At 46.1% G+C, this 257,489-nt stretch overlaps 1 protein-coding gene and 1 long non-coding RNA gene across 3 annotated transcripts; both read left to right on the top strand.

Annotated features, from left to right (window-relative positions):
• The first annotated feature begins 49,616 nt into the window (after positions 1–49,616).
• Positions 49,617–172,035, top strand: LOC115946438 (uncharacterized). 2 transcript variants are annotated; one of them, XR_004550001.1, is made up of 5 exons: positions 49,617–49,721; positions 50,845–50,973; positions 169,393–169,518; positions 169,857–170,016; positions 171,900–172,035. It is a non-coding gene; the product is annotated as an uncharacterized lncRNA (long non-coding RNA). The 2 variants fall into 2 exon arrangements; XR_004550002.1 differs by lacking the exons at positions 49,617–49,721; positions 50,845–50,973 and adding an exon at positions 152,067–152,103.
• A 5,407-nt stretch (positions 172,036–177,442) lies between these two features.
• Positions 177,443–217,255, top strand: SMAD6 (SMAD family member 6). Its single transcript, XM_034066083.1, has 4 exons — positions 177,443–178,844; positions 180,949–181,005; positions 182,737–182,814; positions 216,005–217,255. The coding sequence occupies exons 1-4, from the start codon at positions 178,055–178,057 to the stop codon at positions 216,544–216,546; spliced, it is 1,467 nt and encodes a 488-aa protein (XP_033921974.1). The 5' UTR covers positions 177,443–178,054; the 3' UTR covers positions 216,547–217,255.
• Positions 217,256–257,489: the final 40,234 nt, after the last annotated feature.

The raw sequence follows: 257,489 nt of genomic DNA, 5'->3' as shown, positions 1-257,489 counted from the left end.
ACTAACAGTTGTAGGTGTTGCAGTTTTAATAATTGCAGCTTTTGTCTTGATCATGTTCCTTTTATGCAGCTCCAGCATCAAGTTACAATTTTAACTGGGTGGATGACCAATTCTATCCATTTTAAATGAAGTTGCAGAAGGGCTTTGTAGGACAGTATCACTTTCCCCAGGTTTATACAGTTCCTGAAAGATGTGTTTAACTTTCCTGAGCCTCTGCTGATGGATGTGAAGATGGGGTTAGAAAGTGAGGAAAAGTAGAAAAAATATTAAGAATAATCATATTTTGTATTGCAGTGTTGTATAAAAACTAAATACATCTGGAGCTTTGGAAAGCAAGCTGGGATTACAGGATTGGATGTGTACACTGAGACAAGCAGTGAACAGCTTTGGGCATCCCAAGAGCAGGTAAGAGGTCTGAAATACCACATCCTATAATTCTGATAGAAGTAATTTCAGTACTTTAACAATTGCCAAGCACAAGAGACACATTTTTAAACAAACATGATTTTACAACACTCTGTATCGAAGTAAATCATTTTATGCACAGTTCATTGTTGAATATTCTATTAATCTTTTCAAATAAATACTTGCTTTTTGGAACTCTTCATTGCTTTGGTTTTCTGCAAATACAAATAGAGTAGAAGCAGCAGCTACCTGAGTAGTGCAGAAAGATTCATTAATATTGCAAAGGTTCAAATACTGCAAACGTTTAAGCTTAAGGCTGGTGTTGTAAAACATCCTTTTGCCTCTTGCTTTATAGTAACCGCATTACCTCCTTCCTAGATTATAGATTGAGTTATTTGAATTTCCCCCCCACTTCTGGCTTACCTGGTGTTCTTCCCAATAGATGTGTCCCAGCCAGGAGATTCCTCTGAACTGCCAGAAATTTACCAGGGAATTCAGAATAAATTTACTTTCACAGGATAATTGTATGGAATTAATCCATCTGTCACAAAAACTCGGGAGAAACATCTAGTTGAAAACAGCATTTTGTTCACTTACAGCTAAAACAAAAAAGAACAATCCTTTTGTATTCATGGTGAACGCTGTATGAAAAGGTTTAGCTTAAACATACGAACCTTTAGCAGTGATTTTCCTTTGTAAGCAAAATTAGCTTTGCAAGTGATCTATACATTCATACATAATTGCACTTGCTCTTGAATGAGGTGTCTGTAGACATTTTTCTCTTGTCTGATGTCTGATTCCTAGATGGGATTTGGCAGAGATGTCACTGGGAGATTTTGTGAGGTTAAAGGTTTTGTGTTTACATGGCATAATATGGAATCAGATATTCAGAATCCAGGCTTGAAAATTAATATGCTTTTTATTTTCTCTTGTTTCTAGAGGATGTCCTTATGGTGATATCTTTGTGGAAAAAGCAGCACTTCATGTCTTAGAGGTCAGCTGTTCAGCTTGAGCTATGGCTGCTCTAGTTCTGTGAGTTATCTTTCAGTCTTTCCATATAGGTACTATTCATTGAAAGGACTATGAAACAAGAAAACCCATTGCTAGGGCTTGCTGGGCTGAAAACTTGTGGGTTTGGACATTGCTCACCTGGCTTCTAGGAATGAAAAACCTTTCTCTGCTGAGAGAGAAGAAACTGAGCCTCCCAAGATATAAGTACTGCTTAGGTGCAGGAGGGCTGAGGTAGGACAGAGATGCTGCAGAGGGAGGCTCTGGACAACACTCATGCAAAAAGATGTGTGAACCTGTCACCAACCCACCCTAAGCAAAAGGATTTGTAAGCAAAGGGAGGCTTGCAGGGGAAGCAGGAAAAGCACCAGTTCTGTTGGCTTTAAGGAGCTGGGAATTCTCTTTCTCCCTGCTGCAGTGCACCCGTGTAGCTGCCTGACACTTGGACTTTGTGGGTGGGTGGGTGACACCTGATAGTGGAACCTGCTATCTTAGGCCTTTGTTTGCTGTACAGTTTGTAGACAAATTCCCATTCACTTATTCAGCTACTCAGGTTTGTCTTTTTTTTTAGAGCAGTACTGGTGCCCTCTCGTGGTCAATGTCATGAAAGAGCATTAACATTAAAAGTGTTCCTTGGTAGGGATAAGATAGGTAATGGCACTGCAGTTCATACACTGCCTCTGACCTCAGAAGTGAAAAAGCGCATTGAAACTCTGAGGGAATATCCTCAGGAACTCCTTGCTCATCCATGCAGGTCTCTTGGTGCTCGTGCTTGACTTTCTGCTCGTTAGGATGGACCTTTTTCAAGCCTGGAGGAGGTGATCCTTGAAAATCAAGCAGTTCATGTACTTTGTGATTTGTGATGCACATAAAGGCCAGTATTTATACACAGGTAAGCCTACTGCAGGTGAATCTGGTGCTTAAAGCACATTTTAAAGTACTGCTGTACATTTGGCATGCTTCATCTCCCACAGAACTGGGTAGGGCAGGGTGCAGGAGTCACAGCAGTGCTGTATGATGCTAGAGTTGTTGGGATGATTAAGGGTGTGTATTAGTCATTCAGTGTTAAATCACAACTGCATCTTAAAAACAAAGGCTTTGGTGTGTAGGAGAGAGACTGACTATTTAGAGAACTGACAGTAGAAGCAGACACAGATCACCCCTCTTTATGGATGAGGAGCACAGGGAGTTTGTGTCAAGCCAGGATCTGCACTCAGATCTCTTGGCTCTCTGCCCCATGCCATAGCTACAAGACAATCTGATGCTTTAGGGACTAGGTTATGCATCACTGAAGTCCTTTGATGAATTGTCACTGACTTCAATGATCAGCATGAGCAAGCCCTTGGTGTGCATGAAAACAGGATTCTTTCAAACTCCATTTAACAGGGACTGCTAGAAACATGATACTGTTCCATTCTAAGCTGTACTTACATGGGTTTTCTTCTCTTAACACAATCTTGTTCTGTGATGCTGGTTCCCAGTTTCCTGCAGAAAAGCCCAACTTTACAAAGAAAAAAAAATGTAATGAGATATTTACATTGCTATAATTTGGTCATTTTTTCCTCTCGTTTCATCTTGGAAAAGCTTTATTAGCAGCAGCTTTTAAAACATGCCAGAAACACATCAAGGCTATAAAATCTCTTACTTTGTTTTATTGGTAAAAAGAATGTTAAAAAATGTACTCAGTGGAGTCCATCCAGAATTGCCAAATGACTGCAGTAAAGTAACCTGGAAAGCAGGTTGTACAACTGGCTTCCTACAGCGAGTTGTGAAGTCAGGGCAAAGTCATGACTGACTCGGGTCACAGTTTATCTGCTGTTCACTTGTCTGCAGCCTGGGGTGGATCTTCATCCATAAACAGTGTGGATATTTCTGTATTGTCTTGCTGTGGGATACTGTGTGATCATATCACAAAGACTTTTGCACAAACCCACTACATTAAAGGAACTGATACTTCTCCCACTTTATATTCTCTCTGTCCTACACTTCATGTTGCGAAACCTCTTATCTGCAGATAGACAACCAGAGATGGAGTTACCCCAGTAGCAGATACCATGAAACTGGTATTGATTTGAGTTTTGCTTTTAGCCTTTATGTTTTGCCTAGGCTGATGAAAAAGTAGAAGCTGTCCTTCCTAATTCCCTGGCAGCAGTTCAGACAACTAGACCTAATTATCCTCATACAATTATGACCTATCTCCCCAGCTTCCTGATTCCAGCACTCCCTTTCCAACCTTGAATAGGCCTTTCTGTCTCAGAGAGAAAAATCCTTTCTTATTATACAGTGACCAGAAAACCACGTAATTTTCCAGTGTGTGGTCTACTGCAGCTACCCTGAGATATTGGAGATTTTTCAAAATCAAAACAAAACCCACTTACAATTGTTCTTGGAACAAGAACACTTGTGTAACTGTACTTGTATTTTTCTGTGTTACAAAATGACTTTCGTGGCATTATGTTAGCTGTTTTTGGAAACTTTTTGTCTAATGTTCAACTGTACTAATGGCCTGGCCTTGCTTTTCAGAGAAAAATAACAAATTGGAAGTAATTGAAATAAGGAGGCCTTGCTTTACAGTCAGTCATGTTGCTTTGACTTGAAGCAGTTAGGGGAATATGGTTCTTAATAGAGATGTTCAGAACTGTTTCTTCTGACCCAGTGAATTTGAAAGGCCAAAGGGAGTGTTGGAAATGTGGGAGATACATTTCATTGCCTTTCAAAAGAGATCAAGGACACTGACGACTCATTCTGCTCTAAAAAGCCTGGGTTTGAACTTGCATAGATACACCAGGGTTACCCAGTCAATTTAGAATAAAACTTGGCAACATCTCCATGCTTAAAGCCATTTTATTTCTCACATCAGTGCTGTTCTCCAGACTGTGTAGTCATGTGTGCATAGCTCTGCCCTGCACCAAATAAACTCTGGGGGACCTGACCTTGTAATATACCTTTTCCCCAGCTTTTTATGCCATGGACTGACCTGGCCTGCTGACAAGACAAGCCTGCTTTCCTCTGGGTTACCAAGAGGCTCAAACCCCTTCCAGGATGCAATGCACCAAAACACTGGCTGACACCATCAGCAGGATGTTACCATGCAACTGTTTGGTGCCCAGTCTGACAGAGGTACCTCTGCTGGCCTCCCACTGACAGGGATACTTGTAGCCTGGGAAATCTGTGTGCAGCTTCTGAAGACAGTCTCCATCTTAAGAACCACCCAGAAGTTTGGAAGATCTTATGTTTGAACTGTGATCCCTGAGATGAGATCAAGGTAGGTAGCTCTGAAACTTACACCATATTTACTTAGCAGCTCCTACACTGTTATGAAAGCTAGTGCTATCATAGGTTATGCCCACTGAGAGCACTGAGTAGCTGTTACCACTAACAACTGGGTTTAGTGGTAATTTTTGGAAAAGCTAAGCTATTTGAGAATCTGCCATCTCTCCTTTGCGAAGAAGGATTGTAAAGATTGGCAAAGATGGGGTAAACCTGTACAAACTATTCTACTTGTACTAAAAGCTCAAGCTTAAAGTTGTCATTTTCAAATAAGTTCCTAAGTTGTATATTAATACTGTTTCATGGTGCAGACAAGTGTAAAACTGTTCTCCCAAATGGCCCAAACTAGTGAGACTGCACTCAAAGGTTCATACTGGATTTCAAATGCCCAAACTGAGTGGATGGTTGAAAATCCCAACCCGTAATATCTCATAAGTGACAGATGCTACACATACTCCTGGGTGCAATGAAGGTCACAGAAGTTTGCTTCTAAAAATCACTTTTAATTTATCTTTTCCTGCTGACAGCTTCATGCTAAGAGTTGGCCTCCATTTGATGTGAACACTGAGAAGCTGCTGCAGGCTACCACTGATTGGAATTTACTTGTATTAGTCTAATTGTGTGCTCTGCCATCATCTGTTTGCAATCACAAAGAGGAAGCTTCTGAAGCTTGGGAATGAGGGAAAATGAAGTGTCTTGACAACTACAAAACATTGAGAATGCTTTTGGAGGCTTTCCCATCAGTTTGAGTATGAACAAAAAGGCAGAGTTTTATTTTTATTGCATGTTCATCTTTACACTGCAGCATAACAGAAACACATATAACAACTAGGAATAGTTGTAATTAATAAAGGTCCCCAAGCACTTTAATTGGTCATAGTAAGAGTTCACAAATTGATTTGGAATGGGTTGAATTAGTTTATCATTTAATTAATTGAATTAGCTCATTACTAAAGTCACACAATTGCTCTTTCTATGGATCTTTAGCCTACCTTATTAAACATTCAACCTCAGTGCTTCTGGCTGCCCAGTTTAACTGCCAGTTTTAAAACCTACCCCTTGGGCATTTTATCTTTAAAGCTACCCTAAAAGGTATGACCTTAGACCTTTCTCATGCAGCAGGAGACAGAAGCTGTGAGGAAGTGGGCAGATGAAGCACCTTAATAACTCAAGATTAGTTTTGCTTCTGTCAGGCCTAGAGTTTTAGGCTGGGGAGGAAAGCTGAGAGCTACTTTGCAGAGCATTTAACCAAGCTCCACCAAGAGGCAGCATTGCACAGCGCTGGAGGAGCTGGGGCCAGCCAGGGGAGTGCCGGGCTGACCTTGTGATTGCTTCCTCAGTACCTTCACCTGTGAGGTGTTTGCGATGCTGATCACCCCCCCACCCTGCAGATCAGTTTTAAAAGTCCGGTGAAAAGTGCTGCTCAAGGTGCCAGTATGGGGATCTCTTTCTTTCCATCTGGTCAGTATGTGGAGAAGCAAAGGAATACGAAAGTACTCTGCAGCCTAAGGATTGATGGGACTGGACTGTCAGGTCTGCAAGGGAAAGGAAGTGCTTACTCACATGAGCACAACCTGAGAGAGCTGCTTTCTAAACTGCCAGGTCCTCATTTCTTAGGAAAACCTTTATACTTTATGGTGAAAGTATGAGGATGAACCAGGATAATCTCAATTCTTGTACAGCTGGGGTGAGTTCTTACAGTGACTGCTGTTTGGTGGCAGGGCCTGGGTCTTCTTGTAGCTTGTTTATTAAAACAAATCAGCAAGAAAAATAGCAATGGCTTTTACTTCTAACTTGTCAGGGATAAATTTCAGAGATGAGGCTTTACCAGGACCCTTAATCAATCTTCAGCAGAGTTTTGTTGTATTACTCAAGTTAAATGCCTCCTTCAGTGCTTTACTGTAGCACAACCCCCTTGTTTTGGGGACTGCCTAAGCAGTAGAAAGTCTGGTTAATTACCACTTGGCTTAGATGGGGTTCGAAGAGTCTTTGTCACTTTGTGATGTGAAGGGTTCAAATTTCGAGAGCCTTTTTTTCAATCTGAGGCAGTAAAGAAGTGAATAATGAAAATAATTCATTGAAACATTGCAATGAATCAGAGAATGCATTTATTAAAGTTAAAAAAACCCTGAGCTGAGATTGAATCCAAGCTCAGAAAAGCACGAGGAGATACAAGTAGAAGCTTTATAAGATTCTCATCTTAAACTTGACCAGATGTTGGCAATAAGATGATTATAATTTGTACCTTGTATAGGATCTGTGGCAACTGTTACCTCACCATAGCTTCCTCAGGCAAGTGGGTGAAGCAACATTGCTTGTGTTTCCCAGTGGATTAGTGAGCTTGTGTGCATTCTTTTGACAGGCATTTTTGCACTGAGAGCAGTTCAGTCAGGTCACTTGAGAGCATCAGGTGGCTAGTGTCAATCAGGCTGAGGAGGTGGGTGCTTCTAAACCAGCTTAAATACCAATATCAGGTCTGTGAGTTCAATGGATTCTGAGCTTTAGTGCCAGTTTCTGCAGAAATGAACCAGTCCAGCACTCTGAGTGTGTCCCCTTTCAGAGAGAAAGCACAGCTCATTGTGTCTTGCTACTGAACTTAATCCTCCTTAGGTTCCTCATGTGTAAAAGAGGTCTGAAATACAGCCCTCCTTCCAGGGAGATTGAACTGCAAAGTGCTGTGTGATCCTCCTGCTAGAACAGAATAATTGCATCAGTGTCTTTGAGGAAGAGACCGTTTCTTTTCCCTGCTGTGTTTATATAGCTCTTAGTTAATTAAGTGAAGTCCATGTCTGCAGTGGAAGATCCCTGGTGCTGTTACAACTGATTTGTATTGAGCTGTAGTGCTAATACTACTAAAGAATAATGGTGTTTTGGAGGATGGACTTAAAATCTAGACAGCAGCATCAACTTCTGTCTGCATAAATTAAAAGTCTTGCCTTAAACTATGAGGTCTAACTTACAGTGTGAATGAAGTGTGTCTTTGTAAATCCAGAGCAGAAGATAGGCCAGCAGTGGTAGTTCCAGTTAGGCATGACTGGTTTGGTTTTCTTACAGTTTTTACGCTTTAAAATAGCTTTGCATTAAAGAAACAAAACTATCTAACAAACAAAACTGTCTTGATCCAGTGAGGTTGTAGCAGCACCAGTGTTACAGGCAGCTGCAGCCTAGGTAGTAATGGTGCTAAATAATACTTGGGATCGTGTTTGTTAACTTTCTTTCTGCTACCCCAAATCACATAAGAATGTTAGTTACAGTCATTGCTGGAGTACTTGAATTTGAAATAATCCCAGCTAGCACATTTTTAAAAAGAAGAGCTGCATTCTTTACAGTTATGCCAAAAATACAAATTCCAAAATATATTTGTAATAATAATAATGCCAAAGCCTGCAGACATGCCAAATTCCCAGTGTTGTGGGTAGGAACTGTAGCATTGTGCATTTTTCTTTCAGCCATCAGATCCTCTGCTCTGAAGAGAATATCATTGAGGAGCAGTCTGAGATAAGCACAGGGACCAGAAGAGTATAAAGAGCTCCTGACAGCTGTCAGAACAGTAAGTAATTGCTATGTTTTCATGTTTCCAACATAGGCATTTTTCTTGCAGGCTGCAATGTAAAACAAGCAGCATGACACAAGGAATCATGAGTTGATTTCTTAGAGAACTTGTGCAAATAAAACTGAAAATTGTATTTCTCAGATGGGTTTCATAGTGGTGGAGGAACTCGAGGTAAGTTTTTTTTCCCCCAGAGATGATGTCTTAAAAGAAGAGTTACTTGATTTGTGGCTTAGATCCAACTCAAAAGCAGGGATGTCAGTTGCCTTGTTGCAGAATGATTGTGTAGTACCTGAATTCAAGTTGATGTAAAACATCACCTGTGGTTCATAACTGCTCAAAAAGGACATTGACACTGTTGTGTTCCAACCAAAATCCTACAGACATACAGATGTCTTAGGTTTTTTGCAGTCAGATATGACTGCTTTTTTGGGTTTAGGTGTATATACATAAGTGCATGTGCACTTCTAAATAAGGGCAAACAGAGGCAGGGAGTAATTTTTGTTCTTTTTTCTTTTAAATTGCAAATTTCAGTGGGAATCTTCCCAAATCAAGTGAACTGGGAATAACTGCATCCTAGCCTTACTCTGCTCCATTGCTTAGCTCCAGATGAGCCCTTGCTTTTCATTTGCCCAGTGGTCATAGAAGGAGGTGCTTTAAACCACAGAAACCAAGGTTTGCAAATACTGTGGATGATCCTGAAAGGAAACAGTTGGCTCCTTAAATACAGATCTCATGACAGTGGAAGTTTTGGAGCTCTCTCTCGTAGAAATGGGGTTTTCTTACCATTGCTTTGCTAAAGACAAGAATATATTATAAACTGTATTACATTCAGATGATCTCATACTAATCAAAACAATCTTGTGGGACCTCTGATTCTGATTAAGCGTTTGGGCTGAAGGGACCATGCTACCATCCTACCTCACTGGCAGGGGTTTTGTCAGGAGACATTTGTTATGTTTTTGAAGCAAATATTTCTGTGATAAGTGTTATATTGTAACCCACAAGGATATGAATAATCCTGTTTTCAGTGAAGAGTTTAAACTGCATGCTATAAATAAAACCAAGGCCACACATTGACTCAAAAAGAAATACTGAATAGCTCTGTTCATCCTGCCCACTAACTGGGGTGAGGCCATGGGGAAAAATAGCTTTTAATTGTATCTCACAGGAGAAGTGAATTAGGACTACACAAAGCAACCTTGATTCTGGTGTTGCCAGCTCTGAATACTTGACTTTTCCACCTTAACGTAGTGGGTGGAGAGGTTGTCATTATTGTTTTGTTTGTCATTGTGCAGCTATATTCCACTTGAAAGTACTTTGTGTTTTAAAATCTCTTCTGCTGGTACATTCCATTTCCTTACTCTCAACTGCTGGTTTTTAAACTGAGCTAGGAATGATGAATTCTCCTTTAAAAGGATGATTTTACTCCTTGTGAAGTGAAGCTCTTAGCTGCCATCTTCGTTTCTTTCTGGTCATAAAACTCCAGCCACCAGGCAAAGATCAGCATGTCTCTGAAAATGAATAGGCACCCCAAGGACAACTGAGTAACCTCCACAGCAATTGTGTCGAGGTGACATCAGCACTCAGATATTTTCATCTTGGCTCTTCCAGCAATATCCAGTCAATAATGGGCAGTAGAGCCAACACACACTGACTGGCTTTATTGCTCACCCACTGGGAACGTGTCTCTTTGTAAGAGACCAGCAGAAAGTGGTAGGTCCAAAAGCTAAACAACTGTGTTCCATTTCGAAGGACTTGCCTTTGAAGTCCATTCAGTGCACTGATGTCCTTCAGCAGATCTTGCTTAGTGAGTGGTACCAGGCTGGAAGTCAGCCTTGTGATCCTACAAGTTCTCTCAGCACTAAGTTCTCTGACTCCTGGGAGTCAGCATGGACATCAGTCTTCATGAATCTCAGGTAGGCTTTAAGTGTTGTAAGGCCCACTACCACCTCAAAATCACTCCTAACATTGCTACTGATCCGTTCTGAGAAGCCAAAGTTTAATTATATCTGTTGTATTCATTGTCCCAGTGTGGGATATCATGGTGACAATGCCAATCTCCACTTCAAAGCGCTGTATTTTAACTCCTAAGTTTTACTGATAATTCTGTAAGACCACTCATTCCTTTAACACCATCTGAAGGAATTCTAGCACTATAATCCCTACTTTACAAATGGGAAGGGGATGTACTGGGCAGGATAAAAACTTGTTTTGTGCTTTCTTAGTGTAGCAGAGCTGGGACAGGAACAGAGGAATACATTGATGTTCTTGACCTGGGATGTTGTAGCTCTCCTCTCCTGGATTGTACCTTTTTGGGGGAAGGTATTTTTCCCCAGCCTCCCCCCTCATCTCCTTACTAATGTCTTTCCATGTAGAAATAATATTTGGAATCTGGGATTGTGCCTTCTGAAGTGGTTTCTATCTTGCTGTCCTCCTAAGAGAACTTTAACCTTTTTTGAATGATCATGTTCAGCTACATATAATTTCAATTCCATAAAAACCCAAGTCCCAGTGTATTTATATACACTGCAGCAAAATGTACCTTTAAGGAGAAAACATTGCTTCACTGTGACTATCTGAATTTATTGGCTATTAGAAGCCTTATAGTGTGTGGCTCACATTTTAGAACTCTGATTTCAAGCTTAATGTGGTCAGGAAATATAAAAATACATTTATTTATGTCATCTACTAAAAATCTCAACCTATGTTGCTGCTAGTCTACCCAGATCTGTGTTTATGTTGGAGATGAATGATGGGTTTGTAGCTGCCTGTGTTTCTAGCCAGGCTGAATGGAATGATTCTGCAGCAGAGCTGAGTGTGTATTTCTTGTTTTTAACTTCTTTTTATTTACTGCATGTGGCAGCTATTTCCTTCCTCCCAGAAGCCACTGCCCAGCTCTCAAGGGCAGCGCAGCGCTCTGACTCCTATCAAGCTGTGTACGTGGAGTGATGTGATTTATTGAGTTGCTCAAGGTCATCAAAATTCAGGCAAATAGTTCGTTCCTACCTGTGCACTGGTGCAAGCTTGGGCTGGATTTGCTTTGCCAAGTCTTTGGAGACTGCAGATCAGTAGCTACTTTGGCTGATACTGGCACAAGCTTTCTTTGGTATTAATCATTAGGAAAAGATCTTTGAGTATCATTTCTCCTCAGACAATCTCCAGAGGTCCCTTCTAAACATTACTACTTCCTAAGCTCCCAGTTTTATAGATCATGCTCAACAGATTTACATGCAAGGATAAGAAGGTGCTGTTCATCATCGCAGATCCATTCAAAGAAAGAAAGGGCTGGAAAGAGATGAGATTTGCACTTTCAGGTTCTGCTCTAAATTGCAAGATGAAGGGAAAAATGATTCAGTGAATATAAATGAAGCAGTAAAAAGCAGGACAGGACTCAGAGGAGTTCTGGAAGCCTCTTGGAAAGAAAATTAAGGGTTTGAATCTTTTATCACTAGAGCTAATATCTAATATCAAAAAAGTCATTTTGTATACAAGTGACTTGTGATCTTTTTTAGAACTGCAGGTGCCTAAAACTCTTCCAGTGGAGAGGGCTGCATCTCTGTAGCAAACTGCAGCCTTCTGACAAGAGGCTTTTCTGTCTCAGCCTTGTTTCACAGTCTTCAGAAGTAGCCCCTGCCTCCAGCTGCCTGTGAACCACAAGCTGGGGAGAACTGTTCTGCATGGGGAAGACCACGTATGCTTTTTTAGCAACAGGCACAAAGAACTCTTGTATCATTTTTCCAGTCAAGGGTCCCTTGATAAACACTTTGCAGGAGGACATTTCTCTGTTGATCTAAAGTGACATATGGAAGTAAACCACGTCAGATGGGCTGCAGCAGCTTCGCTTCTGTTACCTTCTTTCACTTAAGCTTTTATTTTTGTTTTCGGTACACTTGGCCTGTTCCTGGGATGAAATAATGCACACAGTGATCACAGCTGACCTTTTATGTACCGTTAGCAACAGGTCTGACTCCCTTGAGCCATGAATGCAGAGGGTTTGGGATGTAATTTCCTGGAACAGGTACAACTGAGATGCTTTCATTGCTGAGATCCGCTCTGCAATGGGCAAGCCCTCTTGGCATCAGCACACTTAACCTTTTTGTTCAACACATTTCCCATCCTGTGTAGGTGGACAATGAATACTAATACGATGCAAATGATTTCCTTTTTAAATGTGAAGGCTCCCTGATTAAAAGCACACTGTCCAGGAACTCTGGGTCTGTCCTATTCCCATTGAACAGAACTGCCCTTGTTGCCTTTGACTTTAGTGATTGCGGGATCAAACCCTTAGTTTCAAATAGATTGTGAGTGAGTGTTTTTCTCCTCAAGCTGAGGGTGAGTTACCAGCTCAGTACAGAAGACATAAAGAATACAGAGGAAAAGCCAGGAGGATCTGGGGAAAAAAATCAGAGAAGGAAATAAAAGTGTTTAAAGTCTTGCTTCAGAGTCCAGAAGCTCGTCAGAAAATCAGGAGCTGAGGTTGGTGGAAGGTGTCGTGGGATTGCTTTTGGTGTAAGCAGGAGGAGAGGTGATGAAAGCTAAATTACTGTGCTTGGGAGAGTGCTGGAACTTCCATGATGTCTTGGGTTTGATATACTCTGAAATGTGGTGTGGATCATGCAGCTAGCTTCCTGGCTACTGGGAAGGTTTTACCTTGGGCTTATTCACCCAGTAAGGAAATCATGTTTGAAGTCTTGTGTATTCTCAGCTCCTTGTGCCAGCCCCTAAATGCGTCTAGTGGAGAATAAAACCAAAATCAGTTTGGATAGGCCTTATTTATGGGTGTGCTCGAAAGAAAACCAGCCAGCAGTAATGCCCACCAAGCAGTCCCATGTAGGAAAACATGACAGGGCTTTAACACCAACAGAAATGGAGAGTCTGTTGTTCTGAATGGGCTGTCTCTGGAGTATTCACTTTATGTAAGTTCTTTGACTTCTATGAAGATTTCTATAGAGGTTAGTTATAAAGTAGCCCAGGTCTCCTGGGTTCCTTTGCCTTGTCCTGCCACGGAGATCTCGTCTAACAGCACTGGTTTGGGAAAGGAGCCATAAAGGGAAAAAAGAACAGGCTCCTTTTGTAGCTAATAACTTCCTTTAATTGGTAATGAAGCTGCTGCTACTTAGAAATGTCAATAAAGGTCAAAATATTTAGAAGCAGAATCATTTTAGTGGCTTCCCATTTCTCATTGCATGAGCTGCCTGCTCAGACCACACACATGCACATTTGAAGATGGTTAAGAATTCAGACCTACTTTTCCCACCAAATTCTTATATAAAGCAGCCCAGAAGGGGCCAGAGCAGCTTTAGTCAATAGGAGGGAGGATGTGAACCGAGTCTACTGGGTGAGCATTCCTCACATTTTGGAATACCACCGCAGGCGCTGGGGCTGAATCAGACAAGGGGCTGGCCAGATGGTGCACTCATTTACTCTTAAATTCAGGGGAAGAGGGTTGCATCTGATCCCTGTGCAAAATGACTCAAGAAAAAGCTGCCTGGTAACAGATTAAATACCAATTGCAGTTTGAAAATGAGAATCAGTATAAATCCTGTTGCTCCTATTGAGCAGAGAAAAACACAGAGGGTTCTCTTGCAGTCCCTGAGTTAATATATACAAGTACTTGCTTTCACTGCATGAATCTGCTGATTTTGTGAGCAGATTGTTCCCACTGAAATTAATCAGTTTACAAGGGGGCAAGTGAGGGGACATTTGGCTTTGAAGAGTGCAGAGAATGTATTCCCAGAGGGATCTTTGATCTTTTTATGGTGTTTTGTTTTTCAAAGTGTGTGTGTGTGTCTTTGCAGGGGCTTGGCAGTTTGGACATCAGAGCAATAGAGACTAGGCTTTGACATTACACTCTTAGAATATAGCCTCCTTTTAATGCTTTCCCAAAACATCTTCGGGAAACTCCGAGTCTAACTTGCCATTCCATGAGCTTGCCACATAGGGTGGGTGGTTTTGTGTCTGCAAGTATGAATACATGTATGTGTGAAACAAACCTTATATTGCTGTGAGGCACATCTAATTCTTGGCTCTCTCTATGATGCATTTAGGAGCATAGATAAGTGCCTCCCCTTCTCCATGATCTTGAGTTCCAGTTGCCAAGAGACCTGTGTTCAGACAACCCCTATCAGGAAACACATTCCTGAGCAGTTGTAAATTTAGTTGTCCCTTTCATGACCAATGTCCCAGTCTGGTCCTTTGCTCTCTCCTGTGATTCTGTGTGCCAAATGTGTTGCACGTGGCATGATCATCACCAGAGGGGAAGTGGCACTATGAGGGGCTTGGTGAAAGAGTTGTCACAGCCCCTACAAAGATGTCAGCTGATTACAGGTCTTTCAGAAGTAAGCAAGAGATTTGAATTTCTCTGCCATATTTCATAGACTCCCAGACTGGTTTGGGTTAGAAAGGACCTTAAAGCTCATCCAGTTCCAATCCCCTGCCATGGGCAGGGTCACCTTCCACTAGAGCAGCTGCTCCAAACCCTGTACAACTTGGCCTGTTCTATTTCAGTCCTTAGTGACCAAGGACTCCATAAGGATTACCCTTTTGACTTCCTCTGGCTAGCAAGAAGACAGTGCAGTGGTGCTTTGTTGAATCTGGAGGTGGAGATGAGGTGACCACATCATTTGTCAGGTAGAGGTGGGAATAGGAAACCAATGATCCTGTGGTCTTTTCGCCAGACTGAATTGGGGATATTGGTGAGGGTGCAGCATGCACCCATCTCAAGTTTACTCATGAAGCAGTCATGCTGGACATGATCCTTGCTTCCTTGTCTGCTCTGTGTCAGGTGCAGATGTTGTCTGCAAAGATTTTAAGGAAATGGCTGTGAAGAGCAGTATCACATCTCTAAGTGCTGGCTTTTGAAAGTCTAAAAGCTCTCTGAAGTCATGAGATTGTCTTAAAAGACCATAAGCTTGAAGCTTCAAAACTTGTTGTTTTTCTTGTTGGTTTGAGCCATTAGAACAGTTTTAACCTGTTCCAAACTTTTCTTTGGTAATTGGGATGGTGAGAAGCTTCTTATTAAAATATCCTGAGAATGGAGTACTCTCAAAATCAATTTCCTGACTCCAGAAGCTGTTCATCTGCTAATAATAACATATAATTATCCCAGAAGATCAATATAACTAACCATCATACCAGAAAAATAATATATATTTAGATATTAAAATCACAAACATGAACTAAATAGTATTTTGAGACCTTTATTTGACTGATGCTTCATGTGTCATGTCTATAGCTGTTCTGTATCAGGTCTACATCCCAGGATCTCAGGATGCAGCATAGAGAGTCCTCCAAATACATTTTTTTTCTTGAACAGCCTTCCACCCTTTTCCAGAGGTCTGGTCCCACAGACTGTTGTGTCAGCACAGATAAAGGGTGGTGAGCTTCAGCACTGGAGTTAACTTTGCTTCCATTACCCCCCAAAATGCCTTCTGTAACTGCTGCCAGGACTCAGAGGTCTCAACTGGCTGTTCTTCAGTTTCAGCTCATATTGCTTCATCTACCATGGTTTAGTGTATGCATCCATGTCATTAACAGCCAAATAGATACAAATGAAGATAAACACCCAAGTAATTTAAACTTTGATTTTCATCTTGCAATTTCTGTAACGCAATTAGAGTTTGTACTGAGCCTTCTGATGAACCTCTCCCACAGTGACAGCACCGGCAGCCGGGCAGTGCCGAGCTGCCAGACGCTGCCCGGCAGCATTTCTGTCTGCGCCTCTCTGTCTGCCCCCATCCATCCCAGTGTCCCATGTCGTTTCAGCTAATAGGATTTGCAGATTATTGGAGGAGGAATAGAGGAATGGGAAGGGTGACTTATTTCTTACATCATGGTTCTGTGTATCTTCAGTGGGACTGAAGGAAAAAGGCAAAAAGAAGGAAAGAAAAGGAAGGCAGGCAAGATTAAAAAACAGAATAGAGGACATGTGAGGACTGCTGCCTGGTGAAATGCAGAGATCACAGTGGCTGTTGTAGTGCTCACAACTGTGCCTTCAAAGTGACTCTTTTTTTCCACTCAGTGCATCTACTCAATGTGCATCTTCTACCTAGAACAGGAGAGTGGAGGACAACAGAAAGGAAGTTAGAAGAGGTGGAGGTGGGAATTTCCTTCAGATCTCATTGGTGCCACTTAGCATCATACTTGTTGTGTGTCTTTATTATATGGTTTAGATGGGCACTCCCAAAAGAGCAGGGCTCCCCCAGGCTCCCCCCCTGGGAACCTCAGTCCTGGTAGCCTGAGTTATCCTCTCCTTTTTCCTGAGCCCATCTCCCAGTCTTGCTCCAAGTTTTGTCCTTCCTAGGCTGTGGCAGGCAGTGTGGAAACACTTGCGATCACTCATTAGGAATTCTTTCCACAGTTCCTTTCTCTTCTAATTCACATGAATAGTAAATCACTGCTGTCAATTGTGTAACCCTGCACATCAGCAGTGCAGCTCAGCCCTCTCCTAACACTGAGCAGTGACAGCTACAGTCAACCAACAAATGGTGCCGCACATTTTCCTATATGGTTTCCCAGCACTGAGTGTATGATTTAGATTCCTCAGCCTCTAAAGTACTCCACTGGGTGTCCTTTAATATTGCATTATATTACTCATGATGCATAGTCGATTCCATTGCTTCCATTTACTTTAGCAATGATAAATGTCAGAAACTGTATGAGAAGTTTATGAATTGTAAGTGCTTTGCAGGCAACTGTTACCCAGTGAAATTTTCAAACTGTTTGTTGCTGGTGGAGTGTAAGGGTCATGGAAAAATTGCTTCCAGAAGCTTGGATAATGAGTTTCAAAATAGGTTAAGATGCATGAATTCTTTATGACTAAGAAGTATATTAGTGTCAGGGTTTTCTCTTCTATGGCAATAATCAATTCTGCACAGTTAATATTTAAAAAGGGTTATAAGAACTTCACAAAAAAACCCCGAACCCAAGAAGCTTACAACTGAGCTTTTCTCTCTGTAATGTTCTTATGATGAAGTGTAAAGTGCCTGAAAGCTTTGGTCAGGCTGGTGTTAATACAAGCCTGCCTCATCCCTGTTACTTGTATTCACAGCATCACAGCATGGAGCAAGTTGGAGGCTACACGTTGTGGTCTGGCAGCACCTTCTTCACCGGCAATGATCTGGCCAGCCTGTAGATTACTGGTCCCTCTGGCTATGTGTTGGCCATGGATTAGCCACACTGCAGGATGTAAATAGGTCTCCTGGCCTGCTGACTCTGCTGCTGAAAGTGGTAAACAACAGCTAGTGAAGCAGGAGGACAAAGAAAACTGGGAAGTTGCTAAGGAAGCTTTACAGGATACTGTTCTCTCCTTTTCCCACAAAGAGTGAGGTAAAGCATTCAGTGAGAGGAATATGAGATGTTGGCTTTACTACACAGAAGTGCTAAACCTTTGGGGATGGAATATACTCTGCCCAGAGATGTTCATTCTTTTTTAATCATCACATGTCCTGCCTGCCTCAGAAAGCTTGCAGTCTCTGCAGTTAGTTCTGAGGAAGCAGGGTTTGCCCAAAGCCATGCGGTGCTTGTTGGAGGGCTTCAGCATCTACATTTTGGCATGAAATTTGGGCAGTTGTGTACATCTTTCACAGTGGGTTTTTTGCCTTTGAACTGAACTACTAGTGTGGGGTTAATTAATTTATCAGTTGCTCTGAAGTGCCTGAAACAATTCCAGCTTTTCTGGAATCTGTGGAGAGCTTCTGCATATTGCTTTTGGAAGTTCGGATCACTCCATCTTCTTTTCAGAGGTAATTTAGGCTAGGTAGCCTGGCTTGAAGCTGCAGCAGCACAGGCTGAGTGAAGTGATTGAGGAGCTTTGTAAGCCAGCTCTCCTGACCCTTCCTGTTCCTATGAACCAGCCACTTTAAGGTACCAGAGCCCCTGTAAATGACCCCAGAGGTGCAGAAACAGGCAGCATGAATTACAACCCAGTTACTGCTGGAGTGATGATGATTTCTGTGAGGTCTAAAAGTTGATCTCCAGAAACACCAACACATAAATGGATCATGAGCAGCTCAGAGGAGCAAGGCAGGCAGCGGGGTCTCTCTGACCTTCCTCTGGAGAAAAGACATTTCCTTAGCTGAGGGCTGGCACATGCCATTGCCTGTGGTCACTGTGTGGCTGGGATCTGCTGCCCAGCTTCCTGGGAAGGGCCCCAGCACTGCTGGATGCTCTTGGTACAAGGAGCCTCCCTGGGCTGCTGGGGAAGGGGTGGCAGCCACAGCAGAACACAGAACACCACTCTCTGAGATAATCTTTAGCCTTGTGTTCCTCTGCTGCAGGCAGTCACTGCAATGGGTCAGGGTTATGTTAAATTAGACTTGGACATTTTACTTTCCTGTGTTTTGTGGTTTCTTGTTTCCCTTCCCTTATAGCCTCTGTGGGGGTGGTGGAAGAGGTGGAAGCCCAACCGGTAAAATACAACCTAACAAGAAAATAACAGCTGGCAGAGACTCATTTACTGCAAGACCCCATTTACTGCAGTGCAAGACCCCTCGTTTACTGCAATGTCCCATCCCTGGCAGTGTTGAGGGCCATGTTGGACAGGGCCTGGAGCAACCAGCTCTAGTGGAAGGTGTCCCTGCCTGTGGCAGGGGGTTGGAACTGAATGAACTTTAAAGGGACCTTAAGGTCCCTTTCAACCCAAACCAGTCTGGGATTCTAAGATAAATTCAGACCAATTGCAGGCTGGTAAGAATCCATGCAGAGACTCAAAAGCAAATATGCAATGAGATGAAGGGCTGCGTTTCTCCCACTGCCAAATCTGTGTCAATGAAGCGTGTGAATGATAGGCAGCAGGAAAGATCTTTGAAAGTCCAGAACAAAAATAATGTGTAACTGCTAATATCAAATCCCTATGGCATCTGGTATAGCTGCACAAAAATATTCATCTATTAGTTCAATTCTATTCCTTGCAAACTGTGCTAAGATTACATATATTGTCCCTATTGTCCATTGTAGGGGATGGCCTCTTTCGTATGCCAGCATCTTATGGCTTTCATTTGTTCCCAGACCTCCCACTACGTGTGTGCTGATTGAAAACCTTTTTACTTTCCTGCCAGGTTTTGCAGAAAGGGCTTGGTGTGCTTAGTGCCTTTGATCTATCTAGGATGAACATTTTCATTGAAAGAGGTGGATGAGTCATTCTCTATTTGACATGGAGCTATCCTGGAATACCTCTGGCTTTGCCTTTTCAAGCTCTTTTATATTTTTTTGCATGTGGCTATAAATGTTTTGCTCAGCGAGAAGCATGAACCTCTTTTTTGGAAATGAAAGAGCCCTATTCCAAATAGGAAAAACACACTTAGCTAAGGTTTGTGCAGTGCATATTTAGTGGTAGAAGGTGCTGTGTTGGCCCTGCCTTGCTTTTCAATACAATATCCTGCAGTGTGAAATGAATGGCTGTATTTAGAGGTATCTGGAAGTGATGACTGATGTTTGGAGAAGTTACAAGGCTTTTCCTTTTCCACATGAACTCTCCAACCTGGCATTTCCACAGCACTGAAATACTTCTGGGGCTGAGATCATCTGATTATTATTTCCTGTGTCATGTGCTGAATTTATTATTTTGTTGAATATTACAAATATATTCTTCAGTTTGCCTGAGTTTTGGATTCTTCGGCAAAGTTCACTGCCATAATGAGGATCTTGGACTTGCAAAAATAACTTCTACTCCTTGGGGATTATTTAGTTGAGATTAGTGAATGAAAGTCCCAAATGAAGGGGAAGAAAAAAGGGAGGAGGGGGAAATCCAGTTAAAAACACTATTCCAGTGCTCTGCCAGCATATTATAGAGTTAGTTCCGGAAAAGCTGAACTTTGTATTTTTGTACACAAGATGTTAAAAGGCAGGAATGTGGACATTTGATTTGCTTCAGTGTCCAGCTATTTTTCTCTTCTGCTCTTTGGAAAAAGTGAACACGTTTCTGCTAATCTGGGATTCTTTCTGGTCACAGCAGATCACGGTGTTGTTCCTGGGAATTGCACTGGCCAATAATGGCTTCGTTGCCTGAGAAATGTTTTCATGGAGACTTTTTTATACCTCTAAAAACCAAAATAGAACAGAGCCTAAAACCCAGTCAGAGCTTTTCATCTAAGCATCTTTGTCCTTGCAAGAGCAGTAAGGATGAAATAAGGATATCAGAAATAGTGGGAGTCCTTCCATCTCTAAATGACATTGTTTAAAACTGGGTTGAACACTACAAAAGTGACTCGGATTCCTTGTAGGGGACCCACCTTGTAGGTCCCTTGAACTCTTGAGCTGTTCTGTATGCTGCTCAGAGCAAGGTCTGCTCAGGGCTCTTCTTTAGCTTACAAATGAGGGGTGGGAGAAGAATGTTTTAAAACAATCAAGTCTTGGCACCTGGATTCTTATGCTTTGTCTGTTTGTAATGTTGACCATATTTCTTCCTCACTTACTTTGGAATATTGCATGGAATGCAGGTCTGCATTAAGGGATATTTTGTCCTTTGGCTTTTCCTACACATGATTACACAGTAGCCATCCGTTCCCAACATCTGTGTTTATTAAAACCCTTCCAATAAATGTGTGCAGGGAGCAACTGTGCACGTTTCCTCCGAGTTCTGCAGAAGACACTGTTTTTCTTTGTGGTGAATTGCTTAATGATTATCCAGCTGAGATGTTTGGGTTGTAGCTACATCTTCAACACTGCTACTCACTGCCCCAGAAGGTCACTAAAAATGGTGACTGGGTGGACAGGCAGTGCCTGTCTAGGGCAGTGACTGCACCCTTCTGACTGAAACCCCATTAACCAGGGAAGAGCTGTACTCAACCCTTATGCTGAGAGTGGTTTTAAGCACAGTTTCACCAGTAGGCAATCAAATCCTCATGGGTGATACTGATCTGGGCAGGATTGTATTCTATGCATACATCCAAGTATACAGGTACAACCTGAACATGTTAAAAGAGCTGATGAGCTTTTTTATCAGGGGGTTTCTGTAGGGCAGATGTATCTTGGAAGCCCTTATGTGGATGACTTGAATTTTGGGTAGCTCACCCTATTCTGGATACTTGTGAAGTTCAGCTATTATAAAGAAAACCTGAGTAAGTACATGGATTTTGGAACACTTCAGAAGATCAGCTTTTGATCAGTAAGATAACACCATCTCTAACTCTTATAGTGCTTCTGCAATACAGTCTGTGGCACATTTGTTATGGACTTCTCAACCTGATAGGTCACACCTGTCTTCAAAACCAGATGTCTTCTAAGAAAGATTTGCAGCAACAGAGGCTGGTGCCCTCCAGGCTTCCAGATTTGAGACTTATATACTGTTTTATTCTGAATAGCTTCTGGTGACTCTGGCAACAGGGCCATCATTCATTTGTGTTGGAATGGGCAGTCCTGAATAGGTATTAAGACATGAGATTGCTAAGGTGGCTTTTCTTTTGCTTCCCTTGTCTGTGCTGTGTCTGCCAGATACAAGAATGCGACTCTCAGTACCAAGAAACTGGACTGGTTTGGGAAATGATAGTTACTTAACCTGGAAAGTTACCCAAAGACTTGTGAATCAGGAACTGGTCACCATGCAATTAAGCTTAGTCAGATGGTGTTAGATTATAAGCCGTGATTCTTTAGGGCTGAAAGCTCTGCACCTCCAGTTTTTCCAGCTCACGCTCACCAAGGAAAGATAGAGACAAAATCAAAACTGCAGCCCTAAACATGTTCATATGTATTGCCCATAAATCTATTGCGTGGTATCATGACCCCAACAGGTCTGCCCATGCATAGCCTTAAAAGGTAGCCTCATTTGTATGCAGAAAGATAGCAGTGGCCACTGAAAAATGGCAATTGACTGCCAGGCAGGGCAGCCAATGCTATTATTTGTGAGGGCAGCAGGCTGCACTGGTCAAGCACTACAACAGCAGTTGTATTTGTAGCTTCTTATCATTCAAGCAGTATGGCAAAGACTCCAGTAAAACTTCAGTTCAGATGTTCAAAGGGCAAAAGGGCTGAGAGGCTTTTTAGTGGAGTCAGTAGAGAGTGGACTTTGATACATGACTGTGAGTGAAAGAACAGTCTTGGGGTTAAGGCGCTGACCTATACCTTGAGAGATCAAGATTCACTTTCTGGTTCTTGGGCAAAGGATTTATTCTCTCTGACAGTCACTTCCTCATCAATAAAACTGTCATGTTTTGTTTCTAATACCAGGGAGAGGCAGTTTTCATGAAAATAAGGAAATGTCTTGCTCTTCTCAGTGATGTGAAAGTCAGACTATTGAGGGCAGTAGATATAATCTTCAAGTTCCTAAAGATCCCATTTCCCTAAAATAATTAGTATTGAATTGAACATTTCCTGGGTATTGACAAGCAAGTGTTTTGTTCAGTTTCCCTTCCAAAGTCTAAGGAAGTTAGTGAAAAAAGGCTCAGGCCTGTTTTGAGGGGGCAGGCTAGAGATGTTATCTTTCATCTCTCTTTAAGCTCCATTGCTGGGGTTTTATGACATTGTTTTTCCTTTCTTCTCGTTTGTGTTTTACATACAAGTCCTGGTATTTTGGTTTAGCCCACAAACAACATGAAGCTCCTTTGAATGCCTTAATTTTTCCTGCCTACTGCAAACCAGACTCTTCCCCAGCATCAATTATGCTGCAGGGAACTGCGTATGCAAAACCACACCAAAAACTTGGAAGCCCATATAAATGTATTTTCATTTCTTATGAAGGCCTGTGTTCTTCTCTGTGTGTTGTCTGTGGGTCACCTTGTTTTTCATCATTGCTGATGACTACACTGGGGCAGAGGTACCATCCATTATACCATAGTCTTCCTCTGGCAAACAGTAGGAAGTGAGTGGTGGCCACTGAGAAGAGGTGTCTAGGGTTTGTGTAGAACTTCTTATTTCTGATCGTGCATGGAAACCCAATCTAGAACTGAGGTTATGACAAACTCCTTGCCTGCAGCCCTCTCTTCCAGTGACCATTGCACCAATGCTGGGTTTCTAGGGATAACATTTTTCCAAGAACAGGCTTGGTTTAGAATGGTCAGTGTATTTGAAGTGTGTTTGTCTGATGTGCCTGAGTGAATTTAGCAGGGATGGCTGATGGGGACGCTACCCGTTGTGCCAACAGCTGGGACACCTGGGGAAGGCCTCACTTCCCAGCCTGATGTTTGAACCTGAACTGTTGCTGATTTCGTGTTATTACACAAGGTTGTAAAATGGAATGGGTACAACCCATCAGCTCTCTGCCAGCGTGTGGCACCTCAGGTGATGATATCTGTAGTGATGAGTTAGTGCTTTACAGGACAAAGTTTCCCTGCTTTGCCAAAGCTCCCTCTGAAAGAAGCAGCCACAACAGTATGGCACCACCAGCGTTAGGGACCAAGACATTACATTAGATGTCTCTGTTGTGCCATAATACCAGTTTTTATTTCTTATTCTTTGTTTCTTATTAAGCTACTGGCTGCAGGAGGCAGGGTTAGTCAGGAAGAAGTTCAGTCAACACATGCTCTGATGTTTGCATTTTCTCCCCCAAAAGCATTTGCTACTGGGAGTCACTGGAGACAGGATGCTGTTCTATATGGACTTCTGAGCTGATGCAGGTTGACTGTTTTCCTGGTTTTAAATACCATAGTGCTGGAATTTGGCCAGATCTCCTAGGGCCTATATGAAGATAACAAATCAAAATGTCTTCCCCAAAGAGCAAACAATTTAAGACAAGAAAGACATGGGAACAGAGACAGTCTGGGGAGTATTAAGAACAAGTTTAAGATTTCCAGCTATTAATGAGAAAAGGTCTTTCATTTTTCATGCAGCTCTGGGGAGGACATCTGAAGAGTTTGGATTTCAGTTTCCCGGGCTGGGAAGCCATGCTGGCAGGGTTGTTGTTTATCTCTCCTGAGAAACAGCATGTTTCAAGTTGAGTCTCTATCAAATAAAGGTTTTAAGAAAACATTTAGTTTGCTGCTTTCTCAGCTGTGCACAGCATTTGTCTGCATCCTTTCTGCTAGAATATTATAATAGTTTCTTGTAAGTACCGAGCCTTTACTGCTGACAGCTGCTGAGAAATGATGTTGTCATGAATCATGCTTGCAAACACAGTCCTGTGATGTGACCAGTTCTCAGCCCCCATAATTAACAGCCAATTACTTCCTCTCAGTGAAGCCAAAACTCAAGCAGATGAAAGAAATAGTGTTGTGGAAGCAGTGGGAGCAGATGTGTTGTATCAGTTCCTGTGTTCTTTACAAACATACACAACACTGCAGACCAAACTCAGCATCCGTTTACATCCATACACAGCTTGGAAAAGTGGAAGTTCCTAATACCCAGCCTGGGTTTGGCCATCTGTGCTCAAAGTGCATGAGGGAAGTGGACGGGAGAAAGGGTTCATGACAACTTCAAGCTGATACGGTTGCAATAACAGTAGGTCACCACTTTAGAGCTTTTTGGCTATTCCCTCAAGGTAACAGTCTGTCTTTATTAATGGGTGTGTGAGCACATGCATAAGCACATGTAGGAGAGAGCTGTATACTACAGATGCCAAAAACCCAAAGCAGGATATTTACAGTCCCGTGGCTGCAGCCCTGCCTGCTCTTTTGTTTAACCAGGAGACCCAAAGCTGAGCCTTTTCCATCTGGAGTTTGTGTGGCAGAAACCAATGTGGTTTGGGAGACAGAACTGGCTAATGGGAGCCAGGAACTCCTGACCAGAGCCTGCAGCTAGTAATTTACTGAGATTTTCTCTTCTTCATGGATTGTTTTTTAATAGAATTTCATTTTTGTTGGTTCACTCATATATATTATGCAGGAATAATTTCCTGGGAACAGATTACAGCCCATAAGATGTTCTTAAACTTTTTGCTTCCTATTTCTTTCATCATTTGGTATGTGCAGTATTCGACTGGGCAACTAAACTGCACAATGGTGATCCTGTTTCCTGAATGGCTGACTGGGAATTTTAAAGTAGGAAGAGTTAAATCAGGGTTTCAAAAGGACTCTTCGGTTTGGATGTTTCATTTTCAATCCTACATAGTCCCTGGGTTTGTGAACATAACATTCATTGTCAAAATTCATTAATATCAAAAGATGTCAGTTAAAATCATAGAATCCCAGACTGGTTTGGATTGAAAGGGACCTTAAAGCTCATCCAGCTCCAACCCCTGCCACAGGCAGGGACCCCTTCCACTGGAGCAGCTGCTCCAAGCCCCTGTGTCCAACCTGGCCTTGAGCACTGCCAGGGATGGGGCAGCCACAGCTTCTCTGGGCACCCTGTGCCAGCGCCTCAGCACCCTCACAGGGAAGAGCTTCTGCCAAAGAGCTCAGCTCAGTCTCCCCTCTGGCAGGTTAAAGCCATTCCTGTCCTGCCCCTACAGGCCCTTGTCCCAAGCCCCTCTCCAGGTTTCCTGCAGCCCCTTTAGGCACTGGAGCTGCTCTCAGGTCTCCCCTTCAGGAGCCTTCTCTTGTCCAGGCTGCCCCAGCCCAGGTCTCTCAGCCTGGCTCCAGAGCAGAGCTGCTCCAGCCCTCGCAGCATCTCCATGGCTGTGTCCCTCTTTGTCTTGGGTGCCCCAGAAATAATGACTCTAAAAAAACTAAAGGTTTGTCTTCTATTTGCTTTATCATCACTGGTGTAAAGGTGGTGGTTGTGGCACTGATGTCTTTTCCACAAATATGTGATAAATTTTGACTAAAACCCCATAATAATTCCCAAAACATATGAATAGAAGTGGAGGTTTGATTCCACAAGCTGAGGTTTTAAAAGGATGTGTAAGAACATGTGAGTGTTTGAGACTTCTGCTTCTTTCTGTTGAACAAAATAATGTCTGGACTGGCAACCTGCTCATCCAAGTTTCATCCAAGTTAAAGAGCACAGTGAATGCTGTGCAAGTAAAGCTGAATGTGCTATGAAATGAGCATTCTTCATCTTCTGCAATATTCTTTAACTCTGGATCTCTTCAAACCTGCTACTGACTGTCTGGCTTTGGAACAAGCTACTTTGCTGCCTCTGCTGCTTCTATAAAATGTGTTGAGAATGCATACAGGGAGGCTGCAGGAATTAGTATTTCTATAATTCTCTAAACGTTTGAAAATGTAAAATATTTGCAGATGTAAGGCCATATGGAACTCCAGAGCACATTTTTATCCCTCATATACTGCATTTCTGACCAGTAAGAGTCACTTGGCTGGCTGCTTCTCAGCTGGGAGCCTTTTGGAGATCTCTTTTTGGAGAATGAGTCACCCAGACTGTGCTCCCCAGCCACAGCACTTCCCCCCTCCCACCCTGTTGTGTTGTTGCTTTCAGATCAATAGCGGTGCAAAGTGAGAGTCTGCTCCTGTCTACATGAGCAAGCATCCTGTGTTCAGCTGGTCCTGGGATTCATGCTCTGGGATCAACAGCAGTTCAAATCAGACCAAGGAACAAGGCTCTCAACCTTTTGTAATGTTTTGCCAATGCTTTCCTCTGCAGTTGCACAATATCCGTGTGTATCTGAAAGGCATGTGAAAGCATTGCCCACCTGCTAACCCTGCCAGCCCGACCAGAACTGAGTTTCATAATGTGTCAATTGTATTATTTTCCTCAATACTTTCCTAAGGCTGCTCCCTTCCCTCCTTCTCTCCCCACCACTCCTCCTCCACAGGACTCTAAAAGTTTATGGAGTTTAACGTGGCCTCTCACCCTTTGTAGTTGCATAATGCTAATGAAATAACTAACAGATCATCAAAATTATCAGCGTGGATTTATGGAGCATATGGCATTCAACTTCAGTCTTTCTGGTCAGCAGAAATCCCCCATGTCTAATGAAAAGCCAGACTGTTTTTCAAAGAGAGAATGTGAGAGCTGGAGAAAACCCGAACATTCACTTCTGTTAATGTGCCTGTAAGGAGCAGAATTGCCTTCCCATCCCTGTGGGGCTCTAGAGAAACACACCATCAGGCATGTGCTCTGGGACACTTCCAAGTGCCATCCCAAACCACTTCCTTTCTCTTTAATATTTTACTAGTGCACTGACTTCCTATTTATCTTCATCCTCTGCCACTGGCAGCCCAGAAGAGAAAACAGTTTATCCTGCTCAGTGACTGGGATGTGACATTGGGTGGCAGGGCTGTGTCTCTGATCTGCTGCAGGGAGGATGTGATCAAGACTGATCATTTCTCACCATCACCAGCATGCCTCTTCCAGGGGAAGAGTTTATCAGCCCTTGATGTTCCTGTCCATCTCCCACCCTTGAAGTCTGCCTCAGTATCTCCCCATCTCTCAGGACCAACCTTGAAGTGCATTTCTGATCTTGGAGATGGCTTTGGTGTTGTGTTTCTATTGATTCTTTGTGTAACACCAACAGCTTTGTCAAGTCTTCAGTGAAAACTGGCTCTTTAAAGCCGATTTCTGAGACTCTTGTACCTGCCAAAGTGCCAGTGATTGCCCTGGGGCTTCACTCACAGCACTGCTGGCGAAAGGGGCTCATAAAGCAGAATTGCTGCTTTAAACTCTTCTACAGCCTTGGCCTTTTGAAAATGATTGCAACGAGTCTGTTTTAGGACAAACTGTCCAATGACATCCTGGTCATTTAAAAAAATCCACAGGAAATTCTGCATGTGACTCATGCCTTTGTCTTGGTGTTTTCCAAGGATTTTTGGGATTGATTAAAAAAAGAAAAGGCAGTGATCCATGATGTTGACAGAAACAACCACAGAAAGTCCATGTATTGAAAAGTCACTCAACGAAGAAAGAGCCTCTCTAAGCTCCAAATATTTACTTGATATTAAGTCTTTCTAATTACCAACTCCCCCAAACCCAAGGCTGGGAGTGACCTTGTGCTCTGCTATTTTCTCCTACCTGAGCGAGCTGAGTTTTACTGCTTGGTGGTACAAAAGGTCTGCACTGTGGGATACCGCAAAGATCCCAGATGTTCCAGAGTATCAGATGCTTTAGGAACCACATAGAGGGATTAATCCCGTGCTCCCATCTGGAGTTTACAGATTCCTGATGAATGCATTAACGGGAGCTGCCAGCTCGCTGCGTTCCAAGCGCAGGAGTAAACTGCTGTAGAGCTGTATAGAAAACAGAAGCACTTCAAGAGGAACTGGGACTCTGGAGAGCCTTCAAGCAAAATCTCTGTTATGTCAGTTCACAGTGTTTTCACCTTTAAACTGAACACTGTCTTTATTACAGATATGTGAAACCTATATTGGAACTTGTGATCACAGGTCTTTTATCTTCATGACTTAACACAGGGAATCGTTCTGAATCGCACAAGAAATGCCCATGGTCCTTAACAGAAAACCACTTGTATCAAAGAGTATTTAAAATTTGTTGTAGTAAACCTTATCATTTTCCTTGTCCTCTCATGCCCTTCATCAGCAAGCAACAGCAATTAGACACTAGGATGAAGATGAAATCTTACAACCTATAAGCAGTTTGTCCTGAAAGACTCGAAGTCATTTCCCAGGACTTCTGGGGACAGTCCTTGTTCTCATGAGGGGCACTGTCTGTTTTCTGTGTGAGACTGGACTGCAAAATGTTCATCCTTAAGTTATGGCCTTTTAAATAACAATGAAGCTGGATTCAGACTGGTGTTGAATGATGCAGAAGCACTGTTAGCAGCAGCCCTCAAAAACTAAGTCAGACCCTGACATTGCAATACTGATTTACAAATGATATAGACAAAGGCAGAAATAACCCTGGTTTTGTCAGTTTGATTTCTGCATCCTGGTCAGACTTGTACAATTTTCTTTCTGACTTTGGGAACTAAGTTTTTTTCTCATCTCCTCTCTTCTGTTCTCATGAGCTCTTAGGCAGAAGCTGTTCCCTGTGAGGGTGCTGAGGCGCTGGCACAGGGTGCCCAGAGAAGCTGTGGCTGCCCCATCCCTGGCAGTGCTCAAGGCCAGGTTGGACACAGGGGCTTGGAGCAGCTGCTCCAGTGGAAGGGGTCCCTGCCGGTGGCAGGGGCTGGAGCTGGATGAGCTTTAAGGTCCCTTCAACCCAAACCATTCTAGGATTCTATGATTTCATGACTGCAGCTCAGGGCTGTCCAAAGAGCAGTAGAACACAGGGAGTGGGGGGGACTGGGCAAGTCACAAAAACACACCTCTAATCTGAATGACCTGAATTAAAATGCTGTTACAGATACACTTAGTTACTTTATTATGGATGCTACCTCTAAGGAAAAGATCTGGCTGCCTCAGTTTGCTGTTCTCGTTCATTAAATGCTACCTGATTGCTGTTAAGAGATATTGCTTATCAGCTACTAGTTCAGCAGTTCTTGGATAGAAGGCAGCCCTTGTCCTCTGACAGAGGAGCCCTGAAGCACAGGTGAAGGTGGCTGCGCTTGTGTCAGTGGACAAGGTACCAGCAGATGGTGCTCAAGAACATGGAATGTTCTCCCAAGGTTTTGAGGGCTGTTGAGTTTCTGAGGTTTTGCACTCCAAATGGCTGCTGTCACTCATCAGTTTTGTCGTCCTCCCTCCGCAGGCGTGCAGATGCAGGCTTGGCTATTCGGGAAGCATTCTGTGTTATTTTGCATAAGGAAAAATCCCCATGTGGCTTGGGCAAAGGTCCAAGTCAGAGTGCTGAGACGGGACAGCAGCCCGCAGCCAGTGCTTGCATGGAATATGAGAAACTGGCTGTTCAGGGATCACTTTCCTGGTTGCCACCATAAGTGTCTGTAGACATGCAGAGCAGTGGGGAATGCAGCAGAGCTTTTGTACTGTGCTACTGGCACATTGCTTCCATAACTCATGTATTACATTCACTTTTGCATCATTCCTGCCACTTCATTTACAGTACAAATCACTCTGATGCAGAGTGAGGGACTCTGTTCAATGTAATGGTGGGGAAATAAGTTTGATCAGGTCTTGCTGCAGAGGCTTTACAAATGGGTGTGTTTTTTCTTTAAGCCCTACTGCGTACGTGAAAAAGGAATCCTATGCCCCAAGTCAAGTGAATTAATGTTTTGTAAAAGGAGGGTGTAATCATTTGTTAGCATTGTGCTGGACAAAGTTCTTTGTCTTTGGAGACTTGGCCCAGGGCCCAGATTCAGGCAGCCTCTGACTTTTGCTTTAGTCTCCGAGATAAACTCTCAATGAAACAACGCTGGAGTTGCACCAACTGACACGGATCCAGGGAGCAAACCTTGTCAGGAGGAACAGACTGGAGCAATGCCAAGCCCAGGAGAAGTGGCAGAATGTTTGGGGTGTTTGTGGGATGAGGGGAAGAAGGGATCCGGGTGCAAGGCATGTCCAGGTTCAGGTTTTACTTAACCAAAGCTGGTTTGCTCATCCCTATGTCTAGATCTTATTAGAAGGGCCAGTGTCACTCTTTTCTTTTTCCTATGGACTATTGAATTTACTAAATATCAGAACATTCCTGGCTTGTTCTCAGCTTTTGCTTGTGTGTTCAGTTTCCTGTGGACACACACTTCAGGGCTGAGTTGGGCTTTGTTTGAAAAACACCTCCAACTTCAAGGGTAAACCCTTTCCAGTAGAAATGCACTTAATACACGATGAATGTCACTTGGAGCGTTTTCCCAACGTAATCTCTTTAAAGGTTAATCATAAAGTGAAAGAATGTGCTCTGGATTCTGACACAATGCCTGACAAATATTTTCAGCAGGCCACCACTAAAGAAACACAGGTGTGGTCTCACTCTTAATGTCTCTGCACTGCTGGTGTATCTTTGGAGAAACAAAGATAAATTGAGAGCTTAACCCATTGGCTTCTTGGCATTTAAAGGGGGGGAAAAAATGAAACTTCCACTTGTTCTGGTTTTGCTCATCCATAATTCCCAGGGGGAGATCGTGTTTCAGAGGGATGAAGTCCTCTTGATGTCTTTATGAAAAATGCAAACAATGTGTTATTTTTAATGATGCCTCTTGAATTCAGCAGGATGCTCGGCAGCCCCAGAATTTACAGAGTGAGCTTTAGACTGTTTTGGACTTGAATACAAACAGTTTAAAACAGATTCACTGATCTTATTGAGATATAGTAATAATTTCTGGGATTAATCCTGATTGTTTTATTCAAACAAATCTATCATGAACTGTTCTTGTGTAAGCTGAAGAAAAAGGAGTAGTTCTAGGCCTGTTTCAGTTTTGCTTCAGCGCCAAAGGGAACACATGTATCTGTTCCTAGTAACTGGGGACATCTTGGCTTTTTGTCTTGTAAAGTGCCACCCTTTTTCCTAATATAACTTGTCATTTCCTTCTTTAGTCTTAGACCCTTGAATTAATAGAATATGTTTTGTTTTGCTTTGTTTGTTTCCTGAGATAGGATTGTATAGAGGGAAATGGGATGTTTGATGGAAACGGAGGAAATCTTTCCAGCTCTTGTCCTGGTCATGAACACAGTTTCTACTAAACTATGTGATGTTACTGTCTATGTTAGTGGTTTCTCTTGCATTCTGTGAGTAACTGCATTTCAGGAGTTGGTGTTCTAATGTGGCAGAGGTGCCAGGGAAGGAAGTTTGCCTGGCTCTGCTAATGCTTCTTGCATTATCATTAGAGAGATAAAGCTTGATGCAAGGTGTAAATAGGTCTCTCATACAGCAGCTGCTTTACTTGTGCCCATTTTGGTTTCTCCTTTTAATATCACTTCAGGATGTTCTCAACCCAGGCATGTTCCCACCCTTCCCCTGAATCCTCCAGTGGGGAGAGGGAAGGAGGAGCAGAAGGCACCAGAGTCCACTCCCTCTGACAGCCAAATGCATTTCTGAAAGTGAGTGTGTCAGACAGCACTGCCTACATGAGGGTAGGGACATCTAACCCTTTGGTCAAACCCTCTTCTATTACAGGCCTCATTTTTCTAAGCTCCTCAGTTTTTATCCTTCCCTGAGGATCCTGTTACTCCCATTTACCAGGTATGACAGAAAGCCACAAAAAGATGGAGACTTGCCCTGTATCTTCCTGAAAGTTTGTGGCAGGGCAAGAAATGCAGTTCATGTTGCTCACATCCTAGGTTACAGCACTGAACTCTAGCTCTCCTTCCCCTAATTGCATGGGGAGGTCTGTGGCTCATGGAACCTGCACACAAACCCCGCATGGGAATGCAGGTTTAATGCCATCCGTTAGTCCATTGACTTTCACCAAGGAATTCCTTCACTGAGGCACGCAGTCCAGGCTTGACATGAAGAACTGATTAAAGTGTTTGAAAAAACAGAGCAGTACTTTCCAGTTCCCTCACATATCATTTCCATTTTCCAATGTTTGAAATCTGGTCGAATTAAAATTTAGCCTTTTGGAAGTCTGAGGGGGGAAAAAAAGCCTCCTACTAATAGGTATTCATTCAAGTCGTGCTGTAAACTGACCATTATGATATTTCATTTGTCAGCATGTGCTACAATCACTTGTTCTGCATCCCTTGGGCAGACTGCCTTTCAAATCAATATTAATTATGTACCACTAGACAGTAGCTAATCTGAAAGAAAGAACAGGTTTCATTTAACAGATGACTGATGCTTCCCCAGGAGCGTTTTGGGTTTGTTTTTTCCCTTTTGAGAGATCTCACTACTTGCTCTATACTATAATCACATGTCATGGAGCACTGATTGTGTTTTGCTTTGTCTAATAAAACAACAAGAAATACATCACCTTGTTTTCCATAAACCTAACATGGAATTCCCAATTACTGGCATCTCATAGCTGCGATCCTGTAAGCTCCATCAGCGCCGAAGTTCAGCTCCAGCACCTAATGCCTTCAGAGAGCTCACCCCTGGGTAACGTTTTTATTTTTCCTGGCAACTCTCCAGTGCACAACAGAGGAACCTGAGGAAAGTGGCTTTGAAATGTGTGTTTATTGCATTGTCATCATGCCAGGACTAGCCGCTCGTCTGGAATCTGTAAAACCTGCTCCTCATGAGGCTCTGAGTTTCTGGAGAGTGATCTGTAATAACCATGAGCTCAGTGCTCTGCTGGGATGGCTGAGCCTGACAGGTAATTTCTGGTGGAGTTAGATGTGTGTCCGCTTTCTTTCTTCGCTGGGAGTGTAAACTGAAAGATGTCTGTGTTATAGATGATATAGAATCTTGTATAGCAAGAGGGTTAGTACTTATTGATGTTGGACATATATATGTTATTGTAAAATTAGGTAGATAGGAGCAAGAATCAAATTAATATAGCTGTTAATTTGAAGGTGCTCATTGAACTGGGAAAGAGGGATGGGAAGTTTCTCAGAAGATCTGAACTGACAGTGGGGACATTAAGATTGGATAGAAGGAAGAGATTCTTCCCTGTGAGGGTGCTGAGGTGCTGGCACAGGGTGCCCAGAGAAGCTGTGGCTGCCCCATCGCTGGCAGTGTTCAAGGCCAGGTTGGACACAGGGGCTTGGAGCAACACGGTCTAGTGGAAAGTGTCCCTACCCGTGGCAGTGGTTTGGAACTGGATGAGCTTTAAGGTCCCTTCCAACCTAAACCATTCCATGATTCTATACTTTATTGCTCCTTTCTTTTGTCTTGACCCCATTTGCAGATGCTTCCCAGTTTTTTGGTTCTACTGCTTCTGATGGGTACCTCAAATCTATCACATGCCCTGCAGTGATGCAGTGTCCTCACAATCTGATCTCCATGTAGCTGGAGGTGCTGGTGTTTAGCATTTTTCTAACATGAGTTGTTCATGGATTTGCAAAGAACAAAGCGTGACTTGAGCTGGGCAGAGTGTCACTGATACCTCACATTGCTGCATCTCTGATTGCTGCTTCAGCCCTGCCTTCTTGCTGTTCCCACTGGCTGGAATGGATGTGAATCAGGGCCTCCTTTTTGTAGGTTACAATATCTATTAATCAACATTCTTGGGTCTTCCTTCATCGCCGTAACTCACTTGAGCCCCGTAGCTAGAAGAAAACTCTGTCAACTCTCCATGTAAACTGAGACATCACTGCTGTGAATAGTGCTGGAATTTTATTTATTAAGTAAAGACTCTTGGATTTCTAGCTCTTGCTTTGGAATGGCAGCCGCGAAACACTACCCTCCCCTGCCTGTCCCTAGAGAAAGGAAGCCTGTAGTAGAGCAGGCAGTGCAGGGTCAGGGGTCAATCTCATGATATAGGTGGCCCAACCACAGCTGCATCTCGAAGGCATGCTTTGAAAAGGAAGGAGTATCTTCATGGGGCTTAGCACAAAGTCCTCCATGCCAGGGCAGAAACATCTGCTGAAGGAATCATTAGGGAGAGACAATCCCTGCTGTGCTCCTCCTGTCATCACTGTCCGATGTACCTTTATTCCATAGCTGTGGATTTGCATCTGTTACCTCTGAATCCTAAAAAAACCCTTTAAACAATAATTTCAGTATTAGCTGAAGGCATGGTAGAAATCCCCTTTAATTTTGGGGGTCTTTTTAAGTAGCAAATACTTTGGAAATCGTAGTTTTAGGACTGCAATGTGAACAACGTGTAAGAGCGCTGTGGTTGGGGTTTTTTGCCTCTCTTGTTTTGCCATCTCTGCCGATGGGAACAAGTGTTCTCACTGAGAAAGTGGCCTTTTCATTATCTTCTATATTTCTTTGAAAACTGGGGGAAAACCAAAACAATGCAGCCAACAGTGTGAACACCATCAGGGAGCTCTTATCTTTTCATTCTCAGTGCATTAGGAAATATCCTTGGGGAAGCTGTGGGAGGGGGACTTGAAAGTCTCCAGACATTTAGATTAGGGAATGTAAGAATTTAGGGAAGTCTGAAATGAAAAATAAAGAAATTGGAATGGGCATCATGTGCTGCTTGTAAGAGGTGTATCTTAACAGAGGTGCAGGTTACTTGTTGTATATACTCAGACTAAATACCCCTTTAAAATTAACCATTTTTATCACTTTGTGGTCCACTTTCTCATGTCTTTAATTGAAAGCCACACAATTTAGGAGCATGAGAGACTTCCTCTTTTGAAAGGGCTGTTGTACAAATACAGTTATGTGCTTCCACTTGTACCAGCACAGAAGTAAGTACAATTGAAACATAAAAGCAACACAAAACCATTCTCAGTTTGGGCTTCTCCTGTTTGTTGTTGTTGTTAAAAAGAGTTTAAAACAAACGAGGCAACACTCCAGGAAATGGTTCTTAATGTTTTAAACATATTGTTTTAAATTTAGGTGATCCTTCACTTTATTAAGCGGGTGGGGGGAATAAGGAACATTGTTGTGGGTTCCCTGTTTACAAACTCTGCCTGCTGTTATTCCAGAAATAACCAAAGAGCACAATTCACATCAGCACTATCAGAAAGCAGATTGTCTGAATCAAAGCTTCAAGCTGAAATTCATGTTTACCAGTTTAACTTAACCTCATTTACTGGATTTCTGTTTGGGTAAAGATGTAAATAAGATACAAAAATGAAATTGTTAGGGGCCGGATGTGAACCAAGATGCACAGAGGCTTTCCAATACAATCCCTTGTGTCCTGGCTTTGACCTTTGTTAGTGCAAATGACTGCCTGGCTTTGCAGGCCCAGTCACCTAGAACTCCCTTGATGTGCTGGGTACCATTTAGACTTTGCTCTTACCAGTGGTCGAATCTCTTTGCATGCAGTGTCTGAAGATGAGCCACCTACATGATGGAGGGTCACTATATGGTAACCCTAGAACTGATGGTTTGAGGTGCCTGGCTCAGCCTCCTGCTGAACTGTGGATTTGGTTGGCTTGGGTTAATGAAGTTGGGTTGCCAATATTTCCTGTCCTCCTGAGCTGTGTTCTCCCACCTGTTTATATCCATCTCTTTTCCTGTTCCAAATGCAGGCTTAGTAGCCAGAACTGTCATTTTGTAAAGCACATTTTCAATGCCTGGTTTATGACCAGAGAATAGTAAGAGTGAGTCCCAGGCCTCACAGATTTGAATGTGTCTGAGGATCTGAGTCTGTGAGAACCCAAACTGTGAGACATTTTATTCATTGAGGGTGTCAGTTAGTAACATACAAGAAAAATGGTTCCTACACAGCCTTCTGCACACCCATTTGATTTGGCCACTTACTCATAGCCATGTATCTGCAGACTTTGCAGGTTATGTGCATTTGTTACATGTTAAAACTCTGGCTTTTCCCTGGAATTCTTCCATTAGAAAAGCACTTTACATTCCTCCAATGTCTGCAGCCTAATATATATAAATCTGTATTTATTGGAAATGTCTTTCCTTACTTTTCAACTTCTCTCAGAACATTTATTGGAGAAGATACATTTGGCGCTATAGGCTGCGATGCAGCAGGACTGTGTTTCACCTTGCACTGACATTTCTCTAGGAAAGCACAATTCTCTCCAGCTAAGATTTAATCTGCTTGGTAGAACTCAATAGAAGCCTGCAAACACATTGGGATGGAGGCACTGGGAGTCCATAACACACAAAGCCACAGTTTTCTTCCTCTCTGGGAGAGTTTTTAATCCAAGTCAGCACTTCATTGTGAGGTTTGGCTCAGCAGTGGAAGTAGAGCTGCTCTTTAATTTCTCAGTGTTAGATGGTGACCCAGTTATTGGGTGCTTACTGTGTGGATATGTTGCTTTAGTTTAATAGCAGGATGGCAGGAGAAACAAGCAGTGAGAGAGCAGTGTCTCAGGGTGAACCACCCAAATGCATGGTGCTCATATGGGACAATGGCAGGACCAGTGGCTTGGAGGAGTCTGGCTCAACCTCACATTACGTTTATAGAGCTGGTCTGGGTGAGCAGGAATTCCAAGAACAAAGGCAGGCTGGGTAGATTATAAGGGACTCCCATTCTCCAGGAACTGGGAACTCCTTGAGAGAGCTACAGGTGTCAATTTGAATGTTCTGAAGAAGCAAATACTGCTGAGTCTATGGTAAAGCTGTGGTAGGACACACAAGTAAACTGCTGTTTAATTTGTTTGGAGTTCTTTGCTCTTTAAAGTAAACCTTTGTCATCACCTTGTTATATGTGATTGAAATCCAAAGGCTATGTCTTAGAATGCAGGATTGTTCTTGTCACCCTGGGAAAATGTAGATGTCCCTTTGGGGGAAATCAGGTTTACACGGAGAGTCCAGGACCTCAGAATACGATGTGATGCTAGGAAAAATCACATAACTTCCAAAGAAAAGATTCCAGGAAAACTTCTGAGAGGGAATATGAATGGAATAATTATGCAGCCAGTACAAAAGTGAACTGAAATCGATCAAAGCGTAACTGAGGCCTGGTAGAAAGAGGAATGATTTTTTCTGAAGCTCACACTTCACTCTGTTACAAGCAACTTCCTGACTCTCCCAGTACTGACTCTGTAATTTGGAGCTACTTTTAAACACTTTGGGAGTCCCACTGACTTCAATGGAATTTCTTCAGGTGTTTCTTAAGCATATACTTACATTTGCAGTTGTGGCCCATGGTGCTCAGCTTCTGACTGTTCACCAGGTTATCTTACAAGCTCTGAAAGAATTTTGTTTGAGCTGTGTCAAGGCTTTGTTGTAGCAAAGGGTTTTAACAGAATGAGACAAATTGAGAGCTATGTATAAAGTCTCTCCAGACAGGCTCATGCTTCATCCTACAGCTTTACCACCCTGTTGTGGCATGATATGTTGCTGTGTGACAGATCTTAATTGTAAGGAGGTTGTGTAAAGAGTTGGTTGTACAAACCAGCATCTTACCAATAGATCTTGTGTACCAGTTTCCTAAACTCTTAATTTAACACAGCAAAGAGCCTAAGCTCTGGGAGAAGCATGAAGGTGCTTCTACTATCTAATGAGATCTTAGTCAAGAAGCTCTTTCCAGACATTATTAGCTGCTTTTTTCGTCACCATGTGCTTCTGGAACCCTTTAACTTGTTCCAGAGAATGCGAATTAAATTCAGTTCCTTATAGGCCACTGAATGCTGCTGGGGTTTTCTGTTTTACAAATAAATTCCTAACAGTTCCAAACTGCCTCCTCATACTGAGCCTGCAGCACTGAGATAGTTGATGTAACCTCATGTGAGAGAGGAAACATCTTGTTCATGTCCATCCCACCTCCAGGTATCTTTTTCCTTCATGGGTCACCACCATCTAAACGTGTAAGTTCAAAGAGCTGCTGCAGAGCCAAGGAAGCCTTCTGCTATGAGTATATGGTATCTGAGTGACATAGGAGCCTGAAAGGCATTGATGTATGGTTTTCTTAAAGCTGCCCAACAGAGCTGAAAAGGTTGGTACAATGCCCTTTGGCAGCTCTTTAGGTGGGAGCATGATTTACCCTCTTGCAGTGATACTCAAACTGTAACCTATATCTACAAACCCTTTGGCAACTGTTTAGGTGGGAGCGTGATTTACCCCCTTGCAGTGATACTCAAACTGTAACCTATATCTACAAATTAAAGTCAGGGATTTATGAACCTTGGAATATTTTACCCATGCCTCTGAACTGCCAAGTGTAACTATTCTGGGCTGGAACCCAAAACATAGTTTACTGAAATTCCATTGCTTTAATGATGACTTTTTTTTCCCCCTATAGAAAACAATATGAAACATTCTGCCATCCAAACATAATTACATTCTGCATCTGGAATTTGTTGATGTTTCCTTTTGCTGCTCAGATACATTCAATTCAATGAAATGGTTACTGAATGCCATCGTATCCTAGATCTTGGTTCCTGTCAGTTGTTCTATCTCTTCCATGACAAAAGGGAGCTGTTGGATGGTGAATTCTGGCAGTCACTGTCCTGCCCTTTCTATCAAGAAGATTTAAAGAAGTAGGTCACTCAGGCTGAATATATCTTGGGAATGAAGATTAAACCATTTGGGTGTACATTGCTCAAGATAGTCTATGTCTTCTGTGCAGAGGCAGTGAGCTTCCTGTGGCTCTCAGTCAACAGGGATGCTGGAATTAGAATGGAAAAGTCACCTGGAGCTGCACTTGACAGAGGGAGGAGTGTGAATCTCTTATGAGATGTTTGGTGGTGCTGTGGGTACTGAAAGAGCAGGATGATGATACAGACCCCTGCTTGCCAGTGCCTTAAGGAGAAGCCCAGGCCTTCCCTGCTCCCTCTTCTGCCCACTATGAAAATGAGCTTTGACCCAGGCCTAGGAAAAGAGCTTGTTCTGCATGAGGATTAGTATCCAGTCATCAGAGGTGAGCTGCTGCTTGTTCTTTGTTTAGTGATTTAAGCATAGAATATGAGTTACTTCATCCCAGGATGATCTGTGTCAACTGGGAAGGATTAAAAGCAGCCATTGCTGTCAGGGACAGAGGCACCAAAGGCTTCAACACGTCAGGAGCGGTGTTGTGACAAGCTCTCAGGAGGCAATGGCAGGCTTTCAGGTAACCACAGAACGAGCTCTGAAGCCAGCCTTTGGAGGAGGGCAGAGGTAATCCACAAGCATGGCCCTGGCAGGACACAGACAGTCTGATTTTCTCTGGTTCCTGCTCTGGTGGGCAGAGCAAGTGGATGTTTTCCAGATGTTTGGAGAGATGTATTTCTGAAATCGTTTTGTAGGAAAACAAACTACCACATGAAAGGATGCCACTGCCAGGAAAGTGAAGGAGAATGGCGTGCATTAACAGGGTTTAATCCATGTTCTGTTCTTGTATTCTGGGAAGTGAAAGCTTGAGCTGATCAAGAAAACTCCTCTTTACCAAACCTTTACATGTCATCTTCCAGATGGAATATGGACTTAAGTAGGTTGCGCACAAGCAGTTCTAATACAGCCCTTAAGCATCTCCAGTGTTAAGGATGCCACAGAAATAGCTGGATGGGGAATATATATGTGTTCTATTTCTTTTTTTGTTAGCCTCATCCTCAGAGCATCTCCAGCAAAAGTGTCCCATGATGAGGATGTCTGAAGGAGTGCAGGAAATGGAAGTTCATTAGGCAGAGTTACATCAACTTTGATGACTGAATCCTTGAGCAGCAGTTGTGTTTAGACAGGAGAAGAAAATAGAGAGCAAAAGTGGTTTGATGCCATTCCATGGAAAGAGACATTTTCACTGCTTGTATAAATTTCAGCAGACCTGAGCTTCCTTCAGCTCTAAAGGACTCTGCAACCCATTCAGCCACAGTGGAAATGAGGCTGGCCTTTAGGTAGGATTGTGTGTGGATCCTGTGTGAAGGGCATTTGCTCTGGAACACATTAAACTGATGTGGTCTTCAGCTGAAAATGAGCAGTTCTGTGAGAGTCAGGCTGTTTCCTGCCTCTTGCCTGCACCATTACATGGTTTCAGGGGTTTCTGTGTGTGTCTTTCAGCATTTTACAATGAAGATCCCTTTCAGTCAGGGCTTTTCTGAAAGTAATTTGGCAAAGTTTAGCTATGTGCTTCTGGCCTGAGAGCTCAGGTTCTGAGCACGCGTGCTTAGCCCTGTCTGTCATCAGCACCCACTTTAACCTGAGGTGAAGATACAGGCTCTGAAATCCCCCCAGGCTACATTTGTTAAAGCAAGATGGTGAAAGGTGAGGGAGGCAGATTACAATGCGTGGAATGAAACCCAAAGGAATAAATGCATCTTCAGCTTCTACTGTGCTTTTATGAAACCTGGAGAGTTGACTTCATGATTACCTGCTCAGCAATACATGCTGATGTGCTGGCCTTTACTTCAGTCACTGGAAGGTTAACCAGAACTACCTGGCCAGGAGCAATCTCTTTAAGGGAGCACAGCAGGACTCAGAGAAGCAACCCTGGGAGTTGGACTAGACAATCTTTAGAGGTCCCTTCCAACCCAAACCATTCTGTGAACTCCCTATGCAATCATATCTTGCTCTCTGAGAATAGTCCTACATCATCTCTTTGGTGATACCCTTGTAGTTCATGAGCGTTAACCATGCTAGAACACTGTGCTGGCTGCAAAGGAAGGGTTTGGGGGACCATGGAGCACAAGCCTGGGGTAAGAGCTGAGCTAGTCCAGTCCCTGCAGTCATAGGTCACTGTGTCCTCTCATCTTCTCTGTGATTCATAAACAACCGCTTTAAAGCACAGTAACATTGTTGTGTGGTTTCTGCTTCTCCCATCCTGTTGGAAGGTTGTGCCAGAATCTTTCTGCACCTTTTTCTTATTTCTAGCAGAAGTTCATTAATGGCTGGCTTATATCCACTGCTTGTTGTGCAAATGTTTTCCTTCGGATTATATGGCTCTCCTTCCTGCTGTTTGCCCTTGGGATTTATCTACAGAGAGCTTTGTGTACCCCCTCTCAACCTCACTTCTGTTGCATCTTCACTGTGCCCGAGGGAGCAGTGCAGGGACTTCCAAGCTACTGATTCCCGGGGATATACAATGGACTTTGTGTGGGCTTTGAAGCCAGGTCCAAAAGGGTGTTCGTGTAATAGTGCTTCATAGCCTGGGTTTGCATCCAAATGGACTACAAGTGTGTCCTCATCCACTTCAGACACAGCCAGCTTTAGTGAATGGAAGGTCATAGAATCATAGAATCCTAGACTGGTTTGGGTTGAAGTGACCTTAAAGCTCCTCCAGCTCCAACCCCTTACTATGGGCAGGGACACCTTCCACTGGAGCAGCTGCTCCAAGCCCCTGTGTCCAACCTGGCCTTGAGCACTGCCAGGGATGGGGCAGCCACAGCTTCTCTGGGCACCCTGTGCCAGCGCCTCAGCACCCTCCCAGGGAAGAGCTTCTGCCTAAGAACTCAGCTCAATCTCCCCTCTGGCAGGTTCAAGCCATTCCTCTCATCCTGTCCCTACAGGCCCTTGTCCAAAGCCCCTCTCCATGTTTCTTCTCAGCCCCCTTAGGAGCTGGAAGCTGCTCTAAAGTCTTCCTGGATCCTTCTCCAGGCTGAACCAGTCCAGCTCTCTCAGCCTGCCAGTGTTGAAGATGATCTGTTGAAGTATCCTAAACCTCCTCCTGCCATATTACCTGTTTGATTTGGCCAGGGTATCTCAAAGCTTTGAAGCAAACAATTCCCGACCCCCTGCTGCCTTTCTGAGACTTGTAGGCTGTTCAGTGACTTGAAGCAGTCATATAAGATCATATTGAAATTGCTCATTCAGCTCTTAGACTGCAGCAAAACTAGCAACTACTTGGTGTGATGTAAAACATGGAAGTTATTAAAGTGAAATAACCGATCTTTGCCTTCTGAAATTTACTAACCATATGGGAAGTTTCCAGGAATAACTCCTACATATCAATTTAGGGCTTGCCAGGAAGACTGTGTCAGAAATGTATAGGACAGTGCAGCCGTTACCCTGTCCTGTTTCACATGGAAAGATTTTCCTTGTGTCCTTTACCCTTTACAAGTACTTGACACTGAGAACAATGCGCTCACAGCAACAATTACATGTTAATGCAGGTTAATAGCAGTTCATGTGTCTGAGTCTTGAAATGCTTAGCTCTCCTTTTCTGGGTTGCTTGACAGCTTTATTACTCCAAATACTGGGAGAAGCCAGTTCAATATGCTGAGCACTATCAAAAGATTTCTCTTTATGGTCTTAAGAGGGCTTATCTGTAATTCCTGGCTGCACAATCTTTGAAAACTATAATGTTACAGACAGGGATTTTTTTTTTCTTTCTTATTTTCTTAACACATGGTTTACTTTTAAGTAAAGGCATTCTGAGACAGAGCAGGGGTACTGTTAACTCTTTTCCCCCCCCTTTAGCTCTCTTAGGAAAGCTGCAGATTTGACACAGTTGCTTTGTTTTGTCAGTCTATGGCAATTCAGTTGAATTATTCAATTTGAAAAGGATCTACATCAGTTATCAGCTAAGGAAGAACTAAAGGCATCACTGAGACTTCAGTGCTCCCTTTGGAGGGCTAAGGGAGAACTCGGGAAGTTCCACTGTCAGTCTCTCTGCCAAGCTGCTTGGAGTAACCTGCTCTAGTGGAAGGCGTCCCTGCCCACGGCAGGGGGTTGGAACTGGATGAGGTTTAAGGTCCCTTCCAGTGTGACCACACACCTCAGTGCTCCATGGGAATGCACATTTGAATTGCCATTTCGAGAGCAAACTGTCTGCGGCCTTGCTGACAATCAAAGGGATGCCTGATGCAGCATCAAGCTGTAAATGATGAGTCAGGCTGCATCTGTGAGCAATAAAGCACCCTTCCCTGGTCCACATGAGTTGTCAAGAATTCCCAGTAGCAAAGAGGAGGAAAGTCTGGGATGCCATGCCTGGCTTTGATCTGGCCAGAGCTATAGGAAGGACTGGACATGGGTGTTATTTGTCTAATACTCTTGCCTTCATCTGCAAAGCTTGAAACCTGAGTTTGAAAATGATGCTGTCACTACAAACAGTGTTCACATGTTGCAAAGGGGATTTTTGATCTCTGATTTTTTTTGTAACTTCCCCCTTATTGTTTTTCCTTTGAGAAGTTATAGTTCTCTGCTTTTCACTTGAATCTCTCTTTTTTTCCCATCCCTCTTTTTGTCCTCTCCAGTTTTACCTCTCCATCTCCAGCACGCATGAGTAGTGCACAGTGCAGCCCTGTGCCATGTGTCCCCCACCGCAGGGTCCTGCCACTGCTTCTCAGCAGGTCCTGGTGGGGATCATTGAATGAGTCACATCAACAGGTCATGCTGAGACATTTCTCCATCCTGGCAGTGTTTTCACTCACAAGACAACTCACAGCTGGTAGGGTTCAATCCATGTTAGATGTAACAACTCACTGTACGCACACAGGCTTTTCAAAATGTATGTTTTATATTTGCCCTTGCTGCAATATTAGGACTACTCATCCCTAGTCTATGGTCACAGCTATATCCCTATCAAAGCATAGATATTTTCTATATGTTATCAATTACCTGCTGCACTGTTCTGCTCTTGAGCTGTACCATGAATCTGGGCATTGGTGTTTTATGCTTTTACAGCTCTGCTCAAATTTCAACCCTGGAAGAAGAACAAAGAGTGTGTATTATGTGTAACTGCAAAAATATCTAAGTAGAACAGGAAAACCATTTAATTGAATACTGATACAACTGGGATGTATAAAGAGGCTATAGCTGTAAATGTATTTATAGGTAACCAAGTGTCTGTTAACAGGCACTGGAAATGTTTGGACATTGCTGTGGGCAACTTGGTTCGGGGCTGTGTGGAAAAAGGTGACTTCAAAGTTCTGAAAACCTTCATATTCTTCAAGCTGAGCTCCTGGTAGCTGAAACATCTGAAACCAGGCAGGGTCTGTAAAAATACATTTGGGATTGGGTTTGCAAAATGGCTGTGCTGAGCTCAGAGGGGCTGCTCCAAAGCACAGGATAACAGGAGAAATGAAAGGTTGCAAAACGGACTGTACATTTTTACACTTAATCTAGTTTCAGGGAGTATTTTAGGGTTTCGTAGTGTCAGTGGGGAAAACCACATTTCTGCTTTACACAAAGTACAGATGGAGCCCAGCTCATAGAGAGAAAGAGGAACTGCTCGAGCCAGGAATTATATAGAAACTTGTAGTGGATTTCTGTTCACACACAGTTAAACCCCTCTGAAAGGCAGTGAGTGGCTCCCAGTGGGAGCTTCTCGCTGTGGAGAGGGGGCAGTGGGAGGAAGGTGGTGGGGAGAACATAATGTTCTACTATTGCTTTGTTTCTGTAGACCAAAAAAGTGCAACATGACCTTAAGTATAGGAGCTGGGCAGTTTCTACTTCTTTTGCAAATTACAGAACTGAAAGTATCAAACCCTTTGTGTATTCATCTCATTTTAGATTTGTGAGCTGAAGAGCTCTTTACAGAGAGGTGCTGATTGCGTTGCCTCCCTCCAAACCCAGGGTCTGTGTGGGTCTCAGCTGTATTCCAAGTCCATTACAGCCTTAGAATACATGTAAATCTTTTAAAAGGAACTCTCTGAAATTCTTGTTTTCTTCCTCTTCCAAAAGCACAGGCATTAGTACTGAGATCAGGGTTGTAGCCAAATAAATCGGGTCTTTCTATACCATGAGCAAGCCATGCTTTTGAGATATGAAGTTCCCAGAAATGGTAGCAGACGTCAAAATTTGAAACCTCTGGTCATTTTCATCTTATTTATGCTCTTCTGTTAACAAATGCCTTGTTTGATTACTTTTATATGTTGTGTTTCTGGAACAAAAATAGAATACTGGCTTTTAACTCTGGCTTTTAATTCTCTCTGCCTTATTATTTCAGCTTATGAGAAGGCTGAGAGAGGGTTTTTTGTACAAAGGCTGGATTGTTTTAAGATCATTGTAAAGCCAAATGTTTAAATACTGACCTTTTTAACTTACTTCCAGTGCTCTGCAGTAATTGGAAGAAAGCTTGAATCTTTTTCTAGGACTTCTTAAAAAGCCCTTAGTTGGTGGAAAAGTTTTATGTCAAAATCTTGGCTAACTATTAGAACAGTCTACAAGACCCTGGTGGGAACCTCTTGTGTTCTGGGGTTTCTCTGACTTGTGATATTGCTTTTTAGCTAGACTGACTTTTCTGATAATGAAATGAAAAAGAGAGCTGTAGACATTGTACCTGCCATGAAGCCATGCCGAAGAGAGCTCAGGATTGGGATGGATTTTGGTTAACAGCTGTTTTACACAGCTAATGCAAAGGATATGAGGAAGGGGAATAGGTGCTGAGCATTTGTATAGAATAGTCTGAAAAGTGCCTCAGAACTGAACATTTATCTGAATTTGGGGAAAATATAAATCTCCACCTGAAGTTCATGGCTGCATTTTCTTTAAACACAGCAGGTTCTGTCCGTGCTTTGCAGCTGAGCAATTGTAATGATGTTGCTTAACCAGAACCCCTTAATCTGCCACCAGACTTCTCTCTGGACCATCAAGGAATGAATTAGAAGTAACACCAGATGGGATAAGACTGGTCATCTTTTTGTGTGCTGAAAGCAGTATCCAAAGCTTTTAATTGGTATTAAAAATGTTTATCACTAATTCATTGATCATTGGTGTCTCAATCTGTCAGCTCACAGGGCAGAGCTGCAGCTTCTTAGATCAGAAATAGGTTCTGTTTTCTCTCCAGCTGGTTTCCTGTAAAGCACTGGATTATTCTAGCTTTTATGGGTCATTGTTAAAAATGGCAGGAAGGGTCATTGTTAAAAATGTTTTCAGAACTTTGATAACCTGTTTATCAACTGATTCACATGTTTAATCAGTTAATAGGTTTTCCTTTTCAGTGCATGGGAATTTCTTTGTTTATCTTAACGGAGTAACTGTTTCTACAGTAGAAAGCACTGTAGTTGACTGATAATCTTTTCAAATATGTGGAGTTTGCTCTTGTGAGGCAAGTTCTATGGCCCAATCCTGCACTTTTACTTTGAGTAAGTCTGTATTCATAGAGAATTGTCCACTGGGATAAAGTGCAAGGGTTTGCATGTGAATGAAACCCCCAAATGATTCTATATTCTGGGGTACAGAGAATGGAGCTGCAGATATTAGGCAGTTTATGATAAGACTTCTGAAGGCATTTGGGTATCTAAAGAAGAAGGACCAGGTCCTTTTATGAGTTTTACTGGGTAGTTGAGTGCCAAACATCAGTGGTTCCTCCAATACCTGATCAAGAATTTCTTAACAGGATACTTTGTCACTGAAAATGCAAATGTCAAAAGGTGCATGTTTAGCATGAAACCCCTTGAAGAACTGAGATCCTCTGCCTCTCTGGTGACCTGTTCTAGGGCTGCACCTCCTTTCTTCTGAAAATGTTCTTCCTAATCTCCAACCTGAACTTGCCAAGACATCATTTTTGATACTGCCCCGGTTCTGTCATCTGTGTCAAGTGGGAAGTTTGGCTCTGTTGCCATTATAATTTCATTTCAAGTAAGGGGATTCAGTGTAGGCCACTTCCTTGCAGGCTGCTATTAGTAAATCACCATCTCTTCATCAGACCAATGAGGCCAGGGCCATGCTTCAGATAAAGCCCACTTTGCCTTACTTGCTGAAAGCTCACTGTTGGCTCATATTTAGCTTGAAAATAGGGTTTTTTTCTGCCATTCCCATTGTAATAAGGCCGATCTGCTCCTGTGTTTATAAACAAGCCTTAGGCCAAGCGGAACTGTAAACTTGTGTTTTGCTTTTTTGGGAACAAACTCCATGGTGTTTGCTTTCTATGCAAGGAGCTGCTTGGCATGAAAGATACACAATGATAAAGCTGCAAAATTTGAGTTTACATAACATTTATCTGCCTTGAAATTGCAGTTGCTTACAGAGCCCTGCCACACTCAGCTGGGTTTGTAAGAGAACCATATCCAGACAATCACAGCAGCTTCTGGGGCCTGGCACTGTATGTGCACATGTGAGAAGGAATTAGCAGCTTGGTTTATGTGGTCTGGTTTCTTTCTGGATTTGTTCATTCCAGTTGCTGCATGAAGGAAATGTGTTTAGATGAACACAAATCATAAGGAAAAACGCAGGTTATGCTGGAAACATGGACATGGGAGATTTATTGGTATCCTTGGACTGAGGAAGGCACGGACAGTGGGTTAAGCCACCTCCAAAACTTGTGTTGAGTCAGCCACTGTTTCATATGGAGCATGAATTCAGTGTTTTATTTGGTAAATCAAAACCTCATAGGCTTGAGCAGGTTCTAGACTTGGAGAAGCATCGCTCCGTATCCACTATGGGGTATTTAACTGTTGATGCTGGTCTTGGCATCTTGGCATCTAACAGTGCCAGTCTTGCTTATGATGTTTGAATACTTACCTCTTTTAAAACATCTTTTATCAAAAAATAAGCTTATTTTAAAAATGCTGCTGTGAAATACGGTGGAAATGAATGGAGTGTGGTGGTTGGAAGCTGGGGGGGGGTTGTCAGTTTTCTGTTCTGTTGAAAACCTGCTCTTTGTTGGAAAGTCAGAAGCAAATAAGATCTTCCAATTTGTTGAAGCTTTCTGAAACTTAAACCCGATTCATTAGGTACAACACAAGTGCAGAGTGTAGGCAGTTATTAGGATTTCAACAGCAAATACTGCAGCCCATGAAACATCAGACTTATTTCCTTCTCGTTTCAAACCTCGCAGTGCGCTTTGTCCCAGTTAAATGTGCTCTTGAGCTTTTATGTCAAAGTGAATCATGATCTAATGCTCACCAGATTAAATCTAAACATTGCAGTATTTCCTTTCTAATTTTGGCTCTTCCCACTATGATAATATTATTTGTCTAGTCAGTTATGTGCAAGTGTGAATGAGAAGATGTAATTTTTATGGGGATGCAAACACCCATGGAATTATCGCCCAAGGAAACCACGCTCCGCTTGCCTTCGCTTGATAATTAGGTAAAACGCATAATAAGATCCATGTCTCTGAGGCCAGCGTGGCCCAAAAGACTTCCATTTGTGTGAATTTCTGGTACAAATGTTAAAGATCCCGGCTACTTAATCGGTTGCTAAGCGACACGCCGAGAGCATTGGGGTTAATGGCCACTGGGCCTAGGGCATCCTGCTCAGCCGAGCGGGTGCTGAGGGGAAGGGACAGGCAGGGCTGACACCGGCGGCCACCTGCACTGTGGGTTATTAGAACATTGCATGTCAAAGCGGGGGTGGTGGGGGAGCAAACAGGCCCAATTACCAGGGCTGAAAGCCCCTCTCCAGCCGGCCGTCACTAACACGCCAGATAAAACTTGACATCTCCCCCCTTCCCCCTGCTCCAAACCCCAATTAATTTAACTGGGTTTACTGAGGGACCGCGGCACTGCTGAAAAGGCAGAGGACTTTGCTTGGGTAATCAGCTTAAATACCGTTTCCTGCCCTCGCTGCTCCAAACTTCCCATTTGGGAGACATAAATACTGGTTGTATTTGAAAATCTTTTTTAGCTCCAATTTCCTCCAGTTTTTTTCTGATGTGCCTTCTCCAAGGCGCCATTTCAAAGGGGCAGGATGCTAAAGCCTGTAAACTGGATGCAGATTGGAACTTCTAAGTTCAATGTTGATTGCCTTTATTGGAAGGAAGGGGTAATGAGGGGTTTCACATGGAAAAGGCACATCTTCTCTGGCAGTCAGAAACTGGTGATAATTGGGAAGAAATTCACAGCTTCTTTTATTTTATACTTCTTAAGCATTCTTGCCTAAGTCAGTGTTTTGCATCTCCTGCTGCAGCAGCAGATCAATGATTTTTTGAAGTTAAAATAAGGTAACAGTTCCATGCGCGCATTTACAAATACATTTATATAGGATTTTATAATTTATAGTATAGAAGACATGCCAATATCTGTGTCAATTGTATAATAAGCTTTGAAACGTCAGTGCTACAAGACCATGTATAGATAGAATTTGTTTCAGAAGCATCTTCTAATTCAGTATGAATACATAGTTCGGCTTCTGCCACGACTTAATTCTTCTCTGCCGTTACTCAAGGGAATTGCCATCAAGTGGAAGAGCGCTTTGTGGGCTCAGGGTCTTTACTCAGGTGAAAGACTTGAGTGGGTTTAATTTTAGGAGGGTGAGTAATCTGTGGAAACATTCCTGTGCTTCAAATTAGCCGTGCACGGAATTTTGTTCCTGTATTCACCAAGAACTTTTTGTCCATCACACCCCCCTTCTTAAACTGATGGGGGAATTGTGTCTTGCCGCAGGAGAGCTTGGGGTCAAAGTAATATCCCACTCTTGACAGTGTTTGTTTCTTTTAAATGACAGTATTTCTCTAACTTCACATTCTCTCCTTTTCTTTAGAAGCGATAGCACTTGGTCTAGAAGACAAGCTGCCTTCCAGCCACAATCCCTCACCATGGCTGATGCAGTGGTAACCTCCATAGATGGCAGCCAGCAGCAGAACCACAGTGGGACCTGCAGTGATACGGTCAGTCCATCTTCCTTTTCCTACCTGTCATGACATTCTCAGAAATTCCCACCCAATTCACTTTAGGGATCTATCTGAAACTGTTGCATGTTTTTAGGCTAGAGGCTGTAAGGGACACTACACAGGTTTCTGGAGGCAGGTACGTGTTACACACTAGGAGAGGTTCATCCACTCCTTAAAGCCCAAGTTAGGAACTGCATGGCCGTTCTAGGCTTTCAATGCTTACATGAGGTGTCTGTGTCCACCTGCACGCAGTGTGTGTTTGACAGTCTGTGGTCAGAATCTAACTGAAATCTCCTAAGAAATGTTCAGAAGCTACTCTGATGTTAAGGAAAATTGGTCTGCAGGAAAATCCAGGTTTTTATCCCACCTTTGTAATGGATCAATCTTGGTTTCACAAGGAAGGGGCTGGGTGGTGGTGCTGTTAATCATGTTAGTTGATTGGAAATGGCATTGGGTTCCACATCCAGAGTTTTCCCTGGTGCATTGTAATCAAGCAGCTGGACTCAGCTCAGCTCCTGCAGGGGCACTAAAATAAATTGACAGACATTTGCAAATCTGTTGCAAACATCCCTTCCAAAGCTAAGCTTAGGTAGCTAAATGCAGTCAAGCCTTCTTAATCATTAACAACCTAAAAGTCATGCTTAAAGTGGGATTTTCTCCGGGGAGAAAGATACAACATTCTTCATGTCAGAAACACAAGTATTCACTTCCATCCATCCCAACCAGAAATGGATAATACCTTTTCCTGGCTGGATTTAATGGGAAAGACAGGATCTGTTCTCAGGTGTTTGATAATAGAACAATTGCTTGTTTTTAATGTTTTATTGATGTCAGTTTATGCATTTGCTAACATTTCTTGTTTTAAATGTCATCCTCCATGCTGCTATTTCTCCAGCGCTGTTTTTCTAGCGTTGTTTAATGATGAATCATGAACATTATATATGTGTAATGCTTTATATATGCACACATATATATTTATATAAAAATCTGGGTGGTGGCAGGGAGAGACTTACTCTGTCTGCTCCATCTTTTGTTTTGATCTAGTTGCTATAGAAATACTAAGATCAATTTTGACAGAATAAAACACTACAAATTACATTGTCGGATGACCTCATTACAGAGGGCTGGCACTTTGGATTGCAACATGACTGAAAGGAAAAGCGTGAAGGCTACAGGAATTTCTGCTCTATGGAAAAATGTTATTTTTGGAGTCTTCGGGAAGGCGTGCATATAAACCCCCGGTTCCCTGGTGAGTGACTGGTCCCTGAGACCAGCAGAACTTTCATCTTCATTTTTGGTTGTGGTAGGTGACATCATATTTGGCCATCCATTTACTTTAAGCTGCAACTGGCATCTCCCTGACAAAAGTCTCCGTGTTTTTCCTGTCAAACACTTAGGTAACTGAGTTCTTACAGCAAGACTGATGGAATGAGTCATTTTCATTTCCTTTTTTGGTGTCACCTAATACCTGTGTGCCTTTGTATTGATAGTACTGACATTGGGTTTGTGATATTTTCCCTCCCTGTTTGAATAGAAAGTACCACACTGTGCCTTATGGTCTCAAAACTGGCTAACAGAAACAACTGCCTTTTAGTTCCTTAGCAGTGAAGGGTATGCTTTTAAAACAAGGAACTTTGAAGTGTAGTCTGACTTGCACTAGGTCTCTGTGCTCTGTGGAGACAGCCCTGAAATCTCAAGTTGCTGTAGGTTTCTTTTTCATGCTGGTGTTACTTAGACATGTCTACATGCAGATATGGGCCTTGCTTGGAAAAGGTTTGCGGTTTGAGTCAGGAAAGTGTCTTGCTCCGACTACTTTAGTAGAACTTTATTGCTGTGTTTGTAAAAGACATGTTTAGTACCAGGTTTTATTTAAGAAACCATTTATACATTGTCATTATTTGTATACAGGGACACAATCTGTGTGATTTGGCAAACGATTGAGTCACTCTGTTTTTCTTCTAGTCAAGAATATTACTCTTGCTATATCTAATCTCGAGTTGTAAATTGCAGCAGAGGTACAAATCCAAAACAAACATTTTGAAGAATTTGAATGGAGTAGAGCCCCAATTTCCATTTCAGTACTCTCTCTGTTGTCCAATTTGTTAAACTCAAGTGGTCCCATGTGTGAGTAGCATGACTGCCAGAAGTGCTCTCCAGCCATCTGCTTTTTTGGTAAGTCTTTGATTATTGCTTTGTCCATTTCTCTATCCAAAATTAGAACTGGCAACTCAATTGGTTGATTAATATTGTATTTTTAATAATTTAACATTTCCAGCTTATGGCTAGGGAATGGCAGCAAGGTAATAAAAAGCACAAGAAATAAACTTTCCTACTGGCGTTCAACTGCACTATGGCGGAGCTTTTCTACCCCCTTGTTTCAGCCTTTGAAGAGTAGCAAGAGGATTGAATAGGAGTTTTACTGTTTGTGGATAATGTCAAACTGGAAGGAAGAGCCATAGCAGCCTGCATTAACTTGATGAGCTGTCTTGGAAATGTGAAGAACTGCCAGGCACTGATAGAGGCATTCGCAGTAGAGCTGAACTTAGAAGCTAGCACAGCACTTGAATCTGAACCAAACTGTACAGTAGAGGAACAAAAGTTAATGAACCTGAAAGCTGGTTCAGAAACCTGTGGGAGAGACTGTGATCTGTGCCCTGCAACTGGATGGGGCATGTGATCTGATTGTCTCACTGAAACTTAACCAGAGGTTCTGGGATTCTGCACTGGGAAGGGCATCCAGAGGCACAAGAGGGAGTCAGGGTGGGAGCGGATGCCGTGAGCTGTGATGGTACACTGAAGGGCACCAGCCTCTGGCTGGCTGTTCCTCCTGCTTCAGGTTATCAGAAGGAGCTACTAGATATTTCAGGGACTGTGGTTCATTTGGGCTGACTTACAGAGCTTAATACATTGGTGATGAAGGGAAAGTTGGTTTCAAAGGAGGCAGCCTAGAGGACTCCTGAATTTCAGCCGATCCCCTCACACAACCTTTCAATCCATACGTTCATTCTCATAATTTCACTTACTGTGTTGACAGAGGGAAAACATTTCCTTCAGATCTTAAAGGGCTCTGGAAACTCAGCTCCCTTTGCATATCAAGAATTACCCTGATTGTGTAGGAGACCTTGGTTTTCATCAGAAAGAAAATCAGAAGCTCACAGAACTGGTGGTTTCAGGGGTTGCTCTCAAGGGTGGGCTGCTCTGGCCTGGTGTACCTGGCTGGTCTGCATCTCTTGACTTGCAGGCTGCTAATGGCCAGTAGTGCTCAGAGCTGTCAGGATGGAGAAAAGGCAGGCACTGATTCCAAATACACAAATGCTCAATACATTAAAAATATTTTTGTTTTAAATTATAATGAAGGAGGGAAGAGGAAAAGGGAGTAATTTAGCAAGTGGGGACATGGTGGGAGCCAGCCAGGCTGGGGCTTGCTAATATCTGCACTAGGCTGTTGAAAAATGTTCTAAATCCATCAGAAGGTCTTGAGAGCTCAGCTCTGCCCAGTCTGAGTTAGTGGTGAGAGGATTGGGCCCTCTATTACTTTTTATGTGCTGTTATAAATTACTTTCCCATATTTCCAAAGCCATTAATGAATCTTTTCAAAGCACATTGTCAAATCATTGTACGTGTTGCTTCAACTACTTATCCATATGTACAATAGGTGAATATGATACATGGGCTTTTTCCTTTTGTTTTGCTTTTGCAAAAACAAAGGGCAAACTACAAATCTTTCCTTCTTTCCCCACTTTGATTTTTCCCAGGTAAAATGATGGCAGATGTACTCAGCTCAGTTCCATAGGACACATTGCTTACTGGAAGGATGAATTTAGCTCTCTGCCCTTTTACTGTAAACTTGGTTTTGTTTTTTGGATGTATTTCTAATTTCCTTTAAACCATTTATGAACAGGTTAGAAACACTCTTTCATGCTGTCTGACTCTATTTATAATCAGAGCTCTTGATACAGGCTCTTTAGGAATCTGTCAAGTAGGAACAAGCATCTCCAAACTCTTCCTGCTGCAGAAATATGCATTGTTTTGTTATTCCTTAGAGCATTCTGCTTTTACCTAGCGTTACAGTCAGGGATTTCACTGGTAATTGTTGTTTCCAGGAAGAATGTTTGATTTTAATCCTCTAGGGTACAAAAAGAAGTCATTTTTGCAACAACATTCCCTGCCCATGGCAGGGGGTTGGAATTAGATGATCTTAAGGTCCTTTCCAACCCTAATTATTCTATGATTCTATGAACATTCATGTTCTATTAAAAATATCATAGGAAAATTGTGGGAGCTGGGGTTTTGGTGACAGAGCCAGAAGGCTGCTGGCTGTTTTGCCTGGTCACTTCAATGGCATTGCAGAACCAAGACAGTAGTTCACTGTCACTGGTCATGATGGCCTCCAAAGGTCCCTTTACACCTAAATTACTTTATGATCCCATGAAAAGGGAAGGTTTTCTGTGCTTTCCAATGGACTCTGCCACTGAAGTGATCCACTCTGACTCTGCATTTGCTGGTGATGATAATGCTTCTTTCTGTAGCTGTAAGGATACAAGAGAGGATTTTTCTAAACCATTACCAATGGGCTTGACCATCCACCAGCGGCTAAAAATGAAAAATGACCCAGAGCATTGAGAAGATGACAACTTAATCAATACTGAAAGCAGCCCCATGATGTCCTGTCTTTCCAGAGGTGGAGTGGCTCTTATAATGTAAGGTATAATAACCCTGAGAGGTTTTTGCTGCATGGCTGGTAAGAAAGGGCAGGTAGAGAAATAATGAAAACCAAGACTTTTCAGTGTAGAGGAGCAGACCCTGGGAGGATTTGTCTGTGCAGGCCACACACCTTAGGTCAGGTTGTGAATTCCTTTTCATTTTGGTGAGCAGTTGCTCACATGCGCACTCAATTCCAGTGGGATCTGTCATGAGCCACTTAGCAGTAAAACTTCATTGCTCACTGTGTAGAGTGAATGTTTTCTGCTTTGGTTCTGAGTATGGCAACTTGCAAAGTAGACTTCCCCTGTAAGGGAGGAGTAGAGCTTCCTTTCACAAATGTTCTACAGAAATTCTGGTTTCTAATACTTTCTGCATGTATGTAACAATTCTGAAACTAAATGTGAATCAGGAGGCCTCTAACATCTTTTCTGATGTCTATTTGCTGGATTCTAGATTAATCTATTGAGAGGAAAGGTGGGTTTTGGGTATGCATTTGTCTGTCCCCTTTGCATTCTGATGCTAGATCTCCACCTCAGGAAAGCTACAGTTATCACTTGTATGTCAGTTGGTAGAAAACAGTTTGGGCTTCAGGAGGATGAGAGCTGTAGAAAGCAAGAAGCAAGACATCATTGATAAACTTATTTCTGACAAACTTTGTCATTCGCTTTGCAAGAGAAATACATCGGGTTAAAGGTTTCAAATGTGCAGTTAAAAGCTGACTGAGAGCAAGGGATGGTGATGGTGTTTAAGACCTTTATGTTTTTATTATCTCTGTTTGCTTGGGGCCCATAAGCAACAGATATCCTTAAAAAATGATTAAAAAAGAACTAGTATCTTCATTTATACATTAGTTCCTTAGACAGAAAGATGGGAAGTTCCTGAATCCTGTTGTAACATAACCTTGTGACAATGCTGCAGTGTAGGCTGGTGTTGCCAAAGGAATGGTCTCAATGAAAGAACAGCAGTGGGCATGTTCTTAGTGCTTTCTGCCTTCTGAATGTAAAATTCAGGCACCCACTTTTTTACTGTTATGTTGGTGATATCCTTTTCATGAACTGTCCTGGCTCTTCTGCTTCCACCCATTAACTAAATGGCATTTATTAAAAAACCTCAGTAACAAGAACACCAAACCCATATTGTTGTAGGGCTTAAGTCCCCTCCTTCAACCGCATGAGCCCGTCAGTGAATTTCTGACACCAAGTTATGTTATTTAATGAGTGCTATTAGGTAGTTCTGTCACTTAATAGGATTGAGGGTTGGAAATGCCATGTAATATCACTTCACTGGGGAAAAAATCAACAAACAGGGCTCACTGAAAGCCTCACATCCCCTTTGATGTCAGTAAGACCTGCTGTCACTTCAGAGGGGAACCCGCCGCGGCTGTTTCCACAGGGCTGCAGCTGCCATTTCAAGACAGGCAACAGTTATTCTTGGCAATTCTACATCTTGGGCACCCCAAGAACAAATATTCTCCCACCATCTGATTGAGAGGAAAGAAATATGGAAGAGTCATGGCAAAGGCCCTTTGTAGGCTTTTGTCTGTTAAGTTCAAGGGAACAGGGATATAGATCTGTGCATTGGAAAAATGCTGATGGTCGTTATTGTCATGTGCTGTTTTTCATAGTCGGGTTTTCAAGGCCAGGCTGGATGTGATTCTGAGCAACCTGATCTAGAAGATGTCCCTGCTGTTTGCAGGGCGGTTGGACCAGGTGATCTTTGAAGGTCCCTTCCAATGCAAACTGTTCTGTGGTTGCCTAAATCCCTGGGCAAGTTCAGGGCTATGTTATGTGCCATACAATTAGTGAGAGCCAGGTTATGTCCTGAAGAATTGTTGATGCTGACAGAGACCTAGGGAGAAGTTAAATCCTCTACGTAACTTCATTAAATAATACCAATGACAATGCTTAAAAGGTGGATTAGGCTGTAATATCCTTATTTCTCCCCTTATGACAACTATTTCCCAAAGCCTATGGTAGATTCTGGCAATGGAATGGGACCAGAGTATGGCTGGTCTTCATGCTGGGGATCAGCAGACAGCCAGCACATGTTGCACAATGGGGGACACTCTCTGCTCAGTAGATGCATTCAAAAGCCATTTTAAAGCTGTATGGGAGATATTTCTTAGGTACAATGAAACTAGAAATCCAATGAAACAGTCAATGGAATAGGTGCAGTTTGTGGTGGTGTGTCCAGAAGGTGTTCACAAAGCAAGTGAGGAAGCTGCCATAAGGTCACTTCATCCTGAAATCAGTGTCTGCAGTCAGCAAAGGGATATCCTATCCCACTCTCTTCTAGCCCCAGATGTTTGTTCTGCTGCCTCTCTCACTCCAGCATTAGCCTTCAGGACAATGACCTGGATCAGAAATGTGATCCAGCTCGAAATGAGCTGGATTATTAAAAAAGGAAGAGAGGGAGGAAGGAAGGAAGGAAGAGAGGAAGGAAGGAGGGAAGAGAAGAAGGAAGGAGGGAAGAGAGGAAGGAAGGCAGGAAGGAAGGAAGAGAGGAAGGAAGGAAGAGAAGAAGAGAGGAAGGACGAGAGGGAGGAAGAGAGGAAGAGAGGAAAGAAGGGAGGAAGAGAGGAAGGAAGAAAGTGAGGAAGGAAGAGAGGAAGGAAGGAAAGGAAGGAATGGAATGGAATGGAATGGAATGGAATCACCACCTCGGGCTGTGGCCAGGATGAAGTGCTTCTGCAGCTTGTAGGAGTAACAGGCAGGATCAAACTGTTCAAATCTGCCCAGCAAGGTCTGTGAGGGAGCCATGCTAAGAAATGAATCACAGGAAGTTCAAAAGCCGCCTTCTTCCCTACAAGAATCTGCTCCCTGCACTGGTAACTCTGCCAGGAGGCACGTCTGAGCCCTGCATGTGCTGCCATCACTGGTGCAGTTCCTTCCCTGTGAGCTCCCTGCTTCAGTGCATTAGCATTTCTTTCCACAGACTAGGGAGACAGGTTTCTTCACATTCTGTATCTGCATGAGAACAGCCTTCAGGAAGAACGCCGAGACACCACAGCCTTCATATGTAACAGCTTCGGTGTGGGAACTGTGATCAAGTGCTCTCTAAGGTTCTGGCTGACTTCCCGGTTTTCTGATGTTTGCAGTTCTTGGGATGTCCTTGCACAGAAGTGGAGGTGATTTATAGCGGGTGTGTTGGGAAACAGCATTTGTGTAAGTGGGGTTTCCTAGATAACTGGGGAATTTGGAGTCCTCTGGGTCTTTTCGGTGGAAAGAGTTAAGATAAGTGATTTTTCATCCTTTTGAAGCAACAAGGCAATGCTCCCACCACTTGTATCCTAAGTAGGAAGCACTTATATTTTGGAAGACTTTTATGTCATATATTCTGTATGAAAGAAACAAAGAAATTAATCTGACCCTCCATCTCCTCCCAGACACCCCTGACCAAGTGTATTAACAGACTGCTTTTGGTTGTAAAAGATACAGAACTGATCTCTTTTAGTTTTGCTCTAAAAGTGAGGTTCAGGATGCTAGAACTACAGTGCTGCTTCCAGGTGCCGATGTGGGGTATTGATGGTAGTGAGAGGCCTTGAGTGGAGAACTTTTCCTAAGTCCAGAGCTGCTAGTGTGAGACTCCTGGCTCCATTCCAGTCAGCCTGCGTGATATTTCCTCTGGAGTTTCAATCGGATTAGATATTCATCTTCTCTTCCTGTTCCAAACCGTTGTTTAGTGTTGATGTGTCCTCTTAAACCGTTGCCAAGTTCCAGCACAGTGGTGGTGAAGCCAGTTCTACGTTTACGTGGGGATTTTTAAGCTATTGGAGAAGTTTAACCCTTTGTCTCCATTGAAATCAGTGGCATGTATGCACCTAAATCTCTGCTTTCCAAGATGCACTGCACCCTTCACCTTTCTCCATCATTGGCTGACCTTCACACTGAAATAGCTGCTCCAGGTCTTCTTTTGAAAGGAGCATAACCTGAGCATGATGACTGGCACACTGGTGAATGAGTGCAGTGCTGTGGAGAAACAGTATCTGAAGTGAGCAAAAGAAAGTGTCTGTCCTGGGTTGGACCAGAGGTCTGTCTGGTCCAGTAGTTTGTGTCCGGAAGGAGCTGAAGACAGGCACAGTCTGACTTTCTGCTTCTGCAATGTACATAAATTCTCTGTTCTCAGACACAATCTATGTCAAACATTCTGAATATTTAGCAAATTCTGGATATCATTCAGATGTTCTTGAGAAGGTCAATTCTACCTGCTAGGCTGGGGCTCTGCAAGCCAAAGAGCCTTTATGCTGATACAGCCAGGGAGAGGTCAGGCATGTGATACAGCCAGCCAAAGGCTTTCCTTGCAGGCAGTCTTTGTGACTGCCACGAGGTATTTCACTGAGACTTTGTGAACTGAGACCCATCTGAACAGGTTAGGGAGAAATATAGGAAATGCTGAGAGAGGCAGAAACCTAAATCCTGATTAACAAAACTTAATAATGAATGGTATAATACTATAATATATAATATGTATTTAGCATATACACTTTCAATAGGTCACCATATGCATGATTGGATATATAATAACTCATTAAAAACCTGGAGCATTTGGGCAGGGGTTAATCTTTCTCTGGGAAAGTCAGTAGCAAAAAAACGTTTTATAAATGGCTATTGTTTTCTAAAGGACCAGATTTCTGGTGCTGTTTCATTGTTTTTCTTTTGAAATCCTTGGAGATACAATATATACATACACCACACTTGCTTATCCACATAGATTTCATTTATTTGTGTTTGCCTGCTTAGTGCAAATTCATTACTTGGCACTAAAGTCCTCTGTTGACACAGAAGGACACTGGGGAAATATAAGGTTTTTTACAATAAAGTCTTGTATTCATATAAAATGTTTCTCATTGGTAAAGCTAAATAAAGAACAAAGAAACATGAGCATGCAGAAGTTCACAGCTTCTTCTCTGGTACATGTGCCATAGCACAGGGGACCATGTAGCCATATAATGAGGAAATTAATACATTTTAAACACCCAGTGACAGGACCAATGGCTCAATGGCTTTGAAGAACTTCTAAAACTCATTGTCTGAGAGTGTGAGGATGACGCTCTCTAATAGGCTGTGAAATGAATTAACCTTTAGGACAATATGGTTTGTTCCTTTTGGTTCAAGCCTTTGATTTGTTGAAAGGGCTCTGCTGGTTTAAGGCAGGGATTTAAGAGTCAAAATGGAATTCAAACTTTAAACTTGGCAAAGGACCTGTATCTACAAAAGCATTTTCCAATTAAACCCCCCTGAAAACGCAAACAAATATGCAAACCCTTCCCCCAGATCCTCAGCCCTTTGCATGGATGATATGGCAGCTTTTGCTGTAGTTGTTACCATGACATTTGAATTCCAAATAGGACTGCAGCTTTCTGTTACTGCTGTTGGGAAGCACCAATGTGGATGTATTCTGTAGGGAAAGAGAAAGAAATCTGTGCTAACGGACCTCTGGTGTCAGTGTGTAAAATGCTGGTCAAGGATAAAGCTGCTTTACTGCCTTTATTCCCGGCCTCAGAAGGACTCTTCCGTATTTCTAGGCAGGATTTCCTGTGTTGATCTGTTGCCTCCTGTCCTTTCACTGAGCACCTCTGAGAACCATCTGGTTCTCAACCTTCTCAACCTCTCAGGCAGGCAGAGTGCAGTGTGGTGTCACCTCATCCTTCTCCTCCTCCAGATGAACAAGAACTCAGGCTGAGAAGGAACTTCTCCTTCTCAGCCCCAGTCATCTTAGTGTCTCTCTCTAGACTCTTTCCAGTTTGTTGATGTGCAAATATATCCATATCGTATGTTGGAGGGCCCAAATCTGATCACAGTGTTGGAGTTTCAGCCTCATGAATGCTGAGCATGGGGAATAATAGCAATTCCTTCTGCATGTTATCACCCTCTCAGTGTCTATGTGCTTTTGAGCTGCAGATTGAATTGCTCCTTTAATGTCACATGCATGGGGTAAGTCAGGGGACTTCTGTGTACACAGAGAGCTCAGGTCATGATGGCTTGTGGAGAGTCCCTTAACCTTGGTGGGGGTTAAGTAACCACACCAGGGTGCGAGCAGCCCTGTTGCAGACAGAGCTGGGCTGCTTTGAGTGTTCACACTTGCAGGCTGTGAATGAGACCTAAATATAAGGCCATTCCCAAGGAAGTCCTGTCTCAGAGGTTTTGTCTAGCTGTTGGACTATTGTCACTTGTACATGAGCTGTTATTAGCCTCAAGATACAGCATTAATTCAGCTGCTGCTGCTCAAAAGCTTTGAATCACCTAAGAGAATTAAAAACTAGAAAAGATGGGCCTTTTCCTCCCTCTTCTTCACCCTCGAGCCTGTGGCTGATAGTTTAAATGATTCTTCTTATCCTTGAAGATCCTTTTCCAACTCTCCTCAAATCCAGGATAAACGCTGAACTTTCACCATCATTTGGGAAATGTCCCATTAAGACAGAATTCAGATTCTGGCAGCAAACAAGCATTCAGTTTAAATCCCTATCTTGAATGTGACTCGGGTATTCCAATGGAAGTACTGGTGGGCTGAGAGGTATATGGTGACCCATGTCCAGGTTCATAACCACTTCGCCCTGACTAAGGCAGTGAGCTGGGTTGGGAAGATCTGCATGTAATATAGTGCACACACTGTTCTGGAGCTGAGCATGCCACTCAATGCTGAATTTACAGAGAAGAAAGGCTCTGCATGCCAAACTTACATAAATTCCACTGGTTTCCTATAGACTAAACCTCATATTCACTAGGTGTGATTACCTCATGCTCACCTCTGCACCTGGGGAGTATGTAAGGCCAACAAACAGAGAGGCCAAGCCAGATGAAAGCTTCCTGGTTCCTGAAATCACTTTGCTTGTTCAGTGAAGCAGTGTGTGAGTGGTGCACAAGTTCAGCGTGGGGGCACAGTGGGGATCTGGACGTCTGTAGTTACTGTGCCTGTCAGCCTCTCTAGCACTGAGCAAGGTGAGGGCTGCCTGCTGAAATGGACCAAGCTGTTCTGCACCTTCCGAGTGAAGGGGCGAGAGCTGGTGCGTGTGTCCCAGCTCCTCTGGGACAAACACATGGAGCAGACACCCCCTGTTTTGCTAACATGACCCATTATACACTGCTGAGGTGGTGCACAAGCTCCATTTCCTGCTCACATCTCCATCTGCACATGGCAAGTCCCATTAACAGGGGGAGACCAGGCATGAGGGTTTTATCCTCCACTGTCCTGAGTGCTTAAAATCAAACACATGGCTAGTCTTCATACGGATCAGACAGATGATCTGTAATAAGGACTGCTATGTTTTCAGTTAGTTTCTACTCCATTTTTCAAGGTGTTTTGAGCTGATGAATGCTGGAGACAGGAGGAAGTCAGGTCAGGCTACAGAGCTTGCAGTCTTCAGAGGAAGTGCTGTAGGGCTGTCTCTGGAAGCATCAAAATACCCTCCCTGTGAAGTGGATCCATAGGGCCCTAAATCTGGGTGGCATGTGTCCCCAGAGCCTTGCAGCTTGCCCAGCCATTCTCTTCTGGTAGCTGGAGAATGTGTGGTCTGTTCACACTCATGACACCCATTCTCTAACTCTCTGCATGTTTGCACATTGGTTTCCCAAGGAAAAGTTATTTTTCATGGTCTTATTTGTTTGTGTATGGATCTGCCTCCCTCCCTTTTAAATGCTGAAGCTGAGAATTTCACTCTCTCCCAGTTCTGTGATACAAAGAAGCTGCACCAATGTGGGAGATGCCATAAGTGTTTTGGCTATGATGCGGTCTCACACCTTGCTAGGCACCCGAGAATCCACGTGTGTGTGAGCCATTGTAATGTCTTGACCACAGGCTATGTCATAGAGCAAAATCCATCCAAGTTTCCTTAATTCCAGTGTTCAGGAACTCCTGTGTTCACTTTCACCCGTCTGCCTTCCCAGTTATTGCTCCTAAACGCTCCTGCCCCACCCTCTTCTCTGCCTTTTCAATCCTTCCTGGAAATGTATCTAAGTCATTAATTAAATCACTTAATGGGAGCATCAAGATAGTTACAGGATATAAGGAGTGATCCTATTCCTGTGACCGTTGTCCTGCCTTCCCCGGTCCCCACCCACCTCTTTCATTTTTGCTCCTCTGGCCTGTTGTATCATGTCTCAATGGAACATTACCATTTCAAGGCAAAGACTGTGCCATTGTTTTCAGAGAACCACCCAGGATAGCTAGGGGAGCTCAAGTAATAATAACTATTATTAACAGTGTGGTAGAGGGTGGAATTTGGCTGCTGGATCCTTTCTGTGCGGAGGGCCTTTATGCTGAGATACGTTGCTATGCTTCAGCATGTATTTGCCCTTGGAAAACACAGAGCACATGGACTTATCCTCAGTTTGTAATGCTCCTGATCCTGAAGATATTTTTGACTCAATAGAGCTTGAAAATCTCATTTGAAATGAACTCCTTGTATCTCTGTGGCAGGACCTGCATTAGGATATGTACTCAAGCCATGGTCTGGATGAGTCCTGACCCAAGAACTGCAAAGTGATGATCATTCAGAACAAGTGTGTTTTCTTGCTCATAAACTGCTTGAGGATTGAGAGTGAGAGAGACAGGGGTTGACACAGAGGTGTGTGTGTGGATGTACTGCCACAGTGCTTCTCAATCACTGCCTACCCTGGCCAGCCAGAATCTTTTTTACATAACTGACTGAATTAGCCCTGTTGAGCTGTTGATTGAACAATGAACTCAATATCCAGGCTTTCTTCTAGCAGAATAGAGCTGTTTACTTGAACCTGGTTAATAGCTTGTCTTTAGTCACCTGCCAAACACTTGACTTGCTTTGTGACTTGATAAAGAGATGACATCATTAATGCAATAGCAACAAATCATTCCTATGTAAATCAGTGGACCTTCTACCTGGATCATTTTAATGATCACTCTGGCTCACTCTGTCTTTCAAACAGCATCTTCATATCCAATAATAACCATTCATTCATTTATTTCTGATTGTTTTGGACTTGATGAAGGAAACAAAAAGGGCAGAACCCTTCAGAGGCTTCAGAATCCAAACCAGTTATTGTGTTGCCTTTCAACAGGTTCTTGCAGTCTCCTTTCATGCTTATAATTTGAATGTGGTTTGGGTTTTTTCCCTGAGTTTTTCAGGTTTGGATACAAAATATTGTTTTATCATTGTTACCATTTCATAATGCCCCCAATATTTTATGCTTTCTATAGAAAAGCAGCAACTCTCACAGCTCAGTTCATCTCTTCATTAAAACAGAGGTTTGCAGTAGCACCTGAAGCCAGATGAAATCTGACTTGAGCTATGACTTGTATTGTAGAGAGTTTTGTGTCAGCAGGGACTGGAACTGAGTCTTTCAGCCTCTTTTCCTGACTATGTCTTTAAGTCACTGTCTGGTTCTTGTAATTTAATTAACTTTTTAGCACTTGCCTGCAAAACAGGGATGATTATTTCATCCTCACAAAGGAGTGTTAAGGAGCGTAATTAAACTGTGCCTTTAAAGTACTTTCCTTAATGCACTACAAAAGATTAGTGTTAATGTATATCACATGCATTACATGCAAGTAGCTTTACACTAAGAACATGAAGTGAATATGGACTTTGGAAAAAGCCTTTGTGTGCATCTCCACTCATGGCAGTATTTTATGTCAGCTCACTCCTTTGAGTCAGAAACTTAAATGTAGTCATTAATATCATGTGCCTGAAAGCCAAAGCTCCGCAAGTAACAGCAATGTGCAGGTGCTAATGAGGTGCGTTGTACATCCTGTGTCTAGCAGCTGATACTATGGATACTCTGAGCTGATATTTTAGGGAAGGGCAGTGATTGTTTAAAAAAGAAAGGTGATGTAGTCATGCAGGAATGCAGTCATCTCAAAAGTACCTATGATAGATGGGGAAAAAATGCTTCATTCTTCCATAACTGGGTCTCTCTGATGGTTCCCTATGATCAACATAACACATGTCAAAAACTGAGTTTACGTGGACCAGGACTTGGCAAGTTTCGCTGCCAAAGCATCAGCCACCTAGTGATGTGAAGAGCTGGCAAGGTGCTCAGGCGAGCAAGGCAGCCCACACTTAGGTGATAATTTATGGCTACCTGTAATCTCCTCTAAATAGAAACCATTCATATTCTCACTAGGGAAGCTAGAAATGACCAGACAACGTGAGTTCAGCCAAACCGAGGCTTCATATAACTTCACAGAAGACAAACGCTCTCTGGTACTGACATTAACATTGGTATGGGCTCTTAGAAAGGGTTCACTCTTAGGCTTTATTTATTTTAGCATTGTTCACTTGTGTAATTTCAGAAACTGGCAGTTTATAAGAGCTGAAATCGAGTTTTAAGTCCTGGACTTTGATTCTGTTTATTTAAAGCATAAAAAAAGACTGAGGAGCAGCCCAAGTCAGCGCAATGCCATGCGGTGTTGTTTGTGCACTCCCAACCAGTGACTTCCTGATCATTCCAAATGTGTGTGATACTGAAGTTCTTAGTCATTGATGCTATCTATGGTGGTGCTGCAGAATTCCTGCAGACACTCTCCCTGCCCCACCCTGTGGTTTGGCATCACTCTGCCCTTCCCTGCTATGCCTCTTCCTCCGCTCTGGGAGGTAAAGTGGGTGTTGGCAGGGGAGACATAGGCCACATCAACTGCACTGGGGATGCTTTTCCCTCTCCTCAGCACAGCTGATTAGAGCTGGCGTGTGCAGGAGGCAGGGAATCTTGGGAAGATCTTGTGCTTTGGGAAAATAAATGGTAATCTTAAGCAAGAGCAGGGGTTGATCCATGTCCTTCTGATACTGGGACTGTGCCACCTTCCACGTAGGACGTCTTCCAGGAACAGGTCTGAGGCCTTCTGTGTGATAACATCGCTGGGAACAGCCTGTTAGAGAGGAATAGCAGAGTTCTCCATTCAAAGGTCCTCAGTCTCCTTCAAAGATTTAGTATTCCCAGAGCTGGTGGTGTAAAGAGTTCAAATGGTATTGCCTGCCTGCAGTCGTACACTGAATTAAGAGATCCAGGTTGAGAATCTCAAGTTAGATTCACCTTTGCCTCAAATCTTACTTATTCCTGTACTGAGAGCAAGGATTCCACATGAAAGTCTCCTAATCCTGTGAGTGCTGATGTCTCATTTTGGGCTGAGCCCCTCTCTGCTCTGCCTGTAGGTCTGTATGTGCTGTTTAGCTGTGCACATATGCATAGTCGTACATTATTACTTATGAATGCCCTTCATTACCCTCCTGAAGAGAGGGCAATACTGCAAGGGGACAGGGACTTTTTGTTCTATATATACAGTAATACAGTACAGCCTTCAGGTATCTCTGAAGCTTAGATCATTAATTTGATTGAGTTTAACTGTGCTTGTTGGAGAATTCTTCCTGTTTTATTAACTTCTCTTCTGTGGACCAGCAGGTTCAAGTCTTCTCTTTTCCTTTTTAAGCTTTCTTTTTTTGTAACTGCTAAGCAATTCCACCTGGAGATGTGAAAACTTCACAGGCTGTAAAGCTTACATCCTGCAAATCTCCCTATCCAATATTAAAAACATCTAAAGGAGGGGAGGCACCGCTGAAATATATTATGAGTTATGTTTAGGAATGAACACAGGGATTGGATTCGTTCAACAAAATAGTCTTTGTGGTTTTAGGAATGAACCTCGCTGCAGTGGAAGTATGGAAAATACCTTTTAGTAGATAGTGGGATGAAAAAGCTTCTTTAAAACTCTCAGTAGAGTTAAAACCACGTGAAAAAGGTCTTAAAAGCAGAAGGGACCATGGCAGCTGCCCCTGCCTTTTGTTAGTTGTGGAAGTCCTTCTCGCTCACTGATGACCTTTGAAAAGATGCTTTTCCTTGCAAAGGGGAAACATCTGTTTCTCATGTAAGTTAATACTTAACCTAAGATACACAGTAGAAATACCTTATCAAAAATAGGATAGAGGCAAAGACTGGAAAGATTGGTTTATGCACCCATTGTGGAAGCAAGGTGATCTTTCAAATCAAGTTGAATATTGATCTCAGGTTGAAAAATATAATAAGCATGGGATCATTTGTGTGTGTTCATATATACACCTATATATCTGATTAGTAACTTTCTAAGAGGTTATGGGTTTGGAAACCCTACCATCTGTATTATTCTTGTCATCTTCATATTTATTCAAGATGCTTGAGAGTGTAGCCACATTAGACTGAATTTAGTGCTTGCTTCTTGTTAACTTGTGGAAAAATGTTCTAGTTACATCTCCAAACTGTTTCCTACTGCATCTGCCATCATCCCACCCAGACAATGTGGGGCCTCTGAGGTTCTTGTTTAAGATAGAGATGGAATGCTGGAGCATATAACTGTCTGAAGCAAAGCTACAGAATATCCTGTCCCTATAGCAGACATATATCTGCTTGATGAGCAATGAAAACTGAAGTGTGTTACATGAGCATTGTCAGAGGAGTGAAAAAGAGCATGTAGGCGCACTGATATATTATTGAAATGTCACCATATTTTTGCTTAAATGTAGGCAGCAGCATGTGAAGTGTTGTGGTTCTTTATGCCTTAAAGGGAAACCTTATAACTTGTTTTCCTTCATGTTGCCATAACACTTTGTATCTTGGCAATAAATATTGGATAAATTTAGTGTTATCACAAGAAATTTGTGCTCCAGAGATTTACTGTTCCATTCCCCCAGTACCTTTAAACCCCACATCAGTAGTAGGACAGAGATTCCTGGCCCATGTTAGGACCAATTTACCTCATTTCCTCTGCTTGCAAAGTGAGATTGAAGAGGTTAGAAAAATAACAAACATAAAAACAGGAGGAAAGGCATTGCCAGCCTCTGTGTGTAATATTCCCCCAGTCACCCTGCAGAACAAGCCCAGAGGGTTCTACCCTGGGAAGTCCTTCTCCTTCAGTAGTGCTAAGCAGGCCCCTGTGTAAATCTGTTCCTGTCACTGTTGTCGCGTCTCATCTGGGTGTCTTTAACATGAAATAAGATACTGCTGTGTTAAGGACCCCCAAAAAAGCAGAAAATGCACTCATCTGTGTCCTTCCGTTGTGCCAAAGAGTTTTTCATTCCCACCTCAGCTCTAATTTGCAATGTGTTAAATAAAAATCTCCAGGAGAGTATCCAGAATAGATAGGCATGTTTAGGTCAGCAAACTACTTGGCATCGTCATGGACCTCATCTCTAATTACTAAAGAAATAGTGAGTTAGGGAGTTAAAATACACAGCGACTGTGACCTAAATCATTTCCATTCTGGATACTGGCCTGAAATAAAGAGGGCTTTTCATTAGCATGGCACAGATTTAATGTCGTGGGACATGGAGTTTGTGCTTCGGAGGAAGTGCGGTCAATGGGCCATTAAGTTTTGAAACAGGAGGCAGTCATCTTCTAATCTCAGTGCTGTTGACAATAAATATTGGGGAATAGCTTAATATAGATTCATGATAGCCATGCCAAAATCATTCGAGTAAACTCAGATTTGTAATCCTATGAATGTGCGTGCGTTGCATTCACATAATGGAGGGATCGTTTGCAGGCCCCAAAGGAAGTCTTTCCTTTCAGCCCTGGAAGATGAGAAACCGACAGGGAAATCTAACCCAGTGTATACATTGAATGGCAATTACTTGTATTGTAGGCATTTGCTTTTCCCCTGTTGGAAATAAAATGTTAAAATTAGAAAACACTTCCTGAATTTTGGCAGTTTCCCATTTAAGAAACAAGTAAATAAACAAACCTCCAAACTGAGATTTACACCTTCTGAAACCCCTCAGGGTATGCATGGATGGGGAAGCCTCAGTAGCTGGGGGAAAGCAGCAAGCCCAGGTGATATCAGTGGAAGCAGGGCTGCATCCTATCAGGAAGGGATAGGATGGGAGATGGCGCAGTTTAATGTGGTATGTGTCCAGGTGTGCCCACCCAGTGTGTGCCTGCCAGTTCTTCAGCTGCCACATCCCTGAAGCCTGCAAGGCTGGCAGAGGTATCATCCTGCTGGTTTGTGCTGCATGAACAACCACAGCAGTGCAAGGTACAGACACTCCCTACAGCAACACTGCACTGTTACTGGTACTACTAGTTACTCCTTAGCAGCTATTCAGTGTGTTGTTTCTTCTTCTTTATTCTCCATATGGCCATACTTGCAGCAAGCTGTGCAAACTCTAACTGGAGAGGGAATGATTAATTTTCCAAGAGTTTTGTGATTTTCATCAGTTTTTTACCTGAATGCTTCACTAAGATGTCTTTTTCCCCCAATATCTCCAATCAAGAGGGATGATTTTTTACTGTCATTTAAAGGCACAAGTTGGTAGCTTGGGATATTGTGTAGAAGAAATATATCAAAAAAAGGTAATAAATGAATACAGGTTCTTACTGCTTTTGTTCACTGTGCATTTTACCACTTCTTCAACAAAAAACCTTCTGTGGACAAGTTTGCTTCACTGAGCTCCTGGAGCCAGACCATCCTATGGAAAGATAGCATGTTATCTTGTAATTAGACTGTGTCGTAATGTACACACTCAGAGAGGTCAAACAGAGGTTTTGCAGGCAAAGGCAGCCTTATTTCAGTCATTTCCTTGGGTTTGACTTTGCAGCCTTCATAAATACTCTTTCCTCAGTTTCTATGTGCAGCTGCAGCAGACAGATTCCTCCTTTCCCGTGCTCTGGTCTTAGTGAGGACAGTAGTCACCTGCACAGATGCTGCAGTCCAGGCTGGCTGCTAATTCCTGTCTGTGGTCCCCAGATTTGGACTGGAAGGACCATACACATGAGCTTTAGATGCATACATATGTACATAGACATATTCACACACAGAGGTATATGTGGATATATAAGGGCATCAAAAAGAAGAAAGAAATCTACAGCTTGATCAATTTATGATTATTTCTACAGGTTATTTAACTCTCAAAGAATGCAAACCTGCTACTCTGTTAAATTACATCCAAGTCTGGTTTTCCTCAGGCCTGGTTTTGCCTGGCAGCCATCCCTCTTGCAGGTAGGCCCCATGGGAGGAATGTGCTCACTACATGTACATCTGGGAGAAGCAGCCAGCCACGCTGCCCCAGTGTGGAGTCTTTGGGTTTCATTTTAAACCCTCTGAAGTGGATGACATTTTCTGGCAAACTTAGCCAAATGAGAAGGGAGAGTAGTGTCTACAGACTGAGCTGATCTGTGATCCAGTGGGCTTGCAGATACTCTGTGTGTACAGCTTGGACTGTGCATCCCTCCAGCTGCTCTTCATTCGGGAGCCTGGATGCTGCTAGTTCATCCAGCAGTTCAAGAAGCTCCTAACTTACTATGAGTAGTAGCAAATGAAGGCAGTAAATACCTGTTATCTGGACCTGATTCACACAGCATGCTCAGAAATGCAATGGCTTAGGGGAGGTTGGCACATCTGATTTGAGGTATTTACTGCTTTAATCCACACCTCGTGCATGTGTGGCTGCTCTAGGTCTGGCATGGTGGAGTCACTCTCTGCTTCCAGCACAGGGGTTCAAGGCCAATGTTTACCAGATGCTGGGTGAACAGAAGTTACAGTAAAAATAAGTTCTACAGCATTGGAGGAATTACTTTATGGGGCTGGAGCAATACCGTGGCTGCCTCATCATCCTACTAGCAGGAGCTTTTATTTCTAGCGAGTAAGTAAACCTTAAGACAGAGAGCCAGCATTGCTCTCCATTTCTGGGATGAGTTTACTGAGAGGAATTAGGAGACTACAACAACCCATCTGCCTCCAAACTGCCAAAGCATGTGCTCAGATAAAGTGACTGATGAGCAGGTAAGGGAATGTTCCACCTCTTTGGTGCCCATCCTTGCTGTCACAGTTACAACCAACCTGGCCTCTGCAGCAGTGATAGTTTCTAGTACCTTTGCTATACACTGTAGCTCCTTTCTTCATGCTGCAAAGTGTCTCGAGGTTAGTTTTTATATATGTGAGCTTCTCAGATTGTACCACACCATTGAAATATGTTTGAAAATGGAGCTGCAAGGCATTGGCTGTGCAGCTGTTCTAACAAAGTCTCCTGGACTTTGCCCATGTCAAGACATTTTTACTCAGGAAAACACTTGATGCTAATGGGAATTAAAAAGCTGAAGTCAGGAGAGTTTGTCTAAGTCAGCGCTGAGTTACAGGGAAGAGCCAAAATCTGAAGCAAAAATTTTGCTTGGCTACAGCAGCATGTAATGGCATCATGTGGGATGTGGCACCTGGATTCCTCTCCTAAGAGAAAAATACATAACATTGACTCTCCCAGCCAGGCCTGCAGAAGTACTTTGATAGTGGAAGGCACCACACAGCACATGGAGCATGGGAGAGCTGCTGCTCAGCTCCAGCTTTGAGTTTTGGAAGTGCATTCACCTTAAGAATGTTTCCACGCTCAGGCGCCGATCACAGGGTTTTGGTTTGGTACCAGCTGAAAGATGAGGTAAATGTTTTTGAGGCAGCTCTGGAACTAGGAAACGAGACAAGGACTAAACTTGCACTTCAGAAGTGAAGGTTGATGGCTGTTTAAAGCTGAAATGAACTCACTTCCAGTCCTGTGACTGTGAGCAAAGACTGTTGGTGCTGAAGGCTGTGTCTAGGGCAGGGTGAGAGCTCCTCTGGCTCTGTGTGCTGCATGAAATCACTTGGAGGGATTTTGCAGATGAGGCTTTGCACAAGCAGCTTTGATGGGACAGCTGTAAATCTTCACCCTTCTCACATGCTGGCAGGCAAACTGATGCTGCCCTTTGTAGGACGCTCCAGGTTGGGTGATGCAGATCTGTTACCTGCATGGTCCATGGGCTGCAGGTGGTCAAGGAGAGACATCCACTCCATTGTGGGCAGGCAGCTGTAGTCTCTTTGCCCTTTCAGAAACTCATAGGCCACTTGCATCTGCCTGACCAGAGGCTGAGCCCTATCTGGTGCCCTTGTCCAAAACCTGAAGACAAGAGTGATGTGAGTGCCATGATGAGGAGCCTGGGGAAAGGCTGGAGCCACTTCTCCACCTCCTCCCTTCCAGGGTATCCATGCCTGGCACATCACCCAGGAAAAGATAAACTTGGGGAACATCCTTGAAGTCAGCTTCAAGGGCCTGGCTGAGAGCTGCCTGGGGACTGCCTGCTGATCCCTCAGCTTTTGGAACAACAAACTCACCTTCAAGCTTTGAACACTGAGAGTGTGTTTCAACCCAGGCTGCTGTAGTGCTTCTACGGAAAATGTTATACTTACAGTATTGATATGTTTGGAGCCCTGTGCAAAGAGTTAAGTTATTGTATATTTTCATTTTTTAATTGAGTCCATATCTGCTGGCAGCAGAAGAGACATCGATCTGGTTTTTTCCTTTGCTTTATTTAGGAAAATACAGCACATAGTGTTTACTCTGCCTCCATACAGCATTACTTTGTAGGGTGAAAGTGAGGGCGAGACCACAGTGAAGAATTCCCTCATTGTCAATTTTAAAGGCTTCATAATAAATGGTAGGCTTTTTTGGATGGGAATCAGAAATGTTTTCATGACAGTGTTTTGCTTAACTTTTTGTATTCAGATGGGATTTTATAAACTCTTCTATATTTGCTGGTTTAATCATTTAAGCATCTCCTTGTGGGCACCAACTACTTGATGAAATTATTGGAGTAAGACATCGAGTAAGAAGGGGTTTGAAAGATCACATTGGTGAGTCTAAACTGAGATTTTCAGTGGCAATAGGCATCATTCCCCCCAGCAACAGCATCCAACTGCCTTTCAGTGGGAGAGGATGGGGAGCTGGACCTGTAATTCTCCACAGTGAGAGGCACAACTGCCTCTACGCTGGAGTTCTGACTGAGCAAGAACTACACAAGGAAATTAAAAGGAATGGATGCCCAGAATGGATGTATCCCATATATATCAGCTAGACTGTCTCCTGAAGCTGATTTGCATTGGGCACATTCATAAATGGCATTTAGCTCCTTGTGACATTCCCTTTTGAATTCCATTTCTGTCATTGTGAAGCTCCAGGATCCTTAGCAAGAGCTGGGTGGGTTCTGCAGAGCAGCAGAGTTTTGTGTTGCCGATGGCCTGATGGCACATCACTATTACACTGATTAATTTTCTCCCACATTCACTTAGGCTTGGGCCAGTATCAATCAGTTTACTGGTCAATCCACAGCTACAGCTTCACCAGCAGCTATGCAGTCCTTGCAAGGGTTACTCTTGCTTTCCTCTGAAAACCATCCAGGCCCTTTGTTTGTTTTTCCTCTGGCTTTTTTTCTGCTCGTGCTTTGTTCTTGGAGGTCTCCATGCCTGTTGCAGCTTCGCTGTGCACACTGCATTCAAACAACTTGCTCATAAACTGGCCTTGGCGCAGGTCTGCCTCGCTCCACACGAAGCCACTGCTCAGTACTTGCCCGCTGAAGAATGTCCTGAGGAGTGAAAAGCTTTGAGTAGAGGAACCACTTTGGAAGGGGTTTGTGTTTTCCTCCACTGTAACAGCACAAAGCGGGAGCGTGTGATCCCTGTGATTGATGAACCGCTGAGGTATTGATGCCTTTTTCCATAGACTGGAGTTCGTGCGTCTCCTGGAATGGCCACTTGTTATAATGCATTATTTCTTTTACTTCTTTCTAAATGGCAAAACTTCCTTTGAAAAAGAAACCTTGTTACCCTTAATGCTGTGCAAACCACCCACAGAGCCTCTTGGTGCTATCAGAGGGTTGCTGGGGTCCACTTGTTTATTTTCACCAGGATCACTACACAGTCACAGTACTATTTGGCTTGCACTGCTGAAAGATGTCCTGGAGATCTGTTATATCATCTTAGCACCATAAACTGCTTTCATTCTTTCAGTCTTCTTGCAGAGTATCAGATGAGTGGCAGGATGTGTCCTGAATAGGGGAATTTTTATTAGGCAGATCTTTACTCGGGATGTTTAATGTACTCCCAGTGTTAACTGATTGAGTAACACTGTTGTGCTCCCAGGTCTGTGGTGGACTGAGCTTATCACCCATTTATTGCATTTAATCATTAGCTTGGATTATATGTTTGTAAAGGCCATTTTTGCTATTTCTCTATGTGCTGATGGTTTGGAAGTTCTTCAGTGTTGTGTTTTCCTTTTGAACTGTGTGGACTGGTGCAGGTTAATCTCAGTTGTCATAAAGCTCATTAGGTCCACCTCAGGGCCCTTCCCTGATCACAGTGTGTTTGTGTCAGCCTACTCATCATCATCTCTAAATTCCTATGATTTTGTGGCAGAAGAATCCCATGGGATTATCCAGCTACTTCAGAACCTGAAGTATAGGTTTAATAATGCAAATACTTAAGGCTCTTTCAAATCTCTTCCCCTTCCTCATGTCTGTGAGTTTGGGGCTTCCTTTTCTTCTTAAGGAGCTGTGGGGAAGAGGGTGGTCAGTAGTAATGCAGGTCACTAAAGTTTGTATTATTTACACTTCCTTTGCTATTAGACAGGATTCTTTGCTTTGTGTCTTTTCCTTACCCCAGGAGATACATTTTTCTCTTCTCAGTGAATGTGTTTTCCCTTCCCTGGCATAGAAATAACATACTCAAACATGCGTCAGGACAGGAAATCCTATATCCAGCATGGGGAGGAAAGGCCTTAATCAGTAAAAATTCCATTGTGTTTATATCAAGCCTGACCCTGGGTGTTGTTTGGACAAAGCTCTTTTGCGTGGGCCCCAGGCACTGGTTGGTGCTGCTGGCTCCCAGCTCTGTCACTGCACGTCCACAAGGCCCTTCTATGCCAGATTTGTGCTCTGGAAGTTATTCTGTATGGAGATTGCCTGGCCTTTCCATGGGAGGGACTGAGATAAGGGGCAAGGACGCAGAAAACTCCTCTTAATTGCAAGCTTTTCACTTCTTTGGAGAATAGGTTAATCCCCCAGCATTTCCTGAGTAGGAAATCTTTCATAAGAGAACAGAGGATGATTTAGGAGAGCGTGCTATCTATTTCACAATCCCTGTCCCTGTTTTCTAGCCCATTCTACAAGCTGACTGCATCATGATCTGACAGTGACAGTCTGGTGTAGAGGGAAAGAGCCTGATGAGATCCTGGTCCCCTCCAAGGTCTCCAAAGGGTGACAAGTTTCTGCTGCAAGCCAAGAGCAAAGGTCTGTGGGGTGGCCCAGAGTGTTTAATTCAGAAGGAAAACATCCAACCTGCCTGGCCCATTAGTGAAAGCTTTAAATAGAGGATTAACTCTCCATAGAAAGAGCCCTGCACAAATAAACATTGCAGCAGCACCCTTCCTTCAGCTTTCAATGTGTTTTATATCAGGCTTTCAATTAAACCACTGTCCAATTATTTGAAGGCATGATTTTCAGGAGTCATCCAAAATATAATTAATGGCAACTCAACACATTCTCTGGAGTAAAAGGAGAGAGTTTTGCTGCTCTGTTTTAAAGAGGCAGCTCTGTGTGGCTTGCTTGTGGATGTCTAAGCAGCACAAGCAGCTGAGTGGAGCATCCTGGCTGGGCAGGGGCCTGGGTCCCATGTTTGGGACCCGTGGCTCTCTGTAGGATGGGAAAGGTGATTGGACACATGGCTGTACACTGCCTCCTAGCCTGATGCTGGGACTGGGGTTAGAGCAAATCCTTGTGGTGTCTGTGGGCAGTGAGCAGAGGCCTCTGCCTTATTTCCCCCTCCTGTCTCCCTCCAGCACTCTGTCTTCAGAGCAGCAGCTCCCCAGAGCTCCCCTCTGGCTGCTGGGAAAGCCAGCTCAGCCCAGCCCAGCACTGCTCTTCCTTCTGTTCCCTCTACCCTCACCCTGCCATGGCTCTGGCTGAAATGGTTTCTGCAAGCTCCTTATAGTGCTGCTTTTCACTAGAGAGAAACCTGGGGTGGTCTCGTTGGGATTGTCCCATCACTCACCCCAGGATCTGCTGGTAGCTTTTATTTGGGAGGCAGCTGCGTCCCTTTCCTGTGCTTTCGAGGCATTCCCACACATGGCATCTGAGGACACTCTTTCTTTGTTGAACATTTTCGTTCTGTAGGTAACAAATGAAAATAACTCATCTCCCCAGCACTTCCCTGACTGTTTAATTAAAGCTCTGCATTTATAACAGGAAATAAGAGCCAAAATTTGACCTCTGAAATGTTTATACAAGTGATATATTGCTTTTTCTTACCTCATCTCATGTTTGTGTGTAAGATACTGTCACTACGTTCCCAACACGATGCAATGCTTGGTTATACAATAGCCATTTAAAATAACAAACTACTTTTTAATAGTCAAGGGTATCTGCTGTAATTCTTGGACTGGGAAACGGGCTGGCCAGGATCTTTTAGATGCAGATGGCAATAGTTCAGGTACTAGTATTATTGTTATTTTTTGCCAAATAACCAAATTAACATTGAGCAGTTTGGCCTGATGCTGAAATATTCACTTTTGGAAGTGAATTAGTGGGGATTTTTTTTCCCCTTCCAAGTCTTGGCACTAGTTGCAAGGGCCTCAACATTGGAAGAAATAGATTTGGATGCTCTTCAAAGAACACTGCTGTGGTTCTGCTGTTTTTAACTTTTTACCTTGCTGTTCTTTCTCCCCACCTCTTCCCTGGGGAACTGAAGGTAAATGATTGATACTCAGTCTCTCCTGCTCATTTTCTTTCTTTGCAATCTCTTTTGGCCAGATTTCTCCCATGCAGAAATATTTACCAAAAGGAAAATCGCAAGGGAGAGGGAATGGGGAGAAAAAGGGGAATTGAGAAATAAAATATAAACATGGAGCAGTGCAGGATGGTGACTCTGGTGGGGAAAGAGGCCGAATTGTTTGTAGAACCTAATGAGATTTAGGATTAGATTTCCTGTATCAGTGGGCAGCCGCTGGGGAAAAGTAAATTCACTGCACTTAATACACTTTGCAAGAGAGGCATTTATCTTGCGTTGTTTGCACATGGCTCTACCTAAGGGGTCCCAGCCTTGGTAGGTGCCTGCCCCCAAAGAAATTCCAGTCTAAAACAGACAAAAAATAGACTAGTAAAGGGAAATAGGAGCATGGAGAAAGATGGACACTTGCCCAGACCTGCTCGTGGGATAGTGGGAACCAGGGGTGGGATGGCCATTCCCAAAGTGTGGGGAGCCAAGCACTTGTCACGCTGCTTCTGCAAGGAAATGATGACCAGGCCATTGAAATGATGTAGCTATGCAAAGGCACTTATAGATGGGGTGACATCTCTCTCTGTTTTGCACTGATATTTCCATCAGCCTAAAAGCCAAGTATTTAGTCTGGTTTACACTGTATGGGTCTGAATGTAATGGGGATATTTCAGTGCCTTGAAGGTGACTTTGCAGGTACACAATTAGAGTGTGCATTTTTCTGGGGTACTTGACAAGGTGTCTATTTTAAAGCTCAGATAAATTATCCAGGTTTAGAGCTCTTCTCCTAGAGCTTTCTTCAAGGACCAAAGCGTTTGGCTTCAGGAACTTAGAGGGCATCTCGCTGAATACAATTTTCCCATGGAATTGTCTTGTACCACATCCTAACTCTGGGCAGATTCAGTTCCCCACAAAGAAGTAATGTGACCTCTCCCCCTCTGAAATCCAGCCAAGACACCTCTGCATGATGCTGCTGCAAGGGTCCTGCCTTAACGGAGCTCTCCCACTATGTGTGGGGCTGTTTCCACTTCCACATCAGGCCAAGCTGAGCTTCTCGGGAGCTCTCCTGGAGGGCTGAGCAAGGACAATATTCTATAGGATGTAGGTTTTAATTCTCAAAACTAGGCTGCTTTTTTCTTCCCATCCAGGCTTTGGAGGCTCACTTGAAGCAGCCTGACCCTGTAGGCTGAGCACTGCTGTGGAAACCAGGTAGCTGTGAATTCTGATTCCCTGACTGGCTTCTTGAAAGATTGCAGACAAATCACGACTTGGGTTTTATAGTGCTACCAATATACGTATTTTTCCCTTTTCTCCCTCTAAGCCACATATCACACTCTTTGAGTCTTGGCATCAGCGAAGGGTCTGTTTTTCACATCAGCCTATGAAGGAAATCTTGCCAGATCAAGTCTGGCAGCTGTCAGCAGCCTAAGGTGCAGGAAATTCTTCCTTTCAGGAGCCCTGGCTCAATGAAATATCATCTCTGACGTTAAGGTAGATACGCAGAAGATCCAGTAAAAGGGGGGCAGAACCTGTAAGGCTTGTGCTTACTCCTCCTTGCCAGCTGAAGGTGCAACCTCTTGTTAAGTGCTTAATTCAAGTGTTTAGACCTCTAGGGAAGGAGGATGGGAGTGTGAGTGATGTTTGATTCCTGGGGTGAAAGTTCCTTCCTCTCTGCCTGGGTCTTTGTCCAGCTTCTATCAGAAGCTTCCATCCTTTCCTTTGGAAGAGTAAGTGGATCTGTGCCTGTTCTTTCCTTTTGCAACAACTTGAGTCAGCTGGTTTGGAAATGGATGTACCTTGCATTAGCCAATGGGCTAAGGAGACACATATTCATCCTCCATCCCTGAGGTAAAAGGAGCTTTGAGAGCAGGGTTGCATCTAAGGCGCAGCTTCATCGGGGCTAAAGAGAAGACACATAAGAGAACATGCACATATTTTAACACCCAGCAAAGTTGTACCAGGCAGCTGTAACTACATTGTACTCCAATGCCCTCAATGTCTTGTTTGCCTTATTTCCCTCTGTGATCCACATCCCTTTCCAAACATTACCCCCCCAATAAAATTCTTCCTGAGACTTAATAACATTTTTTAATATAGACACAGAAACCAAATTTCCTTCCCCAACCATTCGTGTGGGTTTTCAAATCATTAAGGGAGTTTCCTCATTCTGTGATGTCAAGAGTCACCCAGATCAAAGCCTTCACTGATATTACAATTAAACGCTCTGCACCATTAAATTCACTTTCCACACTGTAATTTTTATAATAGGTCGGGAAGGAGCTTCATGGTTTGATTTCGTTCCAGCCATGGCGCCAGATCCTGATTTCTCATTAGCTCTTACACCAGGGTTTGTGAAACACTGAAGTTAACAGGAGACTGAATTAATACTGGGCTGGCACCTGTCCAGCTGAATTGTGTTCAGTGGGCTGGCCTGGTGACAGGGAAATGATACGTTATGGGCAGGAGAAAGGAAGAACTTCAAGATAAGAACGAGGTAGTCCCTTGTCCCCAGATACATTCCTGGATAAACCAAGTTTGTTCATAGCAGTTGATTCAGTTCTTTATCTTTACACTGAAAGTATAACATAAAGAAACTCAACCTGAGGGAAGAGAAAGGCCAGACTGAAAATGGATCTTGCAGCAGAAGCAGGGAGGAAAAGGAAAGATAGACATCTTTCTTCAGTGAGTGGTAATGGGATAGTTTTCCACTGCTTCCTTGTAGGTGTCTGGAGGGGGTGCTAAGAGCTCTCAGAATGGAAGGGTTACCTTAGATAAAATAGGAACTGTAGGTGTTTTCTTTCTATGTGGGGAGGAATGAAAAGGAAAAGCACACAGTGTACACACATGTATGTGCTCACCACTCCCGTGGCCGTTAATGGGAATTGCATGAGTGCAGGCATCTGGATTCTGCGTTCATTGATGCTGTTGTGAACCTGCAAGGACCAGGAGTTTTGCTGACAGTTGATACCAGCCTCACTGTGAAGCTGTGTCCAGCCCTCCAAGAGGACAACACGTTGCTGGAGAGTTCGTCATCTGGAATGTCAGCCTGCATGACTTTCTCTGCATAGCACAATAACACTGGGTGGGTGTTTCTTGACAACTGTTCAAGCAAATGTCAGAAAAACGGATCCAAAGAGAGCGTTTTCAGGCAAATATTTGGAGATACATAAGCTACACTTCTGCCTCGAGCCATAGCGACGGCGCGCTGCAACCCTGCCAGCTCTGAGGCTCTGGGGTGGGATCATGCTGTGTAATTTGGAACAGATGACGTTTATTACCTGAGGTTTGTGGAGACGCAGATTTGGAGGAAAGAGGGGAAATATCTGACCAAGTTGGGAGCCAGTGATAAATTTACACAAACTCATCCTAAACCTCCAGCACATGCCACCACCTCATCGAATACATCCTGCTGAGCCAGGACAAGGACTTGGTTCTGCACCAACAAGATTTACTGTCTGAGCATTTTGGGTTATAGCTGCAAACTCCGAGCTATGAATCCTACAAAGATTTAAGAAGAAAAAAAAGTGTTGTCTAATGTGTTTTTCCTGGAAGATCCCTCCAGGAGCATCCCCATTCCAGATGCATTTGCAACCACAGCCAGACAGCTTTAAGGTCGGCTACTGAGCTGGGGTCGTGACAGATGACGGCTGTGACAGAGCATCGCTCCAGTACGTGTGATGTCTTTCCCCATTCCGGTTCTGACAGACCTGTCTCTGAGCACAGGGGATAAAAGTGCTCTGCTGGGATGCAGAGGACCGGAATTCTTCATACCAGGAGCCTCCTAATGGACAATGGGGACAGAAGAGTCAGCTTTGCAGATCTTTTAGACAAGGATGCGGGTTCAAGAACCTTCACAATGAAAACACAGTGACATGATACCACCCAAAGACTCAGACTTTGCGGAATCATCTATCTCCCTCCTGGGCTAGGTCTGTTCTCTGCACATCTGGTCCGTGAGATAAGGCTCAGAGCTGAGATCCGTTTCCATGGTGGGCAGACGCAGGCCCCAGATCTGTCCACATCTACTTTGGCACTGGAAATCTGGTCCCTGCTTTGAAGGAGTTTGAAGCCACCTCTGCTGCCAGGAGGTCCGGGGACTCCATGATGCTGCAAAGAAAATGAGCTTTCTTTCTACACATCTTGAGTTCAGAAACCAAAAAAGGAAATGGAACCATACCTTAGATGAGTTACCTTTGGCAGACATAACATGGATAATAGTCTTAATTCAGTTTTGGTGATACTCTTGAAAACTTAATAATCCAAGCCTAATTTAGTGTGAGCAGCTCCTGAGCACAAGACACAGCTTGTCGGTGGATCCAAGTCATGCTGACTGGCTGCATAGGGCGCGGAGGATCCGGGTGTGAGTAACAACTACTGCTCTGCCCTGGGAGAACTCAACCTCCAGGTGCTGCAGTGGGGCAATGTGAGGCAGGGGGCAAGAGAACGTGTCTCCTGCAGGACACACAGGCCTGTACATGTGGCCACAGTTACTGCTTTCCTTTACAGCCCTCTCTGCAGGTAAACCTCATTGCAGAGGACAAACTGTTGAGCATCTTTATGGAGTTGTGAACTCCCCAGTAAACCCTCTGAAACACTTCACTTTGTGCAGCACTTTCTTAGGGGTTGCTCAGAAAGGGCTTCCTGCCTCTCCCCTCATTTACCTTGTCCCTAAAGTGTGGGATTCCTCCAAGGACATGCTGGGGCTCTCCCCTGTTTCTGAGCAAGGAGCAAGTCTTCAAAGCAATGTATTTCCCTTCTAGTATCCAAATGTCTGTTTGGTCAAAGCCCAGATGCCAAGGTGGGCATTGTTAGTTTTGCTCTTCAGCAGCAGCAATTTGTTATCAAATGCTAGTGATAAAGCTCAGCAGGTTCATTCTGAGATAATAATGTTCCTGGGGCAGCGAGCAGGAGTGGTGCTTCCTTGAGAAGTAAAAATGTTTCTGCTGGAATGCTGGTGCTACTCTTTGCTTTTCCTTGGGGCTCCCCCCATGCTCAGTCCTTGCTGTGCTTTGACATGGAAGTGATGTTGAAGGGAACATGTCCCTGTTTCTCCTGCTGTGTTTCGGGTTAAAGTCCAAGAGTTCTGTAGTGTGGTGCTGGGTCCCAGGGATGAGCTTCAGAAGATGAAGCAAGGGCAGTTCAGGCTGTTATATTCGTGTTATACTTGTGTATACTATACATACAGTTCCTAGGAGGAAGTGTAATACATAGCAGGCTTGATAGCAACACACTAGCACTTTGAAACAAAAAAGCCTTTTTTCCCTATCCCCTGGAAGCTGCAGAGCTGTCTTCTATCTTTTTTCTCTCTCCCTCACCCCCCTCCTTGCACATTCCTGCAAAAAGTAGGATGAAACTCCCTCTGTTTTAGGCAAAATATTTTGCAATTTTCCAATGACCTTGCCAATAAGAAAACGATTCCCCATATATCATGGGAAATGCCTCCTTTCTCACAGGGCTGTAATGTTAAACTATCACCAGTAAAAGACTCTGCTGGCTGCAAGTTTGGCAGGAACACGAAGATCCTCTGGTATGGTAACATTACATGAACTAGCGACTTGAGAATGCCAAAAACTTCACCCCATTTTAAATGAGCTCCATTTTTTAAAATAAATCAGCATATGAATCAAATGTGTTTATTCCAGAAAATAGGAGGCTCAGCCTCTGCACCGAGTTTACATCATTGCCCTTTTTACAAGAGGAATCCAGCTTGAGTTAACGGTTGAGTCGCTTCATCATCTCATCAGTTCTGCTGGATCCTGCACTCCAAGGGATGGTCCAGTGACCGTTTTGCAATGAAGTGTTAATATTGTCTTGACTAGAAGTGTCCCTTCCCCTGGCCAGTTAATGGTATGTGCGTGCCAGGAGCTAGTCATTATGGATGAAGAATGGCTTTGTGGTTGAAGTACTGGACTGTGTTGTGGGAGATCTGAGTTCAATCCCAGATTCTTCTTCATTTTCCCTGTGTGACTATGAGCAAGACATTTAATCTTTCAGTGCTTCAATTCTCTTTTGGTAAAGTGGGAATAATCCTATTTCCTTTCTTCCACCCTTTGCTTTCACAGTATTTGTTTTTGCTGTTGCCTCTTCATCACATCTGTAGGACACAGAAAACAGGCCAGTAAGAGGAGTGTTAGAACAGTATAAAACCAGGAATAATAAATAACTTAATGTTTCACTTGATTTTTCATATCCCTATTTTCAATTGAGGAAGATAACGAAGGCTTCGTGGCAGTGCTCTCTGTTTATGTGCAATGACCTACTTGTCCCAGAAAGCAGCATGGCCAAGAAATTGAAACAAGATCTTGTGAAGTGCCATTGCAAATAAATCTGCTCAACTTCCCTTCTGTCAAAGCATCTCACGCTAGGGAAGGCCACTGGGAGTCATTAATTGTATAATGGATATACTTGATTCTTTAAAAGGGCTGTTTTCCCAAAGATTAAAGCAATTACAAGCAAAGTGGGTTGAAAAAGGGAAAAAAACCCACACCCTAAACCAAACACTGGGAATGATAATTGGGAATGGTTTAAGAAAACTGCAGCAGATGCTGTAAAAGTCACAGATCTGCAACTGTGGGACTTTGTCAGTGTGAACAAACCCCCTCTCTCCTGCTCCAAGCCAGTGTAAAAGGGAAATGAGAGCTGCCGTACCAATATACACAGGAAAACGTGCCCTTGCATGCATATGAATGAAAATAAAAGGAAAATAAGGGACTGAAAATAAGGCTAGAAATTATTGGTATTTATGAAATAAAGATTCCTAGTGAAAGAATATAAGGAAAGTCATTAGATGGGGGCAGTAGAACTGGCCACAGCAGCACAGAAAAGACAGGAGAATTCCCTAAATAACTGTTTCTATATTAAAAGAACCCCAAACATGATATTTTTAGAAGCTACAGGGCTATTGGAGTGGTTTATATTCATACACCCAAGATGCTGAACAGCAAGTGCTACAGCTCCAGTGCCTATGTCAGGAAGCAGGAGGTAACACAAATGTTGGGTCAGCATTTACAAAGGGTGAGATCAGCAGCAGCACCCTGTCTACATGGATATGAATTCAATATAAAATCACTTCATAGGATCATAGAATGGTTTGGGTTGAAAGAGATCTTCAAAGCTCAGTTAGCCCAAGCCCCATGCAATGAGCAGGGGCATCTTGAGCTAGATCTTATAAGTGATGTGTTCAGTGAATGTTGCAGGACAGGAGCAGAATTAATGTTGATCGACAGGACTCTTAAGAGAGTAGTATGTCAAAGAAACCTGATACTGGTGTTCGATAGTTCATGGGAAGTGAATTTCCCTAAATGTGAATTCTGCATGGTCTAAGATTTCCTATGTTTTGTTTATGAACTCTAATTTATATGAAATCAAGGTAATTCTTACTGAATATGATAACATCTGGTTAACTGATATTTCTTAAACAAACCCTTGAATATGGAGAAACATTATCCAGTGCTAAGGGTTTCTGGGAAAATGTCTCAAAAAGCAGAGCTTTTACTGCTGCTGTTCCCTACCTGCTCCTATTCAGTATCTTGATTTTGTCATATAGTAAAATACTGATAGCATCTGGAAGTGTTAACTGCAGGAGGCAGCGGTTTATAGAGCTATAGGGAACAGTCCCCCAGGATGGTAAATTTTAATGTCAGATGAGTAGGTCACATGGAGTGGGCCTTTATTTAGGTAAACAGATCCAAATGATAAACCAACCTTGTCAGTAATTACATTCTGCACAGTTATTTTGGGGAGTTAATACAATTCTTGTGTATAACCAGTGGCTGCATGGAAATGAGGTTTTTACCATCAATGTCATACAGCCCACGATGAAATATTGATTTCATTTTGAGCAGTGATTCACAAACTGAAGTGAGTTCAGGAATGAGGTATCAGGTGAGTTTTTGGTCTGGAAAACTTATCTCGGAATGAGGAATCAAGAACGTTGAGGCTATTTAGTTTCTCAGATTGTGTGAGAGGGACCCAAATGTGTGGATGTTGGCACATGGTTTACTAGGAAGAGGAGAAAACAAACTGGAGACTAGAAACTGGATCTGTTCAGTCTAGCAGTGTGGTGCTTTTGATTTTATTGTGTATTTCCTAATCCCTGAAAACAGACAACCATTGAGATGTCTTACACAGATAGGTGGTTTGTTCTCTGCTGTTCAAATGTGCTGCTCAAGGTTCAAAGTTGGACAGAAATTCCTGTGCAGTTACAGAGCTGCAGGTTGTGGTCTGAATTTACCAATTGCTTGAGGAAACACTGATTTTGGTGCACGTGGGAGGTCACAGGAGATTATCCCAGTTATTCCTTTGAATGTAAAATCTATCAGTGTGGCTGCCTGTGTGCTGTGTCATGAGACCTTGTATTTGTAGCCACCAAATTCTGTGTAAGTACAACGTGAACTTCCTCTGTGAACACTGTTCCACACCAACCTCTATAGACTTGACCCATGGAGTTAACTCAGCAGGAGTCTGCCCTTCCCCAAGTACAAACTTCCTCCTGCAGCTCAGGTTGGGTGTCGCAGTCAAAACATGAAGATGCATCTTTGATTTCACCTAGAAACTTCGGAGGTGACAGCACTGACACTGAGCTGGTTACATTACACAGTATAGCATATTTCCCTGCCCAGCATGGTTAGGAAGGTTAAACCACAGTATTGTCTCTGCCATGGGTTCTGTGCTGGGAGTGCTTCTTCCTTCCATGCCCAGTGCCTGGATTTATAACTTAGATAGAGTCTAAATAAGCAAGACTATTAATCTCTATGTCATCACAGAAGAAGTTACATTTGGGCTGTAGTGATGGACTGTGGAGTGCAAACAAGGCTTCCTCCTCAGGCCTGGAGTCCTTTAGGTGTCAGCCCTGCATCACCCACATGTCACCCTTCCCATCCCTCTGGGACTGAAGTAGCGGTTGGGCTCAGTATGTTATTTCTTACTTTCTCCCTTTTCCTCTCCACATCTGAAAGCTGATGGAGGTTGTGGGGATTATACCCTCAGGTAAGGGGTGCAGTGACTGCTCAAACACCCTCTGCATGGTGAGTCCCTTCAGGCATCCAACAGCATTGATCTTCCCAGGGCTGAGTGGCCGAGGCTGTCCTTCACTCATCACCTAAGCAGCTGATTCTCTTCTACTCAGGTGGCTCAATGCTGGCTGCTATTTAGAAGCTTGTAAGTAGAAGGATTACTTTGCAACAGCTCTTCCAAGTGAAGAGTGATACAGACAAGCAATTTTCAAGCAGTCTTCAAGCAAGGAGCTTGACTTTTCACAACCAGCTCTTTGCCCCCATCTTCAGAAATATCAGCAAATGAGGGAATTGGAACTTGTGAGCTTGTGTGGGCTCCTTCCAAGTGTAATTGGCATTTTTATGAAGGTACTGACACTTGAAAGATGCTGTTAACCACTCTAAAGTTGTAACTTGACAGCACAGATTCACAAGAAGTACCAGGTAAATGTCAATATTAAAGAAGATGTACTTCTTGTCTGGAAAATGAATTAAAATCAAAATAGCATCATTATATCTCAGTTCAAGGAAGAACTTTAGCTTGGAAGCACAGCAGCTGACAGTGCTTATGGTCACCTGGACATCAGTTCCATTTGATAGATCGGCTTGCATAAATGATTTCTTAATGTTCATTCATCTTCATTTCTTTTACTGAAGGATGTGGCTTCAGAATCCCATATTTGTGAATGGCAGAGCCTTAAACTCCTGCCATAAACACATGGATCCTCCCTTTAGAAGTACATGAGCATGAAATGCGTTTCCTTGAGAGGAAGATCCAGTCCCCTGATAGTATGGGGATATAAAACCACTCTTAACCTGAAGAACCTGTGCCTCTGCACGTGATCTTGTTGGCTGTTTTCTGTGAGACAGCACACAAGTTATAATTAGCAAATGTTTTGCACAAGCAAAGTCATCCCTTCTGAAAGCCTTTACAGGCACGGCAGCAAAATGAAGGGGCTCATGATGGACCTGCAAAGCAAATTGGGGTGTACATTTATTAAAGAAACCATTACAGCAGCTTGGAGTGATTTAACTACTCTGAAATTGTATTTATATGGTTATTTCAATCTGGCCTATGGCTGCTGCGTTGCTGGAAAGGGTGGTTCCATCCTCAGAACCGCTGCTGCTATTGCTGTTCATCCCTGTTCTCTCTCTCGTGCTGACATTACCATTTTATCGGTTCAGTTAGTTTTCAGCTGGATCAGTTCCCTGATCTGGATCACAGCTCAGCCACAGAACGTACTGCTGGCACGGGGCAGGCAGCAAGAGCAAGCAGTCATGGAGCAGGACACAGTGCCAGCAGTGACTTAATGACCCTCTAATTGCATCATGGTGTTTTCTACAGCTCTTCTCCACCCCTTTGGAAAAGTTGAAAATAGGATGGAAGACAGAAGTTAGAGAGCAAAAAGGTTGTCTACAGAATGTAGTCTGGGTCCTAGATTTAAAGACCTAGTGGTAAATATGTGGTGCACAGAGATATGGACAGGATGCTCTGTCCAGGTGAGGGCTGGGCACTCGAATCATGCTCATCATTGCTTTCTTTTGTTCCTGTCTGTTGAATTCAAAAAAGCAATAATTGACTTATTGTATCAGAAGGTCTTTTCACACCCCTCCAAACACTGCTCTCACAAACCTCTACACTCAAGCTGCAGCCAGCCTTCCAGAGGTGGTGAACTACCTGTCTCACCAGGGCTGCTGTGGCCGTCCTGTGGCAGCATCAGTCCCTAGTTACCCTCTGCCATTCAAGGAGTCCCAGAACAGAAGGCAGTCACCTTCAAAAGCCATCAAAAATGAAAACAGTTTAAGGTTTAAATTGCACAGCGACTGATAACTCATCAGCCTCAGCTGGCTGCTTCTTTCTGTACTGCTTCCCTATAGAAGAGCATCCACATCTCAAATAAGTTCTGGGCTTCTGTGTATGAAAGTTGTATTTGGTGTTTTGGTGGGTTCCATTTATTGTATCACTTACAGCTGGGTGTGAGTGTGTGCAAATGAATGCCCAGCACCAGGCACAGGCTTGGGTTTTGTTACATACCTACAGGAGCTGCCTTAAAAGCAGGGGGTTACTCTTCTGCAAAGTCAAGTGCTTGGATGGTCAGAAATGTCACCGTTAACCTACAGCTGACCCCTTGGCACATGTATTGTGTCATCTGTCTCCAGTGACAGGCTGCTGGGGGGAGAGGGGGGCATTTATAGCTTTGTTTTAATCCTTTTCCTCTGAAGTTGCTGAACCATTTGGTTAGGAAAAAACCGATCAGTGCATAGCATGGAAAGCTTCATCTGAAATGGCTGAGTTTGGCAGCGTTACAGGCAATAGTAGAAAGGGTTTCTTTTTGGCAAACCTGGACAATCTTGATAAAAAGAAGGGTTGCAACCTGTGTGTGAGCTAATAGCTCCTACCCGATTGTTCATACCAGAGCAAAAGCAAGGTTGAGCCCATTATTTATTCAATAAACAGGATACATTTGATTAACCAGAGAAACAATTTGGCAGGACCGTGATTTATGTAAAACGTTATTGAAAGTACAACTAGATTTAAATTAAAAAGAACACATCATCACCACGCTTAATATTTTTTCTGTAGCCTAGTTTTGAAAACCATTAGTAGTAATAAACTTTCCTCCCATAAAAGTTCTGCCATTTTAATTTCCAATTAGAACTTGCAAAAGATATATACGTGGCAGTAAAAGTAAAGAAATTAAGTCTCCAACCATGCTGCAGCCTGACACAATGATGCCCCAATGCTCATAAATCAGTTTCTGTTTGTTGTGAGCCTCTTAAATCCACACTGGTAAGAGGTGTAGAGGTATTTGTCTCCCATGAAAACATTCTCCCACACCCTTTGTAATTAAAAGTAATCTTAAATTTCATCTAGTTCCATGAGAAAGAGCTTTCATACAGTAATTTGAGTTGGACTCCAGAACGATGGAATGCGAGTTGAAAGCTTAATGAATTTACTCTATAAATCTTTTTCTCTGTTTTTCTTGTCAGTTGTATCAGGGCATTACACACATTTTTCCTTGCATTGCTAGCTGGGGAATGTTTTAAAGAGAACCTCAGTGCATGTTTTTTCTGTGGAGCTGCCTCTGCTGAAGTTCATTTTATGAATCCTGTAGCATGATTGCTGCTTTTTGGGATCAGAGCTGAATGCCATTCTTCTAATGAAACACGACTGGGAAAGCTCCTCTTGGTTAAGTGATTTCAGGAGTGTTGTTTTAGTTTATTGGCTCTGTAGCATGATAGCACAGCAGAGCTTTGGTTCTGCTTTCAGCAGTGTTATTTATGCTGTGGGATTTACTGAACGCAGGCTTTGAGCTGCTCTTCCAGCTTCTAGAGAATGCTGAAGAATGGAAACCTGCTAAAAGGAGTTGCTGGATAGTCTTATTTTCTATAGGAGTGTTTTGCTCCTGGAAGTCACGGTCTGAACTCTATTGTGCTAATAGGTGAGAAAAGGTCTTCTGTTCAGGACAAAATGCTCACCAAGCTCCAATCAGTGCTCCTTTAGTGCTCATCTTGCCATGTGCTTTTCTTTAAGGTCTTCAGTATTGCTATTTCACATTGCCATCACGTGTGTTTCCTTCCAGCTGCACTGGAATTAGTATGAAAATGAATAAAGGAACAAGGGGAATGATGACAGAACAGAGTGGGGAAGGGGAGAAGAGGGGTGAGGACAAGGAGAAGGTGGGAAGGATTGCCAAAGGAGTTTGGCAAAGAGGGCTTTGGAGTGACCTCACCGTTCTCCCACGCAGAGCAATCTTCTGAAACTAGACAGATTTATAAGGATTATGGGAAAGTTTATTTTGTGCTACCTACTGCATTTTATGTGCATAGATCTAAACAGAGCGGAGATTTCCTTACACAGGTCTACAAAACACAATTCAGCAGTGGCCAAATAGGTTAAAAAAGAAAAGATCAGGAGGAATTTGTATAAATAAAAGAAAATGTTGAAAGGAAGGGGGGGGTTATAAGAGGGAGAGCTGAAGTTTACTGGTTTGGAGGGGGAAGGAGGGAGCACACTTCCCTGCTACCCAGCAGTGTTCCAGGGAATACATTTAAGTTCAGGGAGACCAGGAAAGTGAATGAAGGACAGATTGGAGATTTCCTGTTACCAAAGCCTTGCTCTTCTCTGGTAGTGTCTGCAAGTGTGTAAGGTGAGAGTAAAAATCCATCACTCTGATCTGGCAGCAGCAGGAACCATTTTTACCACTGCAGGTATTTACTAGTGAGTTAAAGACTGATGCTGAGGTTGAGCTTCCATAACCTCAGATGCTCCCACCTATAGTTCTGCTTTTGACTCTGGGGCCCACAACATAAGAGGGATGTGGAGCTGTTGGAGCAAGTCCAGAGGAGGTCATTGGGATGCTGTGAGGGCTGGAGCAGCTCTGCTCTGGAGCCAGGCTGAGAGAGCTGGGCTGGGGCAGCCTGGACAAGAGAAGGCTCCTGAAGGGGAGACCTGAGAGCAGCTCCAGTGCCTAAAGGGGCTGCAGGAAACCTGGAGAGGGGCCTGGGACAAGGGCCTGTAGGGCCAGGACACGGGGAATGACTTGAACCTGCCAGAACAGGGAAGACTGAGCTGAGCTCTTAGGCAGAAGCTGTTCCCTGTGAGGGTGCTGAGGCGCTGGCACAGGGTTCCCAGAGAAGCTGTGGCTGCCCCATCCCTGGCAGTGCTCAAGGCCAGGTTGGACACAGGGCTTGGAGCAGCTGCTCCAGTGGAAGGTGTCCCTGCCTGTGGCAGGGGTTGGAGCTGGAGGAGCTTTAAGGTCCCTTCCAACACAAACTATTCTTTGATTCTTGGGGTGTTTAGGATTAAAATATGAAGCACTAATAATACATTACATTCCTATGTGCTGCTGGCTAAAGCAAATAGAAATGCTTCTTTTATGTTGACAGCTTATGGGACTAATGCTGAGCTTTGCATTTTTAATAACACAAAATGATCATTAATGTTCAAAAAGAAACGTCAAACCCCACAATCATAAAGGGTAATTGTGTGTTTAAACAGAGAGAGCCCCTGTTTTGTGTTGGCCTTTTGTGCCAATGCTCCTGCTCCTTCAGCTCCATTGCTCTGAAGGAGATGCAGCATGGATTGCCATCATTATTTCCTTCGTTCATCTTTCAGTGTGGAAGATGTGGTCTGTCACCTGTCAACGCTGGCTTTATTATTTTGGAGAAGCCCAGGGGAAAAAGAAGTGCCTTGGGGTTGTTTTCATATCAGTGGATGCTGCAGTAAGGTCTCTGTAGCCAAAACACTGTAGAAATAGCACAGGTTTTTCTTACAGCCAGTTCCATATTTCATCCACAGCAACCTGCCTTTCATATGGTGAGCAGCAAGACAGAGATTTACTTTCTTATCAGACACTGGCCAGGATGAGCTCTCTGTGTTGCACATCCCGCCTGTGCCTCTGCCTGGGTCCACATGCTCAGCCTAGGACTTGTGACAGGACGATTGCATTGGTGATGGCTTTTCTTCAGGGTTAGACTTCTCCTGAGTTGCCCCACACAAATACAAAGGTAGAAACCCAACACCTTTGCTGGCAAGTAGTGGGAAGTGGGCACTTGGGTGCTTTGGCACAAAGTTCTTGCCATATCTAGTCTACCAGTGTTAGCTGCATGTGATTAAGTGGTGGCCAGATTGCTATCACTGGGAAAACTGAGATGTACTTTTGGTTTGTAGACAGGAACTTTATCAAGTGAAGGGTTCTTTAAAACCATAAGACTCCCCCCCAGTCCCAAATATATAAGGATGGAATTAAGACAAAACAAAGATACTGGGACCAGCAGCCTGGGAGAGCTGCTTCTCCATGCTGAGGTGGCTGTAACAAATACTCCATTGCTTTTCCCAGGTGTTTTGCCCTGTCAAGCTAAATTCTCTTCCATTTTAATTCAAAAAAGGCTGGCCAACCACATTAAGGTGCTGGTCGGACTGACCAATCCATTTCACAGTAAAGGCCACTCAGATGACCAGCAGTTCAGGGCACCCATAAATAACTTCAACATTGCTCAGTCCAAACCCCACATTTAGGTTTCTTTGTGGAAAATAAAGCAAGGCGAATTGTGATGATGAATGTAGACATCACATGGAAAGCAATGGGTATAAAGGCCTCTTCATTTTTGACAGGTGCATTGTGCATTCTGGGCTCTCAGCCAAGGCACATTGTCATCAAATGTTAATAAAATCTGCAAATAATATACAAAGTATTAAATTGTGCTTATTCTTAGAGTAATTTGAGATGTAAATTTCTCAAACCCTTCTATATGTTAAGGGTCCTTAAAATGAGGAAAATCAGAGCTATGAAGCAGATAAAGAGGCTGTGACAATAAAGGCATTCAGTGAGGCATCTCCCTGCTTTAGGAGAGTTAAGCATTTAGAATGTCGTAGTAGTTTTGTTCATAAGTTGTCCTAATGTAAATAGTTAAATCCCCAAGTAAAGGGAAGCAGGCTGGGATGAGAGCATGAGGAATTTCCCTCCAGCTGCACCCATAAAAGCTACTGCATCTTTTGACTTTTGGTACACTCAGTAACAGGAGACTCTGCTTTAGTAAGTATTCAGAATTAAATAGAGTGGGAAAACAAAACACAGAGCGTTGAAGGCGCTGCGGAAGTGCCCTTCCTACCTTTATACCTGATTCTCATTAATGGTTACTGTGCTAGGAAACCAGTTTGAATCCTGAATAGCAACGTCAGAATAAAGAGAGCACCTCCGAGCTGCTCAGGGTCCTGTTCAGCCTAACACTAGGGCTTTCCTTCCCATCCTGCTTTATGTAGTCCAAGAGAGGTGGCTGGTCTCTATTGTGGATGGAGCTAATTTAGAGCTGTTGCCAGCACAGGACCCGTCTTACATCTTCGTCTAGTGCAGGATATCTTTGCTGAGAGGATGCATTCACAGAATGCAAAGAGCTATCATATTCAGATGAGGCAGCTCTGGGTTATCCATGTTAGCACAGGGAAGGTGATGGTGCATTACACCCATCCTGGGATATTGATATGCCCCAATACCCTGGCTAACAGATTCATAGATCTACCAACATCAGTGGCAGGGAAATGAAGAGGGGCTGGCAATGACCTGAGCCTGGATCCTTCCTCTGCTGGGCTGCAGCCACTGTCCCCTCTCCTGCTGTCCCTGCTCTGCTGGCATCTGCTGCCCCTTTAAACACAGGGCTCCCTCCCTTGCCTCTGCTCCTTAAGAATGTAATTGCTTTACTCTATCCTCTTAGCAAAGCAGAAATATAGCAACTCTTCCTCCTCAAGAATGTGCCTTGCCAATGGCCTTTGTCAGGGCCAGGTTGTTATCAGTATAATGCCTGATGTTTACTTTTCAGTGCCAGTAAATAAATCTCTGTCCTGTTTGACCCTTCGCTCTCCAGCCTCCCCCAAGCTGAAAACAAGAATGCTGTTCTGGATACAATCAACCCGTTTGGTTCAAGTCCTGCTTTTCAGGATCCAAGTCTGAAACTGGTGGTCTCTGAGTCTCTTAATGCCATTAAAGCTCAGATTTCAAAGATGTGTGCCTTGGAGCTTTTGGGTTTGATTTAAAGATAAGCCACTCAGGCTATGTTGATCAAGGGAGTGTCTTTATGTGAATTTTCCTTTTCAAATAAATCCAGGCCAAGATTTATCGGATCCTTCTAAAGGCATGTGTTACTGGGAGACATTCCTGCCTGCTTCCAGCTCTTCCTTTTGAATTCCTTTAAGGAAGGATCCTGAACTGGCCCTTTCCTTTCTCACAATGTCAGGAGCTCTCACTGGATTGCAGGCAGTTCATAAAATGATGACATGCCCTCGTATGCTGGGGGCTTTGTGTGATTTGTGAAGCCTCCGTGACCATTCCTCACTTTCCTACTTCTTTTTTTCCTTCCTTAATATTTATGGGAGTCTTTCTACATCCAGCAGATCAGGGAAAACAGCCAGGGAAGTGGGAAGTAGTGATGATGAAGGGCTCTTCACCTACCAGCATAATGGAATCCATGGAGGTGCCTCACCAAAATGCTCCTCCTCCACCTGCAGATGTAAAGGTGTCACCTCTGAGCACCTGCAAACCACTTCTGAACTGGTTTCAGCAGCACCAGGATTGGGAGATTTTGTGTTAAACGTTTCAGACATTTATTTACAGGGGTTTTATGCCATGCACTGTTCACAGTTACCGGTTATTGGGACTCTTCCTCATAAATCTGCACAAAATCAAAGTCAGGCCTTTCAGAACAGCAGCAAATTCTGGTATTTTGGTAGAAATGGGCCTTAAATGTTCTGGAGATTGTCTGTGTGTTTGGTTGTAAAAGGAATTCCAGGTGCAGGTGGTAACAAGGGGCAGTGGAAGGAGCTCTGGGTAACTTGGATCTCAAGGCAAAGATGTTGTTCATGGGCTGTTGTCGCATGGATAGGCCTGAATTCATTTTCTTTTCTCCTTATTCACCCTAGGCTTCTTTTTTCTACTCCCTTCTTTTTGCACTCAGTTGGGTTTATGCTGCTGGTTTGCATTCTTTCATATTTAAAACACTTCATAAATCCACATAAGGGCCATTTCCTTTGCAAAGAGTTCTGAGTGTTTTATGTATTTTGTATGCATTTAATAGTTACAAAGTGGAAAAACAAAACACAACCTTATGCTTTTTTCCTCTCACTTTGCATATTGGCTGAAAGCACTGGTCCAAACCCCAGGCACAGGCAGTTTGGGATGAATTGTGGGGATTTGTGAGGGGGCAGCTGGTGCCCACACTGATGTACCACAGCTCCTCTGCAGGGAGGGACTTCTGGAAGGGGTATAACAGTGAGGTCCAGGTCTTCCCAAGTGGAATCACCAGCTCTCCATTACCCCTTTCCCAGCTGCATTCAATCACAGCATCCTTATCCTGACAGTTGTCCAGACATCCTTGATGTTCCATCTTCTGAAGCTCCATCCCTGCTTGAGCAGAGCACTTCTCTCCTAGGCATCTTGTACTGGCAACTGCTAACTGGTTACCAAGCAGTGCTTCTGGACCCTGAGAGCAGGAGGGTACAGGTCTGACAATGTTCCTCTTGTAGTCCCTGATGCTTCCAGTTCCACTGGGAATAGCTGAAGACAGACAATACCTGCAAACACAGAGCAGGTGCATTGACAGGACAGCTAAAGAGAGACACAAAAGGATTTCTGTCCTTGGGATCTACAGAGATTACAACCAGGCAACACAGGACACTCAGGTTAGATGTTCCTGGAAGGAATCCCCTCCCTGAGCTTCCCATCAGAGGAAATGCTGCTTTCCACCTCTTGTTTTAACATCCCTTGCTGAAGCTGCTGGAGCATGGGATGAGGTTGCAGAGCACTGAGAGCAACGTGGGCAGTCACCTTCTCCTTGGGGCCAGGGAAGGACAACGATACACATGGTGATAGAGACTTTCCCATCCCTAAACCCCAGATAAACATCCAGCTTGATCTCATCCCCTTTCCCTTCTGTCTGCTTCCAGCCCCTAGACCTTCACCCAGACCCAAATTAGATACTGTTTTCTAGAACGATATCTGATTTCAGGATAACATTTCTGAGCAATACTGAGGTTACCTTTCATGAGAAACTCTTCCAGTATGTCATTACCCTCACAGCTACAAGATTACATCTTCATTTAAGGTCGAATACGTCTAGTTGCAAGTTCCAGTCATTAGATCTCATTAAGCAAGGTTGAAAAGTCCCCCACTATCAGATCCCTTTTTGAAGTTCCTCTGTGGAGTAATAAAATCGTCTCTTCATTCTTAGGAGCCAGTCTTTGGAGAGAGGCCTAAACATAGCACTGAGCAGAATAAAGACAAGTTTAAATTGGCAGGGAAACCAAGCAAAAAAAAAGAAGCCCAGCCCCAAAGCCCATCCCTTCCCTTCCCTCCAAGAACTTTAAGGAACTGAATTAAAATGAAAGCTGGGAAATTTCAGGTTTGTGGTTGCATCCACCCACCTCACTGTCTGGCTGCAGCTGTAGGAGATACCGAGAGGTCGCCCAAGCGGTGGGGTTTGCATCTCCCACCTAAAACCTGCAGCATTCTTATCTCACGTGTGATGTGCACTGACTTTTGGTGGGGACAGCAGCTCAGGAGCGTTTCCTTGGGTTTGTGGGTTGAAGCTGGATCACTGATGTTAATTTAAAGTAGATCTTTGTGGTTTAATAGGTCTCCATTTGCGGTGTGCTTATCTGAGGAACACAATTCTGTCTCTTCAGGAAGACAGAGAATGGGAAAACAAAGCCTTTTCTGAAAGAGCTCTGAGCCAGCACACCAGCTCCAGACCCCTCTGCCATGGGTTAACCTGTGATCCTTCACAGCCAGAGCAGTGGTTCTTCACTCCAGTCCCTTGGTTGGGTTCCAGCTTGGATAATTACCCTCTGCCCACTTAAGTTTCTTCCTGCAGTTTCAACTGAATGTTATTTTTTGCTTCCTCCTTTGAAAAGCAACCCATAGTTAGCATAATTGGCACAGGGGTGGCAGCAGTGGTGGAGAAAGAGATCTGTGTATCTACTAGAAGGTATTATTTAATATAATTAACTGGAGCGTGGATCTGCTGCCTCCCTCTATGGATTCAGCTCCCAGCTCAGACCCAGGCTCTCTGCTCCTCATTTTAAAGCTGGTTCTTCAGGCATTGTAGCAGTTTTTGACTGTACAGGTCTGATCCTGTGTTCTGCTCAGCAGCCTCAACTCCCATTGAAATGAATGAGAACTGAGAGAGTTCAGCATCTCCCAGAAGGAGGGATTAGAATGGGAAATGAGTTGAGGATATGGTTTTTGGATCAGCATTTGGTTCATGACTCTGGGGTTAAGGGCTTAAAATAATTTTGCTATGAACAGGCTTAGGGTTTAGCTACCTTAGAGCTAAATATCTGCAAACATGCCTTACAGCAGGAATGAAAGCCTTCATCCAAGTCTGCCTGTCTAAGGGCTTGACCACAAGTGGAAGCTGTCTGAAATAACCTCTCAGTAGCGGTTCTCACACGGATGGTCACTCCAAAGTGAGTCAAGGTGGTCCAGCAGCAGCATTTATGTTCACACAAGCGTATTTCCAGAGTAAGGCCTAATTAGTCTAATTAGTCCATCTAGTTTTCATTTCTCTTTCCATCTTGCCTGACGTGCCAGTGCTACTGTGGCAACCTGGTCTAGTGGAAGCTGTCCCTGCCTGTCGCAGGCAGTTGGAGCTAGATGAGCTTTAATGTCCCTTCCAACCCAAACCATTCCATGATTCTATGATTTCACCTGCAGGTAGGAACAGAATGACCAGAGTGAAAAAGTCCTGCTGGTACTGATAAGTGATGCTTAATCTTCATTTCCATCATTTCCTCTTAATAACTTACACTGAATTAGTTAAAGCCCCTGATATGTCCAAGGCTGAGAGTGGCAGCTTCTATATTGATTTGTCTGTCTAGAGTATCATTGTTGCTAACCAGTGGAATGTTCTTCCTAATGACCAGGCTCACAGGAGAGTCAAGGAGAGTGATAAGAATGATAACATTAATACTTTGACTCAAACAGTGAGCTAAAAATACGCAGCCCAGCATCAGCAATGCAGGACCTGAGGAGAGCGATCATCAGGAGATGCCACCCACAGATCTGCATGGAGTGAGCAAGCCCCGGAGGGGGAGGAGGTTCTGTTTTGATATACATCCAAGAGTTGCTCTAGAAACAAGGCTAATAACAGTCTTCTGGGGATGGGCTTTTACTTGTGATGTCTTTGGTTCTTGCTGGCATTTCACACAGAACCAGGAAATGGAGAGAGGTGTACCCAACATCAAAAAGCTTTCAACTAGGCATTTTTGCCTAATATCCTAAGGAAATGAGTCTTGTGTGATCACACTGCCTCTGGGGGTGTATGTGTGTGTCTAATAGCTTTTGAATTCACTGGCCAATTCCAACCAGATTGAGCAAAAGGGTGAAGATCTCAAGGAGGGATGTGTTCCTACAAGCTTGGGGAAAACAGGTGGCAGGGAATGAATGGGAGAGCCCCTGTTAGCACCATGCTGAGGGAGGAGGCCAAGCAGCTTGCTTTTTATTAAACATCAGAGATTCACATGGGGAGAAGGGGGTGGAGAAAGACTGGGAGTCAGACAAGTGGAAAATGAGCCTTTGTTGGTTTTGCTTATCATGGCTGCGCTTTGTGAAATCCCAGAAATGATGAGTTACCCATACTTGCTGCACCATGTGCTTTCCAGGGAATAGGAGCTCTGTGGAGCTGGGCCATAGGACTTCCCTTTTGGTCAACATCTCTGTGGGAAGAGGTAGCTGCTCTGAGGGAGCCCCACTCCCTGTGGGGAGCCTATCCTCACCCTCACTCCTGCTCCAGGCCCTCCCACACTGATTGTACAGGATGATGCCCTTGCATAAGGACAGCAGGGAACTGTCTTGCCTTTCTGGAGAAGAAGCAGAGGGGAACATCATGATGGTAGAAGTACTTGCAGTCATTAGGGGTATTAGATCTAACTATGCCCTCACCAATGTCAGTGCCCAGAGTTCCATTCTTTTCTTCTGTTTCAAGCAGCTCTTGTATCCTTCCTCACATCCCAGCCTAAAAACTTGTATTTATTGTTGTAAGCTACTAAAGAACTGGGCTCACCTGGAGGTCTGGCACCTATCCCCAGCAGTGTTCAAGGCCAGGCTGGACAGGGCATGGAGCAACCTACTCTAGTGGAAGGTGTCCCTGCCCATGGCAGGGAATTGGAACTGGATGAGCTTTAAGGTCCCTTCTAACCCAAACCAGGCTGTGATTTGATGATTCTATTCAGTAGTACCTACTCTTTTATATGTATTACTTCATAAAAGCACAGCAAAGGTTAAATAGTGGTGAAAATGCACTGCTGATCAGTCCATACTATTGCTGTTTCGTTTAAAGCAGTCTCCTCCACCACTAAGCTGTGCATGAATGAATGTCATGTGAGATTCCCCAAATAACCTTCTGGGATAGCAAAGTTCATTGTCAAAGGTTTTAAGTAGTAAGATCAATTTTTAGTCCTTGCTATGCTGCCTCCGGGGGGATGAAGCCCTTTAATGGCAGAAGAACATATGGAATTTTAAAGGGCCCAAAGGCTTTTTGAATTATATTTATAGAGACTGAGCTGGTTTGAGCACAAATGGTTGATTCTAATGATCAGTCTGGCTGTGTTACTAATAAAGCTTTATATGCAGAATTTAGCAAGGACACCTAAGCTAACACTCTTCCTGCTGGGAAAATCCTCTGGAACATTTACAGACCCTCACAAGTTTGCTTAGTCTCCCAGCCTCAGTAAATCTTGCTGGACTAAAACTGATGGGGACTTGCTGCAGGGATTTACCATTCGACAGAAGAAGGTCATGGAAACTCTTTATTACTGTCTGGGTGACTGCCTGTTCCCCAGCTTCCTCTGCTAAGTCTAGAGAGCAATTTATTTAGTAGATGGAGTCCACCAGTGTGTTCAAGGATGTCCCTTGCTGTTCATGGGAGGAAGGAAGGAAGGCTGCAGCAGCACTCTGGCCACAGAAGTGTTTTATTTCATGCTGAGCCTGTGAAGGGCTGCATGAGCCTGTTCCTTGGGACACTTTCCTCCTCTTCACATATGGTTCAGCAGTCTGGGAGTGCTCTGCTTTCAAACCCCCTCTTGCCTGTTGGGATGTTGGGATGCTGCTTGCTATGGCCAGGCCAGCAGCTCCATAGCAGTGAGCCAGATATGGAGGTTGTTCAGCCATCTCTGGTGTGGGGTTAGTAAGAACCACACTGGAAACTGCACCCAGACAAGCACCTACCCAGTGTGGAGCTACAAAATGACTTGGTTTGGGTGGCTATTTTTGTTCTTAACTTTGGGGTTTTGGAAGCTTGCTTGGTTTTACACACCCAGGTTGCTTCACAGGCCCGGATAGCGTGAGGCCACCATGGAGCCGTCACCCAGCTGAGGCAGCCTGTGCCTTCCAAGGCAGGAAAAGAGAGTTGGAGTAAGAGGAAGAGCTATGGAGAGTAGAGGGATCACTCAAGCCAGCTTTGCCATAGTACACACAGCTGAGCACTCAGCAGACCCCTGGGACTGCCTTGGAGGGTGTGCTTGAAATGGTGAGGAATGGGTAGGAAATCCTGCTTTTATCCATACCTGTTTTTGGAAGTACTGCAATATTTCCTGGTTGGCTCTGCCTCTTCTTAGAGCAAAGATCTTTCACACCGGCACAACATGAAATAAAACCATATAATTATAACATATATATATATAACCTATTCCCAGTGTGCTTGGTCATGCTGGGAAGAGCAGTTTCATTCAGTAGCATAGCGGTGCAGGGCTTTGGACACCAAAGTGTAAAGCCCTAGGTTAAAAAATAATAGTGCTGGCAAAGTGACTGTCAAATGTAGTTTGCATTTTACTGGCTTGACTAATCCAGCTGCTCTCCTGAGAACTGCTTTAATGAGCTTCCCTGGCTTACTGCTACAATGGGGAGATTTCAGAACCTGCCTTTTCCTTAGAGGAAATATATTTGTCATGGAATATTCGATGGGCCCATTTGGATTCACCTTTCACTGAGCCCTGCGCTGAAATCACAGCCGTGCTTCAGCCACAGAGCTGACTTCCATGTGTGTGGATACACAGGGACACATTGGGCTCCATTCATTTCTGGGGCAGACCCCGTTTTTTTTCCTCTTTAATAAATGAGAAGTTAAACACTGAAAATGATGGTTGTGACATAGTGGGTGGGATTCCCTGAGGGAAAATGGAGCAGGAAGGTTGGATTTCTCCTCTGAGTCCTAACAGATATGGCATTCACACTTGTTAGTGTTTGAAAATTAGTAATGAATAATGTTAATGTGGCTGAACAATCCACTGTCAGTGTTGTTGGCCACATGCAAGGAAGGAGCTCTGAAAAGCACGGGTGGCTCAGAGCCTGCGGTCTCAACCCTTCAAGCTGCAAAACAATTTGGCCTTGATATGCAAAGCACTTAGGTGCATAATTAATGCTGATTATCTTGTATAATCACATCTCTATCAATGAAACTACTCGCTAGCCTGAAGTTAAGTGTATACTTCAGTTCTTCCCTGGATTAAGCAGTGATGTGCAAGACCCTGGAGCTGATGCCTCAGCGCCTTTAGTAGCTCATGCTGTCAGACTCCTCACATGCTCTAATTGCAGAGCCTCAGTAGTGTTAATCACACAGGTGGGGTGAAGTCCTTGTTCCATTCAAGTCAAAATCCAGGGGTTTCTTCTCTCTAAAAGAGATCACAAGGAAATAGCAGTTGATGGGGTTTGTTCTTCTCCAGGATACCTGCACTTGGGTGAGGAATAAACCAGCAAGCCTTAAAGGGAGAACAAAATATGATGTTCCTCTATTCTGCTCTCTGTGTTTGTAACAAAAGATCACAACAGTTTTCTGCTTGCAGTAGTGAGCAAGCCTGGAAAGGACTGTGGCAATTCCCATCTGCTGCCTCTTTTCTCCATTTCAAATCAAATCATTCCAATAAGGTATTTATTAGGGATTTAAAAAAGGCAAGAATAAAAAAGAATAGCCCTAGGAAGTGCTGAAGATGACAGTTAGGTGCAATAGGAACAATGTCACTTGTTTCTGTTAAATGCCTTTTCAATAAGAGAACTCTTTTCAGGGGTGTTTCAGCTCTGTAATAGGCCAGAGTAATCTCTCCCCATACAGACTCATCTGAGAAAAATCCATACCTCTGTGTAAAACAGTTTATTCCCTCTCATCCAGGAAACAAGGGTGGAGCAGACAGAAAAAGCACATCTATAAATCATGTCTTTGATGCCAGTTTAATGAGATCTGAGTTATGAATCATGTGTTAGCATGAGGAGGCTGTGACTTCCATTATCACAACTGACCAATATCTGGGTTTGCATTAACCAGCCCCATCCCATTAACACGTTTTAAATTAAAAAGTTGTACATCTGAAAACATCACACGTTGAGGTTCCTTTGAAATACCTGTTACAACAGGCATTTGAGGAGGAACCAAAAGGCTTAACGTGCGTTGCCTTTTGTGTTAAGGCATTGATGGTAGTAGGAGATTTAGTCTCTGGGGGTCTAGAGGGTTTCTTGGTTGCAAATGAGTGGTTGAGGGAAGGGTAAAGTAAGTAAATATTTCATCTCTTTCATTTTTCATACAGGCATGCTTGGAATCCTTCCTCATCAATAGAGGTTTTGCTGCATGTTGGCAATGTCCCTCAGGCAATGCACAAGATTAATACTACTCCCTATCTAATTACAGGTTTACTGACGGATATTACTAAGGCCCCAGCAATGCAAGTTCCTTACGTTGCACTTTTCCCCCTGTCTAGAGCTTACAGAAAGAAAAAGAGGGGGAAAAAGTGAGGTATAAAGGCATGAGTCAAATTCTATTGCTGCACTAATGCATAGGAGCAAATACCTTGCTCCTAAAGCAGTGGAAGTTTAGAGGTAGCTTGTTTCTAAGTGAAATAATCAGGTTTCTGTGTGACCTAGATGTTTTGTAGTCTGGAGGTAATGTCAGGGAGAAACAAAAGGAGTTTTCTTCAGCAGCTCATGCTCAGTGGCAAATAGCTTTTATCAGATCATGTCTAATGGGGAATTCTTATGGGCACAGTTTTATCCCATGCTGTAGCTGGATCTTTCCTTATGTTGCTTAAGAACTGGGAAAAGAATTTGGGAATGAAGCAAACAGCCCTTTCCTCATTTAGCTATTGAAACTGGGGGTAGGAAAATACCTTCTCTGTTCAGACTCTAGTGGTTAAAGCAGGAACTGTAATGTGATTTTGAGCCATGGGATGCTCTCCCTAAGTCCTAAGTGTTAGACTACAGGGAATGACCAGTGGAGAACAGAATACACAGCGTTATTGTGATTTGACTTTTCCATCCCTAAGCATTGTGATCACACTGTCTTTATGATCTTTGTTTCAAGAGTCTCTACAGCCCTGTGTACAGGGTGGTGTGGTGGATGTGTGATTATTCCCTTCTGGATGCATGTTGGTTGGGAATTTAAATACTTGCATTCAAGTACCAAGTCTCAGGAGGTGGTTTTCTTTCTAGGAAGCAGCTTTTTTCTGACAAGGTGTCATGAACCAGTGACTCAAGAGTCCTTCCCACATGAAAAGGGTCCCAGAGGAACTCCTTATTGTTGTGGAAGTGCTGATTTCAGGTTCCAGGGTAATTTCCATGGGCTGGTTTCATGGAATTAATTTTCATTTTACACATTTTCTTGCATAATTAATTGGGTTGAGGCAATTAGTGGAATATACAGCTCTCTTTATAAGTAGTAGGATGGTAACAAAAGTTTCAGCTTAGTACAGTGTTTTACTGGACATGGTTGTGATTTGGAGCAGGTTGCTCCAAGCCCCTGTGTCCAGCCTGGCCTTGAACACTGCCCAGAATGGAGCAGCCACAGCTTCCCTGGACACCCTGTGCCAGCACCTCAGCACCCTCACAGTAAATGGTGTGATATGATGTTTATACATCAGGACAGCTGTGCTGGGGTGTTAGGTTAGAGGATTCCCTGTCCTCACACCATGGCTTGTCTGCAAGACTGCCTAGTACGGGCAAGGGAAGGAGGTTCTGTGCAGGCTGCTATTAGGCAGAGAAGATCTGTACCCCCATGTGCACCAGGGCTAAGAAACCAGTTGCCTTGGACCCTTATTCTGAGAGTTTGAAGCAGGTTTCTAATCATATTCCTCCTAATCATCAGCGTGTCTTCTACTGGGAAGAGTCCCCATGAGGTATAAAGACCCATGCTTCTTGCTGTGACAGGGACCCTGCCCAAGGACCCTTTCTGCTCTCCCAGCTCTGCTGCTCCAATCACCGTTTCCAAAGAGAGCCTGGAGCCTTGCTCCACTGGACTTCTCACTTACTTTGTGCCTCTCCTTTGTGCGTGTTGTCTTCTAATAATCCCTTCCCTATGAATCCATCGCCTACAGCACAGACATTAGATAAATAAAGCTAACGTGGGCCCAGAGCCAGACTGGATTGCATAAATATACTGAAATCTTGAGTAGTTAGGCTTTACTTGCTGAGACAGTTTAAGTACTGCCTGTTACTGGTGCAGGGTTTCCTGACAACTGGAGGAGACTGAAGCAGCAGGGGCAGGAGGAGGGAGGGGTGTGATGGATGGTGCGGTGCTGCTCAGGAGTGTTCCTGTTTGACTCCCTGTCAGTCTTTTCAACAGCTAAGCAGAACGTTTCCTTCTCTCCAGTTACATCTGTGAATGCAGAGTGACACTGAGGTTTTTGGTTTCCAAATAGAGATGGAAGGTAGCAGGAGGCAATCACAGCAAGGTAATGCTGCCTTTTCCATGGGTACTAATGCCACTTCTTTTAGAGGCACATCAGTGTAGGATTTAAACAAGGGACAGGGATGAAAGAGTGTGAAGGGAAGAATTAAAGTGCCTGACACCACAGCCCATAGCTGTCTGGGCTGAAGATGGGGAAACCTGTTTGTCTGGCTTTGGCTGTGTGAGGAGGAAGGTAAAGAGGTTCAGAGATGCCTCTTTTAGCAAAGCCATCACCCATGTCACGGGTCCCCCAAGCACAGCCCCTGGGTGAGGGGAGAGCTCTGCTTGCTGCAGTGCATGATGCTTCTTCCCCTCCCTCCAAGGACTGCAGGTGGATTCTCTTCCCAGTTTTTCGCAGTCACTTCACCAACATGTGAATGACTGGGGAAGGTGGAAGACATGGCTCCAGATTTTCCTGGCTTTCCTTGAGTTAGCACCATGAGTATTCTGTTCATTTCAGATGTCTGCCATCATTAAAGTTACTGTGTTCTCAGATGTTATTACATTAATACATCATCCAGGCTCCAAGGCTGTTGATGATATATGTGATAGAGTTGTGTCTGACTCCAGAAACCCTGCTGCTCCAGCCACACATCACTCAGCATCACACCACCAGTTCAGATCAGAGGTTGGTGGGCTCAGTTACTGTGGGCCAGCCTTTTTGTTGGTGGAAGATGGCAAAGTCCCTTTGGGAGGGGATGCAGGGATTTACACCTGGTGAGGATGAAGCCCTCGGAGTCCTTCGTGTTCTGAAACACGAGAACCTGCTTCAAAAGCAAACCAACCAACCTCACTATCTTGCAGCACTGGGCAGCCTGAACCCATTAGCCCAATAGGCAGGGTTTGCTGGGGCAAGTGCTATTCTGGGCACTCATGTGCCTTGTAACTCCCAGCTGAAACTCACATCAAGGAATTCAGATCTGACCAGGCTCATTTGGCTTCAGGCTCCTTTCCAGCCTGTTTTCTGCTCCTATATGTTTAGGCACAGTTGTTTGGAAGCATATGAATGGTGCAGAACCTAAGTGTCCTCCCTAAAAAGGGTATCGACGAACTGGCACCTTTATAAAGAGCTTTGTGCAGTGTTTCTTTGCTGATGCCTGCATTTCTGTAACAAGGCTCTCTGTTGCCAGTGGACCGTGGTTCTATAAAACATTCTGAAATGCCAATAAATTCAGAGACACGGTTTAGGAGCTGTCAGCTGGAATTTGCTAGTTGAGCTTGAACAAGCTGGGCATATCTGCTTACTCCTGGTCTGTTTGCCTAGGTGTAGTGAGAGCAATGCAGTTAGCATGGCTGGGGGGTTTACTGGAAAACTTTGGGAAGGTGAATCTCTAAGAAACCATGCAGTTTGTCTCCCCATCCTAACACATTAGGGTCATTTTATGTCGTGCTCTTAGGTAGATTGTAGGTGGCCCTAAGGACTCTTCCATGTAGCTGGTTGGAAATAGCATTCTTCAGATGCACACAAAAGTGGCTGTTTCACTCTTTTTACTTGTTGATTGGCTTCCAGCTGAAACATAAACCTGAACTCGTGAGCTCTGGAGGGCATTAAGGATCTCTGACAGCTTCTTGCAAATGTAGGGGTATTAAACCCAAAAGCTTGGCTACATTCCAAATGAAGGAATCTTATGCTGAAACTTTAAGTTTCTCTTATACTTGAGGGAGTTTAAGATATTTTGCACTTCTTAGATCTCGCATGATTGTAAGTGACTTGCCCAGGTCACACAGGAAATCTGCTGGGGGAAAGACATCTCAGCTTTCCTGCCTTCCTGGAGAGCCTCTGGCCAGATGAAGGGATGTGCTGCATGGGGATGGCCTGAGGGTCATAGCAAGTAATTCCCAGAGCAGCCCTGAGCTCTGGGGTCCTTGGGGGAGCCTGGGGGAGTCTCCAGTGACAGAAGAGGTGTGAGCCTCCCTTTCTTCCAAAGGGGAAGCAAAACACCCATCTTCTTTATCAGGCTGCCTGTTTTCATGGAACTTGAAGAATTTAGGATTCCTGAGGCTGAGGTTGGCCATTACAGAGTGTAAACCTGGGAATGGAAGCAGGTTAAGAAGGAAACCATGGTGCAGTGGCACAGGGACAGAGGTGACCTGCTGCTGCATCCACCAAGTGGAGCAGGATTTGGAGGAGTCCCAGCAATGTTTGTGGTCAGCCAGTCCTGAAGTGTGGATACAGCTCTGTCCATGGGGATACAGGATAAGAGCAGCAGGTCTCTTCCTAGGGGAATGTCACCCATTCACAGATATTGGCAGACACTGGTGGGACCTTCTTGAAAGTCCTGATGATACTTGGGAAAAGAGCCTCCGGTTGTGGTGCTGTGACGTGCCATGGATTTTCGCCCTGGGATCTAGCTCATCTTGTGTAAGGAAATGCATGGTTTGGCTAAGGACAAAATCCCCAGAGCCCTAAAATCCAGCAGTGCTGCCTATGACACATCTGCTTGGCTGATCCAAGTCACACTGCTGCTGCGTTTGGATCTATAAGCTTTAATAAGCAAGCGTCTAGTGCATGTCTTGGCCTTGGAGCAGGGGAGCAGACACAGCTAGGAAAGATGGGCCAGAAAGCTCCCTGTAGTGTGGGAGTTTGTGCAGCTCCGAGAGCATCCATGGGCATGATGGTGTCTATAAGCTTCATACCTCTGCAAGCTTTGTTAGCAGCCCTGTGAATTGCTTTGATTTGTAAAGTGAGGGGCTCAGTAAAGCACTTTGCAGGAGAAGAAACGTAGATGAAAACCAGACCTTGATGAAGTGTCTCATTAACTAAAAAGGCAGCAATTTCTGGCATTAACCAACTCCCCCCACGTATATAAGGCTGGTTATTAATGTCTTGGCAAATACTCAATAAACATGATCAGACCACACCTTGGAGCAGATTCAGGATTCAGGTTTCTGCTGCATGGGCTTTATAGGGGTGTAATTCCACTGATACCAAGCTGGGACAGTGCAGAAGGGGATCAGGGCTCTGGCTCTTCTCCCTTGCCTTGCTCAGCATTGCACTTTGTTCTTCCCATGTGCTGAGCTCACCCTGAAGAAAATAGAAACAGGATCAACTTGAACCAGTACAAGAAAATAGCCCCTTCCAAGGGCAGCAGAGCTCAGGGAGGCAGGATCCATCAGCAAAGAGCATCAATCTTCACTTCCAACTTAACTTCAGTCATTTGATAGAACAAATTCAACGTGATCCAAACTGACCCGCTTGAGTTTTGCAATGGCAAAGGTGGCTGGAGCTGACACCTAATGAAAGACACTGGGATTCTCTTTGTTTTCTGCTAACAGAAAGGAAAACAGAAGAGCCCCATATCATCCATCTGACCAAGACTGTAATTACCACTCCCAGAAATTATTTCTTATTTAATGAACTGTCTCTTTAGGCTGAACAAAGGGATTTTCAGAGAGGAGAGCACTGAAGGGTGGGACGGAGAACACAGGCAAGAACAGTTCAATTACAGGGAATAAAATCCTCTTGACATCATGACGCAGTTTGTGGGAGATCTCATTAGAAACCTCGCCAGGCCAGAGCAATGTCTGCTGTTCTGTACACATCTTCTGTGTCTATTTATACTGAGAACCACTATCTATAGTTCTCAAGAGGCATGAGGGACATGCAGCTCATTCCTCAATGCAAGTTTCCAAAGGGATCTGCTTTCTTTTCTACCAGCAAAATGCCAGACAGATTCTCAATGCAGGGATGCTGCCAAGCCTGGGAACACCCTCTCCTGCATCCAAAGGGAAAATGTCTGTGGATGAGTCGCTCTGGCGGCTCCTTCCTGATGGGAAGGAAGGTTGGAAGTAGGGAGCAGTGAGTCCTTTAGAGGTGTTTTCCTTCCCTTGTGACTACAGGGATGGAGTGCTGTTAGTCAAGAGGAGACACCCCAGGGATGGATGGCTGGATGGATGGATGGATGGATGGATGGATAGATGGAAGAGAGATCTGCCTTCTCTTTGGCAGTGGCTGAAGGAGGTAGGCAGGAGCCACAGGGTTCCTGTAGGAGGTGCTACCCATGGTTGGGACCACTGGCCTTGGTGTGTGATGGAGGTTTATTGCCCCTCATTATGGTGGGGGAGAAGCTTTACCCAACTTGAAGTGAATCTTCCAAGCCTCTTGGCTGTACTGCTTTTGAGAAATGAGGCAAATGCTGTGATTTTCCTTCCAGGGACACACTTACTGCATTAAAAAAATATATTTCTTTTCTTTTTCCCTTTTTCTTTCTTTGCTTTTTTATTTAAATTCATCGGTTTTATTTGAGTTCCTCTTTTGGAGAACAGTGCTGCTGGTATATCCTTTTATTGCTTGGATTAGATGACTACTGTGCACTGTAACATACAGTAAAGGCAGGCTGTGTAGGAAATAACAGTGGATTTAACCTCTAGCACTGCTATAAAAGCAGCCTCAGTAAAATGTGAGGTAAATAATGCAGCTGTGGAAGTTGCCATTCTGCAGCTTATGCTGGTGGGGAAAAAATCAGTCAGAAAGACTTGTAGTCTTTGGTGTTAAGTTTCATGGGCAGGTTCAAGGGTAGGGATCATTCTAAATGCCTAATGAAAGGGGCACCCAAAACAGAGCTCAGAGATCAGGTCATTACCTGCAAAGAGCAAGAACAGGGACAAATCTGGAGCCAAACTCCAACCCACATCGGGGACCAAGTGCTGGTGATCTGGAGCCAGGCACAACCTCATGCACATCCTTTGAGGAGGTGAATGCTGTAGAAATGTGGTTTGGTGGAGACAGAACAACTCCTGGTGTTCCTGGGGACCTGGTGGCTCCTCAAGCCCTCTCTTCCCAGTTGTTTTGGTCTTCACAAAGCCTTGGCTTCACATCTCATTGAAGGAGGACAGTTTGGTGGCTTGGGCTGGTATTCAGTGATGCCTTGGGGACTGTTGCTAATACCAAAAGGCAGGTTGTGACAGGACAGGGACACTGCTAACTCCAGCAGTCAAGAGGCATGAGCCCTTTAGAGCTGTCACAGCAGAACTGGCAGCTCTGAGCCCATGTCATCAAAGCTTATCAATAGCAGGAAAACAGGCAACCCCAGAATACCATATACCTGAGGAGGTTCAGGAAACTGCTGCAATGTATGGGTAAAGCAGCAGATGCTGAACTGCTGCTGCCCTCAGGCCAGTTTGAGAAGCTCTTTGCTCTCATTGCATGCTGGCAATCACCCCAACATAATTAAGTAGTTTATTCTGTCATGTTTTGATACATTCCAACCTTCCCCCGCTGGCTCACCTTGTGAAGGCTTGGTCCATAGGCTGCCTAATGTTGGTGGGATACAGGGATTTGTTTCTGCTGCTCATTCATTCTTTCAAATGAAATGTACTTAGGAAGGAAAACTATTGATGGAAACATAAATAGCAACTTTCTCACAGAGGGCTGCAGTGCATCCTGCCTGGAATCCCAATGCACCCTCAGCCAAGTGTTTCTAGGCTTGTGAAATCATAGTTTTCCTGTTGCACACTGATGAACCAAACCTGTTTGCAGTTTCAGACTGATACCCAGGTGCAGCACACTGCTGTGAAAAAAGCATAACATGACCTCAGCACGATTCTGCTTTGGTTTTGGTAATGGCTCTTTGGCATTTGTTAGCCAAAGCAAATGCAAATAACATGTTGGAATGATTAAAGAATTCAGTCTTTGCCTTAGCTAATGTTTTGACTCTACAAAGTAGGTATAACTTGCACTTGATTCTCAATCAAAAACAGTTTCTAGCAGCAATTCTAGTCTGAAGAGCATAAAAAATGAGTGGGAACTGAATGTCCCATTGCTTACAGTCTGCAGTTAGTGGGAGCCAGGCCTTGGGGTGCAGTCCTGGAGATGACCAAGGGGGATATTTACTCAACTGTAATTAACTTAATCAGCCACTGGGTATCAGTATTGTCTCACATCAATATGTAAAAAAGGGTATTTTTATGGAGCTGAACAACTTGACTGTTAAAGAGGCATTGCTGAGGACAGAAGCCAGAGCTGCCCCACAGGTCTGTGAGCATGATGGTCAGAGGGTGAACTGCCTTCTTCAGCTTCTACATACCTCTAAAGCAAACCTGCTCCCAAAGCACCTCCACAAAGCCTTGTGGCTGTGAAACTAAGAGAGACGTGAGTGGCAGCACAGGGTGTTTGCCACCCAGGGCATTGCTCTAATGCTAATGGGCTAATAGGGCTAATGCTCCTGTCCGACTGCAGACCCTGGCAAGCTGGGTGTGCTGCAGGTTGGGGTGAGTTCTGCCCCTTGGGAAAAGAGCTGGGAAGCGTCTGTTTACAGGAACTCTGTGATGGGTGTCAGGTGGGATTTGGAGACATTAAGCCAAGCTATGGCTTGTGTCAGGGGTGCAGTGGAACATCCCTGTTTGTGTAGATGCTGTATGATGTTGCAGTAATCTTAGTGCTACCTCCTCACATGAGCAGATGGAGGGAGAGAGAGATGATGACCTTTGAAGGTCCCTTCCAATGCAAGCTATTCCATGGTTCTATGCTTCTGTATGACTACATACCTAGCTGAATTTCTCCCATATGATGCCACTCTCCCTGTCTGCCTGCCAAAACGGGGTCTCAGATTGGTCTTTAATGGGGTGCTCCAACCAGGATGCACTAAATGCAAAAGGTGCTGCTCAGTTGCTCCATGATCATACCTGGGACCAGCCTGTTTATATTAGTGCCTACTATGGGGTGGGCTTGGAGGCTTCCTCTGTGGTGGACACATGAAGCAAGAGCTGCTGCCCTGCACAGGAGAAACCCACCCAAGCAAGGTCTGTTGGCAGAGCACTGTGTGCAAGGGCAGTCCCACCACGTGTACTTCATCACCATGGGACACTGGCAAAGGCTTGTGCAGGCCTTTCTCTTGACCTTCTTCACCAGGGATGGGACTCCAGGACCGGTGGGATTTGTGCCTGAGTTTCTGTTCAGTTTGGCTCCAGGTAACAGTTGCTTCCCTTCCTGCTGCCTTTCAGGCTCACTCCCTTTGCCAAAATGCTAATTTAGCCCTTCAGCTATGTTTAAAAATAAAAAATCCTCCACTTCTGAGGGTAATAAAAGGCCAAAGGAATATAAGAAGTTCACCAGACTGGGCAGTTCACTCCTGCTGCGTCTTCCCGGGGCGGTGCAGCAAAAACACAGGCACAGCATCCAAAGCAAACAGCTTCCTCCTCAGCCTCTCCTGGAGCCGCTGGCTCCCAACCGTATCCCACACCGAGGTGCCCAGCTCCCTCTTCCACCCCCTGCTTCCCCTTGGGCAGCACCAGCACCTTTCCAGGTTGTAGTGGCGCCTTCCGGACCTCTTCAACCAGGGTTAGATGCTGCTTTCCCAACACCTGGATCATTCCTGTTCTTGCTTTCTTCTGTCCTCTGGGCACAAACCCAGCAAGGAGTCCCAGCAACAAGCAATTTCCCTCTAGTCCCTTCTGGATTGGGATAACCTATCCATATCCTTCACCATTCCTAGGTTATCCCACAGAGAATCCCTGCAAGACAGCAAGATTGAAGTCCTCTGTTTGGCTTTATTTCTGGTTTAGTAGCAGATGTGGCATCACTGGGAAATGTAGAGGGGGTTATATAAAAGCACAGACAGGATTATGGCAATGCACAGGATTTCATAGGAGCTCTGTGAGGTTGGTAAAACCTGGAGGATCCCAAGATTTGTATTTCTTCCTGCTTAGTTAAGGTCTTCTGTTGTAATACAGGAACCTCAGATAACCAGAGCAGAAAAAGGGTTATTTGAAGGCTTGAAAGTTTTAGTGTTTGTTGATCTAGAGTGAGGTTGAGGTCTCATTTCAAGCCCATCTAAGAAAAATAAGAAGTGCTCACCACAGAACTTCCCTGTTCTGATTCCTTTCAATCTGTGTTGACAGTAGCTGGCAAGGGATCCAGAGCTCCCCTCCACATTGCTGCCTTTTGTTGTGCCTTACGAGCATAGGGAAAAACACCTCCTCACGTATTAGGAATGAAAGCATCCTGAGTGATTATCCTGCAGTCTGAGAAACCTCCTGGGAACACATCACTTGAGGCCTCTGAAACATTAACCAAGAGCAGGTGAACTCCTGTAACCAGAACTATGTGAAGTCACTGAGTTCTGAAAGGCAAAACACGACTGTTGGGGATGGCACAGCTCTGCTCGTACCTTCCCAGCGCTCCATGCTGGCTCCATGAGTGACTTTAACCTCCAGGACTTGGCAGTGGGGCAGCCTATGGGAATATGCTGTTTGGTGGCCTGTTTTGAACTGTTTTAAATACACATGGTGTTTTGAGAGGTACATTGCAGAAAAGCTTTTCTTCTTTTACTGTAGTAATGTCCATGGGTTGTTTCCTTATTTCAGTACTGGTCATGACCTTGAGTATGGGGGATACTCTGCTTGATATTGTGCTGTGGATGGGGGTTGGAGCTCCCAAAGGACATCCTTTTCCTCCTCAGGTGGATATTTTTCACTAAATGCAGCTATATCTCTCTCCAAAAGGTAAAGAATGGCCACTTTGAAGCAGCTATGGAGAAAGGAGAGCATTGTTTGCATAACTTTCTGTGTCTGGGGAAGTGCCTGTTTAATATAAGACTTGTTCAGTGTGTGGGGATAGAGGTAATTTGTCTCCTTCAGCATTACATGTCATTTCACTGAACTGATCGATCAGTAAGAGACTCAAGTTAGGCTTGTATCAATGCACAGCTCCAAAAGGCTGAGTCAGCAAAACACAGTGCATGGCCACCATCCCCTCCTGGGATTTACCCTATCTCAGGTGGAAGCAGATGCTGCAGTTCCTTGCTGTCAGCCTGCTACAGTCTGTAGGAACTTAGCAAAAGCCATTCTATGGAATGAGGACCAGGGAGGATGGGAAACAGAGCACCACATATGTCAAGGAGGTACCAGCTGGATCTCAGTGTTTCAACAGCATGAAGCAAATAACATGATAGGAAGTAAAACTGGAATGGAGTAAAATACAGTGGAGACATGGCAACAAGAAAGGGGAAATGTGACTCCAATGCTTGAGCAAACAGTGTGCAACTAAATTAAGTAAAACCTTGACATACCATGCCCAGTGACCATCATGCTGAGGCATTGTGTTCAACCATTTGTCACATGCCTTTTCTCTCTTAATGCTTATCCTGTTCGCATCAGTTTTCCCTTTTTTCCATCAAATATCTTCCTTTCCTGAACAAGAAAGACCCTAATCGTTTCAGGGTGCTTGCCACCTACTATCAGTGGTTATTTTGGGGATAGCTCAGCAAAGCTTTCAAATGTCTGAACTGCATTAAAATGAATTGTTGGCATTCCAGCCCAAACCTCAGGAGGCAGGAATCTGCCATGAGAGCAAGGAGGGAAGCACTGTTATAATAAAGCTTACATGTAATGAGGTTTGATGTGCTTGAAAGTCAAAGTCTGGTCCACATTACAAAACATTCACTGGTTTAAACTAAATCAGTTTCAAATTGATCTAATTAAACTCCTAGACAGCCTCAGTGTAGACATCTTTGTATCAGTTTTATCCATTCTTAAAGAGGTTTAGCTAAGATGTGTTAGGAAAAAGATGTCCAGGAAATCCTCAGAGGGAGTTGCCATTTGCACATCTGAACTAGGTTTTATTTCGGATCTGTTCTCATGTTATCTTGCTTCTTTAGCCTCTTGCAAATCTCATGTTAGCTTTTCTCTAACTCTGAACTCTCACTGACTTTGGACACCATTAACTGGCCATGAATCAGAGCACGCTGCTCTATGGAGGAAGAGGAATGTGGCCATCCTGATAATGTCACATATGATAACCAGCAAACTAAGAGTGCATGTTGTGAAACCTGCATAGATCTTGATCTCCTTTTATAAACGGGGACTTCAAATTGCCCTCAAGGCTGGACATTCAGAGTCCTGAGTTCAAGCACGTGGTTCTGGTGAGGTTTCCAGGCTGGGATTCACAGCAGAGTCAGATCCATGGCAGATTGACAACATGTGAAGAACTGCAGATTCACAAGCAGCACAGGACTGGTAAAATGTCAACGTAAAATGTACCTACGTTATCTTCTGTGCTGCTCTGCACGGAATATCCATATCTCACCAGTCTATCAAGGGAGACTGTGTGCTCCTGAGTGCAGCAGTTCACATCTTGGTCCCAGGAGTCACTGGTGGCCTTCAGAGCAGCAGCCCTCCCACTTGGCATAATGTGGTGGCAGCCTTCAAATTGCCACTGTGTTGCAGGCCTGTACCAAGGGATGCGACTGAAAGAATCCCTTCTAGTGGGAAAGAGAGGCTCAGTGTTGAGTTTGCTGGATTTTGCTTTGCAGGAGAAGGAATGATGATGCCAGTTCTGAACTCAAGCATGGACTTTGCAGAGGTTAATGTACCCCTGGAGACTGGGGGACAGAACTGTCTGTCAAACAAAACTGGTTTTTAGAGCAGGGAGGTGGAGTGCATAGAAGTGCATTATATTCTGTTGACTGTTAATTGTATAAATAAAGCACCACTAAGACTGGTTTTCTATGCCACTCTGTTTTCTTATAAAATACAGGGATTCCTGAAGCTGTGTAGAAATTCCATAGTAAACACAAAATCTGGCAAATCATATCCAGCATGGTCAGATATTCACAACTCCCTGGAGTAACAGCATCACGAGAGCAGAAGTGGCTGCAGGTCTTCCCACAACAGACAGGGATGGAACAGCAGAACAGAAACCTCCTGCAACTCCAACCCCACATGGCCTTCCTGGGAAAAGGAGCTGTCATTCCCTGGAGGCTAAGGGATCCCTCTTCCCTTTCAGAGGCAGCACAGGGCGATACTTGGTGAGGGTTAGTGATTTGAACATGATGTTCAACCCTTCCAGAGGGCAGGAGCAGTTGCAATTGTTGCTGCATATTTAGTATGTAGGAATCGGTGCTTTGTACACATGTGTGGGCTCCAGTGGTGCACAGCAACTAGGAGGCATCAATATGTTCTTTGGAAAAGTTTTAGGGCATGTCTGAGTGATTCTGACGTGCCCTACATTTCATTTTACAGGCTGCCTGCCTGTGGCTAATGAAAGGTTTTCACATTCCTTTCCATATGCTTTGAAATGCCAGAGGAAATGTCCCAGTGACTCAAATTATAGGTGTTACTTGGGAGTAACTGCTGCATTATTGTTGAACACCTGGAATTGGCAGCAGGCAGGCTGCATGCTGGAAAAAGGAGGAATTGGACACGCTTAGCCACCCCTTCCGACCTCCAACAGGTCTTTAGGCAGCCCTGCCCCTGGGCTTTGTTCAGCTGAAATAGGTACAAAGGGGCTGCAAATGCTCCTTCAGATGAACCTTGTTCCATTCCCACCTTCTGGTCTGGTTCTGTCTCTCAAATCTTCCCTGATAAAGTACAAGAGAATTTTGTTCCAGTGTCAAAGCATCCATTCCATGAAGTTGAGCCATGGGTGGGTTTGGATAGGTATCTTCACAGATATCACTGGATGTTCACAGGGGATAAAGCATATCAGTGCTCCATGGAGACAGACACTGGGGATGTTCTCAGCCCCCTGCTATTTATATACTTTCTTTAACATCTTGACAGTAAACCACTGGAACCAGGTTTGCCAAAGAGACCTCTCTTTCTTCCAACTTATCATCTCCTCTCAACCTGTCTAAGACAAACATTCCTGGCATGGCAGAGGCAGCCCTTTATCCCACTGCATTGCCTTTGAAGTTGGGTTCTCCAACAGAATTGGTACATGGCCAGGAAAGGAAAAACAAAGTCTGGAACTGCCAGTTGGCTGCACATTCATTGCACAAAGGTATTGAAGGAAAACCTCCCATTTCACAGCAGAAATAGTGGGAGGAGGGTATTGTTGTTTCTCTTTACATTACCTGATGCAACAAGGAAGCTGCATTGAAGATGAAGGCCCAGGTGTGCTCCGTGCAAACTCATATTGGCAGCCAGCTCTACGCTGAGGATTTAATACAACAAACAAGTCCATGCCACAGTCAAGGCTCTGCATTTCATACCACAGAGTGGGATCTACCCAGAGCATACCCTGGCAGTGTTGTCTTCATCAGAGGAACTACCTGCATCTTGTTTCCTGTCTTAGTCAACCAGCTGAAAAAGAATCCCCTGACAGTGATAACACAGTTTGTACATGTCAGCTTCCAAAGTACACGTAGTTTGGAGCTGTTTGCTAGTACTTATATACCTACAATTGCCTTATCTGCATTGGTTTACTGTGAGTGAATTAGTGCCTGGTAACAATAGTGATTGAAATGGGACTTCAGAAAGTACCAGTGTGGTTATTCAGGAGCAGAATCCTAGAATGGTTTGGGTTGGAAGGGACCTTAAGGCTCATCCAGTTCCAACCCCCTGCCATGGGCAGGGACACCTCTGTGGTCTAAGGCACATTTTGTTGTTTTCAGCTATGGGGCTCAAACACTAACAAGATCAAATGGCATCTCTTGTAATGGTGGCAGCCTTTTCATTCCTTCTCCTGACTCTGACAAGGATTCCTTTGGGCTTCCTTAGTTAGATCCAGAAAAGCCTGTAGTGCATTAGCTGGTGTGTAGTTAAGCTTTGCTCAGTTCTTGACTGGAATCATCAGAGTTTTACTTAAGCTTTCTTTTCTAAACTTTACCTTAACTAACTGCTGAGCCAGAGTGGTTTGGTTGCAGTATTAACAGGCTGTGAATCCTTGGTGTCCTGAAGCTGCCACTGAAACTTTGCCTTTTGGGGCTTATGTTGAAGTCCCTGGAAGTGTCTGGGGTGTTTTTGGTCTTGAGGGCCTTGTTTGGTTCTCTCCAGCTTGAGTAAATAGTTTCCTACTCAAGAGATTAACTCAGGAGTATGTTTATTAAGGTACCTCTTTGGTACCTTGGTTATTAAGGTACCTATCTGCCGTGTGAGACGTTATGGCTATTTAATGCAAAGACACTATGTAAGTCAGCTGCAGTATTATATCTAAAACACAGGCCTTGAGGTCCTGTATATGGTCCTCATTGTTTAAGGGCTGTTTTGTATTAGTGATGAGCTGAATGTCAAGCTGGTCCTTCGAGTTTGGAGGAGCAACTTACTGTGAACTGTGCCCTGAGCTTGCAATATATACAAGTCTTTTTCCATGGGTTTGAAAGTGCATGCTCAAAAAACAGGGAAAAACTCATCAGAAGTAGTTACTTGGGTTTGCTGGCCATAGGAATCTGGAGCTAAGATGGACTCACTCCAGCCTCACAGAGCTAAGGAGCTAAAAGGTGGGATATGTGGAGACATTCGCCCGTTGTGCTTCAGTCCTGGCTGTCGAGTTTGGCTGCTGAACTTCTCCTTCCAGCTAGGATTTGTCATCAGGCTCCTGAGAACAGGGAACCCAAACAATGTTGTCCTCAAACGTTTTGCAATCCCCTCATTGTCCGTGTCGCAACCCACCATTGGGAAGCCGGTAACCCCTGCTGCTGAGGTCTGCTCCCATCTGCTGGCATGGAGGCCTGTTCCTATGGTGGTAGAGCCCTGTGGAAGCATCTGCCCTGCTTTCAGGGGGAGGAGGGCTGGCTCTCTATGAGGCATGTGCTGCCAGTGACTTGAGTTTCAACCTTTTTTGGTGCCTTGCTGCACCGTTTCCATGTGCTTCATGGAAATCAGAGATCCATGATGGAGAGAAATAGGTCTGCCCTTGTGTCTTGTTATTTAGCGTTCTGAGGAGTGCATGATAAAGGAAGTGCAGAGGCACGGCAGGGATGTGGTGCTTGAAACCCCATCTGGGATAAATGCTGCTTTGGATCTGTTGTGAATTCAGACTTCCAGCCCAAAATGAAAAATAAGGCCTTGGGGAGAAGTGTCTGGGTGACATTTTGGATTGTGCTTATGAACTAGCAGGGGTAGGAAATCTATTAAAGACCCCAGAGGCTTTAATGACTTGGATGATGATTTACAGCTGTTTTATTCAGTGATTTATAAACTGCTCCTTATCATAGAGGCAGGATACAAATACTGAGTTTCATAAAGGCACACAGTTCTCCTTTCTTTCTCAGAAACTTAGGGATGGAAAGGACATTCCACAGTAAACAGCAGTCTCTTCCCATCATCTAACCACCCCCTCACACAACGATTTGAGACTACAGAGCACAGCCAGCACTGCCTGGGCATATCTCTTCCCATATAATTTCCATAATACAGCCCTTTCCCCTGACTGCAATGTAGACTCCCTAAATATACAGCCTGTTACCATAATGCTACATTCCTCCCCCCCTGTCTGCGATAGGCATCTCAAAATGACATACAAAGATTTAGCTCTCAAGTGTCCCCAAGGAAAGGGTCGGGGTTCTTTTCTGGCAGTGGGTGCTCCAGATCTTCATGCACGTTCCAGCTGGCTGGAGCACATCAGACCGGGTCATCCTCATGTGGGCTTCAAGAGCACTGAGGAACTGATGTCTAACCAGAGCTGCCTGGGTGTTGTAATGATCCCAAACATATTTGAGATATGAGTCCACATCCCAATCAATTGCCTCAATAAACCTATAAATGTGTGAGGAAAGTGAGTTCTGGAGGAAGGGGAGGATGCAACTGAGGTCACCCTGACCTCATGCTCTGCCTATTAGGCCATGCTGTTTCCTCACAGCTGGCCAAAACCTTCCTCAGAATCCTTCCTCCCTACCCTGGAAGCCATAAGGGAAAATCTGAGGTCTCCAGTTGTGGCTGATGCCACCTCCAAGCATGAGCTTGGTTTCTGTGTGCAGGTCCCTTGCCATATCTCCTCTGGTGTTAGTGATCAGCTCAAGCCGAGCATCAGCACCATCTGCTAACAGATATAAAATCGTGTTTCCACGTGGTATCTCTCTGCTGGGAAGCCTAAAGCAGCAAGTAAACAGGAATTAAGCTTGGATCATCCCAGTGTAATGAGTCATTTTTATTAACCCTCTTTTCAGACTGACACAATTAGCTGCAGAGATCTTAGCTTGCTTTGACTTCTTTTGACTTCTCTAAACAATATCTAAGACTTGACTTAGATCTTTGACTTCTCCAAACAAAGCCATGAAAGAGCCAGGAAGAGACAGACCCCAGGATCCTGGTGCTCCCATCCCTGTTAGAAGGTGTCACTGCTTTGGTCCCTGCTCCTGCTCTGATGCAGGAGTTCTGCTGGGGTAGCCAAGAGGAGGAGGAGGGGTAATGCTCTTCCTTTCCTATCATTGCTGCTAAGTACTTCCCAAGTGCTCTAATCTTTCCAGCTATATTGTGATGCTTTGATTTCTCCTCCTGTCCTCAGCAATTGTTTTTTCTGCAAGTAGAAATAGCCCAGGGCAGAACTGGAAAGCAAAGAGGATCACACTGAATAAATCCATCTTCACAGTTCTTCTTTTGTATATGCCTTTCTATCAATTAGGTTCAAAGAAAGTATCTCCCTACCCCGCCTGGGCTGTTTAGCATTTTTGATGAACAAAGTCCTCTTTTAGGCTGCAGCCCATTGAGGTTCATTAATCAACAATTGCCACCAAGTGAAAAATTCTCAAACTTCCAAAAATCTTTTTCTTGGAGTGAGTTAATACTAACAATGAAGTTTTCCTTGGCGAACTGGCCCTGCTTTGATGTGTCTGGGTGAGAAAATAAAGCCACAAAGGTGTTATAAACTGGGCACCGATCACAGGTTTAGACAGGCTGGTATGTGCTTTTTAACCAACAAATACATATATAGGATCACAAGAACTCGTATTTGTTTAGTGTGAGAGAGAATTTTTGGCATTTCAGTGATTTTCTTATCAGTTTTTCATTAGTTGAACTGTTTTATTTTAAGAACAGCAAGTTCCCCTCTGTCCTGAGCGTGGCACTGGAACCAGTCACCCACCCCCCATTCCTAGAGGAACACTGGTTTACGTTATTTCTGGCAGGAGGGATAATACAGCTCTTCTGTATTTTGGGAGCAGGCTGTTATTCAAACAGTCTTGAAAGCTTTGGAGTACCTCGGGAAGCCCTGGCACTGTGAGCTGCATTGGCAACCAGGAGATGTGACCCCGTGCAAAGGGCTATGCCTGGGGCCAAACCTAGAGGAGAAGATGCTGCCTCTCTTTCAGTGGGTTCAGAGCTGATGTGCGCAGCTTTGTCACTGCTGTTACCTGGAGTAAGGCAGAGAAAAAGCTTGGGGGTTACTTTTGAGGGTGTAAAGTGGCTAAACCTGCTCGAGGTTCCGTCCCCAAACAAAGCCTTGCTCCCAAGGCCAGTAAAATAAATAGGAAGACTCCCATGGCTTTCTCTGAGCCAGTGAATGGGGACGAAGGACCAAATAGCCCCTAAGAGCATTCAAGCCACTTAAGTGCTGCTTCAGGCTGGCCGGATCCATGCTCCGAAGGTCAGGAGGAGGCAGAGCATTCCACAAAACCAAGATTGCAGAAGTATGAGCACTGCCCCTCCAGTGCCTGCAAACCACAGACTCCAGCCGTCCTCTGCCTTCCAACCAAGGAGAGTGAGGAGGTCTGTACTTCCCCACCACGTTCCTGGGCTTTGCCTTGACTGCTGCCATTGTTCTGACAGCATGAACTTAGAGCCTGCGTCACCCTGCCATGGCAATATTGTTATTTTTTAACCTGCTATAAAAAGCCAGCAGCAAGAAGAGGCACTGCTCTGTCCTGCACAACTAAAAGGTAGTGTTTAGCACTGATAATGGTTACCAGGGCGCTGCTTCCTCCAGCGAGTCTGAAGTGGATAAAATCATCCATCTTTGTTTCTGTTTTTGTGCACATCTATTTCTGCTGCTTACATTGCAAATGACTGTATTTTGCTAACAGTTAAAGGCTGCGTTTTGCACGCATTGCACATTCTATAAACCCTTTGGAAAGAAAAAAATTGGCAGTGTGAATTCTCTCTGCAGTGGGGTTGGAAGGATTTTAAAGTCTCCGGAAGGAAAGACCATGCCAGCTTTCTGCATACAAACTCTGAGCTAAATAGTGGTGATTAAATAGCCAATGTGCAATTTTCATATGAGAAATGCAAGGCTTAATGATAGAATCATAGCATCTTGGAGTGGTTCAGGTTGGAAGGCACCTTAAAGTTCCCATGCCACAGGCAGGGACCCCTTCCACTGGAGCAGCTGCTCCAACCCCTGTGTCCAACCTGGCCTTGAGCACTGCCAGGGATGGGGCAGCCACAGCTTCTCTGGGCACCCTGTGCCAGTGCCTCAGCACCCTCCCAGGGAACAGCTTCTGCCTCAGAGCTCAGCTCAGTCTCCCCTCGGGCAGGTTCAAGCCATTCCCCTTGGCCTGGCCCTACAGGCCCTTGTCCCAAGCCCCTCTCCAGGTTTCTTGTAGCCCCTTTAGGCACTGGAGCTGCTCTAAAGTCTCCCTTGAGCCTTCTCTTCTCCAGGCTCTCTCAGCCTATCATGCTTATGAACAAGAGCCTTGTGCCTTATCTCACATCAGCTCATATTCAAACACAATAAATAGTGCAGTGCAGTAACAGAGGTCTAAGACTTGTAGGGTTACATGGGTGAGGTAGGGAGGTGAGTAGGATTCATCGATGGGATGCAGGTTCTCCCTCCAGCTCTGTTGATTCTTTATTGCATGGGGATGGGTGAATCCCCATAGGCCTGATGGTGTCCCATTAGAGACCTATGGGAATCTGTCAGGCAAACACATGCTGCTTGTTCCTTTCACTGTTATGTGCTTTGGTAGGGCCAGTTTGGGGGAAAAAAGGTAAAAATTACAAGGAATGCAACCAACCAGTGTCCTGCCATGTGAAAGCTTACTGCTGAGGTATGAGTAGTCACTGGGTAGTGATTTGTACTGATTAAATCATTTCAATTTAGTAATATTTAAACTAAACCTAATAGAAAATAGAGAATAGGAATTCTTCCATAGCTGGCAGGGTAGCTCCAGCATTGTCCTTATTTTTATATCATTTTAATGAGGCTGTTTTTCCACCCGGGCTCCACTCTGTGGGTTTGCTTTCCCCGAAGAGAGTAAACAGCCCTACACAGGAAGGTGATCCGATTTCCACTGTTAATAATTTGGGGTTTGAATAAGTGAGAAGTGCTGTTTACAAAGACAAAAAATAGATAAATATAAAAATCAGAAGCTCTGTTTGGCTTTGCAAACAAAAGTAACCCGAAAATAAACAGGCCTACCCAGCAGAAAAGAAACTTAAGGGAAGTGGATGCCAACTGAAGAGGAGATGTAAAGAGCATTTCCTATTTGGTTTAGCAACTGCAGACTTTTGTCTCCAGTCTGCATGCATTTCCTCCAGTGATTCATCACAAATGTGCATTTATAAATAAACTCCACCTTGGCCTGGCACATCAATTGCAGGCTGGTTACTTGGGGTGGGGGGGAAAGAAGAATCCTCCCTGGTTTTGAATGATACCTGTGTGGCAGTATGTTTTTATAGCACCGTTTCCAGGCTGTTTAGTTTATTCATGTTGAGGGATTGTGACTCTCAGAGATGGGACCTGTGGTTTTCTCATTTAATCTAAGTTAACAATTCACTAAAGAGCTTATTTAAGCCAGCGCCGTGTTGTGCTGTCCGTGTTGTACATGTCCAGGGACATGGGTTTGGAAGCTGCTCCCAAGCCCTGGGCTGTGATGGCAGGAGGCTGAGAGCATCAAGCTGAGTGTCTTTGGGGCTGGAGAAAGGAGTCATTTAGAAGGCTTGTCTCTTTAGTGGCATCCCCAGGGACGTGGGGTGCGATGGTGGCTGTCAGGAAGGCAGAGAGTGAGAGGCTGAGCAAACCCAGTGTTTATCCCTATGCATTCTTTATGTTTGTTCGGAACAACAGCCCAGGAAGGTTCCCATAGTGGTGTCCAAGAGAGACCCCAGTGCAGGCAGCCTGTAGCAAAGCCAAGTTGTGAGTTATTTCTCCCTCCTTTGAACTGCAGCCTTGAACATAGCCTTGCCATTTTACTCACATGGGAAGCTGACCCAGAATCACCTAGAAAAGCTGTAATGACCATGCTTGTTTGTCTGGGTCATCAGCACTCTAGAAAGCCAGTAACTGCACTTGGCTGTGCTTGTGATGGTGAGGGACCTGATCCCTGCCCACCCAGCCCAGCTACTTACACCATGGACCCTCACACTTGGTTCCTTACCACCATCAGAGCTCTGCACAGCTCCTGACTTGGAGGCTCGTCCCATCTCTGCAGCCTTCCCAGCCCCACACTGTGCTGGGGGCCTACCAGCAACCCCACCATTCTCCTTACCTGCCTGGCTCCACTAGTACCTGTAGTACTCCTGTAGTACTCATCCTATGGGCAAGTTTTGCAGACTGGAGGTGTTGGTTTGCACACAACTGTAGCTGTCTTTGAGAACAGGAGCAAGGTTCAATACAGCTGGGAGGATACCACATCAGGTGGCTTAGGCTGAGCAAGCCAATCTAATGGTCAGGTCTTCATACAAACACATGCCCTCATGCTCTGTTTTCATGTGAATGGAGTTAAATGTAGTTTTTCCCAAAGAATATGGCATTCTTTTACACCAGGTGCTGTATGGATGCTTCTGCATTGAAGCATATCTGCCAAATGTGTGAGTAGCATTCAGAAAACAGGGAACCCTAAAATTCTGCTGATGGTGATACCAGCATGGGCATCATTCACACAAAGCTACAGCTTTGCATTTTGCTGTTGGAAGGAAGGTAGAGGAGCCATTAAAGAAACTAAAGTTTAAGAGCAAGAGCTGGTCAATGGTGAATGTTCCTGACCTTTTGCAACAGATCCAATCCCGAGCACTCCTGAACTCTTACTGACTCGTGGAGCTGTGGCAAAATCTGCAAGCCAAAGGGCTGTTCTCTTGCAGAGCATAAAGGTACAACACAGAGAAAACAAAGGCAAGGCAGCCTCAGCCTCTGCACAGCACATGATTCTCTAATAAAAAATGTTTGGCCTCTTCTCAGGAATAACATGGCCATGCTTGTAGCTCCAAAAGAAGCCCTGAATGATATTAATACATTCATTAGAACAAGTTCAAAGAAAATCATCTTAATTAGCTTGCCTGGCTGAAACTGAGGTTCATTAATCTAAAGTAGATTAACCTGATGGTAATGCCATTAAAGCTGGCTGGGATATTAATGAAATATATGCAGTTGCAGAGAGCCCAAATGTCCTCCTGCCAGTCGGGGACTGATAAACCTGTCGGTGTCTGCTGCAGTTCAGGCTGGTTTAAAGAAGCCCTGCCTCTTTTACAGCCACCACGCTAGTTCTGCAGCCCAGCCTTGGCATTGCTTCTGGGACACGTTAAAAGGGGGAGAGCATCCCACAGAGAAACTCAGGAAAACAACTCACTTTAGCCTTTTGTGAGCAAAACTTGCTAGAGCAGAGCGTGCACGTGCACGTTCGGAGCAGGCAGGGATTTGCCCATGCAGGGAGCACGCAGGCTTTTTACAAGGCAAACTGTGGTGCAGGACGTCGAAAACCTGACCTGCTTTGCAGATATATGTTGGTGCACAGTATGCTGTAAGGATCTAAAAGCTTCCAGAAACCCAGTGAAGACCCAGAGGGCTTTAAATGGCCTTCTCCTTCTCCCCAGGCTCCAGTATTCTTAATCTCAACTCTTTTTAGTCTTTGACACATCATTAAAGTGACAGTTCAAGAACAGCTCCGAGATCAAAGGCCTGCAGAGCTTCTATCGTGTTGCAATGCTTTCGGCAACTCTTTCTCCAGGCCTGCTCCTTAACTCCCTCCCTCCAGCGAGGAGGGTCAGTCTCTCTTGCTGAAGGCCAGCAGGAGCTGGCAGCATCCCTCCCCTGCCCCTTAGTCTCCTTGGGGCTCTGCTGGGTCACTCTGGGTGTCACTGGACCAAAGCTGAGCTCAGCCACTAGATACTGTGTGTTCACTAGTCCAGGTGTATGTGTGCTACCGAAACAACTTCAGGTTTGGGCATGGCCATATACAAATATATACAAATCCAAGATGCAAATAGGGAGGATTTGCAAAATCAGCTCTGATCCGGAGTGCCAGGGGAAGACACGGGATGGAGCATGAGATGGGGAAGTGGGAGATCAGGGTTCCTCTCCCAGCTCTTCCCTTGGCATGGAGTGCTGCTGAAGGGAAACCTGCTGATCTCCTGGAGAGGCTCCCAGGTTTTGCCACGTGTACCTTTGTGATGCCTGGGAAGTGCATGGGAACTGATGATTTCATCCTGTGCCCAGTGTCTGCATGGGCTAGAACCATAGAACAGTTTGGGTTAGAAGGGACCTTCATTAAGTCCAGCCCCCCTGCGATGAGCATGGTACCACTGGTGCTGAGCAAAGGAGGCTTGAGCATCACTAAGTTTCTATTTATACCTCCCCCTGCTTACCAAAGTGTTGAACACATTTTGCATCCTCATTGATGTATATTTGCAGAAATCTTTGTAATCCAAAAGAGAAAGGAAATATATATATGAACATACATTGTTCTTAGGACAAGGTCTAAGGACCTTCCTTCCTCTGCAGCAGCTCAGACGTGGGTTTTCAGATGCAGGGGACTGACCTCTGCCACCCTCCCTGTATTGCCTCTCCCTGACGCTGAGCATTGGGTGAGTCAGTGTCTTTCTCTGGTTGCACTGTAAAACGCTGGGTCGGAGCACAGCTCATTTACAAGGTAACATGGTGTGATGCATCATAAAGACACTTTTGAAGAATTTCTCTTATTAAAAACTGCCCATGGAAAGAATTAGGTCAGGTGTTTACAAGTCAAAGCTTTGGGGATAATTAGGTGGAAGGCAGCAGCTTTAGAAAAGAGGGTTATTTTCCAGCCCTCCAAGAAGCATGCAGTAATGTGTATGTGTGGAGTAACCTTTCCTCAGTGCCTTTCCCACCTCCTTACTGCAGGATCTGTTACAGCCATTGCTTTGGGGATGGGGAAGAAAGCAGGGCTTAGAGAAACCTCCACGGCTCCAGAACCCCCCTGAGCAAACCTGTTGCTGTCCGGGCTTTCTATAAACAGCCGTCAAAGTCTTCTTAAGGGGGCTTCTTGTAAATACAAGCTGTAGCTGGCTGCTGCAGGGCGGCCAGGGTGAATTCTATACCACCTTTGGGGGAAAAAGAGTTGTTTTCTTTCCCATGTAAAAAAAAAGGGCACTTGTTCCCGGTGGCAGAGCCTGTGTGTGGAGAGGAGGGACGGGACAGGGCGCTGGCTGTTTGTGCACTTCAAGCAGAGCGACCTCCTTGAACCCCACCGTGCACAATGATGCTTTCCATGGAAAGTCTGGCTCTATTACCTTTGGCAAGGGCTGAGGGAATATTTTTGGAAGCTTTAAAATCCTCTGTGGAGCGTGCTTCATTTTTGTTCATGTACAGTATCTTTATATTTATTCAGCTAAAAAAAAGAAGGTTTCTGTTTGGCTGCAGTTGGTTCCTGACCCTTCCCCTCCAGCTCTTCCCCAGCCATGCCCAGGGTGTCAGAAAGGAAGGGCTGGTCCTCCTGGGATGAGGAAAAGATCAGGCCTAAGACATCAGCCCCTGCCATATTGTACTGGTTAAACCTCAGTTGCCCCCCTCTCCTAAAGGTTTGTTTAAAGTGGTAAGAATATAACCTGTTCAAAGTGAGACCTCCAAGGGCCTGGTTCCCATTTGCATTTGAAGCCTTTATGCGGTGCTGGAGCAGGGTAAAGGGGCCCTCTGTCCTAAATGGGAATCAGACTCCACATCTGCAGTTTGCAAAGTGTCCTTCCTTTCAGCAAGCCAAGCCAGGAAACGTCTCTGGAATGGGAAAGGGACAATTGGAAAAATAAAATTGCAAATCAAGGTTCACAGGGGCGGATGGGATGGGAGGGATGGGGTGGGATGGGGTGGGATGGGATGGGATGTGCACTGATACCTCGCCATGGACCACTGTCCGGGCTGGCTCCTGGGATCTCAGCATGGACCAGCTCTCAGAGAGGTTGAGGTGTAAAACACAGGAGGTGTTAAGTCCAGTTTTAGCTTTGGGGTTGTGTTTGGAACTGGAAGGAACAGGGTATAAGCAGGAATGTGGGGAGGTGAGTGAGTGCAATGGCATCCTAAGGGGAGTTTTTATAACTATTTATTAGATTTAGGAAATAAATGCAATCTGCTGGCTCTTCCTGTCTTGGATTAGCTACAATGGCTAAACCAGTGGTGCCCGGAGATGGTACCCAGGTCCCAACCATCCTGAGCATCCCAAAGCAGAATGAGAATGAAGTGGGACATGCAGAGAGGTCATATGCTATCTGGGCTCCAACCTGACCCACACTGCTCAGCACTGGGGAACTCTTTCCACGTTTCATGACAGCAGATACAAAGATGGGACTCCTAGCAACTGCTTTAGAACTACCTATTCTTTAATGTTTTAAGTATATTTGGCAGTGCTTTAGGAAACAAGGGAAGCATTTTGTATCCCTGTGATACAGCTAGCAGCAGTGGCTGCACTACTGTTAGGGCCAGACACAGAACCCAGTGCTCCTGGGCTGTCTGGTGTGTGTACCTCCACGCTCCCCTTTTCCCATAGAGTGGGAATAGTGCAAATCACACCCTGTGTGACAGTCCCCAACCCTCTGAGCCCCCTGAAGAGGCTCCTGCTTGCTGAGCCTGTGACCCAAGTGCTTTCCAGCCATGCTCCTGCATCTCCCCAGGCTGCAACCCACTCTGCCTGGTTTGTCTAGACTGAGAACTTGGCCCCGTGCAGAGAGTTTACAACCTGGATGATGGGCGAGTCTGGTCTTGACTGTGGCTTGTAGCCTATGAGTGAAGGAGACTGGATGTCTCTTCTGCAGAGGCCTGTAATCTTCAGCGGGCTGGTAATCGCCCCTTGCAGATGATGGTGTGAGCTGATCTGTGATGGGTGATCACTGGCATAACAGGCGCTGTGGCTCTGCTGCTGTCCTCAGGGCAGCATCACAGAGTAAGGCTAAAAGGCACCTTGGAAAATCAATTCATCCATCCCCATCACAGGGCAGAAACATCCCTCAGTGGTATTTCTACCTAATCCTTATAATCCTTGTTCTCTATCTTGAACCTTCCTTGCTGTAGGTTTCTTTGTCCTGCCTATCCTGGGCACAAGGAGGGAGTACCCAAATATGACCCAAGCATCTACTCTGTTGCTGTGCCTGTTTTGAGTTTGCAGGTTAAACTCCCCAGAGTGATGCCTCCCATCAAATTTGGCTCTAATGACGGAAACCTCTTCTGCTTCACCAAGTTGCAGCCCCAAAAGAATGTGTGAGGATGAGTTAAACCCAAGAGAATTGGGATCTCTAGTAAAAACAAACACGAGCAGCCTCTTAGCTATTGCAACTCCACTATCAAAACCCCTTTTCAGAAAATGTTTAGTTAAAGGTTTAGTTTGGAACAAACATTGTTAAAGCATGACCATCAGGCTGCTTATTGGAGCCAGATGTTGATTCTAAAGACATTTGGGTCCATTCAGGGCTTTTGCATGCCCTGATAGGCTGGGGTGAGCGGAAGGATTTGGAAAGCTCTGACTCAGATCCTCAACTTGCCCAAGAATGCACAACCCCACTGAAAGAGCCTCACCCTGTGCCATTACAGGGAGATATTCCACAATGGCCAGCATCCTTTTTGTCTTTTTTCCCCCTTTTTAAAGAGTTTTTAGTGTATTCTTAGCAAAGACTGGCCTCCCTTGGGTTGTCCTTGCTTATTCTGCTAATCCCGCATACTTCTTGAGCTGTCTTTCAGGAATACATCTCCCTAAGGGCTGACTTCCTTAACAATTAAAGAGTATCTGTTGACCTAATCCTGCAAGCTGTCTGGGTGTGACCATCCCACATTAGCGAGTGGAATGGTGCCCTCAGAAGACGTGCATGAATCTGACCCCTGGTTCCAAACCAGAGGCCAGCTAAGCCTTGTGAATTGCGTGCGGGTTTGGCCAAATCCATGTGTTGAAAACCATCACAAACCAACAATAGGATGATTTTATTCCTTTTAGAACTGCTGCTGCTTTGATTTTTCCTGCTTGACAGTTGATTTCTGGCTGTTTTATGCATTGGAAGCTGGATGGAGAAGCTTAGAGGGAGCCAAAAGTGTGCTTTATTTCCTCCAGACCAGGCTCACTTCTGCTTTTGGGGGGCCTGATCCTCTATGGAAATGGGGTTTGGAGCAGGTCAGGGTGCTGTGGGCTTGGCTGAGCTGTAGGAAGTAGCCACTAGATGGCCATGTGGCTTGTCCTTCCCTGACCCCCTGCTCCTGTGCAGGGATGTGCCAGCCTCCAGCCCCACACAAGGCAATTTCAAGGGCCTGCAAGGGGGCTGAAGACCCACCAGGGCTATAGGGACTTAGATCAGGTCTTTGTCAAGGGGATTGCTTGTGTGGAGGGGAACAGCAGCCTTCATAGCTGGGGACATGTGTGACACACAGGGGACCCTGGTGCTTCCAAGGCTGAAGGGTATGCATCCTTGTGGACTTGGCCTGACTCTGGCAGGGATGATCTGTCTTGAGCTTCTTCAGGGCTCTGCAGAGGAGGGGTAGGCACCAGCAGGCAATGGAAGTAGGGCCAGGCTTCCCTGGGGCTGGGTGACAGGACTGAGCTGGGGGTTATGCAGGAAGGGTTCTGATGTGCAAAACCATGGAATTTTCCCCATCCTGGACTTCCTTGGGATTAGAAGAGGAGAGTTGTGAGGGGAAATAGAGAACAGCAGGGCAGATCCTCAGAGCCTCTTCTCCTACCCAAGTGATACAGGTTTGGGACTATCTGCTGCAGGTAGGTCTCAGGCATAGTGTGCTGTAAGACACAAAAGCATTTGCAGAAAACATCATAGAATCATCAAGGCAAAAAATGAACTCTATGATATGAAAAGGGAAATGACATTGTCAGAAAAACATGAGTTTCTTTTTAGTAGCACCTCAGCCATTGAAATGTTGCTCTCACTCTTCTACCGTCCTCTTTGGCAGTGGTTTAGAGGTGTGTGGCTCCAACTCACCCAGCAGAGTCACTAGAGTCCACCCAGTGGTTGAAGGACTGATGCTGTTTGATTCCTTAGAGCTAAGTTTGACAACCCAGCACACCTAGAACACGGCAAACTGGGCTCAGTGGGACCATTGTCCAAGGCTCATACGACTTTCCACTGCCTTGAGACTCTAACATGACTCGGAGCTGTAAACACTGGCACCAGCTGCTCTTCTCACTGAAACCAGAAACCCATTCAGGGAAATCTGCTTCCTAAAAATAACCTGATCAATGAAAGAACTGCCTCAGGTCCCCTCTTCCCACCTCCCTCCAAAGGACTTCCTCAGAAGTATGCTTGGTTAGAGGAGTATGAGGTCTCCTACCAGTCAACCCATTGACCCAGCCTCAGTCCTCCAAGTGAGGGGACTGAAGGGGTAATGGAGGGCCTCACTGAAGGATATATAGCTCTTTGGAGTCTAACAGGAGGAAAAGGGAAGGGAAGGGAAAGGAAAGGAAATTAAAGGAAAGGAAAAAGGAAAGGAAAGGAAAAAGGAAAGGGAAAAAGAAAGGAAAAAGGAAAGGGAAAAGGAAAGGCAAGGCATGACTGCAGCACATTTCTTGTGGGGAGAGGTGAATGCGGCCCTGGTGCATGGGAGGATTTATCATTTCTATGGCATATTGATCATACTGATGCCTGTCAGCACCGTGCAGGTGGTGAAGCCAGGCTGGAGGCTTGGCAGGTACTTTTCAATGAATCCTGTGGCACTACATGCCCTGGATCAACTCTGCTTTTCTTTTACTGTATCACAAAAGGGAGTCTCAGATCATCCTTCATGGTTCAAGGGAATCAAAGGATTGTCTCCATATTGTTTCAGATGTCAGTGCAATGCGGATGAAGGCGTGTTGAGCTGGGAGTCAGGCAGCTCTGTTTCCTAATCCAGGCCCTTCACTTTGTACTCTGGTCCTCTGCTCTTTAGCTGTCAAACGAGGATCAGGCTGATGCGAGGCCATGTGGCAGGCACAGGCACTTTGGTTGGATAACACTGTGGAATGCCAAATATTACTGGGTGCGTGCTAGTAATTTTGGAAAGCCAGCAATGGTCAATCTATAATTTGCTCTTTGCTTAAGTAATATTCCACTGTACTCATGGCATGTTCTGCAGAAAGCTCTGTTCAGATACTGCTGTGATTGGATTGGGCAAGAAGCTGTTTAATGCTGAGTTTTGCACCAAGATGCATGGCATCAACAGCTACACTTGAAGCTGGAGGTGATTCTGAATATCCCTCAGCATGGATGCTGGTCTCAGATACCTCAACCTTCATGGCAGCTGATGGGGTGATGGTTGTAAGGGAAGAGCTTTTTTGGTCTAGAAGGGCTGTGACTTTGTGTGTCTGATGTGAGCAGAAGAGGACTAGAGCCCTCAGTGTCCACAAAGACTGTCATGGACCACCCAGACCACCCAGCTCCAACTACTACCAGTTCCATGACAGTCCTTATTCCTGGAGTTCTGGCTCAGAAATCTTTTCTCTTACCTTCCTAGTGCATTGATACAGTTTCAGAGCAATACATCTGTGGCCTAATCTGCTGTAGATAAAGGAAAGGGCAGGGTGCATTTGGCTGCATCAGGGCTGGTTATAGCAGCGTGGTTTTGTGTTCATGGGAACTCACATAATGGTGACCTGACCTGCTGACCCAATGCCAGCCTTAAGGGGTAACACTCACTGTCCCCTGATGTCAGCTGAACATGGGCATGCTGCTACTTGTGCAGCCTTCATCTGTCCCAGCAGCATCTTAGCAACCTGTCACAGGGAAAAGCTAAGGAAAGAAATGGAAGACGAGCTGGAACAAGCCATCCTTGCCTTCCTCCTTGCTCCTCCTTAAAGCCATTTCCTCTCTCTGGACCTGCCCCTACCTTCTGAAGGATCAATATCCTTTTAGATAGATGGAAAGTGATCACCTTGAGCCAGACTCCATGCACTCACTCATCTGTTGCTGTGCATGGCTGTGCCATTCTCTCTGTGTTTTCTCCATCATCAAGTACCATCCCACCAAGGTCACTTGGTGCTTTCATTCACAAGGTCCTAAATTTCATTCCTTTTGCTGCTGACCATGTTATTTGCAAACTGCAAGTGTGAACCTGCTTAATCTGCCTATTACATGGAGATTTGAAATAACACAGAACACAACTGTGGGCTGAGAGGATCTGTGCCAGCAGAACATTTGTGACCACAACAGAAAGAAACCTATCACAGATTAATTCCTGGTGCCATGGGTTGATCTGCTCATAGGGAGGTTATAAACAGGGCTCTGAGACTGCGTTTGGTTTGGTGCACACACCTAGTCCCCGGACAGATCTTCTCACCTCTTATCTGATGATGCTGCCCTGTACTTTTGAGACACTGGGGGTTTATTATTTTAATAGACCTGCTGGGTTTTGCTTCAGGTCAGCTCATCAGTGACTATGGGTGCAAGCATGTCCCAGTGTGACTGGGAGAGGTGGGAGGTTGGTGGGCACACAAGGGAGGCTTGTCCAGGATGGGATAGGGTGGGAAGGAAGAGAACATCTGTCATTGCAGGCTGTGCTCCCACCATATCCTGCCCCACAGATAAAGGACTGATACTTGGGGAACAGTGTCTGCAGCTAAGCAGGAAGGAAGGAAGGAGGGAATATGGAAAGAACAGGGTAGTTTCCAAGAGAAAGACGGGAAAGGAAGGGATGTCTTCAGCAGGGGAGAGGAGCAACTGGGAGATAGGAGAGTTTGGAGCAGGGTGGCCTCAGGGCAGTGGAGATAACTCAGCCTTGGGCATGAAGAGAGGATAGGAGGTGTACAGGACCCCTGAAGTGGGTGGCTGGGTGGAGAGGCCCTGAAGCAGCATCAATGAGATGCCCTCAAATCCCTGTATATCTTCCTGTGAGTACCCGTTGAAAGTCTTGGCCAGGTACCTCCATGCCATCCTTTTGCAGTGGGACAAGCATCATGCAGGGGGGACCTTCCCGATCCCCAAATCCATCAGGGTATAGAGTGCATCCTGAAAGCCAGGCACCCGAGCAGCCAGGAATGTGGGTGCAGTCCTGACCCATAAAGGGATCATTTCCTCAGAAGTCTTACCACTGCTGTGGCACTGTCGCTGTCCTGATCCCAGTCTCGCCACAGATAATTAGTTTATTTTTAATGAGTGCTGAGATTCTTGCACAATCAAATCAAAGGGAGTTTTAAGATAAAGTTAAAAAGTTACTAAATTAAGAAACTAGTGCTTGTGGTCGGGGGTGACCTTTGGAAGCTGACCTCAGTGTGTGCTGGGGGGCTAAAAACAGGAGAGACTTAAAAATGACTGTTCTTCCTCTGCTGCTGCTATAGAAATCATAGTCTGAGCAGTTTAAGTCATGCTTTTTAATGGCTTGGGAACAGCCTGTGCCAGGACCAGCCTGGCTCCTGGCTCAGCAGCAGGCAGGGTGCAGCTCCCAGACCCTGCCTCTGCCTCCCGTCTGATGCTCCTGCGAGATTTCAGCCCAGCTTTGCTGTGCAGAGCCGCAGCCCTTTTCTTTTCTAAACATGTGTGCTTTGAAAGGGAAAAGGTTGTTGCCAGCATGTCTGACTCCTTCGTCCTGACAACATCCGACCATCCATGTTATCAAGCCTTACTGGGACCTATCAAGAGACATAGTTAAACAAGCTCATGTTTATCTGAGGGAAGCTGTATTAATTGCGCAGTGGGATAAAGAACTGGCCGGCACCAGGCAAATCTCTCGCTGGCATGGGAAAGGGACAGCAGGCCTCCGCTGAACAATGGGCTGAGCCAAAGCAAGGCGCGGAGCACTGGAGCCTTTTCTTCTCTGCAGACTTCAGTATTTTCTTTTTTAATAGCCCTTACTCCTGTGTTTTGTTTGCCCATTTTAAAGAGAAGAAAACAGTATCGGCCCTGGTGGCTTTTTTGAGCTCCCTTGGAAGCGGTGGTGCAGGAAATGCTGTGGAGCCAGGCTGGGGCTCAGGTGCTGCGACCCCTCCATCCTGTTCCCTGCGCCTGGCGTCTCCCATTCGCTGCCTCTGCTGCCTTTGGCAGTGGTGGCTGCACCATGGCTCACCATCATCCACCCCGGGGTCCCTTTGGGCAGTGAGCTGCTGAGTTTCTAGCCAGGCATCCTCAATGGCTGTGGCTTGGGAAAACATGTTTGGGGCTTGCTCAGTGCTGGGGGGCTCGAGGATGGTGCTGGGTGTTGGGTTTCCCATGGGGATGCAGAACAGGTTGGGGATCAGTGGGAGCTGCTCTCAGTGGTCCATGGGGACCTTCTCAGCAGGGAGTTGTCAGAGAGGATGCTGGGTTCCCCAAGGGAACAAGACCTGACAACACTATGTTAGCCCTGTGTCACAGCAAGTATAAAAGGAGACTTTGCAGCTAAAGCCCATCAATAATCACATCAATAATGAAATAGTCAGATAATCAATGCATATAATCAGTGAGGAGTGAAGAAGAGCCCTGCGCTGAGCGTGGGCTCGTGCTGATCAGAAGGTACCCAGGAAAAACTGGGATGGAAATATTCCCAAATCCCATCGTTTCACAGGTTTAAACTTGAAAATTGGTGCTCAAAGTCTGTGGTTTGCTCTTTAATAAAAACCAAGCAGTTGGAGAGGCTTTGGTCATTTATCACCAGGTGAGCTCCGTGGGCAGTGCTGCCGCAAGCCAGCTGTGCCACAGGCTTGCAGCTATTGATGAATACTGCAAACAAGCCTCTTGCAAACAGCCAAGAGGCACGGAAATGATCCACCTCACCCAGCCAAGGGGGAATTTCTCCCTGATGGCAGAACTGGTTCAGTTTGGGCATGATTTGCTTATCAGATAAAGGGAGCTGCATTAGCCTGCAGAGCCCAGTGGAGGAGAGGGAAGCCTTGGCCATGCTGGGCCATGGAAGCACAATGACACCAGCACCAGAAACCAGAACAGCCCTGGGACCATGTCCTCTGGTGAAGAAGCAGGCTCTTGTTGATTGCCAGTTTTGCCTGACGATGCTTCACTCCAAGCAAGATGTAAGAAAGGGGAAGCTACCAAATGAATCACATCCCTTTTCTAATCTTATTTTCTCTTGGGGGTGGATTTGGGCATGCTCCAAAGCCACAAACTAATTTAAATCAGGAGAAAGGTGGCTGTGAAGAGTGGGGAAGCAAGAAAGCTGGGAAAAAAGGACAGAAATATTTGTCCTTCCATGAATGAATATCTGTCCTGATGGGAAACGGCCACATCTGGTGATAGAAAACAGAGGGTTCTCCTAGACGCTAATCACTTGCTTTTTATCTGGGATTCACGAGCCATTTTAAATACTGTGTTGTGATGTGACTGGAGGCTTAAGAAGGGGAATGGTTCCTGCCTTCCCCACGTCTGCTGCCCTTCCTAGGGGATACTGACAAATGTCTTAGGGAGATAGCGAGCAGCTTGCAGGAAGGAGCCTCTTCAAAGTCTTCTCTCCCTTATCTCCCCGCTGGAGTTGTTTTGACAGCGGCGAGTTAGAGACAGGAGCCCTTGCTGGGATGAAGTCAAGATTGCAAGAGAAAAAACAAACCCAAGAGACTGCATCGGCTGCACACGCTATAACTCTAGTTTGGAGGGGGCAGATGGAGACTCTGTGATTGCTGCTAGGCCAGGGAAGCTCAGCCAGTCTAAATAGTACTAGAGGTAACGTGAAAGGTCACTCCTGGTGGAGTTCAGCAGTTTTGTGCTTCGTGTTTCAGCTCTGAATGGGCTCTTAGGTTCATGGTTGGTGGGGTTTGTGATGGGGACAGCAGCAATCCCCTGCTTTTCCTTGCCTGCCAGCTTGGTGAATGGCTCAGGGGTCTGTCTGGCTTCCTTGCCCCTTGCCATTTGCAGATGTGTGTTAGCCAGCCCCCAAGCACATCCCTGGCTCACCTCTCCGCACTGCTGAGCTCGCCCAGAGGTCTCACACTGGCTCCTTTCCCCACCTCCTCTGCCAAGTGCAATGTGCCTGACCCTCCCAGCTTGCTACTGGAAGCACTGGCAGACAGACCCTGCAGATGGAGGCTGTCTCCGAGGCAGAGGGGTCTGTGCTTTTGACAGCACTCACCCAGAGCCCATCAGTCCCAGGGTGGGTGCTGGGGCACGGAGCTGCTCAGTCACCCTTGCAGCCCATGGACGTGGCCCCCACTTGACGCTGCAAAGGGCTTGCAGCCATGAAAACATGACCCCAGGTTCTCACTCTGGCTTTCCAGCCAATTTTGCTGACCAAATCCATGCTTGTGACCAAAGCCAGGCCTAAAGGAAGCCAGGTTTGATAAGTGGTGGCCAAAAGCAGGTTGCTCCGATGGCTTTGCTGCTTCTCCCACTGCCTTTTCTGCCACGTCTTCAATGTGCAGGTGAAAGGCACCCTAATAAAAAGAACCCATGCCAGGCAGGAATGGGGCTTCATCCAGATCTGCTGTAACCACCCAGGCCCTACCCCGACCCCCATCTGTCCAGTCATTCCCATTTACTGGTGCAGTTAGAAAATACAAATCTCTGCCTCTTTTTAAAGCTTTTGGCAATATTTGTAGCCCTTCGAGCTATGTAATCACAGCTCCATGACACAGAGAGATAAAGTAAGTATTCAGGAACACAGATGGGGTCTGGGATGTGGCCCAGCTAGTCCTGTCCCCCAGTCTGACAGTGGCCAGTGGGAAATGAATCAGGAATTCTTGCAGCAATGGCTGGACAGATGATAAGCCTCCCTCCCCAGATGCTGCCTCGTGGACTGTTTCACTGTGTGTCTGAGTGCTCCCATTCTTATGCTTCTGAGAGAGCCATGGACAGCAGTCCTGGTTCCTCTGGACCTCCAACCTACACAAGAAGTCTTGCCTTGCCTTTTATGTTCACCTTGGAGGCAGGTTCATCCACCTTGCTAGCTGAGCATGGAGGGTTATAGTGGGTGTTTGGACCTCGAAAGCTACTGTGGCTCTCCCAGTCCTATTGCTCACTAAGCTACATCCATCCTGAGAGGTTTCAATACTACTGGTGGTAGTAAACCTGCTCTGCAGAGGACCCCTTGGAATGGATAAAAGCCCCACTATTTCTAAAATCCCTGTAATTTTGTACTTGGTCCCAAAACATCAGATGATGGAGCTGAATTTGTTGTTCCTGGTGGAGTATTTCCTATCTATTCATATGTGCAAGAAAACCCAATCAGATGTGATTATAGACAGAGCTCTTCCTCACACCTTCTTTGCTTGACTGACATAGCCTAAGAAACTCTCCAAATTATATCATTTCTACTTACTATATACTTTTCCCCCTGTAATTTCTATATACTTATTCAGGAATAGCTACACCCCATGGAGTCTTTGATACCACCATTTCAGAGGCCTTATCACCTGCTGCCAGTTGAACGCCTTGCCTCTGCATTGGAGGCAATGGGATAGTGCAAAGCTGCTGAGGTCCAGGGAGTTTTGATGGTCTGCTGGCAGCCCAGACCTTGGGTTCAACACCTCCAGAGTGACTTTCAGCACTTGGCATGCATCAGAAAACCAAATTCAAAAGGAAAAGGCATTGGAGCATCCTTGATGTGTCTCTAAATAACGAATCCTTATGTAAGGGAACCTTTGCATTAGCAGTTACTATGGCAATGAATCATTTGGTCTCTGCTGGTGCCAGATTGAACATTATTGTCTAACGTTCATCCAAACAATATTCAGTCATGGTGCAGTTAGTTAAAGACTTAGCAGATGTTCTAAAGTAAATTCCATTCGGAGCTGTGCGCGTTGGCAAAAAGCCACTTTCTAATATCAATGCTGACTATGTAAAGGCTACTGAATTCCTCTGTTTGAAAAAGAATGTTTGTTAATTGCCTGTACTGAGCCTGTCTAATTAATTGCACATGGATCTACCCTCATGTGCAGGGAGGACTGGATGTGAATCCATTCTGCCACTATTTCCAAAAGTATAATAAGTGCATGTAGAAGCTGTAATCACTGGCCGTAATGGCTTCCTAGTTGGAGGCTCTTTCGTAGACTAAGAAAATATGCCGTGTGGAAATAAACCATTTGTGCATTGGGCTGAATTAAAACCAAATGCTTGAAGTTCTAATTAAAATTGTTCTTCAAGTCAGGGAAAGGAAAGGCTTAATTACCACCAAAACGCTCTCCTTTTCTTTCTTTTCCATGTTCTTTTCCATGTTGTTGTTCCTAATTGAGCTGTGTCCAATAGGTTTTGGTACATCTTACGTTAAGCAGCCCCCGAAAGCCAGGTTAGCTTTCCAGGATACCTGCCCATGTGGTCCTCATTGGCTCTGCTTTCAAAGTTTACTGCAAACACATGGATCACTGCCTACACATTCCAGATGCTAAGTAAGCTTTAGGAAAATGGGGTTGGGGGGGGAGAGAGAGAACGGTGCATGGGGTGGAGGGGGAATAAACAGAGTTAAAGAGAGATACCATTCCTGGCAGGGACAAAGATGCTGACTTCCATCTCATAGGAATGGCAGCGCCGGAATCAGTCGGATTTGTTGTTTCTCCCTATCTTGTATGCTGTATAATAGAGGGCTTTTTTTGAACTTTCACATTTGGACTTCTTCACAGGCTGCTCTTTAGTGTGGTTTGGGAAGGACAAAAGAAGACTTTTGTTGATTTGGCATAAATTATACAGTGGGTATTTTTGGCATAAATGTCGGAGTTTGATGCTTTTTGTTGGTTTGGCAAAATATACCTTGAAATCACAAAAATATGCTTCTAATTACAGCATGTATGTTGCAGTGATGTGGGACAGTGAAGTAAGGAACCTTTCAGTATTTATATTAACTGAATCAAAAAATTAACCTCTTCCTGTTGAATGTTTACAGCTGGAACCCAGTCAAAGAATCTGAGGCTGGAGCTAGTAATGCCTAATACGTTTCTGCCTCAACAGCAAAGATAAGTAATTCATTATTCAGATGCTAAGCATTCAGCAGGCCAGGCCCAGCAATTAGGGTTTAGACTTGCTTGAGAGGAGAACTGGCAGGTACCGTGGGCCCCACATTTAAGCTGTGTGGTGATGTTTTATGAAGCCCTACATGAATAGAGATCTTGCAGGGAAATAAAAGGGCAAAAAGGCAATGAAAACGGGTTCTTGTTTAGCCTGCAACCTCCTCCTGCCACGTTTGTCACTCAGGCATTTCAGCAGCCTGCTAGGGGTCGACAGGCAGAAAGCAAAGCTGTTTTCACTGCCCAGGTAGAGCAGAAAGCAAACAAACAGCTTCCACAGTTCAAGCAAAGCCTGGTTTGCTCCAAGATCCCCTCAGTGCCCACAGTCCTTCAGCAATATAAAGCGGGGAAAATGATTTACCCAGTTGAACAGGACCTGGTTCTCCACCCATCCTCCCTCTACAAACCATCCCTGTCCTCTCCTGCGCTCTCTGCCTCACCATCCTTGATAAGGATCATTCCACAGAGGAGTCAATGACCCTAATTAACAGTGTATGTAACGTTTTGCCTGAAGAGCTTCCTGTGAATGGCTCTCCCAACATGTCTGTCTTGTTCAGAGATGCTCTTGCTGGAATTACCATTAAATTGCAGCGCTGTGTAATTGCTCCGAACAGTTGTAAATCACATTTAACCCTTCTCACTGCACGGGTTATGGAATGTGAGCACCACAGAGCATTCCCAAAGTGCTGGATCTGAGCACACTCTTTATATAGCAAGAAAAACTTATCGGGGGGCTTTTTTTACATGTCTGTGTATATGTCTCCTGAAGGGCTTTTTAGGAAGCCAGGCAGAAAGTAGCAAGCAGAAGTGAGAGAACAACTCATTTAGTGCACCCGAGACAACTCTGAAAGAGACTGCAAAGGTTTACTTGACAAAACAGGCACCAAACATGCCAACGTTTGGGAATGTTACAGAGAGACCATTATGGTTTCAGGCTCTTCAAACACCAGCGGTAGGAAACTACCTTGCCCTGCAGCGTATAGGCAGCGAAATACAAAAACAATGAGTGCGAAGCCTATGTGCAACCTCACCTTCAGCAAATCATATCAGCTCTCACGTCATAAAACATAGAAAGGAATAAATGCCTTCCCCTTCCCGTTTCTTTAGGAATGGTTATACAATTCCTGTGGTAAAATCTGCTTTGCTGTGCTGGTTGCTAAGATAATATGATCGTGTTTTGAACCGGGGGGGGAAGCAGTCTTTTTATTAGTGTATATAATAGCTTTTCCTGTTTCTTGGTCATTATTCCTTTTCTTTTCTCTCTCCCCCCACCATGTTTCTCAGTCCTTCTGAGAGGCATCAAGAGAAGACTCAGTTTTCTAAGGTGCTTGATGGTGGTAAGAACAGGAGTCTGTGGAAAATCAGGGGGATACATGCAGGGAAATAATTGCCACTCTGGAGAATCATTCCTCTGAAAATACCTGAGCAGTTGGGGGTAGTGGTAATTTAACTGTTATTGTCCTTTTCTTAATAATAATAATTATTATACATTATTACTACTAATAATATATTATTATTATTGTGGTTGTTATTATTTAAAAGGTTGCTGTAAGGAGCTATCATGTGTGGGCCAAGTTTGCTCATGATGTTCATTGATGATGGTTCAGTTGAGAGAGGTTGGGTTGGGTTCTTCCCAAAACCCTGCTTCCCCAGTCCAAGCAGCTTTTTGTATGATGGTGGGCAGGGGGTGATGTCTATCCCCATATCTCTTTCCCTACAATACTACACTATGGAGATAAGGAAATGACAGGACCCTGAGAGGACTCCATAAGCTGATGTTTTGAAGTGCTGTATATGGGGCAGGGACTATTTATTCCCAATAATGGATCAGAACCTCTTCACAGGCTCAATTAATCTTCCCCTCATGATTTTTTCTGTATATTCTTCATTTTTTTCTCAGTTCAATGTGAGGAACAGCCTTGCAGGGGGGTGAAAGTGATGCCATGGGGAATGCAGCCAGCTCTCAGGGCAGTGGGGAGCCGAGCTTTCCAAGGAAGCCTTTGCTCAGCTACCATCAGCCAAACCTTTGCCACACAGAGGTCAGGCTGAGCACCACTCCCTGTCCTGGTGCAGGATGAGACAGCCTGTTTTGCTGGTGTGGGATGTCTCTGATCACACTACACCAGCTCCGTGTATGGGTAGGGGGTTCTTGTGTCTGGCAGAAGGAATTTCAGGCTTTGGCTTCATTGAATTGCCATCAGCATGAGGGACTGATGGTGACTCTCCCAGCCCCCTGTACACAAGAGAGGGACCTCAGCTTTCCACTGATTTCATCCACTTGGGATGATTTCTCACAGAGATCTGAAGAGAAAGAAGTGATACGTTTCCCATTCTTTGAAGAGAGACCTTTAACTTCCGTGGATGAAATAATGTGTAAAACAATGTTTGGGAAAACTTCCAGGGGGCTCGTTTAGGCTTTACAAAGGAACCCTCCGCATTTGAATCCTGATGGGAAGATAAGATAATTCTTCAGCACTGTTTAGTTATGGCATGCGGTATAAACAGCCATCCTCTCTTCATCTCCTGAGAATGCACTGCTATTTGGGAAATAGTGTGAGGAACAATTAGAGTAACTGGAATAAACTCCACATTCCCCAGGAGATCATGGACTCTGTCCTCAGCTCTGCTTGATGGCTGTCAGTAGGGCTGTAGATCTGAAGGTTGCTATTCATATCTCCAGGGCAATGTGCTGAGGTCTCTAGATGATTTTTGTCTTTTAAAGTAACCCAAACTTGAATTATATGAGCAATCATTGCCATTAGACCTTGGTTTCTGTCAGTTCCCAAGAAGATGGTGAGTGCCATTGCTGTGAGTGCTGGGGGAAGAGCTGGGGAGGTCTATTTAACACACTGGGATAATTCATCACACACTAGGATGGAGGAAGAAGCTGCTGGTGGGGCAGCATGGCAGGGATACCAGGAGGAGCTGGACATGGATGTGGCCATTTCTCCTTGATGGGTTTAGCTTCTCTGGCAGCTGGGCTGGAAGGGAGCAGTGCTGGTCTCCAGAGCTGCAGCATTTTGCTTTCCTGTGGCACTGAGGCCAGGAGGGATCAGTCATCTTGTTAGTCTGCATCACATTTTGGACTCGACTTTAAAGGGAAAACCTTGCTCTGTGGACGCAGCCGCAGTCAGCAGTACCAGGGATATGCCCTACCCCTTATCTAGAACCTTTTACTAATAACTTTTTAAGTACTTCACAGCAAGGTCAGAGGTATTATCCTCATTTAACAAGAGGAGAACTATTACTCATTTGGCTCTTGACATTTCTCCTTCATGGCTCTTTTGTTACCCAGCCCCTATAACAGCAAAGAGATCCCTTCCACTCCCGTTTATCTGCAGGGAAGGATGCTGGAGCAGTGACAAAGTGGCATCGTCAGTTGGAGACCTGTGAGTGGAGCAGAGCAGTGGTTAAGTCAGCCAGAGGAATGTTTTGCCAGTTTGTCTCTGTTGGCCTTTGTTTGTTTGTGTGTTCAGCAGAGCTCTCTGTTATCTTCCGCCCGGGCCGACGCCGTGCTCTTCCTGTTTAAAATTCCCACTTCTGATTTTCCCTTTGGGTTTTTGTTGGGTTTTTTTTCCCTTTTCTTTTTTACTTCCCCAATTGTTGTAGTTTTATGTTCCCAGCACCAGTCACCAAACTATATCTAATGAAAGCATTTGAGGACATAAGCGTTCAGTGCCTCTGCCTCCTCCTAACGTGTTCCCTGAACCATTCCTGTTTCACCTGTTTGATTGCAAGACCCTGAGTATTTCTCTGTCTCATTAACTCAGTTTTACCTGGTAATCCCTCTTTGCAAAGGGAGCTCGAGAGAAAATCGGTGTCACAAATAATACCTTGTACTAGACATGAAACTGGGGGAGACACACAAGATCCTTTCTGTAGTGCCTCATGTGATGGACACTTGTCACCCCACAGGTACCAGTGCAGTGTGCTGTGTGGTGGTTCATGCAGGTTTGGCTCAGGGATGGATTGTGCATCAGACCATGCATGTATGTGGGGAGGGACCAACCTGATTGAACTGGAGCACTGCCTCCAGCTCTGTGGCCGTGACACAAGAGGGATGTGGAGCTGTTGGAGTGAGTCCAGAGGAGGCCATCAGGATGCTGCGAGGGCTGGAGCAGCTCTGCTCTGGAGCCAGGCTGAGAGAGCTGGGCTGGGGCAGCCTGGACAAGAGAAGGCTCCTGAAGGGGAGACCTGAGAGCAGCTCCAGTGCCTAAAGGGGCTGCAGGAAACCTGGAGAGGGGCTTGGGACATGGGCCTGTAGGGACAGGCCAAGGGGAATGGCTTTAACCTACCAGAGGGGAGACTGAGATGGGCTCTTAGGCAGAAGCTCTTCCCTGTGAGGATGCTGATACACGGTAGCCCAGCACAGGAAGGATGTTACCGAGCGTGGTGTTGGCACAGGTTGTGCTGGGGCAAAGGATGGGCACTCATTTCAAGCATCATTTCTGGTTTGTACAGAACAAGGTTTCAGAAAGGAAATAGTCAGTTAATATATCTTATAGGATAGAGAGGTTTCTTTTAGAGGTTTGCCCAGGATCTGCAATACAGATGCAGAGGTTTGGTAGACATGCTTGGCTGTCAGAGACAGTAACAGTGCTCCTTTTACCTAGTTTTGATGGTGCCTGGGACAAACGGGGGCTATTTTGTTGGGAATAACATGACAGAATTCCAGGATAGTGTGAAAGAATCGAAAACTCAACTATCTGCAAATGAAACCCAATAGAAGCAGTATTGCTTTATGGAGGACTGGAGTAATCTACGTTCATCAAATAGTTACCATGGTTTGGATCTGTGTGCTGTGAATACCAGCAGGAATGCAAAGGAAGCAGCTCTGTGCCTCTGTGTCACACGCACACAAATACACTCAGTAGTTTGTAAAGATGTTCTTTTGTCCCTCTCTGCATGGGAAAATGTGCTTCCCACCCAAACAGAAATGACTGGGCAAACTGCAGCTTGCAATTCCAAAGCCTGCGTTTTTAGTGGAGCGCTGTGCGGATCAGTTTGGCAACAGCTCTGAGCAAACACAGCAGAAAAAAGCACTTTGGGTGAGCGGTGAAGGAGCAAACAACCTGCATTCATGGTAATGAACTTCTGTGCAAGTCCTCGAGAGCATTGCTACGGCAGGGACTGTTTTAAAGTACATTGTAGGAATAGAGAACTTGGAGAAACAACCTCCCAGCAAACCCAACCCCAACCCCTGGACAACAGCACAAATCCAGAAGCTACTTGTGCTTGTTCCCACAGCATGAATGGATGCCAGGGAGCAGCAACCCAAAGGAATCATAATCCCCTCACCCAGACAATCCCAGATTTTTCAGGTTCCCTGACGTCTCCTGCTCCACTCTAGTCCCTGATTTGTGGCGTTAGGCTTTTTATAGTTTTGCTTATCCTAGCAGTTAAGGTATTTTCAAGCTTTCATACACTTTAATTTGTTACATTTGGAATGAGATGCTGGGTTTAGCACATAAAAAGGGTATTTTTGTTGGAGATGTGATGAACAGTTCAGCGAGGAGGAACTTCTGACCGTGGCGACCTGCCATCCCACAGGTAGAGCAAAGCACAGCAAAGCACGTGGTGCAGCATTCCCACCAAACAGTTCACATGGATAGGAAAAACCTGGGATCATCAACAGAGCTGAGCCTTTCGCTACCAAAAAAGCCCTGATCTTCCCTGTCCCCAGGAGCCATTGGGATGGGAAGGGTTCCAGCAGGGTTCAAGGGATGTTATCCATTCCTTGCTGAGCTGCATAGAGTGGAAGAGGAAGCCCCAAGAGCTTCTTGCAGGATAAATCTAGGAAAAGATGAAATTCAGAGCACACTTTGTGAGGTGAATAGCTGACCTCAGCCAAGGACAGGTTCCGATTGAACCAGCAATGGTTGGGAGCAAGGGAGAGTGCAAAGGAGGGTGGGAATAGTACTCAGTGTCCTGCATCCATCACCAGATCTGGCATTCATGGGCACTGGAACTTCAAGTTTGCAGGAACTTCCCCCTATTTCTTTCTAGCTGATTCCATGCCAGGAACTGCACATTCCATGGCAGGAATTGTGTCTGAATTTCCCACTCTGTATCATCCCAGCACATCTTGTCTCTGATGGAAAGATTCAATCTGCTATTTCACATCTATTCCAGAGGGATAAATCCCAAATGAATGCAGAAGGTACTGTGGAACAGCACTGTTTTACCCAGTGCCATGGAGTGTCATAGCTTCCTTGCTACTCCTGCCATAGGAAGTTCAACAGAGGGAAGATCATTCACTGCAGGGAGAGTCCAAACCTGGGCAAGAAACAAAATGCATTGCACAATTCTGCACGTCTGTGGACTCATCCTGCACTTACTTAGGTGATGCATTGCATGAGATGCCTGAAGTAGAGCTTGGCTCCCTCTGCAGTGGAGGAATGCAGGCGAACACCTCCAGGGATGAATTAAGATCTTAGGGAGTAATTAAGGTCTTAGGCAGTGCCCAGTGGAGCTGCATACAGTTCTCCACTTACTGGGGAAGGAGCCTAAGGTGACCAGACCCTAGGCTTGTGAAATGTCTGCGCAAGGTGGGTTGGATCTTGGCTTGGGATGCACATACCCTCAGTTGTGCATCCTCATAAAAAAGGAAACTGCAGGTTTGTGGTCTGTGTGTTTCTCCCACTACTCTGTAATTCTGCTTTTTCAAGCAGATCACAGCAAACAAATAAATCACTGCATTAGAGAGCAAGACCTTTCAATGCTCTCTCCAGAGTTATATTCTACAATGATAGCTTTTTTCCCCTACAGTGAAGGAAACTGCAATGTTAAGGTGTAGCAGCCACTTTTGAGGAGGCACTTTGTGTTGTCTCATCAGCTCCTGAGGTGATGCCACAGGGATTTGCCACCAGCAGAGAAGACAGCCCAGGGCTTCCTGGGTAGGCTTCTGGATCCTCTGCAAGGTGACAAGGAGGCAACTTCAGCCTGAACTGGAATTGAAGCTCGGCTGCCTGCAGGATGGGATGGATGAGAGCTCTTGGGTGTCAGGGTGTTCCTGAGCTCCAGGACACCTCTGGATTCATGAATCCTCTGAAGGAGAATTCCTGCAGATGATCTAGTGCTTGCAGCCAACCAGAAGGCAAGCCTCTTGTTTGTGCAGAGAGCTGAAACTGTGATGCTTAGATGTGTGTTGTCCATTTAGCCCAGTTTGCTCACTTGGAGATGTGAGACTGTACAAATCAACAAGATGTGACCATAGAGTCCTGGTCAGTGACAGGTCAAACATCTGGCAAATGATATGAAAGGGGCAATGAGCTGGTGGTACCCTTGCTGCCTGGAAGGGCTCAGCACCACCAGCATTGTGCCAACCTATTGCTCTTAGGAATTTTTGGTATCTAAAACTCACTCACATTGCATACCTGGTGCAGTACTCTACAAAGAGATTGCCAGAGCTGCTGTATTACACTGTTTGCTGGGTGAAGCATCTTGCAGATACTCAAAGGGGGGTTTTCTTCTTGCCTCATGGCTCACCCAAAGTCAATTAAAGTGAGCTTTTTTCAGGAGATATTCTGCCATATCTGCACCAGGAGGACCTGCAGAGGAAGCCCTCACACCTCACAGTAAAGCATCCATTATTATGCTTGGTGAACACAATGACAGAGATTGCAGAAACAAACAAACAGGAAAAGGAGCCTTTAAAGTGGAACAGGGAGCGGTGGCCCTTGAGGAATGATCTTCCATAAGATTAAGAGGTTGCTGCATAAAAACGCAGCCTTCTCTATAAGGCCATTGAAATGCAATGCACCTCAGGCCAGCAAACCAATCTGGGCAGCTATTTTTAGGAAGCTGGTTGGTTTGGGAAAGTCTCAGAGGAATTCCCTTGCTCTCTGTCCCATCTAAACAAAGTAAGGGTAAAATTGTGGGTCCAAATTCCAATTCTGTTCAAGTATCGGGGCTGAGGCCAAAAGAAGTAATTTCCCATTCCTTGATCTGCAATTTCCAGCTAGGAAACAAGTACATAAACACAAAGATGTATGAGACAACCTATATCCATTAAATTCCTTCTGACTTGTGGAAGGTGAGCCCAGAGGTACAGAGGTGAGGATCTGGCTGCATGAGCACAGAGTGAAAGCTTTACCATAAATTAGATATAATGTTGAGTTTGGTCTTGGAAAATGTTTCTTTGTCAAGGAAGAGCTGGCTCCCAAATAGCACCAGGGACCATATCTTTTATCCAAGTTCTCCAGGGTGATCCCATCCTGGGTCCCTTTGGCAAATGTAAGAATAGGAGTGAACTTCCACACCCTTTGTTCTGTCTATCTGCCAAGTGTTAACTGGTGCTTCTGGTATCATTTTGGATGAAAACTTCTCCTTGACTTTTCATTGCTATCAGAATTAGCCATTAGTACTGTTGTCATCACAAGTTTTGTCACTGATGTAGTAGGACCAGAGTCAGGTCAGCACTTTGCATGTGTGTGGAAGAAGGTGGTTGTGTTGGGTGTAGCATGTGAAAAATAGCGGGTGGGGAACAGCTATAGCAGCTTTATCAATCCCCAAACTTCTTTCAGGTTCCTTTCTGAGAGCTTGTTGACCTTAAAGGAGTGCCCAAGGGCCCAATTTTACTGACAGACTGGAGATGCTAGACCCAGGAGCCAGTCATGCTTGCTGAGCTATTAGAATGGGAATTTGTTGCCCAATTCTTGGTTGAAAAAGCATTCATCTTCAAAGGAATGCTGAAAAAACCTATTTTCCCTACATCCCCCACATTTCCACAGGCGCTTGCTCACAGTGATTTCTCCCATATGAATGTAGATGTGTTAACATGTTGGTAACACACACAGGAGCAGCTCAGCCCATGGCTGTGCTCAGTTGGCTGGTTGCAGCAGTGTCTTTTGTTGGTGGGTTTGATGCTGAGCACTGCTTCATGGACGGTGGCTCTTGCTCAGCTTGTGGAGGGCTCATGCAGGGGAATGATGCTTTGCCCATGCAACCAGACCTCTTCCAGGCTGGCTGGACTCAGGAGCTCCTCCAGCAGACAATGCCCCAGGCCAAGGCAAGCATGCTGCATGTCCCTATGGGAATCGGGTGTTCCTGGCTCCCCCTTCCATCTCTTTCCCCTGCCCCAGGCACTGACTTTCCCAACTGAGATACCAGAGATTGGATGGATTATCTACTGGCTGTTTCCAGACTGCTGTTTGTTTGGAGAAATCATATTGGAGATAAGATGTTAAAATACAGATAATTCAGTTTCCTTGATAGGAGTGTAATTCTGAATTGAGATTTAAATAGACTGCTTTGAATTATGGCTTACACATCTCTCCATGGCTTTGCTTTGGGTCTGTGCTGAAGGAGACGAGGGGGAGAGTCTTCCATTGTTGACATTTGCTCTACAAAAACATTTCCAGCTCTTCTTAGGGCCTTTTTCAGAGAAAGAAACCAGTTCAACCACTTCCCTATGAACATTACGTTCTTTACACAGCTCAAGAGCAGCCTGTACTGCTGGGCTGGCTGTGATTCATTCCTTTTCTCTCATTAACACCTCTCCGTCTCACACAGGGGGAAACTGGGGAAGTTTCATCCTGAACAGAGGGCAAATTGAGCTGCAAGGAGACCCTCCTTAACAATGTGCAAAGCCTTTACACAGGGACGTAAAAGAAAATAGAGAAGCCTTCCAAACCTGAGGGCCCTGCTGTCAATTATGGCAGCCGTGAAATGTAATAAACTCTTTAAGCAGCACTGATTGATGTGGGATTCTGTTTACCCTGTTGCTCCAGCAATAAACGCCCTGTCACGCCAGCCCCTCCATCCCATAGTCCGGGATAAGTGTGGAGATGCAGTCCATGAGCAGAGGGAGGTGCTGGCAATTCAGGACTTGCTCCTTCCCTGTCCAAACTGAGCTGTGGTGTAAGCAGGAGATGCAGTTTGGGGGGAAATGAATAAGCAACTGAATAGTGAGTTGAAAGCAGAAAGGTTTGGGTGATCAGCCAGTAGCAATTATCCCCAGTCTGCTGGAAACCAAACTGTCCCAGGCTAATGGGAGCTTGCTGGAGATGTTAACCTTCTAGTCTGAATCGTGTCTGGAGCTGGGTAAGAGGCAGCTGAATCACAGAATCATAGAATAGTTCTGGTTGGAAGGGACCTTCAGAGGTCATCAAGCCCCTTGCAATGAGCAGGGGAAATACTGGGTGACTTTTAAACCCAAGTCACTGACACTGCAGCCTCCCATAGTCTCTGCTGAGCAGCTCTGCATGGTTATGGCCTGACCTTCATTCACAAGAACCAGAGACAGTGGCAAAGCACTTGCCATCTTCCAACCTTGGTTGGCGTCAGTGCAGAGGACTGGGGCTGCCTGGAGTCTCTGAACACACCAGGGCTGGTGCTGGCTGTCAGCAAACTGCTCAGCAGGGCACTGGGTCAGGGAAGTGTTTCATAGGGGAAGACGTCTCCCCAAGCTCTGCTTTCTGCCTCTGTTTCAGGCCAGTCTGGCTGATTGCAGAGAGATTATTTGGAGAAGAGGCAGAGCAGAGCTTATCAACTCTGGTTTCTTGTGAGGCAGAAGCTTCCTTTTCATTGTCATGAAAAAAGTGTGTGTCTGTGTGTGTGCAAAACCCTGGGTGAGGCTGATGGCCTGTGCCGTGCGGCTTTGAAATCCGAGTGGGCTCCTCTAGGCTATGTTTACGCTACAGCATAATTTGTGTGTGTGAAAGAGCCTCTACTTCTGTTTCAGCAACATTACAAGGATGGAAGTAATACCCTGTGACAGCCTCTCCCCCCGCTCCGCAGACACGTTCCTGGAGTGTTTGTTCAACACAGAGCCTGGCTAAGCAACACGGACCAAGCGTGTCCTGAGCGATGGGGAACCCATCTGAAAAAGCAGTGCTGCCCCAAACTCACACAAACCCCCCCTTTTGTTGCCATCACCCTGCCACAGCCTTAGGCTGCTTAAGGATCTGGATCCCTTCTTATTTCCTTCCAAAAGGTGTCATTGTGTCACTTGACAGCTCAAACATTGGTCACACCAAACCATCACAGACATTGGGGATCTTGGGGCAGGACCATCACGGCAATTGCAGGCACCTGCCTGCCTCCCTGAAAGATCTTAATGGGGGGAAGAATTTACTCGATAAGAATAACCTATTATCTCAAGCAGAGCTTTATAGTGCTATAAAGCAATTTCTGCACTTTCCAAACTGACGCGTCAGTTGTGAAATGGAAGTGCTGTAATAGGAAAGAGACCTGAAAATGCAGGTAGAACATCCTGACGCCACCAACAATTTGGTTAATGGTCAGTTGTGCAAGCTTCTGCAGAGAGACAAAATTGCCTCTGTCTCCAAACTGGAGCTATCTGAAGATCTCGGCCTCCCCCACCCCGAAAGAGCAGGGTTAAATGTGTGTTTAAATAAATAGGAGCTCATTGGAACAGATCATCATGTGAGAGCTCCAAATCCCATTGAAATTTTATCCTAAGCACAGAAATTCCATGAATACCATTAAAGGTTTGGGCACTGTGAACTATTTGATATGGGGAAGGGATCTGGGCAGCACAGTGATGGGAACAATGTAAAACGTAAGATGGATGGGCAGCTTGAAATCCTTTTAAATTTGGGAGCAGGCATGGAAGTCAGTTCACATCCAACAGTGATTGTCTTCCCATTCTTCTGACATTTACAGTAATGGATTTGAGGGCTTCCGAGTGTCCTGCACTATTGATTGGAGATTTTAATGAGCTTTAAATTACCAAAGGGGTTGATGGGTCAGGTGCCTTCGGTACAGGAACTGTTCATAGACACTGGCACTGGGGTTCAGAAGCTGCTCCTGTAGCCACACAAGCAGGACGCCGGAGTCTCCGTCTGCCAAGCGCCCGAGTGCCCTTGCCTTGCCCTACTTATCTGAAGAGCCTGTCAGCATGTTCTATAACTAGTGGAAACCACTTTAGAGCTGGAGCCAGACACCGAGGTGCCGGGGTCCACATTTCATTTCTGTGCATGGGAAAGTTTGGAAGCAGATACAGCCAGAGCCTTCTCCCAGCAACATTTTTCTGCCTATCTAGTTCTCAGCCCTCAGCTGGCATGTCTGAAGACTGACACAGGCCCTGCTGTTTGTAGATATTATTCTTTTGGTAGGAAAGAGAAACTCGTGGCCATCACAAATGGCTGCAAAAGGTGAAGCTGTAGCAGTTTTCAGTGCAGTCAGAGAGTTCTGATTGTATATTTGCATAGAGTTTAAGCTCCACTGTGGAAAAAATGGAGCACTCTCTATAACCCAAAATCTAGCTAAACTTTGCAGGGTGTTTCAAAGTCATCCCATCAATGGACCTATTTGGGTGTAATGACGTCCAAGAAGCATACTGGAAAGTTGTTCAAAACTGCTTCCTTTTCAGCTGTATAATTAAACCAGCTGCTCATTAAGAAGTGGCACTAACGAAGCTTGGTTTTGTTGGGATTTGTAGTCTCTGTCCCTTGCATACTTGTCTATAATAATCCTATCTGGGATGGGTGACTTCCTATGGTCTGCTCATGCAAACAGGCATTGGAAGGAGCTGGTCACTGCCTGTGTGGGGAACAAACCTACCTCTTGTCTCATACTGAAGGGTGGTTGCTGTGAAAGGTCTCAAGGTCTCTCTTCCTCTCAGTTACTGGAAACTGAGCTCAGAAGGTGCCTGAGGAGGGACCAAGAGCCTTGCAACTGGACTTGCAGGGTGATGGTTTCTTTAGCAGGCAAGGTGAAAGCTTGCTCATTCATAGCTAAGTCCAGTGGGGAAAGCTTTCCCTTGCCTCTCTGTGCTAAACTGAGAGCCAGGCAAAGCCAGCCTCCTCCTGCTGCCCCAGGCAGGCAGCAGACAGGTGAAGGTGCCACTTTTATGGCAGGGACACATTCCCAGACTGAGTGCTGCGTAATTTCTCACATCCTCTGAGCCCTCTTGTCTGGGCGCCCCGAGGTTCCCATGGAAGCCAAGGGCAGTTTGTCATTGACAACACAACAAACAAGCCTTGGTCCGTGGGCTCAACGCAACAGGTTATGCTGTCACATATTCACTTTGAAGTAACCAAGATGTGTGTTCAAAACCAGAAGTGTAGCAGTGTTAGCATCCTAACTTCTCATACTGGATTCTGAAACCCATCCCTTGGTCTTACTCCCAGGACCCTGATGCTCAGTTTCTTCCTCCATTTCCGTAAAACTTCACATTCATCACCAACTTGGGTGAATCGGTGATTTTTGCTTTGTGTTCCCATGTGCAAGACCAGCATCACTTTCCCCCTTACTATGGTGCTATGGAGGTGGTTTGGTAGTGGGAGCCCATCAGGAATGTTGTGAGCAAGTGGTCCCACACACAAGTGATCACAAGGTCTCACTTAAAGATGGAATAAATGAGCTTTGAGTCATGAATGCTCTGCAAGTGCAGACATTTGGAGTTTCTTTGTCAGGGAAAGCGATATTATTTTAAGGGCAGGAGAATGTTTTCCTAGGACAGGTTATGCTCCTTAAGAAACACTTCAGATATTATTACTTTACACAGATTCCTGGTTGGGGAAAAACAGAGTTTAAAACCAGCCAGAACTGTTAAAATTTATGGTATCAAAATATATTCTGTCAAAATATTTATCCCATAAACTACCATCGTTAACTGTCCCCTCATACTGCTCTGGGGAAAGGAGGGAGAGGAATCTGAGATGTCTGATGTGTAAATTCCTCCATTTATCGCTGGTTTATTGCCTGGCATAGCAACAAAAAGTGGCTTTAGAGTCTGAATGAATATAGATCTGAAGGAATTCCTGTTGTTGAACAGTGCTTTTGTGGGCTAAAGGGGTGTTTTCTAAGTGACATATTTCCAGAGGCACCTACACACATACTTAACGTCCCAACCCACATGCCAGCACATGTTATTAGCCTACAATTACTCTCCAGGAGTTGAGCAAGCAGATTCTGCTCTCATGGAATTGTGTGGCAGCAGAAAGGGACCGGGGGGGCTTGTGTGAGAAAATATGAGGCTGAAATATGTATGGACCAAGCCCCTGATTCTCTTATCTTTGTCTTTGATGTAAAGCTGTGCAAGGTTTGTGTAAACCCCTTGATACCAGCTTCCAGCACACTGCTGTGACATCTCTCTGCCTCTTTTGTCTAATTAGAAGGCCCCAGGCATATGCTTGTTCTTTTAAAACCCTTCACAATATAATGCTTGTCTGGCCAACCTGAATGGAGCTGAACTGATGGAGGGACAGGCACCCTGCATCCCGCATCCTTCACCCTTCCTGTGGGCTGCAACAGGTCTGCAACAGAGTGACCACTGATCTCTAATTCCCACCACCATCCATGCCCCACTCCAGCATCAGCAGTGGATTTCTTGCTCCCAGATCACTCCAGGGAAAGCAAACAGTAAGAGTCTTTCATAAAAAGGAATGGTTCTGCTTCCTGGCATTATTACTTTCTGCCTTATCACTTATCTATTAATTACCAGAGCTTTTGGATGGAAAGCAGCAGATAGACAGGGGTACATTACACACATGATTTAAGACACAGGGTTGCAGTGTCACCTTCTTTTATTATTGCACTGAATTTTGGGTCTAATGTAGTGATTGTTCATAGCTGCCTTCATCTGACTGCGAATGCATGCCTGGAAAAAAGGCATCTAGGAGTTTATTTGTCTTGGCAAAGGCGTTCCAATGCATACAATGCATCTTTAGTTTTTGTAACAAGTTGAAAAACAGCCTGGAACAGGGGATGTCTGGAGACACAGTGAAGTACTTCCCAGGACCAGAGCCCCCAGCAGGGAGGGGGTGTTGTGCTGGACCCCGTTTCCAAAGGAGGTGCTGGAGCAGGGTGCTGGGCTGGGTTCCCAAGCCTCTGCCAACCCCAACGAGATTCCCTTAAAAAGCCACCAAATGCATATTCTCTTAAGTTATAACAAGGGAGTTCTTTTTCTCTGCCTTCTACATTTTGTGTTATTGGGGTTCATGCTTTTCTTTGTAACTGTGAAGGCGAGAAAATGACTTCTAAAAAGAAAGGATCCTGGTGTATTCACAGGCCTCCCAGGACCAAGGCCTTACAAAACCCATCAGCTCTGTAAGAGTTGGCAATGGTAAGGTTTTTATGGCCAAGGGTTTGTACAAGTGTGAGCCCAGATTTTCATTTGTCTGCAAATTATATGGTGTGATAAGGAAACAAAGTGCAGGAAAGGTATTGGGCAAGCAAAAGCAGCCTGAAGTTTGAGATGGGGTGAAGGCCCTGTAAAAACGTGTTCCATTAAGTAAATGGAACGATGGTCTTCATGTAATGCACAGGGTGATCCATCCCTTCCTATTTTCTGCGACATAAGCACATGGGGAGACTCCTTAATCTGGAGAGGGGCTTTGGACAAGCGCCTGTAGGGACAGGACAAGGGGAATGGCTTTAACCTGCCAGAACAGGGGAGACAGAGATGAGATATTAGGAAGTTCTTCCCTGTGAGGGTTCTGAGTATCTCAGAAATACTTGGAGATGAGCTTTCTGTCACAGGGCAAAGGTAGCTCCTATGAGAGACAACTCATAAATAGAGCTGATGGAAAAACACACTGGTTGTTGCTCTGCAGGCTCCAGGCCAAGAGGTGGTGGGCCTGGCTCTCTGCTATCTTGTTTGACCATTTACACCAGTCCTGTGGGGATAAATGAAGCCTCAGAGGTTTGATAGTGTGCTGCAAACATTTTGGTCTTGTTTTGCTACGTGTCAGCCTTTAAAAACACCAGTGTGCAGAGTACAGGGCGGTGGAAATACATCCTCACAACACGGGGAGCCTTGGGTCCCAAATGGCAGCTGCTGGTGACCCTGGAGGCCATGGGAAGGAGCCTGCAGCTTGTCTATAAGCTGTCATCAACCATAAAAGTTACCTCTCCATCTCACTGCTCTCTGTTATGGTGTGTGGTGGTCTGCAAGAGGCTCCTGATGCTCCACAGCACAGGAGGTTTGGAAGCCATCAGGCAAAGCATTGGGAAGAGGGGTTGGGAACCATCAGGAGCAAACTGTTCCCTTAGGGTGGCAGTGTCCCTGCCATGCCTAGACCCCAGTGCAAGATTGGGCAAGGGGGATGTTTGAAGGAGTCTCTTCCAGGTGTGCCTCTCTTTTACAGCCCACTTATTCATCCTGTGGGCATCTCCTTCATCATGTGATGGCCCTGCCTAGTCCTTTACGATTAGGGTAAGACTGGGACATGCTAGAGACAAGCCTAGGGATGAGCTTTTGCCATGGCAGGATGTGAAGATGGTGCCTGCAGTACCTGTGCCTGCCTCTGCCTTCACACTGTGCCCCCATTACTCCATCTCCTTCTATATCCTGATGCTTGCTGAGACAGGAGTCCAAGACAGGCTCCAAAACCCAGCTCAGGAGCTCACATCAAGCCTGGTCCTGTGTCACCCAAATACAACCATCACTGCTGCCGGATCCCGCAGCCCCTTTGCAGCGCTGAGGGAGCAGGCTTGGCTGGCATGGAAGAAGGGAGCAGCACATGGGATTCCACTGTTCCTGATGTGCGAAGCCAAACTCTGTTTTTATTTGCTCAAACCCCATACCATGGTTTCCACAGCTGGGGTTTGGGTGTCCTGGGGCAGCAGATGTGTCAGGAGTTAGCGATCACTTGTTACTCACTGGCACCGCTCCGGTGCCAACGCTTTGGTTGTGAAACCCCAACCCACATGAGCCAAGTGTCACCGCCACGAGGGAGAGGTCAGGCTCAGGGAGGCTGCAGAGCACGGGGGCTTGAGCCCGAGGACATCTTGGCCAGCCCCAAGCTCTTCAAGGCCAGGTTTAACCTTGGCCACATTTCCAAACCATTTCTGCTCTCAGCAATTGAGATGAGCCTGGGCTGTGGGCTAAGACTGTGCCTGCGTTGTAAGAGGAGCCATAAAATATGGCAAGCATGTATAAAACATGGGATCCCAGAGAAGCTGTCATGGATAACAGGAGCCTCTAGGCAGGAGATAACCTGACTTTGTGGTGCATGGCTGGGGGTGCAGCATCACCTCGCCGTGACCAACCCTCAGAGACAACCTGAGGACCCCCCTAAGATGTGTGGGCAGGTTCCTTTAGGGATGGACACAGGCTATAAGAGGCTTCTCCTGCAACTGGGACATCTGCCCCTGTGTGCTGTGGGGTGTTGGTGTTAAGAGGAAAGCAAATCTCATAGGAAAAGCTCTGGATGTGCGCTGAGCTCCCATTTTTCTCACGAAGAGGTTCAGTGGTACCAAGACAGCCTCTTTTCAGGCTGATGTATTTTCTGAAGGGACATTGAGTCTAGATAAGAGTGCTTCCAAAGCTATTTGTGTCCCAGCCAAAGGGCCCTGGAATGGGAGCAGACCTGCATTTTATCTCCCAGTGGGAAATGAGTAAAATTAGTTTTCTGGAGGGACAGGGTGAGACTGGATGTTTAATAGCCCAACCCCCTGGGATGAAGCTGGACTTCCCTGGCCAGGCTTTGTGTTCCCCTCTCCTAAACTGTCCCAAAGATGAAACAGTAAAGCAAGTTTCAAATCGAGTTGAGGTGAGCAGAGATCAGACATTGGAACAAGTCAGTGTGGTGCTGGGATGCAGCAAGTGAGAACTAAGTCACTGTAATATAAAATCTGGTGGATTTGTCTCCTTTTTCTGTCATTATTTCCCCTTCTTGTCACAAGAGGAACTGGGAAATCAGGTGTCAGTGCAGGACGCTGATTTCTAGCTCATATTCAAAGGGAGACGGGTGCAGGGGGGGACAAAAGCCTTTATATATACATGTAGGATAAGCCAACCAACCTCCAAGAGAACTTTTCAGAAGCACTGAAAGCAATTGTGTGTCCAGATCTCCAGTCAGGAGGGGTTGAGCTTGGAGAGCTGAGTCATGGGAAGGCTGCAAATCTGATTCTCTCTCCGTGACCAGACTGCAAGGCTTCAGTAGCGGGCAGGATTTGGCCTTATCCAGACATCCCAAATACATCTGCTTGTCTCAAGTGAAATCTAATTTGGCTCTTTTTTTGAGATTGGGCCACCATTAATTATGCCTGCAATTAATGGCATAATGTAGGCTCCAAGAGCTGATGAACTTGAGTCTGCTGCAGAGGCAGAGCTTGGCTTTGAGATGCCACCCTTATGGAAGATGGGCTTTTTATTTAGGACAAGTCCTAATGGGCATTTGGCTCAAGAAAGAGCTAATGGTTACACAGGTATTTAAACACAACCCGAGTGATTATAGGTTGGCAATGTGCACTAAACAGAACTATATACTTCTGTAAAATGGAAATGAAATGTAAGCACGCAGCCAAGCCAACACACAGAGAAGCAGTGAAACATCAAGCTAGCAGAAAGCTGGTAGCAGCTCTTTTATGTCCTGTTATTAACTCTGGTTTGTTACTTTAAAAAGCTGCCTCTTACTTGGTTTTCCTAGTGTGATCTTACAAAGCATGGCCCTCCTTCTCCTCTTGGAAAAGCAGGAAAGCGTATTAAGAGCACTGATAAAAGGTAAACAAACCAGGAGACACAAAGTTTCTTGATATGCTCTAATTGAGCTAGTTTCCTTACTTCGGCTTTGAAAAGGAACAGCCATAAGGCATTCTTGAGAGAGCCAAGTGAACTGCTGTTATCTCAAAAAGGTCTCCTTAATGTCTCGCTCGTGGGGGCTCCAAGTCTGCTCCGGCCATTGCCTGGAAGTCTAAGAAAAGAAGTCTACTGGCCTCTGTGATAAAGCTCCCATTTTTAGGCCTTGGGAAGGATGGGGTTGTTGACAGTTCATTCCTGTGAAAATTCAGTGCAGTCCAGTCTCCTGATTGTAAATGGAAGGCATATATGGCAGCACTAATGCAAAAGGTATGTGATTAGATAGTCCCGTCTGCTATCTGCCCCAGCTTTCTGCTGATAGGCAGCTCTCGCTGGTGCTAACTGGGAGCCATCAGAGTTGCCAGACTGACGCCAGGCCCTTCATCAACTGCCTCTCCGATAAGGGGAGAAGGCTGCAATCTTCACGTAACACAATGTTTCCCCAGTGCGTGAACTTGAGTATTCCTGGCTGCATCTTTCACAGACATCATGTGGAGCCAGTGAAGGGATAATATATAGTTTCATACTGTAAAGACTCCAAAAGTTCAGTGTAAGAGTTCCTGTCACAGTCACACGCACCTCACTGTTGTCTGCCCAGGCTTTAACCTTCTCTTGAAGAAGACTAGATACAAGGCCAGCAGAAGACATCTCCCCTTGGATGGTGCTGGTGCTGCAGGCTCTGGGCTGCCCTGCATTCCTCAGCTGCAGCAATAACTCACCCTGTGCTCTTGGGAGAGGCAGAAGTAGAAATAAAAGGTAAAAGACCCACTTAGGCTCCATCTGGTTGCTTCCAGAAATCACTGACATGGTCCCTATCAGCAGACTGGTGTTGGCTTTACCCTTGCAGGAAGGCAGCCTCCAGTCACTACTGGTCTGAGCCCTGAAAGGCCTTTGTAGGGCAGAGTGAAGATGGCTTCAGCACCTATGGGATGGAGCCTCCAGGCTGAACGTTGCTCCAGTTGTTCTCTGCCCTCTGAGTATCAGTGTGTGGTTGGAGTGGAGCAGTTTCCTGCTTCCCTGAGGTTTTGTGTAGTAGTGGTAGGGTTTGGTCCACAAAGCTATTGTGCAGTCTCTGCCCTTCACTTGGGGCATGGAGCAAGTGGAGGTAGATGCTGCTGGTGTATCTGCAGACTTCCAGGGGTCTAGGTAGGCACAGCAAAGTTTCTGCCACCATTCCCTTCACTGTATGCAGCCAGCTCCAGTGAAGAATCCTTCTGAAGGCTTTTCCATGTGGCCATTAGGACTTAGGCAGCACATGAAGACCTTCATAAAACCTGTAAACCCTCCACAAGGATATGTTATTGCAGTTAGGACCTCAGATATACTAGTTCGTTAGTCCAGAAAATGATCTGAAGACACCTATATGTTACATGATCTAATGCCAGTTGTTTCTAGGAATGTGCTGGGAGCACTAGGTAGACCTGAAAGCTACATAGACAACGGCATTTCCTCCTTAAGCCTTATCTTTTTCCACACCCTAGAAAAGTCTTGGAGCTTATTCATTCATTAAAACAGGAGGGAACTTTCCTCTACTCGTTTCCCTGTGACTCATGCACACTGTCAGAGCTGCCATCAGAGGCGTGACCACAGCATGTGTTCCTTGACCCAAGTTTTCTCTGGTCTCTGCTGCTTGGATGCCCTGAATGGTGTTTCCATGGCAGAGTGGATTTCCATGCTGGCCCCGTGCATACCAAGCTTGCAGCCAGTCCTGGGGCTAGAATATGAGTTAGTTGGGTTTAAAGCAAGCATGTGCTTGTACCCTTTGGTACAAATCATCTCTCGACCAGAAGGCAGCCATCCCCATGGCCTAACGTGGTGTGACACAGCCGGGCAGCTCACGAGGGATGGTGTGCTTGAGCAGAGCTATGTGTGGGCTCGTGTTAGTCATTGTTTGCAAGCAATTGAGTGATAGCCAGGACTGATATAGATGTCTGCAGAGCCTTGAAGATTCATAACTGTCGGCACAGAAGAGCCTCCTCCTGAAATCCTTACCCTTACATCCTGAAATCCAGGAGTCAGGCCTTTCCTGGCAGCTCTGTGCTGCAGGCACCTGGGGCAAGGCTGTGAGTGGTTCCCCTTGTTCAGCTGGAGGTCCTGGTGCAGCACAGCCTCTCACTGGAGGTTCAGGCCAGCGTGTAGTCATAGGCTACAAGTAGTAGGTATGAAACTCAGTTTAACTGAACTGATCTGCAAACAGAAGGAAAAAAGAGGGGTGACATTTGCAGCAAACATTGCACTCGGTATATAACACACTTCATCTCACGGAACTGCATTTATGTGGTGCTCCTTTTGTTCTTCTCTTGCTATGTGCTTTTCCTCCTCTGCCTCTCTTTAAAACTCTGGTGCTTGTTTTTATTGCATTTTCCATGGAGTAACCGTACACCAGTGATCCTGCAGCGCGATAACTGTGAGATTTCACATGAAGTTTGTTTCTCATTTCTTTTAGCTTGCAAATTGAACCAGCTCTGTGAAACTGGAGATCAGTTTGAGCCATTCCTTAAAACATACAACTCGGGTGCAGCTTAATATGAAATAGAAATGAGCATCATCTGTGGGGACTGATGGGTGGCACTACCTCTATCATCCAATGCATGTCTGTCAGGTGTGGACCATCATCTCTTCCATTTAGAGGAGCCAAAAGAGTGCCCAGAAGGGAAGAAGAAATGAAAATGCCCTTCACATGGAACAGACAAGGGGTGATGGGCACAGGTTATTCCTGGGGAGATTCTGAGTGGGCACAAGATGGAAGTTTCACATTGAGGACTACCAGCTGCTGGAATAATCTCCTCAGGGAAATGGTGGACTCCCCAGCACTGGGCATTTTAAGATCTGGCTGGACACAGTGCTGGGACATCAAGTCTAGGTTGTGTTTTGCCTAGGAAGGTTGGACCAGATGATCCTTGAGGTCCCTTCCAACCTGGGACTCTAGGATCCTTGCCTGTCTGCTGGGAGCCTGTATTTCTCCATGCATTAGGCCAGGTTTTAGAAGCAACTTCAGAGTTTCAGCTCTTCATTTTCACACCTGAATGAAACAGGGCAATGCATCCTTATCAGAGAAAGCTGTCTCATCGGATGTTACAACCACCTCTGTGTTATGGACATCCTCCTGGCTGATGCTGATGCTGCGGAGTGTGGGCCATTCATTTCTGGGAGTAAATTTGAAAGCCAAGTTTAAACACGCAGACCACTGTTTATTTCAGTGAATCATGCATGCTTAGGACCTGATCCTGCTAACTCCAGAACATCTCCTGGGAGATCTTGAGAGCTTCCACTGATAATGCAATTATCCTCATTGGAAGACTAAGGCGGCATCTCTTAGAGAACTGCAGGAGAGGGCTCAGTGGTTTGGGTTCTGCTGATGAAAACCCATTAGGGGCTAGCTCACCCCTTTAATTGCCCAAGTAGCATCTTGCAATGTACATAGGTGTGTACAAACAAGTGGTTACATGAGCAGCGGATGCAGCTGAACACATACGTAGATGTGCAGCCATAGGTTGGTTTTGCTTGTTTGTTGCTTATCTCATAGGAAGAGTTGAAGGAGCTGACTTCAAGACCATCACCATTTGTAGCAGCAGAACCCATCTGTGTGGGATATGATCACAGTGTTCCATTTTCTCCCATCCCGTTGCCCGTTTCCAGCCTGGTGGAAAGCTCAGAGATGCCAGCAGCAGGACTTCCAGGGACTTCTATGCGGCATAGGGATTTCTATGGGGTTTGAATCCAGCCCTGATTTACTGCAAATAATTCATCACCTTTCTCTTTGTATTCAGCCTGAGCAGATCTTGGTGCTAACCACAGGACAAGAGCTGCTAAACCCAGCATGAGCCAGTGGGTCCCTGTATGAAGCAAATGAAGTGCATACCCATATTCAGGAGGTTTTATCTCTTTCTTTCACTGTTAGTTGCTTGGCAACTAGGATAATATTATTGCACACACACATGTTATATTAGGTATCACCTGCAGTTAGAATTTATTTATCATTTTCATGTAGCAGACTCAATTCCTGCCATTTTCAATGCTGCACTGGTTGCCATATGGAACCGCTGCCAAAAAGGAGGCAGTTCACAGCATTAAAGGAATGAGTCACATTCTTACACACTCGACAGGATTAGACATTTCACTCCTTAATGCTTAAATGGAAGGTCATTAAAACAGCCCTGTGGTTTGGGTAGGATAGCAATTCCATAATATGCTTATTTTGGTGGCAAGTGAAAAGCTTGGTTTGGTTCTAGATGGGTTTGCTCCATACCATGGCAGAGCAGCACTGCCTCTGTTTTGCATCTGAGTCTTTGCTCTCTCTGTTCTTGCTTCATTGTGGCCAGCCATGTCTCAGAAAAGCAGGGACTTCACTGCAGAGACTATGGCCCTGGCAGGGTCCTGCTGGAGCTCCGAAACTGGCAGTGCCACAGGCAGGCACATGAGAGCCCCTGCTTCAAGATCTGGTAACAAAGGAAGAGCAGCCTCCAATTCAAGCTCTTTCTGACACACTATTTCCATTGTGCCGGTGGATGCTTTGGTGTCTGAACTGGTAGTTTGGTCTTTGCCCAGCAGCAGCACTCAGAGGCAACGTTCACAGAGCCCCTAATGTGTGGTACAGTTGAGCCTGCCCCACTGCTGCTAAATTAGGTGGTGACTGACTCATGGCTTTACGCATCCCTGCCATGGTTGTGGGGAACATGTCCCATAGGCACACATCCACTGAGAACAAATACATCAGCTTTTGTTTAGGGACCAGGTTAAAACATGGGAAGTGATATATGCTGGAAAAGGCCATGTAAAGTGTCATCTCCCAGTCCCCCAAACTGAGCCTGGAGCAAGGCTTGGGAGGAGGCTGGAGCTGCAGTGGTGGGGCTGCTGACCCCCATGTGGAAACCACGTGCTGGAAGCAGCAGCCACTCAGGTCTGGTGCTGTTCCAGGGTACAAAGCATCTGCAGCAGTTTGAGCACCGTGCAAATTGTTTTCACAGCTAAACATCCCCATAGGTCTGAAATGTGTCAGTCTGTGTCTCTATCCCGGCCACTGACTGTTGCTTCAGCCTGCTGGAGCTATGAGCAATGCGTAAACCCAAATGCCTTTTTCCTTCTCATGGAGTGGTTGAAGCCGAGGGAGAGATGATGAAACGTGTTTCTCTTTAATCTGCTTGGATTAGGCATGTTTCATTGCTCACTGGGAAGAAACTTCAACGGGATAAATGATGTTAACAGCACGTAATCTGATGGTGCCAAAGCAAGTTCCTACACATCAGTCACATGAAGCTGGGGGAAGAGGCAAAGCTTTGCCTTGCTCTGCGGTGAGCACGGGGGACACTTTCCCACTCCATCAGCTGAAGTACGTGAACAATATGTACACTTATCATGGTGCAGGTACCAGCCCTGATCCATGGGCAAACCATGGTTTCATTTCATAGGGAAGAGAATAGAGGTGACCTACCACAGTGTCAGCTGAGGGAGGAGCAGGGGATGTTAATGCTAAGGAAAGGCAGTTATTATACCAAAATGAAGCTGCTGTGCTTTCTTGGTGGTGGGGGTGCTAGAAGAAAGTGAAACCTGTCATTATTTGGGGATTTTGAGCAAAAGATGCTTTAAAAACTGCTCATTTTTAGGCTCAGCTCTGTCTTGGGAGGGGGCAGGGGCTGTTTTATGGGTTGAGTGCTTGGAGTTGAGCACTTGGCTTGTGCTGTTTATTGTTTCACCAAGATGTCTATTAATACTGTATGGGATGCATTTGGGATGACCATGGACATCCTTGGTCATACCAGAGGTGGCCCTCAGAGTCTGATCCTGTGCCTGGAGTAAGATTTAAAGGTGAATGGGCAGCACAGGGTGCTTTCATCCATGTTGGTTGCTTGAATTGGACCTTAGACTCCCAGACTGAGCTGGTTTTCTCCTTAAAACCTAAAGCTTATGTTCTGCAGAATGTGATGATGCCAGCAGAGAAAACATTGATACCAAAGGACTCTCTCAACCTCCTGCTGAGTCTCCTGACTTCCAGTTCTGTGCCTTAACCACAGGGCCACCTCTTACCCCCTTTGATATGACCATTTCTTTGTAGACCAAAAGCAAGCTGATGAAAGCCCCCAAACAGCATCCAACCTGGAGGAAGCATCTGCTGTGCATAAGGACTTCCATTCAACCATGGCAGAATGGGCTGTGGTATTAAACAGCTCCCCTGTGCCTCTATAGAGGTGGTGGCGTTTCAGTGGGGGATAATCACTACATGGGCTTTGGAAGGCTCTCAAGGATGAAAAGGCTCTATGCAATTGTAGACTTTTTCCCCCTCTAAGGCCAGCATTTGGCTTGGGCTATTCAAAGCAGTTCAGTTTATTAATAGTCTGTTTCTGGAGCCGAAGTGGCTCCATGGAGGGGAGTTATTCCGTGCAAAACAAAACAGGAAAAGCAAACAATGCCCAACTCCTCCGTTCGGAGGGACTCTCAGCATTGTTCCATCTTCTCATGTGCGGCACAGGAGCCCCAGGACAGAGCAGCCGTTGCAGGAGTGTGATGTGGTCTCTGCAGCAGGAGGGCCAGAGAGAGAGCATTCAGGAATGAAATGTGACTGCCTCTGTTGAAAATGAGCCTGCTCCTGGCCAAGTCACTGGCTTAAGTGTTCAGCAAGGGAATCAAGGCAGGGAACCTCACAGACAGCAGCACAGCCTGTTACTTGATGGGATCCAAGTGCTTGTCCCCTTAGAAAGCAGCAGGATCCATGAATTCCCATCATTGCTCATGAGGTGTACACTGGATGATCCATGAAAGCGCAGCTTTTAAGCGTCCCTTAAGCCTGAGGGTTTGTGTGGCTCCTCAATTTGGGAGCTAGTTCACCCTTTTGAGTGAGGATGATGATGATGATGTGTCTTCTTGCAACTGATGTTATGGTTTTCTGGTTATGCCTTCCAAGTCTTCTTCCCATCCCAGCTAATCATTGAATCATGGAATGATTTGGGCTGGAAGGGACCTTAAAGCTCATCAAGTTCCAACCCCAACACCTTCCATTAGACCAGGTTGCTCCAAGCCCTGCCCAGCCTGGCCTTGAAAACTCCCAGGCATGGGGCTAATGAAGATGTGTGGGCTGAAAGGACCTGGAGAGAGAAAGCAGCTTTGCTCCAGCTCTCCATGGTAAGCAACCTGGTGTTGTGAAACACTGCAGACAGTTGTTCATTAGAAAACTCAAGTGTGGAACTCTTCCCATGGCAGGGAGCTCTCCCTGGATATGTTCATCATCACAAAAACCCAACATCATCCGGCTCCTGCCTTTCCCCTCCTCTGGCTAAATATACCCTTCCCATGCCTCGTTCCACTGGGATTCTGCAGTGGTTTGAGCACTACTGGCTTTTTTCACTCCATATTTCAACATATACCCCTTATGACAGACAGCAATGTGCCTTTCATCAGGTTTAGCTCTCGGGTTAATTTTGCCTACAGAGGAAGAATAAGCTGTAAACATCCCTGCAAGAGGGGCACTGAGATGAGTTTGGGGAGTTACAGGATTACAAAATGGCATGAATTTTAGTGACAGTGCAAGGGATCCAGTTAACGACAACGTCAAGTTCCAGCAGTTCCAGTAAGGAGGTTTTATAAGAACATTAAATCTGGAGTAAAAAAGGATTATTGGCAGGCTCATAGGTTTGGGGAAAGGTTTGTTCTAGTTCAGAATACAACAAATGGCTCACAACTGTTCTGGGAAATGAGGATTGAACAAGAATGTTGGGTTGGTTGAAGGCACGGTTGGGTTTGCTCTCAAAACTGTGGCACATATTCAAACCAGACCAAACTGTCACTTAGAAACGTGATGATTTCAACACAAAGTGTCAAAGTTTCATTTGGAAACGTGTTGCATTTTCTTCTCATAGAGATCCAGCATCCATCCCGTGAGGAAGTGACCATCCTTGGGCTGGGGCACGTCTCAGGCAGCTCATTTGGAATCTTGAGCTGAAAATCACTCATCTGGGTGGAGAAGCACATGACCCATCACTAGGGCGAGCTGGCGCTGGGCACCAGGGAGGCTGCAAGGCAAATGAACTCATTATACCACAGGCTCGACAACTTCTTTTGCTCCCTTTGAACACCACAGAATTCCTACTTGTTAGTCACTATTTATACAGTTGCACACAGATTCTTTCTTAAGCATTCACATATTTTATGAAGTTAGAAAAGACTTTTAAGATGCAAAAACCCTGATGTTTTTAATGAGTTTAACAATAAACAGGCAGCGACTGAAGCGTGTGTAGTCCTCAGGTCAAACCCATGCTGAATTTCCACTGGCCTCAGCACAGGGTAGCTTCAAACCCACACTTTCACTTCCAAATCATGCTGGGCTGGTGAAAACAGAGTTTTTTACTGATGCTTCACCCATAAATAAAGAATGTGGGAGTGCTGGGGGTCACAGCTCATCAGTGTGTGCTGGGCACTGCATTGGTTTATTTGATGCAGAGGAACACTTTGGTTTGATGTGTCCTGCTGGTGTCCAGCGCAGTGCGATGCGGAACTGGCAGCAGAGAACTTTCTCCACATGCCTTTATGTTGAACTGGGGCTGCTTAATTGTTACTCAATGAAAGCTCAGATCTGCAGCAAACCCACTCCAGGGAGAGGAGCTCAGATTAAAGAGCTGGCAGGGAAAGACCCTTACGCAAGGGCAGGAAGATCATTCAGAAATAGTCATAAAACACAAGATGAATCTTTAAATATTTATTAAAAACAACGTTTGAATGTTAATTCCCCCTCACACATCACCCGTGAAAGAGATTCTAGGGATGAGGAAATGAAACCACAAAGCCAGTAAGTGATTTGCCTGAGGCCTCAGCCGTAAATCAGGCTCTGAACTTGAGATTAGCTCTTCCTGCTCCCTCCATCCCCCTCTCTGTGATAAGGCAAAGGGCTGAACTTGTGCCCACATTCCCCGAGTACCACGCAGGACTGATGCTCATCGAGGGTTCAGACTGGGGTTCTGCAGTGAGATGAACCCTCCAGCTTCATGGGGAGCACCAGGGAGCAGCTGTGGTCACGTTACTTGTCCTGAATGCTGTCACTCTGAGATGAAACTTGTCTTCTCCAGCCTTTGAGTGTTTTCATGGCCTTATCAATGAAAACACACCCTAATTTAATTAGGTAGGTTATTCTGTGTAATTCTCAAAGAACCCTACAATTGTTTGGGTTCAGAGAGTTCTTCAATCTCATCCAGTTCCAAGCCCATGCCATGGGCAGGGGCACCTTCCACTAGACCAGGTTGCTCCAAGCCTCATCCAACCTTGCCTTGAAATTAGTGGGGAAACGTGATTGGTATTGTCAGTTTTGTGCTGAAAAAGAGGTTTGAAGTCTTTCTGACTTCACCCAACTGTTTGGTGATTTCTCACTTGGGTGACCCAAGTCCTACATGGGCAACCATGAGGCCACCAACAGATCAGGAGCCCTGCTCTCATCATGGAGACAAACCCAACTATCTCAATTCCCTTTTGCAAGTTGGTGGAGCCTCATGTGCCCCTGGTAAGCATCCACAAGCATGGATCTGGATACCCAAATCCACCTGGGTGTCCGGGCTGGGCAACCAGTGCTGTGCCACACAGCACAGATGTGCCTGCAAAGCCTCACGCCAGATACACTTCCTCCTGTGGGCTTCTCCAGATAACTCCCTTGCGTATTAAAAGTTGTTTACCCTGTGCTTAAAGCAGGATGCTTCCCTTATCTGCAAGCAGAGCCAATTCCCCCCAGTGCCTCTGCGCCGTCATTCCTGGCCTGCTCCTGACTCCTGAGCTCGCTCAGTGCTGGTGGTGGCTCTGCGTTATCTCCCGTCTGCAGCGCAGACAGACCCTGCCTGGAGCAGCCTCCAGGCTCTGCAATACCAAGACCAATGTCTTCAAAGCCTCAAAATTGCTCTGTAATTTGAATCTTTAACAACACATGGAAAAATCCTCAGGAACTGGCCTGTATCATGTCTCCAAATGGCTTCATAAATACAACACTGAGGAATTTGGATACTCTCGTCTGTGTCCATGATGGATGTTTGTATTCTAAGAAAGAAATGCGTTTGCTGCTTTTCCTTACCTCTGCAAAGCAGCTCAAATCCACTGTGCAGCTCCTTTTCCTGTCCCTTCCTTACCTTTAACCCCGTCTCATGTCACTGGTGATCGCACCCAAACCAAAGGGCTGGGTTAGTCCCTGTCACTAGGTCCGGAGCCATTGGGCTCCAGTGGCTCCTCCTGAGTCACCATGAGGAGGAGGTTGTTAAACCCCATTCCTATCAGTCTGAGACACAGAAAAGCCACATGCAGAAAGTTTAGATACGAAAAAAAAAGAGCTTGAAGGAATGTATTTATCTGAAAACAATAGAGTCTGGATGGAAAATCAGCGTTTTACACCAATCATGTGGTTGTTGTTAATGTTTTCCAAAACACCCAGAGGTACCTTGTGTGTTAATAAGAGCAGCCTGTACTATTGCGCTCAAAAAGCGAAATGTGCATTTCTGCACCTAAAACTGCACTTGTATTTCAGCCTTGTATTGATGCCCAGATGGCTGCCAGAGGAATTTCCCATTCCCCCCAAATCTGCAGTCACGGGGCTTGATTTCAGCCCAAGATGCAGCAGCAAATATTTATGGTTGCGTTTCAATGCTTCTTTTCCATTCCCTTCCTTAAAGCAGGGGAATGTCCTGGAAGTGTGGACTGAGCCTGAACTGTGGCCCTTGCCACCCTCCTCTGCTTTCTGCTGCCCTGCATGGGCTGGGATGGCATCCCTGGAGCCAGGCACAGTGCCTGTGGTACACCGGTGGGACAATGCTTGATGCTCACAGGCAGCACACAGTGGGTACCATGGGCTCCAGGTGGGTTTAACCAGGCAAAGGAGCAAACCCAGCCGAGAGCTGCTGCTGCAAGAGGAATTGTTTAAAGCTGCTCCAGCAGCAAAGGCCAAGCTGGAGGGTTCATTTCCTCGGCCCTAGCGCTGCTGCAGCCCCAGCATCCCAAGATCCACTGATAGCCATTGAGCAAGGATTTCCATTTTTGGTGCGAGCTCAGACTTAAAATAGACAGTCTTGAGCGAGGAAGAAACTCTGTTGACAGAACATAGGGAACATTCCTCCAGTGTACTTTTGCAAAGGACTATCTCTGTCTTTAATCTCCGCGCCGTTTCCTGCAGGTCTCCCGGGCCCAGCTTCCCTCTCATTGTTAGTGGTGCTTTTGGAAATGACCTCAGGCAGTTTGCAGTGACTGGCGACCCACGGTCAGAATGACTAACCCAGTCTGTCTCCATCCTTTGGACATGTCCCATTGACTAAATAAATGACAGGCACTGACATGTGAATAGAAACAAAAACAGCCTGACAAGTGAAATCTTAACTCTTTGGAGCGAAGAGCCTGGATGCGCGGTCACTGCAAACAGTCCTGTGATGGCAATAATACATCAAGCCTCCCCAGCTGCTCAGGACACATGCAGATGGGCAGCAAACACCTCTAATATTATATTTAATTGTTGAAAATGATTTTCTGAAGCTTTTTATCTCAGCACATCTTTAATTAAAAGTGTGGCTGTGTGTTTATGCGGCCCTTCTGTGTCTGGGTTCAGCATGAGTAATTCCACTGAATGCTATAAGCAAGGGTTAATGAAGAGAGCCTGCCACAGGATCCTGGACTTGTATATCGACAGCTCTATATCTCGACATAGGTGAGCTTATAACTGCTTCCAACCTACTGCACAGAAATACCCATGAGACAGATGATCCTGGTTCCCCCAAGCCTGTATGGAGCCTGCCAGCACCCACTGATGTCAGCTTTAGGAGGGATATAAGGGGGGGTGTAAGCTCTAAGGCAGATGTATGTATTTCTAGGTCTCCTAAAGGCCACCAGCACTGGGCACTGCCATGCTTCAAGGCCTCAATTCCTCCTCTGAATCCTCTGCTGAGCTCCCTCCAGCCCCAACCCCAGCTAAGCAACACCAGTCTGAGAACATGCCACACCATCCCAGCGTGATATGGTTTTTGTAGGCCCCAGACAAGCTGCCTTTGCAATCTAACAATAGTTTTACCAATAAGAATAGAATTGCTGTTAATAAACAACATTTGTGGATTTTTTTGGTTGGAAAAGTAGGAAAGTATTCTCTTTAATATAATCAAAATCTATTTGCAATGCTGTAATGACAATAATTAATAATGCTGCTTAGCAGTTATTAGCACTCGGTGCATTGTTAGGATGTCTGCATTAGCTAAGGTTTAATAATGAGGTTCATATAAATCCAAAAGAAGAAAATAATGATATGGGGAGTGGTTGTGGAGCTGTGGTCTGATGGCTTCTTGCTTTAATGTAAGTAACAAATAATTCCCTCTGGCTCTCAGTATTTGTGGATAAGGCCATAAAAAAGGAAGGAAAAAAAAAGGAAGGAGGAAACCTCAGCTAATAAAAATGCCACCCCTGCTTTACGACTTGGGGAGGAACGTTTGTTGTTTGGCTAATGGCGAGATTAATAACTTGTGTTGGGATGGTTGATGTCATTCCCTCGTCCTGCGTGTTGAACATTTGCATTGAGAGGATGGGGACTGTACTGGCAGTGTGCTGGTCCTCAGTACAAGGCATGGGTGCACCAGTGGCTCATTGGCACGAATGGTGACCACTGCCACAGCAAGGGGATGTGGAAGCAGGAGCAGGCTGCAGCCCTCAGTCGGAGGTGGCTTCGGGAGGTGTTGGCAGCTCTGTCAGCTGAGACAAAAATGATGTCCTAACTTGGGGTTATTCTTTTTAATGCAACACAATTTGATAGAATCATAGAATGGTTTGGATTGGAAGAGACCTTAAAGCTCATCCAGCTCCAACCCCTGCCACAGGCAGAGACCCCTTCCACTGGAGCAGCTGCTCCAAGCCCCTGTGTCCAACCTGGCCTTGAACACTGCCAGGGATGGGGCAGCCACAGCTTCTCTGGGCACCCTGTGCCAGCGCCTCAGCACCCTCACAGGGAACAGCTTCTGCCTAAGAGCTCAGCTCAGTCTCCCCTCGGGCAGGTTAAAGCCGTCACCCTTTTGCCTTTCTGGTCTCGGTTCATCCACAGCTGATGATCATGCATTAATCACCATTTACTCAGTAGCCAAATAAAAAGAGGCTGAGAGGTAAAAACCACTCACTTCATGTAAAATTTCATTTATTACCAGGTATCTGCTCCAGCCAGTGCTCCATCCTCTTATTCTCATCCCACATTATGCCTGGATAGCCTGATGGGCCATGGGAAGCCTTCTGCTGTTTCCAGACATCGGGGCAGTTTTGCATCCCTGTGCCAGGTCAGTTGTAGCATGGGCTGGACTTTGGGTAGAGTGGGTAAGAGCCAGCGTGTGGGGTCAGGCTGTGGAGTCAGGCATGGTCCCAGGTAATCATCTGTGTAAGAAGGTAAATAAGAGGTCAGATTTTGGCTGGGACCTGTCCAGGGAAGGTGATCAGGGCTACACCAGTTACACCCTCCAAGGGCTTGGCTGCTAGAGATGCCTGGCACCAAAACAGCAGTGAGAAGGTTTAGTGCTGAACTATACAAAACCCCAGTTGTGGCTCCAGAAGGATGTCCGGGGGTCTGCAGGGGAGACCTGCACCTCCAGAGCTGCCTGACTCAGTGTTTCATCCACAGGTCTGTGTCCATGTACTGGTGGCTGGGATGGCTGCCCAGCAGGGAGACGTCCTGCTGGCTCCCAGGCTGCCTTAGGGAAGAAGCTGCTGCTTCTGATCATCTCTGAGACACTGGAGCCAGCAGTTTCCTGGACAGAGATGTCTTCTCAGCACAATTTAAGGTACAGCAGGACCGACCCTGCAGGGTGCCTGCTCAGAGAGGGGGTTTTCTCATTCCATGGTGTGGCAATGGGATGGAAAACATCCCCTGGAGACCTGACTGGCTTCCAGCCACCATCTCCTTTCTCAGCAAAGCCTGCTCCATGTGCTGGGTGTCTAAGAAGCAACTGTGCTACTGCTGGGTCAAACTGCATACTTCTGCATCCTATTTAAGGATGGTTTGCTCTCAGTAACACCCAGCAGTGCCAATGACTTTAGGGTCAGCTCCTTTCCTCCCTAATCCTGCTTTCTATTTTCACATTCTTCTGCATGAGCAAGCCCTGGAGATCCTACAGCCAGCTGCCAGCAGAGATACTCAAAACACAGTTTCAGAGCAAAAAGAGATGTCGTTTTGGTACTTTAGCAGTGATTGCCTCTGGCTACCTTCAGTCCAGGCTCAGACCAGAGAAGACAATATTCTCTTTCTCCCATAATGATTTTCATATCCCCATTTTGAGGTTGCAGCAGTTTGGGGAAGCTGGTGTCCTGGGACCAGCTTTTGAAGCTTGCCTTTTTATTCCCCTCTCCCTTGCTGCTTTCAGCCTCTCCAGCCAATGACTCAGTCACTATTTCTATTCTCTTCCCACTTCTGTTCCTGCTTCTCTAAAGTTCTGGTCGGTGGCAGCAGCTTTTGCTAATGTTTTGTGGCCGCTCCTCTCTGCGTTATTATTGGAGATGCCTATGAAATAACAGAGCTGCTCTTTAAGACACTGCTGCACCACTGCAGAACATACTTACCAAAGCTGTGGTAAGCAGCTCTTTACTGGAGTGACTGGCGTCTGCTCTGGAGCGCACCAGACGCCAGTCACTTCAGCAAAAAGCTGCTGCAACAGAACAAATTGCCCAGGGCAGCAGATCTTGGGAAGGGAGGAGAGCCAACAGCCCCGTCCGTCTGTCTGCCTCTGTGTGTTCTAAGGCAGAAAAATTATCTTTTTACAAGCCTGCCCTAGTTGGCTCTGACCAGCTCTTCCCAGAAAATACCATCATAAATAGAAGAGCAAACTATTGCACAAACGGACAGGTTGCCATTTATATCTGACCTTTCTCAGCTCTTCTTTGATGGCTTCGTCAACCGATGCTTCCTTCTCGTCCAGCCCCACCGTGTTTTTAGCTCCTGCTTCTAGGAGAGCACCACAAACCTCAATTAAAATCCATTTTGGACATAGGTGTAGACTCCCTCAGCTCTCTGGAGCAGCTCCAAACAGAGTAATCCTTTTCTTAATCCTGCCCTCCCAGGGAACTTCCAGGTTTGTGTTTGCAAATTGTACGGGTAAATATGGATAGGGGGAGATGGATTTACTTATAAAGACTCTGGGCTTGGCATGTTACACACAGTTTGTTGCTAGACCAGCCTGGCGGCAGCACACAGCACCACACTGGTTTCCTTCCTCGGATAGACCCTTTCCAGCTCCAGAATGACAATTCACCAAAGCCAACCCAAAAACCAGTAAAGGGCAGTTTCATAACTGGGTGTTATCTGCCTGGAAAGGGCTCCAGAGAAGCAGACTGTCTCCACAGGCTGCTGAATAAATGCTGATAAAAAGGACAAACTCCTGTGTGTTTGTTATGGGTGGTGTGGGTTTGAGATGTATCCTCTGGTGGATGCAGGCGGTTGGAATTCCCTTCCTATTTGAACACAGCATCTGGTTTATGTGATATTACTTGATTCCTATAGCCAGACCAGGGCAGGAAGAGTTTAATGGCTAAGCCCTGCCATGCTGCCTGCAACTGAGGAAGGAAAGAATGAGGCTGAGATAGATGCTATGAGTTGCTGTGGGCCTAGAATCCCCCTTTACTCTCATGCAGATGCATGGCTGGACTGAGCATGTACATCTCTGTCCTGCAGGAGTCTCAGAGGCTGCACCATCCTTGGGCCGGCTGAATGTGACTTCTCCTCCCCATCCACTTCATCTTGCACCAGTACCTGCTTGTGAGAACCCTGGGAGCCAACCACTGTGCTGACATTGGATCATAATGGACCACAAGGTAGGATGTCCTCCTGGATAAAGCACTAGATTAAGGCTCAGGAGTCGATGTCTTCATCCTGTCCACCCCATGTCTCGTTTTATCTGATCATTAGTTCAAAATGACACAGAAAACCACTGTCAATGGCATTGGGAAAGACACTGAAAGGTTTGGTGGCAGGTAGACCTTCCCCTGCATCTTCGTTCCAGAGCACAGAGGAGTAATGATGCCTGGCAGTCACTCTTGTGCCTAACCTCCTCCATCTTCTCTACAGTACTCATTGAGTGTGTACAGCAGTTAAGGAACTTCTGCCCTCGGTCATCCCGGACAGAAGGACAGGGTTGGAGCAGTTTTGAGGTGTGACAGCAGGAGAACCTCCTCAGAGGGTGGTCCTGTCCCCATGTGCAATTTGTCCTCTCCTAGATGCCAGAACAGGGACCTGACTGCAAGTATCAACCAGCTCCGTTTCACTGAGCATCCAGGCAACAAAGCCAACTCGTAGCTACTGGGCACAGCACTGGCAAACCCTTTGAAACCAGTGGCTGCTGTTCCCTCACTGACACCAACCTCCTGAGCCAGCAGCAGTTCTCAACAGTTGTTGGTCTAATCCAGTGTGCTCAGCTGGGGAATAATACAGGGGATAGTCCTGGTTCTGTGGACTGGCCTGACTTGTGGTTCAGTTCCTGTTCATCCTGACCTAAACCAGGGAAGTGAACCCAAGACCCTGTATCTCAGATGGGCGCTCTCATCTCCAGCATCCATCTCCATCTCATCTCCATCTCATCTGGGCTTTTCCTCCCCAAATAACAATTATTTATAAAGCTGAATCTGGGAGAGAAATGAGGCTGCAACCACCCATAGAGCTGAGTCTTCTCCTGGGATGCAAGGGTCCATGCCCCTGCTCCGAGCAAGGGGCCTCACCTGCAGCAGGGACCACCATGGATGGGTGCCATCACCCACTGGTGAGGACCTGTTGGGAGATGATTGTACCTCCTTGTGTTTGACAGCAATCCAGGCTTGGGCCCAGGCAACCTTTCCAAGCAGCACTTTGTGGAAGTCATTTGCTACCAAAGAAAATAAAACCCAGAAAAGTTTTGGCTTTACCAAACTGACATTTTCTGACACAAGAAAACACGTTGTCAAAACTCCTTCCCAAGCATTCTGCTGGGAATGTGCTCTTTGCCATCAGTCCCCAAGGCTGCAGCGCTGGGGTGTTGAAATGTTACTACAGCCCTGGAAACTGTGAGTCAGCTTGTCCCCACCCACAGCAGATACTGGTGGGAAGGGCCTTGAAAAGCCTGGAAACTCCTGCAGTTTTTGCCTTGTGGAGTTTCCATGAACCCATTAACGTTAATTTCAGGTCCTGGTTTTGCAGGTTTTGGTGATTTTCTATTGAATTTTGTCCCTTTTTTGACCCATCCCCTTTGTGATTCTGAGAAATGTTGGAGAACATTTGATTTCTACTTGTCCCTGAGCAATTTGGCTGCCATGGCCCCAGTTCACCCCCCAAGCCCTGTGGGACAGGCTGGACCTGGGCAGCAAATGCAGCACGCGCCGCGGTGCCACCAGATCCAGTGGGGATTTGGCTGGGATCACTGGATGGCAAAACGTTCATCCCACATGGAGGAACGGTGCCAACACAAACTTTGCCAGTGCAAAGCCCTCCGGATTGCTGGGCTGGGATAGAAATGCATTGATGTGAGCATCTCCTGGCAGGGAGGAAGGTCATACAGAGGTGTCCCAGCAAACCAGATGTGGGGCTGCTCTGCTCCTCACTGGAGGCAGGCAAAAGCCTTATGGGAGCATGCACACAACTCAGAGCAGTCTGTGCAAACCACTGACCTCAGGCTATCTCGGAGCCATCTACAAACTGCATTTATTGCCAACTGGAAAACACGTGGAGGTAGCAAACCCCAGGTCTTAACACAGTGCACAGTGATGTGAAACAACCCACAACGTGTTCCCCTGACACATGTCCCAGGAGCCCTGGCAAAGGATGGCTACAACTGGAGCCCTGAGGAGCTGGGATGGGCTTTGCTGTAGCTGCAGCCCACCCGGGATGGAGGCACACACTGAGGTGGTGGGGTGGATCACATCCTCTGCATCAAGGATTCCATAGTGCCAAGCTCTGGGAGCACAGAGCCCAGCGGTTGTGAAATTCCCCATGAAGGAAAATTCTTCAAGCATCTATTTTTTTAACAGCTTTGGATTTATCAGAATGCCTTGTTCTGATTTTAGCTCTTTCCATTTTGAAGACGGTCCAAGCTCCTATCACAGTGTGTTACCACACAGAATATAACATTTGCAAGGGTAAAATGAAGTCGGTTTGAACTGGAAAATCACGGCCGTGTCGTTAAAACAAAGGAAATGGGACATTCTGATGTTGTCAAAACCTTTTTTCTCTGGTTCCTTTCAAAATCAGCTTCCAGCAAAACCAGCCTGATTTTATGAGGCGGTTTAGTTCTTGGCAGAGCCCCTCGCCCTGGCGCAGCAGTTCTGTTGTGGTTTCTCTGGTGGGGCTCATACACTCCATGTCCCTGTCCCCAGGCTGTGACATGGGGGTGCAGTGTGTCCCCAACCCTCACTGCCCCACAGTGGGGTCCCCATCTCAACCCCATTTTCAAAGCATTTAAATAACCTACAAATCAAGCCATCAAAGCATTATTTAAATGGCAATTATTCATCTTGGGTTTTAACTTCTGCATCCTTCTCTTTGACCGGAAATGTATAAAATACTAGAGATAAAATAAAGCTGAAAATTTATTATAAGATTAGTTTTCCTTACTGAAAACCCAGTGCCTGCTGATGCCTCTGACCCCACTGGCATGGACACAATGACAGCGCTGGCCCCTTTCCCCCCATCCCAGCCATAGATTAGCGCTGGGATGAGACTGGTGCTGATGCCCTTTCGGCCACCCACCATCCTCCCAGACCCAAGAGGGTTTGGCTTTATATAGTACCTGGGAGATCCATGTCAGATAAGCTTGGCAGGCTTTCAAAAGCTTCTCCCTAGCTTTCGTGCCAAGTCCTATAGGATGTGTTCCAGAGCATCTCCCAGGAATGTTTGTTATTACGACAAGCAAAGAAAAAGAGGTGGGGAAAAAAGAGGCAGTGAAAGAGCACATTGCTGTTAATTACTAGAAATCCTTTAATAACCAACATTACTATAAATTATATGTGCATTATGACAAGTACAATTGAGTGTTTTGTTTTCTTGCCCACGTTGGTGCAAGGAACAATGTGCTCTTGTTGCAGGAGCTGGAATGGGTGGCACTGGAGGGGGAAATCAGGGCTCCTCCATCACATACCTGTGCCCGCAGAGATGGTCGGCATGCCATGAAAGCTCCATTGTTCTTCATGCCATGCTACACGCACTATGATTATATAGTGTTGGATAAGCAGTAAGACGTTGAAATAATAACCTATCCTTAGTTTAAACAGTGCTATATTTAAGATTTATATATATTTAAATGTGGGTAATTGCACATCTGTGACACGCTGTAATTTGGCTGGGAGTCTGTAAATATGATATTGGAAAGAAAAGCATCAGTTGCATTTAAGGAGGTAAATCCTGGGGTCATGCAGGGCATATTGATCATTGTGGATATTAAACAAGCTTTGGAACCTCTCTGAAGCAGCCTAGGGATGGACAGGGATCCTGCCTGGGTCCAAGATCCAGGAAATCCTAATTCCTGCTTCCATGTCTGAGAATCTTTATTTTCAGCCCTTCCATGACTTTTACCTTAACTTGTGTTCATTCCCTAATGCAAGAAGAAGCCATTAGGATCTTCCTAACACAGTGAGAAGTTGGCTGACTCTTGTAAATAGTTCTAAATGGTGATAATGGTGATGTAGGTGCAAACTGTAGCTGCTCTGCAGGTCAGTGAGGGCATAGGACCATCGTGGACATCATTTCCACCCAAAGTGAGCCAGTGCCCAAACAACATCACCTGGTTTTACTGCAGAAAGCGCAGGGGAAAAGGAGCTTTGGTCAGTAAGGGCAGAAGTAACCCCGAAGTCAAAGCCCTATGGATGTGTTATCTTTATGTTGGTACAAACACCGCTGGGTCCCACATACAGGTTTTAAATGGGGTATTTTGGAATCCCTTATGTAAAGTTGATGCACATGAATTAAGTTGGCCGTAAAAAAATGTACTAACTTAACCTAGTGTATTTAAATGATGTTCTTGGGTGTTTTCCTGCAGGTTTGGGGAAATGTGGACATCACCCTTTGGTCATGGCAAGAGCTATACAAAGATACCAGAAGGAACATGCTGGACATCCAGGTTTGCCTGCAGTTTCTAGGTTGAAACACTTTTATTGGTTTATTTTGGGGTGGTTTTTCCCTGCTGATCCAGCTGCAGTGAAATAGTCGCTGAGATTCATTTTCACTCACCATTGACAATTCCCCGTGGGTTCCCGATCTGAGCCCCCCGACAAACCTCCATCACTTCCTATTCCAGGTTCCCACTGATCCACACCACGCTGCTCCCCACGAGCGAGGGGAATGCCCCCCCCGACCCCCAGCATCCAAAGGCTGAACCCCCCAAGAACAATCACCGTTTTACGGTATTTCATTCAGTTTTAGTTAACGGAAGGGGGGGGGGGGGTCCCCATCCCCACCCGCATCTCCCATAGGGACACCCTCCCCCCCCGCCTCCCCCCCCTCACCCCCGAGGCCGCAGCCGGGGCACAGGGCGGGCACTAGGACCCAGCGCGGCGCTGCCCGCGGAATGTCTTTCATTCACGGGCACGCCGCACCGGGAGGCGCAGAGGGGGTGGGCGGTGCCTGCTCGGCGTCCGGACCAATCGGCTGCGGGGCTGCCGTGACGTCACGCGGCGCCGGACCAATGGGTGCGCGCCGGGCCTGAACTTTTGCCACGGCGGACAAGTTGATACATCGCGGGGGTGTGTCCCTCCGCGGCGGCTCCGACGGGGGGGGGAGCGGCTTTAACCCGTGCGCTGCCGCAGCGCCGCCATGACCTACTTTCCTTCAGGGCTGGGGGCCGCGGAAGGACACAGCCCCCCCACCTCCTCCTGCTGCCATCCCTGGTCCCCGCTGATGGGATAAGGGAGGGAGAGAGGGAAGGAAGACGCTTCCATGCGGGGGGGGTGGTTGGTGATGGTGATGGGGGTGTGTGTGTGATCGTGCAATGGTGTTCGTGTCCCTTTAAGAGCTCGGAAACCCGATGCGCTGTTTGCGCAACGCCCGGTGCCGCGCGGAGCCGCCAAAGTGTCTAGACTGGCACATGATGGGCGGCAGCCAATCGCGCCGCCGCTCGCGAAGGGGCCCAGCGCGCGCGCGCGCTCCCGTACCCCCCTCCTTCCCCCCCCCTCCCCCTTTCACCCCCACCCCCTTCCCCCCCCCCCCCCCCCCCCCGTCAGCCACACAAAAGCCAGCGGAGGGCGGGGGGGCGGGCGCGAGCGGGCGCGCCGGCGGGAGCCGTGCGCGGGGACCCGGCGGGAGCGGAGCTGCACCGGGAGCGGACGGACACACGGACAGACGGACACCGCGTGCGCGAGGGCAGCGGCCGCGCGCGGCTCTCGCCCTTTGGCTGATTTTGGTCATTTTTAACCTCTTTTTTTTAACCAATTTTTCTGTTTTTTGACCGGTTTTTGGCCGAACGGACCCGGCGGCTCCGAGCGCGGACCCGGCGCCGCTTCCACCCATCTCCTCCCAGCGCCCACCTTGTCCGGTGGAGCAGCCGCGGGGCGCAGCCCCGGGCTCCCCCCGGCCCCGTCCCCGCCTTGGCAGCCGATGTAGGGCACGGCGCCGCCACGGGAGCGGCCCCGCACCGCCCGCGGGCATCGGCGCAAGCCCCGCGGCACCGTCTATGCCCCCGCCGCGCTCCCTCCCCCGCCGCCTTCCCCCATGGTGCGGCCCCCGCCGCGGGGAAACGGCGGCGCCGGGAGGTGCGGGCAGGCTGCGAGGGTCTGAGATGAGATAGAGCCGGCGGCGGAGCGAGGAGCCCCGCGGAGGGGGGGGGGGGGGGAAGCGGCGGAGAGCGACGCGACCCTCGGCCGCCCGCGTGTCGTATGTTCAGGTCCAAACGCTCAGGGCTGGTGCGGCGACTTTGGAGGAGCCGCGTCATTCCGGACAGGGACGGCGGAGATGGGAGCGGCAGGAGCGGCCACGACCTCGGAGCCACCGGTAGCTGTAAGATCCCGGAGAAGAACCCCTCGTCGGAGCTCCGCGCGGTAGCGCGCAGCCTGCTGCGGGAGGCGGAGGAGCGGCGGGGCGAGGCGGCGCCCCGCGGGGACCCCATGGCGGAGCGGCGAGGGGCCCGGCTCCGCTCCCCACCGCGGCGGGACGGCGCCGGCGGGGCGAGCCCGCGACGGGCGCCGGAGAGCGACGGTCGGACCGTGACCTGCTGCCTGTTCAAGGAGCGAGAACCGGGCGGCCCCCAGCCCCCGGACACGGACACCGCCGGCGGCCCCCCCAGCCCCGACGGCGCGGCCGACGGCGGCTCCCCGGAGCGGCGGGGCCGGGAGGCGAGGTCGCGGCTGGTGCTGCTGGAGCAGGAGCTGAAGGCCGTCACCTACTCGCTGCTGAAGCGGCTGAAGGAGCGCTCGCTGGACAGCCTGCTGGAGGCGGTGGAGTCCCGCGGGGGCATGCCCAGCGGCTGCGTGCTGGTGGCCCGCACGGAGCTGCGCCTGGGGGGCCAGGCGGCTCCCCCCCATCTCCTCCTGGGGAAGCTCTTCCGATGGCCCGACCTGCAGCACCCCGCCGAGCTGAAACCCCTCTGCGAGTGCCAGAGCTTCGGCGTTGCCGACGGACCCACCGTCTGCTGCAACCCCTACCACTTCAGCCGCCTCTGTGGGCCAGGTGAGGAGCGGAGTCGGGGACCTTCCTTGCCCCATGATTTGGGGTATCTGACCACTTCCTGGGCTTATTTGAACCCTAGGGATGCTCCCGGCTCCGGGATGGCATTTTCCCCTTCCCCAGTTTCCAGTTCTGCTTAGAAAGCCCCTTTTCCTCCCCTTCCCGAGGAGGTTCCTGTGCTCTTTAGGTGCAGGAGGGGCCATAACGGGCCGTTCGCATCCTGCCGGCGCCAGCCTGGCTGCTGCCGCTCGGAACGGGGCCGGAGGGGCCGCGGGGGATGGTCCGACCTAGCGTGGAAGCGCCGGGACCCGGAGCACATGCGTTCCTTTGGCAGGGCTCTACAGCAGCGCCCTGCTGACGGTCCCTTCCTTGGCAAACCTCGGGCTGGTTATTATGTATTATCATTACTTGTTTTGCAGTCCGGGCTCCTGCCTCACTTTGCATCACTTCTCCCAAAGAAACTTCCATGCTGGGCGTGCTTCTCCCGGAGCTCGCTGGAGCCTGGAACCAGCTCTTTTTCCGCTCCGGTTGGTGTAGATGGGTTTGAAGGAGCCCTGCGTGTGTTTTGCAGACGGGCAGAGTGTTCCCAGCTCCTTTCCTGCGGCCGTGCTTGTTTTTCCCAGCGGTGCAGGGCTGCTCTGGGCAGGGGTGGTAGGAGCAGAGCTTTATCGAGTGGCTCTTTAGGGTTTGATAGCGGGTGCCGGTGCCAGGGTCTCGTCCCCACTGGGGACGGTGGTGGGAGCCCAACAAAGCCCTTGATGCCCTTTCCACAAGTGTTTGTGTGGCTCTCTTTAGAAACCATTGGTGTCCGTGCAGGTGATGGGGCAGAACGGTATGAAAATGTCTCGGTGCTTGGGATTTGGTCCCTATGGCCGCGGGTCTGGCTGTAGCATGGCACTGACCCACTGTACATGGCACAGGTTGGGTTGTGATATCCAGATGGGACATTGGCACCATTATTTTTTTCCTATTGGAAAGCTCTTAAGGGCCATGTGAGAAGAGCATCTTGATGCAGGGCAGCTTGCTTGGTTAGGGGGGGATGAGGAACCTTTTCTTGGAAGCCATAAATGACCACAGGCCGTCCCAGAGTCATCACATGGGCGATGCTGAGGTGGTTCTTGGTGAGCTAACCCGAGTTGGGCTGAGTGCTTTTGGTGTGTGGGAACTGAGGAGCACACCCTTGTTCCAGTAGGCTGGGGTCAAGGTGGTGCCATTGACTACTCAGTGAAGTCAGTGTGTGCTCAGTGCTGGGGCCATGGTACAGCCCAGCCGGCTGCACAGTCCTCAATTTTAGCAGGTTGTAATTAAAGAAACGCGTCACCACCATAATTCAGGAGGAAAAAAACCTCTAACCAGAGCATGGAGTTGATGGAGGACCTTAGTCAGCCTTTTGTATGGCCTTGACTCTTTGCAAGAGAAGCAAGGGCTTGTTAGATGACCAGAACACTTCTAAGGGCTTGCTTAACTTTTAAGTCCATGACTGCTGATGTGCTGTTAAAGCTGAGTGTGTGCTTGGGAGCTTTGCTGGGTGGAGGTCAAGGGGAGCAGAGTCATGGGGGGCCTGGCCTCTGCTGCTGAGCCCCTTGAGTGCCAAGGGGTTCCTTGGGATGAACCAAAGTGACTTGGATTGGCTGAAGTCAGTCTGGTCCCTGGTGTCAGGCTTCATGTACCAAGAGAGGAGCAACTTTCTATCACCCAGCACCTTATTTCAGTCCTTGTAATGTGTTTGGGGAGCTTCTGTGAAGCCTGTATGTGTTTAAGCTGTGGTTGGAGCATCAGCTCCCAGTGCAGATGATGTAAGCATCAATATTTGGGAGCCCCGTGCCATTTTGTGTGCTTCAGGTTGTGGGTGCCCATGCAGGGAGACAGGGCAGGGGGTGCAGGGGAGAACTGCAGTACTTCCAGTAGTAAAACCCCCTTTGAAAGGTCAAGGTGGAACCCCCTATTCTTTGAAGATTTGGAAAATCCTTGGCCTTGAGTTGCTTCCAAATGGGTTTCCTTCCATTGGGTGTTTACAGCCTTGGAAGAGCTCCTACCCTGACAGAGAAAGAGCCAAGGGTTCATTGACAAACTGAGCACAGCACTAACACTGAGTTTTGTTTTCCAGAGTCTCCACCACCTCCCTACTCTCGGCTGTCTCCTAATGATGAGCAAAAGCCACTGGGTATGTGTTTCCTCTCTTTTGATCTCCCGGTACCTCTTTCATGGCGCAGCCCTCGTGTTGCTCCTAAGACATCCCTACGTGGCACGGCAGGCAGAAGCCAACAAGTCTGGGTTTTATGGCTGCTCATTATTTGTGAGCAAGCATCAGCTGACGGGTTTAAGGAGTAAATGGATGTGGGTTTATCAGCTCAAATTGCCATGTAGACACATGCAGATCGTCCAAAATAACACGAAGCTCTATTTTTAATGAAGCTGTAATGAAAGGTTTGCAGACATGATGTTTTGTCTGTGTGGGTAATCTGCAGGATGACTGAGTGCGGGGGGAATGGGAGCTCCTGGGTGCCATTTCCATACAGCCTTGGCTGCACCCTGGAGGAACCAGCTATTACCCTTCCTCTGCTTATTAAAATGAGACATAAACTCTTTGAAACTCGGCGCTGTATAATTTCCGAGTGGTGTTTCACTTTTAATGGGGAATTATAAGTGTTACTTACAATGAAAGCTAGGGAAAGTGGCTTGCTTGGGTAGGCTTGAAGGGAAGGCTCCTGGAGAGCGTGGCAAATCAGCCTTGGATCCTGGTCTACATGGTGCACGTGTTGTGGATTGGCATCACTGCATCCTGACCATCCCTTCTCAGCACCCACTTCTTGCCCAAATAAATGGGAAGATGAAGGAGGGAAGGGAAGAATCCCACATCCCTTTTGGGTTTCTTGCCAGGATTGGTGCAGTGATGGCCACATCTGGAGTGTGGGGTTTCTCCCTTCATCCCATAGTCAGTGGTTCTGATTTACAAGGGCAGGTAATGACCAAGGTGAGGGTTTTCACTCACCATCAGGCAGGGATGGAGAGGATACATGCAGGATTTGCCAGGGCGATAGGAAGGGGACAGCACAGTGCCTGCCTGTCCCACCCAGCCCTTAGGGAAGGCAGGAGCTGCCCAGTGCCAAAGGTGAGTCCTTTCCCTGCCTGGCCTGGAGCTGCCTGCAGCCACTCATGCACCCACTGTGCACACTCCTATTGCAAGGGCCCAGCTCTTCCACCACCACAGCCAGTCTGTGGGACAGGGCAGGGACCACAGTGTCCTGCAGAACAAAGCTTGCTTTGGATATTTTGTGGAGGCAAAAAGAAAGGGATTGTCCCTCCCTGTGCTCTGCTTTCCAAGTGAATTCCCTTTAGAAACTGCTTGTGCTGCAGGAGAGGTGATAGCGACTGACACGTGACTTTGTTAAAACAACAGCCAGGGACTGAAATGTGCTTCACTGGCTTGTTGGATTGGAAAAATAATAGTTAATCTGTGAGCAAACAGTTGAGCACTTAATTAGAGGGGTGTAAGCAAGAGAGAATAACAAAGACTCTTAACTTGTTAAAACAAAGTTTCCTTCGCTTCAGCAAAGAGGAAGGAAGGAAGGAAGCAAGAATAAACAGCTTCAAGAATTTTAATGGTGATAATTAAGTATAGTAACTAGGAGTTGTTTAGAGGCTTAATGTAACTTTACCCAGTAAGCACCAAGTTCCTACTTGTTTGATCAACTTAACTGCAGTTATTTTTGTGGTCGAAGCAACTCCAAGTTTGCATTTGCGTGGTAGAGGCACGAAGTTAATCACTGCCTTCTGGCCTGGTGGAGGATTCCTCCTGGGGAGGTGGTGGGAAGCTGAGCCCCGGGTGCTCACGTAGTGCTTGGAAACACAGGAGGACTAAAAATGCCTTTATTTGTTTCCCTTTTCCTCCCAGATCTATCAGATTCCACGTTGTCTTACACTGAAACAGAGGCTACAAACTCGCCCAACGTCACGCCCGGAGACTTCTCAGGTTGGCACATGTGGTTTGCACTGGGGAGCTCGTGGCTGGGGTTGGATCATGGGACAAGATGAGGGGTTGTGGTGCTGCTGGTGGTTTATGTTCTTGGTGTGAAAAGAAGGGAAAGGAATAGTAGGGATTTGAGTTGATCCTTCAGAGACCTCTGTGCTCTGTGGGTTGCGATAAGATGCTGTTCATGGGATGAGTGTGCTGGGACATTTGGGAGGTGGCTATTGATGTGGAAGCCATTTAGATGTGTGGTGGCACAGAGCTGGGCTGTACCCCGTCACTGATTGCATGGCAGGAGCAGTGAGGCCATGTCAAGTGATGCTGCTTTGTGGTGGTTCTTGCATTACCAGTTGGGTCCTGGCCCTGCTTTCATGAGTAGGGCTCTCAGCTACAGTGCCATTGAAGCTCCTGAACAAAGCTTTGCTTAATTAGGTCCTGGTTTTTGCTCTGCCCCACCCCTGCAACCTTCCATTCATTTAATGGTGCTCTATGAGGCCTGGGGTGATTTTACCTCCAAGCAGGTAGAGTTGGGGCTTTCACTTGCTTGGTTTTGAGCTGTGGCTCTGCTGATCCTTTCACTTCTTTCTCCTCTGGGGTCTCATCCCAGGCTGGGGGCTGGCTGCATGGGGAGCAGCAGGGACCTGTCTGTAGGACCAGGTTTAACTTCTGTGTAAGAAATGACCTGGTTAATGGTCTGAGAGCTAAGATGGAGATGCACATCCTCAGTGAAGCCCCATGTGCCTCCTTCAGTGGTTGGGGTGGGCTTTGTGGTGGAGTTGGACCTATCAGTGCTGACTTGCTGCATTGCTGAGCCCAAGTATGGGATTTGCTGTTCTCTGGGGGATAAGTTGATGATGGTGGAGGGGACCCTTGGGGTACTGATCTATTAGCTATGGCTTTGTTATTGTCATCCCTTCTCATTACCCACCTGCAAGAGTTCATGGCTGGTTTGGTGAGGCCTGTGACTTCCTTGGGATGTGTTAAGCTGATCTTGACTCCACAGCACTTTAAAGGGATGTGGCACTGCAGTGTCATGGCATGGTGGTGCTTCCTCAAGGGACTTTCCCTTCTCCTTTAAAGTCCTCCTGTGCCATGTGCTGAATCCAGTGTGCCAACCCGCCTTGCTTTTGTTGTGCTGCCAAGTGTCCATAGCAGGGGAACAATTGATAGGCAGGAGTTGGATCAATCAAGGTTGTGCTATAATAAATAAGTGTTGGCAATTCCTAACAAAGGTTCCTCAGGCTGGATACACGTCTGTAAAGCTCCCCATGCCCATGGCTTTTATTGTAACTTGATAATTGCCATTAATTATAGCAGCCGAGATGGAAAACCAGGGTTCCTGAGGATGTAATGGGTTCGCTTCCCTCGCAGCCGAGTCCTTTATGGGACATCTGGTGGGTTTTCTGCAATAGAAGAGGGATTTTAACTTTTACTTAAACAATATAATGATAACACGTGACTGAGATTGGGCTGAAATCGGATACTCCTCTCCCCCTGTGTAGTTTCCAATGGTGTAACTTTTAATAAGAGTCTGGGGCTCTGTGATTTATTTTTCCCCAGTGCTCATGATTGCTGAAAGAGGATAAGAGCTTTGCTGCAGTTAACCCATACTTGTCATCACAAGGAGCTAAGAGGAAAAACCCCACTCATGCTCCAGTCTATCTACCACATTTCAGCTTGTTTATTCTCCATTTCAACTTATTTAATAGGTCTGCTTGAAATGTAGGCCTGCATAAATGATACCCAAAGCACGTGGTCTTCCCAGCCTCTTCTTGTGAGCACTCAATGTGCATTTAACTCCCGTTCCAAAAATAAGTACGTTTTGGATCTAGCATCAAGCCACTGCTATTTATTGCTTCGGCTTTGATCATCAAAAAGGCTTTTCCTACTAAAACCACAAAATTCAATTTGGGATAACAAAGCGAGCCATTCTTCTACTGTTACTTGTTTACTTGATGAGCTTCTAAACAGGAAGTTTAAGCATGAAGTCGAAAGATCACCTCTGTCCTGTGGATGAATGAAAAAGAAAAGCCTTCTTTTTGAAGCTGACCTTTTCATGGCTCTAATAATGCCCCTAAATAGGAGAAAGTCTTCCATGAGCTAGCATGCTCTCTGTGAGTGTTGGAGTAGCAGTCAGTGCTAACTGGAAGCGCACATTGCGAATAGTTGTGCAGATGCAACCTTCGGTGTCATGAACTGGATTGATGGATGATACCCCAGAGTCCTCTTCATCTGAGGTTCAAAGGATCTGGGTCATGAATGAGGCTGGCTGGCCAAGGATCAGTGTCCAGCCACAGCATTTCTCTCACATTGGGGATGCTCCTCATTTCCCAGTGATGTGCAATGGTTTGGGAGGATCTGGGTGGGTGGGAGAAGCACTTGGAGGTGTTTGATCCCTCTTCCAAGCTCAGGCAGTGTCACATTGAAGCTTGCAGGTATCCGAAGAGGGGCTCCATATCTTCCTCCTGGTGTATTCCTGCAGCCATGTACACCTGGGGAGCAGAAAACCCATGGTGGGAGCTGGACCTTGAGCCCATGCGTTCCCTTGCCGGGGTCATCCCACTCCCTGGGTGCCAGCAGAGCCTGGACTGGAGCTGGTGTCCCAGAGGCTCCCCTGGCTGGAGCTGGGGATATAGCAGGGAGAGGGCAGAATCCAGCAGGGCAGAAAGCAGCGCTCAGCCCCATGACTCAGAACTGGTGGAACATTGGTAGGAACCTTTTTCCCTTCCCCTCAGACTTGGCTCCTCTGCTGCGTGCCAAGAAGCTGCTGCACCCGTTAGACTTGCCAGGCTTGTAGAGAGAGGCCTGCACTGCTGCTGGTGCAGGAACTGGTTCAGGACGGTGGGGACGTGCTGGAGCAGATGCTGTGGGACACAGGCTTTGGGACTGCCTGCCTTCCCCTGAACCCCAGAGGGCTACCCCTTGCCTTCCTTGGGAAGGACCCTGGTGTAGCCCCGTTTTCAGAGGTCCCTTTGCACAGCATGCTGCACTGCTCTGTTTAAAAGCCCCATTGAAGCAGCAGGCAGAGTTGTTGATGGTGGTGGTGTGAAATTCTAGAGGTCCTAAGGACCACGCAGGAGGGGAAGGGCTGAGTGCAGGTAATAGGGTGGAAGGTGGTGGTGCTGCTTGGAAGCCTCCTGCAGGTGTCTGTGCTGCTTTGTTCATTGCTCGTGATCACTGCAGGTCTGGAGCAGCTTGTCCATCTTCTACAGAGGGCAGAGATACTGGGGCATCAGTTTTCTTTGCAGCAATGATCATTAAGGGTGAGTCTTTAGCTATAGGAGTGGATGGGTAGTGATGGGTGCAGCTCATTGCTCACCTCCTGACCCACCATACAGAGGTCCCACACAAGCTGGGTGTCTCCACAGAAGATACTTAATGAAGACTATGCCTGGAGCAGTCAGTGCTAAGCTCTTACGATAGCTTTTTTTTCCTCAAAATGAGCCACTCATCACTAGAGCCTGTCTCATGTGTCCCTACATGCCTGCTCAATACTCCAAGCTTAATTTGGAATTAAACCAGTGTTTGCATGGAGAATCCTATTGTTCATATGGAAATGCCTTTGGAATGGATAGTGCCTGTGAGGCTTGAGCCTTGTGTGTGGCAGGGTTTTCCAAAGGGAAGGGGCTCCCTGTGTGTGTGTCCAGTTCTGTGTCCTGTGCTTGGTCCTTCTGCATGGACCAGCTGAGCTGGTGCCTGGAGTGAGGGGATGCTCAGCACTGGATGGATTCAGGCAGGAGAGATGAGGGTGACTTGATGGTAGGTGATGCACCCAAGCAGAGGGAAGTGCTACCAGGGGGTGAGTGAGACCTGAGGAGAATGGGGACAGCAGGGGCTGGTGAAGGGGATGTTCCAGCAGCAAGAAGCTTTGCAGGAGGCAGGAAAGATGCTGCTTTAGATTTTCCTTGGAATACTATCTATTTTTCATTTTGAAATCAATTCAGTTCCCATGTGATGAACTCTTCAAGAGTTTCAGCTCTGGTGAACCCATTTGTAGCTGGGAATATACACCTGAAAGAAGGAATTGTGAGTTGGTGGTTTGTTGGAGGGGTGAGTAATTCCTCTCCACACTCCAGTGCAGTGGGGAGCAGTACCTGAGAGTAGAAGTGCACGTGTGAGCCTGCTCCAGGCACCTCTGCTCAAGTCTAGGAGATGGGGGGGGCTCCATGTAGAGATGAGCTCTGCTCAGTGACTTTGTGCTGTCCCTACCAAAGTTGGAGGGTAATTGTGGATAAGCAGAGAGAGGAGAAGCAAAGAGACCAAATGGGCTGGAGTTTAAGTGATCCTGGACTTCTTCCAAGGCTTGGGAAAGTGAAGCTGCTTACAGGGCAGTGGTGAGACTGGGGGATGTTGGATTTGGGAAGCAGGGTCCCTGTACTGCAGAAGGGAGGAGGAAGGCAGGACCCTGCCCATCCATCCCAGCTGATGACTCAGCCCTGCTGAAGCAATGCCACTGCTCCAGAGCGAGAGCCTGAGGGTTTCTTCTGCTTCCAGCAGTATTTAGGATGAACTTCAGGAAGCATATTTTCAAACCCACTGAATGGAGAAAGTGAACATCTCCCTTCCTCTCCCCCCAGCAATAACAGCCTGCAAGGATTTATGCTAACAAGGAAATTTATGAAGATCCTGTGTGTTAGGAGTAGGAAAAAAAAGAGGAAGCCTATTAAATATGTAAGACGGGTATGTGTGGAAACTGGGCAAACATTTGCCCTTTCCAGATTGGGGGAGAGATTGTGAAATTACCTGTTAATAGGGGAAAAAAAGAAGTTATTTTTCTCATTAATGGGGCAGCCATTCCTTCTGGGGGGGAAGTGTTGGTTTTGCACATTGCTGATGCTATCCTTTGGCTTTGGAGTGTCTTAGTGCTGGGCTTGGGGTGGCAAGTTTGGGGGTCAGACCCAGCAGCATCATAGAGCTTTCTGTCCTTTCTTCTCCCTGTCGTGTTGCAGAGCGTATCTGTGCATCCCGTTTAATCACAGACAGATGTTTATTTGGGCCAGTAATGGTTTTGGTTTCCTTTTTCTCTCATATTTAACTTTAGGTTTGCTGGCGTGCCCTGCCCTGCACAGTCTTTAACAATCAGGGTTTGGCTAAAAACTGCTCTTGTTGGAGGAATGAGCCTGTTGCCAAAAGCTGCTACTTTGATGCAAAAAAGTACATCCTGGAGGTGCTTTGTCAGATGTTTTTATATTAAACAGTTTTCCTCCATAACTTCAGTTTGCCAATGGGAAATAAAGTGCATCTATTTTCCAGTGTGCTTAGGAGAGGAATTCTTTGCTCGGTGTGAAGGTTTTTCCCCACGTGGCCATGGTCAGCAGTGAGTGTTGGAATCCCTGTTGGAGAGCTGATCTCCCAGCAGCATCCTTCCCTATGGTTGGGAGAGCTTCAGGTCAATGCCCCACTGTTGCTTTGGGTTTGTTCACATGCAGCTTCTGGCCCCTGGTTGACATCAAAGGCAACTTTGCAAACTATGGGTGAATCATGGAATTAATCCCTGAAAGGGAAGGTGGGGAAGCTCTTGAGGTGGCATCAGGGCCGGTCCCTTTCAGAGAGATGCAGGTGTGCTGTTTTATTGTACAACCAATGTCTTTGTGGGTTGATAAAGACATTGGAGCCTGTAGGTTTACAGGACCATGGGTTTCTCTGCATTGTGTTTGTGTTTGCCACTCTGGGTGGCTTTGTTGGCAGCTCCTGGAGTTCAAACATCCCTTTCTTTGGAAGAGGGAAAGGGAAGCAGTCATGGATTCTGCAGCTGCATGTGCAGAATCCTTGTGACCAAAACCTGTTGATGGCAGCACTTTATCCACAAGTGGTGTACCCCAGCAGAGTACTCCACTTGGGTTGTTAATGTGCAGCTGAAGATGTTGTCCGGAACATTGAGATTGAGCAAGTACATCCTTGCTTACTAACTGATGGAGAAGCACCTTGGGTCAAGGCTGGGGAAGGTATTCCCTACATGTGGTTGTTTCTCCATTAAAACCATGCAGAGTAACTCATGTTGGGCCACCAAACCCAACAGCCACAGTGTTGAGTTGTGCAGGAGCTCCTCAGATAGAGCTTGTGGATGACCATGCTTGGGTGATGGTACACCTTGGTGTTGCCCCCTGTACCCAGCATCCCATCTGGCAAAGGAGGAGAGGTGCCAGTGATCCCATCTGGAAGGAGGGTGGAATTCTGGCAGTGGCTGTGCAGCTGGAGAAGGGTGCAGGTGTCTGGAGTAGCACAGACTGCCTGTTGCACAAGGGTGGAAGGAGTTTGTCTTACCAGCACTTGGTTCTGTGCCTAATGCAGGGATTAAAGCTGCAGATGATACCTCTGCCTTTGTGTGTGCACATGCAGCATCCTGGCTCTGAGGGAGAACTCATGGTGATGGAGCAGCAGGATGATGCCCTGAAATGGATGTACCAGTATGGGGGGAGCACCATTTACTTGCAGGCAATACACTGAATTTCTCAGTCTGCTTCTGCAGAAAAGAATTGCCCTTTCTTTCCCTCCCTTACCTGGAACAGGGATGGCTTTTCACAGCTCGCTGGGAAGTGCTCAGCCTAGAAGTCCTTGGAGTAAGTACAACACCCCGATAAAATGTGTTTTTGTCTGTGGCTCATTGAGCAGTTATGATGCTTGGCCTCAAATCACAGAATAATCCCATCTCCAAGCACCTAAGCATCACACTTGAAAAAAGAAACATCAGGAAGTAAGCAAGTTACTTAAAAGTAAATTAGTTTAATCTTTGTAGCCAAACCATTACATTCTTGCACCCTATTAGGACTTGGATATGGCTTTCTAGGTAGTAAAAGTTCTTTTGATGTAACTGGGGTTGTCTTTTAAACAGTGTATATCTGATGCTGTGTCTTTGTTTCAACTTTACTTTTTCTCTGTGCCTGTGTTTTACTTTTCAAAGGGATTTGCTGAATACTGGACAGTGTATTTACCTTTGAACATGGTGACTGTTTTGAAGGAGGAATTTTGGCTTCTTATAGGGACCTGTAGAGAGAGGCTTATATTCCCAGTTACAGTAATAGAACTTTTTCTTCTTATGGCACTTTGATGGGTGAGAGGTGTTTATAGGCTTGATTCATACCCGAGTTACTAAGGTTTTCCACGGAAATAACTTATTAAATCTGTGGCGCTCACTGAAGCGATTGAAGTCTGTAGATTAGCTCTTCATCAAAGGCACCTCCTTTCCCAGGCTCCAATACCTAACTCAGCATCTTACCTCTGGAGGATGCTCAGCCCCAGAAGGGGTGTGTGGTGTGGGAGCTCCAGACGTGTTTTACTAAGAAATCAAGAGGAAGAAAACCTCAAGACAAACTGGGAAGGGGAGAAAAAAAACCCTTCAGGAAAAACATCCCCCGTCGTTGGGAGCCGCTGATGGTTAAACCTGGTTCTCTGGAACACTGCTTATTTGTGTGGATTTTACTTTGCTGCTCCACAGCCGAAAAGTACATCCCTTTCCTGCTGCTGGCCGGGCTGCTGCAGGCTTTGAAGTGCCTCGAGCCCCTGGAACCGCAGGTTCAGTTTACTGGCAAAGGAGACTCGGCTCTTTGTCCTTCCCAAGTGCTTGGGATCGGAGGGGATTAGGCACGCGGCTGCCGTGACTTCCAGCCCTGCCGAGCAGGGCTGTGTGTCCTGGGGTCTGGGAGGGAGGCGAGGAGCAGAGCAGGCTGCCTGCCTGTCCTGTGCAGGAATCAGGGTGCCTGGGGTTCATTGAGGATGAGGAGTGATATTAGCTCAAGTCCCACCTAGTTTGTAGGACACTGGATTTGGATGGTGCTTGTCCCAGCAGTGGGCTCCACTTGCTTCCCTTTCTGTTTTAAACCTTTCCCTTGGTTGATTGCCCCAAAAAATGGGTGTTAAAAAGCATTGCTACAAGGAGCTGAGTGCTCTGAAAGGGGAGATTGAGGAGACAGCACAGCCAGCACTGGGGAATGGGCTTCGGATGCTGGGAACTGTTGAATTCCTGTTTGTTGTTTTGTTGGTGTGTTGTTTTCCTTAAGAACAAAGCCATTTCGCATGGAAGTGCCTGTCTTGGCTGACCTCTTCCAGACTTGCTGAACACTGACTTGTAATGGCCTTTGCAGCTCCTGGCCTTGGAGCAGGGATTAAATGGTCTCCAGCGTTGCAGGGGTGGAATGTGTTGCTGCCCCACTGCACCCTTCCTGGAGATGCTTATCCTATGGGGAGAAGCTGAGCATCACTTGGGTTCCTTATCCCAGGCTTTGGCTATGGGAAGATACCACCAGCATCTTTTTATTATGATTGGATTTTTTAGTGTCTTAAGAATTAAGTCTGACCAGACCCAACCTTCCTCACACAATACAACCTGTTCCTGCCTCTCCATAGGAATACAGACCTTGGTTGGGAGCGTACAGGCTGTAATGCTTCTCTGCTTGGCATTTTGCATCTCAGGGTATAAAGGCCCTTCACTTGGCTGTTTTAGAGGCTGGCAGATGAGTTGGAGACTTCATCCTCCTGCAGGAGCATCCCTTGATGCAAGGAGGGACCACAGCAGGGATACCTGAGCAGGATTTCTCTCAGGAGCGCTGCGGAAGGGTACGAGACACAACTGTGTCCGTTTCATCTCCATATTCCATTAGCTGCAGCGGAACACGCCAGCAGAAAGGCTATTTTTCAGCTCTTTCCATTTATTAAGCTCTCATTTGCTAAGATTTTTCCATTTGAGGAGCCAAAGAATGTTAAAGACTTTTAAAAAAGTGCCAGCTGCTTTAATGCTTTCACACATAGTGATGCAAACTGCTGTTGTCTAACAGAGGAACAAAAGCCCTGTAGATACCCCCACTTGGGTTGGTTGGTGGGTAGTGATAACACCATTGTCTTTAGGTTTATTCCACCTGTCTCCAGAGGGCCCCGGGGCGATGGATGTGCTGGTTTTCTGCTTTTCTTTCCTTTATCCCTTTTTCCCCCCTCTTCTGGCTGTTACAAAGCGTGGCCTATTCCGGGGCCGAGTGCCTGGCGCTGTGCTGGGACAAGGCTCTGTTTGTGAGATCCTGTGCCAGCAAAACACAAGTTTGTCCACTGGGAAGAATGAGGCGGTTGATTCGTCTCCCCCTGCGGAAGGGCTGTGGGATATGGGAGCATCCCTGCCCCTGTCCCACACTGGCAGCAGGGAAGGCAAACATGGGCAGTGGTGTCTGGGAACTCCCCTGGCTCTGCTTTCACTCATGGCTGAGTAAGTGATGGTGAGGCTGGTGCCCAGTGGTGCCTTGGGGAGCACCAGGGCTCTGTAGCAAACAGTCCTTGTGCCCTGAGCTCTTCCTGTGGCTGCTTGTTCAACCCTGAAGTGTCTGTGGAAAAGAGCTATGTGTTTGCAGGGGTTTTCCCATTCTTTTCCTTAAGATCCAGAGAAGCCATGGCATAATCTCGCTTTTTGCTAAAGGAGAACTGTGACATTACACTGAGTGGCCACTTGGCTTGTGCTCTGTGCTGCAGGTTTCTTTGGGGTTCAGCACTTTGAAAAGGGAAACAAATGTGATGGGGAAGGTCTTTACACTAATGAAATCTAAGCAGTAAGCAAAGCATGTGGGAAGTGCTGTATGGAAGTGTTAGAGACACTTTGCAATACCACACAGATATAAATGATGCTGAGGCAGGTGCCACTGCGTGGGCTTGCTCTTGTAGCATCTTCCTCCTGTGCTTGACTTGGCTGATGGTGCTCTCGGCTCGTTTCCAGGGGCCCATCATGGTGCTAAGTGCATGTACATTGTGTTCTGTGTTGGGGTTTCTGATGGAGTGAAACTGTTGGGGCACTGGACCTTGGGCAACCTGGTCTAGTGGAAGGTTTCCCCCCTAATGGCAGGGAGTTGGAAGTGGATGGAAGGTCCTTTCCAACCCAAGTCATTCTATGGTTGTGGTGTCTGCAGGGTGTATTGCTTTGGCTACCCTTGCCTGTCCAAAAAGGGGATCTCATCCATGTAGGTTGAGGTCAGTGAGCAAAGTGGTGCCAAGTCTCACAGCTTATGGTTGCTGGTACTTACAAGAAGCTTGGGCTCCCAGATTAGATCTGGTTGTTTTTGTCTAGTGCAACAGCTTGGTGCATCCAGCTGTGGAGACAGGGAGCAGATGGGAAAACAGGGAGTTGAATGTCTCAGACCCCAACTGTCCCTGTAAAACGTGTCTGCAGCTGCCATTGAAGTCTCAAGCTGTTTGCTACGGCTGATAATGGTAAAACTGAATCCATGAGGTTTTGATTTTGGCCTATTCAATACAAGAGAACTCTTTCTAATAAGATTTTATGAAGCCCTGCAAACAAGATGACGTGGTTTTGAGGGGGCCATAGACGCCTGTGCCAGGGTGCAAGGAGCAGCCCTTCGTGGGCAGGCCAAGGGCTTGTTTTTCCCCCGAGTGTGTCAGGAATTGCTTTCAGAGATGTGCAAAAACACCCCCAACCAAACAAAAACCCAACAGAACTTTATGAATCGACCGGGAAGCCAGTAAAAATTAGTAGTAACAAGCTCATTTCAATAGGAATGGGTTTGCTGCTCTGCTGGCTGCCAACCATTTATGAGACTGGCTGGGTGCCGGCGAGCAGGGTCCAGCGCGCTGCATCCTTCCACTTTCCTGCTGCTGGAAATAATTTGTGACTTAAAAAAAACAAATAAGTCTATTGTGAAGCTTGGTTTATGGCTGGGGCCTGAGCTGGGTGAGGGTGACAGCTCTGGAGCCTGCAAAACCTCAGTGGGGACTTTCTCCTCCATCTCAGGTGGGTTTCCATTGGGTTTCCTCAGCGTAGGTGAGGACACTGGATGAGTGTTGCATCCCTGGTGTGCTCGACCTGCCCACTGGATCCAGAGCAAGGGGAAGAGCTGGGTCAGGGTGGCCATGCCAGTGCAGGGAGCATTGGATGCTGTTAGGTGCCACATGTTCAGTAGGTCAACAGCACTTGGCCAAAGCTTTGACATTGATGCCCAGGACATGTCTGCTTGTGTTGTGTTTTCTGCCCTTTTTGTTCACTTTTCCTGCAGGGAGTTTAGGCAAATGCTACATGAAAGTGGATAGATTGGTCAGTCCAAATTGTAGTTGTAACTACGTTGTTGACCTGCTACAGTCTATAACCATCAATGGTGATTGGTTACCATGCTATGACTGAGCCCATCAGATCCCTGTGGTGGCATGGCCAATGTGAAGCATTCACACAGCCCCTGAGAGGACCAAACCACAGGGCTGCTCAAATTCTAGGTCCCCATCACAGAATGGGACCAGTTTGGCATTTGTTGGTCCCTCTCCTCATAGTTCAGCCAAATCCATCAGTGTTCCTACAATGGGATGGGGTGATCCTGAGACAAGGGGTCAGGAAGAGGAGACTCTCAGGCTATTTCATGTCCCTCAGTATTGTTATGCTGTGCACTTTGCTTCCCCAGCCCATGGCTCTGATGGGGCCATGTCAGCCCCAACACCCAAAGTTGTTTCCTAGGGACACTGCTAAAGCCACTTGTGTGTGACTGGAAACTTCCACTGCAGAGGAGAGCAAGGAAATTCCTTTGCACGTACGAAGTAAGGTAAAGATCCTATGTGCATAGTGAGTTGCTCTTCCCCCCATTGTTGAGCTATTTTAATGAAAGGGAAATGTCAGCAAAAGTATGTTTAGAGAAAAAAAATGTCACTTGCCCATCCCTGGGTTTAGAATAGGAGCCCTTGGGGCCACTGCAACAAGAAAATTAGGGTTGGTTTTGATTTCCAGGTCATTATAGCCACATATTTGGAAATACCCATGGTCTTTTCCACGTTGAATCATCAATATGGACCTTTAGAGGCAGATTGAATTCAGCTGTGCTTGAAAGGGTCGGTCATTTGAGACTTTTCACATTAAAGATCTTTGCAAATTAGTTTTGCTCTTGCCATGCTGAATTTGTTTGTGTAAAAAAACCTCAGTGGATTTGGTATGTGTCTGGCTTTGAAGGGCTTCGCTTCAAAGGCTGCTCACACTTGGTATTTTATATGCTGAGCTGCGCTGCTTCGTGGGGAAGCATCAGCTAATGACTGCCTTAAAACCTGCAGGAAGGAGAAGCTGAGCGTGGCTGTTCAGGGCCAGCAAGGAAACTGGGTGCCCAGGGCTCATTCCTCATAGGAAACCAGTGCTGGAGCTCTATCAGTGACTGACTGGTGTACAACCCACCCCCCATCCTGTAATGCTCACATGAGGATGCACTTAAGCCTTCCCCTACACTGGCTGCATGAAGATATGTATGTAGATGTCTAGTTGGCTTTTGAATGATTCTGAATGAGGCTTGCAGGCAAAACCAGACATAGGGATACTTGGTCCCAGGAAGTTCAGCTTGAGCTCTTGCAGTCAGAGGCCAACCTCAAGAGATGCGATCAGGCCATAGCCATTGTATAAAGATGGTAAACAGTAAAAATAATATTGCAAAGTTTCTTGATTCTTGGCTCAAAACCTTGTTTTCCCCAAAGGAATTGAATCTCCAAAGCAAAAATGAAAGAATCTGTTTAACACTGTGGCCTTTGCATGCTTCTATCAGCTCTGTCACTAAACAGGTTTTGGGCATGGTGGGGCAGGAAGCCCTTTCCCATGCAGCCTCATGTGTCTGTGTGCATCCCAGTGTGCTGCAAGTGTAATTGTTCATTTTAAAATGCAAAAGCAGCAGAAAAAAGGAAGTAAAAAAGATGCTAATGGCTAATGGGAGGGCAGTCACTTCCCCAAGACTTGGCTGCTCAGGAGAGTTGCTTTGAGAGCCTAGTGTAGGTTTATGTGAGCAGGGAATGCATTGTCCATGTTAAATGCATGGGGATGCTCTTGGCTGCCTTACCTCGCCGATGGGAAGGGGCTGCCCTGCTTGGATGTGTGTGATAAGATCAATCAGGGTTTAAACGAGGACAAACTTACCAAGACCAGAACATTTCTGAGAGCCAAAGATAATCCCAGCTCAGCCAGGGCTCAAACCCCCCCTGCTCCATCGCTGCCTTGCAGAAGATGTTTGTTTCTCTCCTCTCTCCCCCTTTTTCTCCCTCTCATTGAGATTTCTACACAATATTATTTTAATCCCATGCTCTGGCCCCTCCTTTTCCCTCTCCCCTTCCCTGCAGGCTCTCTTCCCCCCATGCAGGCTGCGAGAGGCACACAATGAGAAGCAGCTGGCTCACAAAGCGAGTTTCCCCTCCGAGGCAGGAGCAAGCTGCGTGCAGGGGCCGGGCAAGGGCGAAGCTGGCACTGCTCAGCCCCTGCCTCTCACTGCTCCTGGCTCTCCCTCAGCATCCAAAAGGCTTTTTCTCCTGGCTCTGTCCTCTTTGAAACACCCTGGGTGCTTTTACACTTGGGGTTTGGGGCCGGCTCCTGAGCCATCCCATGTTGGAGCCCTGTGCTGTGCAGAGGGAAGACTGGGATGCAGGATGCTCTGCACGGCTTTTCAGCCATCGCAGCACAAGCTTGCTTTGATTAGAGGTTTAAGACATGGTGCTTATTTGTTTCTCCATTTCTTCTGTGGATCAGGCTGCCTTGGTGTAGACCCATGGGGATTTGGGTGTTGATGGTGTGTTGAGCAAGGGAAGCATCCAGTGGGATTTCAGGCTGTGTTTTCCACCCTGTTCAAACATCTGGAAAGGTTTTGGGCATTCAGGGGATGCTTCCAAGACAGGCAAGGAAGCTGAGGGTTTAACTGCAAGTGAAACTGGTTTAAAGCATTAACAACACTTGTTTGATTCATTAAGTACCAACACCCCTCTCATGTCCAGCCTTCAGTGGCCCAGAATGATGCAGGCACCACAGGCTGGAAAACTGGATGCTGTAGCTGAAACATGCACCAGGATTAATGTCTCTGCTTGGGCTCCTCACCTAGATGCAGGGACCTGAGTTGGCTTCCGTCAAGTCTCATGGATGGGAAGAGAACCACAGATGTGGTTTTCCCTCTAGAACTGATGAAATAAGGAAGCCCTTCTGCAGTAGGTGAGGGTGGATGCAGTTACCAGCCATAGTTTATTGCCTTGACAGAGGGAAAGGGCATTTCTTCAGCACCTGGGTGAGTGCATTCACGTGAAGGAAACAGGTTGGGTTTAACTTGGATGCCTGCATGCCCCTTAGAGTGCTCTGGCCATTCCCAAGGTCCTGTCTAGCCTGGGGAGGTGTCCTACAGTGAGGGGGGAAAACGGAGCCTGGGATTTTGGAAGCCCAGCAACGGGAGTGCTCCCAATGCGGTGCCTCTCTGTTTTGAGGAAGGTTGTGGGTGTTTATTTGAGGGAAGAGCAGCTCAGCCAAACATCCTGCTTTTAAACTTGACTTTGCAGCAGTCGGAAAGATGCCTGCAGCTATATTTGTGTGCAGCCTCTTAACTGCTCTGCTGAGTGCTCGTCTCTGGGCATGGATGGGGTTTGGGATTTGCAATGAGGGCTTAGGAACAGGCTCCCAGCTTTCTGGGCTTCTGATGCCTTAGAAGCTGTGTTTGCCTCATGGTGGCTGTTGCATGCATCCATCAGGATGTCCAATGTCAGGCACGGAGCTGAGTGTCTTGCAGAGCTCTGAAAATCCCTCCCATTCCTCAAGGAGAGTATTTGAGCCCTGAGGTTTGAGACAAAAGGCAATGCAAACTGCCAAGTTGGGGGGGGGGAATCTTGGGTTTGGGTCAAAACCACTGTTTTTTTCCCCTTGTTTCAATCCCAAACACAGCCCTTGCCAGAAACTTGGCTCAGCTTCATCTGCAGAGTTAGGGATGTATTCATGTTTTGGGAATCGTAAGGAAACCTGAAGCCAGGTGAGTTTGGCTTTAAGTGGGGTGGGCGCATGGGGCTGGGCACTGCTCATCCCATCCTCTACCATGTTTCCATGCCATGGAGTGGAACAAGGATGTGCCAAAGGGAAGGCACAAGTAGGACTTACTTTTGTAGGTGTCTGTCTTAGTGACAGGGCTAAAAAGGAATCGATGCTCTGCCTTTTACATTGCACATCAGAGGAGACTCTGTTGGTGCAGAGGCTCTTTTGTGGCTGGGATGGGTCTGTTCAGCAGCAGCCTGGGTTTGGCCATCACAGGTTCCTTCAAACTGCAAGAGGAGGTAGTGGCGGCTCTTTCTTTTAAGCATTGATTTTGAGAGAGGTTGTATGAGTTGAGCTGTAACTTCACCATCTCCTGCAGAGCACAGTATTGTGCTTCTTCAGCCCCTGTGTCCTCCAGGGATTAAATAGTCTATTTAATCTTATATCAGCCTCTTTGATTGTTGCAAAGCTGCAGCATGCAGATGATGGCTGTAAGAGCCATCGGGAGATCTCATTTACCTTCTTCAAAGCATGGGGGTGTACTTTGTGTGTAGCAACACTGGAAAATACTCAAGGCATCCTCTAGTTACGTAGGTGTAGCTGACTGCCACCAATTATGCTTCAGGTTTGTGTCTGCAGGTGGAAGGATGCACAGATGTATTTATATTCACAGTTTGTTTCCAGCTTGATTTCATTGCCAGAGTCATCCAGGAGGGTGACATAAGATTTGAAACCCATAAGATTTGAATTCTCTTTGTGAGATGTTGCTTTTGTGTGTAAGAAAGAGCTGATATTTCAGGAGCCATTTTGATGGTGTCTGGGTAGCAGTCCCCACTCATAGATTAATACAGATACCCATCCCTGATACCTTCTAGATACCTAACTGCAGTCAGCAGGGAGAAAGCCACTTCTAGGGCACAATTCACCTCTCAAAAGAAGTCTAAAAGAGGTCAGATGAGTTGTGTCCCAACAGGTTGCATCATTCCCTGCTGGGGATCGCTGCCATGAAGATCTGGCCTTGCTCTCATGGCCCCAGGATGCTGTGATTTATCCTTGTGTCAGCTGAGGCAGTGGAGAGGATTTGGTTGGTTGCAAGGCATGTGAAAGCCAAAAGAGCTATTTTTAAGAGGGAAATGTGCCACAGTGGCACTGAAGCAGTGAAGTCCTCTGTGACTTCAACCAGCACTGGGCTATCTCCATTGTGTAATAGCGGTCGGGAGCATGATGTCATGGGCAGAAAATAGAGGCTGTTGTTCTCAGAGTAAAAGTTGAGTTTCTTGTAAGCTTCCCCTGGGCTGCCTCCCCTTCCAGCCCTCCCCACGGGAACCTGCGAGCACATCTCCAGCCCCTTCCTGATTGTTTTTCCAGCTCCATTACACAACATGCGTTTGTTTGGTTTTGCAGATCGGTCCTGAGCAGTGTCAATAGCTGGAGATGCACAGAAAGGGGAATGGACTTTATTTGGGTTCTCCGTGTGAATAGTGCCAAAATAAACAGGGTTTTATACTGGGACACGCTAACTAAACAGTGCAGTGAGCTCGTGGGGAGAGGTTCAGTGGAGTGCAGCAGGGATGGAACCGTCGGGGTACCCGGAGCGTTGAGCAGGGCTTGGGATTCATGAAGACAAATGTCCCCTTGGGGCTGCGTTGTTTGTTTAATCTAATAATGGATTTACAAGGAAGTAGGAACATAACTGCACGCAGGGTGTCTCAGACCAGTTACCTTCTGCCTTTGGGAAGCGCATTGTGGTTGTCAAGCTCTGTCTTAAATTCACGTTGCCATTTCTTTGCTGTGTTGTCCTGTGATAAAAACCTTTCCAATGTTTCTCCTCTAAATTGACTCCTGGCAAGTTTATCCCCATTTATTTTGTGTCTTTCTATATTTCCTAGTTCCTTTAAGATTTGTAGCATTGGCTACATGAAGCATTGTGCTTCATGAGTTAGACCTTCTCAACAGCTCAAGGAATTTAGGTGGACACCTCAGGGAATGAGATGTCCTAGGTCTGTGTGGTCTGCCCATAGCTCCACAGTCACATAGGCTTTAATAGTTCTATAGTTTTAAAGCTTTCCCAGGATCTCATGTCACAGTAGTGGTGAGGCATTGGCTTCTTTGCCATAACTGTAAACTGTGAGCATTAAAGTGACCTTGGTGGGATGCTGCGAAGCAGGGATGGCCAAAATACCTGTGGCCAGACCCTTCCATTGGTTACAATTGCATCATTAGAAGAAAGAATCACACTCAAGCTTGTTGGAGCTGTTTCATGGTGCTGATGGCAGAGCCATGCTCCATGCTCAGATGAGTAAGGCTGACTTCATCACTGACGGCAGAGAGCAGCTCGAGCATCTCTGAAAGAGACAATTTGAAGGCCCAGGCCAATTTGTGCTCTGAGTTACAGCTGTCTAAATACAACCATGGTGAAGTCAGTTGAGTTCCTTTGAGTTTCTGGTCAGTATTTGGAGCAGAACCTGTCTGTCCCCATGTGCAGCATGGAAGAATTTATCTGTAAGAAAAAGAGGAAAATATGATGGTGTTTGGAGAGTAAATGGGGGCTGGAGAGTAAGAGTCAGGCTGCTCTGCTCATCATGAGCCTTTACTGACCTGCAAGGACTTTCCCCTTAGGAACCAGGTTGCCTCAAACAGCCGTGGTCGCTCGCTGAGGGCACTGGGTTAGGACAATAAATAGAAGTGAAAAGTGCTTCTAGACATGTGGGGAATGTGAGTATGTTTAAATGATTTAGGATGAGAAAACGTCATTTAAGCACCAAATGGAAGAGCGCGCTTTCGTCTTTCCAACAGCGGTGTTTGAACTCCCATCCAAGTGTTTTTCTGGACTTTCTATGCACTTCATCAGATCCAAGAGAAAGCAAAGTGAATAAACTTCCAGTTCCCTGTTTCCATTTGTTGTTGTGGCCTCAAACACACCTAAATTACAGTAAAGAAACTGTTCGTGGGGGGAAGAACGGCTCAACATCTTATTTCCTGCAGTCGATAAGAAGACCTGCATGTGTTTGAAGAATTTGAGCTGGGAAAGGCCATGTCAAGCAAATCTCATAAAGCTGCATGGCTTTCCATATGGAAAACACCCTGAATACAGATGTGTCAGGCAGCACAGCATCTTTTTGTTGTAATGCAAGTAGTTGCTCACCTGAGAAGTCCGTCCCTCCAGAGAGCACCCATGAGAGCAGCTGTGGTGGATGGTGGGCATTGGTTTGCTTGCAGTCACCTGCACTGGTAAGGGATGCTGATGGTGTCCATAAGGACTTAGGTTTTGCTTCAAAGCTGCCACGTGGCATTTGGGAATACAAAGATTTAATTCTATAAATGCATGTGTATTAGTGGCTGGGTTTGGCTTTAGAGATTTGCCCATAATCAGACATAAATCTGGTGCTGCCTTTCAAAGAGAAGATCTCAGGGCTTCTATCCATAATGCCATCCACTAAGCAGTAACTGTGAATAGATTGGTGTAGACACAGTGACACTGGAATTACCTGTCTTGCAGTGCTCGTGTCACGTAACCACCACGCTGCATTTTGGGGTGAGGGAACAGGATCAGCTGAGTATTTATCTCCATAAGATTGTGACCTTAGGGCCCCTTGGGTCCAGCATTAGCATTAGAACTGTCCCTGTTTGTGTTCTCTAAACTGGCTGAGCGAGCACCACTGCGCTGCCTCTGAGGGGGAGATTTATGCTTCCTAAGTACATTGTACAAGTCTTATAAAGTAGCTTAAATATTTACACAATAAGCATTTAAGGCAACAGTTCTGTCTCTAAAGGAGCTGCTGATCCTTTGGGTCCACGAGACCATGGACACAGGGAGGTTTTTTTCACTGCCTGACCTCCAGGAATTCCTTTTTTTCGCCTAAATGTTTTTAAGCAGTCAAACAAATGGGAACTCGTACACAGGAACCTATAAATAATGTTAATGACCTGGCTTGTATCCTCAAAAGCCAGGAAATTTAGGAACATGACGGCAAGCTGGCCCTTTGCCCACTGAAAGGTGGAGGGTGTAGCTGGGAGGAGATGGTGGCAAGGACAGCACAGGTCCTGGGGGTGACCCATGTGTGTGTCCCCACACAGGGAGGCTCAATGGCCACAAAGCCCTGGCAGGAGGCACCTTCTGGAGCTTTGTGCAGCAATTACATGTGCAAGGTCTCACCTCTGTGCAGGGTTTGGTCCAGGACTTGCAGCTTTGGGGGTTCCTGATGTGAGGTTTGGGGGTTCTGGTGGTGGTGACACTGGTCTGTAGGTGGCTGGTTTGATATAGGTGCTCTTTCTGGCATAGGGGGCCTTCAAGACACAAGTAGTCATTAACACACAGTGGGTTTTGGGGAGGCTTGAGGATCTCCAGCACTTTTATCCTGCCCTTGCCCTGATTCTGGCTATCCAGTCCTGCATCCCTACAGCATCCTGATCGCTTCTGGGTGCTGAGATGACTTGTGCCACACAGCGCACACGGCTTGGAATGAGCTTTGGCAGCAGGCAGGGATTTCCCTGCTTTGCCTTGCACTTGCCCCAGGACAACCACTTTCCTTTGCTCCCATGTCTGATTTTGCAAGGCTTTAGTGATGCTCTATCTCTAACATGCCTATGAGGAGCCCGTGCAGCTTTTATCTGTTGCTTCATCCAGCACAAGGCTGGGAGCCTGCCTGTTTTTCCAGTCTTTGGAGCTTCTCAGTCCTACTGCAAGAGAGTACAGCCACTGGTGGCAATGTGCTGGGTATATGTGTTGAGGAAGATGCTGACTTCCAGCCATGTATCCATTGCTTGGTCTTCTTCAAGAAGAGCAACCCAAACCCCTTGGGAAGACCATTCCCTTTCATTTAGGGCTGGTTTGGGATGGATGCCCCCTTGGATAGCAATAGGTGAAATCCTCTTCAGCAGGGAGCAGCAGGATGGGTGCTCTCCTCCCCAGTGGCACCCACCACCCATTTCTTTGCTCTTCCTGAGGTGTATGGGGATGGGGGGATGGTTTGTTTGGGTTTCTTTCCTCCTGCTCGCACGGCAAACGGATGTTTAGATCAGAAAGGAAACGGGATCCCTGTTTTCTCTGCTCCTCATGGAGCAAACAGCCCTTCAAAATAACTCTGGTGTCGTAAATGCCAGGAAAAACAGCAAAGGCAAAACGTTGTAAGCAAATAATTGGTCTTTTTGTTAAAGGTCTTCTCCTCAGCTCCGAGTTTGCCTGTTGGACCAGCCGGGTTTAGGTTTTGTTTTGAGGTTTTGTGAGTGTTTTCAAAGCAAACAGATCAGGTGTGATCCCAGAGCGCTGCTTCCAGGTGATTTCCCTGCTACAGCAGGGCTTTTCATGGGGAATTTAATTGCGCTAGTTCTGGAGCTCAAGTATGTATCTGTCTCTCTCTCTATATATATATGCATATATATATTTGGACCCCAAGTGCCTGGTGCTGGAGGAGGCAGCCCCAAGAGGACAGGGCCCTTTGGGGTGTCCCGCAGCAGGAGCCCACCCCACCTGTCCTTGTCCCCTGCAGGGATGGCTCCTGCAGAGGCTTTGGCTGATGCTGTGGGAAGAGCAAAGCCTCCCCACGCAGCCCAGCCCAGCCTGAGTCACCTCGGGCAGGAAAGGGAAGGAGCTCCACAGGTTTGGAACACTGGCTGGAAGGGCAGGCGATGCTCTGCCTGCTCCCTGCCTGCCCCAGGCGATGCTGAGGGTGGTTGTGCCTCCAGGCTGAGGATGTGTCCTTGCACCCTGAGCAGCTTGTGCACATGGTGCCACGACCACCCTAAAACACCAAAGTCCCAAAGGAAACCTCAAAAGCAGCTCCCTACAGGTGAGCAGGACACGTCCCATCCCTTCAGGGTCTTCTGCTCCAGTGGAAGGTGTCCCTGCCCACAGTGGGGGTTGGGACTGGATGAGGTTTCAGGTCCCTTCCAACACAAACCATCCTAGGATTCTGTGAGATACCCAAGCAAGGAGCCCAGCTGCTGCCACACAGACACAGTGGGCACCCATGCAGGACAAACTGCCCGCATGGGATGGGGTAGGTGCCACCAGCCCTGGCTGGCTACTGGTGTTGTGCAGGGGAGCAGGATGGGTTTGAAACATGGGCAGTGATGAAGTGTTGTCCAGACTGAGCTGTTTCTCAGACCCACAGCCATCTTAATCCCAGCTTTTGGCTGCTCAGCCTTCAGGGAAAGGGCTTGCTCCCTTTTCCTTGCGTGGAACTATGGGATGCAGATCTATGGGGGGGTACCTAAGCTCACATGGCTTCACAGACATTGTCACCCATCACTCCCCACCACCCCACAGGGAGCTGGGTGCTCCAGTGGTGGAAAATCCTGGATTCTGCAGGTTGAGTGGGTTCAATGCAGAGGATGCAGGGCCAGGAGCAGCTCCCACTCCTTCTCCATAGGGAAGAGCCTGTTAGCATCATGACTGCAGACACTGAGGTGGGGAACAGGTACTTTATTTTCAGTGTTATTTTTCATTTGGAAACACAGCCTCTCACCGTCCTGCTGTCACAGTTAAAATAAGGTTTAAATTACAGGGCTGGCTGTGGCTTTTTCCCTTTCTTTCGGAATTTTTGCCAACTTGCAATTTACTTAATGAAATCCTGCTATTTCGTTTAACAGGGATATTTTTTGCAGATGTTGATTTAACCCAGCTTTATAAAATATGTGAACTGTGCAGTTTCTTTCCTATTTTTAACAATTTAAGGATTCTGGTGTAGAAACTTGACAGAGTTTATAACATCGATAGCATTGGTTTGTGCCATGCACACACTAAGGTTGGATGATGAGGCTTCCACATCATTGAATCCCAGACTGGTTCAGGTTGGAAGGGACCTTGAAGCTCCTCCAGCTCCAACCCCAACCCCTTCCACTGGAGCAGCTGCTCCAAGCCCCTGTGTCCAACCTGGCCTTGAGCACTGCCAGGGATGGGGCAGCCACAGCTTCTCTGGGCACCCTGTGCCTCAGCACCCTCACAGGGAAGAGCTTCTGCCGGATTTCCAACTTAAATCTCTCCCCTGTTTCAGTCTGAACCCATTACCCCATGTCCTGTCACTGCAGTCCCAATGAAGAGTCCCATCAGAAATGTTGCAATAAGGAACAAAAATTGACCAAAATGGGAACTTGGAGTTGCTTCTTGCAGCTTTGTGAAGGTATTTCAGCCAAATACCTGACTTGGATTTTATGCTCAGTTATTCTTTTTGTGCAAGGGGGGTTCTTTGCATCCATGTGGATATTTTATATATGATATATATAGATACAGAGAGGAGAAACGGGTCTGTTTCATGCTGCTGACAGGCTGGCTTTTAATGTCGAATACCAGGCGTACTTCCCCCCAATATGCTTTAATTTAGTTCTTCAAATCAATTTCCCTTGAGGGGAGGGGAACAGTTTGGTTATTCCTCTCGCAGTGCCCGGCTGGGGGGGTGCAGTCTTGAACTCGTTAGCCATAACCAAGTGTTCTCATGCTCCCTTAATCTCCCTGGCCTTGATTTACAAAGAGCCCGACCCGCTCGCCTTCCCTGTTTCCTCTCCATGCATGGGAAGGTCGTTTGGTGCTTCACTTCAGAGCTGTGTTGCCCTCCTGAAACATCTCATGGAGGAGGGACAACCATGAACCCTGCATAGGCTGGTCCTGAAAAGCTTATTTTTAGCTTTAAAATCCAGCTGCCCTCCAAGAGAGATGAGAGCTTGTCCAGGAGAGGTGGGAGGGGCTTTAAGCTGGACCAAGACCCTTGAGCTCGGCTCACGCACCCCCCGATGATTTTAGCTGGGATTTATTGAATGAGCATTACTGGAAATCAGGAGACACGGAGCTGATGCTGGCAGCGCCTCTGCTGGGCTGTGTCCATGCTCTAACTCATTAATCCTCTTCTCTTTGAACATCCCGAGTGAAGCCGGAGTATTGGGGTGTCTGGGATTCGTATTAGCAGCAGGACAGGATGTATCCCATGGAGTTCTCTGTGTGTTTTGGTATTTTCCTATTTCCACCCCCTTTTTTATTTTTTTTGAAGAAACTGTGGTTTTTAGAAATGAAAACAAGTCCTCCTTGGCCAGGAAGGGTAATGAGCATGAGTCACCTCCACTCTCCATAGGCAAATACAGGGTTAGGAATTCTGTCATCTGGGAGATGACTGTGATGATGCTTTGGGGGACTTCGGAGGCCACACGTTGCTGCCTCACCCAGCTGCAGACATGCCTGCAAATGTTGTGGGTTTCATGCAGTTACATCCTTTTTCATCCCACATCCCCTGTTCTTCACCCATGCATGTATTTCCTTGCTGTTTATCTGCACTTCATTGGATTTCGAGCACCATTCCAAGGAGTGGAATACCATGACACACAAGGGTTATTATCCATGGTGTTCATGGTGTAGGTCATCCTGCAAAGCAGAAACCACCAGCACAGCATCCTCACTGCTTCGACTGGGAATGAGAGACCATCTACAGAGCTTAAATCCTGAGTTGCTTAAGTCATTGTTTAGTCTTTGCTTTGAGTGGGAGTAAGAGCCCATGGATGCTGGCCACGAGCAGTTGTCAGTGGAGTGAACTGCTTGCTTGGAGTAAGGGCTGGAATAGACACAGAAAATGTTGACACATAAATACATGAAGCAGCTATGGGGAAATCTGGCGTGTGTGGGTGCACGCACCCCTCTGCATGTCCCTCCCAACCCTGCTGTGCAGACAGGCATGGAGGGAGGAGGGCAGGAGCCATCCTCATCCTCCCTTTGCTGCAGGACCCAAGACTTGCCTCTGTTCTCTTCCCAAGCTGCTCACACCACACAGAGACTCCATCCCCATTGTGCTTAATTCCTCTCCAGCAGAACCCCCAAGACCTCCCCATCCAGGTTTATCCTTTCAGCATGACCAGATCGGCTTGCACACCAGAGGGATTGTTTGCTTGCAAAGGCCACACTGGCACCCAGAATCCTTTAATTCCCTTTAAAACTTGGGGTAATCCAGCACAAGGTGGATTTCTTCAGGGCTTGAAGGACCTGCAGACAGTGACACACAGTGGCAACCATGGCTCCCAGTCTTGGGGTGCTTGCTCAGACAGTGGGGCAGAGAGAGCTTTATCAGGATAAGGATCTTGGGCTTTGGGCAGCAAGAACAAAGGCTGAATTTCCATTTCACTCTCAGCCCCTGTCTGCCTCCCATATACATGTGGGCACTGATAACATGCTAGAAAAATAGCCTTTATTAAGGATGTTGGGGGAGAATCACTTGGTATGGGGAGGTATCACTGGGGGTCAGAGGATGGGTTGGGGTGGGGGACCCACAGTTGGTATGGGAGCCAGCAGGGATTTGGGATGAAAAGCCATGATATTTGCTTTCCCAGAGGTCCCAGTCTGGGCTCTCACAGCTGCCCAGTGCTGGACTCTGCACCCAGCTGGCCAGGAAGGAGCAAAGCTCATTCCCAGCCCATACAGAGGAAAACATTGGATGGGCTCCTGCCCGTGGCCTGCAGGGAGCCTCCCCAGCCTGGCACTCCTCCTGTTTTCCAGGTTGGTGATAGTTTCCTACGGCTTTCTGAGTCCTTGACACATGCAGTGGTATTGGCACGGAGCCGACAGACATCTGCCTCCAGCTCCCTCCTCTCCTCTCAAGGATGCTGCTGGTGGCTGCACGGTGGCCTTGGGTTTTTCAGCCTGCTCACTGCTTCTCACGTCATCTTGCTCTGCTCTGAAACCCCATGGCTTGTTCTCTGCTGTAAATCCAGCGAGGTGTGATAGCAGGGTGAGGCTATCTGGCTTCTTCAGGCTCACTCCGGAGGGAACGGCTTGGGCTGGAGTGCAGTGGCAGGCTCTTAAAATCGACCCGGCAGTGATGTTTTATGTGGCATTGCTTTGATTTTCCTCCCTGGGAAGCATCTCTGCTCAGTTTCTGATAGTAAAACTGCAGCAAAGCTGCTGCAGTCGCTTTGTTTCCCATGTCCTGTGCGAGCTCTTAAACCCAAAGTTTCCAGCTCTGCAGGCGGGTGTTGCATGACCAGCCTGGGACATCTGAAGGAGGCCTCGTGTAGGGGAACCACTGAGCATTTGCCCTCTGGAAATGGCAAGATTTGGTTGTTTCTGGAGGAGGCTGAGCTGTAATTCGGGCTTGGGTCTGTGCTGAGAGCAGTGTGAGTAAGTGATGGTGTGCTGCCGAGCTGGGTGGCCTTTGCAGCACAGCCCTTTGTGTTTGGAGGTGCTCAGTGCCCTTGTGTCTTCTAACAATGGGAGGAAAAAAGGCTTTTTCTGTTTGTTAATCTGCTTTTCTCCAGAGCAGGTGTCAGTGTTGAGCCTCCTGTGCTGGGTTAGTGATCCTTAGTGGGAGGCATCCACAGGAGCATCTACAGTCACCTTGGCAGCATCCTCACCAGCTCAGGATGTGGCTTCCCAGAACAGCTCCCATCACTCCAGCAGAAAACTGGTGTGAAGCAGGCAGGGAACTGGTTTGGTTACAGCCTGGGCCTCACATTTGTACCATCACCCTCCAGTAAACACAATTCCCAGGCTCACCTAAGAGCCAAGTCCAGCACCCAACGTGCTGTGCCCAAGAGGCGTGATGGAGGTGGAAAGTGGTGTTATTCCTGTTTCTCTTCAGAGGGACCTGCTAATTAGTTTCTGCTTTTAAAGTGCTTTGAAGCTCTCAGCCGAAACTTCTCAAGGAGTGAAAACTATTATTAATTCATCCCATTTTCCACAGTCTCTGGATGCTCCAGAGATGCTGCAGCTCTGGTCATGGAGCAGATTAGTTCCCTCCCCGAGGGCATTTGTAAGGGCACCTCAAATTGCTCTGCCAAGCCAAAGCACTGGGAAAGGCAGAAGGGAGCTGAGGAGGTCCCTTGGGTTTTGGCCCCCCAGCCCAACTGGGATGTGGTTGGCGTAGCTGGGATTGCAGCGGGAGGCCCCTGGATTAATTAATAGGGAGGGCTGGCCGGGCTCCAGGCAGGAGCGTTGGACGGTGCAGCGGCGGCTGAAAGGGAAGCCTGCCATGCAGTGATTTATGGGGTGATTTCTCCTGGATTCTCCGCGTTTTTCAGGCTCTGGGAGGGGGAAGGAAGGGAGTGTGTGTGGGGTTGTTTGGGAGCTGAAAACATGCGAGGTCTCAACCTAAATATGGGAAAAAGGGGGTTTTCTCCCTGTTTTCCATGTCCCTGCGTCCCCTAACCTCACAGTCCTGCCTTCCTGAGGACACTGGGGAATGAGCCTTCTCCCCTCAATAATGGTGCTTTGCCCATTTGGCAGTGGGAGACAGATAAAAGCAAACCCCAACTGGACAATGCTCAAGTGATTGTCAGCAAACATCTTGTTTTTACAGAGAATCATTTAGCAGGGACCTTCCCTCCCCATTAATCCCCCATGTCTTCCACCACCTCCTTTCTCTCCCCATTTTTGGGGCTGGTTGGGGCACCCACATCCACACAGCAGGGATGCTGGGGACACTCCTGGAGGCGCCAGCAGACCCTGGGATGGGTTTGGACTTACCCAGGGCTGGTTTCCAACAGTGGAGAAGTCTCAGCCAAGTTGTGGTTGATGACAGGTCTGGTGCTTTCGGAGTTGGCAGCCAAGGGAGGTGATTACGTTTTGGGCTCCTTTTGAAGATGTATTTACATTGTTGTGTTAACTTTTACATGCCAGGTATAAAGCAGTTACATGCACAGCCCAGGAACTTAAAAGTGATGAATGTGCCTGTGAAAGCGAGAGAAGCTGAGATTATGTGCAAGGAAAACCCAACCAAAAAGTCACCTAAAGCTCTGAAAACATCGACCCTTAGAATAACCTGAGCTGGGCTTTTCCAGTGTTTTACTCTCTAGGACTTTTCACCCTTGGCTGAAAAGACCTTTGTAAAGCAGGCAGGGGAGCTGGGGGGAAAAAAGGGTAAAATACCTTAAACCCCTGTTCTGGTCTGTGTGTTTAATGGGCAGAGAAAGTCCTTCAGAAACAAACTCCTTGAGTTTAGCTTGAAAATAAGCTTGCTGCTGATGACTTACAAATTTCCGGGCAGGACTAAACATGGCATGTGTTTTGCTTTGAAGGATATAAAAGAAACGAGCATGAGCTGATGATTTAGCAGAGTGGTTTCTTTTATGCAGAGAAAATTGTTTTCATCCTAATTCTTGGCATTGGCTCCCGTCCTGTGTTGCTTTTGTTTCTTGGGCTGCCATGGAAATGTCCCCCTTTCCCCCCAGGCCTTTCCACGCACCTCGTCCACCGGCTCTGTTGCCCATCAGACCCTTTTTGGAGCTAATCTAATTAATTAACCCAGCACAAGTTTTGTTCTGAGTTAATCATCGACTGGGTTAACGAATGAAATGGGCTCACAGGGCCCTCCAGAGCCCTGCTCCAAGGTTAAGGCTGGAGGAGAAGGAGGAAGATGCCTTCTCCATGGTGGATACATGGCAGCAAGCACTCTTTGGCCCTTCGTGGTGCTTGCTTTGGTGTTGGCTCTTGGCAGATGAATGAGCTGAACTCTGTGGCTGCACAACAGCCACGTGCAATGTGAGGAACGTGCCAGGAGCTGTGCTGGGATTGGGACCCAACCACCACAGCGGTGACACCAGGTTAATTGTAGTAGGAAATCACACTCCTGTTTTATCACTGAGGGATGAATCTTTATGTGTCTCTCAGCAGAGCAAAGCAGAAGTCTGGGAGAGAGTTTGATGCTCTGCAGCATGGGGAAGGTCTACCCAAGAAGTAGTGGGGAAAGGGAACTAAAGTGTCTGTCCTCATTAGGATTTTCCCCTGACTTTCATTGGGGCAGTGCATGGAGAGCCTCCTGCCTCCATCTGCTGTCTCCAGGGCCACCACAGGATGGCCTCCTGTGTTCCTTTACTGGTGGGTTTGGGATGTCACCTTAAGTATCTATGGTGGAACCATTGTTGGTGTGTTACCATGTGCTGACAAAGCAGCTGCTGCCCAAGATGGGGCTCACCAATGGGTGCAACTCTTCAAGGGTGGGAAGATGCCTTCAAAGTCCCACCCCACTGCTCCCAATGGGGATGGACAGACAACTGGTGCCCAGTTTGTGGCCATGCATCCCCAGGGCATTTCACAGCAGCAATGTTCAGCTTCTCCCCTGTGTGAAAGGAGAGCGTCTCGTGCTGGGGTGGATGCCGTGGTGCTGGTTGCAGCATGGGGCTCTTGGGGAGGGGGGTCTGCAGTGATGCATTCCAGCTGAAACTTGTACAGCAGAGGTATTTTAAGTGTATTGGCTTAAGGAAAACGGTTGTGAGCTTTGCTGGGGCAGATTGACAATTAATTTCTTCTTTCTTACAGGGCCATAAAAATTCCATTTGTGCTGTGGAAAGCTTTAACCCCTTCCTTCCCCTGGAGCTTGTTCCTAAGGGTGTTCATGGGGGATTGTTTTTAACTGATGACTCCCCCATGAACTGTGAGAAGATCTGGGGGAAATCTGCATGTTCTTTGTGCTGGGCTTTTTATCTGGACCTTGTTCATGGTGACTTGTGTGTGGCTGTAACCATCCTGCTCCCATACTCTGTGTGTTGGGTATATAAGCATGAATCTGTGCTATGGCACAGGGGAGAAAAAAGACTTGACAATGGATCCGTAGAGTCTAAAGTGGAACAAAACTGAATGGAAAGATGCTGGTCATTGGGAAATGATGTAAGTGAGCTCCAGGGCTGGAGAAGCATTAGACTGACCTGTGACGCAGGCGTACAGGAGGGTGGGACATGAAAATGGGGTGTGGGGACACTTTAAGCATCCCACTTCATCTCTTCAGGTGCCCAGATGTGCATTCGAGGCCCCATCACATTTGGAGAGAGCATTCTGGTATTCTACATGCATGGTCTCCCCTGTGGGTGCCTCTTCAATGTGTTTTGAAACCCCATGAGTGCGGTTTGGGGTTGGGGGGGGCTGGCAGCACCCGTTCCTCATGGGAGGCTCTGCTTGGAAAACCAGCACTGTGCCTCTTGTGGCTGTTCCCTCAGGAATCTGTGCAAAAACAGGACTATTCCTCAAAGCACTGCAGCAAACATCCCTTCTCACCCTCATTTTACACAGCAAGATCTTACTTGCAGCCATATATTGTGGGGGCCATTTGACCTGCTGGGAAGGAGTTTGGTGGCTTTGGAAGAGCCAAAGCATGAATCAGAGATATTTCATGTGTTTTGTGATCTGCCCATGTTTTCCATCCTGCTTTTTTAAGTGCGACATGGAGCAGTGGGACTGGGCAGCATTTTGTTGTGGAAAAAAGCATCTTTCTTTTCTCTTTTAATGCACTGCTTTGAACTTCACTGGCACAAAACGCTGTCAAGGCACAAAGAAGCTAAAACCTCAAGTTATTTTCTTTACCTCCACACTCTGCAGTGCTGCTAACGCCGCGAGGGTTTACAGTATTTGCTCTTTGCATTGATTCCCGTAGCTGGATTCCTTTTGCCTGAGCCATGTGAGACTCTTTTCCCATTAGGTTCTGGTTTTGATTCTCGGGCTTGCTTCCTATCTTGTTTTTTTATCTTAAATTGTTTGAATTTCCTTTTGGATGTGTCTGCTGCGAGGCATCAGCAGAGGAAACGGCGACTTGGAGGAGAGAGTAAACAAGAGCCAGAGTTTCAGCCCGTCCATCTGATCAATAAAGGTGGCTTTGATGGAAGAGATAGCCCTGACGCCAGCCTAAATGTAGCTGTTAGGAGTTGTAGCTGCCTACAATGATAGTTGTTAAAAATGCATCGTATAGCATCGAGGGAGGCACTGCAGAGCTCAAGTATTTTGCTGTCTTCAAACAGAAAACCAACATACTGCCTCTGTTCCAGCAGAAAAAGGGGAGAAAAAGGGAAGATGAAATAAGAAAAAGGCAGATTTTCTTGTCTGTGAATAAAGGGCAGCATGGAAAAAGAGGAGGGGAAAAGGGAATATTTATTTAAAAGGCAGAGGACATGCCTTTCTGCTGGCCGCCCCTGCTGTCTGCTGAGTGGTAGTGGCTAATAGCTGGAGGCGAAACTAATACTTGGCAGGGGATAAGACACAGCACAGGCCCCCCTGTCTGAGGGCCTTGGTGAAGTGCTTGCTCTGTGTCAGGGCTGCGAGATGAGTTCATCTGCTCAGGATTTGCTTGAGTGCACTGGGAGATAAAAGACAGCAAAAGAACCCACCGCAGTGCAGGGAGCCTGAGCCCCTGGATGGGGCTGGGGAGAAGAGGGGCCTGCCCCAAGCTCTCCATAGGCTTTTCAGAGCAGCCTTTTAACCGTCTCCTCTCGGGGTGTTTTATTTGCCTGTGTGCCATGAGCAGGTTGCTTTTGCAGCTGGTGCAGGGCTTTTAAAGCCTTTCTTCACCCCTGGCCAGGAAGAGAGGGGTGGAAAGGAAACTTTTAGCTGCTTGATGTGCAGTTAGCTAACACATCCTCACCCCTGTGAAGGAGCACAGGCCATCTCCAGGCATGCCTTGAGCTGGCAGGGCTGTCACTGCCAGGCAGGAGCCGTGATGGGGTGACAGAGATGAGAAGCACATTGGCAGGTGGGACTTCAACCCCCCAGGATGCACGCATGGATGGGTGCACTGCAGCTTCTGCCATAAAGTGCATGGAAATGATTTTAAGAAGACTATTTCAGGTGCGTGAAAACAGGAGGTGTAAAAAACCCTTCCCCTGCTTGCAGCATGTGTGTAGATTGATGATTTTGCCTAAATATTGGCCAGTTCCTGGCAAGCAGAGATAGCATCAGAGATGGTGGCACCTACAGCGAGATGTTCTTGTATAATAGACACTGTTTTCCTTGCTTTCCCCCACTAGGTATCTTTTAATTTGCAGTAAACCATAGGAATCACCTATTTAAATGTTTATTGCTGACTGTTCCCCTGATGAATTCAGCTGATGGGCAAACTGGAGTTTCAGAGTTGTCCCATTCTTTGTCTGTGAGGGAAACACAGGGGCTGAGTGGTAGCTTCTAAAAGAGGTCATAACAAAACCAGCTCACCTAATGGGCATGCAGGGCTTTGTGGAGGTTGGGAGGTTAAACAGATGCAGAGCTCAGTAATTGCTACCAGCCTCTGGGCCTGGGAGATAAAAAGCTTTGAGCTTCTCTGTAACCCCCCAAGCATCACTCGAGTGAGACAACAGCAAAATACAGCGTTTGAGAAGAGTTATGGAAAGGCACTGGGGGCATCTCAACTGTACGGTGTCATAGGGGAAAGATGACTATGGAAAGTGGGCACTGTGGAGGATGGATCTGCAGGTGAAGCTCAGATCCTCTTCTTTATGCTGTTATTGATGAACTACATCTTGTGTTACCTCTTAAAAACAATCTGGAGCTATTTGCTGTAGGGCATTTTAAAGAGCAGATAGGTCTGAAGCTTTTCATCACCAATATCAAGTTGCTGTTCTTGGTGGAGCTCTTAGTGCACCATATTAGCACTAGGCAGCTGGGAAGGGGGTTCTAACCCAGAACTACATTTGAATCTTCTCTTCCTTCCATAAAACTTCACGTTCACATGGCTGGTGCTTTGCAAGCCATCAGGAGGTACTGCAGGAAGAGTCAAGTCCAGTCATCAGTATTTAATAATGTGCTTGGGTACAGCATGTCCATCATGCATTTGCCAATGAAGTCATTACCCTTTTGAAGCAGCTTGGGTTGTTTGTTTAATGTCTGGTTATCCAGATGCCAGAGGGTCATTTGAGATGGCAAAGGAAATACAGTTACTGGCCCAAGAACAAGAATGGGGAAAAACATTTGGTTTTGCTGATTTTTGTCATTAGCCGAGTGCAGCATTAGGATGCGCTTACTCTGAGGGGCTTCCACCAGGGATGGCTCAAAAGCACAGAGACACAAAGACCCTGCGGTGCCACTGAGACATGGTGGAGTGTCCCACCCTGCTGCAAGGGCTGTGGTGGGGACAAGGCCTGGTCCTTGGGGGAAGGTAACACAAAACTGGCTCTGGGATGCTGCTCTGACCACTGATTTCTGTGCTGTGCAGTGCCACTAACTCTGAATTTAAGGGGTGCATCTCACCCAGTTGAGCTCATCAGGGCTTTCCCTATGTCTTTAGGTAGCCCAGGACATCACCTCCAGTATTAAGGGGGATGAGCTGTTGGCTCACTCCTTCATATAGGATTGCCCTAAATGCAGGGAAATGGGGTTTCTTTTCCCAGCAGGATTGGAGTGTCTGATTGCTGTGGGGTTTCTTTCCTAGTTCTGGGTAAAATGTGCATCAAACTGAAAAGAGGCTGTTGACGCCTATGCTGGCTCCTAAAATCCCTTTAACAGAAGATGGAGGAGAAAGAGGCCAATCTGAAATGTCCGGGTGGTTTGGACCTGTGATGGGTGAAGGGGTCAGTGCAAGACGATGAGCATTGCCCATGGCAAAGGGCCTCCCTCCTTGTCCAGTTACTTCCCTTCCCCCCATCTCCCTCCCCTTAAATTTGTATAGTTACAACTCAAGTTAAACTCTAACAAAGCCGCTTGATTCAAAGGTCGTTAATGGGGAGGAGAGCCCATTCCCCTCGGGGTAATTTGAGCCTGAAAAGAACCAAGGCTGTAGGGCAGTGCTTGAAATCCGGTGTGTCAATAGGGTCTGTGAAGCAAAATAATGGCATCACCCCGCGTGTGAGTTAATCAGACGTGATGGCACGAAGGCAGAGGGGTCAGCGGGCTGCGGGCGCCTGATACGCTGTCAGGGAGCTTAATGCTGGGCATGGAGTAGGGCTGGCTTGAAATCCCAGGGTGGTTTTCAGTTAACCGGTGTAGTAGGAGAAGGAATGATGTTCAGTAAGGGGTTAATTCATCCTCTCTGGGGCTCTTTCAGGGCTGAGATTTCCCATCTTCCTTCTGGAAGCATCATAAATTCTGGAGGCACCATAAATTAAACAGATTTCTGGCAGTCTCTGTCCCTCCTGTCTTCCTTGAATGTAATTCTTACAAAGAAGAGATGTTTCTCATTGTTACGGAAAGATTTCCAGTGGCTTTGTAGTAGGACATGTATAGTTTGCATCAACTACTCCCCCTTGGCATGAAACGCTTCCTCAGATTTCATGTTCCCCGTGGGAACATCAGCATCGCTGTCAAAGAATATTACATAGCAGAGATAAGTGTCGGGTCAGTCATCCAAGCACTTCATGGACATCCCCTGTGTTTCAGCTCAATGAAATGGCCTTTGAGAATGGGGGTTCACCACCACAGCAGTGCTGGAGGAGCTTGGGAACCCACCAAGCTCAGGGCTGGCTGAGTTGCAGTGGTACAGTACCCATGGCAGCTCTTGGTGGTAGGAATTCACATATCTTGAGTACACAGGCTCCAAGCTGCTGGACACAGGATTAAATAAGAGAAAGATGGTTAGAGCTCTCTGGGAGCTGGCCCATTGGGTCACCAGCCTTGGCTTGAGCTTTGTTTCTTGGTGGCATTTAACATCATTGAAGACAGGCTTTGGGTTGAAGATGAGCTTTGGGTTGAACGCAGGTTTAGTTCCCATGAGAGCAACGGTGACAGGTGGGAAGAGCCATTTGCTTCCCCTTCATACTTGTTTTCTCTCAGGAGGCCACAGCAAACCCTGACTGTTCCTCTCCTTTCCCCCACAGATGCCAGTACATCGCCCGATGCCATGAAGAGGAGCCACTGGTGCAACGTGGCCTATTGGGAGCACCGGACGCGCGTCGGCCGCCTCTACACAGTGTACGAACAGTCTGTCAGTATATTTTATGACCTACCTCAAGGAAACGGCTTCTGCCTCGGACAGCTAAACCTGGAAAACAGGAGCGAGACTGTGAGAAGGACTCGAAGTAAAATCGGCTACGGGATTTTACTCAGCAAAGAACCGGACGGTGTGTGGGCTTACAACCGCAGCGAGCACCCCATCTTCGTCAACTCCCCGACACTGGACATCCCCAACTGTAGGACTTTGATTGTGCGCAAGGTGATGCCGGGTTACTCCATCAAGGTGTTTGACTACGAGAAGTCCTGCCTCTTGCAGCACACGGCTGATCTGGATTACACGGACGGGCCCTACGACCCCAACAGCGTGAGGATCAGCTTTGCCAAAGGCTGGGGGCCGTGTTACTCCAGACAGTTCATCACGTCGTGTCCGTGTTGGCTGGAGATCTTACTCAGTAACAATCGATAACAGTCAGCCTCTGACGAAAGGAAACTAGAGAGAAAGAAAAAGACACAGACTATCCCAAATATCATCTACCTAGATTTAATATAAAGTTTTATATATTATATGAAAATATATATTATACTTGTAATTATGGAGTCATTTTTACAATGTAATTATTTATGTATGGTGCAATGTGTATATGGACAAAAACCAGAAAATGCACTTTGGCTTATATAATTCTTTCAATACAGATTTTTTTTTTAAGAAAAAAACAGAAAAAAAGGAGAAAAATTATACAGCAAAAATAGGAGAAATCCCTAATTTTGATGTATGGTTTTTTGAACTATTATTAATACCCAGGCAAAAAGCTAATACCAGTCACTCATTGATAATAAAGTATTCGCATTATGGGGGGGGGTTAATTGTCTTTTTTTGGGCCCCCCCCCAATCCATCCTCAATTGAAGCCTGCAGCAGTGTCTGCTCAGGCACTCTACAGTCAATGGGAGGTTCCAGAGGGGCACCCACTGTCTTCCATCTCAGCTAGCACCCTTAGAAAACAATACATAGGTTGCTGGAAGGCTGCAGTTGTCTCCAAGAGGAGGGTAAATGAGGACAGTTTGAGCCAGGGAGCAAATGGAGGTGGTGAGAGGAAAATCCCCTGTAGCTGCTCTTGCTCAGGGCTCTGTGATCTCTCTGATAACACAAAACATGATGGGAACATTGTGAAGATAAGCGTGCGTGTTTGTGTTTGTTCACATTAATGGTTATCACTGCAAATCAATGGTTATCAGCACTGGTGCACAGAGCAGAATAGACCCAAAGCTGCCCAGTAGGGCCAGTTTGTCGTATAAGCCTTGCACAGGGCTTGTCTGTGAGTCTGGAATCTCCCAGCCATGTTTGATGGTTGAGAAACAAATGATGGGTTTGGACAACTCATGGTTGGGTGGATCCTCAGTTGGAGACACCATAGAGTGGCCTGAATTTTGGGAACCTCTCCAGTAACTTGAAATAAGGCAGAGGTGAATTGGATGAGTGTGTTCAGGTTTGTCCTGTAGATCTCCTGGTCTGTCCTCCAGGCAATAAACTGATACAGAAGTGTTTGGGAAGAACATGCTCTGAGGAGCAGTTAAAACCAGAAGAAGTCCTGGTCAAACGAGCTTGTCTGGGCTGATTTACTCTCTCTGGCAATCCTGGATAAAATCAGGCACTTTGCTGACTTCTGTATGAGCATCTGCTGTCAGCACTGTAGCACCCATGGGTCGGTTGGACATGGTCTGGCCTCACTTGGTTAATAGAGTTATTTATTGCCAGTGACTCGTGTTTCCAGCTCTTAGAACTGGATAGTAAATCCCTGTGCATTGATTTCCTGCAGTCCCTGCCTCTGGAGCCTGGTGACTGCAGAAGCTCCTCAGCTTCCAGTGTTCCAGGGGATGGTTTTGCAGGGAAAAACATGCAAAGAGACTTCCTCACTGGCTCAAAACTCAGGGTAAAGCAGGACATAAACTTACTATGAAAAACCCCTCCTGATGCATGTCTGGGTCATGCATTCTGCAGCTGGGCTTGAGTCTACAGCAGCCATGATGGGGAAAGTGGGAACCACATTCCCTTATGGAAGGGAACTGCATCCCACCAGGGAAACGAGCAGACCTGGGATGGGAGCTGGGAGCAGGGAATGTCGCAATATCATTTTTCAACTGACAGCTGTACTTGATGTTTAATTGGGACCACATTGGCTGAATTCATGCAGCATCGGTATTAATACCTGACATCATTCTTCCTTGTTTGTGTTACAGCTCTTGTTGTCAGGGAACAGTGTCAAAACATGTCAGTATCGTTTAAAGCCAGCTTTCAAGAGCTTTGCAAGGGGTTTGGTGTCCCCTTTGGCTTGGTTTTGGTGCATCCTGCCATAGCACCTGCACCGCTCGCTGTGGCACTCACATGCAGTGGGTCAAGGGACCTTTTCTTGTGGTTTGGTCCTTTTGAAGGAGGTTTTTGTTAACACCATGATCATTTTAACTGGGAAAAGCCAGGTTGCTTCTCCTGTTCCCTTTTCTCCTTCCCAGTGTTTCCCATTGTCACCCAGAAGGTTTTCCATTCACATCCCAAGCTGGCTGCTGCCTTCCTCCCTGTTCTGATGTGTGCACACACATGCAGCAGTGCCATCTTTTTCCACTCTATGGGCTTCTTCCAAAGCCAGAACCAAACTGGCACCAAGGATGGCCATTGTTATTCCCCTCTATCACCCCCAGAAGCTGTCATTCACATGCCATTGACCTTCCCTAACTTGACTTTGCATTTGAATTCAGTTCCATTCCAGGTTAGCATCACCAAAAGTCCTTCTGTGGGTTGAAATACAGAGGTTAACTCTGGGGTTTCCCTTGTGCAATCCACTGGTTGTGCTTAATTTTTCTTCGTTATTACTCATGCCCTTCCCCAGGAATAAATCTGGGTTTATTTCAGTTGACAGCAAAGGCTTTAAAGGGAATAAAAGAGGGATTTTTCTGGTGAGACAATGAAATAAGACATCTTTTCCATTCTATTTCCCCCCTTTAACACATCACGGTAACCACACAGACTTTAGACCCTCTAAAGAAGCTTTAGGACTATTGAACTCTACACCAGACCCTCACAGGGCTGTGAGCTGCACTGGGGGTGGAGGGTGGGTGCACAGGGAGGGGCACCCATGTCCCTGCCCAGGTGGCCGCCATTTGCTGATGCCCTCATGAGCCTCAGGTGTTTGCTCACCTCACATAAAAACAAGATGGCCGCCACCCCTCAGCGCTTGGGATTCTCTGAGTGTGGTTTCTTCTATTTTCTGGAATATTCCTGGCTTTCCAGCACTCAAGGTAAGTGGCATGTTGTTTGTTTTCATTCTATTCTATATGGGATTGAACCATTTTAAGGTTAGAAATGAAAGCAGGAGGATGGTGGTGTGTTTCTTTTTGGCCTGTGCTTGCGATACCGTTTTGGGTGCCCCAGTGCTGAGGTGCTGTAAGGTTTTGAGGGATCACTTCTGAGCTGGTTTAGTTTTGTTCAGGGCAGCTTGTTGGGATTACCAGTGTGGCTACGTTATCAGTAAGTTTCTTTTTTGGAGAGAGTTGTTGGGCAGTGTAGCAGGAAGAGTTTATTTTTGTTGTAGACCCAGCGCCATGCCACAGGGGGTCAAGCGCTGAGGTAAAAGAGCTGTGAGCAGCATGGTAGGAGCCCTGCATGGGCAGAGGAGATACAGGGGCAGCAAATCCCTCAATGAACATCACTTTCCAGCTGTGCTGAAGGGCTTCAGCAATGCTCTGATCTTGGAGGTTAGTTTCACTCGTCAGTTACTTGTACAGGGAGGTCTGGGGTTTGTTGTATGATGGTGCTTTGGCTGATCTTAAGCTGGTGAGTTTTGCTCCTCCTTCTCCAAGGCAATGACTCCTGCTCAGGTGAAGCTGCCCCAGACCATAGCCCTCAGGCCTCCTTGTTAAGGAGGAGTAAGATCCTGATCCTATAGAAGAGTTGAATGGTCTGACTCACCCTGGCTGCTTTATGGCTCATCTGTGGAGGTGGTGGGACACAGGTGTGCTGAGGTGTTGCTCAAGTGGCAAAACTCGCTGGACATCTTTATTTGTGGGGGCCAGAGCACTGGCAGAGGCATCAGCTGGTTCTCTTGGTGTTAGGGGTGAAACCAGGTGGTTGAAGGCTTCATAAAATGGATGTGTTGTCTGATTCTGATTTCCCTATGCCAAGCACACCAGAGTTGTACTCAAGTGGAAGTCCTGAACTGGTAATTCTAGTGTAGGACCCAAGTGTGGGCTTTGGTTAGTAGTGGGGTGTGTTTATTTGATGAGATCCTCTTAATTTGAGTAATGTTGTCTTTTAAACCTGAGCAATAGGCAGATGAGAAGCACCCAGTTGTTGCTGGTAGGTTCCAGAAGCTGCTGCTTATCTTCTGAGATGTTCATTATCCTTGTCCCTGGCAGTCATTGCTACTGTGACTGAGAAATACCTTTTATCAGCCAGAACAGAAATTAATGCTAAAAGGAGCCACATTCACCTCTTAAAAAGAGAGGCTAAGACCCCTTTGTGGCACAGGTTTTGCCACAGTTCTACAGGGTCTGTCAGTCCAATAGTCATTAGGGTTTTCTCCACAGTAGGCATGTGAAGGACTTGCTCAGTGCATAGATAAAAGGTGAATATTGTGTTGCCCATGCATGGGCTAGCAAGGAAAAAGATAAAAAACACTATTGGTGCAGAGGAATAAGCTGGAGGTTTGTCTTGGGGTGTGATGCTGCCTGACTTTATGGTCTTTATAAGTCATGAACATCTCCAGCTCTTTGGGTTGTGTATTCATGTTTTTAACAGAGCAGCAGAGCTGCTGAAGTGCCCACATAGGTACCTGCACTTCCCAAAACTCCAGTGGGTCCTGTAGGCTCAGGATTTCTGCCTGCTCTGGGATGTAGCATGGTCCTGGATCAGGATGAAGCAGTGCGTGGTCAGAGCTGCTGCTCTCCTGTGCCTTTCAGGGGTGTGAAATGAGTGTCAGGAGCCAGAGGGTGGTTGGTTTGTTTTGACAAATGCCAGGACAAAAATCAGATGTTTCATCCTGGGTAAATGGCCCCGTGGAGCAAGCCAACTGCAGGATGAGGCTGTGTGCTGCTTTGGGATTTGAGCTGTTGCATTTGTTGAGTGGGGCTGGTTTTAACCTCAGTTTTCTGAGAAACTGGCTATGGAGCTGTGCTAGGGGGCAAGATCCTGATGCCTCCACTCCATTGTATCCCTCTTGTCCCTCGTCCAAGCTGTCTGGGAGCAGAAGTTGCCTCATGGCTGAACGTGGATCTGGTCTGACAGTAGTTGGCCAGCATGAACCACAGCTTCCTTGGAAAGCAAACTCCTTTTCCCCTCAGTGAAGGTGGAATGGACTGCTCAGTCCAGTTAAAGAGAGGAATGCTGGGGTGGCATGGCATTGCAGTGGGGTCCACAGCAATGTTTGGTGCTGGGTGGAATCCTAGGGCTGGTCCCTGCTGCAACTGTCCCAGCACCCAAGACTGGGTGCAGGAGTGGGATGCAGTGGTTAACTGTGGAGCATGCAGAGTTATTTCCTGTAAATAACTTGTGCTTTCCTCAAAGGTTTTATTTTCTGTTTGGTGTGTGATGGAGCATTGCTTACTGCTTTGTGGATAATCCTTTCTCTATCCCTGATTTATGTATGTGCTGGTGCGATGCACAAAGTAGCATCTGTACTATAGACACTGTGGGAACAACCCAAAATTGCTCAGAAACTCGACTGGCTTACAATTATATTGGATTCTATTAAATTAAAACACATAGCACATATATTACACAATAAACCACAGCTATTTCATGGATCAAATTAAGTTTTATTTGGGCAAATTACAACCTTTCTTACAGTTGGGCCTTTGTGAAACCATTCCTTTTTAATAAAAGCAGGCATTTTTGGCCCATGCTCTTAAAGTGTGCATTCCCAATAATTGCATAGACTGTTGCTATTCTTCCTGGGATATATGTGCCTAATTATCTCCTCCTATTTAGGATAGGTTCAAATGAGCAGTATCTTCCCTTTCCTCCTCCCCCACATCTCCCTTCTGTGGAATTTCTTATTGCTTTTCATTTTTATTAGCTTGGCTATGGAAGTCGGCAGGGAAAAAAAAACCCTTCTCGTTAAAAGGAGAGCCTTTCCCGGAATTTCTTGGGGAAATGTGAGTCTTGCAGCTGCCCTCCAGCCATGGCTTGGGAGAACATGGTATTGGGGGATAGAGACAGAAAAGAACTGCTGAGAAGCAGGATGGGACCTGGTGTGTGTGATGGAACTCAGTGGGCATCCTTGTTGTGGATGCTGGTAGAGAGGCAAAGCTTTGGGGGGAATAAAGGTGTTTCTTGAGGAGGAGGGGGCTTGAGAAGCTCCAGACACCATAGGATTGGATTTTCCTGCTTGTCTGAGGAGATTCAGACTTCTGCTCATAGGTTTTAAGGCTGGGACATCTCTTGTAGCTCCTTATTGCATAAGCATCTTGTTTCTGCTGCAGCCTCTTCCCACACAGGGACAGAAGGGGTGTGGAGACGGCGTGCCAGACCCCATGGAATGTCTTTTGCAATTGCTCATCCTCACGCAGCTTTTGTTAAAAATGAAATAAATGGCTCGGAAATGGCAGGGCTGGACAGACAGGGTGGCTCGCTCCCACGTTTCCTTAGGAAACTTGGTTAAAGACTAAACCCCATCAGCTATTCTCCCCTTCTCAGAAGCGTTATTCCACTGTTTTTCCTGCTACTTGCTTTTTGCTTGCTGTCAGGCTGGGATTAGAGCTACCAAGTTTATGCTGGGTATAATTTTTCCCACAATATTTTCAGCCTGGACCAGGAATCAGTAAATGTCCAGAGCCCAGAATTCCTTGGGTAACATCAGTGTGATTTTATTTATTTTTGTTTTATACCACCGAGATTGAGATCCACAGCAGAGCAGCATCCAAGCTTCCCTATTCCTGAACATGCAGCATAAGACCTCTGCAGATTTTAGGCTGGTGTCTGCTGTCACAACAGCACTTTTGGGTGTGGGAAGGATGCGCAGCCCCTTGGCTGAGGGGACAGGGATGATGGAGCTGTCACTGTAGAAGTCCTAAGCACATTACATAAAACTTCAAAGCTTTTTTGTCTGTTTTCCAAATCCTTCTGGGCACTATTGTCAGAAGATCAAGAACTATTATTTATCCTCCCAAATCACATCTGGATGCTGTTTATGGGTTTATGCTTAGCATGATCACATCTGTAGGAGGGGGTTAGCACTGGCAGTGGGAATTGGTCTTGGAGATGCCAGATTTGGGGTCTGCTACCACAGGACCCATGGACCAGTGGCATCCTGCTGTCATCCTGGGGTACCAATAAAGGATCCTTGGTTTCCCTGTTGCTTTACAACTGCTGCCAAGTGTTTGCTCTGAGGTTCCTCATCTGTGTCTTGGTGCTTCCCAGCTCCCTGGTGCCCTTTGGGTTAGGGCACACCCTCCAGCTGGCAGTTTAGGTTGGGTGACAAGCTGATGGCCCTGTGGGATATGGGATGGGACTGTCTGGGTCCTCCACAGCTCCTGTAGGGAGTGCACGTTGACCTGTGACACAGAGGAAAGTAGGAATGAGATTCTTCCCTCTGTATAAAAGACTTCCAGACATGTCTTTACTGACTTAATTTTTGTTAATAATAAATTGAAAGTGTCTCTGACCTGTTTCCTGCTTCTCAGGATGGGGTTTCCCATTGCTGCTGCTGTGCAGTATGTGATAGTAATGTAAGGGATACTGGCTCTTGCTCAGTTCACAGTGCTTCTGTACCAGGGACCTGTGGTGGGGCAGGAACTAAATGAAATGGCCACAGAATGTTTTTAATGTCCTGCCTGTGTGACCACAGTGTTAGAGGATGATGGGGGCTGTGTCAGTTGTAGAGGCAGGTGGTTGCAGCCTGTCTCTGTCTCCAGAACGTGCCCCTCAGCCTATCATCACAGGGGAGAACGTGTGGTGAGAGAGAAAGGAAAGAGTCCTCAGAGCATCCCTTGCAGCCTGGGTTTGGGTTTTGGAGGGAGAAGATTCTGCACCTTGTCCCTGGTTGTCTCTTGCATCCAACACACGTCCTCTCTTGTCTTCCAATTCAGGTTATGTGTTTTAAGCTGGATGATGCTCTCCATCATTACTGGTCTGAGGCAGGTTGTGGTGCCATGCAATAGATGGCATTTGAGACACTGGGCTTTGCAGTCAGGCAGTATGAACTGCTCTGGGGAGCAGACTGGAACCCTGACTGCTGTTAAACACCACCATCTGAAGGGCTTTGTGTGAAGCATGTGCTGTGCCTCCTCCCGTGGCAGCAGGGATATTTGACACGGCACTGCATTCACTTTTGGGACACAGAATTGAAACCACAACCCATTTCTGGGGAAGAGACACCACGAGTGTGGAAGTGCCTTCTCCCAGAGGATGCTGGGGGGAAGGGTGAGAAGAAAACCTCCACTAGGTTCTGGAAATTGCTTTCCTTCCTCTTCTCCTTCCAAAATAGCACAATTAACAGAAATAAACTTGCAGTGCTGTTAACTTTGAAGGCCTCGCATGCCAAGCTTGAACATGCAGAGCTCGACTGAGCAGGCACCGAGCTCTGGGAACAGTTAATTATTACCCAAATGGTGTCTGAGTTAGGCTGAAAGGATTGAAGAATTATGAAACTGTAACAGGGGAGGCCGGTTCTTGGCAAACATGTCTGTGATTCAAATGCTGGGGAATTCAGCATGTTTTTTCCTCTTTCTTCTGAGGGCTTTGTAAGCCAGCCCGTGGTCCAGATCGCACGATGGGGATTGAGTGGGACCATCAGTCCAAGGGGAGCTGATGCTGTAACAGCTTCTGCAGTTCTCTGTCACAGCAGGGGTTTAGAAATAGCTTTGGTGAGTCAATGATTAACCCGTTGGTGCTTCTTAACTCCTGAGAGTGTGAGTTCCTGGATCTGGTGGTTTGGTGCTAGGTCTGTAGGAGAAGCTCTGTGATGTGTTTGGTACTGCTGTTGGGACCTTGCAGTGGCCTTTCTCTCTGCTCACCTTGCAGAGGTCTTTGTGTACCCTTTAGGCCCACGTGTGGGCAGTGTTCATAGGGAAGGGGGTTGTTCTCCTATGGCAGAGCTGTTCTTTTGCCTTGGAAGATCAAGAGAAATGTTAAAACACATTAGAGTTTGGCTTAAACTTCTTAGGTTTTCTGCTGAATATCTGAATTCTGCAGAACCCTCCTGTTTGCTTCAGCTCATGTGTGGTCCTTGTCCAGTCTCCTGGATGTTGACCTGTCTGTGCCTGCCTAGAGAAACAGCAGTCAAGGTGTCTCAAGAGCTTCTGTTTACCCCACCCCTGCAGACACTGTGATTGATGTGTGCATGGTTGTGGTTTAGCCTCTTTCAAGTAGATTTTCAGTCCCAAATCTCATAATGAAGGTGGTGGAAGTGAATGGTGTATCAGGGAAAAGTAATCTGTAACACTGGTCTCTAAAGGTGACTTGTTCTGAACAGTTTGATTTAAACGGCCCCTGTTTTGACTGCTGTGGGTGTTTTGTCTCAAGCTCAGTTCACTCTCTGCCAGTTAAAATCTTTGAAGTATCAGAAATAGATAAATCTGGAAACTAAAGCCTGTGAAACTTCAGAACCCCTTTGGTGACCCGTGTCCTGATGCACTTCAAGCTGCCTTATCAAGCCTGGGCTCCCCCAGCCCTGCCTGCACTGTGGATTGGAGGAGGCTCCCTGTGAAGTGACACTCTCTGGAAGCTGAACCCTTGGCATAGGGCACTTTAAAAACTTTTTTTCCCCTACAGATGTTTTTCCTCAGTTCTAGTGCAAAAATTAAGTGTATGGGAATGCCTTCAGCACTCTAACCTTGGGTTCTAGGTGCCTTTCCTTCCTAAAACATCCCTCATGCTTCTCTCACTGTGCTTGTGGCTTTTAGTTGCTTTGTTTGCAGCTCCTCAAAGAATAGTTGCATATAAATGGTCAGCAAAGCTGTTCTTCCTTGTTCAATGTCTCCCATCAGGAAAGTCTCATCTGAGTTGTCTTTGCTGCATGCAGTGAACTGCACAAGGTTCCCCTCTGGTCGTTGCTTCTGGTATTTCATAAGGGCTAATCCTCCCCCTCCAGTGAGTTCTGTGTAGTAACTTGGGTAGGAAGCTTCTCAGCATCTGAGGTGACTTCAAGTGTATGATGCCCTGATAGGAACTGATATCAGTGGTTTTTTTCCTTTATAAAAAACCTTATCCATGCCCTTGAACTCTTGCATTAGTTAACATCTCGCCCGATGTTGGATTGCTGATGAGCTGGTATCAAGCAAGATGAAAGGGGCTATGCAATGATTTTGGAGCTGGCTGAGATGGTTCTGTTTTCACTTTGAAACTAGGCAAGCTGAGATGAAACTTCCAGAAGGTTTTTGATATCAACATTCCTAAACTTTGGTTTATTAAATGTAAAAGAAAGCTCTGAGGTAATGGTTTAATGTGATGTTGTGAAACGTTGCCTTCAAGATAAGTGGTGGTGTGCAGAGGGGGTGTGGGAGGTCAGAGCTGCTCCTTGAGTAAGACTTGGGCAATCATTCCTCTCTCACCAACCCAGACGCCCCCATAAGAAACCCCTCCTCTGTGTTTGATCTGATTCCAGTACAATGCACCAGAGAGAGGGAAACCAAGTCAAGGCTCATACAGCCTCTGGGCATCACCTCTTGGAGCAGTGCTCTTTGATGGAAAACAGCTTCAGAACAGTTCTGAAGTCCTCCATGTGGGCAAGAAGCTGGCATAAGGAAAGGTGGAAGATGAACCTTAAAAGATCAGTCAACCTCTTACATAGCCATGAATGAGAACTTCTACCCAATATTGAACAAGATGCTCCTGTGTTTTAAAAACACTCTGGATTATTGTTTTGAGATGAGCTGGGAAATGTTCTGGTCCCTTCTTCTCTAGACCTGCTGTTGGTAATGGACCCCTTTGGTGGGTAAAGGAGAGGGAAAAATTTAGAAGCTTATATTTATTTAAAGAGCTGTATGATACTGTGGGGCACTGTGTGCACATGAAGTTCACTGCACCATGGCTGGCGCAGGTTTGGGTATACTTGGGTTGTTACTGATCCACTGCCACTCTCCTGTGCAGCTTCATGTTGTTCCATCCTGACTCGCACTCAGACTGGTCTGATGTGCCCAGGCATGGTGGGGGTGATGCCACCAAACCAGGAAGCACCCAAGGAGAACCCTGAGCTCACCTTGGAGTTGCACCAGTGTAGGGGGACTGGGTGAACCCAAGGGGCTGTGATTCCCCTTGTCTCTTTGTGGCATTGTTCTCCCACCATGGAAGATAATTCTGAGCACTTGGAGGTTGTTCTGGGAAAACTAGTGGTGCTGAGCCCTCTCCCTGCATGGCTCCAACATCCATCCTTGTTGAGCAACGTGAGTCCAAGGTCAGCATCCCCCTTTAGAGCTCTGCCTACTCCTGAGAGGTCACTTGGTTAAAAACAAGCAGAAAAACAGGTCAGCAAAAGAGAATTGTTGCTTGAGTTGCTCCTTTTCATTAAAAGAAGGGAGGGAGAAACATCAAAATCAACCCCCTGCCCCCACAAACCCTACCCTTGTCTTGGAGTATTAAAAACATCCTGGGGCTGAGACTGCTTGTACTCCTCAGTGGTGAAGAAGGATTTCTGCCAAGACACTGACCCCTTGTGGCTTTTCCAAACGTCTTTGCATCCCTCTTTTTCCCTTTGAAAGGCAAAAAACCCCAATCCCCTTTCAGCCCTTCACTTGGTCCCTTGCAGTCCAGAGCTATCAGAAGATTTATTATTAAACGGAGGCTCCAGGGTGATTTATGGAATTACAGCTGAGCCGCATTGTGTGCTGGTTACAAATTGCAAAGATATTCCATGGGACGTAAGCTCCAATGAGCACGGGATATATTACACTATGGGGAAAAGGGGAGCTTAAAACCAGCTGGCCAACTGTAACAACTACAGCCACTTTTCTTTGATGAGAAGATGATATACATCTGGGTTTAATACAAAACATGATGGACTGACACCGGGTTTCGGAATATCTTATACAAACTGGATAATCTTCGCTTGTTTTTTTCCAGAGCTGTTGCACCACTTTATTCAACATTCAATTCCTTTTTCCTGTTGTTTCTTCACATTTTAGTGACTCCTTGTTCGGCTTTATAATGTCCTCGGGATCATTTCTCACTGCTTTCCAGAAAAAGGGTTTCTCTGCACTCTTAGCACCCAGTGAGTGCTAGGGCTTGAAAAGGCGCTGCTGCAGAACCATATGTGGAACCACTGAGCTAAATTGGCTATCTATAAATATCCCCCAGATGTTAATAGGGAAAAGGAGACTGGAACGCATTATCAGGAAGGATGTGTCTTCTTTGGAGTAAATCCCTCCCATGGAGACCCCTTCTCTAGCTGTTAATGAGTGCACTTCTCCAGGAGAAGTCATCTGTGAGTCCTGTTGTGGTGGGTACACTCTGGGGGGTGTGATATTTATTGAGGACACCTCTTACAACCTTCCGGTCAGTAGGAAGTCCCGGCAAGCCAGATGCTACGGGTCGTAAAGTTGTGTCATTGCTCTGAAGATGAGCTTATGTTGGTTGACAACATCTGGTCTAAAATCATCCGCCATCCTCAAAGACACGTACTGCCCAGGTCTGGGTAGCCTGTGAGTGGGAGGGGTTGGTGAATTGATGAGATGCCTTTCAAGTGCTTTGATCCAAGGGAATGGCAAGGTTTCTGCATGAGCAGGCTCATATTTTGGCTTGTTAGTAAGTCATTGCTTCTTTGTTTGACTCTCTTGATTAACAGATCATTTAGCACTGATTTTGCTCCCTGGCCTGGTTGATGTATGTCTTAGATACAAGTTCAGTTGTGAATATTTAGTGGCAAGTCCAGAATTTCTTACAATTTTGGTTGTTGTGAATGAAATATCCTGACAAATGCTTCTAGTAAGTAGTCCTCAAAGCCTGACAGCAACTAAACTTGCTTCAGCCTTTCCCAAATGTTGTGGACTGTGTCTGTGTGATTCCCTGCCACAGCATTCCCAGGAAGCACCTATAAATATCCCCTCTGAGCAGAAATTGTGCTTTCTAGTAATTGATGGCAGGAGAATTTGTATTCCTTGAGACCAGCTGCTAGCCCTGCAATATTGAGGGGGAGAGTGGGATGCATCCTTCCTTCTCCACCTCAACATCTCGCATCTCTAGGAGCTGTGCCTGGGGTGGATGCAGCCTCCCAAGCTGAGCTCCTCAACCTTGAGCTTAAATGGACAAAATCTCAGGGGATTGTTCCCATGGGGAGCTGCAAGCGATAGCTGTACTTTATCTGTGGGTCAGCCTTTGGATGGCAAAGTCATTAAGCCTCAGTCCAGCACACTCCCAGTGCTGGTTTCAGGCCAGGGTGCTGCAGCTCCTGGAAGATGCTGCTGCAGGCAGGCACCTTTTTAGGACTCTTTGGACCAAAGTCCAAAATGTCTGGCTTAGCCCGTGGTCTGGCCTGGGAGAAGTGCTAGGAGGACAAAGCATGAACTGTGAATCTCTGCAGCACCAAGCAGTGCTGGCTGAGCCTCCCCGTGCGAGCAGGGTTAAGAAATACCAGCATGGCTTTCTCTGAGATACTAATTAGGGATGGACAAACCAGAGGGAAGAAAATAAGAAATCCTGTTGTGCTTTTCTTGGGGTTAAAGAAAGTTCAGCTCACTTTCTTCCTCCCCCATGTTGTTTTTCTCTTCAGTGCAGGCTCTTCTCATCCAGGTTCCAGAAGGGTTGGGGTGTGGAGATGCTGAAGTGCTGGGGGAGGCTGTAGCTGTTGCTGCAGGATTTCTGAACCAGGGTGAAAGAAGCCAGTAACCTAACTGTAACAGTGCCTGTGTGACTTAGAGCAGTCCTGACACAGCAGTCCTCCAGGCTCTCCAAACAGCATAAATTGTGTCATGTATCCAGCAAAGATCTGGATGTTGTTCAGGGTAGCAGATCATCTTTATTTCTCCTTTTACTAGTGTGGATGGTGCTTCTGCAGTCAGTCTTCTTGCTGAAGTGATGAACCTTGGTAGTTTTGGTGGACATGGTAGTATTAGGTTAATGGTTGGACTCTATCTTGGCCAGATTGGACAGGGCTTGGAGTAACCTGCTCTAGTGGAAGGTGTCCCTGCCCATGGTAGGGGGCTAGAACTGGATGAGCTTTAAGGTCCCTTTCAACCCAAACTGTTCCATGATTCTATGTTCTTAAGGGTCTTTTCCAACCTAAATGATTCTATGAATCTATAAATCCTTCACATAGTGTAATGAATGCTTAAGCATCCTTTCGGTGCTGCTGATGTTCCCTCACTGAATGTAGACAGCAAGCTTTCTAAATAATATTAAACAGCAGCATGAGTAAATTAACACGCATCGGTGCACATGTCTCTGGCTGTGCTCTGCTCATCTCCTTTTCAACAGGAGCCTCTTTCCACAGACCTCCCTGCCACAACATGCTCTCGCAGTGCCGGCATAGACCCCGCATAGATTAAAACCATGCCATCACAATGCATTTGTCTTTGGCTAATGAAGCTCTGCATCTAGTGCAAAATTCCTCTAATGCATTAGGAAATAGTTATCATTTTTCTTTGGCACTGCATTTGATAAGCAATTGCCTTTGGCCAAAAGCAATGCCAAGATTTTAGTGCTTGTTACAGAGCTAAATATGTGACATTGCAACACATGTAATTGAGATAATTTAACACCCCATTAACAGAGCACAGGAATGGCCTCTTCTCTTACCGTTGTTTGGATCCACTTCTTGTAAATCTTGCAATCTTTTGAGAGAATTAAGTGGAAAAATGGTCATGTTCCTCATTACAGTCACTCAGTTTGAAACATTGAGCAGAAACTTACTTTGCAGTATGGATGGGGGGAGCTGCTGATTTGCAGTGGGAAACCTGGAGCCAGCCATTTCCTGGTTTGGTAAACTGGGAATGAATGGGCTATGGGCCTTAATCCTACTTCTGGTTTCAGGCAAGTCCCTTCTTTTCAAGGGAATGGAAAATGATACCTGTATGATTCCCATGACATCCTTGTCATAAGCAAGAGACATCAGGAGGTGATTCTTGCTTGGGGAAGGGGAGGTCAGTGATGGAACTGTCACCACCTCCTGTCCTATGACCTTCAGAGGTGTGTGCGCAGAGGAGATGAAGTCTAAAACAGGTCTTCTGAGCTATCTTAAGAAAGGCTCTTTCAGGGCAATTCCAGATCTTGCTAGAAGCAGGAAAGACTGGATGTCACAAGGGATTCCAGTCTGAAGAAGCTGTATTTCTGGTTGAGCCTTGCTTTTGAGGGTAATAGGGCTGGATGTATTTGCATCAGAATACCTGGTTTCCTGATCCCAAATGGCATCTCCAAGCTTTTTGATGTTCATGAGCATATATGTGCTTGGAAATGGACTTAATGTCTGTGGCGTTGCACTGAGGAGTTGGCAGCAACAGCTAAATATAGGAGCTACTAATTAAATATGTTAATCTTCTTGTCATGGTTGTAGTGATTTTGAGTGAAATCTCAACGCATTTCAGCATTTGGTTTAAACCAAACCCTCTTTTGGTTTAATGTCTGGTTGGTAGGTTCCTTTACTGGGGTAAAGGCAGAAAATGTTAGTTTGGGTCCAGGCTGGCCCTTCTTCCTCCATCATGCTTGATGGAACTTCAGGACACTGGGGAGCACTGGCATGGTGCCACCCGCGTCTGTCTCCCTTCTCCATCCTTTGGATAAGGAGCAGCTCTGACTTCAGGGTGGTGACCACAGTACCAGTCAGCCTGTCCCTGCTCATATGTGTTCCAGAAATGTTTTGTTGCTGAAACCCTGATTTGATTTAATTAGCATCAAGCTACCAAGTGGGGTTTGAAGGCAGGGGAGTGCCTGGTGCTCCTGGAGAGCCAAGTCAAAGACACAGACAGCACAACAGCAACCCAGAGGTCCAGCTTTCCTGACAGTGATGTTTCACTAATTGAAGGGACAGTTTCATTTTAGCCTTTCTGGTGGTGCTGTTCCTTTTCTAATTAGATCCAGCCCAAGAGAAAAGAAGAAAAACTCACTTGAAACCTGCTAATGGGTTCTGCTCATTCAGCAAAGCAGCAACAGGGACTGGTTTTAGTCTCAAAGTCAGATAGGGCTGTTTCTTATTAGCACAGGGAGGCTGGTGTGTAGTCTGTCTGCAAGTACTGCTCTGCCCGAGCCATCTTTAACTAGAGCAGCAAGACCAAGAGAGCTCTTTTATGGCTCCATGGTGTGAAATGACCTGATTTGCTGTGATCCTGCTCATGTTTTCAGCAGCACATAGATAAAAGGCAGCGCAGATGACTTTAAAATTCACGGGTATTGCTCTTTTAACTTGCATTTCCCCTGATAGGCTCCTTCCCCTATAAAACCCAGGTGATTCTGTCTTTGCAACAGGGAAAAGCCTGTTGAAATGAGTTAGATAGATTTTGTTATGGCTCCAATGGAAACTTCTAGACACTGATTCCAAGTCATTGCGCTTGCTAAACCAGTCTGAAGTGCTAATCCAAGTGTGGCTTTACTGTTTTGAGGCCATTGGGCTGTTGTTTTTACACAGCCCCAGTTTGCATTGTGCTTGGCCGGGTGGCACCCCATGGGTCTAGACCTTCCCTTCTGAGGCTTGGTGACTGCACTGTAAGCATGAGGTCTGAGCCAAAATCAGGTTTCCCTGCTTTGTGCCAAAGAACAAACAGTGCAGTTTAGAAATATATAAACAAAATTTATTTGCCACAAATCAGTCTGGTTACATTTGCATTTGAAAAAACCCTACTTCTTCCCCTCCCCTTCAAGTAATAACTTATTTTTCCATAGTGTCAGATTCTGTGGTTTAATCAATCGTCTTTATGAGTTGTAACAAGGTGTTTTCTTAAATCTAGCAACTCCTAAACTTGGGTTTGAACATTGAACCAGTTCTCTGCCTGGCATAAATGCTGCAGGTTACTTCCCCCACCCTATCAAATGCTTTTTGAGTAGTCCTTCCCATTTTTATTTTCTTCTAAATGCTTTTTGATTCCCAGTGGAAAATTTAGAACTACTTAACATTTGGAAATCTTGATTTTTCAGGAAAAAGGCAGAGAAACAATACTTTTGGAAGCTGAAATGTATGTCAAGCTTGAAAAGAGCTTGACAGAGCTACTGGTGTGCTTTGGGAAGAATCTCCCATCCCATGGGCTGATGCCACACTTGTATATGTGAGCCTGGTTCCTTCTTGACAGTTTTATCTTTATCGACCTCTGGTGCATTGAAGTCTGGAGCATTTTGATGTCCTGGGTGGTACTGGTGCCCAAGTGGTGTTAGTGCACCATCTGTTAACTAATATTTGAGTTAGTGGGGGAAAGAAATAGTTAGGGGTTGCATTGTAGGGCTTCCTACAATACCCACATCATGTCTTGCCCATCGTATCATGGGTCCCAGATGTGGACAGTGCCATGCCAGTGAAAAGCCTGGTCTTTGCACTGTCTCCTGAAGCATCTCAGCCTTGTGAGGAGCCTGAGCCTTCCTCCAGCAAAGCCCCATCAGGTTTTGTTGCAGTCTGGAGCTGTCAGACAGGTCCCATACCCTAGCGTAGCTAATGACAATGAGCAGTATTGTGGTCTTGCCATAAACAGGTTTAAAATGAGCTGAGCTAATTCAGTCCAAGGTGTGAGAGGATCCAAAGGCACAGGGAGTATCGCCAACTCCTCGGGGCACTGTCCCACTCATTAACAGGAGGCTGTTGGATCAAGAGTTCTGTGGCTGCTTTGAACTGCAGGGCTGCTCTGCTTACACACGTCTTCTCTGCTTTGAAGGCTCTGTCGCTTTGCAGTTTGCATCAGAAATGTAGGCTCTCCTGAGCTGTGAAGCCTACCAAGGTCTCCTCTCCCTGATGTGAACAAAGACCTTTCAAACAGCTCCTGAGGTCTCCAAGGGTTTCTCTTCTCCTGAAAGCTGAATTGCCTGTTGGTTTTGGAGGCCCACGTTCCCCCTGGCAGCCTTCCACACATATATTTAGAGAGGAAGATCATACCTTCCATCTCAGAAATAACCAAACCTGATGACTTAATTTAGAGCATGAAAATTAAAAGGTTAAGCTGCTGAGCAGTTTAGGCTCCTGCAGCCTCTTGCTTGCTCATCAGCCATGGAGTTTCCCCATTTGACTGTGTAGGTTTCTCTGTCAGCTTTGGGCATCTGATGAGTGAGCTGAACCATGTTGACCAGTGTCTCCTCTGCTGGCATTGGCTTCTTTTGGTGTCCATTGGGTAACTGGACATCAGTGCCAGACCTGGACTTTGTGGGAGACTCTTTGCCATTACTAGCAGGAATATGGTTATAAAACTATTCTTTTAAAATATCTTTTGATATACTACTATAACTTTACACTTTCTGTAGGCTTTTCTGGGTCACCATCAGTCATGTCTCTACATTACTAAGTGAACTGGAAACCTCTGTAACCTGCATCCTGCAGAGAAAACCCATGTCTACAGGCAGCAAAGGTGTCTTTTGCATGGGCTGGGTTTTGGTCCTTTGCTCACACACTTACCTCCTTTGGCAGTTTCTTCTCACATGGAATAAGACCCTAGCCAGCTCCAAGCTATGCCAGGGGCTGGATGTCTGGGTCTGTCCTTAACATCTCACCATGATTTGCTTGGCAAGCCTGGCCCAGCTTCTTGGCTCTTTATACTTGGTTTTATCTGTAAACCTGGGATAAGCTGAAACCTTGAGTTCTGAAATTGAGTTCCTGAGTTTCTTTCCTACTGCTTTGGGGTTTGTCTCTTGTACATATAAAGCATGATATTTAATAGCAGCATGTGGATGTTGGAGCTGGGTTAGTTATCAATAAAGCCAAGGAGACGTGCAGAATGAAGATGCTGTATGCTCCTTTCTTTCAACTTGCTGAAGCTCAGCCTTACCTATAGCTGCTGATCACACCACTTTCTTTTTACCTTATCAGCTGTATTATCTAAAGCGTGCTCTGAGTGATTGCAATGTTGAAAGGCCCCAGAGTTAATTGGCATTAAGAATGGTGTAGTAGTATTAGGTGTGCCTTAATGTAACAATCTCCATTTTTGTGTATTTGCTCTGTACTACTGAGTAAACCTGGAGATAAAAGAAGGTGGAATTAGCACTTCTCTTGCTTACACTAAAGCCAAGCTGCATTATTTTCTTTTCTGTGGGTTTAGGCCTAAAAGTAGCTCAGGTATGTGCAAGTTTAAACAAGACGAACCAGGGCCCCATTAAGAATTACTCTCTCCTGGATAATATTCAACACAGGATTAATAGTAAAGAGGCTGATGTCATCTCAGTGTTCCCGTGACCCTTTGCACTTCTTTAGCACATTGCTGAAATAAAATGCTTGCTATAGAGAAGAGTTTCCCTGCTGGAAAATCTGATGCCACCATATTTCCAAAGGCAGAGGGAGAGGCATATGGAGCAATGTGCAAAAAAAACTAATTGGGTATTAAGAGTTTAACCTGAGCAACCACCTTCTCCCAAGAGTAACCTTGCTGCATGGTGTCATGTGTGATGCTAGCCACGTCCTGCTCATGGACTGATGGTTTCCAGGCTGTCAAGCCCTCATGGCCTCACAATGTAGACCAGGATGATAGCACATGCATGATTTTATCTGTTCTGATACTCACTGCCCTCCCTGGCTTAGGAGCAGTTGAGCAGATTCCAAGCAAGGATGTTCTTTGTTCCTGCTGTAAGACTTTGGTACTGAGTTGCTCCAGTCTCTGCTGCTGCTGGGCACATGTTGCAAGCTTCCAGCATGGCTGGGATCAGCATTCTTTGGGTCTTCCAGGGGTGCCATTGCAGACACTGCTGTGAAATTGCTTCCAGTTCATGCCAGGCTTGTCTTGGCTGGGAATAAAAGGACTTTGCGAGAGTTTGGTGGTTTTAGATGGTTATCAGTGCTGTTACATGGTCCCAGCACTCTTCATGCAGAGTATCTCTTGCATTGTAACATTAGCTTTATCTTCCTGGTTAGGTTGGGTTCTGAAACCTCAACTTGTCCTTCAAGGGATTGGACAAGTCATGTTCTGCACTGCAACAGCCTGGCTGCTGCCAAATTGGGCTGGGAAAGGGCTGGATTAAACCAAAGCATCGCTCTAGTCTCTGAGGTTACAAACAGGTCTCTTGATAAAGACTTGGGTGTGCTATAAAATAATTGTAGAGGGACTCTGATCTCTGAATCTTTATAAACATTAATTAGTGGATTTCATAAGATAACTCATTTTCCCTGTGCCCGTAGGGACAGGTAAATATTACAACTCTGCCCTGGTGTGGACTCCATGACATTGGGAGGACAAGTGCCTTATGTTGTGTGTGGTGTCAGAGCGTGTGTGTCCTTGTGACCTTGCTCACCCCAACTTTAACTCCAGAAACATTGAGTTATATTCAGATTTACAAAGTTTGTGTCTCAGGTACATACATCCCTATGCTGGGTGTAAGGCTGGAGAGCATCCAGCTGGAGATGAAAATACGGGAGAGAAGATGCCAGTGAGACTGATCTTCTGGCCCAAAGCTGGTGGGCTGAGAGTTTTCAACAGCTTCCCATCAATACATACAAGCACTATTATTTTTGGTGCTGTTTGCAGGTATGTTCTGGTGACTTTGCTGCTGATCATGCCTCAAAGGGTCCCACATATGGGATGTTATAAGGAAGGTGAAGCGAAGCTCTAGCTGTCAGGGTTTGCTGCAGGAGCAATAGCCCTGGTGTCCCTTGGACCAGGTGTAGGTGTTAGAGTGGTTTGTTTTGTGTGGCTCTTGAAGGGAATGGTTCATCAGTCCCCACGTGTCTTTTAATGGCCTGTTCAGCAGTAATCCTGCCAGATGTCTGTTGCATCTGAGCATGTGGCACAGGAAACCCCTGTAGCTGCCTTGCTGAAGGCCTTTGAATGCAGCCCAGAGCATCTGCATCCCTGTCCCATGTACCCACCTGCAACACCCGGGCTCTACTGCACTGCCGCGCCTGTAGAGGTGTCCGAAGTGCTCGTGTCCTTGCTCTCCCAGTGCATACTTGGGCACTAGAGCCAGGAGAAGGGAGGGAAGGGAATGCAAATAGGTCTATGCAGGGTCCCAGGCTCTGTAGCACCCTGGGCACTCTCCCCTGGCCCCAGCCAGAGATTTGTGCTGGGATTTACTGGAGAGGTGCCCAACAGAAAAATGTCACTGGACAAGTCATGCCTGTTTTTCCCAAGATTAGTCCTGAAACAGCATGGAGAAAACAGAGCTGCTGCCTTTTGTAAATGCCACCAGCACCGGGCCCCTGGTGCCCCAGCCCCTGCCAGGATAGACTGAGGGGTGGCCTGGAAGGGGGAAAAATCTTCCTGCCCCCGTCTCTGTGCACCCATCTGCTCTGTAAACCAAAGGCTGGATTTTCTTTCCCCTGCAATATTGCATTTGATGAGGAGGTTTTGCAACTCAGTGTTGTTTTCTGCAGCACTACTCAGGTTTTTGTATGTTGCTTTCTGTGAAGTGCATTATCTTGCCTGAACTTTGCCTCACCTCATATGGCCTGCATAGAGGTTAATACATTTTAAATTAGCCTAATAGCAAGTGTTTTTGCACTGGTAATGATGTACTATTTTAAGTATTTAAAGCATCATGCAAGGCTCCTACTGTGACCTTTTTTAGGAACTAGTCTATAGGGAATGTGGAGGAAACTACTGCTAATGATTAATCAGCACCAAAGCCTCTGTTTTAACCTCATCAGGTGTGTGAGCAGCAAGTATTTTAACCCTTGAATAGCACAGGTGCCTGAAGATGTTGTGTTGCAGGCTGAGAGATAAAATAAATGGGATGGAAAATAGGAGGATAATGGGATGCCAGATTGATTCAGATTGGTGAGAAGCACCATTGCTAATGCTGATCAGCTCAGCTGCTTGGTGGAGTGCTGGGGCACTTGAGTGTGCAAAGGACAGGTGGGATCACAGCCCTGGAGCTGTGGCAGTGGTGGACTTGAAATCCTGTTGCTCTTTTTCTTTACAAACAGGATACTGTGGTTTAGCTCACTAGGTAAATACGAACAGCTTGGAACCTGGAGAGCCTTGCTCTTTCATAAGGGCTTCCAAAGCCCTGCCTGAGAAGCTGCTTGTCTGGCCTATGCTTAGCTGTGGGTTTGACCTTCTGTGCTGGTTGGTATAATTTCCTTTCAACAGCTGACACAGAGGGGAAAGTTTTGCTGTTTGCACTGAAAAATCCTCTTCTTTAAAGAAAAAGTATCCATAATTTCTAATGCAGGCTTTGGTGGGTTAGTGGGAAGGCAGAAGATGGGTCAGGCTCACCCATCATGAGAAGCAGAAGAGTGTGAAGATGTAATGTGCATCACTATATCATACACGTAATCAGCACATCCAGATGTTGGAAGAGAAACATTTGACAAAGCTTGAGGGACGTTGCAGCTGTGCAAACTGTGGTGGGGAGGGGACAAATGCTTTCCTGGGGACATAGGCTGGCCTAAGGTGAAGCTGGAGGTGTTTGAGAGCTGGGTTGAAGGCTCAGCCAGAGCTGAACCACAAACCAGGCAATGGCTGGGTGAATTCTGTAAGGAGAAGGTAATCGTGTCCCACTCAAGGCTGGAATGACCAACAGCAGCGTTAGGATCAGGACGTGTCCACAGCACTGCTGGGAAACCCTCTGAACTTAGACAAAGCCAAGTGATCAGCACATCAGTGCTGGTCTGTACATGAGGACAGCCCAAACAGACCTCTGCTAAATCAATACTGATTTCTCCTTTGATAATCCTACTCTTGATGGTGTCCCAAAAGCCTTACCTAAGCCTTGCTGTGAAACATTACTTCCAAAATGTTTGTTCTTGGACAAAAACTGTCCCTGGAGTAACTTCACTGAGGCTGGTGGGCTTGACAGAAAAAATGCAGGCTATTTAAGGCTGCAGATATCTGCAGTTCTTAGGAACTTGCTCATGTTTACAAGCAGCTCAGATACAATCAGCAGCAAAAACATGCAGTTTCTCTTCGGATAACTGCTTACTTAACATTTCAGCAGTGTTTAAAGCAACGTCTATTTGTACAGAAAGGCTGTGATTTCAAAAAAAACAATGTTACCTTTTGACGTAAAGGATTGGAAGAAGGCAACCACCTCTACTTGCAGTGGGTCTGGGACTAAAAGCCCAGCATCATTCTCTCCTTATGCTCATAGCAGCTATGAACCCTGTTTTCTGGGAGAGGGTATGATTCCTCATGGAAAACAAAGATACTAGGGTAAAGGCTGGCATCTGTGGTCACATGAATGCAAACAGCCAAGCTGCAACTCTCCTCCTGGGTGCTAATCCATAAAAGCTAAATCAGAGGAGAGAATTCCAGAGTGGAATTATTTATTAGAAATACAGATTTCTGGGGGTTTTCCTATTTTTAGCTTGAGTCTTAAATGGCAGCCAGAATACTTGAAAAGGCTTGAATAAATTCTGGGCAGTTATTGTCCTGTTGTTTCAGCTGGGGTCAGTGTTCAAAAAACCCTTTGGGAAGAAACTCAAGGAAAATCTCCCTATGGTGAGGCTTGGATAAAGTCACAAAGTAGCTGGAGATAAACTTCCCACATGAGTGGGACTATCCCTTTGTTAATAGCTGTGGCATCCTGCACTGAAGGATTATGAGATGATGGAAGTGGCATTTGGGATGTGTGTGATGTGGGTTTCTCTGACAAAGTGGGTTAAGCTCCTCCAGGTTCTGGGTCCTGAGCACATCCTCCTGCTGAGCAGCCTCAGCTGGCAGCTTCAAAGGCTTCACAGTCCAAACTGTAAACCTCAATAAAGGATTCAGCCATGAGAAGAACGTACATACCCAAGAGGCCACGTGCTGTGCACATGCCTGAGAAACCACTCCCAAGTCTGATCCTATCAAGCATTAAAAATCATAAGTCAGTTTGGTCTTCCCTCTTCCTGTCAGAAAGCCAAAAGTCCTAATTTTCAGGCCACATCCCTGTGCAAGTTGTAATAACTTATTTAAGAGTTTTGGAAGTTATTTAGGCAGAGGACCCTAGTGTGTGTGATTGATTGAGATCTCTGACTGGAGAGGAGGGAAGGCGAATGACTGCTGATTTCATCAGTTGTCCTGTGGGCCCTGGAGGGAGCTTGGATGTTAGGGGGATGGACTGGGATTGCCCAAAAACTAGGCTTTGCAGGGGATCAGAAGGCACCAGCTGCTCGATGAGTCCAAACATCAGCTTGAATTTTCCATGGAGGGATAACAGCAAAGCTGAGGCTGTGTGTGGCTGGAGAATGTGCAGAGGAGTTGCTGCACAGACTTTTTTCAGTGGAAAAAGCAAATATCTAGCCTCTTCTGTGCTGAGATATCCAGTGCAGGAAGGAAGAAGTAGGTCTAGAAAGAAAATCAGTGTCTGTAATGGCATAGGGTTAGGGTCTGTGTCTAAAACTCTGCCTGCACATGCTGGTGCAAAGCTCCAGCGATGCTTTCAGTGACTTGCACTGAGTCCAGAAGCCTTTGAGATAAACCAGGAACCTGTTTTGCCACTTGCCATTAGTGTACAGTTGTTAACTTTGGAGAGGCTTTAAATTCCTTATAAAACTGGGGAGGAAGGGGGGGAAGTGTGTGAGATGGAAATCCTGATTGTAGCTGTGCCACAGACCCTGGGAGCCGGTGGGATTCCATAAACTGTGTCAGCTGTCAGCACAGCAGCCTTTGAAATGGAGAGCTGCTTGGACTAGTGCTTGAAAACAGTGATATGCTGGGGGAAATCTTCATCTCACAAAAGCTTTCCTTTGGCAGAGGAATGTTTCTGGGCTTTGGTTTTACCTGCAGGATCAGCAGCTTTGCTCAGGCTCTGCTGGTCATCAGGAGAAACATGATTGACAAAGATAATGGCAGCTTAAGATCTGGACTGTAAGATAATGTCTGTCAGATGCTTTAGGCTGCTCTTGCAAAAACCACTTATTGCCGGTTTGTTTCTAGTAGCCTCGGGCTAGAGATTGAATTGAGCTGAAAATGTACCCTGTGTGGCCAAAGTTGTGTCCCGTGGAGTAGGAGAGCCGGACTTTTCTGTCCAAGGTATAGGCATACCTGGAGAGCATTTGTCCTTGATGCTCTGTGCTCTTTAATACCACCAAGAATGGGTTTACTTCTCTGCAGGAAGCTGAGACCTTCAAATGCATCTCCTGATTTTTGGGGGCTAGAAGGAGGGTTATCTCAGTCAAGGCTTGAAGCATCTGGGAGTCCCAAGGGCTGTGAATGGCCATCAGCACTGCTCCAGCCCTGAGGTTTAAATAGATGTGGGAGTGTGTTACCCAAGTTAATTCTGTCTGGAGGTGGAAATGTGTGTAATCTGGGTGAGATTTCTCCTGCTTCAGGGAAAGAACAAGACACTTCAAAGAGCTTGTGGCAAGGAGGAAAAGTGCATCAGCAGAGATGGGAAAGATGGCAAACTCCAAAGGATAAAAAGGGGCAGAAAATGGAAACATAGAGCTAGGGAAGCAAAGGGACAAGCCAAAGTGAAGAAAGGCTAATACAAGGGTCTGGTAAATGAGAAGAAATTGAAGCATAATAAAGACAAAAACTTAAATCCCAGCCAAAAAGCGAGAAGTAAGAAAAATTGTTGTCGATGCAAAACAAAACGGGAGTTATGACTTTGATTAACTTGTGCAGGAAGCTTCATTAATTGCTCTCCCTCAGTCCTGCCTTTCTGTGTTGATCATTATTTCTCCTCTGTGCTAATACAAAATGCCAAGTGACACCCAGGGATAAACTGGCCGTAGGCAGAGGCAGGACCATGGGTTTGGAGCTTTGCCTCCTCACCATGACAGCTTTCCCCCCCTTGCTCTGGTGGGCATGTTAACGTGACCCATAGCAGAGCTCATCCTTTGCTCAGGGGATGGGTGCTGCGCTGATGCAGGGTTTGAGGTTTGGGTCTTTGTCACTGTCTAAAAAGAAACGGCAGGACCAGTGTGCTGCGGCTGGAGGGATTGGATCCCAACTTGGATCAAAGGAAGCCTGGGGAGAAAATCCCCATTAACACTAACAAAAGGACATAGAAATGCACATCCCTGCTTGTCTTTATTTGAAGGGTAGCTCAGGTTTTGTAGCATAACAGCAGAGGGAACAATGGTTGCATCCAGCCGCTGCTAACCATCAGAAGCTTGTGGAGAACACCCAGAGGAGCAAAGAGCATGTGTGTGGTGGATGTGGCCACTAATTTGTTCCACATGTGAAGCTGAACAAATGTGTTGAGGAAATAGTGTCACTGTGCTGACTCCAGAGCCATGGATGCAAGCGGGGGGTGAGGGCTTTCCCTCAGTGCTCAGAACACAAGGAATTTGCCCTGGTTTGACTGGGAAACTGTGAGGAGAGAACCATACAGCAACAAGGCTGAGAGCTGGTGTGTCCTCAGCGTGCAGGATGGAGCAGTAATATTTGGCTTCTTTTAGAGGTGATGGGGATATGGGTCTGGCTAATAGGGTCCTGCTTAAAAACTGCTTATTCTCAGGGTCTTCCTGGAAAATACTTTCCTGATTCCCTGGTGTAAAGGCAGGAAAAGCCATTAGATGTGTCCACAATTGCTCTCCCATTTCTCCATGTTGTCCCTGGGGGACTGGCTTTGGGCTGGTCTTACTGGTGGGGATATGGTAAACCCCATCCCTATGGTGGTGGGATGGCTATGCTGAATATGGTTTGACAAAGGCATGAGACTCACAGCAGTTTCTGACTTTGAAGTAATGCATTGGGAAAGCATTGGAGCTTCTTGAGCTCATTAGGAAAGTGGTGTCTGTGTCCGGAAATATCCCTTTCATCCTTGTGGCAGTGAACTTACCCATCTCGCCTCTTCTGCAAGTCTCAGCTGTGGTGAGACCCTGTGAATCATTGTAGAAGCACTTCTGTAAGGAATAGTTGCACAACCCATCTCTCAGCCAGTGTGTTTGCTTCCCAGTTATCACACATGTTTCTTGTGGGGTTTACAACACTGAGGCATCACAGCCCAGTGGAATGGTGGTGATAAATGGGCAGGTGATGAGGGCAAGTTTGCTTCAAAAATACAAACCAGAAAGGATGCTCTGTCTGGTGCTTGCTGCAGGTCAGTCACGTGATCACTTAGTTCTTCTATGCCCTGGGCACATGCTGTGGTCAGCCCATCATCTGTGGACAAGAAATGTGCCTCAAGGGGACGGTGGCCTTCTTGTATGCCCAAACAGCAGGAGGTACACCAGGATGGGCAAGCCTTCAAAGAACCTGGTCAGGAAGAATAAGTATTACAGGTCCTTGCTGCTATCTGGTAGGAAGAACCTGCAGGTCTCCTGTTCCTAAAGGAGCAGAGAGGAGGGATCGACTGTAAGAGCCCACCCTTAAATATGACTGCCTGATCTTCAAGCAGCTTCTTGGCTTGTACTTTGCCTTGATCTGGAAATAAAATCTCTTTTGTCAATGTGTCATTGAGCAACAATAAGTTACCAGTCTTCCTGAACACCAGCCACACTCTTGTTTTGGCCTTTGGCCCTGAGACCTGATATTTGCTTGTATTTACAAGCCCAGTAATTACTGTCCTGAACCTGTTATCAACATAAATACATACAAGGGAAATTGTAAGGTTATGGTTGAAGCTTACAGGTTTTTAGACTAACAAATATTTTAGCCTGAAGATATAATCAACTTTCTTTTCCTTTTAAGTGGCTCTGGGTAAGATGAGAAGTTGCCTGTCAGATTTGATGGGGTCAGTAAAATTCAACCATGTTCTACTGTAATTAACATTTGAAAAGAATTTGCTTAGGAATTAGCTGTTGGCAGTGAAAAGCACCTCTTCATATGGAAACAGAGTGAGCCCATCAGGGTGGATACTGTCCTGTGCAGTGCAGGGAGGGAAATCCATCTAGTAACACTTGTCTTCCTGACAGTTACTTGAGGATTCATCATGGAATGCTGACTAGATCAACCACAAGTGTCATCTCTGTGTCATTTAGAAATCTCAGCACACACTGAGTGACATTTCTACTGTGATGGGGGGCAGAAGTTTATAATGGAAAATGTCCGTAGTCTGAAAGTTGAATTGTCACTTACTGCTGTGTGTCCTGATGGAATAAACTGGTTGTCCTGCTGGGAAATCTCTCTCTAGCAGTACCAAAGTGGTATTTGGTCTCTAGCCACAGTCCTGCTGGTAAAAGAAGGAACAATTTGGATTGCAAGGTCATCTATAAATCCTCATAGTGGAACAGATCCTTGTTGCAGCAGGGACTCATTCCTGATGTGAGTTTAGCCAGGTTTGGTCTCAGGGTAGTGTAAGTGGTGGGCTACGGTTTGTACCAGGCCACAGTGCGACTCCATATGAGGTATCAGAGGAGCCCCGGGACATGTGGTCCTGTCTTATGGCAGTCACAGGCAAAGCTTTCCATGAGGTTTGCACCCTGTTGGGAGGGTGAGGCTCTGATGAAGGGCAGCTCTGCTCTTGTGTACCATGAGTCTATAAATTGCAATAAATTGCAATTGAGAAGGCTAGAGGCCACTCTGGGGGAAGAAACGGTTTCTGATTCCTTTCTCTGCTCCCAACTCATAAAGCAGGGATGATGTATTATGCTTTCTAGTGTCCTGAGATGAAAGATACGAGTGTATTGCCTACTGCAGACATGAAATAAAGAAGTAGCCAACCTTGTTGCTTGGGCCAGGTTGTTTTTCACAGCAAAGACTAGCAAAATTTCAGGTTTTGAGTGGCAGGAAAATAGCCCTTTGTCATCATCACTCAGTGACAACTACTCAGACTTCAGATTTCAAAGCATTGAGGAAGAAAAAAAATCTGTTTCATTGAGATCACAGGGAAAATGAGGTTTCAGTTTATCAAAGGTTTGGCAGTTCGGCTCAATCTGCCAAATCCTTTCCTAATAAATAACTCGACAGGCTTTTCCAGGGAACAATAGTGTTACTTAATAGTGCTCTGTAATTAAGGCTGAAATAGTATTGATAGACACCCAAAGGCTTTTTCAGTTGGCATGGATTAGAGCTGCAGGGATGGGAGCTGGTTTCAGAAGGCACTGGGCTTAGCAAGCAAAGATGACTTCTGATAGGTTAAGTGCTGTCTCTAAAATGTTAAAATTGTGCCTCAGAGCTATTTTTCTTCAGTTTGTGTTGTAGCTCTGAATAAGATAGTGTGTGATTACTGTTCGGAGGTCTAGGGGGTCTTCACAGGGTTAATTATGCTTTAAAAAGCAAACATCACTGAGGACTCCAAAATGTAAAGTCAAGTACTAGTAGATATAGTGGATCAGCCGTGCTGCTGGTAAATAGGCTCGTGAATGTGCCAGCACAGTTGTTAATGCTGGGGACAGATTATGATATTAAAGAGCATCTGTTTTGTTACACTGGTGGAACATTGATCTTCTGCCCTTCTGAACTTGTCCACATGTACTAGTGTTGTTTTAAAAAGTCCTATTTGGAATCTTTTCTGTTTTAGCAGTAAGTTATGGGCTTTTTCCCCAGTTTCCCTTTGTTTTTGAAAATAGGGTTGTGCCCTCTGTGCAGGCTGCAAATTCCTGGGGCTCAGCTCTGTGAGCACAACTGCTTTGATGCATCTATAGGTGTCACAAGCAGAGTGCAATGGGCGTGCTGCTGACCTCTTTGTTTGCAAAGATTTGAGCCCCAGTTTCACTGGGGAGCTGATCACAGTGTTGAGAAGAGTCAGAGGGTACCAAACCTGTCACACCTATTCAGGGCAGCCTCTGCTTGTGCAGAGTGGTGTTTCGGCACTTAGTGCTGCTGGATGTCAGCCTGCATATGGAAAACACTTGAGGATTTATTCCCTAACCAAGACTTCATGGGGCCAAAAAAAGGCTAAAATAATTGCAAGGATTGTCTTGTTCCTGTAGCACCCCCACATTATCAGTGCTTTACAGACACACCATTGTTCATGGTTGGAGTTTGTATTCATCCTGGTGCCAGGCAGGCGCTGCTGGCTTCCACTGTGGACAGTGGTGATGCTCCTTTTTAACCAAAATGCCCAAATTCTTCTTTCCTTATGGCATGGCTTGAGTGAGGTCACTGCTGGTGATAAATTGCTACAGTTTCCTCTCTGCCACTTCTCTGTCAGCACAGTCCCTCCTCTGTGGGGAAAAGCAGAAAGCAAAGTATAGCTTCCTATGCGCATTCAGATGGCTGGGTCCCTTGCTAGGGTTTAGGAATATGGTCCCATGGGGCAAAGCACCCACTTCTGCGTGCTAACGCCTCCAAACTGTCTAAAACCCTCAGAAATGGATTTCTGCTGCTGAGCTTGTTGGCTGACAGAGTTGGTGGATCTTAGCTCATATCTTCAACAGAGGCACCCAGGCAAGATGTGCAGGAGCTGATCAAGCAGGGTGCCTTGGTCCACTGGCATTTGTCTGCATGTCATGGTGGCACTCATGATACATTGATGACAAATCTCTTGGGACATTTCCAGCTCCTGTAGAACTAAATAAACCAAATCAATTTATTCTGGTTTAGCTGATCAAGCAACCTCATCTCATGGATCTTGTAATGCTTTCTCTTCTGCATCACTATGTCAGAGCTGTTTGGGCTTTCTGATGGCATTTCTTCAAGGTTAGTTTACCTTTGTTATTGCCTCAGGGATGTCATTCTGGGTAGCAGAGTGGATTTTTAAGTGTGGTTGCTGTTCTGCAAGGCTGATGTTAGGAAAGCCCACCTTGGTTTTATAGCACTTCCATAGTAAGGTGGCAAGAAGACTTCATCTCCAAAAAGGAAATGTTGCATTTGGCTTTGGGTTGCACTGACAAAGCATGCAGATTGTCTGGATGGAAAGGAGAAGATCAGGGGGAGAAGGATCCTTCAGGGTGGCAGGTGAAGGGCCAGCCAGGGCTATGCATGTGAGGTGTGTACAATAGACATCCATTTGGAAACTTAACTCTTTAATTTCCCCCATCAAGTTGTTTGAAATAATAATAATAAAAGCTTTCTCATGGCAAAGTGAGCTGTAATTCAGGGCAACCTCTTTCATTTTGCATTCTCTCCTGCATAAACTTACTGTCTCTTTTTCCAGAAGAAGCTGCATATGAGAGCTGTAATGAGCTGCCCTGGCAGGACTACAAAGGGCTTCAGAGGAGCAGGTACGCCGAGGATGAGGTAAGTGTTGTCGTTTGGGTGAAATAGGTGTGGAAAGTGCACTCTGCACACATTAGTCTTCAAAGCCAGCAATAATTACTGCATTTGAGACTGTATCAGCAGCCGGGGCTGCGATTCAAGTCAGGCAGGAATACTTTGTGTAGGGCTTTTGTTTTCCAGACATCTCAACTCCCCATCAGTTCGCCCTGTCGCAGCCGAGGAACGCAACTGGAAGTGTTGTGGCTTTGAGTTGGCAATCCTTTTCTGGGTAGCCCTGTCTTTGATGCATTCATTCAGGGTGCCCTGTGAGCCCAGGAATATGACTAGACTGTAATTGCTTTTAATCGCCAAACCATGAAAAGAGAAAATGAGAAATAGGGTGGGTGGCAGCAAGATGGATCTTGCACTGTGCTGGCAGCAGAAAGATCTGTCTGTGTGGTGGCTCCTGGCAGGTCTCAGCTCTCCAGGAGAGCTGCTCTTGGTCTCATAATCCTTCCTTCTGCCTCTGTAGTTGCTGCAGAGGCTTGGAGTTGAACTGATGTTGTGGGACAGGTGTCTCCAAGATGATGTGTGTTTTTTATCCATAAGCATGTGCAAAACAGTCATTTGGTGTACAGAATGAAAAAATAGCTCTCAAATGGGGATTTATAACAGATATCAAAGAAGAGGTCAGTACGTTTTTTTTTTATAAAAGAGAAATGGGTGAAGTGACTTGTCCTGGGTCACCAGCAATCTAGGGACAAAGATAAAATATTCTGATGTGCTGAGTTGGAGCTACCCAGCTCCATTACCCCCATGTACTGGTCTTTAATAACTAAATAATGACTTTCTTACATAATCCGCTTAGTGCCTTCACTGAGGATGCTGAGGTCGGTGGTCCTGGTAAACACCTAGAGCAGAGAGCTTTGGGAGCGATGGGGAGGTGTTCAGTAAGGGAAGTTCCTCTCTAGGCTTGAGGATGCTCAAGCCTGTCGATGTCCCCCTGTGCCTTCAGAACTGGATGCAGCCATCTCCCTGGAGCATGTGTCCCTTCTCCTGGGGAAGGATTCCCAGAATGGTTGTGCATGCCCCTGGGGTTCAGATGCTGGCATCTCTGCTGCCACCCTCATCCCTGGCTGAGATGCAGCCTGAGGCTGACTCCTCAGACAGCCCCAGAGCCGCAGCCTGGCTGTCTCCAATCTGGAGAATGCCCCTTGTTGTAAAATGTGGGGTCACTTTCCCTGTTGGGAACAGTTTTAAACAGTAGAGGCCCTGGAGCAGCACACAAAGGCAGCATCAGACACTCCATCAGCCACCATGGCCAGTTTTATTTCAGAACATAATAGCAGTGAGGGGAGACGATCTAATCTCTCCACAGAGGCACTTGAAACTTTTGTCCCTAAAGAGCTCTTGTGCCCTGGAACAATAAATGCCATGGATGCACTGCCAGCCTGGGCTTGCTAATTGTGTTCAAACCCGTGGGCATTTCTTTCCCAGGACTAGTGGGGTCCCGGCACCTCTTTGCCACTGCCCACGGGCTGTTGGTGTCCATCCCGTCCTGGCGACGGCAGGTCTGCTGGCATGAGCGAGGGCTGTGGGGACCACAGGGGCCAATGCTTTGGCTGCACGATGACGTCTGGGCCAGAGCGTCCCACCATACAATGCAGCAGTATGGTAGAACACAAGAGGAATGTGGCCCCGGGACGCAGTGTCGCCAAAGGCAGTCGGGGTCTTGCTGGAAAGGTCAGGCAAACGAAACACAGCGGAGCTTGTCTGGTGGACAATAAGGGATGTGTTGTCGCAGGATGAATGAGCTGATCTAGTGGATGTCAAATGTTTACTCTGGGTTTCCACAGAGTGGTCAGATGAGGACTGATGCCTCTGTTCCTCCTGCTGTAGGAACATCAGGACCAATACGGTGGGGTGGCCTGAGGTGAACTTGGGTCTTCCTATGTCTGCCACCTTCTTAGCCGAAACTGTGTCTTGCACAAAGCCAGTAGCACTAGCAGGGATGACAGATGTTCCCATTATCGCATTCAAACCCTCTCTCATGCTTAGTTTAATCAATGGAAGCATCTGTCATTAATTCTGTTGTGCATCCTGATGCCCTTAAACACATTGAAGGTCCTCCAGTGCTGACTGAGATGAAGGGCTGGGTGGTGGTGGTCGTTGAGGAGGTGTCCATGCTGTCTGCATGGAGCATTTTTCATGTTGCTTATGGGTATAAACTCCTTCTGTAAACCTGCAGGCAGAGTATGTGATGAAATCATGCAGCAATCCAGGTGGTGCTTTAAGGTGGATCTCTGAGCAGTACAGAGATATCATTAACACACTCTAAATATTTAATCAAATGCACAATTGCATCAATGGGGTTTTTTTTTTCTGTTTAACTTCATAAGGCTCTGGACCAATTGGAAAAAGCTTTAATGTCAGTGTACAGTGAGAATAAATGATAACTTCCTTAGCCCCTGAGCTGCAGAAATAACATAGAGGATTTTGTCAGTACCCCACTGCTGCCTGTGGGATATTGGGTTTAGGTGGCCTTGGACACTGTTGTGTGCCTGTGATGTTTGTCTGGAGCTGCTTGTCTGCATGGGCTGCCTGCAGAAGGATGCATCCAGGGCTGTGGATGCTGTTTTCACTGGCTTGGGAAGAGAGGGTGGACACTATCTCTGGCAGCTGTATGAAGTGAGAGTACCAGTCCCATGTGGGCTACAAAATATGGGCAGTATGCTGTTCACTGTCCACAGGCACTGCAGTAATGGGGTGCAGGGACATGGTCCTTCAGCAGGGCACCTTGGAAAGAGTAGTGTGGAGTTGTTAGGGCAAGTGAGGCATTACCAGGTGAGACCAGAGCCCTGCATCCCTTCTGATGGGGAGTCAGTACCAGCAGCTCAGTGGGCAGTTGTACATGTGCAAGCTGCAGGGATGAGGAGGTTTGCATCCTGGAGAGCATGACGGGTGCATCGCGTCTGCTCCTTTTGCCAATTGCTACAATCCCATTTATTAGAGAGAACTTCACAGGCTTTTAATATACCTTCCTGTGTTTAATTTACAACTTGGAGAAAGATAGACAAGGTGACAAAGTGAACTGAAATCTGAAATGCCTTTAATTGCAGAGAAGGACAGTTTACAGGCTTCAGAACCCAAGTAATTTATTTTAATGATCTCTGCCCTCAATGCATAATTACCATTTGCATTTAGAGCTGGTTTCAGTGGAGGTATGCAGTGAGAGCTGGTTGGACCTGTTCAGGCGGCAAAGCTGTTGGCAAGTAATAATCTGAGATGAAAAATGAATTAAAGGCAAAATATATTGTAATGTCAGAAACACTTTTCACTTAAGACACTGCTTTTTGCTTAGTTTCCTAGACACAGCTGTGGTCCATCTAAAAGCAGCAATCCAAGGCACGTGGCATGCCTGGTTGAGTTTGTTTCCAATGCTACATGGTAAAACACTTGGAAAATCCCTAGGAGTTAACACAGGGGCCAATGGGTAATATGTCCTTTGAGGAGAGGAGATGGAAATGCTTTCTTTCTCTGCCATTCATTATACTGGTTGGTTGGACATTTGGGATGGTAGTAAAAAAAAAAGTAGAATTCAAGAGAAATGGATGCTGCTTTTTTAGCATGAATATCTGCTTTTGGCTAGTCATACCTAAAGCCAGCTGGAGATTTCATCCCATGTGGAAAAGGGGCAGTCTGTGAGTGGTTTAAAGCTGCTTTTATGGCATCAGGTCCCACAGCACAAAAGAAAATGTGGATGCTGTTGGAACCTCTTATTGGGTGATTGAGCACATGAGCGTCTTGGTGCTTCCTGGCTCTTCAGATGTAGCTGCTGTGGCTGTTTGTGTGGGTATGTTCTGGCGTGGGTGTTTGCTGGAGGTGTGGTGAGACTTGATTTAGCTTCTCTTTGAAGGAGGTTGTCTTGTAATTACCCAGCTTGGCTCAGCTCTGCCTCCACATCTCTGCTTTTCTAGTGTCCAGGAGCTCTCCAGCTGAGCTTGGCCAGGCTTATGCAGAATAAGAATGTTGATGCCTTTAGAAACCCAAGTGTGATGCTGGGCGCTTCTTCTGGCAGGGTGGTAAAGAGGAAGGAAATTGGGTGTAACCTGAAGAAGCTGGAAAGTAATGATGAGCCCAGGCTGGTGGGACTCATGCCAGAGAGCGGGCTCTGCAGCCAGCTGATGCACCTTCCTGCGGGGAAAGGAGGTGAAAATACCTTTTTCTTACAAGGATCATTAAGTTCCTTGGACTGGACAGTTGTGGCACAGAGCTCTCCAAGTGCAGCCTTCCTAGGGTGTTTCTGGATCGTTCTCAGACTTTTTTTGGAACCACAGGGATGGGCTGTGGACCAAGTGATCACAGGAGTCCTTGAAGTCTCTGTTAGCTCTCTCTGTGCAAAGGGGTCATGAATGGGATAAAATCCAAAGGCACCTGGTCCATCCCTCTGCCTGCTGGAATAGGTTGGCTGGGATTTCACGTGGCCCTTGCTGAAGTCAGCACCAGAGATTGTGGTTTCAGAAGTGCTGTGGGACATGAGACCCTAAAATCCACCTATCCCCTAACTTCTCAGAGCATTGGCATTAGTTATGGGCTGGACTGATCCACTGTGAGTGCTGGTGAACTGTTGTATGCAGGGACACACAGCAGCTTGTTCTGATGCTGGCAGCAGCTTGCTGTCATGGAAAGCCAGGGACTTAAAAGATAACATTTCTTAATGTTGGCATTTTGCTGAAATGTTTGAGCTTAATTGGTTATCCAAATGATTTACTGCTGGACTTGAACTGCAGCAGATAGAGCTGGTGCTGGTGCAGCTCTGCGTTCAGAGCCACTGGTGATCTGGCTGTTAAGACTCACCAGCAACAAGAAATGGTAAATTAACTTTCCTTGCTAGCTCTGCCTCATTCTTGGCCAGATGGGTCTCCAGAATGAAGTGCTGTTGGCCTGAAGAAGTGATATTCCTCCCCAAAATGAGGTATCACAGGTCCATCCAATGCTTGGACACAGCCTCTCTGGCCTGGTTCTCATCCCACCTGCAATGTCTTATTTTTTTTCTAGTGTGGCTTTAAATCAGTCTTAAAAAGAACACGAAGGATACAAAATTCAGGTCTTAAAATTGGAAAATACTAGAATAAAGCTGCTTTTGTAAACTTATTTAATCTTCCTTGTACAATATCGCACCCTGATATCCAGCCTGCTTTCTTCTCTCTACTGCTGCTAGACACGAGTGGAAAAAGGGATGGAAGAAGAGGCCATCTGGCCTTTTTATGCTCCTTTTCATGCTTGGCAGCATAGGGCTGCCAGCAGCTGGGAGATACAATGAGGACACTCCTATTGGACTCTGCATCTTTGCTTTATGGTATAGGTAGCCATGGGAATGGTGTATTGTGTGCTAATGGGTTGTTGGATGGAGGTGGGGGAATGCTCAGGGATGCAGATGGTGTCTGATGGCTGTTGTGTATCTGCCCTGGGATAGCTTGAGACTGCAAAGCACATGGAAGAATTATTTGGGAGTAAAAATGGAGTGGGATGGGTGATGGCCACCAGAAAGTTGGATACCTCTGCAAACGGGCAAGGCTCTTAGGATTTGGCCTTCCCATGGCTGTTCACTATGGGCTGTCTTTCCTAATCCCTGTTCTGGGAAACATTCCAAGGCCTGCTTCGCACCTGATCCCTCTATTCCATGGCAGGTCATGCTCAGTGTGCAGGTACCCAAATCTCATCAGCACTGTCCCTTCCTTCTTGCTCTTCTCCCTGGTGTAGCCAGTCCTTGATGCAAACCAGCCCTGGGAAAGGGTTTCCAGGGCAGAATGTTCTAAGTGTGTTTTTTGTCTAAAGCAGTTTTGCAATGGCCCTTTGAGGGTCATGAGTGAGGAAAATTATGGAATCCCAGACTGGTTTGGGCTGGAAGAGACCTTAAAGCTCATCCAGTTCCAACCTGCCATGGGCAGGGACCCCTTCCACTGGAGCAGCTGCTCCAAGCCCCTGCGTCCAACCTGGCCTTGAACATTGCCAGGGATGGGGCAGCCACAGCTTCTCTGGGCACCCTGTGCCAGCACCTCAGCACTCCCACAGGGAAAAACTTTTGCCACAGAATGTCTCAGGCTGGTTCCTCTCCTCATTTCCTGTGTCAGCTCCTACTTTTTAGGAAACAGATCTTTTTGTTTTGACATTCAGAGGTCAGAGGGTTTTTTTTCTGCTTTTCTTTTGACCTGAAGTAACAACAGTTTCCAGACAATTCAGACTTAGGAACTGGGGATCAAATTGCTTTCTTAATCCTTTGGGTTTTTTATACTGGGGTGTGTGAAGTACAAGAAGGATCTTGTTCAGACCCTCGCTTTGTGATTTACATCCAAGCCAACAGAGCAAGGCTTGGAACTGCAACACTGTTGGGGGAAAAAAGTGGTGGTGGGAAGGTTGTGGGATTGGTGGTGCTGCTCAGCAAACAGAAAGAGGAAAAGGAGAGCGATTTCTCATTCTGTTTCCTAACTCCAAACATGACCCAAAGTTTTTATAAACTTTCTGCTCGGGTTTCAGGAAACTGCAAATGAAACTGCATTCCTCTGCGTGTTGGGCTGGGGCTTTTTCTCGTTCTTTTTGAGATGTAATAAAACATCATCACCTACAAGTCTGCGGCCTTTAAACGTGTTCTCTGGAGGGCAGGCGAGGAGTGGAGGCAGATTGACTGACAGCTGGAATAAAGCCTCTTTATTATCTCTGGGATTATAATTTCACTCTCTTGGGCGCTGGAGCAATGGGAGCTTGGTTGTCTCTGTTCTTGCTGGATTCTCATGTGCAATCCAGATACTGCACTAGTCATGTCTATCCCCCTCCAGCACTCTGTCTGCAGGGGAATGCTCCTCAGCTGAGGACGCTGAACTTCTCATCACCTAGGAAAAAACAGCCTTGAAGGCCTCAAGTGTAACTAGTGAGAAAAAGACTACATGTTAAATAAGAACATAGAAATAGCAGGAATAAGGTTGGATTGAGGGCCAGGTGCCGCTGGGGATGGAGCAGCAGTGGCAGAATGTGGTCACGGCATCATGTGGCTTCAAAGGGGTCTGTCCTACACAAATTCCTTTGACTCTTTAAACTGGTTTTGGTGTCCAGAAGTTACAAACCCACAAGCCAGTACTGCTGGGGAGCTGAAGTTCAGAGGCTTGCCTGGGGAGAGCGAAGAACTGTGAAATGATCAGAAATGGTCTCGGTGGAGGTAGAAGCAAGTGCAATAATGCTTAAATACAGTTATGTACCATGTCTGTGGCTACTTAGAAGCAGTTTAAGCATGGAGAGTTTAGTAATGTGAGTTTATGTCAATTAGAATAAGTTCACTTGGAAGGTCATCAGTAATCTTGGGGGCTCATGTGGGTGCAGTGGGACTCTGGCTGCTGGAGAGGAGTGGGGCTGGGAACAGAGATGGTGAAGAACAGATTTCAGCTGAATGCTGGTGTTGTGCTTGACCCAGGCATAAAGTAGAAGTTGGTCCTGTTCAGACCCTGCTCCTTAGCAAATCCATCTGGGCTAGTAAATGCCTGGTGTGCAGAATTCTTGGAAGCTAAATTGCTCTTAATTAGTCTTTAGGGTCCACTACAAGAATAAAGCAGTATATGTGATATTCTACAGCATATATGTGTACAGAAAAGACCTTGAGATATTGTGTATGCTCAGCATATTGTGCTGTAGACCTCCTGGGACTTGTGGTGCTGACCATAATCAAGTGCAGACCTCATGGCATGTCCTTTTTGCCTCATTGCCACCCCATTGATGCATTAATAGCAGCTCCTTGCCCTGCTGCCCCTCTGCTGTGGAAACAGGAGCAGCACTCCCAAGAGAAAGCTGCATCCATGAGAGGACCCAGCAGAGTTCATCCAGGCGCTATGTAAGAGAGAGCAGTCCTTAAAGGCAACCACTGCCCAGCACCAGAGTCCCAAAACTGTTCAGTAGGGGCAGTCAGATGCTTGGTTATAATTAGAGAAGACCCGTTACTGGCAGACACGGGGTATATTTACTTTTAAAGCCTGTTGCTGACAGTGGGAACATGCCTCTGGCAGGAGATCTGAGGTTCTGCCCATGTCATTCAGCTGAAAAAGGGATTTACTTCTTTCCAAACCACACCAAACCCCCCTGTCCTACCTCCTCCCTGCCAAGGACTGGGCACCATCAATGAGGCACTGAGCTGGAAGGGGGAGGGCTGTTATTTACACAAAGTTTCCACCTCCTTCCTTCCTTCCTACCAACTCCCCATGACCCAGACCTGCCTGGTGAGGAAAACTGCTTCCCAGCCTTGCCAATTCTGGAATAAATAGGTCATCCAAAATATGCAAAAGCCAGTTCCAAGTCTTCCAGCAGTCGGAAAGACTTCAGAAGTCTTTGGATACATAAAGCCCATAATGGCTGTGTTACTTCCAGCATGGTTTTTGAAGCTCTGGGTCCTCCACAGTGGTTCAGGGGCAGTGATGTGGCAGATGAGAAAGCAGAACACCATTTCTGGTTTTATTTCCTCCAGTTACTTGTTCAGACCTTTTCAGTGGTGATGGCAGCTGTAATCTGCATCATTACAAACCCAGCATTTTATACATCCCTGTGGATGGGGTCTGTAATCTTTTAATTAAACAGAGAAGAGTCCAGCCAAGGATATCTTCATTTAAACCTCAGTCATGGCTATTACCTTGTGGAGCCACCAAATTCTGGAGGCTGATATAGGAAGGTTTCAGTGAGGAAATTCTCTGGCATCCTGCAGTCACTGGCAAAGATTTATCTGGTTTTCTCTGACTATGCAAAGTGCCTCTGAGAAATAAGATTTGAGTAAATGTGCCACGGAGCTGTTGGAAAATCTCTTGTCTGTGTTCATGCATCCCAGTTTGATTTGCTAAAGATCTTGAAATCCAGTGAAATCCTTGGTTAGTTCTTTTAATACCTCTTTTTCTCAGAAATTTTCCTTTAAATGGTAACAAGTTGGTTTTCTTCTTCTGAACTAATGTTAGCATCTGATGAACCTGCAGTCATCAGAAAGCCTTGGCCAGGATGAACCAGTATTCTTCACTTCCTCCAACTTAAAACTGAATCATTGTTTTTTAGTGTTAAGAGCAGGTTTTGGGTTGCTTTGTGCACTGATAGCGTAACTGTATATCCTGTAGTATATAAGTATGAGCTAAATTAATAGATAATGATACCTAAGGTAGTATTTCTTTAGGTTCTTTAATTGCTTCCACCACTGTCTTTGCCAAAATTCTGCTCCCGGTTAAGGTTCAATCTGTTTGCAAGGTTGTTTGTGCTCGGGTGATAAATATGGTTTATCATGGGTCAGACTCAGATAATATGGTGGTAAAACCTTTGCGAGTGCCTCTGTAAGTTCCTGACTGTGCAGAAGTGATCTGTGTGTCCCTGTGGCATTATAAGGATTCTAATGGTGGTATTTAGGGAGGCTTTAATCCACCCACTAGTCAAATAAGATACTTATGCCATGGTAGGAGCTGGCAGCATCTATATCTTAGAGAGCTTATGCAGGGATATCCCTGTTTGCTAAAACAGATTCAGGTCTATAAGAGCATTTTGTCTGATTTTTAGGATTAATTACTTTCTCGAAGAACCTGCTCTAAGGGAAACTTTCTTCTGCATTAGTGCAATGGCTGTTGCCTCCTGTTCTTGCAGGCTGATTTCTGGCAGCAAGAGCCAGGCAAATACCCAGATTTTGCCTTTATGCTGTTACCGCACAGAAACAAGCATTGTGCAGCAAAGGCACCGGGCCTGTGGTAGCGAAAGGTGGGAAATAAAGGAAGTGAATGTTGTTAGTGAGCGTGGAGTCAGTTATCAACAACTTCCTGACATTGTTAGTCCTCGCTCCATCTGCAGTGCTGCAGGCTGGCCCCTGTCCAGGCATCGTCAGCAGGTATTTCCCTCCTGCCCACAGCTTCATCCATCAGCATCCTCCACCAGGTCCATCCTGTTGTGCTCTGAGGAAGCATTAAAAACAATAATGTGAGCTATGGAGTGACCCTGGGTGAGAACATCTCTGCACCTGTAGATCCAGGGGTTGGTGCCTAAAATGCCCTTACCTTGGGGCAACTGCTGGAACAAATGGGTATTTGGTGATAAAGAAACTGAAACCAAACTGCTATGGGAGGATCCACAATTGGGATATAATGTTTAAAGTGATGCAAGAGAGTCAAGTTATACATATCCTATTTTAATACACCAAAGTCTTAAATCTGTGAAACGACAGCAGTTTGAGAACATCCATGTCCAATTTCCTCACTTACTTTCTGAGCTCTGCCCTTTTCCCAAATGCTGTTTAGGTAAAGTGGATTGTTGAGGAGGTTGCAAACCTCTCTTCAGTGCTATTTCTACAATGAAGTCACCCGTGTAAGATCAATAGTAGCTGATCTCTTGTTAGTGAAGTACATGCTTTCCTTCATGCTCGACTTGAATGG

The sequence above is a fragment of the Melopsittacus undulatus genome, chromosome 9, assembly GCF_012275295.1.
Source record: "Melopsittacus undulatus isolate bMelUnd1 chromosome 9, bMelUnd1.mat.Z, whole genome shotgun sequence".
NCBI classification, from domain to species: Eukaryota; Metazoa; Chordata; class Aves; order Psittaciformes; family Psittaculidae; genus Melopsittacus; species Melopsittacus undulatus.
This window is presented reverse-complemented; position numbering and strand designations above follow the sequence as displayed.

Excerpts from the sequence above, each read along its gene's own strand:
- SMAD6 (XM_034066083.1), top strand. The coding sequence starts at position 178,055 with ATGTTCAGGTCCAAACGCTCAGGGCTGGTGCGGCGACTTTGGAGGAGC. Across the intron at positions 178,845-180,948 it reads CAGCCGCCTCTGTGGGCCAG|AGTCTCCACCACCTCCCTAC; the intron begins GTGAGGAGCGGA and ends TTTGTTTTCCAG. Across the intron at positions 181,006-182,736 it reads TGATGAGCAAAAGCCACTGG|ATCTATCAGATTCCACGTTG; the intron begins GTATGTGTTTCC and ends TTTTCCTCCCAG.